At 36.4% G+C, this 288,358-nt stretch overlaps 1 protein-coding gene and 2 long non-coding RNA genes across 11 annotated transcripts in view; all 3 read right to left on the reverse strand.

Annotated features, from left to right (window-relative positions):
* Positions 1-10,669: 10,669 nt before the first annotated feature.
* ASXL3 (ASXL transcriptional regulator 3) lies at positions 10,670-192,829 on the reverse strand. Of its 9 annotated transcripts, none has more exons than XM_049112795.1 (14): positions 192,623-192,694; positions 176,907-176,980; positions 174,875-175,059; positions 161,474-161,556; positions 126,102-126,210; positions 124,748-124,856; positions 108,638-108,759; positions 97,616-97,733; positions 96,529-96,648; positions 76,966-77,129; positions 30,400-30,496; positions 28,398-28,503; positions 21,746-23,693; positions 10,670-18,997 (listed from the first exon to the last, which is right to left on the reverse strand). In XM_049112795.1, the coding sequence occupies exons 4-14, from the start codon at positions 161,527-161,529 to the stop codon at positions 15,281-15,283; spliced, it is 6,666 nt and encodes a 2,221-aa protein (XP_048968752.1). In that variant the 5' UTR covers positions 161,530-161,556; positions 174,875-175,059; positions 176,907-176,980; positions 192,623-192,694; the 3' UTR covers positions 10,670-15,280. The 9 variants fall into 9 exon arrangements, with proteins under 9 accessions (XP_048968752.1, XP_048968755.1, XP_048968753.1 ...); XM_049112798.1 differs by lacking the exons at positions 174,875-175,059; positions 176,907-176,980 and adding exons at positions 144,351-144,559; positions 144,772-144,825 and having other exon boundaries at positions 192,623-192,670; XM_049112796.1 differs by lacking the exon at positions 174,875-175,059.
* A 13,667-nt stretch (positions 192,830-206,496) lies between these two features.
* Positions 206,497-211,386, reverse strand: LOC125755373 (uncharacterized). The gene is made up of 2 exons (XR_007411716.1): positions 210,411-211,386; positions 206,497-207,974 (listed from the first exon to the last, which is right to left on the reverse strand). It is a non-coding gene; the product is annotated as an uncharacterized LOC125755373 (long non-coding RNA).
* A 58,906-nt stretch (positions 211,387-270,292) lies between these two features.
* LOC112647897 (uncharacterized) overlaps positions 270,293-288,358 on the reverse strand; it is a 77,404-nt gene continuing 59,338 nt past the window's right edge. The window contains exon 4 of the long non-coding RNA XR_003128557.2: positions 270,293-272,226. This is a non-coding gene — a long non-coding RNA (uncharacterized LOC112647897). The remainder of the gene's footprint in view (positions 272,227-288,358) is intronic.

The raw sequence follows: 288,358 nt of genomic DNA on the forward strand, positions 1-288,358 counted from the left end.
ATCATTATTATAAATGTATATCAACTGTTACCGTTCTGAAACTAATAAACTTTGACATATTGATTTTCAAACAGCTCAGAAACATAATTTAAACAACTATGTGCTGACATTTTATATATTCTTATTTTAAAATATAAATCACACGTTTCTAAAGCGGTCAATAGAAGGGAATCAAAAGTTTACCTCTGTTCAGTTAGTAAGGAGCTAATTATTCAAGAAGAAAGAAATAAAAGACAGATCTCCATATACCTTTGAGGTCAGAGCCTTTCAAAATCAACCGTCAGACAGGAACAAGACAAACAGAAAGGATGCCAGAGAGACAAGAATCCTGGGGCAATACACACACAAATTAAGTGAAAAATCATGCCTATCCCTCTACACATAAGTGACAGCCTGGTCCAAAAAAGATCTATGCAGGAGTGAAAGACTCTGACCCAAGATTTGCAAAGACCCAAATCTTTACAATTGACACATCCAATCCTTGCCCTACCCTCCACATTCTCCAAAGTTCACTTCCCTACTTTAGAATTAATAACCCCTAGGCACCAGTCATAAGTATGATTTTCACAATTACTGAAGGGTTTTCCACTCTGTCCTGTTCAGAGCAACCATTGTAGGTCACTGTGGCTCAATCAGAATTTGAAGTGTGCCATTATTCGATATGAGTGCTTTTTTATTAATTTCACTTTGGCTCCTAAATTACTTTTTGACATTGCCCTTTCAAAAACTTGATTTGATATTGGCTTCCACTGTGTGAGTTACCTTTCAATCAAAAGACATTTCCATTTTATATTGTTTGACCTGCTTCTATTGGGGGCCCCCCATTGCCTTGCTTTGTGTTGAGGCATCTCAACCTCTATCCTTTCCTACATTCATGTCTTCTTTGGGAAAAACAACCCTATTATAGTCCTAAAAACAATTCCTGTTTGCTTTTCCCTTCTGCCCAGAGAAATACGAGAAGGAGCCTCTAGACCAATGCTTATTATATTTTCCTTCATTTCACAATAACTATTTTCTAGGCTTTTACAAAACTCATATTTATTGTTATGCATATTCACTGTAACAATAAAAAATAGAAAAGATAATTTTCTTCTTCTTTCAACCACATCATATAACTGATGATAATATTTTGGTGTGTATATCTCCATTTTTATCTCAAGCTTTTGCAAACATATGCAAATACTGATTTATATATTTAACCTTTACTCTTATGTGGTTTTCTAGGTGTGGTTATTTTTAAAAATTTATTTGCACTGGAATTAGAACTTGTTCAGGTATTGTTTTTTTTCTTATTTTTCTTCAGGCTTTTGCATATTTTCATTGAAATCGTACCCTGGGGACTTTGCTTCAGCATTAGCTGACCTGCCAGTTGCTTCCTGTCAAGCTATGCTCCTGTTGAACTGCAGCTGTCTGCCCTCTGGGATGTCCAAGTGTCATCTGGCCTCATCCTCAGCTTTTCTTTTCTTTGAGACTTAAAAGCGACTGGATCCAATTTAATGAGTGAGTGTTAATGATTGATACTGCGGGACGCCTTAGCAGTCGAGGGCCTACCTTTGGCCCAGGGCATGATCCTGCAGTTCTGGGATCGAGTTCCACATTGGGCTCCTTGCATGGAGCCTGCTTCTCTCTCTGTCTATGTCTCTGCGTCTCTCTCTCTCAGTGTCTCTCATGAATAGATAAATAAAATCTTTTTTTTTTTTTAAGATTGTTACTGTATGACAACTTTTCCTTGTATAGGACTCCTGGAACAGTGGCTTAACAGGGACTCTGTTATAGCAAGACAGGGATTCTAGAATTTGTGGAACAAGCAGAGAGAATTGGAAAATTACTCAAGTGGACCCAAAACATCTTAGGCTGATCTATTGAAACCTTTATCTGTTACTTCATATGGTTTTACTGGTCATTTCTTTGAGGTAGAAAAATCACTGCTTCTTCAAGACAGGCTGATTTTCTTTTTCACAAATGACGTGTTCAAGAGCAACTTTGCTGCTCAATTAGCTGGGTAAATGATATTTGTAAAACAGACTGGGCAGCCACTGGGTGGCAGCAGAAATTTGAAAAATATACAGCATGGATACACTTACTGTTTTATCCTATCTCTTACCACTTAGCATACTAAAAAACAACATTATTTTCAACAAACTGTCTTTTGACAGATTATATTCATTAACTTACCTCTCTCATGTAAACTAGCATACTCAACTATGAGAAAAATAGATAAAACATTAAACCTTATGACCCAATATTCTATGAATATAATATACATTTTTAATACTATTCAGGATGATTTTAGATAGATATGGTATTTTCCTAAAAATTAAAAGCTGTCATTACTTTTAATAGTTTTAAAAATCTAAGAGAAGTCTTACATGTTCAAAGAAATGCTGAGGAGTTTAGAGAAGACAAAGAATAAAATTATTCAGAATCCCCAAAACTAAATTAACCATAGTCACTGTCATATATGTATAGTTTTTTGATGTCTACTTCTTTTTCAATAGTAAAGACTTTTTTTTAACATCATGTTTTAAAAATGCTGAGTTGTCGGGGCATCTGGGTGGTTGAGCCTTTGGCTCAGGTCATGATCCCAGGGTCCTGGGATTGAGTCCTGCATTGAGCTCCCTGTGAGGAGCCTGCTTCTCCCTCTGCCTGTCTTTGCCTCTCTCCCTGTGTCTCTAATGAATAAATGAATATTTAAAACAAAACAAAGCAAAATAAAATAAAATGCTGGATTGTTTAATTTAATATAGTGTGAATTACTTGCTCATTTCATTAAATGTCCTTTTACAGAGTTATATTTAGAAATAGAAAAATATTACCTCACATGGCTAGACTAGTTTATAAGCAATTCCTTGTGGTAAAGCATTTACCAATTATTTACCGATTTTTAATATTACTCTTATAGACAACTGTTGCTAATTCTGAAGTCAAGCTAGCTGATAGTTTTCAGCCTTCCAATGTTTTTTTTTTTTTTAAGATTTTATTTATTTATTCATAGATACAGAGAGAGAGAGGCAGAGACACAGACAGAGGGAGAAGCAGGCATCATACAGAGAGCCTGACGTGGGACTCGATCCAGGGTCTCCAGGATCACACCCTGGGCTGCAGGCGGCGCTAAACCGCTGCGCCACCAGGGCTGCCCTCAGCCTTCCAATGTTAAGTGGTAAATTATTACCTTTTATAATGAGAGGTCCTGAACTTTTCTCTGAGAGAGAGTCAAAACCTTCTGATCAGAATTGCCTGGACTGATCCTACATCAGAACAAGTTTGAGGCACAGACTTCTGCATTTTAACAACTTACCTGAGCTAGTTCAAAGTTTTGAACCATTGGCACTCTGATCAAACTATACAGTCAGAAAATCTCAACAATAATGTGCAAACTTGGAGAAACACTTCTATTTCACTTGTCTCCATTTCTTTATCAGTGGAAAAGATGATGTGTCCAGTTTAAGGTGATGTCAAGGGAATACTGGTGTGTATCAAGAGCTCATTTCCAACCTTAAAATGCAGGCTTTGGAGACACTGCAGGCAAGAATATGCTTCTTTGAAACCAGAGATCATTTATTGTGACTGTCATATGCAACAAACTTTATGCTAAGCAGTTTACATGTACTGCTATTCCCCAGAGCAATCTTGCCAGGTTGCTATAATTTCATCTTTATGGATAAGCTCAGAGGTTCAGATGGGTTAAGTAAATCAACCCAGGTGACTATTTTTCAAAGTCAAAATTGGAATTCAAACCAGTCTTTCTGGTGCTATGACCTATGTTTATTCAACTCCAGGACCCTGTCAGGCTACGTGCAGAAAGGTACAAAGGTAGATAGGCCAATGAAGTTCCTTCTTGGCTCAGTAAGTTGACAAGGAGTTATTGTATGGTTACTGGTTTGTCGCTTTCCTCTGCTATTTGGAAGTGGCAAGGGAATACTTCAGAGCTGCTGTTGTTGCATATCATGGAGTTAATTGAAAGGCAATTGGATTTATTTGTTCTTTTTATTTTTTTAACTCTGTCATTTTAGATGGTGCAATTATTAATTACAGGTCAGAAAGTGTTATACGTTGCTCAGAGGTTTGGGGGAAAATGTAATAAAATAGAAGACAAAAACATATCCCTGCTGACAGTTTCTTTAAAATGTATAACTACTCACAACTACAAGGGAAATGTGGCGGATAAGCTAATTCTGAAGTAGTTCATGCAAATTGACACGTAACTAGAACCACATGGTTTAGAAAGGGCATGGTTTTTGGAGATAGGTCTTTTCTGGGTGACTTAATAGGTTTGACTCTTTCCTTATCTGAAAATAGGGATCAGGGCAGCCCCGGTGGCTCAGCGGTTTAGCGCCGCCTTCGGCTCAGGGTGTGATTCTGGAGACCCAGGATCGAGTCCCATGTCGGGCTCCCTGCATGAAGCCTGCTTCTCCCTCTGTCTGTGTCTCTTCTTCTCTCTCTCTCTGTCTCTCATGAATAAATAAATAAAATCTTAAAAAAAAAAACTGAAAATAGGGATCATATTACTTTCTTAGCTCTCCAAGGTGGCTTTTGTCCTAGCAACGCACCAGATGATATAATATGTGAGGCCCTTTTAATGCCTTGCTTGGTGAATAAATAATCCAATTTTTTATTAGAAGCCTAATAACATGGGCAAAGAAAAACAACTGATTTTAGTCATTTACTAGGAAAGTTACACTTCTCAGGTTGTGCCTTTGGAAACAGCTGATCCCATCAGTTATGCAAGAATCTTGGTAAGTGGAAAGCCTAGGAAGTTGATAGTTTTGCCTTCTAGACATAGAGGGTTGTTTTAAGAATGAGAGATAATGTTCTGTAAATTATCGGCTACAGCGCACTGAAATTCAGTGCCCTAAATTTGCTTTTACCAATAACCCAAAGACCTCTCTGTCCGATATTCACTTGGCATGCACCTGTACCCTCTCACATCTTCTATTCTCGACTTAAAAGTAATCTTGTCAGTCACCTTGTGCAACCACAACAAAAGACCATGAACTGAGTGGCTTCAACACAGAAATTAATTTTCTTTTTTTCTTAAGATTTTATTTATTTATTCATGAGAAACACAGAGAGAGATAGAGAGGCAGAGACACAGGCAGAGGGAGAAGCAGATTCCATGCAGGGAGCCTGATGTGGGACTCGATCCTGGGTCTCCAGGATCACGCCCTGGGCTGAAGGCAAGCACTTAACCACTGAGCCACCCAGGGATCCCCCAGAAATTAAATTTTCTTATGGTTCTGGAGGCTGGGAAGTCCAAGATCAAGGTGCTGGCTGGTTTGGTTTCTGGTGAGAGCTCTTCTCCTGGCTTGCAGATGTCACCTTCTTGCTGAGTCTTTACATGGTGGGGGGGGTGGGGAGGTGGAGAAAAAAACACCTTGGTATTTTTCTTAAGAGAACATTAATCCTAAAGTATCAGGTCCCATTTTTATGACCTCATTTAACTATAATTGCCTCTTTATAGGTCCTATCTCTATGACAGTCACATTTGAGGCTTCAACAGATGAATCTGGGGGGATACGCATAGCATTTCCTCAGTAAGGCTTTCCCTAGGAAGCCTATCTATATATGTTTACAACCTCCACACCACGATACAGTCTATGCCTTACCATGATTTCTTTTCCTTTATAGCACTTTCCATTTTCAAACTATACTACATATGTCATGTATTTATCTCTTAGCTACCTGTCTCCCGACACAAGAAGAAAAACTTAGGAATTTTGACTGTTCGTTTCAGCAATTATAGCACGCATGATGGAGCCCGGCACAGAGGAAGCCAACAAAATAAATACTGCTATGCACATAAAGGGACTATCCTCTGTTATGTATCATGGAACCTGCTAGAGACACCAAAATAGATGAGATCCTACACCTGCTCTTCAGTAGGTCTTGGTTCTGCTATATAGACAAGGCTTGCTATAAGTGAATGGTAGCTCTCTATAACTATAAACTATAACTCAGGAAATGATCCAAAAGGAATGTAGAAATCTGTATTGTGCACAGTCAAGGGAGATATTTGCTTCTGCAGTAGCTAACCTCTTCAGATTTGCATAAATCTATTTGCTGAACCATGGGTCAGGAAATCAGATTTCCCATTATTAAAGTTATCATTCTTTCTTGGTAGTATTTATATGAGCCAACTTCAAACCATAAGAACAGGTTAAATCTATGTACTGAAGTACATTTTAAGTATCCATCCTCACAGGCAAATTACACACGCAGAAATATTCCAGGACAATAGTTTAATAAATGACCACGTATAAGAATAGCCAATTGTAAAGCCCAGATCTTCCTTTCTGATAAATTAGTTTGAATTCACTTAAAAAAAAAAAAAAAAAAAAAAAGGAAAGAAATGATTAACTAGGTCCTGGCCAGAGAGTTTTCTACATCATCCAAAATTTTATTAAGCTTGCAAAGGTATTTTTTAAGCACCCCCTCATTAATTTGGATGTAAAATTATAGGAAAAAATAATCTCTAGTCTAGCTACAAGAGAACATTAATTTTCTTGCTAAGGTCTAGTGAAAAAACAATGTTAGTGCATATTGGTCCTACTGCAATATTGAAATGAGGAGATGCTGATTTACCTTGTCTGGTGAGTCATGCAGGGCACGAAACCACAATCCTGAAGCAAACCAGACCATCTGTGCTGTTTTCTCCAGATGAGCCAAATTTGGTGACAAACCATTTTCCATACAAAGGAGCTGTTCTTTTTAAATTATTCTATTTTAACTGAGAAAGTATAATTTCTCCAGTAAAAGATGCAGAAAAGTATTTTGCTTCTCATATTATATTACCTAAATATCTTCACTCTGAACTTAGACAAAGTAGTTAAATTATGACTTCAAAAGAGATTTTTCTCTCCAGAATGTTCATTTTCTCAATTATTCTCTCCATCCACACTCAAGCTGTTCTGGAAAATAGGATGTTTCCTGGAAAGGTACATTTAAATGGCATTTTCCACTGAAATTAATTCTTTAAAGGTCATTTTCTGAGAAAATTCCTTTCATTTTATGACATATTTTGTGGTACAATTCTAAAACACAACACACTAAAGAAATGTTCGGTAACTATTTTTTCCTGAAGAATCAAGCCATTGGTAAAATCTTTTGTCCCCTGTAATGCAGTCCCTAGCACAGATGTGGTGATCAAACTAAACAAGTTTGCTCATTGAAGGTTGGATGAATCTTGGCATCAAAATGCTCCCGTTGTTGGAATCACCTTCCAAGTATTGAGGGTCAAGGAGTATGCTCTGCTTGTATTCAGTGAAATGAAATATTCTCCTTAAGTAGAAAAGAAAGTTAAAGCATCTCTTGGGAAATAACAAATTTCCGACATGATCTAACCTTATAAATTTATTATTACTTTGATATATCATCAAATACTTATTAAAATACTTAAAATATTAGCTTGCCAGATGGCTTTAAGAAAAATAGTTATGAGTTGATAAAAGATGATTTTCTCCTCTGAGGAAGATTGTGTCAGACGGTGAATAGGAATGTGAATAGCCCAAAGTCGTGCTCTTACCCTTGTGGCATGAAAAGAGACAGGAGGGCAGAGGCCACTGGGCACTACTGAATAAGCTTTTCTGTATTTCTACCACTTATGTTCCCAGTTACCAGGCTGGAATAAATGAAGCAGTAGGATTTACTTATCCAGTTAAGGTTTGCTTGGAAAAATATTGATGTAGGTGAAGCTGATCTCTGGTGTTATCTATTGGCTGTCCATCTATGCATTCTCATTTTCCTCAGTGACCAAAACATTTCCCTCTTGTGATTACCAGCAAAGTGGGAGGCTTTTATTTCTTAGAAGAACTGCATGAGACACTGTGAATTCCCTGACTTCAGTCCAAATCCTCAGCTTACACATGCAAGACTAGACCTTTGTGTTATCTGAGCTCTACTGAATAACAGAAGTCAGAAGCAATGTCTTCTCCCTTTAAAAAGGAAGAGCTCACATTGCAATTTATATCAGGACTCTGCTTTTTTTTTTCTGTAGTCTCTGTAATATGACTCTGTAACATTTCAACGTCCAGAAATATGTATCACATTAATCTAAAAAAGTATTAGGAAGTCAATAACCACCAAGGACATCTGGTACCACAAACATTGTTTTAATATGCTGTTAACTTTCACAAAATCAATTATCAACATTATCAACATATAAACAAATTCCTAGATTAATGTAAGAAGGGCCTGGGGACAGAGCTCTAAAATGTGTAAAGGATCATACACTTTGTAGAAATCATGATCAGGAAGGACCGTGTCTTTAGTGATGAGCCCTGTTCAAGGGAAATGATTGTGATGCTCACGGGGAGGAGCATGCCCTCTCGGTCACTGGGTCAGGTATGGGCAATGGATGTTCCTCTGGAGGTTTTGTTCTCATCTGGTAGCAGTTCTAAATAGTTTCACCCCCTTGATGTCTCTTTCTTCGCCAGTGCACCTTGTACACGTCTTGATTATACTCCTGTTATATTAAAATTATTTTATCATCTCTCTCACTAGCCTGTAATTTTTTTTCAAGGTTTGGGACCCTCCTATTTTTCTCAGAATACATAGACGTCAGCGAAGCAGCCATTGACTGCATCTTGTAGTAAATAAAAGGATAGACACTGGTCTCTGAAAAACATTTTTTGATACTCAGATTTTTCCCATGTATTCTTTTGTTTAAGCCTTGGGCTCCTCATTTATTACATGGCTACAATAATAGTGCCTGCCTCACGGGATTTTTCTAAGGACAAATGTGATCATTAATAGCTGTGAAATGCTTTGCCTCACTCCGCACTAGCTTTTTGCAAATATTTTCTACTATTTTTAAAAATGTAGTCTGTCTTTTGGGAATTCTGGAAAATTGCTGATTTGCTTAGTATACAGCTAAAACTCTAAGTTTATTTCTATGAAGAGAGTTTATAAAATCTCCTTTATATTCAGATCATGAAGGCTAAAGACTTGGAAATAATTTATTGAAACATGAAGTCTAGGCAACCTGCAATTAAAGTCTTCAAATAAATTCATGAAGGGACACTTCCTAGGATTTCTGTTCAGTTGCCTTTTGCAGGGGGGTGGGGGGGGAGCCCAAACAGTTGTGTCAACTGCTTTCCTCGGTAGGTTCTTCCAAAATAAAATATTTATCTTTGATGACAATGAAGTGTCTATGTGAAACTTAATGAATCACTGGGTAAACTACTTTTTCTCAGATAAAGCCTATGATGGATACAAATAAATACCTCCGATGCTGAGTGCAATTTTTACTCAAATCAGGCCAGAATGGGATCCCTGGGTGGCGCAGCGGTTTGGCGCCTGCCTTTGGCCCAGGGCGCGATCTTGGAGATCCGGGATCGAATCCCACATCGGGCTCCTGGTGCATGGAGCCTGCTTCTCCCTCTGCCTGTGTCTCTGCCTCTCTCTCTCTCTCTCTCTCTCTGTGACTATCATAAATAAATAAAAAAAATTAAAAAAAATCAGGCCAGAATAATGTACACAATAATGTACTAAGAACAATTGGATATTTGTATAAAAACTGTATAATTGTTCCTATTTCATGAGAATATAGGAATTAAAACATAAAGCATTCAGATTGGTTTCAAAAAACATCGGCTTAAAAAATGCTGCTGTTCAACTTTCTCTAGTGAAAGTTATTTTTTTTATTTTTTAAAAGATTTTATTATTTATTCACGAGAGACACAGAGAGAGAGAGAGAGGCAGAGACACAGGCAGAGGGAGAAGCAGGATCCACGCAGGGAGCCTGACGCGGGACTCGATCCCGGGTCTCCAGGATCAGGTCCTGGGCTGAAGGCGGCGCTAAACCGCTGGGCTGCCCCTCTCTAGTGAATTTTAGAATAAAGGATGCCTGTGAAATAATGCAATGAAAACAAAAAAATTCCATGTTAAATAAAATTAAGAAAGCATTTCATAATACTTTAATAGAAAAAATAGGACAAAAAAGGAATGCTATCATTGTAGTGAAAATAGCTTGATGACATAAGTATCAGTTTTCCATGGACTCATTTGGGTACGTTGGACTTTATTATAAGCATTTAATTCAGTTTTTGGAGGAAGCCCTTTTATTTTGTTCTTTTCTTTCGCCCCTCCAAATGTAAACATCCTCTTTCGCCATCTGGTGGCCAAAGTCAGCATTATAGAGGAAAACAGCTGAGCTACGATTTAACCAATTGTTTAATGCTTTCTGATTCATCTTAATGTAAAAATATGCGTTTTTAACCAATGTAAACATAACTGAGGCAATTTTGTTCCAATGGCACACAGCGCTTTCTTCAAATAACTCTAGCTGTAATGTTTAATGCAAGATAAAAAAAATTAACCTAATCGATTCTTTTAAAAAAGAATTTTGGAATTCATTTGGAGAGTTAAAATTAATTATGGTAGTTAACAATTTGACCCGAATGTCTTTGACTTAAAAATTAAACAAGATCTTTATGAAAGCAAGTTCCAAATATACTTTTTAAATGATAATAAGCACAGTAGATATTGTTAATTTCCAATAGGTTTCAGTTTTAACAGTTAAATTGTGTGTTGACAATTCACCAAACTGGAAGGGGTCGATAATTCAACAGTATGTGGTTTTTTCCTCCCTAAAATTTTTTAAGTAAAATTTTCGATGTATTTAACACATTTTATGTAACTACCTCATTTCATAAAAAATTAAAAATGACAATTATTTAATGTTTAATTTCTTTATTTTCTCCAGAATATTTTAATATTGAAACCCAAATTGTTACTTTGAGAAAGGGAAAAAACAGAGAAACATGAAGAGACAAACATTTCATTTCATTTAACTTATGGTATTGTGAGCAGTCACTTTTGTAGGCAACACTTTTCTTCTTTGTAGAAAAGAAATAAAAAACAAACAGCACCATTAAAGAATGCATGATCCCTGAATTCTAAACAAAACACTGTCTAAAAATTGTTTAAATGCTCGTTGCACTGAGTCACATTTAGTCAGGTATCAAAGCAAGCATAACAGTATTAAATTGTAGCAGTCTTACTGAATCAACTGCTCCCCCTTCTGAGGATTTTACACACCTTTCGTGAGTTTTTCCTGTGGGAATAATATATTCTTTGGTAGAGGACTGAAGGAGGGTTTTACTTTTCTGTATGCTGATATAAAATGTCTGTATGTTCAGGGCCTTCGCCCCCAATCTGTGTTTGTCATGCATGTTATGTTTGGGTTGATTTCACATTTTGCTGTTACACTGTAGGAGTAATACCGCCTTTTTTTTTTTTTTTAAAGGCATTAAATGGCTAATGTCAAACAGATGTAAACATTCAGAATACTGACCCCAAAAAATAGTACACACACACACATTAAAAAAAACAAAACAAAACTGTACTGAAAATATGAATCAGATTAGGTTTCTAGGAAGCAGGGGGGGAAATACAGCAGTACAAGAAAATTATGGCAACCAAGTAAAGCACTTTTTTGGAAACATTCATGAACAGTACAAATACAACAAAGTTTTTCTACAGTCTAAATTATTCTGCAACTATCAAATATAGTACAAAGCGAAATAGTATGTGCTATAAAAAAGCAGCTCCTTTAAATTATAGTAAAAATGCTTTTTGTTCGCTTTACAGTGACAAAGCATGAGGACTGAAGACAAGATTTTTATATTCAGTGACATTTTGGCTACATAGGCCCCTGACAGTCTGACGAGTTCCTTTTCTAGGACTCTTCACATTGTTCTCTAGAAACACAGACAGACAGTGACTCTGGGCTCTGCATGCTCCACGGGCTCATTCCCACCAGGCAGCTAGTGCGGTGCTGGCCTCCACACCAGAGAGACGATGCAACCCTAAGCTTGGCTTCAGCTTCTGTGACCTGGAACCTCACCAGACCAAGCAGGAACCGGGAAACCAAGGCCACAGTAACTTCCTCTCGCGAAACTGTGCGAGTGTTTAAAATGGGGCTGCAACATCACGTATTCTTAATCTTGGCTGCGTTATGAAGCACCATGTGCACCAGCTTGTTGGGTTTTGTAGGTTTAATCTGAACGACTTAGAACATCCAAGGTCTAGAAGTCACCTAAACCTGCTCTACAGCTCATCCCAGAAACACATACCACCATAAAGTCTTTATAGCAACCAGGCTCAACCTCATAGGTTTGTTTTCAAGTTTTTTTCTTCAAACTAGACCTTAGTAGAGAAATATTATATATAACTATGGTGCTCAGTTCACCAACATTTCTGCTACTCTCACTTTGGGGAAGGAAAACTATTTTCATTTTGAAAATGAATTTGCATCAGAACGTTCTTATTAACATGCCCATTAACTACCTAAATGTCTTTACACACTTCAGGCATATGCATATCATAGAGGAGGGGGATGAGGGAATAGCAGTTCTCTGCTTTCCCCTGCTCCAAAAGTGCTACTTAGGGAAATACATCCTTTGTGATAAAAAAAAAAAAAATTACATGTTACATGTGCAAGTTCTATTCCTGATAGGGATATCAGAGTGTCCAATGATCAGGATAATGCACACACTAACATTTGCACATTACACCACAATAACCATGTAGTAAATAACATACTACATTTGCACATAGGCAGACACCTGTGGAAATCAGGAAGCTAAGAACCTACTTACCTAATCCGAATATACTGGTTTTCATATATGTATATTAAGTGGACACTTGTAAAATATCTGACCCACATTTTACTTCTGAATTTTTCTTTCCATTATTTTTTAGCCCAAAGATACTAATTTTTTCACTAATATAAACCATATGCGAATATTAGGCATTTGAGCTGGGGCAAAAGAGAGAAAGGGCACAGAAGAATTATCCTCTTTGGACCTGGGTGATAGAATCCATGCACGATCAACAATCGATTCACCAAAATCATGTGAAATATCACCTATTTTGTGAAAAATCAAAACATACAGAAGGACACTTTTTTCTTTATTCCCAGTACCTTGCAGGCAGTGTCCCACAATGATGGAACCGACAGTGAGCTCAGTATCACTTCCGCCTCAGCCGGACCTCATATACAGAGTGCAAAGCTTCGTAGACCAGGGTTTCTTCAACACGGTGCCAGTTACTGATGTAGTGATCTTTGAATCTGCTGGTGTGGCCAGTACCTGACACTGGTAGAGCGGCAACTGCATTCGGAAGGAGTTGGCATGCAAGGGTCTACATTTTACGGGCTCCCTTCTGTGGGACTAGAGCGTGCTCTTCTGAACTAGGATGGTATTGCAGCCAAGCCGACCACGAGAGGATGCCGCCCGAGCACAGCCTGGCGCAGGGGAACTACGGGTCCACTGCAACTTGCGCCGCCTTCCTCGGGAGGGGCTGGTTAGTGCACTGCTCACTTTCTCAGTCGTTCGCTTTGTTAATTTCAATGTGAAAAACAGAAGTGACGGTCGGTCCGGAAGGAAGCATGGCAGCTCAGCCACAGAGGCAGACCGTTCTTTGCTTTTCTAAATATCTTTCGCTATCAGCAACTTCTTAATGAAAGTGACATCTGTATCACCTAACAAAATTTGGCAACATCACAATAATAAATATGGAGGAGAAAGAAAACAAACAAACATGTACCATGGTTGATTCCTATTAAAAAATCACAAGTGTGTTTTTTTCTCCCTCCAGGAATGTAATCTCTGCTTATTCCAGTTAAGTTTTAAGACATGTTTTAAGGGAATGTCAAAAGTTTACATTGATGTGAAAATGTCTGTCACTCTTACCCTGGATACAGAGGATACCCCTCACCCCATGATTTGTTTCATTTTTTAAATTCTACAGCCATGGTCAAGCAATGAATTACTGGCACTCCATATATTGTGCTCTGCAATCTGAAGTTAAATGGGCGTGGCTTTGTTGTCTTTCATCTTTCCCACAGTGTGCATGTGCTTTTGAACTTGCTTTAGGGAACAGAGCCTCCTGAACTACAGCTGTTCTCTGGCATGAGGGTGGTCAAAGTATGAGGAACGTAGCTCAAATACTCAACACTCAGACTTTACTGGATAAACACTGACGGTATTTGTAAGATGCAGTATCCCGTTTTCAAAAGCAGTTCCACTCCCCCAAATACGAAGAATGTACTGAATTCACCTGAGGGGGGGGGGGGGGGCGAAAGAAAACAAAACATGCAGTACCTAGAACTTTTAAAACAAAGGCTATTTCAGAGTCAAGTATAATTATGTAGATTGTGAATCATAAGAGAAAAATTGTTCAGAAACGTATCGTCACTTCAGCCTTCTGTAGTTCCTTTCATCATCATTGACACTTTGAGAGGTGGCCAACCTCTGCAGAGTCAGAAGCCAGAATGTACTGGTGTCATCAATAAAGGGTACGATTATTTTCCCCCCAGTTTTAGTATCTAGTAGTTGTACTGGAGTGAACAGAATGGACTGATATTTACATTATCAACCCACTTCTATGTGTTTGCATACACAGCATTTTACTTGCTTACTCTTTAAACTTAAGGGCATTTTTTCATACTTGCTCTTAAAAGCTACACACGATGCTCTGAAATCCTCTGGGCCTCTGGGCCTCTGTTGGTCAACTGATCCTACAGTATCAGGTGTCAAAGGGCTCAAACCAGATTACTGGGCATAGGGCCCACGCTGCAATTTCAGGTATAAGACACATTTCACTACAATGTGTGCACAATGTCCAAGGCAGATCCAGAAATGCTGCCAGTCTCTGAAAAGAGTAAAAAGGGAGGGAAGAGAAGAAGGACAGTGGAGTTCATTAATGGCATACCTCCTTTAATGTATCTTTTGTGATATGAGCAAATACAAGGAATCATACACTTAAATCAGATTCCCCTTTCCAAATATGATTTTATCACTGTGGTCAAGGTAGGTCCAGAAGAGTCAACTGTGAAAACCCTTGTTGTAATGGTTAATCTACAGAAGAATGAATAACCAACCACTTTAAGTCACTTGTACCATCCTCCTTCTACATCTGCATTTCTGGTTAGCATTAAGTAATTAAAAATGTCCTTTTCCTATCTACATCTGGATTTAAAAAAGAAAAAAAAAAAAAAAAAACAAATGGGGCAGTGACCTGTATACACTTGGACAGAAATTTTCCAGAGCTGGGAATGGCAACTTAATATGTAAAAGACATGCTGCTGAGCCACTTGGTTGGGACGCCATCTCCCCTTTCTGGGAAATGCAAGTAAAGAATCCCAGAGAGAGAAGAGAATCTGTTCCAAAGTAAAATAAATTAGCACGATATAAACCACTGAGTTATTCAATTTGTTGCTGCTGACGCCGTTTGGCTTTTCCGTGTTGAAAAGGGATACTGCATCTTTCCTCGGCTCTTACCGCACAACCAGGCAAGCTACACAGAGTTTGGAGGGACCTATGCAGTCGTCATGGCAGAAGGCCCCGCAGCCTTTGCACACAATCATGGCTTTCAGCCGGCAAGAGCATTTCAGTTCCAACTGGTCCGCATTGCTGCTGTCGGCAAAGTTCTGAACGGGCATCTGAGCGTTCTGACCGGGCAGGCCCGTGGCAGGGCTGGAGCCGCTTCCCAAAATCCCAATGGACTTTTCAATTGCAGATGCTGCCCTTTTGAAGCTCGTGCTACCAAAGTGTATTGTTGGATAATTTCCACAGAGCTGCTGTTGTTGCTGCACCTGCATTTTCTGAGCAGCTAATTGGGTAAAAGGCTTTTGTGGCTCAGAAAGCAAATAGGAAGAGAAATCTGCATTTTTTAACGCAAATGCTTTTAACTGTTCTTTCATTTCATTCTGGTCATAGGAAACTTGTTTCATGCCCAGTTCACAGCTGCTGCTTAAACCTTCCTCAAAAGAAAGAGGTTCCGATTTTATATTGCTACATATGCCCGTGGACTGTGGCCAACTAAGTCTCTTAGTGGTTTCCATGGTAACCGGTGGTTGCTTTTGATCGGATGGGACTTCTGCATTAGGAATAGGTGGAGGTAGCGGAGGTGGCGGTGGGGGAGGCGGGGGCAAGGCCAAGGGCGGAGGGGGCGGAGGGGGCGGGGGCGGGGGATGCACCAGTGCTTTGTTTGGCACGGCGTGTGCAGCCCCTCCCACGTCATCACCTTCTTTCATGGCCATGTTGGGAGATAACATGTTGGCTAACCTTAGCTGGTGAGGTGCGGAGGAAAGGCCCACCTCTCCCAGCCCCTTCTGTTCCAGATGCCTATTGAAGGCAAACGCACCACAGCCCACCGGGGGCTTGGCAGAGGCCTGTAACAGAGCTGCACTTGGGACGGGGCCCCTGGCAGCCACGGGCATTTGGTAAAACTGCTGTCTGTGTGAGGTACCAGCATCGGGGTGGAAGCTGCCATTCTTGTCGACGTGAAACAGGTTCTGCTGGAAGCTACACGAGGGGAGCAGCCGCTTTTGCTGTTTGACCTCGGGGCTGTGAACAATTCGGTTCTGCATGGAGTGCTTGCTCAGCCACTCCTGCTTAAACGGCTGGCTGTGTCCTAGCTGACTCATGCCCGAGTTGATGACACAAGGCACCCCTTTGACATCTGGCTCCACCAACAACTTCCCTGGCTCGCATTTAACTTGAGTGTGTTCCCCCACAGTCCTGGCTACTCTCTTTTTGGGGTGGTTTTCTCGCTTCCTCATCTGTAGTGGTGCGAGGGTCCCGGCCAGGTAGCCCTTCCCGTCCGGATTGGGAGAGCTGGACGGCAGCTCCACAACGTTCCTCTCTGGTGCCGTCTTCCCCGCTGAGGTAGTTTGAAGAGGCAGAGGAAGCCTGTTAATTTCGAGCTTGGCTCCCAACCTGGGCTGAGGCAACACTTTTTCCAAAGGCAGGTTGCCCTGGAGCAGCTGCGTCACGAGTGGGTTGTTAGCCTCCACGGACGACAGCCGGCAGCCGGAGCTCCCCGCACCGGGGACTCGCTTCAGGGGGTCTGGGGCCAAGGAAATGGGCTCGTCCCCGGCGCCAGGGGTGGGAGCCTTCACGCTCTGGGCCTGCTGCACGCCGGGGGCGACCTCCGCGGCCGGAGGCGGCAGCTCGGGGCCAGGGAAGTCTTCCGTGTCCATTCTAAAGCCCTTGTCCACCTCGTGAGGTTCGGACTTCACCGGGAGAGTGACGTTCGTTAGGAGGTTCCTGGGGTGAAGTTCTGGCATGTGGGAGTAGCCGGCGTGCTCGGTTTTGATGGCCTTCGGGCCACTCTGCTCCAGAAATTCTTTCTGCTTACTGGGAGCGGAGTGACTGACCAGAGGCTGCCCTGTGCTCCTCATCCCCTCGTCATTCCAGCAAATCCGGCTGCCCGGGTTATACGGATTGCTGCAGGTTGTGTCCGCTTCACTCTTGAAAGCAGTCGGGCCACGAGCCTGCTCGGCAAAGCAGTTACTGGGAGTGGTCACCTCGTTTAGTTTATCTGGAACGACGAGGGGTCCCTCTCGGAGACTGGAACCGGCTGCCTGCATCGCTTTATTATTACACTCTTGCTTTGCTGCAGAAGCAGCGATGAAACTAGAACTGTGATCGACGGCGTCGCTGGCCACGGGCTCCGGCCTGCTAATAACAGATACCTGGGGACACACCATGGGCTGTATGGAGGCTTCTGTCCTCACTGACCTGCTCGGGAGGTCCAAGCTGGCTTCTGCGCTCTCGATGGAGACGGTTAGAGACAACGTGGAGGTCAGCGTGGTGCTGTGGTCAACGATGACTTTACACGGAATCGATCTGTTTATGGCTGCTGGTGCAAAGCCCCCCGCAGGTGGCTGAGGTTTCCCAGAATTGTCTGCCCTGTTTCGAGGCCCTGAATTTTTGTCCGAGCTTTCAGCACTTAATTTGGGAGGACTCTCGTAAGAGTTTATCGTCAGCATGCTTCCAGTAAACATTGCGACAGGTGGTCGTGCAGCCAGAGGCTCTGTGACTGCCCCGGACTCCCTACAGCCGAGGGCGGCTCTCACAGTGGTGCCCACGGGCCCGCTGCCCTGTTCTTCACTCCCAGGCATGGCTATCTTCTCAGAGGGAAATCGGCTGTTAATTCCCGTTGGGGGGATCAAGACAGAGCTCGTGGAGAGATGGTTTGGCAAGTTCTTTCCAATGGAGGGAGTTGGCGCAGAGTTGTACTGACTGGGGATTAAGTGACCAGCACTGCTGCTGGGCAGGAGCAAGGGCTTGTCATCCATGGGGCTCGAGACACTGCAGCCCTCTGCTGTGACGGGGACAGGAGCGCTTTCGATACATTTTGGTATAATGGCTATGCACGGAGTGTCAGTTCCCTGGATGGTTTTTAACATGCTTATGTTACAGGCAGAAATTGTAGTGTTTGCACTGTCAACAGACATTAGAACAGAGGATTTATCAACAGAACTCACAAAGGGATGTTCTTTAATTGCTCCCGACATAGCAGTGCTGCAAACAGACACAGGGACAGAATTTTTATTAAAAAGCATGGGCACACTGCTATTTTCAGAAGAGGTAGATGAAACAATTTTCTCAGGTAAGTGTGACACGGGTATGTTTTCATCAGAACTATGCACAGATAAGTCAGTGGCAGTTTCTGGAAGTTTAGCTGGGTTAAGAGACTGCTGTAATACAGTGGTGGTCTCCCGGAGGTGTGCAGACTTGTTGCTAGGAGATCTGCAGTTTGGATTGACAATAATCACACCAGTTGACCCTTCAATTTTTGTTTCAGGAGCAGAAGAGACTTCTAAGCTTGGGGGCCCTTCCTTTGAGCTGAGCGGAGGCAACCGGGACTCTTTAGTGTTCTGGAAGAGGTGGGCCCGGGCTTGATGCTTTGCAAAGAGCTTTGCCTTTGTCTGCTCTTTGATGTGTGCCAGGGTTCTTGCCTTTCCACCCTCTCCTGGGCTCCCCATGGCTCCTGAGACGATGCTCGCCGCGGCGGCTACTGCAGCTGCTGCGGCCGCCTCTCGCTGGGCCCTCGCTTGCTGGGCCCGGGCCTTGATATCTGCAAGGGTCCTGGCTCCTGTATTCCTCCCACTGCTGACCGACGTGCTGGGGGATGTGCGAGACTCTGGTTTGGAGACTGGCTGGCTCTTGATAATGAAAGGTGGCCCAATTTTGGAAAGCTGGATCTACAGGAAGAAGGGGAGAATGGAAAGAGAAAGCTCATGGTACATGATCACAGAGGAGGCAGGTGGAACGCGATAATGTGAGAGAGAAGATGTGCTGCATTCTCTCATAATGTGGCAGGAATGACACCTAAATCCCCGAATGGGCCTTTAGGGGATAAAGTGACAATAAATGTGGCATGAATGTGAAATTAAAATTTTCAATCTCTGTTTTTCATCTACAGAAACATCAACCGGTGACTTCATTTGGTATGGAAATGAAACATCTTCTTAATGCCTCATATAAATGGAAACAAAATCCATGCTTCTTAAAATGAGGTTAGCTAAAAAAGGCTTAGAGATATTTAGCTTTTAAATTATCTTCCTTCCTGGCAGGGAAAACTGGGACCTTAACTCTACATGAGTTTATCTCTTAATTTGACACAAAGAGAAAAACCTTAGCCAAGAGGTTAGGGAATTAGAATTCTCGTCCTGCCTTCACTCAAAGAAACTGTGATTTCAGGGATCACCATGCAGTTCGATTTCTCCAATGACCTCCTCGAGCCAAAGACTCTATAGTTTTTGTGTACTCTCATACCACCCAGTACGCTGGCTCCTACATGCACAATAAGTGCACAATAAGAGTTTGTAAACTCACCTGTAAAATGAGACTAGTTATTTCTGGTCTATTTCCTTCATAGGGCTGCTATAAAGATGGAATGAGACTATATTTGTAAGAGTGTTCTGCTTTCCAAAGGGATCCCATATCGTTATCTTTTCATGAAAGCAAGGGTAACTCTGGTTTTCTGCCTCTAAAAGCAACTATGGAGCTTAGGCAGTTCCTTCGGATACTGGTAATCTACAATTTGCTGATTTTCATAAAGTCACACTGTTCACCTACTCATGCTAATTAGGAGACTCACAGTCATCACCAAACTCATGAGGCACAAGACCCAACACCAACATCCCATAGCAATGCCTGTGATGTGCTGGTCACTAAAACGTTCTTAGAGTCATAGATTTGGAGAGCTGGAAGGGAACTAATCAAAGCCCCTCATTTTACAGCTGAAAAAACTCTTGGAGGGAAAATAGGCTGCCCTGGGGTCACAGAAATAGGGATTGACAGAGAGAATCTTTGGGTTCCCTGTTCAGGGCTGTTGACTGGTACTATGATTCCTTCGTTTTTCTCCTTCTAAAAAAAGCTTTTCCTAGAAAACATCTCTCTTCTTAACATACATATATTTACACTATAAACGACATTTAACACATGATGTAGGATCATATCAATCTGAAATTATGCTTTGGAACTATAGTGGATGAAATTATCTGTCTTTGCTATCGCATTTCTCATTTTCCAACCTGTAATGTCTCTCTTCTAATCCAAAGGTTCCAATGGAAAAATGAATTTAGAGAGGAGAATCAATTTTTCCTGTTAAATATTTTCTTTAGTTAAAAAAAAAAACTAAAAACATTTTAAAAATTATACCTAGATATACTTAAACAAGAATGCAAGGCCAAACACCAAATGTACTTATGGTATCCATCTATTGTAAAGTGTGTATTACATTGAAAACAAGCTTTTGACAAGAAAAATCAGACTGCCATGTTCAAAAATATTTCCTATGAAAAGCACTTACATTTTTCTTTCTACTGCTTCAGAAATTAAAATGCATAGTGGGATTTTAATTGGAGTTTAATGTTCATCTTCCATATCTCTAGAATTTTATTTAATAGGGGTTACTTCATTAAGTAAAATAACTACAGCTACACTTTTAAAAGTCAGCCTTATGGATATCATGAGACACATACAAAAAATAGATGTCAGGGCAGAGTAAAATAAAGAGAAAGAGACTAAGATAAACAAAGCTTGAATATGTTTTTAATTCTAAACCAAACCTATGGTGGAATAATCCACTTTATTGTAGAACAATATAAATGGACTGAGATGAAAGCACCAAATAAATATAGCTTATATTGGGTAGGATTTTTTGTTGTTGTTGTTAAACAGTGTTTCTTTTGAATTAATCCTAATTTTCAGTTTACTTAGGCACAGCCAATTTATATAAAAGGCTTGTTTCCTGAGAGTTAAAACCTACCTGGGATCAAAAGAGAATATATAAATGGGAATGTTTGACTACAGGCTTTATTATTTGTGAAGTTAAATATCTCTTTACTATCTCAAAAAATAGGATTTGTATATCTAAATACCTATTGCATTTTCCCTCAAGGTATGCAAAGTAATTTCATCGATTTACTCAAGAAATATTTAATGAGGCTCTTCCATAAGTCAGGTCCTTCTGCTAGACAATGGTAGTGGTGATTATTTGCCGGAAAATAAATGAACTGGTATTCTGTACCTTTGCCTCCTTAGTGAATGCCTTTGACTTTTGACTACTTTCCCTCATCCTACTAAACTTTTATAGGAGGCTAAATTATCAACTTCCCCCAAGTACATGTACCTCTTGGTCCTACCTTGGAGTCCCCAAAAGACTATCTTGTGGCCTATAGGTTCCTCCAGGCCCTGTTCTCCCTCACTATTTCTTTTTCCTTAAATGCTGAGGTCTAAATATATACATGTATCTAAAATTATCATATGAGCTCAGTGATCCTTAAAAAGGATTGTTTAATATTAGACTAGTGCTGGGAGTATTAGATCATAAACTACATAAAACCTAGAGGGACAAAAACCTTACTTAGTTCTGAGAATTAAGCATCTACACAGAAAAGCCTATTTCTCTGGAATTGTTTATTGTTATTATTATTACTCCATACCTTCAGAGGTGGCACTCTGGGCTCTTCTCTTGGAGGTTGTTCTTTCTCAGGTGGGCTGCTGGATGACAGGTTCCGGGTAGACTGATCATCTTCTATCCTAGCCCTCTTTTCCTTACAGATTCCAAAACTGTGCTGCTCTGCAGTTTTCCTTTTTGATATCTCGGATTCTCTACTTTCATTTCTTATCCCATCGGGTGATTTGGAGGGCTCTGATAACTTGGAAGAATGTGAGGTCTCCAACCGATTCTGTGAACTCCCCTGCTTATGTGTTTTATTTCTAGAGCCTTCTGAAAATGAAGCCTTATCCACTGAGGAGACATATTGCTTGTCCTGTAACTTAGCTGATGGAAGCTCATTTCCCTTATTCTCTGTTTCTTCAGAAAAGACAGATAGCTCCAATGGTGAAGATGCCCCTTTCTTTTCTGTTCTTTGCAGGATATTATGATTTTTTACCTTTATTATTTCTATAGAAGGAAGTTCTGGAATCGAAGCAGGGTAGGGCTTTTCAGTTTCAACATGTGATTTACAAGGCTGCTGATTCAGAGTCTTATTGTGCAAGTCTTCAGATGGAAATGCTTCAGGAACAATGGAGGACCCCATTTTGAGGGGTTCAGGAGTATTTGATAGAGTCTTCGGTTGAGAGAGAAGGCTCTCTCCCAGGGGCTTGGCAGGAGCAGAGCCTTCCTCTTTCTGTGGGGAGAGCGGTTCTTCAGATAGGGAAGGGGACTTTCTTTGCTGATGCATCATTCTCTCATTCATGGAAGAATTAGAAAGTGGAGATGTTTCTGAAGGAAGTGGCAAACTGGATATAAAAGTAGTCTCAGATGTGAGAAGCATGGAAGACACTGAAGATGTTTCTGATGTCAAAGGTAAATCAGACATGGGTGATGTTTCTGATGTTAAAGGTAAATTTGATACTGGGGATGCTTCAGATGTTAAAGGTAAATTGGACATCAGAGATGCTTCTGATATTTCAGGTGAAGTGGATATTGGAGATATTTCTGACATCAAAGATGCATGAAGGTTTTCTTCGGGGGGATTTCTCTGATTATATTTGTCTGCATTTTCAGTGCTGGACACCTCAGAACAAAACGTTGTCTCAAGGGAGGCTGGAGTACATGATTCCTCTGAGGTGGACTGGGTTTCCCCTCCTGGGGATGTCAGGCTGGTACAGGCTCCCTCTGGGCTCTCAGAAGAGAATGAAGTTTCAGAGATGCAAGCATTCTCAGAAAGCTGTTCATCAGGGTCACTCTGTAGCTCCATATCTACAGCAATTCCTTCACTGGGAAACTGACCTTCTAAAGAAGATGACGTTGTTTTTATTTTTGGAGTATTGGTCTCTAATGCAGCTTCTGACTCCTTATGTTCTGTGTCACTGACATGAGTCACAGATGAAGTGCAAGGAATGAGAGAGTCACAGACTTCTAGCTGATCGATAACAACTGACATTTCTTCCTGGGGAGATTCTGATTTTTCTTCCACCTTAACTTCAATATGAGGCAATATTTCTAAAACATCATTCATCATAACACAGGATTCCAAGTTCTCTTCAGGAGGTGCAACTTGGGGCTCTTCATGAGAGTTGGCTGGACTTTCAGACTCTTCAGAAAATTCAGGTATTGTCTTATGATTTTCATCCTGACATTCACAGATACTAGTTTCTACCTCTTCTGCAATTTCCTCCTGAATCACGGATTCTTCAGGGATCAAGATATCTTCTGATTCTGATTCCGCCATTACATCCTTACCTACATCTACCATAGGACAAAGCGTATCACAGAAATCAGGCTCTGGAGAAGTTGGACTTTTCATGCTTTTTGACTGTTGCTCTTCCAAGGGAGTCTGTGTAGAAAGACCTGGAAGGCCAGAGGTTCCACACGAACTTTCAGCTCCGTCATTGTTTGGTCCAGAAGTGAGCTTTATCGATTCCTCCCTTGACATGCCCAACCTGAAGAGAAATTATAAGTATTAAATATTATTCAACCACAAATAAGGTACAACTTGGAGGTATGGATATATATATATATATATATACACACACACACACACACACGTACACATATATATGTATATGTATACATGTATATACATATATGCATACATATGTGTATATATGTACACATATATACATATATACACATACACATTCTGTTGAATACTATATATAGTATGCAATATATAGTATACTATATATAGTGTATATATATACACTATATTCAATATATAGTATTCAATATATAGCATACTATATATAGTATTCAACAGAAATAAAAGTATATATATAGTGTATATATATACTATATTCAATATATGGTATATATATATTTATTCAACAGAAATAAGAGCATCAAATTAATTTTATAATCACTAACATGCTTAATTTATGTAAACATGTTTATGATGACTTAGTTCTACTGTCTTTATAATCATAAATAAACTAAACTCTACATTTGGTTTAAAAAGGTATATATTTTCATTTTTACTTATTTATTTGATATAGATTTTTATTCTGGAAGCAAGGAGACATAAATTCTGCCAAATGTTAGTAAAAGGAATTTAAAAATTACATACTATTTATAATCATAAATAAACTAAACTCTACATTTGGTTTAAAAAGGTATATATTTTCATTTTTACTTATTTATTTGATATAGATTTTTATTCTGGAAGCAAGGAGACATAAATTCTGCCAAATGTTAGTAAAAGGAATTTAAAAATTACAATTAAATACTATAATTTAAGTTTTCTTAAATATGTATATGCATCTATAAGATTAGAAAAATATGGTCAGAAAAGCCAAATGTATAAGATCTAAAACTTTTTAAAGTCAGAAAGCAGCACTATGTCTTTATCATAAAAAAACTGTAGGGCAGCCCGGGTGGCTCAGTGGTTTAGTGCTGCCTTCGGCCCAGGGCGTGATCCTGGAGACCTGGGATTGAGTCCCACATCGGGCTCCCTGCATGGAGCCTGCTTCTCCCTCTGCCTGTGTCTCTGCCTCTCTCTCTCTCTCTCTCTCTCTCTCTCTCTCTCTGTCTCACATGAATAAATAAAATCTTAAAAAAAAAAACTGTACCGTTTTCAAAGGATGCAATATAAGCAAATAAGATTGATACAAGGTGGGTAGGTTGTAAAATCTTAAAACTGAAAAGACTTCCAAAGATTAAGTTCTCTTACACCAATGTACAAGGCATTACTCACCTTACTTTAATCTCTAAGTGTCTAATCTAAGACAATATGGAAATTTTGCAAAAGAGTAATGGATGTATTTGGTGTCAACAAAGTTGATTCTACTAGTTTACATTTATATGAGGCAAGACCTTAAAATTCTTTGATGTGATCTTACTATACAGATATTTCATAAAAGATAGCAAAGAATATAAATAAATAATCCAAACTAATATTCATGTCATAAGGAAAAGTTCATCAGAATTACAAAGATATTGTAAACCAATTTTTCCCATCATACTAAGTTACAATGTCAGCATCACATGGTAGATAAATAAGCTGTTCTAAAAGAAGTTAAATTCTTCAGACAATTACAAAGATAAGCAGAAGAGATATGTCTTTCTTAAGGAGAAAACGTATTTGACTGAAGAAATATAGCTAAAATAGTATTGATGCAGGAAAATATCTCAGTGAAACCTTCAACCTTTTGCTTAAATTCTCAAAATGAAAGGGAAATAAAACTGGATACATGTTTTGGATTGTATTCATTGACTTCTTTACTAACATTCAGAAGATTCTAAAAAGAAGATAGAAGATACTCCCCCTCATTCTTAGTCTCTTTTCTTTCAACTTTCCCTAAGATGGGTTCAAACGAAGCTACAATTTATAACTATCTACACTGAGAGGAACAGAATAACTACATTACAGATAAACTTAAAGCAAAATAATCAACTAGAAATATGGGGCTCGGCCAAGCAGAGATGCCACTGATACTAGGTTAAGTGTAGAATATACAGTACCTATCCACTGGCAGCCAAATTTCTGCTGGTTGGTTAATAAGGATCTAATAAATTTATTATTATTATTACTAATTCATATTAAATATATTTAATATCATTAAATATAACAAATGTATGTAATATATATTATACATGTGTGTATATGTATATAATAGATATGTATATATGGACAATAGCACTGCATAAAATATGCTTATGTTGACATTTTATTATTTTCATTAAAAAAATAGATTTAAGATGGCATAAGGCATAGGTTGATTTTCACAGCACACCACATAACACCACAAAGGAAAACAGTTAAGTTCAGAAATCTAGACTGTAAACCAACAGACCAACCCCTATAACTGAGTTAGCATCCCTATGGGTGACCAAAAGTAACCAAAGCAAGTATAGAACAGTACTATGTTATAAGCAGAGTAAGTCAATAAGAACCATAATAAAGACCTCAAACAAATAGCTAAAAACTAAAGTAGACAACTCTTAAAAACAGGGGAGTTTGGATGGCAACATTCTTGGGAAAACTTAGAGCAGTAAAAAGACACTTGTCAACTGAAAATTATCTGACGCTATGAAACATAATCCTTCATACACTGGAGCCAAGTAATCTAGAAGTAACAACATTAGAAGAGCACTCAATGAAATGTCCAAAATATCTCTGTCATCCAGTATGTAATCGAAGACAGAAAGAGACAAAGACCAGTGACATAAGGGGACAGAAACTCTATAGATAAACTACAGCAAGAAAAGGGTCAAAAAAAGAGAACTGTTTGTATTCAGCCCTCAGGGAGGTTACGTAATGGGGAATCATGCTTATTCACAGGATTGTAGCTGTTACTTCCAGGGCAGGGGCCCTTAACCTGAGAGGCATGGAAGTCTAGAAGCCCTCAAATTTTATGTAAAAAAAATTGTATGTGTGAATTTTTCTGAGAAGGATTTGTGGCATTAGGTGACTGAGCAAATCATTTAACCACACTGTGAAAACCTGGAAAAATTACTCAGTTTCACTGTATCTCAGTTTCCTAAACACTTTTTTTTTTCCTAAACCCTTTTTTAATGTAAAAGTAATAACGGTGTCCATCTTACAGGACAGTTGGGTAGGTAAGTGAAATAATACTTGCAAAGCTCTTAGACACATATCAGAGCCAGATATGCTCAATCACAACATGCTGAATGGGGGGGAAGACCTCTGTCATGCGTAGTCTCTAGGGTACAGGCTCTCTGAGGGCAGAGCCTAAGAAGCCCTGTGAACATCTGCACCTCTGGCATCTAGATGAGATACTGAATCAATTTTGCTGAATTAAAAAAAAAAAAAGTGCCCACAGTCAACCACAACTAAGGACCAGTGCACTGGAGGTAACTAGCTCAGTTGTACCTTTGCCAGCACTGAAAACAGTGCTCCCAACATTCCCTTTGTCAGAAATATCATCTTCCAGGTTCTTAATCCTGCTGGGCATCAGCATGACCTAGAGACCATCTAAAAATACATATTTCTGGGCTCAACTACTGGACATTCCCAATCAGTATGTCTGGCATGGGTCCTGGAAATCTGTATCTATTTTTAAAAGCTCCAGTGAGGATTTTGATGTAGGCAGGCTTGAGTAATACTGCTGGTGACAATATCTGAAGGTATATAAGGAGCCTGCTGCATTTTAATTTTTGAGAAAACACATTAATTATCTCCTGTAAGTTTTCTTAAATATGTATATGCATCCACGGTCCTAGGATAGCAATGAAAACAAGCCTTCCTACTTGAGAGTACTGCTATTTAGGACACTCCACCAAATGCTAGCCTACTCTAAGCAGGCTGTTAATCACGTAGTTCCTTTTCAAGAGCACTCATATGAGACTCCTGATATTGTTTTCTCTGTTTACAGGGGGAAATTTTATGAAATGAGATCAATTGGTACAGATTTTGTTACCTGCAACCACGTCAGTGACATCTACACAAAACGACTTTCAGGCATGAATTATGTACCTGGGAGTTCAAGCACAAATTCCTTTCTAAGGAGGATCTAAAGTCACTGTCAATTGTCAGTGACTTCCTTCTTCCTTAGGGATCTGCTAGTCTCTGAGACTCTAATTCTGCTCAAGTATGATATGTCCCTTCTAAATGTGAGGCAAAAGCTAAACTACTTTCAATTTAATTCAGTTGCTACCAAGCTTAAGTGTGGCCAGTATTATTTTAAAGAGAAACACATAAAAAGAGAAATAATAAAAACCGGTTACACTCGGAGAGGAAGATAGATAAAGAGTAATACTTCAGGATCTTCTCCAAACACATGTATATGCACAGTCAACATTTTCAGAAAAATGTGAAAATTAAGTGTGTCTAAAACTACTTAGTTCTAAAGTATTCGTTAATGAACATACTTGGATTAAAAACAGGAGATTTTTTACTAGAATCTAGTTAAGAAAGCCATAATTGACTTCTATAGGATTTCAGGTGCTATTTTCAGGCCAAAATGAATTTTCATGGACAAGTTATAAACCCTTGAAAGCGCATTTTTTAAAAATTTAAGTGCTGATATGCCACTATAATTTTACCTGCAATTTCTTACACCGTGGGACTATTGCCTTTTATCGCAGGTTTATTAAGTTTTACAGCATATGAGTGTGCTATGTGAAGCAGAGAATTACATTTTCATTTCCTTCTGAGAGAAATGAGAAAAAAATGCTCTAGTACTTACTTTTCTCCATAAAACCTTTCAAAGAATTTTTCTTTCCAAGGTTCTGTTTTCTTTTCCTTCTCAATTTCTTGCCTTATCCGCAACTGCATTTCTGGAGTAAATTCTCCTAGAAAGCAAATGCTTATATATTGAGTCAAAGTGGTCATCTCTTTTGCCGAATAATAAAGAAAACATGTAATTAATTTGAGTAAGCTTTTATGGATGTTGAAAAGTAAAACATAGAGTACTGACAACATTTCTACAGCCTCTCTTTTTATGAACATGGCTCAAACAGTCATTTAGTCATAGGTGAACTTTAAAACCCTCAGCAAATATACTGTGTGCTAGGGGCTGTGAATGAAATGGCATATATTCAGTGTCCTTAATGAAATCAGTCTGGTGGGAGAAAAGGCACACAATTGACTATAATATAATGCTGAAAGCCCTGTATGGGCTGTAGGAATAAAAGCAGTGAAAGTACAGAAGCAAAGGCACTTAATTCTGCCTGAATCGATTAGGAAGGCCACATACAGGAAATGGTTCTTGAGTTAGCTTTTGAAGGATGACTAAGCTTTTATAAAGTAATTAACTCACAAGGCACAGAGATATGAATATGTATATTTATGTTCTTTTGAGTGGCCAATTGTGGGAACACAGGAGTAGGATGAAATGAAATGGGAAAGGTAGGCTGAGGCCAATTAACAAATACATGGTTTAAAGAGAGTTTTAAATTTTTCCTACAAGAGACTGAGGAAGGTCCTGACAGCATTCACTCAGGGAGGTCCTGACAGCATTCACTCAGGGAGGAATGTGGCCAAACAACTGGCTTAGAAACAAAATGAAGTGGAGGGACTCCAGCCAGGAGGCCACTGAATGGCACAGATGAGAAAGGAAGAGTAAAGTCAGGCCAGCAGCTGTGGGAATGTTCAAGGGGAATCAGATTCACAGCACAATTGACAATTCATGACCAGATCAGGAGAAGGAAGAGGACCAGAGGGATCATCAAGTTTCAAAGTGAGGAGCTCTGTGGACAGCGGTGATATTAACAAATAGGGGGCAGAAGGGACAGCAGACAGTAAAAGAAAGTGAGGTTAATACTGACATTACAGTTTTCAGGTGCTTGATATCAGCTAGGGAGATCCAACAGGCATTTGGAACAGAACATGGAGTTAGGAAAAAGGAGTTAGAGCCAATATGGAAGTTTTTGGCATATGGACTACCAAGAAGGTGAAAGAGTCTGCTTTGCGAATGTGCACAGCTACAGGAGAAGGTACCCAAGAGAATGGTGGAGACATCATCATGTATCATTAGATGGAAGAACAGAAGCTCTAGAAGAAAACTGAGGAACGGCTATCAGCAATGCAGCCACAGGAAACAATTTAAAATATACTGTGAATGTCTTAGGTAGATCGTTTCGTTTCAAATTGGACGAGGTAAAAAAAAAAAAAAAAAAAGGATATTGCAGAAGGAGCCTGAAATTTAAGGACTAAGAAGAGGAAACTGGGCTTTGCCATTAGAAAGTCATTAATATTCTCAAGGAGGCATTATTTCAGTTGTGTATAGTAAGTAGGGTCACACCTGATCATTACAATTTGAGCAAGTAAGGCAGTAAAATGATAGTACCATTGGTTATTTTTGTTCTTTCGGGAATCATGGTGACTAAAGGAAGAATAAGGTAAAGTGGTGGCTTTAGGGGGAGAGAGTATTAAAAAAAGACTATTCAAGCTCTAGGACATTAAGAGAATACATAATGCCTCAAGTAAGTGATTAAAATTACCATTCCAAAGAAAATCTAGCTACATCAAAATTTTTTTTATTATATTCCAGATAATATTATGCTTCCTTCAAAAATGCCAAGTATAACAAAGACTTAGTGAAGTCATTTGGAATAGAATGAGAGTTTTTACTACATTAAAGTATACGTCAGGGAGAGAAAAAGACTCAGAAATCAGAGAAAGGTGCAAGGCTCAGTACAATGTGTGTATTCAGATATGCCAAAGAATAATGGAAAAGAGAAATTTACCTTCTGCCAGTCGCTGTTTCCATCCTTGAGCTGCATATGCAAAGAATTCATTATTTAGTGCTGAAGAACTCAGGCGTAAAATTCCATCGCTTCCCATCTAGGAAATAAACGGAAAAAAACAAGATCCATCAAGGATAATTCAAAGCAAAAGTATGCAGGAAAGAAGTGAAAACAGGGTGTGTGCATGAGAGAGAAAGTGCGGGGTAGGAGAAAGGAAGAAAAGGAGCCTAGCAGAAGGTGAATTTCCTAGTAGAAAAAATGCACTTTACAGTGACTACTATAATGACACAAATATAACAATTTAAAGGAAATCTTTACTAGGCATTCCCATTATTGGTAGTGAGGAAAACAAATGCATGGGATTTCATCAAAACAGTTTTATATCTTTAGCATTTTACTACGTCCTAAGTGGTACCACCTTAATCACCATGTTTATACCTTTCTATTATCTTTTATTATTTTTATTTTTTTTCTATTATCTTTTATAAATTAAATTTTCTAAAATTTGTGAAAGCTAAAGAAATCCAGTCTGATCACTTGGATTTTTTTCTCTGGCTGAAGTTTAGACAAGAAAAAGTTCTAAAATATTAAGGCAAATATACCCACACTGTCATACAAACCCCCTCATACTTCTTTCCAATTTGGGTGCACACATACACACACACACACACAAAAACAGGTAAATGGTAAAGTGTAAATATGTGAAACCGCATGCTATTAACCTCTTTCTTTAAACATACTAATTTTTTAAAAATTCACATGTAGAAGAGATTCAGATAAGCATCATCAAATTGGATGCTTTTAACTTTCCAATTATTTATTGCACCTTCTATGTGCATGTAGTCTGCTTGCTGACATTGGAGATAAAAGAATTGGCCTTGTCCTTGACTGGTTGCTTATATCATTGAGGAATGAAGATAACACAGTGTCAAACATTGGGTGAATGGGAATTAAGAAGTGCAAAAAATAAAAGCTGGAGGATGATATCTAGATGGACATGAGTGGTGAGGAAGAACTTGATACCAGAGGCGAAGCCAGGTCCTGCAAGATAGGATTTGGACAGAATGGCTTTAGAGATAAAGCATGTAGTGTACTGCAGAGATTAGGAGCTTTACTGCAGAGGCAGGACATCACAGACAACCAGGAACTGGACCAGGTATCAAGGTGTGAGGTGCTTTAACCTGCTGGTCAATGGCCTGGCTCCAATTACATTTTCAAAGACTTTCTCTTATTCCCATATATACACTTCATGTGTCCTAATCTTTAATTGTCACTGCTACCTGAGATTTCTCATCCCCATGTTTCTGTCTATGGTCTTTTCCACACTCCATCTTCACCACAGAAATACTACTCCTCTCTTAAAATGTCACTCAACGCCTTCATGAACATGTCAGCTGAACCACCATTCAGGAGCAAAGGAGAACACTGAAACTGAAAGTCAGTATTATACCAACCACTCTAAACTGGATAATGGTAGATCAAATTCAGAAGAGAGATGCTGTGAAAAAACATAAGGTATGCTGAATGCTGCCATGACATGGACAGGGAAGCCGCAGAGTGGACATTCTAGGTTTCCTGCATCTAAGAAGATATGGATAACCATGCTAAAATATTCAATACACTTGGAAAATGTCAGGCAAGACTTTGTTCATTCATTGAATCACTGTTGACTCACTCAGAGCTATTTCATCTTTATTCAATACACTTATTAAGCCACTCATATGAACCCATGTACCTGGCACGTGTATACAATTGCACTGAAGAAAAAGCCCCTGCCCTTATAGTGAATATATTCTACATATAGCAGATGCTTGTGGTCCCTGTATATCTCTTCCGCCCGCCTGGGTTCAGCACAACTGTAATGCAGTTATATCACCATGCCAGTATCCCACCGCAGTGTCTACCACAGCCCTTTGATCTGAATGGATTAAGTGCCCCACCCTTCTTATCTTCTGATTGGACAATTCTAGGACTATCTGGAATGCAGTATACACACTGAACCAATGGATGACAAATGGATGACATTTGGTCCTGTGTCCCCAGTAGAACACATGGCCCTGGAAACCAACGGATGGGATGAGTGAATCTTCATACTATCTCTCACAGGAAACCACTGGCAGACTGTGTACTTTTGGTGCCCACGGTTCCAGACCATGTGATATTAAAAGTCCATGTCCCCCTTCCCCCAAAAAAATTGAAAAAAATTTTTTTAAAAAGTACATGTCCCCAGGGGAGCATCATTTTTTCTAGGGCAAGGTCTCACAGACTTGGCACTATTGTCATTTGAGTCCAAATACTTCTTTATTGTGGCAGCTGTCTGAATGTTGTAGGTTGTTGACCAGCATCCCTGGCCTCTATGCACTAGATGCAGTAGCAACCCCCCCTTCCCAAATGTGACAATTGTAAATGTCCTCAAACATTACCAGATGTGCCTTTGAGGCAAAATCATCCCCAAGTGACAATCACTGCACTATTGGACATGGTGAGGGCACCACTGCAGCTAAAGCTCTGCCTGGTTCCTCTGAGTCTCTCATGCTGGTGGGTCAGTAGGCAAAGAGAGGAGTTACCAGACAGGTGGGATAATCAGCACCAACGTGTCATGAGGAAAGAGGATTGTTGCCATAGGACAGAGGCAGAGTGAAGGATGTAGGGAACACTGGAGATTCACTAGGACCTCTCTTGGTGTTTCTGTATCTGGTGGTAACAAGTGAACATGGATTACAACAATGACAGCCAGAAATGGTAAGGGAGCCAAAGGCTCAGACTCTTCAGGGATGACAGTCTGGATGACTTCACCAGGCAAACTAGCAGAATTCCACTGGGTGTGAGGAAATTCAGAAATGGGTGACAGAGAAGGGGAATGAACTTCAATCATAGCCTTAAGACCAGCTTGAGACTAGCAGTATGTGTAGCTAGTCCACTAAGTCCCTGGTCAGAAGTCTGGTTCTTTGTTTTTTTTTGTTTGTTTGTTTGTTTTCCTTTCCAAAATACCATGACCAGCCACTCTTTACAGAACTAGTCACAGAGGGAACTTAACATGAAGCACAAGGTCTGAGTGGTAGAGAGGTAGACTGGACTGGACATTGGTGAATCTGTATCTAGCCTGCATAAGTATAGAGCAGATGGGGCAATGCTTTTCAGCGCACTTGTCCCACCCACACCTATAACACTCTAGGGTTTTCTTTGCTACAGATGCAGCCTGGAAGTGCAGAGTCTGGCCCTGAGGGCAATGCCCCCATCCATGGGAGACAAGGGTCTGTGGTAAAACGTCTTGCTTCCCTGTTGTCTTCTGGGACAACTCTCAGAGGGCCCTCAGCAGAACTGTGACTGAGTCATTCCAAGGGTATTTCCTCTTGTCTTCACATCATCTAATCTCTGGCTTCTGCTTCCAAACTAACTATACTCAAGTTCTTGTTCCAGGCTCCATTTCTGGAGGGAAGGGGCAGGGGAGGATCCTACTAAGTAAGACTCTGAATCTAAGGAGTTTGGGCTTTAGTCTCCACATGGAGATGACCCAGTGAATGTACCTAAGGTGAACCGGAGGCTTGAGGCAGAGCATATATCAGCATGGCGCCTCTGGCTGGTCACCTCCAAGTCCAAGTTAGCCCCCTGATTTACCTCTGCATATTAACCACCTTTTCAACATGTGCCACAATAGGGTAAAGGTGAGAAACCCTGCTCTAGGTAAAAGGAAACTACCATTAAAAAGGTCAAAGTTGGGAAGAGTCCAAAAAGATTTATGTTTAACAAGATAACTTTATTACCTGTGAAAAAGATGGAATGGAGAGGAATGCATAACAGAAAGACATCACCAGCAGGTAACAGAATACTTCCAAAAAAGGAAAAGAAAGGCAAAATCTTCAGGACTGGGTAGAGGGCTTTAGGACTGAGGATGTAAGGGTAATGGAAGAACATTTCAGCAGACACCAAACACGCTCAGGATGACTCCAGGAAATGGGGTGGATGAAAAAGGCAGCTGAGCTTGAGCACAAGTCTTCAAGCAGTGTTATGAAAGAGATCTAGCAAAGACAAAAGGATGAAGAGAAGACAGGCCATCTAAGTGTTATGCCTCTAAGAAGTCTGAAATTTTTCTGTGAATGTTAACTCTGAACGTCTGTCTGTGGTTTCGGAACCCTGAGAAAAAGCGACTTCACTTAGGAAGACTAAAAGGGAAGAGGTATTCTTATTGTGTACATTTTAAATAGGACTAGTAGGTGGAAGGCAAGTTCCCTGAAGAGGTAAAGAAATTTGTTTGCTATGAAGTGCATTTATAGCAGGCACGATGAATAGGTTAGAATTCTTCTATATTTGAGGACATGCACGGTACCTTATAATCTTCTATAGTCCATGCAATGCCTAGTGTATTGCAGGTACTCAGTAAATTATTGCTGCCCTCGCTTTATGTAATGAAAGATTTAAAATTAAACTCCGGTAGCTGATAGGCAGGATTTTTGTCTCATGCATTCTCCCAGGCCAAGAGCATGATTAGTTATTAATTGAAATTTCAGCATAATTTTAAGACACAAAGAAATACCAGATCCAGATTAGCTCTGACAGAGTCTCAAGATTTCAGCACATGAAAATGCAAGGCAGTGTGAAATAAACACATTCAAAAATATGGAAGCTAGCCCTGAAGGAAAATGTTTTTCTTTTAAAACAGAAAAATAATATTAGCTGCCAGACTTCCAGGCTGTATGAGACAGCACAATTAAACATTAGGGCTAAATTGGACTTAGGAAATACGTGCCAATAAAACTTTTAAAATACACTATTAATTTTATGGCCTTTAAGAAATACTGTCCAAAAGACATAACATTTTAATGAGCTGGAACAATAAACATTTCTGAAAGATTTATTTATTTATTTATTGCTGAGCTATAAATTCTTGTTTTTCAGATTACCCACGCTAGAAATGTTCATTCTAAAAACTCCCTTAACTCTCTTCTAATGAAGTGTCTAAGCTATTGATAAATTATGCTTCCTTTTTAATTAGGAGGAAAAAACTCTGAACGTTTTAGTTGTTATAGAGGAAAATAAATACGAGTAAAGGGAAATTCATTTGTGTTGAGATCCTTTCACAAAGGTTCAAACTCCTTGTTCGTGAGTCTATAACTTGCCTTTGGTATTGATTACAGTAACATCCATTTTGTGGGATGGATGTCTGTGGAATTCAAAGGGTGGAAATCCCAATTCTCCTTGCACCGTAGCCAGTTTTTGAAGGTCGATGAATTTTAATTCCATACATGAATATATCTATGCTTAATAATAATCCTTCAGACCTCTAATATATTATCACTTTTTTCTTATTTTAGATTTCCTGTAAGTGATTCAGAATGCATGGCATGTGGGCTGCAAAATGGAACAGTGAGAGATGTGTTGGAGAGTTTGAAAATAGCCAGACAATAACGGGACACCTAGATATACTAAGCAATGTGGATTTCATTCTTCAGACAATGGGGAGCCATTCAAAGTGAAGCCACCTCACACTGCCTGTACGCAGGTAGGCAGGCTGCTGGTTTAGATGGGGTGTTCAGGATTGGCCTCTGGAATGCTCACTCTTAATAAGGGATATTCCTGTAGAAACCTGAAAAAAGCAAGGAAGCATTCCTGAAATCGCCTGGGGAAGAGTATGTAAAGTAAAGGGATGCCAATCCAGATACTGATCCTTGTGGGGGGCCCACCAGGAGATCTGAAAACCCGGAGGCACACTGGACTGAAGGCTACAGAATTGTGCTGGGCTGCAGACCCACTGTACAGACTGGCTTTTCCCCTCAAGTGAGCTACAAAGCCTTTGAGGGGATTCTGGTCTGAGGAATGGGAAATTCTGACATTTCAAAAGGATAGCTCTGACTGCTGTGTGTAAAAAAGACTTTAGAGTGGTGCCATCCAATGGCAACATAAATGTCAGCCACATACGTGATTTGTTTTCTTAGTAGTCACATTGAAACAATAAAAAAGGTGAAATTCTAATAACATATTTTTTAATACCATCTATGCAAAATGTTATTGTTTTGATATATAACAGAATATTAAGATATTTTCATTGTTTTATGTATTAATTCTTCAATATTTAGTGTATATTTTTAAGCATCTCAATTCAGATCAATCATATTTCTATTGCTCAGCAGCCACTGGTGACTCATAGTTACTCTACAGGACAGCATAGTTTTAGATGATAAAGACTTACAAGGACACAAGTATGTAGTTACTGTGGTGATCCAGGAAAAGGATGAGAGTAGCTTGGACTATGGTGACAGCAGTGGAAATGCTTGGGTTCTGATTTCCTTCTGAGGGTTGAACCAACAGAACTTAATGATGGATTGGATGTGTGGTAAGAGAGAAAGAGATCAGGCAAGGATGACATCAAAGACTTTTTTTTTTTTTTTTTTTTGGCTTTGGCTTTGGCAACTACAATTATAAAATTTCTATTTACCAAAATGAAGACAACAGTGAGAAGAGGAGGTTTGGTTTTAAACCAGTTGAGGTGCTAATAACAATTTTAAGCAGATGTCTCAGATATATCATTCTACATATAGTGTAGGGGATGCCCTGGACATAGCCAAGACTAGGGACAGAGGTTCCTGTTCGAGAATCATCAAGAGAAGGTCAAGGTATAAATGATGAAGTCTTAAGATAATTCAGGCAATGCAAGTAAAGAGAAGAGAGCTATTCAAGAGAGGTACAGGAACCGCAGACTGGATAGGGCTGAGTGCACATGTAATGAGTGGTGAATGAGACAAAGGTGTAAATGATGAGTCTCAGGCATAAAGTTTGGGTAAGTTGGTGAATACTGGTAGCAGAAATCAGGATGGGAAAAATACAAGGAGGAGCAGGAATGTGGACAAAGAAGTGATGGGATTTGTTTTGGATGTGTTGATATAAGGTATCTTAAAGGCATCCAAATAAAGAAGTCTAATCAATAACTAAGACTCAGGGCAGGAAGCTCAACAGTATGGGAGGGATCAATGAAAACTAGCAATTATCAGCAAAGAAGAAAACAAGGATATGATGAGAACATGGAAGAAGAATTTACTGGAATAGAAGACAGCTCTAAAGCAGAGCCCTGAGAAATACTGATCTAGAAGGAATGGGCAGGAAATGTAGATTCTGCTAGAAAGACCAAACAAAAGCTGTCTGACAGAGGTAGGAAGAAATGCAAGGAAAGATGCAAGGGAAGTGAGCTATATTGTATGTGTGTGCTAGTATCTATCAAACCATGTAGAATTATTTAGGTCAACAGTATGTGCAGTATACTATGTAAGTTGTGGTGCCCAATTTAAAAAAAAAAAAAATCCATAGAGTCTTTATGGCAGACACAAGCCAGGCAGTGGAGACTAACCAGAAGGCAAATGCAACAGCAAAAGAGTAACAAGCAGATGAACAATAAGCTGTCATCACTGACCTTCTTTTTTAATTTTTTAAAAGTATTTATTTATTCACGAAAGACACACACAGAGAGAGGCAGAGACAAAGGCAGAGGGAGAAGCAGGCTCCCTATGGGAGCCCGATGTAGGACTTGATCCTAGGACCCCGGGATCATGTCCTCAGCAGAAGGCAAATGCTCAACCACTGAGCCACCCAGGCATCCCATCACTGACATTCATACTCCGATCAAGCACCCAGTACTCTTGAACTATGGACCCCAGTAAGAATCAAAGGTAGGATATTATTCATTCTAATAGGAAATTTTTCATTTTTTTACCTTATCACTTAGTAGAATTCAGGTGGCTCATAAGACTCCATAGGTATGCTCAAGGTTTATCCATAAGCAAAAATGTAATTCTTTAAGCATAAAGCTAGGCATAAAAATGAAAGAGGGCTGCTGATAAAGAAAGGATCAGTAAGGGAGACAGGACTGACAATAGACTAAGGATAATCTGGCCACTAACTTTTGAATGCTATTTCTAAAGCTGCATTAAGACAATATTTACTGGGGTGCTTGGATGGCTCAATGGTTGAGCATCTGCCTTTGACTCAGGTTGCGATCCCAGGGTCCTGGGATCAAGTCTTGCATCAGGCTTCCGTGCAGGGAGTCTGCTTCTCCCTCTGCCTATGTCTCTGCCTCTTTCTTTCCCATGAATAAATAAAGCAAATCATTAAAAAAAAAAAAAAAGACGCCATTACCCAAACAGTACTTTGCAAAACAGTAATTTAAATAGGTAATTTTAATTTTAATGGGTAATACATCTAAAAGGAAATTAAATCTTTTTTAAACAGAGTTTATGTATTTATTTATGAGAGAGAGAGAGAGAGAGAACGCACAAGCAGGGGGTAGGGACAGAAGGAGAGGGAACCCTACATGGGGCTGGATACCAGGACCCTGAGATCATGACTTGAGCCAAAGGCAGACACTTAACCTACTGAGCCATACAAGCTCCCCAGTAAACTGATTCTGCTGATAGAATCAGTTTGTATTTATTAAATATGGTTAAAACAGTTTTCTTTACTTTCTAAGTACTTTCTAATGTACTATAGTTTATTTTTAATACCTAAGAATATACCTATAACGTGATATTTCTCCAATTTTTTAACCCTGTAATCCCCTTACAGAACAATTATCAATATTTCATGGAACAAGTATTCTTCAGAATATTTTGGGAAATGATGTGTTAAGAGCTGTAAATCAGTCAGAAGCAGTCAAATGAAATAAACCTAAGCACAATGAATATGCACGTTAGATACTAAATCCCTGTTGAACAAGTGATCAAAAAATGCTCTCAGATCTGGACATGGGATAACTTTCACTACAACACAAAAATCAAATATTCAAAATAAGTAAAATAGTGAAAATAAAACTAGAGATTATGCTAAGTGAAATAAGTCAAAGACAAATACCATATGATTTTACTTATATGTGGAATCTAAAAAACAAAATGAACCAGAACAAAAAAACAAAACAAAACAAAACAAAAAAACCTCCCACACTCTTAAATACTTAAATATAAACTGGTGGTTGCCAGAGGACAGTTGGGTAGGAGATAGATGAAATAGGTAAAGGGGAGTAGAAGGTACAAACTTCCAGTTATAAAATAATAAAACACAGAGATGAAATGTATAGCATAGGGAATATAGTCAATAATAATGCAATAACGTTGTATGGTGACTACACTTATTGTGGTGAGCATTGAGTAATGTATAGAATTGTCAGACCACTATGTTATAGACCTGAAACAAATATAGCATTGTATGTCAACTATACTTCAATAATAAAGATAAAGTTAATGATTTTTAAAAGTAGTAAAAACTTGTAAAGAATGACATAATAGGCTTTAGTCTACAAGCCTAAACAACTTCAAGTTCAAAGCCCACTTCAAGAAACAACTATTTTGGGGTACAGGGGTGACTCGGTTAAGTGTTTGCTGCCAGCCCAGGTCATGATCCCAGGGTCCTGGGATAGAGTCCTGCATCGGGCTCCCTGGTCAGCATGGAGTCTCCTTCTAACCTCTCCTACCCCTCACCCCTGGCTCATGCTTTCTCTCTCTAATAAGTAAATAAAAATCTTTATTAAAAAAAAGGAAACAACTATCTGGCATTCCTTTCTAAAAAATACATCAAAATATAAGCAAACATAACATCTTTTCTTTTAAAAAGTAGAGACTGTAATTTCAAGGGCACCTGGGTGGCTCTGTCAGTTAAGTGTCCGAGAAAAAAAATGAAGTGTTACACCATGTTCATCCTCCTTCCACCTTTTTTTTAAATATGCATGTAGAGTAAGCTAAAGTAAACAAAAGGGAAATCTCAGAGAGGATATAGATATATTACCCCCCCCCCCAAATCAACATTTAGATGGAAAAGTAGCAGGCTTTTGTGTTATCACTGTTACAATAGGGCTTTTATCATAAAAGTCCCTCTTCTGAACTGAGCTGGTGCCTTAGTTCTCTCTATCACTTACTCCTTGGGGAATCACTGCTGAGCACTAGGGTGAAAATCACAAGGTATAAAGTTCAGCATGGAAGGGTTTGGGAGATGGAAGCTCTCCCACACTCTGGATGATGCTGGATATAATGCTTAATTGGAATAAAGTTCTTCAAGCAGAGGGATGGACAAAAGAAGTATACAACAACAGTTCATTATTTGATGAGACTTTTGTGGATGTGAATTGCAAAGGGCTTTGAAACTAAATATTATAAAACGGCATAATGAAAACTAGTTCTGTGGGAACTGCTTATTGTCTTCTCATTAAAAAAAATGCATAGAAACATATATCTGTATGAATCTACTTGTATCTCTCTATACATTCATTCATACCTACACACATATATACACATATATACATATATGTGTGTATATATATATGTATGTATATATATATATATCCATGCATGTACACACACATATACACCAAACACACGCAATTTGTAAGGCAAACCAACCACTTGGCTAAGATAATGGTCTTCTTTAAAATGGGATCTCTTGCACATTCTAAGATAACTGTTCTCTCTCCCACCGCATGACCTGACCAAGCCCCAAGCCCCCAAGTCCACAGAGGAAATGTTCAATCAAAGGTTGGGGAGGCCATTCCCTAAAGCAAGACATGTTGGCAAGCAATTTCTCAGGCTCCAAGCAATGGGAAAAAAGAATTCCCTAGCAATAAGAGAAAAATAAAAGTTTTCTCGTAATTACTGCCATGAATTTCAGCATATACAATAAGGAAAACCACATTTGCAGGGTGTGCATATTAGAAATATATGAAAAAGGAATTTTCATATATTGATTCTTAAAAGTTTTCAATTGTTGAGTTTCAATTACTATACACATGAGATTTCTCTCAATCTTCTATACAATCTTATGAGCAACAATAATCATTTTCTAATGACATTATTCTATGTTTTTACACTCTGCCACCTTTTCTAAGAACCATCCCATTTGCAGATTTCAAAGGGAGGAGTCTCTATTCAAAGTGCTATATTCTCTTTGATGTTTTAGCAGTTTGCTCAGAAGAAATATAGCCTGTAATGAAACAGGTAAGCATAAGATAAAGATGCCTAAAGGCAAAAGTAAAGTCATTGATATATCAAGTTTTTATCAACTTCTCAAAACTAGAGACGTGTGTTTTTATGCCTATCTCTTTTATTCAATTTTGTGGACAACCCCTGGTCATTTGGGAATTTTGATGGATCTTGGTATGAAGTGATTTTTTAATACAAATGCAGATAAATAAAGTTTGAACAAGTTTTAGCAAATTGGAGAATATGTAAATGTCTTTAAAAAATCTCTCTTATAATTGCATTTTTATCAATGTTCCCACTGTGGGAGGGAAATAAAGAAAACTTTCAATGTATCCAACCATGAGACAGAATACTAATGCTTTATTTAGTGAAAATCAAGCTCATGCTCTTGTGTAGATAAAATAAGATTATGTCATAATGTAGTGGGAAGCAGTGAATCACTGTTTCTACTTGTAATACACTGAACAGCTGTGTTTAAGTGACTATCTATTAGTCATTCATTTCTTTAACAAACATTTCATAAGCATCTACTACGTGCCAGGAACTATGAAATGGACAGCTTCTGCTACCACAAAAGCCTAGCACCTAGAATAAGACAGATAGTATGATAAGTGCCCAGAGAGGAAAAAGGTAACTGTGAGAACTGCCAGGCCTGGTTATCTGGAATGCTTCTAATTCTCCCTTTGGAATCTGTAAATATCCATGCCTGAATTTACCTTTTTTCTCCTCTATATAGTTTAACAATGGCTCCAATCCACTTACTGTTCAATAATAACTAAAATCAATAACTATAATGACTATAGTTAATTTTGTACCTATAACGACCCTGTAGATAGGTAAGTGGTGAAACAATATAATCCCCCAAAATGATACCTCTTTATACCATATGGCTTCCTTTAATTAACACTCAAAATCTTCATATGCTAGGTACTGGGAATGCAGTGATAAAAACAGGCAGAAGACTTGAATAGATATTTTTCTAAGAAAGACATACAAATGGCCAACAAGCACATGAAAAGGTGTAAAACATCACTAATTATAAAGGAAATACAAATCAAAACCACAATGAGATATCATCTCACACCTCTTAGAATGGCTATTATTAAAAAGAGAAGAAATAACAATTATCCACACTGTTGGTAGAAATGTAAATTGTTACAGCCTACCAAGTCAAACAAGATGGAGGTTCCTCAAATAATTAAGAATAGGGGGTACCTGGATAGTGCAGTCGGTTAAGTGTCTGACTCTTGGTTTCAGCTCAGGTCATGATTTCAGGGTCCTGGGATCAAGCCCCAAGTTGGGCTCCATGCTCAGTAGTGATTCTCTCCCTCTTTCTCTTCCCCTTACCCTGCTACTGCACACTCTCTCTCAAGTAAATACATTTTTTTAAAAAATTAAGGTGTTATTCTGTATGTTGGTAAATTGAACACCAATAAAAAATAAATTTATTTAAAAAAATTAAGAATAGAACTACACCAGGATCCAGATGTTCCACTTCTATATATCTATCAGAGGAACACAAAAACACTATTTGAAAAGATATATAGACACCTATGTATATTGAAGGTATTTTTACAATAGCCAAGAAATGGCAACAACATAAATGCTCATCAGTGCATGATAAAGATATGGTATATATAATATATAAAAATATGTGTATAAATATTACTCAGTGATTAAAAAAATCTTGTCAATTGCAAGAGACTAGATGGACCTTAAAGGTATTACACTAAGAGAAATAATATGGCGAAAGAGAAATACCAAATGATTTCCCTCATGTGTGGAATCTAACAAAACAAATAAAACAAAAACAAACTCAAAGAGAATTGGTCAGTGCCATAGGGAAGGGAGTGAGGGTGGGTGAAGTATGGCAACCAGGTTTTGTGGTGATCACTTTGTAGTACACACAGATGTCAAATTATAATGTTGTACCTGGAGTTTATATAATATTAAACACCAGTTTTACCTCAGTAAAGAGAGAGAGAGACAGAGACAAAGACAGAGACAGAGACAGCTACCAAAACTCTGACGAGGGAGGTAAAGAACCTTGTTATAAAGCAAAATGCAGTGAGTGGTGGTAGCTGAAGAAATATGTAGCACCAAGATTTGCTGTTATCGTTTTTGCCTATTTTTTTTTTGATGGATAAAGGCTAGCTGAGAAGGTCCACCTCTCTACATTTTAGTTTCATCATATGTAAACTTAGAATAACAAACTCTTCACTTCATACAGTTTTTGTGATTATTAAATCAATAAATATATAATGCTTTGAATAGTGCTGGTTCAGGGAAAGAGCTCAAAAAATGCTCTATAATTTTTATTATTATTATTTGGTAGATGGTGTGACAGACACACCCTAGGGTACCCCAGTGAGTCACCTTTGTATAATTTCCTCCCCTTGGGTATAGGAAGAAACTGTAATTTGCTTTTAGCCAATCAAAAATGGGAAAGAAAATGGGCTGTCACCCTTTTGATTATGTTACAAAGAACTCCACGTTAACCAACGGAGGCAGAAACACTCTCCGGCTGGCCTTGAAGAAGCAAACAACCAAGTTGTGAATTGCCTATGGAGAGAGGTGACCTCTAAGAGCTGAGGGCTTCAACCCTACAGCTGTAAGGAAGTGAATTCTTCCAGCAACCTAAATGAGTGGGGAAGAGGATTCCAAGCTGTAAATGAGAATGCAGCTGGCCAAGACCTGGTTTCAGCCTGAACAGAGAAATCAGCTAAGTTGTGCACAGACTCCTGACCCAGGGAAACTGTGATAATAAATATGTGCTGTTTTAAGCTGCTAAATTTGTGGTATTTTGTTTTACAGCACAGAGAACTAATTCAGAGGAGGAGAAAAAGATTATTTGATTGCTTCTCCTTTATCAGTTGAGAAAACTATCAGTAGGCATACGCATGTGTGTGTGTGCATGTGTGTCTAGGGGATAGGAGGAGAGAACACAGGAATACAAGTAGGATTATCAGGCAATGGATTATGAAGAAAGATCAGACTGTCATCTCTATGAGGGCAGCAATTTGCATGCCATGACAGAGTAGGTGCTTAATAAATATCAAGGAATGAACTAATTTTGTTGCAGTTTAGTTGTATAACGATGCTTCTATGTAACCTTATCCAGTCTTCTGATGAGGCAGTGCCCAAAAGACAGTTTGGTAGTGTATAAACAACTGATTTTGTTAGGAACACACAGGTAGCAGGAGATACATTTAGTTACTATCTTTGATGTAAAGTAATAAAGAGGGGGATAAAGCAGACAATGGACTTCAGTTTTTGTCTAGAGGTTATCAACACCACAGTTATGTTAATGTAACATAACATTCCAAAGTGTCAACAATTTATCTCTTCAAATTAAATCAATCAGTTGTGCATAAACCAGAAAATGGAAGAAATACTCTAGTAGACTTTAAATTGTATGTACATACTGGTTTCTCTGATATCTTCTTTAATTTCTAATTTAAAAAAACCCCACAAACCCTTCTGATATATGCAAGACATTTCCCTTGAATTCTCCATCTGAAGTAACCCAGCATGCCACAGTGGAAAGAAGGCAGACTGGGTTTAAAGTTAGAAAATCAAGTTGCTGAGCCCAGCTCTGCTTTTTTTCATAGTTGTCTGAAGATGCTCCAGCTTTGTAACAGCTTTGAGTTTTTGTCTCATTATTCAAATGGCAAAATCAAACTTACTTCCAAAGCTGTTATATGAATTGCAAGTAATAAGTATAAAGAACCCCCAAAAAAAAATTAAAAAAAAAAAAAGTATAAAGAACCCAATATACTACTTAGCAAGGAGTGAAATTTTAAGATACCACATATGAAGAGTGAGATTTAGAAAGATTCTGAAAGATTCTGAAATTATAGTAACACCAACCATTGTTTACTGAGTGCTTAGTTTGTGATCTTTCAAATCGTGGAATTCTCAAGTATGTCCTCTTAAGTTTATATCACCTGAATACAGATACCATATCTAAGAAGTAACATTTGGGGTGGGCTATCTGCTTCGAAATGAGGCATCACAGCTGGAAAGTGCAGTGTCCAGGGTAGGCTTTGCTGCTTTTGGATGGTCATCTTACCTCTACTATTCCCCTGAGACATCAGCTCCTTAGTTGGGAGCAAAATCAGTTGTATTACCCAATCAGCTATTGGCCATGAGACAAGTGCGAGGGACAAAGCTGTCACAGAGAGACAACATACTATTACTTAAGACAATCGCCTTCTTGGATACCAGAGGAGATCCCTGAGAAGAACAAAGAGTCCCCCAAAATCATATAGCAAAAGAAAAGAGGTCAAATGCATGTTTAATTCCCTCCTCCTCCCCTGCAATTACTTAAAGTTCCCTTGCCCCCAACACATCTCTATTTCTTGCAATCTGAGCAAGGCCAACTAAGAGGACTAGAAAGTATTACACTGAGTAATCTATTAAACATTTTCCTCTTTGAGGAGATTGTACAGTTCATTGGAGAAGGAAATTCCATTTGCAAAAAAAAAAAAAAAAAAGCCAAAGACCATGAACAAAGTTGGATGACAATGTAAATTAATAATGAGCCAGCAGTTCAACTTATAGCACACTATAAGAGTAGAGTTTCATAAAGATAAGGTTTGAAATCAACCTTAGATTTTCCTATCAAGGGGATCCCTGGGTGGCTCAGTTGTTTAGCGACTGCCTTTGGCCCAGGGCTTGATCCTGGAGTTCTGGGATCGAGTCCCACATAGGGCTCCCTGCATGGAGCCTGCTTCTCCCTCTGCCTGTATCTCTGCCTCTCTCTCTTTCTGTGTGTGTGTGTGTGTGTCTCATAAATAAATCAATAAAATCTTAATTTTTTTTTTAGATTTTCCTATCAAAATCCAAACATGCCATCTAAATCACACCAAGCACCTAGATGAAAATCCTGACACACAACTCTCCTCGTTACTGACAGAGAATGCCTGTCCATCACCTAATGTCTGAAATACTTATGTCACAGATCAGTGACATACATGCCAAACCTTCATTCTTTACTTCTTCATTTCTCAAAAGACTTTCTATGATAGCAATCCATGAGATGTTCCTAGGGAAATAGAAGATTGCATCACCAATTAAGTTCAAGAGACTCTGCTTGACACAAAGTTCAACAGTTTTATCTATTCCAGAGCTTTGGAGCCTTTACTGTGCAAATGAGTAAAGCATTTCTCAGACTCCTGAAAATTCAGAGCACAGCTCTCAATTGGATAATTCTGAGGAACTAGTGTTCTACTGATTATGTTCACTATGGGAAATGTTGCCTTCAGTAGCAAGGCAACAATTGCAGCAAGTACAGCAAGTTAGACCACTAGAGAATTAGAGAGCTAGAATCTACTACTTTACCACTCTATCTCGGAATTGACACATCTTTATAAATTCCAATTTAATTAACTCTCAATCTGTTGTCAACAGCCAGAATAGGAAATGGCCGTTGTGAACTATGTCCTTGCCATCCTCACACAATTACCAGTGAAACATTATTCAAATGCAGTCTGGTACTTTCGACATGCAAACCAATGATGCATTCAAAAAGTGAGGTCTATTGACTTTTTGTGTTTGTCTTTTGCCTTTGATCTTAGGAATTTTGGAAATAAGTTGTGTGGTCAAATGCAGGGACTTCACTCAAGAGGTGCTCTATAATGGCCACTCTGTATCCCTTCTTCATTAGCTGCTGTATATCTCTTTACCTATATCTCAAATATTTCATGTTTTAATCCCATGCATACCAATAGTTTTTATATGTAAAGCAATCATTAAAAATGAGGCCAGTTGGGGATCCCTGAGTGCTCAGTGGTTTGGCACCTGCCTTCGGGCCAGGGCCTGAATCTGGAGACCCAGGATCGAGTCCCACGTCGGGCTCCCTGCACGAAGCCTGCTTCTTCTTCTGCCTGTGTCTCTGCCTCTCATTCTCTGTCTCTCATGAATAAATAAATAAAATCTTTAAAAAGGGGGGGGAGGAAGCCAGTTTTAACATTCTTGATTTTTCTGTATTTCATAAGTATGAAAAAATATTCTTCCTAAGACTACACATAAAAATAGAAACATCGCTGCTAATGATCAAGATATCACTCACACAAAGACAACGTTTCAGGCATTAATCACATGTATTTTTGATAACTGCAAGTCCACACTGGGTCTGCTCTCTATAGAAAAAAAAACCCTTCCTCTAATTACTATGGCTTGAGGGATAACAGAAAGCTAAACTGAATGTGATAAAATGTCTAAATGATATGTAAAAGGCTAATGTGACAAGCAAGGAGCTAATATTCCAGCTGAAGGCATAAGCCTACTGTGAGTTTTTTAAATACACGAATGTACATGGCAGACCTACATATGCCAGGCTGGTCTTAAGAGTGTTAGGAATGAAATGGCTGAGCGTCTAGAGAATTTTCTGGTTCAAAAGCAGGAAACAGGGGTGCTGGGGTGGCTCAGTAGGTTAAACATTTGCCTTCAGCTCAGGTCATGATCCCAGGGTCTGGAACTGAGGCTCACACTGGGCTCCCTGCTCAGTGGGGAGCCTGCTTCTCCCTCTTCGCCCTGCTCATGCTCTCTCTTACTATATATATCTCTCTCAAATAAATAAATAAAATATTTAAAGAAGAGAAAAACAGGAAATAGGACAAAAGTCTGGACAGAATGGGGAACTTAAGGAGTCTTGGTGAAGTTATGCAAATTTAAATTTCAGAATGTGTGCATGTGCACAAGCCAGGTAGTTCAGTGGACTCCTGCAAGTCTGCAATATGGTACTCAGCATCAATGAAGGGACACCATGAAGTGCTTCACTGAGAAGCAGGAATAAAATAAAAGATGCACTCTATTCCTTCCCAGTTAAGTAACTTTGCCAATTACAAATCTTAACTAGTCATCAAAAAACAGACAAGGGTTTTGAAAAAGTCCCTGCCAAGAAATGGATTCAACATTAATGAGCAAATTGAAGCAAAAAGAAATACAGTAGAGCTGACATAGGTCCTTCTGGTATCTACCTACTAACTCGGGAAACAAGCTGTGGTCTAGGGCCAAGTTGGGAGAAACTTGGACAGAATAAAAAGGATGCTTGGTTCTCAAGGGAAATATGCAATGCAAGCAATAAGAAATACCCTTGGCCCACTTGAGAGTTAGAACTAACCATATGTCCTTGGGCAAGTTACTATAACCATTTGGAACTTATATAGAAGGTCTGTAAAATGAAGTGATTAAAATAAAAGATCACTAATGTTTTTTCCAGACCTAGTGTTCGATGACACAGGTAGAGCAAAGGGAAAGCAAAATGACAGTGATCCCAAAGATCAAGTCCAAATAAAGGTCAGTCAATGACAACAGGGTAAAACAGGGGTTGGAGAAAGCAGGTGCAGACAAGAACAACAAGGGTGCAATTTCCTGAGCTGGTGGCCACCTGTGCTGAAAGCAATCTGATTCCTTGAAGGTGGCTGTACTAAAATACTGAACTGATCCTGCTGAGATACAAAAGCTCTAGGGTGTGCATGTGTATGAAAAATTGAAAGAGCAAAACACAGGGACGAGTTCTAGGGGGGAAATTATATAAAAATAAGACCTGCCACTTGAAGTGTGTGTGTTGGTGGGGGAAGAGGTATTTTTAACAATTATGGGGGGCCATTTCTGGTCTTTAATGATCAAAGAGGAAAGACCCAGAGGCTCTGGAGTGTACACACTGTCATACACACAACAGAGAATTTCCATGTACCCCATAGGCCTTACAAATGACTTAGAAGCCATGTATGCAAGGAAAACTTGCTATGAAAACTGTTAGGATGGGGGCCCCTACGTACCTCTGTCAGTTGAGTGTCTGGCTTTTTTTTTTTGGCTCAGGTCATGATCTCAGGGTCTTGAAGTTGAGCCTTGCATCAGACTTCGAGGTCAACAGGGAGTCTGCTTGAGATTCTCTCCCTTTTCTCTAGGTCCCTTTTCTCACTCACATGCTCTAAAATAAATCAATCTTAAAAACAAACCAACAAACAAAAAAACCCCCAAAATTGCCAGGATGATCCAAGACTACAATATCACTGCATCTTTTTGCATGGGTTTTAGTATGTACTGTATTTTCTTTCTAGGAATGTACTTAACATGTGTTTTGAGAGAATACTAAAATTGCTATATTTAAAACTTTTATAAAAGTTGTTCGTGGAAAATTGCATTACTGATGTTAACTCCAAATTTCTAGACAACCTATCAGTCTCCCAACTGCAGCTATAGTGACCACAGCCATCCCATGTGTGTACACAGTGATTCCACTCTCCATCCTGCCTTTACAGATGCTCCTGCCTGACCAGTGACATCCTGGAACTTGCAAGGTTTTAGTAATCATAATGCCTTTTTTATTTCTCTTATATACTATGTTTGTTACCGTGTATTATTTATATATTTTTAAAATGTGAGTGTAGGAAAACTATATTTTCTGTGACTTTAAAGAATGTAAAAGGGCTTTCCAAAATATGTTATTTTAGAATAGGGTTACTACTTCCAGAACTTTCGATCTATATCAGTGGTTTTACATGTTTTGGGTCTACAGTGACTTTTCTCTATTTGATGAAAACTGCCAATGAAAACACTGTGTGGCAGACTGCTAACCATCTCCCAGGACCTATTCTGTCATTCATTCTCATATGGTGACAGACACCTCCCATGAGTGTGAGCAGCATTAGAGATAATATTTCTGAGACTCTCTTGCAGTTGGTTGTGACCAAAGGATGAAGTTCTCCACATGGGAATGTGCGCACACGTCATATATGTCCCTTGTGTGTCACTTCTGTATGCTTGCCTTCCACAATACTTGAGCTAGAACATGGATGTGTCAGGTTCAGGCTTGGGAATGAGCCACATCGGGGGCAGAACTGCTTAATCACCATGGGCCAACTAACTGTCTACTTATAAACTGTTATGCAGGGATCCCTGGGTGGCTCAGCAGTTGAATGTCTGTCTGCCTTTGGCCCAGGGTGCGATCCTGGAATCCTGGGATCGAGTCCCACATCAGGCTCCCTGCAAGGAGCCTGCTTCTCCCTCTGCCTGTGTATCTGCCTCTCTCTCTGTGACTCTCATGAATAAATAAAATCTTTAAAAAAATAAAAATAAATTAAAAATAAAAATTTCTTTTTATTTTTAGAAAATAAAAATTTTCTCTTATGTAAGAGAAAAACTGCTACCATGGCTAAGCCACCCCTTTCTGGAACTCTTTGTTACAGCAACACAGCTTCTACCTGGATACATCTTGGAAATAAACCACAGATAAATGCATATGCTTGTGCATGCACATACACACATGCTCACTCACATGGCAAAATGCTACACAAAACTTCAGAATGTCAGAACTTATAGCCTTTCTTGGTGCTCTAAGCTAAAAATTTTACAGCGGTTGGGGATAGCTAACAGTCTCTTGGGAAAACTAGCTTAAACAATATCAGAGGAGCTTTCATTTTGGAGCAGTCACAAGGAAACTCATCTTGTCAGCCAGTATTGCAATCTACAAGTGAGAAACAAGAGAGCATTCTGAAATATAAAAGTATGATTAAATGATTGACTCCTTCCTCAATACTAAATTCTTTCAAATTCCTTTATCTCTATTTTCAGGTTTGCAGGCAAGAAATCTTAACTCCAAAACATATTTAGCTGTGTTAATGTACATACTTAGTAATAACCATTTTGACTTGACAACTATAATACAATTCTTTGAATGAGAGAAATTACTAAAATTTCTTTTTTGCTCATTTATAAAGGGTGAATATCTAACGTAAACATTGTGCAAAAAATATATGAACTAAAAAACAAAGAGCCAAAAACAAACTTCACGATTAACCACTATGAACAAATAGGCTTTAAAAGAATACTTGACAGGATGAGCACTGGGTGTTATACTATATGTTGGCAAATCGAATTCCAATAAAAAAATTTTAAAAATACATAAAATAAAATTAAAAAATAAAAAGAATATGAGGGATGCCTGGGTGGCTTAGCGGTTGAAAGTCTGCCTTCGGCTCAGGGCGTGATCCCAGGATCCAGGATCGAGTCCCACATGGGGCTCCCTGCATGGAGCCTAGTTCTCCCTCTTCCTGTGTCTCTGCCTCTCTCTCTCTCTCTCTCTCTGTGTCTCTCATGAATAAATCTTTTAAAAAAAAAGATGAGAAGAATTTTAGTAAAATAATAGCAACTGTAAGATTGACATTAGTTCTCAAAAATCTGCCAAAACAATGGTTTTCCTATTCTATAACTTTTTCTCTATCTCATCTTAGAAAGCAAGTAATAATACCTACAGAATAATCTATTGTCCGTAGACTAGAAATTGCAAGAGTATATGGAACTAATGAATTAATTTCATATAATATGAAAACAGAAGAAAATAAGGATTGCACATTCTATGACTGTATCATCAGTTTTTCTAGTAACTACAGGAATGGACAGAGTCTTAATCTTTTTGACAGAAGTTTTGCATTGCTGAATGATATACAAGTGACTAGACCACAAATGTGAGAATGGGGGAGCCTGAAGAAGAATTCTTAAGGAAGCAGTACTGTAAAAATGCAGCACAGTCTCTGCAAGGAATTCCCAGCCCCCCGCCCCCGACACAGAGTGATCCGATCACACCATATGCTCTCACCCACAGGACACATATGACCTACATGCAAACAATCAAGTCAACCACCAAATTTTATTCAAATGATCAAGGGGAGGAATGGCTTTTAAAATTCCAAGCTGCTTAAAAATCAGTTACCAGTGACACAATTCATTATCATAATAACTGAGAAGTGTTTCCATCTAATTAAATAATAACCATACACTGACAAGTTAACAATTAGTCATTTGGGAATTCAGACAGTCCATGATGTAGTTCCTACCTCGGAAACAGGAATAAAATGTAGTTATATAAATATTGTATATAATTAGGGAAAGGGAGCCAAACTAAATTTTAGAAGAAAATTGTGTATATTTTGAAAGCCTGTTTAAGGCATATGGTACAAAATCAAATTAAAAAGTAGATGGGAAGAATATTTATCCAATTTGTATATAAAGACAAAAAGAAAGAGCAAATGTGAATGCCACTGAGATTAGAAATAAAAAAAAATGATGTATTTTGCCAAAAGGAATAGAGAAATTATGGCAATAAAGTAAATTCAAACATCTGTTTACAAAATAAGATGTAATTTAGTTAATTTAGAAATCAATTCAAGAAAACCATGGTATCTACATATTCATTCTCAAATGACAAAATTGCTGTGTTGGGCTAAAATACAGGAAACTAAATAGAACATCTAAATGAAATAATAAATCTGAACAAATGAAAAAAAGTAACATTTTAAAACAACACTGGAGAAAAGAATACAGTGATACAAAAAATGAGCAGTGTTTTATATATAACTACTTTATCATAAAATTTAAAAATAATTTTACAGAATAAAGGGTTGGTAAAATATTTTTTCAAAAAAAATCAAAATTTCTATTTCAAAATTATTGAGTAAAAGAAATAGAATAAAAAATTAAATATGGTCATGATAAACTGAAAATTCATTTATTTCATTATATGGTTAAAGGCAATAACTTGGTCCCAAATATCTTATTGTCAAAAGAAAAAAAAGGTCAAATTTAAGTTTTTTCACCATTAGATCCATATTTAAATAAGTACAGAATTCTAAAATTAGGTAATCAAATTAAGGACAAAAATTCAAGAAAATTTACACTGGTTGGAATCAAAACTATTTCAAAAGACAACTTCAAAAATATACACCGTTAGTAAGACAAAGGGAGGATCTACTTTGTATCTTTGAACATATATTCAGAAGCTCACAGACATACTTTTTGAAATGAACTATGATCAGATGAAAGAGAAAACACAAATGAAAAAAATAAAACACTAATTTTGAAAACTCTTTCTAGTCAAGACATTCCAATTGTGGACATAATTTTTTTAAACTGAAACTATTGCTAATTACAGTTTTCTAGCTGGCCTTAATGAGGCACAAATGAAACATGGAGCAGCAAGAAGAAAAATAATACATTTTATCCAGATTGAAAGCCAGACTTGGCTTTTAAGTCAGACCTACCAATCTCAGGACAACACTGGTAAGGGGTAGTGGTGGGAGTGGAGATACCTGGGAAGTAGTGGTGAGAAGGAAAAGCAAGGTAACTCTAGTTCTGTGTGATAGACCAGATGGGCTTACTGCAGAGTCATATTATGGGAAGAAGAACAGCATTCTGTTTTGTTTTGTTTTAATTTTTTCAACTCTTTGTTGAAGTGTAACATATATAGAAAGTGAACAAATCACAACTACATAGCTTGATTCATTTTCACAAACTCATCACTCTCCTGTTACCAGTGTCCATATTAAGAAACAGAACAGTAACAACACTCAGAAGTGCCACCTCCCAAGTACTAATCCTCAAGGATAATATAACAACATAGATTAGTTTCACTTGTCTTTGATCTTAATAGTGATGGAATTAGACACACATTTACTTCTGTGTCAAAGACTCTTGCTCCACATGTTGCTGAGGTTCATCCATTCTACTACATTCAGCTGTAGATCATTCATTCTCATTGTTGTAAATTCAACCACTGAAATATATAGAAATTCATCCATTCTGCTGTTCATGGGTATTTCAATAATTTCCAGTTTTTTAATCTTGTGAACAGTATGACTATAACAAATTTTGCTCATTTTTTTGGTAAATCTATAGATGATTCCATTGGATATAAATGTGGGAATTTAAATGCTCAATCAGCTTTAATAAATATTGTCAAATAATTTCTTCAAAATGCTTATATACTCCCATTAAAGTGATAGCTCCATGAGCTTCACTTCTTCATCAATATTTTAATTGTCTATGTGTGATTTTCATTTTTGTTTGTCATACTAGCCATCTTCCTGGGTGTGTGGTTGTACTGAATCATGGCTTCATTTGTGCTTTCTTGATGACTAATGAAGCTGAGCACCTTTTATATATTTATTGGCCTTTTGAAATAACATACTTTTTTGAAGTGCCAGCTCAAGTGTTTTGCCTAAATCGATAAAAATTATTAGTATTAACAAGTAAATTTAGTGAGACTTTTGGATCACGATCCATAGAAATCAATGTCACCATTAAATGACAGGTCCAAAGATAAAGTAAAAATTTGGAAAGATACTAGTATATACAATAGCATGAAAAATACTTTGGAATAAATAAGCCCAAATGAAGATGTGTGAGACCTCTATACCAGTGGTTCTCAACCTCTTAGCCTTGGGAAATTTGCCCCTTAGGGAACACTGGGTAATAGCTAGAGAAAATTTTTAATTATTAGAACTGGATGTAGGGGACCCTACTGACATCTAGTAGGGTCGAACCCAGGTATGCTGACAAATATCTTACAGTGCGCAAACCAGCCCCTCTAAGCCTATTCCCTAGTCCCTCCACCTAACCAAAGGTGATCCAGTGCAAAATATCTTTAATGCTGAGGGTTTAGAACCCTGTTGTATACTGAAAACTATAAAATGTTAAAAAAAAAATAAAGATTTAAGTAAACGGCAGGAATGGAGTATACAATGTTTATGGATTGGAAGACTTACCACTCTACAAATGTCAGAAGGGTATGAGGAAATTCTCTGGAGTAATGAATATTACTTATCCATCTTGGATATGTCAAATTATTAACTTGGAAACTGTCAATATGTGCAGGTTTTGTTAATTATACTTCAATAGAACTTAATTCTTTTTTATTCTCAAAAAGTCATAATTTACAAAAAGTGAATTTGAGAGAAGTTGTACAACATCTGCTAAAGGATTTGAATCTGTAATTTAAAGTCCTCCACAGAGATATCCAGACCTACATAACTTTGAGTGAATTTTTCGAAACATTTTAAAAAGAAATGATAATCTTACACAAACTGTTAATCAAATAGAACATTTACTAAGTGATTTTAAGAGGCCAGCATTACCTTTACTAGCAAAACCTGACAAAGACATCACCAGAAAACATATTGCAAGGACTTGATCATAAATGTAAATATCCTAAACAAAATATTAGCAAATTGGATTTATATGTGTGTGTTTTGTTTATTCTAGGAATACAAAGTTTGATATCTGAAAAGCAACTGGTCATTTACCACAATAATATAATAAAGGAGAAAATAATCATCTCTATAGATGCAGAAAATTTACCCTTTGTGATTAAAACATAGAAAACTAGAACGAACCCTCCTTAATATGATAAAAAGTTTATTTTAAAAATCCGCATTAAGCTTCCTGCATAAAGTTGAAATAGTAAAATATTTTTCCCTGAAATTGAAAGCAAGAAACAGATGGCAGATATCACCACTTCTATTCAACACTTGTACTGAAGATATTATTCCGTGCAACAATGTAATAAAGACGTTAAGTATTTTAAAAGAATAAATAAAACTGTAATTATTATAGACAACATAATTGTATACTCAGAGAGTCCAAAAGAAACTATACACTTTAAAATTAATGAGTTAGCACATTCACTGGGAAAAATCAATACACAAAAGTTTATTTCTATATTATCAACAAGAAATAGAAACAACTTATAATACCAGCAAAAAACAGCAGACATGTAGGAACAAACCTCTTGAAAAGCGTAAAAGACCTTGCCCAAGAAGTTAAAGAAAACCTAAATAAATAAAAGGACAAACTATATTCATGGGTGATAAGACAGAATGTGGTAAAAGTTTCAATTCTTCTCCAAACTATTCTATATATCAGATGCATTCCCTCATCAAAAGCTATGTAGTTTTATGGAAATTCATACTATTTTTCAAAATTTCTATGAAAATACAAAGGGCCACTGAAAACCAATGGAAAAAAAAAAACCAGAGTTGGTGGACTGTCTCTACCAGATATTAAGCTGCCAATAATCAAAATAAAATGATTTGGTTCAAGAAGAGACAAAAGACCAATGTAAAAGAAAGGAAAAGTGTCCACAATAGATGCACATGTATCTTGTCACTTGTTTTTTTAAACAAAGGTGACATCACATTGCAGTGGAAGAAAGGATAGCCTTTTTAATGAAACATGTTTGGCAAACTGAATATCATCTAAAACAAATCAAACAATCTGTGCCTCATCATACTCATATTCAACTGCAAGTGGTCTGTAGATTTAAATCTAAAGGTATCATAAGGACATTTGTCATCATGACACAAAAAAGCTTATTTAAAAAAATCAACAAATTGGGATACATTAAAATGAAGAACTTCTCTCCATCAAAGGACATCATTTAGAGAATCAAAAGATAAGCCAAAATGTGAGATACCACCAAGAACTGCCACAAATCAGTAAGAAAATAATGACCTAACAAAAAAGATGGGACTAAAGACCTGAACCGGTAATTCATGAAAGGGGATATGTAAATATCCGAAACTCCGCAAAATGTTGCTCAATCTCATTAATCATCAGAGAAATGCAAATTAAAACTACAAATAAAATTATAAATATTGACAATATCCCATCATGGCAAAGATGTCAAATAGCCTGAATGTTCACATACTCATGTTGGAATTAGGATAACCACTCTGCAAAGTTATTTATTATTATTTTTAAAAGCTGAATACATGTAAACTCTGTAATCCAGCAGTTAGGCCACAGTCATATACCCCCAAAGACTTTTGTACTTAGGCAAACCAAGAAACATAGATAAAAAAGTGTTCAGAGCAGTATTGCTCAAAGTCTCAAACTGAAAACAACCCAAATGTCCGTCAACAGAATCAACAAGGAAATTATGGTATAATCAGCCAATAGCATACTACACAGCAACAAGAATAAATTAATTACTGTTACAAATAACAAAAGGCATGAACCTTACCAACACAGTACTTAGCTAAATAAAACAGAGTACATATTGAATGACTTCATACATACATAGTACAAAAACAGACAAAACTGATGGTGATAAAGTCAAGGTAGTGGAATTCTCTGAGTGTTAACTGAAGAGGGGAAAAAAAGAATTCTGAAATGGTAGGATATGCTTGCTCTTTTTAAAAAAAACTGTATGTATTGCCAACTCAAGGTTGTGCTCATTTTTTAAAAAATTCATAAAATGACACAATTATCAGATGGGCAGTTATCTGTCTGTATGTTACACTTCAATAAAATGCTTACATAAAAGTAAAGGAATAAATGTTTTCCTTTCACTATTCCCTCAATTTTATAAATAGTTGACCCATAGAACTGCCAGGATTAGACAAAGAGGAAAATGATGAAGATCCGGGATTGATAAAATGAGAAAGGATCAAAGCACATTGGAGGTTTGCTTAGAATAATGTAGGCTTAAAATTTTCTACAATTATCTGTAGTTTGGCTTATGTTTAAAAAAAAATCTAGAGTTCAAACAATTTTGCTGCTGAATATGGTTCCTTTTATATAATAGTAAAAGCTTGTAGTCATTAACAGACCACATTTTTTTAATTTAAATAAAGTTGTCAGTCACACAAGGAATAAGAAAAACATTTTCAGTTATATATAAAAAAAATTGCAGTGTTATCTTCAAGTTTTGGAAGTGAATCTCTGTAGTTGGATGGTATCCCAATACTTTTCTTCCCCAATGAAATATACTCTTAAGGGATATTTAAAAACACAATAAATAGTAGCTTCATATCGTGACAAAGTTATTTTGCTTTTTTTAATTATGCATATGTATTTTAAGACATCCAAAAAGCAAAAATATTCCTTATTTATTAAGAATCAAATGTATATTAATATATGGAAATACATAATACATTGAAATAAATTAATTAACTTGTTTTACAAAGTGTTTTTTTTTTTTCCCCTAGCTTCCTTCCTTTCCTTTCAATGGAATCTCTGAATAGATAAAACATTAGATGAATAATTTAAATGAGAACACAGAGTACAAAAAGTAACATTCTGGAAACTATCCCAAGAGAAGATTAAAGAAAATGGGGAAATTGAACCACTTGAAGCATTTCCTCATCCATTAATGCATTCTTTCTTCCCTTTCACTCACCATTTATTTAATGATATCTCTATGTACAAAACACCAGATTTAAGTAACTAAAATTTTGGCAGTAAAACACCAATTAATAAAAACAGATCTATAAAGGCTTGATGCAAAATTACTGTAAGAAGAAAAATAAGTGAAATATATATTCTAAGTATCCTTATCACCTCCAAGTTCCCACATTTCAATGGCATACTTCTGCAACTTATCACATTACTTTGAAAGACTGTAAATCCCGTACAAACTTCTATTCAATAACTATCCCGTCTACCAAAGAAACAAGATACTTAGAAATAGGCTCAAAGTTTATGAACTGCAAAATGCCATTTTATTGTAACCACTGAAAATCTAACATAAATTAGTTATACCATTCTCCAAAGCAAATACAAATTCCTCAAAATCATGAAAAATGATGATAAAGGTACAATCAAAAGAAATATTCTCCTTCTTTGGAGAAAAAGTACTTTAAATAATTACTACAGGTAATTAACCTAGGTATTAATAATGGTAATTGTCAACCTCTCTGCATTGTTTGGAGATAATCTATGCTTCAATACAACTCTTTTTATAATCTTCTCTAATATAAAAAAAGCTTAGCAAAACTGCAACTTCTCAGTGAAGTATAAATGTGAAATGTAATTCAAGATGATAGAAAGAATATAAAGTAGGTTTTTTGATGCATTTTTACTCATAGAAATAAGATGTTAATATGAATTTCATTGAAAAATATTTATTGAGTACCTACTACATTACAGCATATATTAAAATATCAATCCATTATTAATATGTCACTTTTGGAAAAAGGGTGGCTTATTTAACAAATGACTTTGGCATACATGGTAATCCAGCAGAGAAAAACAATTTGAATCAGTATTTATTATGGTTTATAAGTGTTACATTAAAAATCTATAGGTAGTGGGGTTCCATTTCCATGATGGTATTGTGATTAGCTGTGTGAACCTGCTTCCCAGTGAAACAATCATAATAGTGAAAACTATTTTTAAAAATATTGAAATTTCTGGAATTTGTCCTAAGAGCACAAAGCAAATGAAGAAACAGTTATTCAAAAAATCTAGTAAATCTTTGTAACCACAGCAAAAGTCTATGCCACTTAAGCCCTAGCCCACTCCCTCTACTCAACAGGTTTCTGTTAGGTAACTCCTTTGCAGGTGTTTGTGGCCAGAAAGAGACTGCCTCATTTCTCAGCTCAGTCAAGGAGTATAGTTACTCAGTGGAAGGGGCAGGCCGATTTTATTTTTTTATCCCCTCTAGCCCTGAGTTGCAGAGGCTAAATTCCCAGCAAGTATAGCCAAGAAGTCATGGGGTCTTTTCACCACCCAGTGACCACTCTAGGGTGGTGGCTCTACTCTTGGTATGGCAGGTCAGTATTAGTGGGGCCCTTAATGCCCTTATTTCAGGTTACTTATAGGGTGGAGGTTTTATCCCAGCAGAGGCAAGATGAGAAAGACTAGAGCTATCACCTCTCGTCAATGCTCTGCTATGAAAGCAGAAGAGTCACATCTGTTCCCACTTCTGGAATAGTGGCTCTAGATTTTGCCCAGGCAGAGAGGAACTTCATAAGAACAGAGTTTCCAGGTTGTCTCAAAAGGAACCAGTTTTATTTAAAAAAAGAATGTAGGGAAGTTTAAGCCAAAGGGTGCTCTTGAAACCAAGGGAGATTTTGCTTGTGAGCAATTAATGGAGACTAACAGCTCTCTAAGGGCAATAAGCTAAATAAACTAAACCAACTTACCAGAGAGAACCAGGGAAAGAGATAGATATAAAGAGCCCTGCTGGGGTGGGGGTGGGGGGCAAACAAACCTCAAACACTGGCCTCAAAACAATCCCTGCAAAGGGGCTCTAATTTAATTGGATCAGAAATTTCTGGAGAAATTTATGCCCCAGGGCATTGTTGAAAACAATAAAGCAATTAGGCAGCGATTAATGGAGCCCAAGGGTTGGGTGTGATACCAAATGGGATTGTAAAATTTTTTAGCACAGTCTGTATTTACTCATTAATTTTATCCCCCTTGCTTACCAAGGAAACAGAACACCTAGAAACAGGCTCACAATGTTTATGAATGGCAAATGTAATTTCATTTTGACCACTGTAAACCTAATATAAAATAATTATCTCATTCCCCAAAGCAAATACAAATTCACTCTTCAAAATTATGGTAATGATAAAATAAAGGTATAAACAAAAGAAATACTCTCCTTCCTTATGGGAAAAAAGAATCTCAAATAGGTATTTATAACAGTTTAACAGAAAGATCAGGGAAAGGGACAAAAGAGAACTCCAGCATGACTAATTTTGGCCAACACTGTGTTCGTTGAGAAGCAATAGTAGAGGCTTCACGTAACAGGGAAAATCAACTTAAATAAAATAATCCAGCTCAGTCTCTAATCGAAGTAATAATAGAACAACAGAAATGGGGGAAATGGGAGTGGAGTGATCACTATACAGATTGTACAAACATAACTTAAAATATCCATAGAGAAAGAAGCTGGGAGAGAGGGGCACAAAAAAACAGGTTGTGGCCCAATCAGAAAACAAAATTCCTGGTGAGAGGCCCCGACTTCGGATTTAAGAAAAAAGGTCTCAAAGCAGCCATCATAAATATCTTTAAACAACTAAATGAAGCCTTGCTTAAATAAATTGAGAAAGGTATGATAAAAGTGTTTTTACAGATAGAAAATATCAATAAGAGATAATGACTATCAAACAGAACCAATTAGAAATTCTGGATTGAGAAGTAAAATAACTAAAATGACAATTTCACTAGGGGGACTTGACAGTAAACTTGGTGGCAGAAGAATCTGCAAACTTGAAGACAGAGCAATAAAGATTATGTATTCTAAGGAACAGACTGAAAAAATAATTTAAAAAAAATCCCACACCCACAGCCTCAAAGAAATGTGGGACACAATTAAATGTACTAACAAGTAATAGAAGTAACAAAGAGAAGCAAGGGAGAGAAGGGAGCAGAAAAAATATTCAAAGGAATTATTGTTAAAACTTTCCAAATTTAATGAAAAACATTAATCTACAAATTGAAGACACCTGACATACTTTAAGTAGGATAAATGCAGAGACATTCATGCCCAGACACATATAGTAAAAATGCTGAAAGCCAAAGCGAAAATTTTGAAAATAGCAAGAGAAAAAGGACATGTCCAAAAGGACTAGAGTAATATTATCAGCGGACTTCTCATTAATCAAAAAATGAGGAGGAGAAAACCTCATTTACAATGACATTAAAAACAACAAAATAGGAAGAGATAGATGTAACAAAAGAAATGCAGAAGTTACACTCTTTTTTTTTAATTTTTATTTATTTATGATAGTCACAGAGAGAGAGAGAGAGGCAGAGGCAGAGACACAGGCAGAGGGACCCCGATGTGGGATTCGATCCCGGGTCTCCAGGATCGCGCCCTGGGCCAAAGGCAGGCGCCAAACTGCTGTGCCACCCAGGGATCCCCAGAAGTTACACTCTTAAATAAAAACAAAAAAGTTGAAAGAAATTAATGATCTAAATAAATGGAAAGACATCCTTTGTTGATGGATCAGAGGACTTCATATTAAGATGCTAATACTCTCCAAAGTGATCTACATATTTAAAACAATTCCAATCAAATTTCTAGCTGCTTTCTTTACAGAAATTGGCAAGTTGATCCTAAAACTCATATGGAAATTCAGGATCCCAGAATAGAAAAAAAAATCTTGAAAGAAAAACACAATTGCAGGACTCACGATTCTAAAAATCCAAAGGGAAAAGTTAAAAAAAGATTAAACTACTTTGGAGAGTATTTGTAGTATATTGATGTAGAGAACATATTCTGAAGCTAGACACCAAACACCATATCATAAATGAAAGCTAATTTTTTGAGCTACTAATAACTTAAAAAAAGACAAAAGACTATAGATGTTTGGGGGGATAGAGGAAAATTTTCCCAACTGCTCTGTCCTTATAACATTTAGTCACATGCATATTATGCTGACCCACCTCACTCCTTCTGGCTTGCTCCTTCACACAGCCCTACTCTGACCATTCTTGACTCATCAAGACCTGCTGTCCACTCATCCCTTCACTTCTATCCTATCCATTCTGATCTATGATGTTCTTAAGGTCTTGCTCTTCTCATCATTTGAATACACACATATAACAAAGGTCCAATCCGTGGTGGACCCACCACTCTCCACCCAGCACTTTCGGTAAAAATCTTCTCTTCTTAGCAAACAGGTTTGATAATTAAGTCTTTAACTCTGGGTTACTTATCACTTACTTCTCCAACTAGTTAATTGTGCTTTTTCAGCGAATTCACTGTCTCACTCTTCAATGATTTTTCCAAACTCCATTCTCCTCAAGCTTTTTGCCTTCTTCCCTCTTCTCATCCTACCCATTGCTTCCTGTCCATGCTTTTGACTCTTACTTTTGTAGGGGAAAAAAAAGAATCTGTACTAATCATATAGGAAATCCCTAGATTTTACACGACCAAACTTCACACCCATCTTCTTCACCTACTTTCTTCCTCTCTTCCAGTATTCCAGAAATGGATACTGCCTCCTTTCTAAGGAAAATTTCTCCATTAGTACTTTGATCTGTATTTCCCCACCCCTGCCTTTTAAATAAGCAACCGATTTCCATTTTTATCTTATTTAACTGCTCCCTCTCAAAGGAATCTCTATATCTTTGATCACTAAACATGTTAACTCCTCTCCCAACTGAACAAATAAATCAAATACACAAAATTCACCTTTATTTTTAAATCATGCTATTTCCATTATCCGTATGACTATTCCACTTCATAGCCAAATTTTTTAAAAGATACATCTGTCTATATTCTCTCTTTGCTTCTTTAACTCATCAAACCCTAATCTGGCCTTCTTACCTACCAAATAAATGAAGTGGTTCCAAAAAGTATACTAATCAGAAAGGAGATAAAATTACTCATTCTTAGTTATCTGGGAAACTCAGGAGCATAAAATGATAAGCAATTCAAAATTATCAAACACTGAGTAAGGTGGCTAAGAAAAAAAATAGCTTTCTTATACACCAAATCCAACAGCTCTATTATGGAAGAAAAGACCTCATTTATGACAGCAATCTTTTAGAAACACATTGGCCACAATATAGTCAACAACTAATTCTAAAATCTACTGCTTCATTTCCCTATACACTTTACATGTAAGGTGAAGGAAGATGGTGTTCCACCCAACTTTTCTCCTTTGATTCTCTTTTGAAGTCCTTGCTCCAAACTGGCATTTTCTCCCTACCATGTCTCCAAAATTGCTCCTGTCAAGATCATCTATGACATATGAAATATGATAGTTAACTCTCAATCCTCACCTTGGGGGATACTTAAGTATTAAATAAATCACAGCTTCCTTCTTAAATATTCACTCCCTTGACTTGGTGATACACATTGGTTTACCTGTCCCTCATTTCACTGACCATTACTTTCACTCTTTGTCAGCTTAATCTCTTTTATTCAGCCATCAAGATTTGGAAATCTCAAGCCTTAGTCTTGGCCCCCTTCTCATTCTGGCATATACTACATATCATTTATAGCCATGATTTTAATTAACATCTAGATGTTGGTGGCTCCCATTTTTTTTTAAACTTCAGCTTCAAACTCTAAACTTCATATTTATAAAGTAAAATTCTTATTCAAAATTTCCACATAGATTACTCAAATGCACCTCAGACACAAACTGTCCAAAATGAAAATCATGCTTCTCAAATCTCACCTACCTCAGTAAATGGCACCACCCTCCAACTACTGGTCTAACAAGGCACTGAAGCTGAGAGCAGAAGAAATCAAGACAGTTATCACTCAAAGGAGAGCACAGCACCATGGAGAGGAAATTCTGGAGTCCTTCTGCTTAGTGCTTATCAGTGCATAAATGTGAGAAAAACTACCAGAGGCCAGGCAAGAACTGCCTGTAACAAGCAGAGGTAACAGGGCCTAGGGCTCACAGTGTCTGTTCTCACCTGTCAGACTAGAAAAACACATGCCTCGGTAGTGAGAGGAATGTGCCAGAGACTGAGCACTGCTCTGGTTCTGCCAAAGACATCTTAAGATTTCAAAGCATCAAACTGCATCCATGTAACCTAACTGCATCGGGCTCTCTCAGAAGCCTCCTCAGAAGCTTTTTCTCACTTCTTTAAAATTATATTCCCAGGGGCCTCCGTGAACATGCACCACTTCCAGTGCTGGACTGGAAGCTCCATGAAGGCAGATGCACAGTAGTCTCGCGTGACGTACTATCCCTACTGGCCAGTACACGCAGAGCCCACTGTAAAATTTTAATTAATACTTGTAAAAATGACTGGATTCTCATAAATCTCCTTCAGTTTATTAACAGACGTTCTCAAAATAATTTTTATCCTGTTTTAGTAACACATATTCTTGTTTTCTGAATTGTCACAGAATTGTATTTTGGGCTGTATTTTGAACTGCTAAATCTTTCCTATGTCGCGTTACTGAACTCTGTCTTTTCCTCCTGAGCAAGAGGTCAGTAGGTGTTGGATCAGTATTAGCTACTGAGATAGTTTCTGTCAGAAACTTTGCTGGACTTGGTATAAATCTTTCAGGCTCAGATAAGGGATCAGGAAAAAGTATATGTTTACTCCAGTGATACTTGCCCAAGTAGAGGTTTGGCACTTGTGAAGAATAGGGATTGATTCCTTAATAAAGAACACATTTAAGGATACATCAATGAGGCTAGGCCTCCCCTTATCTAGCAAAACAGCAAGCTTTTGGACAGAGAACACAAGGCAAACCCTCAGCAAGCACAGACTGGAAACATTTTCTGCAGTGATACCCTGCTGTTCAGAGACTAAAAGCTAGCAAACATTCCCAGAAAGTAAGAGTTAGTAGAGAGATCTTCTCTGGAATGCTCCCCCCTTTCCTTTGGCTGGATCACTCATTGCTGATTGTGTCGAAGAGAAATTTATAGTCCACTTCAGTTAGATCCCACAAAGAGTGTTCCTTTCCAGGCAGCCCCTTTCATTTTACAAATCTCTTAGCTCAATCTAGTCTCACCTTCATTATCTCCTGCTGAAATTCCACACAGTTTTTGGCATCTGGATGGTATTCTTCCCCTAGGTTTTAGGATTGATAAAGAAATATAACGGAAAAAGCCAGTGTCATTTTAATGGAATTTAGAAGCAGGGAAGGTTATTAAATAATGCTGTCACTGTAATCTAGAGGTTCGAACATTACTACACTGTTCACTCCCTGCTTATAATTGGTTCTTTATTTCTTTACAATGATCTTTAATAAATTTTACAAATGGAACCAAATGTTTTCTTAGGCAACTATATTTTTTGAATAGCGTTTAATAACTATTAGTAGTTCTAAAGGTGATTTAATGAGTAAAATTCATTTTCTTCCTTCTACCCTTCAGCCTAATTTAGGGGTGAGAGTCACTGTATGACACCTGTTCATAATGATCCATGGTGACCTAGACATTAGAATGTCCCTTATTAAAATGACAGGCATAGGCACAAATGTGTTATCTGCCATCTGCGTGACTCCCTTTCTTAAGTTCTACTCATTTGCATGATAAAATGAAGTTAAAGTTCCTTCTCTCTATTCTCATATAAACTAAGTATTACACATATACATATTAAAATTTATGTAAGATACCATAAAGGTAATTATGTAAATATTAGATGATAGTACCAAATATTTAATCATCCAGTATGCTTGATCATGTGTAATTGATTGTACATGGCCAAAGACAGCCTCTCAAGCCATAAGGTTCCCACTTAGTATCTCATGTAAAGGAGGAAGAAAGTGGTTTAATGCACAGAATGGGATGTTCTCCAGGTTAAATGAGTGTGTGATCCCCAATTAACTTTCTTATGCACAGGACTGAAACTCCATTTGTCAGATTGTCTATGACATGCAATTGCTTGCACATATGTACTTCAATCCAGTCTATACATTATTTGATATACTTCAAAGCAGATACCAATAAACAGGATTTGATGTTAATTCTCTAGTTAGCTAAGAAATGGATAATATCCAGAGAGAATTACTTCCCTCCATAAGCATAGAGCTCAAATGGCAAGCATGGAAATATCAGGTGTGGTCTGTAAGGATATCTTTGGCCATGTATGATTTACTATCACCAGTAAGTGACTTAGGCTAGAAGGAATATTGGATTTCTTAAGTACTTTAAGATATGCTTTCAGAAGCAAGGAAAAAGCCAGTGTCAGTTCCATTAAAATAATTACATCTCAAGTACACACTTTTACCTAAAGGCTTAAGATACTAGTATTTTTTCATATCTTTAATACTTTTGAATTTCTATAATCTGTTAGGTAAATTGACATTTCATTATAAACGCTATTTGTAGAATAAAATAACGGTATAATTTTTAAATCAATATATACAGTACATAGAGCAATCTCTAAGAGGAGCCTGAGTTATTGCAAATGTATGAGCTATTTCCATGAGGAAAAAGATGGAAAGCCCTTTCCCATTTGCATTTATAAAGGCTGCGTGACTTCTTTAAATATATACACTGATGCCAACAGAGCCATCAGAAATCAATAAATCACATTCTCATGTGCTGTAAAATGTCTGACACACACATTCATTTTCCTAGTCCAAAATCCTCTGCAAAAGGAACTGTGTAAATGTTCCATTTTAGTTTAATGACATTCTCCACAGTTAAAATTATGTGCATTATTGCCAGTGAGTGCAAAAACCTGAAGAGCACAAAGCTAGATAGGATTTTAAAGAGCCTACACAGTACATATCCTTCAGTGGCTAGTCATTTAACAGACCATAGCGACACAGATATGAATGCAGAACAAAATTGGAAGATTAGTAAGAATGGATTGAAATGCTGCAATTACCATTTGGACAAAAATAACAGTCATAATTTATTTAGAAGCAGTTGGGGGATGGTCTTTTAAGTATTTGGAGAGACAGCCCTAATAGTCCCAATACCACCAAATGGAGGCAGAGATGAACATCACTTAAAAATGATACAGATGACAGAAATGACAACAACCTATTCATCAGTGATGTTCAATTGGAAAGTGTAATAAAAACCTAAATATGATCCCACTTTAGCTGACATTTATTCCACCAGCTGCTATATATTTTTAAAAGGTCATAGCATTGTTCCATGTAGATATTGTTTATAAAGTACAAATTCTTATAGAAAGAAGAGATCTGCTTTGTAAAATAAAGGAGGTTCTAAAAACTCCCCAAGCATATTTTGCAGAGAGTTATGCACAAGCCATGTCTGGCTATAGACAAACGCACTGAATTTATTCAGGTAATATTCCTACCTGGGAACTGAATGAAGAACTAGCTGCAATTCCACCCTGTTCATTAGCACTGACTAATGCTGCTTTCACCCTTTGGTTTCTTTGCACTTAATCTCTGAACTGAAATGCTATGACCAAAAAGATAGCTTTTGACCTATATGTTTACCAAAACCTGATCATATTTGAAGTGTGTTATCTTGAGGCCCTATACTACTTCTTTCAACAACATATCTTTCTTCCTTTAAAGCCATATTTTCCCCTCCCTGAGACCTCCACTCAGTCAAGCCCCCTTGACCCTAACTTCTCTCCCTAAAGCCTGGACCCCATAATCAATCACTCCGACAAGCATCTCACAAGTTCTCTAAAATCTCTCAGTTTTTTCAATGTGAGCCTTTGAAAATCTCTAATCTTGGCAAAATCCAACTCCTGGCACTTCTGTTACCAAGCTAAATGCACAAACATTTAGGATTACTGAAGTGAAACGTGAGCAGACCAACTGGACCCACTGCCATCAAATGTTAAATGGGGCCTCAATGCTGTTCAGCAACCAGCTTTTCACCAGGATGGACCCACAGTATCACCCTTCAGGCTTCTTTCCAAAGCCTTGTCAGCCTCCCGACAGTCATAATCTTTTAGTGTGTGAACAATCACACACCCCGCAGTTAAAAAACCCTCCTTTTCCAGTCTACTCTTCTCATTCATTTCTTTGCTCCTCCTCTCTTGCTTCTCTTCTCTCTGATCTCAGAAATCAGTACTTTCTGTTGTCAGAAATCAGAACCTGATTTTTTTTTTTTCTGATTTTTAAATCAGCTTCTTGTCTAATATAGCCCATCCTGTCTCATTATTCTAAAGCTTGGTCAATAAATCAAACCCTCTTTCTTCTATCTTCAATTTCTCCCATCAACGACCTCAATTTTTAGGACAAACACATGTTTAAGCCTACCCTGGCTTTTAAGACATAGCGATCTTCTGCTACTTTCAACTGTGCAATAAACATTTACTGCCTAAGATATATATTTAATTCCTCCTTCTGACCCAAATCCAATTACCAAGTCTTGATAGTTTTATCCCTAAAATGTCTCCTCAATTCCTGTGTTGAAGTCCTCACCTCCAGTGTGACTATACTTGGAAACAATACCTTTAAAGAGGAAATTAAGCATAAATGAGGCCGTAGGGCAAGGCCCTAACCCAATATGGTGAATGTCTTTATAAAAAGAGGAAGGGACAGCAGGGATGTGGGCACATAGAGAAAAGGGGCCATGTGAGGACACAGCAAAAAGGAGTCTTTCTGCAAGCCAAGGAGAGAGATCTCAGGAAAATCCAACCAGGCCAGTACCCTGATCTTGGACTTACAGCCTTCAGAACTGTGAGAATAAATTTAAGTCACTCAGTCTGTGGTATTTTGTTATAGCAACAACAGCAAACTGATGTCTCATGAATTAGGCCTTTCTTTTTCATTCTATAATGCTTTTGGCTAAGTTCTTATGCTTATCAAACACATTACACTAGCTTCTAAGTGGATGCCCAGCCTATATTCATTCATTCATTCAAAAACTGTTTACTGAACACTTACTCCATGCTAGGCACAGTGACTAGAAGACAGCCACAAAGCCACTGTCCTGGGGCTTCTTTTTTCATGAGTGAAGACAAATATGTAAGCAAGTAACTATTAACTATGATTAAGTACTGGGAGGAAAATAAACAGAAAAATAAGTCCGAGGACAACTGAAGAGGCTACTCTACATGGGTGGAAGGACAAGAAAAGCCTTTGTGAGGAGATGACACTGACAGGGTGGATGAGAATAAGCTGGCCTTGCCAAAAGATGCCATAAAGTGCCTCTAGCAGTGCTCTTAGCAAGCACAGGCGCTAGGAGCAGAAGGTTTAGATATAGGTTTAAAGACAGAATGGCTAGAGCTTAGCCAGGTGGAAAGTAGGAGAATCTCTTTCCTCTACTTCATGCTTTATTCCTTCAACAGAGTCCTTTTCTAAAATAGAAATGAAATAATGTCATGCTCCAAACATAAAATCTTGGTATGTACTACATTGTTTACACAGAAGGCCTTTTTTAAAGATTTGCTTCACCTCCCCTTCTAAACTCAGTTTACTCATTCTGTACCCCCTCTATCTCAAATTACATGTTGATGGACAGCAGATCCTTCTTTGCCTGTGTTTGGGGAGCAAGAAACACCATGTAGAAGAGTGAGCATAAACTTAGGAGTCAGACAAAGGGGTGTTCAAATTTTGGTTCTCTTGTCTTGGAAGAAGTTGGGTAAGTCCTTTCCTGATCCTTACTTTCACATAGATACAGAGGGGTTAATAGTACAAACTCTTTAGAGAGTTATAGCAAGGATTAGTGATAATTGATGTAGAAGGCTTAGCACCGTATGTCATCAATATTACTACTGTCACACACTGTCTCCTCTACTCGGAATGCTTACCACACTTCTTTTCCAGGTAAATTTCCTCCATCTTGCCAGATGCAGTTTAGACAACACATTCTCTTTGAGGTGTTCTCTAATTCCCACATACAAAGTATAATTATCTCCTCACTTTTCCTCTGGAACAATGTGTATGCTACCACCATAGCATGCTTCTGTAACTATATGCTTTTACATCTCTCTCTCCCCTCTAGAACCATCACTTCTCTCAGAGTTGGAACTGACTTTATTGATATTTGTATTATCAGTGCTTATCAAGCACATAATAGGTGTTAAATAAACATTGGTTGGATGAATGAATGAATTATATATTCCATTCCTTCCTTGAACCACTAGAATTTGCTTAACCTTCATATTATTCTACTTAAATTTTCAAAAAGTCTGTCAGTCAGGAGTCCCAGCAGGCACAGATGGCTTATTCAAGTTAGCATCATTTGAAGAGAGTAAATTAAAGCAACTACTCACAAAGAAAGGTATCTTAGGGTGCAGCAAACCACCAAGGAGAGTTCAGTAAACTAAAGCTAATAGTAAAAAGTAGTATTTGACCTGAAGGGTACCAAGAGAAAGGGTTTATCAGAACTTGGACAGACAGAGGGCTATATGGAGAGGACCTTTTGATAGGAGCTGGTCGATGGACGCATCATGTGCTGACCACACAGGGCAGGTGAGGGGCTCAATCTCATTCTTCTTTTGACCAAACTCTTTTTGGGGCTCCCCAATAGCTGAACCCAATTAAATCCACGGGGCCTTCTCTTCCTGCTTCCAAAAGATTCAGGCCTGAAGCTTAAAACAATATAGGCCCCTGTCCTGAAAAAGGAGCAGAGGGACCCATGATGGCCCAAAGTGTGATCATAGAGCCTTATGGGGTGAGGTAAAGTATCTGCATGGAGGGAAGCCCTGAGAGGAGCTACAGAGGTATTGCACAGTGAGGAATTACTCCTACACTGAGGAAGGGCCTGATATGCAGGAGGGGAAGGTACCCAAGCAGGATAGGTGGATAAGTAGCCTGTCATAGAGTGTGAGCCTGGGTGTAGTAAAGGAGACCATCCACATGGGACAGTATGGAAGAGTGGCTGCCTATAAGGGGATTGATTAAATATTTAGGTAAATTAAGGTAATAAAAACTGGGTCTCTTAGTGTCAGTGTAAACTATGGAAAGGAAGAAAATTAGAATAAACCATGGGGTATTAGGTAAGGCCTGGAAGTATAAATGTAAATTCTTGGTTTACAAGATATAGATTATATAGATATAGACACAAGATACATATAGAAGTAAATGTCGATATAAATTGTGTTATGTTTATAGATTCTGAAAGATTCATGGTCTTTCTTCTGTAAGGTGTTCCTTGTCTCCAAGAGACAGAGGTAAGGAGGTATTCATTCATACACACATGCACAAAGACTACACTTGCTGTGACATCCAGATTCCAAAGTACTATCCTCCACTACAAGGAACTATGGCTCCTTGAAGAAAAGGTTCATTCCAGGGCCTGGGCAAAAAAAAGTCTAAGAGGAGACTGGAACAATGTGATGTGCTTCAAAGTAATGAAGTGATCAGAGGGCAATGGAGACATCAGAAGTTACAGGAGCCAGCTTGAACGGCTGTCAGTAACCAAATGTGGGACAATTTGAGCATAGTCATCTATTGAAAAAATAGAAAACAATGAACCCATACAGATACAAATAAATGAATAAACTGAAGGTCTGAAGAGAAAGGACATTTACACAGTTTAAAAGAACCTCCTCACAAAATACTATTTAATTACAAAGAGAGAAGAAGTAATTGTACTGCAGAAGACTGGCAGATACATTTTAATCAAATGATCAAGTGAACATCAGTGGTATTGGGACAAATAAATATTATGTGCCAACTAATAGGTGCAAGGATACAAATATTTAAAGACATAATTTACTGGGGGAGGGGTGGGGTCTTGGACGGATAAACAGGCTAGAAACTAATTCTCTAACATATCTTCAAATTTTCTAAAAGTTTATGATTATTTAAAATTAAAAAAAAAAATACAGAAGGCATAGGTCCTCCTGGTGCCTTAGTCCATACATGGTTTAGCCTCCTGCAGCAAAGCAGAGTGAAGAAGACTGATGGGTGGATCTACAGGGACAAAGGAAAGATATCCCACTTACTCCCCAGTGACCTCCTAACATCCATTTGATCCTGTTGCCTGAACCAAATTAAAATCCATGAGACCTGGACAAAACCTGCACATGATGATCTCTGATATATTTGCTATTTTCTGTCTATTCCCTGGCTTCTTCCCATACTTTCTTATTCACGCCCTCTCACAAATACATGTATTTCTCTGGGATGACTCTTATCTTGTAGCCTCATCAAATCGCACAGTTGATGTCATTATCTACGTAGATTTTATAAACAGATGTAAACTAACTTCATCTCCTTCAGCTTTAAAACCTGAACATAGAACATTTCATGTAGTAGAAGCATCTCAATCCAACATGTTAAAACCAAATTCAATACCTACCCCACTACAGTGGGCACTGTTAGTGGACGACCAAGATTCTCCCCCACCCCCAATTGCATATCCTCTAAAATAACTTCCTAAAAACCAGATTTCTAAGGCACCCCTAACCTCTATCACAGTGCACTATTTTACTTGAGATGGTGAGCACACTGAAGCTCAAGACTAGGTCTAGCTGCTCTAAACAATTTGGATATTCCATTTCATGGCCAGAGGTGTTGTTTAAGAAGGTCATGTGATCTAAGTAGTACCATTAGTGTGAATCTTAGATCTTTCTTTGAAATACTGGGACAGAATTATTTTTCCCATGAATGTAAACCAGGGGCAAATACTCATTCTTTGATTCAGGTAGGCATCCTATCACAAAGGGGAATTAGAAAAAAACAAAAAACAAAAATCCAAATTACAATAGTGCCAACAACAAGAAAGATGATTTTTAAAATTAATTCATTAAATAATAATGAAATGGGTTCTTGACAATAAGTGGATCCTAGGACCAAAAAACTGGAAGCCCTCTTTAACTTGTCTTCTAATTACCTAAGCCAATCAATTCCTTTATATCTAAGTTTGAGTTTGATTTTCTGTTACTTGTGGTAGAACATGTAAAGGAGAGTAAAGTTAAATATAAAACTAGATGTGAAAATGTTATAAAACAACAAGAAGTTAACATACATGAAATCTAAGATAAGCAGGCCTCTATAAAAGAAAAGTAAAAATACAGAAAAACAAAATACCACACAGGTTGGCATAATGACAGTTGGCACTGTCAAGATAAATGGGAAACCTAGCTTCCATATTTTCAAGATGTGATAACTGAAAGATCCCCAACTTTATGGTCCAGAGTCAGAGGCGGGTAGGAGCTACACCAGGGGAGAAATCTGGTAGAAACCTGGAGAGCCAAAGGAAGGAAACAGGAAACTTGGAACTTCCAAATTCTATACAAATATATAAAGACAAGCTTTCATACATAAGTGAAATTCTGAGGTATTTCAAATAATTATAGTGCTTTCCACTGGCTCAAATAAATCTATGTAATCAGCTTCACATTTGCATACCTTTTCTACTCATTCTGGCTGAGAAAGTAGTGGTGGTGTTCAATCCCATCTGGATATTTCTAAGCTGTACTAAAACAGCAGCAGTTTGGGGAGCTTGTTGTAAGTCGGCTACTACTTTCTGACACGAGAGAGGTTTCAGCTCATCTCAAGCAAGGCACACAGAAACAGAGCTCTAAATTTCTTGGTATCAAATGTTGATAGGCCCACAGAGCCTTTCTGTCCTCCCAAGTCACCCTAGATAAAATCTCCAGTTGCCTTCTAGACCTTTTACAACCCCATCCCACAGGCAATCTGTCATTTATTCCTACTCAAGTGGTTGAAACTATGCCTGGAATTCAGTCCTTTCTTCTCATTTCCAAGGCCAATGCCCAAGGTCACAGCCTTATCTCATATCTCAACTATTCCAATTGTCTCTTACCCAGTGTCTCTGTGTCTTATCTTTCTGCCTGTCCAATCCATCATTCAGAGGGCTACTAGCTCCTAGGAGAAAATAAGGAATGCATTTTATTTATCCTTTGTCCCTCCCCTATGTCTAGGCATGAAAATATCTGTTTAAATTATTCTATCCATGCCATTTCTCATTTGAAAAACTCTCTGATGGTATCCACTGGTTTCAGAAAAAGTTTGAAGGGCTTAATCTGCAACCAGGTCATTAAGGTTGTAAACCATACTCCCCATCATCAGAGTAGCTCACCACTTTCCCCCCATAGGATGATCCAGTCATACTGAACTAGTAAATCTTGTGGAACACACAAGCAGTAAATCGTTATAAATGACATGCTCTCCCTCTGTCGATTTCACTTTCCCTTGGCTCTACTTACAAAACACCTATAAGTTCTTCAAGGCTCAAATGAAGTACCCTTTCCACCAAAAAATCTTCTACAATATTAGTTTCTAATTAAAGTTCTTCATCCTCTGTGCCTGCAGAAGATTTTCTTTAAATGTATATTTTGATATTTATATTGCACTTCCTGGTTATACTAAATTTGGCATAGGTTTACCCAGTTATTAGACTTCTTACCTAGCAATGAGCGAAGTATATTATATATCAGCATGAGGCTGTCTTTCTCCTATCTGTGATTTCTCCACAAGATTCATTCTTACATCCTCTGTATTTAACAAAGTATATATAGTACACAGTACATACCTGGTAAATACAGCTTGAGTAATTTACCAGTGGACTAAATGTTCTATGAGGACAGGTATTATGCCTTATTCATTTACACTTCTCACAGTGACTGGAAAATTGAGGAACAGAAGCTGCTACAGATTGAATAAAATACTAGGCTTAAACTGGTCTTCTGGGTAACCAAAATATTTGGCTAAACCTAGGGCAATCTGTCATTTGTTCATTCCAAAAGATCTTGTAGTGCCAAATCTTATTCCAGGAGCTGGAGATAGAATTATAAACAAGATAAACCACACATATGCTGAGGTGGAGGAAACAGTTCTACAGCTAATATATCAGTCTCACCAACCTCCCCAAAAAAGTTTTTCTTTAACTCCCAAATTTCAGTTCTTACCCACACAAATCTGAAACCTGAGAGTCATTATGGCTTCCCCCATACCTTGTTCAAGTGTTATTTGACAAAATGTAAAATTGCTACCACTGGATGATGATGGTGATGATGGTGATATCACATTATCTTCTTCCTCTTTAATTTCAACACTATTCTCCAAATTCAAGCCCTCATTTTGCCTTTTTGGAACAACTAAAATTGCTTCCTAACAACTCTTCCCATTTTTATGCTTCCCATCTCTGCATTCCCTTTCAATACTGTGAGAATAATTTTCTTAAAAAGCAACAATCTTACTATATTACAGCTGTGCTCAAAAGCCTTCAATGGCTTTGCAAACACAGGGAGAATACTATTCAGACTCCTGAACGTCATACTCAAGGAATCTTCCAAAATTGACTTCCAATTTGTCTGTCCAGATTCTTTAGCACTGTTCTTCCTACAATCTAGACTCCCACAAAATTAGCTTTTTATTTTATATCTTTGAACTTTTCACTTGGTAGATTTCCTTCTATTTTATTTAACTCTTGCCTACATCTCAAGGTCCAATTCAAGGACCTTAAGTTTGTCTCTGATTTTCCCCTTCTGCATATGAAAGCTCAATATACTTTGTTCTTTCCCCTCTAGGCTTACCTGTTTCTACCTCACATTTTGATTATTCATAAATATAGCTTATGTATCCAACTAAAGCATACTTAATCATCAATAAATACTTAATGGGCACTTACTGTCTTTCCATTGCTCCAAAGTATCTAAAACATACCATATTCATAGTAAACATCAAACAAATTTTCAAGGAATGAAGGCAAACCTCAAAACAGAAGTGTAAGCAAAATCAAAATAATCTTTTTCTAAATATGGACAATAATCTCCACCAAAGAGATACATACAAGTGGTAGAAAACTGTAGCTTATCACATTTTAAATATATATGAAAGGAGGCAGCTAAGTTCATAGAAAACAGAATCAAATAAAAAGCTAAGAAAATTTATTCAAAGTAATATGGAAATGTTGAATCAATCTCACTCATTTCAGTATATGGATGTACCTCTCATTTTGAGATGCAAATAGATAAACACATACACATTATGTCCATCAACTGGAAACTATATTCAGTGTCAAAATTTATTGAAATAAGAATCACAAGGAAATTTTTCCTAGTTGCCATTTAATAACTTTTGTGAAATTTAATAAAAGTTTATGTGATGAAATATTTTTTTCCTTTTCTTTTGTAAGGAAACAGCTTTAGAAGATGATTGATGCCTGCTATTATGGGTCTATATTTGTATTTCCTTATTTTAGAGGCTTTTTGAAATACAAAAATAAACTTAAAGCATTTCCAGTTATACTAAGAAAAAAAAGATAAAAGGTAGATTATTTATAGGCAATAATATTCATGATGATAGAGTCTCAGAAGGCAACTGCAAACATAAATTTTAAATGCTTTTTGGAAGGAGTTGAGAATAAAAACATTTACATAATTTCTTAGAAACCCTGGCTTTTTATTGCTGCACTTCAATATTCCCTTCAGGCAAAGGAGCAGCTACTTCAAAGATTTATTTGATAATGGAATGTTTGATTTCTTTGTTTTCCTTTCCAATGTGGAAAGGTCTATTGTTTTCACTCTATAGCAACATGCTATATTTTAACATTTGAATTGGCTCTCTACTGATAATAAAAATGGTTCTCTTTTGGCAAATTAAACACACCAATGCTAGCAATGAGTATATATATTATAAATATACTATATTGTTACAAAAATGGTCCATACATGTTTCAGTGATCTTTGATAACAGAACTGCTACTTCACAAATAATGTAACTAGTGACTAATATCAAATGTCTAAAACTCCCACTTACCTGCCTATCCACTTCTGGGAGCAAAAGCAGGAGGTATTGTTGAAAATGCTGAGGTAAGGAAGCAAATGTATGTTTATTTATTAATGCCCTCAAGTTAGTGTTGACAAGAATAGATCCTGGGGTTTCTATGTCAATGTCCTCAGCTTTGGTCCATTTCAAGTGTCCTGTGATAAACAAGCAAGAGATTAATTCACTGTAGGCTTGGGAAAACACACAAATATACATACACATATATGTACACATCAAACATATTCAATAATGTGTTTAATTCTGTTGCTTTTGAAAGTGACATTTCAGAAGGAACTCTCCAAAGTTTATGTTTTTGTCTTGTCTTACTCGTCTTTTATTTTCATAATGTATACTTTACTCAATATTGTCTGTGTATTTTAGTCAAAGTAGACCAGGTCTAGATGAAGAAGTATTTTAATTTCGGTTTTCCAATTAATCAGAATTGTAAAAAGCTTTGGGAGCATAATGACAGCAACTATAATTATAGATTCTATAAGACCTTAGATCAATAATAACAATAATAACAGTGCTGTTAATTTTAAAAGCGATATTGACAGCTAGCTGAGAGCTGTGTGATTCTCTATATTTTAGGCAGAGCACTGAGCACTGGATTATTTCAAAAGATTCCTATTCGGAGTATTTTGAGAATATAATTTAAAAAGCAATCCTTTATAAAAAAACATTAGTTTCAAGGTCTAAAATACCAATACACTTTGAAGGATAATTCTACGAGTCAAGGTACACTGACCTCCAACAGAAGGTTATGTGTAGAGTGTACAACTCAAAATTATGACATAAGAAAATAATCCACTCTAACAAACAGACAACTGAGCATCATACAGAAGAATTGCCACTTTCAGTTACCTGAGTTAAGAGAACATCCTGAATGTGAGTTGTTTTAATAGAGTATGTTTTAAATCAAGGGTCAGCAAATTGTGGCCCATGAACTATATTCAGTCCAATTTTTGTTCTGGTAAATAAAGTTTTACTGGAACACAGTAAATGTCCGATTTTTAGCTACTGCCTAGGTCTGCCTTTGCACCACAATGCAGAGTTGAATAGTTGTGCCAGAAATCAAATGACCTATATTCACTCCCCAGCCCTTGGCAGAAAAAATTGCCAACTCTTGTTTTAAATAAATAGAGTCAAAATACAGAATGAAAGCCATTTATTAACAAACAGGGAACCGTGATGAAAGAATAGGCAACTTTGAAACAGAACTAGACAGAACACTTAGAAATGAAAATTTAGTTTTTAAACTAAAAAAGTAATGGACACAGCAGAGGAAAGAATTCCAAACAAAATACAGAGCTGATAAAAATATCTACAATGCAGCATAAAAAATGAGACAAAAAACAGGATAGTGAAGAAATACAGAGAAGGGTATAAGCAATCAGAATGAACATCTATAGAAGACTCAAAAACAGTAGATGGAGGACAGGCAATATTTGCGGAGCTAAGGGCTCACATTTTTAGAACTTTTCTGAAAAAAAAATTATGAGTTCTCAGATAAAGCAATACACCAAATCTCAAGAAGGACAAGTTTTTGTCTGATGTGCTGAAATTAAAAACATCAAAAATAAGAAGAGTATCTTATAACAATCTTTAAGAAAAATAGATTATATCCAAAGGGGTGATAATAAGACACAGATATTTTATCAATGAATAACAAGTTGCACTAAAATATCTTCAAAGGATCAAGAGAATATAAGCATCAATCTAGATGATGGCAAGATATAAGAACATTTTTAGGATCAGGCCACTAGGATGGCTCAGTCAAGTACACATCTGACTCAATTTCACCTCAGATCATGATCTCAGGGTCCTAGGATTGAACCCCTAGTCTGGCTACGAAATCAAAAGGGAATATATTTGAGATTCTCTCTCTCCGCCCTTCTTTGCCTCTCCCCTACTCCTGCTCACTTTCTTTCTCTGTCAAATAAATAAATAAATAAAATCTTTTTAAAAAACCAAAACAAATATTTTCAGGATCTAAAATGGGAGCTCTATCCTTTAAAGAATGCTCCTAAAATAATCACTAGTAGATATTCTCATCAAATGGAGAAATTAAATGAAAGAAGAAATGAATGGGTTGCAGAAGCTATGGTCAACTGAAAGACTAATAGATCAGAGGAGCTCCAAGTATATATTAAATGTGAAAAATAATACTAAGAACTAGTGAGAGTTATATAAAGGAAATAAAAAAGTTAAATAAAAAGAAAATAAAATGGAAAATAACTGCATGTATGATAAGACAGCATGACCGAAATGCCAGCACTAACAAACCCTGGCCTGATTTGGGAAGGAAAGAGATGTAGACTAGTTCTTTACTTGGTGAAAGCTCTAGAGGTGACCACTAGAGGCAATGAGAAAGAGTAATAACTCCTAAAAGAATACCTGGGGAAAAAATCTCAATGAATCAAATGGAAAGTATAAAAGCAGGAGGAGGGATCCCTGGGTGGCGCAGCGGTTTGGCGCCTGCCTTTGGCCTAGGGCGTGATCCTGGAGACCCGGGATCGAATCCCACATCGGGCTCCCAGTGCATGGAGCCTGCTTCTCCCTCTGCCTGTGTCTCTGCCTCTCTCTCTCTCTCTCTCTGTGTGACTATCATAAATAAAAAAATAAAAATAAAAAAAAATAAAAGCAGGAGGAAAAAACTCAAAATTAAGTTCAAGAAAATCAAAATACAGATTTTCATTCTAGATTTTTAAATTTTTTATTGAAGTTTGATTTGCCAACATATATTATAGTATAACACCCAGGGCTCATCCCATCATTCTAGATTTAAAAAGCAATACAATCCAGCTATATGCTGCTTATAAGAAAAAAAAAACTTAAAAATCATAACGAATACATGAAAATGAAAGACATACCAGGTTGAGACTCAAGCAACAAAATAGTACAACAATATTAACATCAGACAACATAAGTAAAGGTAGAAAATCTTATTGGGGGTTAGAAGGATCATTAAGTGTAAAAGGAATAATTCACTGAGAAGATATAATGACCTTAAATCTGCAAGCACTTAAGCACTCTCTTAACTAAAAAGAGAATGTGACATTATACAATGCTAGTGGGAAGTCTTAACATCTTATGCCAGAAACTGAGACATCAGACCAAAAAAAAAAAAACATCTGTCTTAATAAGAGAAGTTTAACAAGTCAATAATCAATGTTGACCAATGAATTTAACATAGGGCACTGCACTAAGCCATTAGAGAAACCAGTGTTTCATCATTACTCAGGGAACAGTAAAACAAAAACCTGACCAGTGAGTCACTACAAATGCATTTAATTAGGTAGTTATAACACAAACACAGCAACTCTCCAATTCTCCCATACTCATTATATATTTGGACACTCAGAAGCATTCTTCTAAGTATTTCATACATTAAAAAAAATTAATGAAAATTAGAAAATACTTGGATTCTAAATGACAATGCCAAAATTTATGAAATGTAACTCAGTTTAAAAGGCAAATTGTATCTATTACAGATTAGAAAAAATATTGAAAATTCAAGGTTAAGTGTATGAATCAAGAAGTTAATAAATGAACTAGAAAAATTTGAGAAGGAAGGATTACAAAAATAAAAGTATATAGTCCTAAAACAGAAAAGAAGGACAATGAAGACCATCAACACCAGGAAAAGGGGTTTTGTTTTTATATTAGACTAATAAAATAGATATACCTCTGGTAAGACACGGTAAAAAGAGGAATGAAAGGTAGGAACATAATTCTAGATATAGTATACAAGACACATATAATTGATTGAATCAATTGAAAATTGATTTTGAGCTGTGTAATATGATCCTATGACTATTGAATATCTCTGAAGACCAACAATTTTTAAGTTATAAATATTATTAAATTTAATTTAAAATTAATTTAAAATAGAAAACCTGAATAGATTTGCAAAACTTTTGAAAATAGGCAACCTCCTCTACCCCACATACAGAAATATATATTATAAATATACATATTATAAATATAATATAAAGATGAGTTTCACCAATCCATTAAGGAACTCTCCCACCATTTCATTTTGTAAATATTCCAGAGAAAAGGTTTATAAAGAAAGATTTTCAATTCACTTTATGAAGTTAATATAATCTTTATTCCAAAATAAGAACAGTATAAGAGGAAAAAAAGATCAACCAATATGACAAAAAAAAAAAAGTACAAAAGTTGTATCATTTAGAAAAAAATCTAAAGCAAATTTAACAAATTCTAACATTTGTTTAGTCAAGGAGCTAGGTATATAGGTGTCTGCTTTATTAGCATCTGTATTTTTCAATATTTTTAAAGTATTTCACAACTAAAAACAAAAGACCACAAGGAGAGAAGAATTAGGGAGAAGCTTTTTTTCTTAGCAGTGGAGGCATAGGCGAAACCTAGAGACAGAAATGTTTAGGCACATAGGAAAGGAGTCCGCTTAATTGTCATTTATGACCTAAATAATCTCATATGAAGAAGTTGAGGTCATTTACTGAGAGTGATTCTGACTGGGGAGGAGTGTTGGGGAAATGAGAAAATTCTAAGACTTTGAAACATGTTATAAGCAAAGCAAAAAGCAGGACTTATGCTATTGGTTACTATTTAGAATGGTTCAAAATCTTTAAGAATAACATTGATAAAAGAAGATTCAGAGAGGTACATAAGCTTTAATGACATATCTAAAGGAAGATCTATTTCAAACATGTCTAAATAAGCAAGAACATGTTCCATAATTTTGGAACAAAGAGCAGATGAACTTATTGCTAATGTGTAGCCACACAGGATGTTTAATCCCATTTTAATTATCTTTACACACTTATTCTTAATTGGCTTAAGAACAATCCAATTATATCTGATTGTCTTATCTCATTAGAACTGGTACCTCATCTCCCTACAGCATTCAGAGGAAGAAAAATATGTCATTTTAGTGTCTAATTCCTGGACAGCAGGAGAATAAAGTAGCTGAATTACAGAGAAGGAAGGAAGGGAAGCATCAGTTGTCAAATTGCCACAATAAGGGTCTATGCCATACAAGAAGACACTAAGCTGACCCCATGATAAAAACCATGGGGAATATATCCAATCAGGGTCAGGGAAATTCTCTATTACTTTGACCAAAGGGAGTTCAGAGACCACCAATCTGAGTAAAGGCTGCAGCCTCTTGGTCAATGGGTAGTCTGTAGGCTTAAACACTCCTATTTCCCAGAAAGGAACACGGAGGATTTATGCATAAAATGCACAAACACAGAGACACAGACATAACACTCACCCAAAGGGAAGGAGCCCAAGCAAGAGGCAAGACTACGGTCTTTTGTTACAAGAGGAACTATCCAAAGAAATACAGAAAGACTTCAAAATGAAAAAATTCTTCATTGTCTCAATTAGAGAGGAATGATTCTAAAAGAGCTCAGAGAAAAACAGGCTTTCAAAGATTCCATCTAAGGGGAAAAAATTTATCATAGGACAAAAGCAAATCATTCACAACGTGATTCAACATAGCCTTCACAAATGAAGTAACTGTATAATGAATCTATTGGGTAGCACCGAATCCTTTAAAATATAGTACTGAGGTTAAAGAACTATGAGATTATGGTTACAAAACAACATAAATGTTAGCAACCTTGATGTTTAAAAATAATAAAATTAACAAAAACATGGAGTTCGGAGGGACTGTAAGTCTAATTATTCATCCATCCTTTACAATATTCTGTCTAAAGTTGTAATGAGTAATCAAAAAAAATCACTATTTCAGTTTTTCACATTTTAATACCTTTGGACAGAACTTTTAGATATGAATATATCTCATGGCAGTGTTCAGCAATTCTGTTTTTTTTTTTTTTTGTTTTACTTCTGTTCTTTTTTATTATTCAGTTAAAATTAAACTTAGTACTCTTAATTAAAATGGTTAATACAGTTTTTTTCCTAAAATGATCTCTGGCTGTAGACATACAATAAGAGATATCAAATCACTTTCTTCCACCAGGTGAGGATAAGAGAAGTCTGATTCAGAAGAAGGCCTTCTTCCCCTGACCCTGCTGGCACCCTGATCTCAGGAGGACTCTATGCTTGCCTCATACCTCCAACATGGCTAGATAAATGCTGGATCATTTTGAACACCTAAGAAATCCATCTGAGGACCTACAGAACAAGTTGCACAGTTGGAGGGAGAGAAGAGGCCATACTGTGGAGATGGGATTTGGGAGAGAAAGGGATCATGGGAGAAAGTCCTCACTGCAGAGAGAGGAGAGGGAGAGAGTCCGAGTCAGTGAGCAGTGCACAGGGGGTCGCACAAGGAAAACTTGTCCCCAAAGCCACTGACTGGGAAAAAAAGGGGGGACTGATTATATTGAGTGGTGACAACCAGTGGAGCTCAAAGACTGGAGTTTTAGAGTTCCACAGTATAGCTGATGTGGAGTCTGGGTGGATGCAGCCCGGTGCTCCTGTGGAGAAGGAGGGCAGAGGCCAGGGAGTAGATGGCGCAATCCGAGAAATCCTCTGGGATACACTGGGAGAGACTTTTCCCAGATGTGGTGCATCTGGAAGAGGTGGCTCTGTTTCTCAGGGAACAAGAGTCAGCAGGTGCCACTGCACTGTCCTATTCATTAGCAAAGGCCCAGAGACATCTCCTGGGAGCACTTAATCTGAACTCACTCTTTCTGCTGCACTTTACTCTGAATTTCAAGCTTCTGTGTATTAGTGCAACTGCACTTCTGGGACAAAATGGCCCCAGTCCCAGTACACCTAGACCTTCCCCCAGAGGACCAGTCAGGGTCCATGCTGCATTGGGTCCCCAAAGTTTGGAGTTTTGTAATAGCCGGTGTGCCTGAGATAAACATGCATGCACTGTGCTGCCAGGGGAGCAGACAGCCCAGACATAGATGGGGCAAAGGCAGAAATCTGAGGGACGCCTGGGGCATGAGTGGAGACTATGTGCTCTTCTGTGAAGGCTTCCTGGACAGCAGCAAGTGTCCCTCTCTCAGAACAAGGGAGAGGGCTGATGCCATTCTACTCATGCCTGTCAGCATAGATGGACTTTAGTGAGCACACAGCACTGATAGTTGAGGCTTAGCCACCTACAGCAAGCCCCTCACATTGCACTCTGCAGGTCCTTCTTTACTAGGGCAAGTCTAAGAGCCAGACAGCAGGCTGTCTGGCTTCTTAGGAAGGCTTAGGAAGGCTTCTCCCCCAGAAGACCAACACAATCCCTATCCCTCCCAAAGCACCAAGTATACCAACCACAGGAGAGCTGCAGCTCTAGTGGAAATAGGATCAGGCCTCTTTTAACAAGCAGACCCAGAGCATACCTAGGTATAAAATTTGCCACACTCTGGCCAAGGTCCAAACACTTCTCACTGCAAGCAAATAGAAATTCTGCAGAGGACTGACCTGAGAGAAAGAGCAGCCAAAACACAGCAGCAGAATGTATACAATATCCACCAGAAATACTTGCTCAGGTGCTAGACCCCTGGACATTATATGACCTCTTCTTAATAAAGCCATTGCTCTCAGGAGCAGGAAACAACAGTTTTCCTTACACAGAGAAAAAGACAGAGACCTGGACAAAATGTTAAGATGGAGGAATTCATCTCAAACAAAAGAACAAGAAAAGGTCACAGCCAGAGATCTAATTGAAACAGATATAAGTAATATGCCTGAACCAGAGTTTAAAACAAAAATCCTAAAGATGCTAGTTGGGTTTGAGAAAAACACAGAAGACACCAGGGAGTCCCTTACCACAGAGCTAAAACACCAAAAAACTAGTCAGGCAAAAGAAAAAAAAAAAAAAAACAACAACAACAAACTATAACTGAGATGTGAAATTGACTGGACATAATGACTACAACAATAGAAGAAACAGAGGAACAAATAAGTGACACAGAAGAAAAAATTATGGAAAATAAGCTGAAAAGAAGAGGGAAAGAAAAATACTAGATCATGAATGTAGGCTAGGCACTTAGTGACTCCATAAAGCATAACATTAGCATCATAGGAGTTTGAGAAGAAGAAGAGAGGGGAGAAGGGGCAGAAAGTTTTTTGAGCAAATTATAACTGAAAACTTCCCTATACTGGGGAAGGAAACAGACATCCAATTCCAAGAGGCACAGAGAACTCCCATCAAAATTAACAAAAAGAGGGTAACACCCAAGATATATCATAGTAAAATTTGCAAAATATATAAAGAAAACATCCTAAAAGCAACAAGGGAAATAAATCCCTAACTTAAAAAGGAGGACAGATAAGGTTTCCAGCAGACCACTCCTCAGAAATATCGCAGGCCAGAAGAGAATGGCATAATTTAATCAATAAGTTGAATGAGGAAAAATATGCAGCCAAGAATACTTTATCTGGCAGGGCTGTCATTAGAATAGAATGAAAGATAAAGAATTTCCCAGACATTAAAGAAAAAAAAAAAAACCTCAAGGAGTTCAGGACCACTAAACCAGTTCTGCAAGAACTATTAAAGGGAACTCTGAGAGGGAAAGAAAGATCAAAAGTAACAAAGACTAGGAAGGGGGGCTGGCTCAGTCAGTTAAACACCTGCCTTCAGCTCAGATTATGATCTCAGGGACTTGGGATCGAGCCCCACAACGGACTCCCTGTGTAGCAAGGAGTCTGTTTCTCCTTCTCTCCAATCATGCCCTCTTTGTCTTGCCGCTTGGAATTGGATCTCTGTTTCCTTCCCCAATATAGGGAAGTTTTCAGCTATAATTTGCTCAAATAAACTTTCTGCCCCTTTTCCTCTCTCTCTCTTCTGGGGCTCCTATGATATGAAGCTTATGCTTTATGGAGTCACTAAAGTACCCTAAGAATCTCCAGAAACAATGACTTAACAGGTAATACAATGGGACTAAGCTCATATCTATCAATAATCATTCAGAATGTCAGTGGACTGAATGCTTCAATCAGAGACATAGGGTATCAGAACAGATTAAAAAAAAAAAAAGAACCTTCCATATGCTGCCTACAAGAGACTCATTTTAGACTTACAGATACCTGCAGATGGAGAGTGAAAGGACAGAGAACCATTTATCATGCTAAGGGCCATCAAAGAAAATCAGAGTAGCCATACTTATATCAGACAAACTAGATTTTAAATCAAAGACTGAAATAAGAGGTGAGAAGGGCACTAAATCATAATAAAGGGATCAATCTAACAAGAATATCTAAAAATTATGAATATTTATGCCCCAACTTGAGAGCACCTAAATATATAAATCAATTAATAACAAACATAAAGAAACTCATTGATATTAATACAATAATAGCAAGGGACTTTAACAGCCTACTTAATAGTACTGGACAGATAATCTAAGTAGAAAATCAAGAAGAAAACAATGGTTTTGAATGACATACCAGACCAGATGGACTTCACATATATATTTAGAACATTTCATCCTAAAAAAGCAAACTATACATTCTTTTCGAGTTCACATGGGACATTCTTCAGAACAGATCACACACTGAGTCACAAATCACATACAAAAAGACTGAGATCATACCATGCATGTTTCCTGACCAAATGCTAGGAAACTTGAAGTCAAATACAAGAAAAAAATTGGAAATACCACAAATACATGGAAGCTAAAGAACATCCTACTAAAGAATGAATGGGTTTTCAGGATATTAAAGAAGAAATGAAAAAAATACACGGAAACAACTGAAAATGAAAGCACAATGATCTAAAACCTTTGGGATGCAGGAAAAGTGGTCCTAAGAGGGAACTATAAGAAATGCAGGACTACCTCAAGAAGGAAGAAAAGTCTCAAATACACAAACTAACCTTACACCTAAGGGAGTTAGAAAAAGAACAGCCAATGAAGCTGAAAGCCAGCAGAAGAAGAATAAAGATTAGAGCAGAAATAAATGATATAGAAACATCAACAACAACAACAACAAAAGTAGAACAGATCAATGAAACTAGTAGCTGGTTTTTTGAAGAATTAATAAACTCCTAGCCAGACTTATCAAAAAGAAAAGAGAAAGGACCCAAATAAATAAAATCACAAACTGAAGAGAGAGATCACAACCAATACCACAAAAACAGTTATAATAGGGTATTATGAAAATTTATATGCTAAGATATTGGGCAATCTGGAAGAAATAAATTCCTAGAAACATAACTACCAAAAATGAAACAAAAAGAAATAGAAAATTTGATCAGATCCATACCAGCAAAGGAATTGAATCAATAATCAAAAATCTCCCAACAAATAAAAGTCCAGAGCCAGAAGAGTTAATACCTATTCTTCTCAAACTATTCTAAAAAAATAAAAAAGAAACTGAAAGAAAACTTCCAAACTTAATACATGAGCTACCATTACCTTGATTCCCAAACAGACAAAGATCCCATTAAAAAGGAGAATTACAGCCCAATTCCCTGATGAACATGGATGCAAAAATTCTCAACAATATACTAGCAAATTGAATTCAACAGTATATTAAAACAATTATTCACCAAGATCAAGTGGGATTTATTCCTGGGCTGCTGGGGTGGTTCAATATTTGCAAATCAATCCACACGATACACCACATTAATAAAACAAAGGATATGAACCATATGATCCTCTCAGTAGATGCAGATGAAGCATTTGACAAAGTGCAGCACCCATTCTTGATATAAACCCTCACCAAAGTAGGAACGATAAACCTCATCATCATAAAGGCCATATATGAAAGACCCACAGCTAATATCATCTTCAATGGGGAAAAACAGTTTTTCCTCTTTGGTCAGGAAAAAGATATGGATGTCTGCTCTCACCATTGTTATTTAACGTAGTACTGGAAGGGGATGCCTGGGTGGCTTGGCGGTTGAATATCTGCCTTTGGCTCAGGGTGTGATCCCATGGTCTCGGGCTGAGTCCCAGGATGGAGTCTCACATCAGGCTCCCTGCATGGAGCCTGCTTCTCCCTCTGCCTGTGTCTCTGCCTTTCTCTCTGTGTCGCTCATGAATAAATAAAGTCTTAAAAAAAAAAAACCCCACAACATAGTACTGGAAGTCCTAGCCTCAGCAATCAGACAACACAAAGAAATAAAAGGCATCCAAATTGTCAAGGAAAAAGCCACACTTTCACTACTCACACACAACACATGATCTATGTAGAAAACCTTAAAGACTCCACCGTGGAGTCCCTGGGTGGCTCAGCTGGTTGGTTAAGCATCTGCCTTTAGCTCACATCATGATCTCAGGGTCCTGGGATTGAGACATGAGTTAGGACCCCTGCTCAGCAGGAAGTCTGCCTGTCCCACTGCCCTTCCCTCTGTTCATGCTCTCTCTCAAATAAATAAATAAATTTAAGATTTAAATAAAATCTTAAAAAAAAAAAAAAAGACTCTACCAAAATTGCTAGAACTGATACATGAATTCAGTAAAGTCACAGGATACAAAATCAACATATAGAGATCTGTGGAATTTCTATACACCAATAATGAAGCAAAAAAAGAAATTAAGGAATCAATCCCATTTACAACTGCACCCAAAACAATAAGATATCTAGGAATAAACCTAAACAAAAAGGTAAAAGATCTGTTAAGTGTTCCATAGAAACTAAGTATTCTATAACACGTATGAAAGAAATTGAGCACAACACAAATACAAGGAAAAACATTCCATTGCTGATGGATTAGAAGAAAAAATATTGTTAAAATGTCTATACTATACAAAGCAATCTACAAATTTAGTGCAATTCCCATCAAAATACCACCAGCATTTTTCAGAGTTAGAATAAACAATCCTAAAATTTGTATGAAGCCACAAAAGACCCTGAATATAGCCAAAGCAATTTTGAAAAAGAAAAGTGAAGCTGGAGGGCATCAAAATTCCAGACTTCAAGCTATATTACATAGCTATAGTTGATCAAATCAGTAAGATACCAGCACAAAAACTGACATGCAGATCAATGGAACAGAATAGAAAACCCAGAAACAGACCCATACCTATATGGTCAACTAATGTTCTCAAAGCAGGAGAGAATATCCAAAGGAAAAAAAGACAGTTTCTTCAACAAATGGGCTTGGGAAAGCTGGACAGCAACATGCAGAAGAATGAAACTGGACCACTTTCTATACCACACACGAAAATAACTTTGAAATGGATGATCTAAATGTGATACAGTATACCATCTCACATCCTAGAGGAGAACACAGGGCAGCAACCCTTTTGACATTGGCTGTAGCTGATGGGGAACCCTCTTATACTGTTGGTGGAGATGCAAATTGGTGCAGGCACTCTGGAAAACAGTATAGCGGTTCCTCAAAAAGTTAAAAATGGAACTACCCTATAACCCACCAATTGCACTAGTAAGTATTTACCCAAAGGATAAAAAAATACTGATTCAAAGGGGTACATGCACCCAATGTTTACAGCAGCATTATCAACAAGAGCCAAAATATGGAGAGAGCCCAAATGTCCACTGACTGATGAATGGATATAGAGGTGGTGTGTCTGCATATATATATGTATACACACATATACACAACAGATTATAACGCAGCCATCAAAAATAATAAAAATCTTGCCATTTCAATGATGTGAATGAAGCAGAGTGTATTATGTTAAGCAAAATAATTTAGTCAGTGGAAGACAAATATATGATTTCACTCATATGTCAAATTTATTAAACAAAAAAGATGAACATGGGAAAAGAAAAACAAAGAGAGACAAAGGGGGAGGCAAACCACCAAAGAAACTCTTACTTATAGAGAACAAACTGAGGGTTGCTGGAGGGGAGGTGGATGGGGTGATGGGCTAGAATGGGAGATATGCATTAAGAAAGGCACTTGTGGTGAGCACTGGGTGTTACATATATGTGATTTTAAAAAACAAAGATGTCCCCTAACAAAATACCATGGACTTTCTTCAGAGAGTTAGAACAAATTATTTTAAGATTTGTGTGGAATCAGAAAAGACCCCGAATAGCCAGGGGAATTTTAAAAAAGAAAACCATATCTGGGGGCATCACAATGCCAGATTTCAGGTTGTACTACAAAGCTGTGGTCATCAAGACAGTGTGGTACTGGCACAAAAACAGACACATAGATCAATGGAACAGAATAGAGAACCCAGAAGTGGACCCTGAACTTTATGGTCAACTAATATTCGATAAAGGAGGAAAGACTATCCATTGGAAGAAAGACAGTCTCTTCAATAAATGGTGCTGGGAAAATTGGACATCCACATGCAGAAGAATGAAACTAGACCACTCTCTTTCACCATACACAAAGATAAACTCAAAATGGATGAAAGATCTAAATGTGAGACAAGATTCCATCAAAGTCCTAGAGGAGAACACAGGGAACACCCTTTTTGAACTCAGCCACAGTAACTACTTCTTGCAAGATACATCCACGAAGGCAAAAGAAACAAAAGCAAAAATGAACTATTTGGACTTCATCAAAATAAGAAGCTTTTGCACAGCAAAGGATACAGTCAACAAAACTAAAAGACAACCTACAGAATGGGAGAAGATATTTGCAAATGACGTATCAGATAAAGGGCTAGTTTCCAAGATCTATAAAGAACTTCTTAAACTCAACACCAAAGAAACAAACAATCCAATCATGAAATGGGCAAAAGACATGAACAGAAATCTCACAGAGGAAGACATAGACATGGCCAACATGCATATGAGAAAATGCTCTGCATCACTGGCCATCAGGGAAATACAAATCAAAACCACAATGAGATACCACCTCACACCAGTGAGAATGGGGAACATTAACAAGGCAGGAAACCACAAATGTTGGAGAGGATGCGGAGAAAAGGGAACCCTCTTACACTGTTGGTGGGAATGTGAACTGGTGCAGCCACTCTGGAAAACTGTGTGGAGGTTCCTCAAAGAGTTAAAAATAAACCTGCCCTACAACCCAGCAATTGCACTACTGGGGATTTACCACAAAGATACAGATGCAATGAAACGCTGGGACACCTGCACCCCGATGTTTATAGCAGCAATGTCCACAATAGCCAAACTGTGGAAGGAGCCTCGGTGTCCATCGAAAGATGAATGGATAAAGAAGATGTGGTTTATGTATACAATGGAATATTACTCAGCCATTAGAAACGACAAATACCCACCATTTGCTTCAACGTGGATGGAACTGGAGGGTATTATGCTGAGTGAAGTAAGTCAATCGGAGAAGGACAGACATTATATGGTCTCATTCATTTGGGGAATATAAATAATAGTGAAAGGGAATAGAAGGGACAAGAGAAGAAATGTGTGGGAAATATCAGAAAGGGAGACAGAACATAAAGACTCCTAACTCTGGGAAACGAACCAGGGGTGGTAGAAGGGGAGGAGGGCGGGGGGTGGGGGTGACTGGGTGACGGGCACTGAGGGGGGAACTTGATGCGATGAGCACTGGATGTTATTGTATATGTTGGTAAATTGAACACCAATAAAAAATAAATTTATTTAAAAAAATAAAAAATAAAAATAATAAATAAATAAAAAACAAAGATGTCAAATCATGTCTATACAACACTGGGAAAATCATTTTAGGTGACAGGATTCAGGGATACTATTCAAATTTTATTTTAATTTTCCTGCATTAATTTATTTTAAAAGTATGCAACATTTTATGAAACCAGCAAAGTTGTAATTCTTCACTACAAAAAGATGAAATCAAATGAAATACACTGGAATGAATGTTAGGGAAAAATGTGAGAAATTAATACAAAACAAATGGTAAGAGAGTATCATTAAACATTTTTAAAAATGTTTACAACCCCTTCTCTAAGCTCCCTGAAGACCAGGAGATGATAATATACCAGGGTTAGCTCAGAAAGCTCCATAGGGGAGGTTTTAAATGAGTTCCATCTTTTGCTAAGGCCAGGAGAAAGGCTATGAAACAACTGATGAGGCTAGAAAACATGTAGCTCAAAGCCTATTTTCAGCCATCACCAACCTTTCATCTCCACCAGCTGCAGTTTCAACTGTCTGATTAATATTTACTGTGATACTATTTTGCAAGACCTTTGACAATAAAAGAACCCAGTAGATATTGTTAGCATTTGTTTGTATGTATATCAGAATAGTGTTTTCCACTATGTGTGATGCAAAAATGGGTGAGAGACCAAGATTTTGTTGGTTTTTTATTTTAACATCATTAGAGAAGTGGTCTTTAGACTCATTATTTTATTTAATTACACTCAGTCACTATGTTACTATGTCTATTCAATCACAGGGCTACTCCGAGAAATATTTTCAGAATTTTCATACATAACCTTGGTCGAGAACAACCAAACAGAACAAAATAAAACAAAAAAAGAAACCTATGTCAGAAGTAATGGGCTCCCATGCTAAATGACACATTTCTCAAAAAAGGTTTAAGATTACCATCAGAAAAACTGGAATGACTGAGGATATTAAAGTTCAATAATTTTTTATAAAAGATTTATTTATTTGAGAGAGAGAGAAAGTGGGGAGAGGAGCAGAGGGAGAGAATCTTTAAGCAGACTTCTCACTGAGTGTGGAGCCTGATGCAGGGCTCGATCTCACAACCCTGAGATAGTGACCTGAACTGAGACCAAGAGACAGATGCTCAACCAAGTGAGCCACCCAGGCACCCCTCAGTAATTTTTTTATTGTGTGTTCCTCACCCTCTCCAGGGAAGCTGGCGTATAAAGGGACCTGAGGGAGGTCTATGGCACTTTCTTACTCAAGTGTCCTCAGGGAAGCACACCAGGCTCCGTTGTGCCCTGGGCTATAAACATGAGATTCCAAGACCCAAGTGAAATCTATACCTGAATAGGGTCATTATCCTGCAATTTGATTAAGTATTTGCCAGAGACCAAAAGGAAGCACTCGAGGGATTAGGAGGATTTTTATATCTGGTTAGGGGAATCTCACAATAAGGATGACAATTTATTTTTATTTATTTATTTATTTGTTTGTTTATTTATTTATTTTTTATTTATTTATTTATGATAGTCGGGGGGGGGCAAAGACACAGGCAGAGGGAGAAGCAAAAAAAAAAAAAAAAAAAGAGGGAGAAGCAGGCTCCATGCACCGGGAGCCCGACGTGGGACTTGATCCCGGGTCTCCAGGATCGCGCCCTGGGCCAAAGGCAGGCGCTAAACCGCTGCGCCACCCAGGGATCCCAAGGATGACAATTTAGACTTACACCCTAACCTCTGACTTTGACTAGATTTAGTTTGAGAGTTACCAATTTAAGTTAGAAAAGACTGACACCATTTGTTTTAATTCAGAATGGTTTCAACAGGTTAGGAGTTATATACAATTACCTCTACCTAGAAGAAAGTAAAGATGGCTCAAACCACATTTCTAAAACTGTATGAATTAGCTGTCTAACCCTGATGGAGAAGGCACAAGGAAGAAACAGCTCTCCCTGTCTGGCTGGCTACTGGATGTTGGTTGGTTCATCTTTCTTTGCACTGTATTTGTAGCTATAAAAGAATGACCTTCCCCAGGGGCATAGGATCATTTTTATGCAAGGGTATGTAAGCCTGCTGAAACCTATAGGATACCATCCAAACTTACTACCCCTTCAGCTACTTATAAATAATTCATACCAAAATTATCCAGCACCTACTAAGTGAGAAGGATATAATTGGTGTGGTGAGGACCTCAAAGATAGACAGGAAGGTCACTATGTCCAAGGGAATAACAACTTAATGGCAAAGAGAGGAAAAGCAAAATATAAATAAATATGCCTTAAGGAATATTAAATACTATCCCAAAGCTAAAATGCTTCACAGCATTGAGATTCTTTTACTCTGTAAGATCCCTAAGGTCATAGAACATAAAAACATTACTTTCTAGAAGAAACATGGGGTATTGTCTAGAAATAGTTATGTTTAAGGCTCTTCCTTTCATTTCATCCTTATCTTTTTTTCACTTTTTATTTTACAGTGCTGGGCGTATATGGGAGGCTTCCTAAACACTGCTCACTTCATTTGCACAGAATGCAGTTGCTTGCTGGCTAGTCATCAGTCCCATTTCCTTCCCAGTAATCACCTTCAGCTTATCTTTGGCAGTTTTTTACATTAACTGACTTATTTTAAGTCCCACCTTCTTCCTCCATCTGCCTGATTTTATAGGATCAGCTAGGAAATCTTAGAGTTGCTAGCCCCCCCTTCCATGTGTAACTAGTAAACCTGGATTTTAACACTGGCAGATTCATCATGTCAGAGGGCCCTGTTGCTCTTCCATGGTGCCTGCAGGTCCATAGTATGGGCTAGATGGTTCAATATCCAAATGCCCAGGATAATGGTGTAGACTTTGGAGCTAGCTACTCCTCAGCTTGTATCTTAGCCATGTCATTTATGGGGGAACCTCTTTAAATGGGCCTCAGTTTCTTCAGCTGAAAAATGGAAATAATTCTACTGTACATAATTGAAGGCAGTACTAAACAAGATAACTTATTAAGAGATTACCTAGACTATTACGTTAAATACAAGCACTGAATATGATTTCACTTCTACATCTCTTCATTAAGGTAGCTTCACTATTCTATTACTTTGCAGGTCTTTAAAAAAAAAGCAGCTTAAAATGAACACAGTGGTCTCCTTTATCAACTTTTTAAATTGCTAACAAGTCAGCTGAAATACTCTGACAATACAATTTTTAAAATGTAAGACATTCATTGCCATGCAGGGCTTCTAGGTAACAATAGTTAGAAAGCAAGAGCTCCTGAGTAAAACCTGAATACCTGACAAGATCCTGATAACATACTACACACCTTTTTTGACTTCCAATCCTGAAGTTAGCTCAGTAATTAAATAGGGAGGGCCCTATGCCTTGAATTTTTTTAGATGCATGATATGCCATTGACTTTACGGAAGTTGGTAGCAGGCCATTTTTAACCGAATGTCACTAATTTTTAAATAACTTAGGATATCAGAGGACCTGGGTGGCTCAGTGGGTTAAGCATCGGCCTTCAGCTCAGATCATGATCCCAAGGTCCTGGGATAGAGCCCAGCATGGAGCTCCCCGCTCAGTGGGGAGTCTGCTTCTCCTCTCCCTTCTCCTGCTTGCTCTCTCTCTCTCTCAAGTGGATAAATAAAATCTTTAAACAATAAATACATTATTTATGATATCACAACATGGCATTTTTTTAGTACATTTTTTAATACATTCTTTACATATCACTCTCCCGTGGTAGTTTTCTATTTTAGAAGCTACTCCTATTAAAGTACATACTTTACAACCCTCAAAAGACTAGGAAAAAAACACAATAATACATATTAAGTGAGGATATAAACACACATTCACACATTTTGGGCTACACAAAAATTATAAAATTATTTAGCTTTGGAAATAATGCAAAAGAGGTAATTATCTATATGCCAAGAATGTAAACCAAAAATAAACTCTGTTTAACTAAAGAGATCTTATCTAAGGATTATATAAATCTTATTCAAAGACTTTTTATTGAAAGCATGCTCCCAGGATTTGGCAAAATTCCTGGTATAAAATAAGCAATCAGTAAACCTTTATATATATGTGTGTGTGTGTGTGTGTGTGTGTATACATATATATATACACACACACACATATAGTAAACCCTTATTTTATATATATATAAAATGTTTCATATATATTATATATGTATATGTGTGTGTATGTGTGTGTGTGTGTATATATATATACATATATAGAGAGACAGAGAGAAAGAGAGAAACTCTTGGTTGAATTTTATAAACAGATGAATTGCAAATAAGAATTACCTAAGTTGCCAAGAAAGTAAGTGGCAGAACTGATAATAAAGTTCAGATCAGTAACTGTAATTTCTACCAACCATCTGACAAAGTATTACAATGATCCAGGTCATTATCATTACCCTGACTCAGAAGTGAAATAACGGAGAGAGAGAAATGAAGCCATTAGGTCCAGATTTCCAACAAAGGAGATTCAGTGGAGAATTACAATGTTCAGCCCTGGATATGTTTATTTTCATCTTTTTTAATTCTCACGTTACGTTTTCTCTGAATGCTGCTTCTGAGTATCTGATGCAAGTTATCAGGAAGGAAATCTGCCGAAGAAAACCTGGTGCTGACTTGCAAGACCCTGGGACTCTGTCTCCTACACTACACTTCTCAGCAATTTTACACTGTTTTTCTGACAAGCACTACTGAATATTTCAAGCAGCATCCATGACAAGCAAAGCAGAGCAGTTTTACTGCAGCAGACCCCAATGACAATGTCCTCTATAGTTGAATGAACTCTTTACAAAAAGTTGCACTTTTTTCCCCCAATACAGTATATTCCAATAAACTGAAACCCAGTTACAGAAACAAAACATGGCACAATAGATAAAATCATGACTTGGCAGATAATTTCTTAAATATACAGATCACATCAAATCTCCTATCTTTACCCAATAATATCATTTATGAATTCAGCAATATGCTAAGACCAATCTATTGGAACTGTACTTTCTTATTTAGTACCCTTTCTGGTTTAGATAAACTGGAAAGATTTTTAAGTTTCCTTGTTTAACCATTACAAAAAATGTTCTAAGAATTTTCCATAATTTCATTGAAAAAAGATATAAATCTCTAAAATGTGAAATGTCATAGTCTATTGAACACTCACCCAAACCAGACTTTTTTAATCGTTTTAAGTGCTGACTTGTTTGTTTTCCAGTGGGAGATTTTTGCCCATGTTTCATTTCTTTATCTGAACTGTCTGCTTCACCATTTTTAGATTCGGATCCTAAAAAAGGAAATAGTTATTATGTCATTATCTTCCTCTTGCTGTCCTTGAAAAGAAAAATCTAAAATTATTTCAAAAACCATAGATATAATCTCCTTTTCTATAAGTTAATTCACTACCTTTGGCCACAATCTGATTCCTCTGCTGGATATAAAGAGAAAAGCCCAATAAATCAATCAAACAGAACAAAAAGCAAGAACAGATGGCCTAATAGTGGAGTCAAAAACACGTTCACTGATCTGATAGCTTTAAAAAGAAACACTCAGATCTTTTGTAAAAACACACGGATAAGCGTCGACAATTCTATACCATTTAGAGAAGATGCAAGACAGAGATAGAAACATGAAAGAAGAGAAGCTTGAGGAGAAGGAGAGATCATACCTTTATAAACAACTTTATGTTGAAATAGGAACAGAAAATGCAAGCATCAATCTATAATAAATAGAATGGTACATAACTGATAAAGTGACAGAAGGTAAATTAGAAGAAAAGGTCAGGGCTGTACTGAGGTGAGAAGAATGTTCCCAGAACACAGAAACTAATAAAGGATGCCTGATTTTGCAGCAGAAGACTGAAAAACAAATTCACACTCACGGAAGAACTGCTTTTGATGGCATTACACATCAGCATGTGGTCCACCATTAAAGTTCAACATTCAAACAAAAGCCAGAGCAACAACAAAAAAATCCACCTAGCAGTACCACACATTTTCTTACACCTATTGACATTAGAAAATGAAGTCCTTTGATGATGAGCGAGCTGCTGCCTTTTCTTTTTTTAAGAGCGAAATGTCTTATTATTTTTGTATCACTGAAAGAGTCCAAAGTCTAAAAAAAATAAAAAATTAAAACGAAACCTCTAGTAGAAATATTATTCGGTTGCAGAGAAAATTCCTGACATCTCTCTCAGTGAAGAAGTCTCCTCCGGGAAGAAACTGGCCAAGCATACAATATTTTTAGCGCTTTACCTGAAGGCGAATCCGACTGCTCATCAGACACCTTTAATGGTGTCAAAACAACACGAGGAACAGTCTTGTTTACCATCATTGAGACTCCATTTCTTCTTTTCTGCTGCTGCCTCAAAGCCTACAAAACATAACAAAATATAACATACAAATATAGCCAAAATGATGCCTCATAATTGAAATAAATGATCCATTTTGCCCATCGTTAGATACAACCTCTTAAGAGACTTAAATTCCACAGAGTCACTAATTGGTCCTGATTCTTAATAGTCCTCTTCATGTCATTTTCCCTCAAAAGCCTAAAATTAGGCTTTGGCAAAGGGTAGCAACCTGAGACCATTTGGAGTCTAATTCTGAAAACAAAGCAGCACTTATAGCACAGTTCTACCTTAGCTGTGTGGCTTGGGAGCCCATGGAACTTGCAACCATGACTCCCAAGTAAAATAAATGTAAAATAAATGTTTCGAGACCAGGATAAAAATAGATGTGTCTGCACTTCTCTTGCAGGTGCGTCTTCTTCAGTGGCCTGCTCGGTCAATCAAGTTAACACCGAGTGTCATCAGTATGTACAGCAGGTAAGGACTACAGTATTGATGCACTCACTCAGCCGTGGGGAGCGCTGCACAAAATCACTGAACATGGCAGGAATCATTTATTTCTGTGAAGGGAATCAGTCCTAATCTTGGAAACCTTGCAGCACTTGGCTTCTGTCTGCTTGACTTTGGGCATTAACCTTCAGAACACGAACATGACGGCGTTCTGGCAAATCCAGGGGAAAAAAAAAATGATACGAGAATAAATCTCTCCAAATGGGAGTGCTTTGTGTTTCATAAATGAATCAACCACGGTGATGATAATGTAATAAAAGACATTTAAAAGTTTTGAAATACAGCTTATCCAGCGGATCACTTTACACAGAAAATTACCTGTAATAAAAAGGGTCTTCAGCACACTAGACTGAAGAGACATTAAATTCACAGTTACAGGGATGCTAAAACTCCTCAAAAGGTTAAAAGGCTGACCACAGACAGTCTCAAACATTTTTATTCCTGGTTTCTGTGTCATTTCTACCCATTTTATAACAACTCAGTTACTTGATTTATATTCTTCGACTAGGAGTTGTCACAACCTCCTAAAATACTGCATTGGCTGTATATCCCCTGCTGTCAGAAACAATGTCATTTTATTTGCAAAGGGTATTAGTTGAATGTCCAACCTGTAGACAGTAAGATTTAGTAATCAAATAATTACAGAAGTAAAAAATTAAATACCATTTAAATGAGAGAAGGCCTCTTCATAGGAGATTTAGAAGCAGATGGGAAAGTGAATGGCTTGGGAAATCTATTACAAATGATACTGTTGGCTAATGATAAAGCAAGCAACTTCCCTCCAATTCTTATATCTACTGAGCTTTTACAAAGTACCAGGCCCTGTGTAGGGGGCAAGAGATAAGAAAAATGAACAAAATGCCTTGCTCCTCATCTTCAGCTTGCTGTCAATAATATATTTAATGAGACCATGTGTGCTATAAAATATTTAAGACATTTACCCTTACTTTCATCAAGGTGTATACAACTGCATAAATCTCTTACAGCCTGGTGTAAGAGCTCAGAGCACTTTATAGACATTAACCTATCAAACCAATAATAAAACAGAAGGAAGCAACACAGTGCCTTAATTACAATTAAGTCCATTTTTGCCCACTCCATAAGACTTCACAGAACAATAAAACGTGTACAAAGAATGATTAATTTTTAGAGGTCTATACATCATAGACTTCAACTACTTCCCTTGGCAATCCAAGTGGGTATTTTAAAAGCATTCATTTTACATTAGGGAGGGTAGGTATATATTTGAAAACACTGGTTAAGTAAGAATGTGAAATAACAAAGGGCCCACCTAGGAACTGGAATCATAAAAACGGTATGTCTTTTTATAGGATTTGTGGTAAATAATTATTAAAGTAATAATTTTGTCATCAACTTTTAGAGCTGAGAGGACTCTATTACAGACAAATTAGTAGCTGGACAGAAAGAAACCATGACAGAGATAATATAATAAGAAAAACCTGCAGCTTCAAGGTGGAGCCAAGTAGGGATAAAGGAATAATCAATATTGAGACCATTTCAATGATTTTTGTCTAAACATGCATTTACTATTCAGAAATTTAAAGAAATATTTCTGAATACAGTATTTTTTAATGCTAAAATGAAACAATGTGTCAACAGGTGACCAAAACTAAATGCCCACAATATAAAGAAAATTGTTTTAAGTGTATTTAAAATATGTATACTTTTCTGTTTTACTTCTGAAAAGCATGTATTATATTTGACCCTGAATAACAATCTCTAGGGGGCAGAGAACAAAAATTGGGAAGTTTTTGTTCCTTATGAGGCCAGTCATGGCAGTGAAGTAGGCTACCAGGCAAACTTGAGGAGCATCATGGTTCAGTTATCAGAAGGGGCATCTTAATCACATTTACTAGATCTATAGTCACATTAGGCTAACTTGCAGATTCCAGTTCACTTCCCAGAAAGCAGGATTTATTTGACTCTAGACACTAGGGACAACTTCCAAGTAGATCAGAATGTGGATGGAGGTACAGAAAACAATGCTCAGTAATTGAGTTGTCTGGGATAGTGTGGGCTCCACGTAAGAGAACTCTGGCACCTGCCATGTCCATGAGGCAGGTTGTACAGTGGTTCCTGCATTATGGTGATTTCTGTTCTCTTGCTGTATGGTATTAATCCTACAAGTAGAGTAGCTGGCTGTTCATGGGTTTTTTTGGATTATGTAACTATTTCTGCAACTAGGTGTACATCAACTACTCAAACATATGCTGCATGTCTCCTCACAAATGTGAAATGCTTTTTTGGAGTATATGGGCTAGGGTAAAATAGTGATGGGGGTGGGGGGGCTGAAGTGAGTGAGAAAAGCACATGCCCCATTGGAGGAGGCAGTAAGTACTCAAGAAATGCAACACAACTGGATTTTTAGGTGAGCTTTCCTGTTTTAAACAAACTGCCAGACAAAACAAAGATGACTCTGAGTTAAATTCAGCCTGAGGGCACCAATCTTTCAGATCTACTACACACATTTCCAATGCTCCTCACTTCCTCAAATAAATGAGTCTGACCACTGCCCAATAGAGGTATTAAATTCCCCCTATTCGAACATGCTGACCTACAGAGGACTAGGGAACAGTGCAGAGCCATTCTAATGACTGTGTCTGTGTGGTGTGATGGGTAAGAGCAGGGTTGCAGAGTCAGAGAAAAAATAAACTAACCAGCTGGAAAACGCTGGCTAAATTACGTGGGTAATATGTCCCCATAAAATGAAGACAATAGATGTTTAAGATGTTTTAAATAGGAAATCCACATAACAGTATTTAATGCTATTTGTAGCACATAGTAAATATTCAATAAATGTTACTTCTTATATAATTTACCCATTCTGCAATGAATGCATTTTTTGAGGACTTATTCTGTTGTAGTACAGCGTACACACTGCTGATCCTTAGCAATGAACAAGACAAAAGCTTTGTTTTATTTTACATTTTAGCAAAAGACTACTAAGGAATTACATAAAATAAACATAATAATTTTATATACATACAAGCACTAATATAATTATGCCAGGATGAGGAAGTAGAGTAACTGGGGTGGGAAGAAAAATCTCTTGAGAGGTGACAGTTGAGACAAAACCCAAGTGAAAGGAGAACCAGCCACATGAAGATGTCAGGATCTCCAGTCTAGTATTAGTATTAGACCTCACAGGAAGTCTTTGGTGGTTCAAGGAACAAATAACTTGGGGAGCTCAAAAGGAGGACCAGGAAGATTATGGAAATGGAAAAGAATTCCCTGAAATGACTGCCCAGTGTTTATTAGGAACAAGAGATGTATGTTCAAAGCAAAGGCACCTCTACAACCTCAGTCTTGTCCCACAGCCCAAAGTGACCACTCCAGCACCTCTGCACCAAAGACGTGAAAGAGGCCCAGCAAAAAGAAAGCAAAGTGTGTCTTTCAACAAATAAATGCCGTTTGCCTTTATGCACTTTTTCAGCATACATTTTAAGGCTCCACGGCATGAAGTACATTACATCTCACACCTTGGGCAAAGTTCTTAACAATTCTGAGCATTTTGAGCAACTTAGGGAAGGATACTTAAACACACCAGGAACTCTTCTGCCTCAGAGCCTCTGCATGAATTCTTTTCTGTACACAGTACACTCTTCCCTCAACATCTGCATGGCTCATTTCCTCATATACTTGAGACCTTTCTTACTGCCTAAGCCCATTTTGGGCTGCTATAACAAAATACCACAGGCTGGGTAACCTGCAAACCATAGAAATTCATTCTTCAGAGTCTGGAGGTCAAAGGCCCAAGATCATAGGGCCCCTCCTCTGGATTGTGGGCTTCTCATTGTACCCTCATATGGCAGACAGTGGCTAGGGAACTCTGGTGGGGTCTCTTTTGTAAGAATATTAATCCCATTTATGACAGCCCCATGCTCATAACCTAAGCCACCTCCTAAAGACCTCATCCCCGAATACCATCATACTGAACCTTAGAATCCCAAAATACAAATGTGGGGGGACACAAACATTCAAATCACACACTCTTATACTGCTTTTCCCACCATATTCTCGATCCCCAACATCCACTCTACTTTATTTTTCCCCACATGGAAAAATAAACTGTGCAATGTCATTTTCTTGCCTTTCCCAACCTAGAATACAGACTCTACGGAAGACAAGGATTTTCATCTTTTTTGTTCACTGACATATCCCCAAGTGCCTAGAAGATTACCTGAGCTATACTAGGTGCTCATAAATATTTACTAAGTATAAATAAAATTATGAAATAAATTTAATATATAATATTTATACTAAGTATAAATAAAATTAAAAATAATTTTAATAAAAATAAAAAAATCCCTCTTCTGTCTCTCTTTAAAATATATAACTGGTTTATTCATAAGGCAGAAATCAGCATGAAACAAGAAATAATTTTATTCTCTTAAAATTGCCTTCACACATTTCTGACCCATTTCCTTGCTCATTTCTGAACAATATTTTACATAGAACCCACAGCTTCTTGGATTGTCTTCAAGTTTTTATATAGTCTCATTTTCAGGTTTAAATACATGAGGTCAAATATAAAGCCTTCTTTCTGCTCTCCCCAGGCCACGCCTATGACTCAGATCAAAAAAGCTTCATTAGTGAATAGATTCTCGATTTTACTCTTCCTCTATTTCCTTCCTCTTTTTCTGGGTTCCCCAGGACTGGAGTTGAAAATGAGGAGAAAAATAGGTCAACGCCGTTTTACCTTGTGTTATAATAGTCACAGCACCACAATCTTTGGGGAGGCAGAGGCCAACTGCTAGATTTGTATATTGTACATTATCTAGTTATACAGATTATATTACCTACATATCTATTACCTAGTTATAACTATAACTACATATAGTATATATATCTGTGTATATATATGTGTGTGTATAAAACTCATATATATATATGAGTTTATATATATAAAGTATATATATATATCATATAAAGTATATATATATATAATCTTATAAAGCTTCCTAACAGTGTGTGAGATACCACGTTCCCTTCCTGGGAACTCCCTTTTCATGAGTGTTTCTGAGTCTTCCTCTCATGTAGACTGTGCCTTTCACCGAGAAAGAGAGAGAGAGAGAGAGAGAGAGAGAGAGAGGAAGGATGTAGCAGAGTTCTATCCAGTTTTATAAAATCCCTTTAATTAATGCTCCTTGAAATGAATCTTAAGCTATTTTTTTATACTGGTTGCTGGGGGATGGTCCAGGGCCATCTGGCCTCTCTCACTAAGTCCTCTGAGACTGTGTCTAGCACCTCCCTTTACAGCAGGTATACTTCTATCCCACTGTCCTCAGTTTTAAGCTTTAGCTAAAATTCCAGAAGAAAAAGAAAATTTCTGTTTTACATCATATATTACAAATATAACAGAAGTTAAATGCAACTAATCATTATTTAAATTTGGATATTCCACAGCCTGGAAAATAAAAAGCCATGTAACAGATTAAGAAAATAAGAATAGGAGGGTCACTTTAGATGGTCGTGGGAGGTTTGCTCTGCATAAGGGTACCCTGAAAGGGGAGATTTTATTCTGTTGTGAAATTATGAGAAGCAGCTTTTTCTACTCCACACCAGAGGTCTCAACTAGCTAGAGGTGGCCTTGTTGCTCAATCTGAATAGCATTGTTTTATTTTGACATTGACATTATATAGTAAGTCTTACTATGTTAGCCTAGAGGGGTATGATTTCACTGAGGGGTATGATTTCAATGAAGTACTTTCTGACTACTCAGGCCTTAGCTCTTCAAAATGCTAATGGAATATCTTACTGAACAACTTTAAATTCTGTAATTTCAAATCCAGAAACACTATCAAAATTTCAATAAGGGTGTCCAGGTGGCTCAGTGGGTTAAAAGCCCTGGTTTTGGCTCAGGTCATGATCTCAGGGTCCTGGGACTGAGTGTCCCATTGGGCTTCTTGCTCAGCAGGGCGTCTGCTGGTCCCTCTGCCCTCCGCCCCCACTCAGATAAACAAATAAAACCTTAAAAAAATTAAATAAGAAGATGGTAAGTGTAAATGCAGTCAGCTGTGAAGGAATATACCTTTGAGCTGCCCACATATATAATGTCCAACACGACCAAGCTCCACAGAGTACATGGTACTAACCAAGTTTAATACTTCCAGGTATTATACAGTATGAAAGAAATTTACAGGCTTAAACTTGGAAATAAACTTATTTTTTAAAGGAAACACATAACAGATCTAAACCAGTCAGGGAAAAGTAAAGATCCTATCATTCATCAATTACAATTCTGGCTTTAAGCAAAAGCAAAAGGAAAGAAATCAAAAGAAATGGGTTGAGCATGATTTTCTCTGGAGATGTATTGTGATGTTCTTTTATAAAAGAAACCAAAAAAAAAAAAAAACCCTTTAAATAAGCATCTTATTTTTTAAACAGAAAGCTTGTCAGATAACTCTAAATAAAATGGTCCTCATTTCTACTCTAATGAAAAATGAAATAAAACCTAAAATCACAGGCTTTTGTGTTAACTTAGAATTTGCATAAACAAGTAATGCCTGTTTTATTATAATAGAAAAACAACACTAACAATGTAACTTAAGAATGCACTGACTGAATGCAAAAAGCCCTTCACTGAAAAATCTGAAAATATCACATGCTGTGAATGCTAAAATAATTAGAAATACACACATATGAAACAGCTGGCTGAGTCAGGCACCACCAACTTGCATTGTTGCTCATATGCTAAATGTCAACGCCCATGTTCAGAAACTGCTATCATGCAACATAACCTTTGGAATTTCACAGTATTGGTCAAACATATAAAGCTAAAGCAAAATACCAACACTGTATCTGCTTTGTGATAAGAAAAGAGGGCAAAAGATCTGCAACTTTATGGATAAATTCTACCACCCTAAATAAATAATAAAGGAAGTCAAATAAAACAACAGCAACAACATAGAAAGGTTCTGTTCTACACCATGTTACATCCCATCATAACAGAACTCACCCTTCCTTAATCTTTCATTTGATTCTGCTGTTTAAAAACTTCCAAAATTTAATCTTTCTTAATTATCCTTCTTTAAAATTCAAAATCTAATCATTTCATATTTTTTAGGATCATTACAACTAAAATAACAAGGCAGAAAGAAGACAGGGAACAAGGTAAGAATCAGCAATCTGCTACTCTCCAGAGGCTTCCGAATGTATTTATTTGGAATATGCTTATTCAGAAAAAAAATCTACCAACATAACGATATATTATTATTCATACTCTAACATGTGATGTTAACTAACATTTTGATGATCAGAAAGTAAAAGGGATGCAAATATTTAGAAGCATAATGAAAATATTCTATGTCAATAGTCAAGGGACGTTATAGCCTCCATATTGGCCAGACTATAATTATAATACAATGAGTAGTATTGCAAAGTAAAAGGACCCACTCCCTATACAACATGCTTCGGGGGGATGGGGCCTCAGACCTGAGTAATTATGTCTGGCTTATTTTGCATTAATGATTATTTTGAATAATATTATTATTATTACTATGATTATTATTTTACTACACTTATGCTTATAAAGCCACTGGCTTTTATAAGGTTTTATTTTGTTTTGTTTTGTTTATTTCTTGTTTTCCATCTACTTCTTTCTAAGAATCTACACTGGCCAGTTTACAAACTACTAAAGCCCTACTGACCCAAAATATACTTCTAGTAAAATGTTATGAGCTATATATTTGATATATTTGAGTGTCTAACAGTAATATGTGCTGATACTGAACATAAACAGTCTGTGTTCAAAAATAATATTCTTAATAATCATGCTGTATTGCATTCCTTATGCTATACAAATACTGAAGAATGTAAATTTCCTTGGATGTCAAAAATTTATCTATCATATTACATATCATATGCTAAAAGGCAGTCTCAGTTAAGAGGGAAGAATCTAAAACTATGATTTTGGGTTCAAGTGTCATCTCCAAAATGTACTCATTGGACAATTGTGGGCAAGTTACCTATATTCTCTGAGCCTTATTTTCCTCATTTGAAAAATGGGAATGCTAGTACATACAATAAAGGATTTCTCTGAGGATTAAGTGACATAGTATATATAAAATACAGAGCATAATGCCAAAAATTCAGAAAAGTAAATACCAGCGAATGTAATTGTTATTAGGGTCATTCAGTTGGCCCTACATTCATAAGAGGATTTATATATGCATGTATACACATAAAATATATGTTCATGAATGCAGAACCCATATATATGTACACATATGTATATATACACTTACAAAGAATTCTACATGGTCATAGCCATTCAACTATCTAAAAGAAAAGAAAGCTGCAGATTTGCTGAGGCTGCTACAATTTAAAATGCCTCATGTTCAGTCAATTCTTGAAATGCTGTCTTAAGAAATTCAGCAATTACAGGGAATCTGGGCAAAATTCTGCAAGAACAGCTTTTTTCTAAATGTATTTCAAATATGAATTTGATTATTAATCAAACATTAGCATATCTGCTACATATTGTGGCACATTCTCATAGTAGCTAATTTTGTATTTGGTTATACAATAAAATTTTAAGAAATTAACATGTAGCTCTTTCAGGGCATTAAGAAGCTTACAGGACTGGTTTCTTAAAACAAGGCTTAGGCCTGAAGCAAGCAAGTGGAACTTCCCACAAACACATGCTCTACCGCAACACAAAAGCACTAACTCAAAGTTGTGAAATTATTTAGTAATATAAAAAATGTTCAAATGATATGAAACCAAAATGAGGAAAGTAAAAAAGAGCGAGATATGACAATACACAGATCTGAATCTTTATCTTTACATTCACATACAGGAATACTTCATGGTATACACATTTTATAAATCGCTGCCCTTCAGAAGTATGACTTTCATTTATGACGGCATCTATGTTTCCTAAATGCCACAAATACCAGTACCCAGCTCTGTATCCTCTGTTCTCTCCTGGCTAGTGTTTTATTGTCTGCATCCTATTTGCTGCCTAAGTAAGCCTTTTCCTGGACCTTCTCACTGTTATCCATCTTTTATTTCATCAGTTAAAAAGGGATCTCAACATTGAATTCAATTTTGTTCTTTGGCCTAAAACATTTTACAAGATATAAATGGTAAGCTCACCAAAGACTATTTGATGCAACACTAATTATCTTAAATATAATACCAATGAAAGGAAATACTGCAATTTCAATAATTAACACAAAATAGAAAAGTAATGTAATTCAGTACAAAAATGTTGAGTTTCTTTCTTAAGGCTCCTTGTTTGAAGTAGATGAGAAGGTAGGGGTAGACCTTCTGGAAGACTGGATAGGACTATTAAGAAGTGTTATAGATTAATGAGACTTAAAAAAATTAACTTACAAAAATGGTTTCTTTTTCCTTGTTACAAATATATCACTAGAATAATACTTCTATTTCTACGCTTGGTAAGGTCTGCAGGAGGTGTGATGGAGGGGGCTGTCACAGAAAGAGCAAAATAAAATATGGAAGAGGAAAGCAGTTAAACAAGGGAAAGCCATGAGTTTTCACATGAAAGGTCACATGTAAAAGCTTTCCTGACAGCATTACCATCATGCACTGTCCCCATTTAACCATAGCATCTCCTCTTCCTCTTCCACACACAATTTGGAATTTGCCAGCATGGCAGCAATAGCTAACATATACTGAGTGGTGATTAGGGTTCACTCATTCTGCCACTTGCTTTCAATGTCTCATCTCACATACTTCTCAGATCATTCCCATGTGAAATGTATCATTATTTTCCACATTCTCTAGAGAAGAAATTTGAGATTCAGAGGGAAAAAAAAGTGTCTTGCCCAGAGTCACAGGAATTCAAACTGGGTTATTTCAGAGCCTAGACCCCAACCTTCCAACCATTCCCTCCTATCACCATCACAGTGCAAGGCACAGAGATCAAGACTGCTTAGGTAATATCAAGATGATATTGTACAACTAACCTCCGTTCAATACCACTCACTCCCTGATGGACATCCTTGATAAAAAGGAGCCACAATTGCTATTTTCCTCATTTGTAATGTGCCATATCTCAGTCACAAGAAAGAAATTATCTGTTTATTTCTTACATCAACTATCAAACATGAGACCAGAGAGACATTATTTTCAAGATATGCGTTTATGAAGCCAATATGTTTACTACAACCCTTACATGAGAAAATCTTAATATAAGTTTTTATGGTTCTGAGCACATTTTTCCTCTGTTTTACATCAAAGTTCTCTGCCAAGCCTCTCCTAGTTTTTAGCATAGAGTAAAATTAGTGTATGACTATTATGAAAGTGGTTGAATTCAGGACATCCCTGTTGCTCTCTGACTGCTAGGTTCTTATTGATTTTCACTTTTTCCACATAATGCCCATTACTTTAAGTAGGCCGAACAAAGAACAAATGCCAGTTCTCTTACCTGTTTAAGAGCCTTTTTGGTGTGTTGCTGAAAGGAAGACGCTAACTTGCTTTGCACTGCTGTGTTAGTAAGGCTTGAATCTCGAGTGGAAGATGCTTCATCAGTTACCTGCTTTGCACAAACTAGAAACAGAGAGAGATAATGATATTACTAATTTGAATTCCTTTTTTTATATCCACTGTAATTAACTCGCTTGGAGCTTCTCTCCAATTGAAAATGGATACCTAAAATAAAGCCAAATAGCACAGTAAAAAGACGAGTATCTAGATTTGAGAGAAGGATCACTTAATAACTATGTGGTCACAGTTACATGTAACCTCTCTACACCTCCGTTTCCTTACCCACTAATTGATGATAATTTCTATGCCATAGGGCTATTGTGCAGACATAAAAAAGAGTGTAATTTCTAACTCAAGACTTGGGAATCAGTAGATACTTTCCAAGTCCGAATATGCAGATTGGGCAATGTATAGTATTTTGAAGAAAGCATGTAAATTAATGAAATTGTTTTAAAATCTACCAACCACCATTGTCTTCTTCCACTTAGCAGCCCTCTTTCAATAGATTCTGTGGCCTTCTGGGACATGTTTATTTTCTCCTATGGACCAAGTCATCTATCATGGAGAAGGAAAATAAAATCCAAAATGTTGGATGTCAATTTAAGGAAATTATTTTCAAGGAAATCAAGTCCTCTGCAGATAATCATATAATCTGTCCATTTTTGCCCAAGTCAAGCGTACCTGTTGTCTATTCAACAGAGGACATTTTCTTCATAAAGGCTGCTTTTAGAAGAACCAATGTCTCACTAACATGGGTGACAAGGGCCCACACTCACTCTCTGTTCTGTGAAACCTGGGTTAGAACGGCCACTCTTCTTCAGTCCCCAAACCTACCACCTAAGAGACAAAACAGAGACAGTACCTTTTTTTGTGCCTGACTCTGGCAGCAGCACAGATGCAGACCCTTTTCTATGCACAACCTTTTCTATGTACGCCAGAGGGGAAGGAGGTTTTTGGAAAAAATCAAAGTAAGGAAGCACTAGGATTAGTGGCAGAATGGAGGCATATGTCAAAGGCAGGAGGCAAGAAGTTGGATGGAAAAAATAGCTTGAGAACATATTGGAAAAGCTCAAAATATGACTTCTTAAGGGCACCAGGGTTAACACTAATCCAAGAAAATTTTCCAAGGAACAGAAACGTAGAGAATTCTGACCTGAGCTTTAGAGGCAGGTGGAGGAATAAAAATTATTCTAGTCAAAAATGGAAGCAAATGCACGTGCAGAGTGTTGCGAACACTCAAGCTGCTTTAGATAGACTCAAGCACATGCTGCCTAGAAATAAAAATGCTCATGAAAGAATGCTGGGGAAAAAAGAGGTAGTCAGGTTTTATTTTAATACAGAAAGTAATCAAATTGCTGATTACTAAACAAAATGAACAAGTTTTGGACAATAATTGTTAGTTTTTAATGCCAAGCACTTTACATATGTGATCTCATTTCATCCTTGACAATTCATTGCTACTTCCTTGCAAGATGGAAAGGTACTGTCCCTGTTTTGGAGAGAGAAAACTAGAGCCCAGAAATGCTCAACAACTTGCCCACAGTAACAAAGTCAACAAAATAGCAGAGCTGGGAGCCAGGGCCAGAGCCATAATTTCCCACTTACATATTTGGCCTAAAAGCCCAGAACTGATGTAGAAAATTCAATGTCTATAGAAGTTTAATTTAGCTGCATCCTGAAGGTACTGAAACAGGAAGTTAATAAAGGCAGGGAGATCAAGTCATTTAACCACAACATGAAAAAATGTAGGACTGTGGGTGAGAGTGATTGGCCCAGGAAATAATAGGGTTGAAGAAGCCAAAAGGATTTGCCCATCCATAGAGTTAAGAGAAGTCTCTGAATTAAAGATCAGCTGACTTGTTTCTATTTGGTATCATATGATACTTTTCCTTAAAACAGTCTAAGGTTGTAGTTAACATTAAAATGTAGAAACATTTTATAACACTGCTACCCTGAACTATAGGACTCCAAGGCTTTTCTCCTTGAAATGATCACTAGAGTAAATTGTATCACTCTGCCAAATCTTAACTCAAGAAATATTAGAAATTAATCATCAGTTTACATTCCAAAGATAAATTTGCTTTTACAGTGATTACACACATGGGCTCGTCAATGTTTGAAGTCTCTACAAAGTGTGAAGAACTGAGGAATTGAGAGGAAGGTGGCAGATGGGACAAATGATTCCAATTGAATGGACCTAAATGTTGCAATAGAAGCCCAGCCAGGAACAAAGTGTGCATTAGCAAATATGTTTTATTACTTCACATTCTCAGAGTAGTATTTCCAACTGGACAAATGGAAACTTACTGATGAGTTAAAAAGGAGAACCAAATGCTGTTGGATTTTAGGAAATTTGTGAAAAAATGAGACACTTCTGCATACTGGACAAATTTACCAACTTGCTTAGGAAGTGCTTTTATTTGTAAGTCTTTCAAAGGTAAATGCCAATGAAGCAGGGACAAACAACAACAAATGCTGAATTAGTGAGTGTAATTAAAGCCTTGTCCCCCTTGCATTCATCTGACTGCTACAGTAAGAGGTACTGCTTGCATTAATCTGACTGCTACAATCAGCCCTCCTTCCTGAGGCTAACAGATATCTTTTAACTTGCTCTATTTCTCTCTGCCCAAGGAAGCCATAGAGTATCATAATACCAATTTCAGTATCAGAGAATATAATGCATAGTTTGATTTAAATTCACTATTACACCAGGTTAATAATGACTCACATATATTTAGTGTTTCCAAAGGGAAGATTTGGTTCAATCTGGAGCCCAGAACTTCAGATGGAGGGCAGGACAATAAAATGAAACAGCATCAAGCAATCCTATGAAGTTTTTTTTCTCAAGATGATTCATTTTTTTTAACTCAACTCTATTTTGCTTTATCTTACATTCTATCCTATACTCAAATGAAGCATCATGAAAACTCCTTCCTACATAGTCAATTTCCTCCTTGATTCCCTCTTTTGAAACATGGTCCTATTTCCCTGAATCAAATAATTTTTCTCTAATCATTTATTTCTGATCAAATAATTATGGAATCTTTAGAAAGTAAATGTAATAGAAAATTAAATCTATAAGTGAGTGTTCCTTTGAGTTAAAAAAAATACCTTATTTTTATGGAAAAAAGTCCAGAAATAATAAAATGCACAGTGTTATCCAGAAACTCCAGACAATGCACCTGCATATGTGGCGTGTATGTGCATGTGGGGTGTGTGTGTGTCTGTGTACTGACAAAAATTGACCCTTAACATGGGCGCATGAGTGATTTTATTCACTCTTTTGCCATGTATATGATGAGGGTGGCTGAATCGAAAAACACCAAATAGTTGGACTGTAGAGGTTCATGCAGATTCATATTCTGACAAAATACATGGTTTTCACTTTTACTTAATTCTTGCAGCTTTGTTAATAACAGATGTGATAAATAAATAATACACAGCTCATTTTAAACAGTTGCCTGAATATTTATATAAGGGACTGAGTCTGGCCTCTGAAATACAAGCCAAAGAAAAATTAATGTTAAAGAAAGGGCCAAGGGAAATTCCCTGTATGTGAAATTACAACAGAAACCAGGAAACTGAAGAATTAGGACAGATGTTTTATCCAATAAATATCAAACACTGACAGGCAGCTTAGAAAGTGATATCTTTTTGGCATTCAAACAAGAATGGGGCTTTTTTTTTTTTTTTTTTTTTTCTAACTTCACTGGCGTGATCACAAAACGAATGCCAGGATTTATACCTCAAAACCCCACAAGACTGCCTGCCCTTTCCGTAGGTGGACAAAATGAAGACAAGGAAATATTTTTTTAAATGTACAGAAATGCTATTTCTGTCTACATTTTGCATGGCTGCCAAAACTAGGCAGAGCCAACAATATAGTTAAAAGCTAATCTGCTTGTTTTAAATTCAAACAGGTAATGAGATTCTCAGTATTTGTTGCTTAACTACTCCCACTCTCACATTCTCACCCAAGTCCTCCATCCAAAATAGTCTATTTAGGAGGCTTAGGAGATAAGAGAGATGGAGGCTTACACATCATCGTGAAACAGTCTTGAAGGCTGGAGACACTGGTGACTGTCCAGCAAGACTGGATTTCTGACTCGGAGTCTCCATGTTGCTCTCCTCTCTTTCATTTACCATTCAACTTGAAAATGAGATCAAACTAGAAAACATGGGTTAGAACTCATATTTTTAAAGCCAAGTAACAGAGGCTATGGACAATGCTCCCCTCATTGTAATTACTAATCCACTGACAAGTGTACAAGAAGGCTTTGACCTTTAAACCAAGCCACAAAGAAGGGAGAGATTAGAACGCAACCTTGACTTTGTCTCTCTCTCTAGTCTTACATTTTGTCTGCCTCCCCAACTCCTATCCTCTCTGACCCAACCAGCCGAGACCCTGCTGTATTTCCTGAACACAGTGACTTGCTGTATTTACCATAATTTGCTCCGATTATCCTTCATCCAAATACCCTTCTCCATTTCTTTGCCTGGCGAATTCATCTTGGCAGACCAAACTGAAACAGCTTCCCCAAAGCCTTCCTGACTATGCCAGTCTATGAGGTCAACTTATTCCTCTTCTTCCCATGTTTTCTTGGAACTTAGTATATGAATTCATGGCACTCTCTGCAACTGGTGCTTCTCTCTGCCTCAATCATCCACAGGTTCGGCAACTCGGGACTTAAGTGCAAAGATGGGCACAGAGTAGTTAATCTATAAATGTTTACTAAATTGCTAAATTTGATTTTCACTAAATTTATCTAAAGTGTCTATTTTTTAATGTGAATTTTCAATTGTTGCTTTAAATAGGAATTCATGGAAAGGGACCCTAGCAAAGCAGTTTATTATTAGTGAATTTTTTTATCTTACAAAAAAATTTAAAATCATCCTAAAATCAAGTAGGAAAAATATGAAAACCAACCACAAAACATCCTATGTATGTCTGTGGAAAGTCACATGACCTGCCACTCAATGTCAATAAACTTCCTTCTGCCATCCTGACTTGTTGCCTTATTTTAGGAAGAAAGTGACAGTTTGGAGGCTTTGCATAATGAAATAAAAATAAAAATAATGTAAAAGTCAAAATCAGAAATCACAATGCTTATTTGAAATGGCAGGAGATACGTGAAGGCAGAACCACAACAGGGACCAGGATCTGGACACAATATAGTCACTGCAACAAAGATAGTAATTGCTGTATGTCCCACCAAACAACACAATAAGTAACAGGCTATCAGAGGTAACTAGTATTTGCAGGTCTAATCCAGGCAGGAAGAAGAACAGCTTTTGATCCACTTCATTGCTATCAGTTCTCCCTCCAATGACTCCCTTTCATTTTTCTGATCGAACTAGATGCTATCCAAATAATTCTCTGCAGAAATAATCCTGATATACACCATAGATTTAATTTAGTTTTTATAAATAGAAGATATAAATTGAAGAGCACAAGGTATCTTAGGGATAACACTGTGCCCAGTTATAATTCAATCACATGTTAAAAGAAAATGGAATCTTAGAGGAAGCTTATTTATTTATGAATCATTTATTCATAAACTTTTGCTGAGCACTTTTGTGCTAAGCACTGTATACACGGGGACAACATAAAATAAAACCTAGGACCTGACTGAGACGATAAAGCTTTTTTTTAAATGTATTTTTTCTAAGAACAATGGTATAGAACTATTAATTCTACCTGAGGAAAGCCAAGCATACAAAACCTACCAGTAATAACTAAAATTTGTTCTGAAAAATAGGTAAGCAAACAATTCAAAAGTATCCCCAGATGGCAAATAATTAAAAAAGCTTGTTGGGATTGAGTACGCTTTATGTATCATACTTATGTTGAAATTATTCATACATATCAGATGTTCTAGATACATATATATAGTAACAAAATACATGCCAGAAACTGTTAAAAATGACTTAATGAGGACCAGGCAAACCGATTTGACCCCAAAATCTTTCCTGGAATCCATTTCTTTCAGAGAAAAAGTAATTCCTTAATCCTTTTTGGATCCAGACTAAGGAGAGAACTACCTTCTTTAAAAGCATTCCTTATTCCAAGATAGGCATAGATATCTGGATTTTAAAAACTTCCCTCACTGCAATAAAAGACAACATCCAAAGCATATAATATGCCAAGAAAGGCCAAAAATTACATAGAGAAATAGGGGCAATAAAATTATGAAAAAAGCTCTTTTCCTCTAAGAAACTTTCAAGGGACAAATTGTCTAAATATTGTTAAGTACTGATACTCGATATTATTTAGAGTATCATCTATGAATAAAATACAGCTAATATAACTGAAGTTTTTAATGTATTTTATATCCTGCTTCATTTGCCCAAGAAGGCCCTCTTCCTAGTCAGAAGAGGTTTGCAGAAAAGGGAACAAAATAAAACAAGAGGAATGGTTAATCAGATGATAATTATACCAGCAACATCTATCAATAAGAACATCCTCCTAACAAGATGTAATCAGGCTGATATCATAGGCTACCAGTGATGCTCATCAGGTATCATGGAACTGGACAGACTGCAATTTCATTGCAATGTCCACAGATGATTCACAGACACCTCGGTTTGCTGCGGACAGGACACTGAAACTCCCCAGGCAACAAGGAAGAACATGTGCACACTAAAGGTACCTCTATAGGAATCTCTCCTACAGGTACTCAATTTATCACCAGAGCCATTCAGTTATACTAATATCTCTGGATATCCAACAAAATTTCCCTCTCAACTCAGAAAAGAGAAACTCAAACCAGAAATAAGAATAGTTAATAGAAAAAGCATATCCTATAAGTACTAGCCTTTCACCACCTAACCCCTTCCTGCAGATTCCTCTCTCAAAATTATGTAGAGTAGTAACACAATAAACTGTGTGGGGGCAAAACAGTAGAAGCTATTTCTTTTATACTGCACAACACCTGTGATCTTCTACACTGCATTAGGTTCCCGAAACATCTACCCAGAAATACAGCAATCCACTTGGAAAATGAAAACTAGCAAAAAGCAGGTAGAAAGAATATCATTAAAAGGTTGGTACAGGTCAAGGGTAAGTGTTTTCTTCACCAATGGGCATCACTACTGAGTGCTTTATACTTTGACACATAAAAGAGAACTCTAGTATACAATAAAAGGGAACTAAATAAAGTACTGAGGTGGTTAACTGTTTGAGAAATGGCTCTACACTGTCGAGTAAAGAGAGAATGGATTATCTGACATTAATGAAAGAAAGTATTTTACTTTTTAAAGAATAGGTGCTTTGTTCTTATATACTAATTGTAAACTAATAAATCAAACAGAAATCTGGCTAGTTAAGATGAGTAACTGAGGGAATACCTTTAATTCTGGTTTTATTTGAGAGGGAGTTTGCTTTTATTATGAGATCATACTCTCTATACAATCTCTATCTCTATATTATAAAATATTTCTCTCATAGCACAAGAGAAGGGAAAAGTACATTTAAATGGGTCACTTTATCTGCGCTTAGAAAACTTTCTTCTCCTCCATGACTCTAAGCTATTAAAACTGACCAACCCATTTTACAAGATCAAAGTTCATAGTTCAAGGGCAAGTATGCAAGAAAAAGAGGTCCCTAATGGGTAGAAGAAAAGAGTAAACCAAAAATGTTTCAAAAAGCTGGGGTAAGTCACTTGGAGAAGTTAAGATGAAGGGGGTGGTATCGAGATGATGCCCAGCTGTTCTTCATCATCAGACAAGAGGGGGGAGAAAATTAGTTTAATTAAAAGCACAAAAAGATTTCAGCATAAGGAAAAAATTCTTGACTATAAAGGTTATCAAAACACAGAGGCAAATATAAAGGAGCCTGAGATTCCTATCCCTCTGGACATTTACTATTAGAATAATATCTAACTGAATCGACTGGCTTAAGTTAAATGCTGGCTTGAGGTCCAGCCTGCATCAACTTGAAGTCCCTCATATTTCTCATGAATGCTGTGGGCTGGGATCAAAGAAGGGAGAATAAGAAAGGAGTGGGCAGAGGAGGTCTGATATCCTGCCAATGGTCTTTTCTGACTGTGAAGAGTATTCTCTTTCCTCCGTATTTTCTTCCATTTGTAACTAAAACAATATAATTTTCACATACTTAAGTTCCTCGGGGCCACCAATGTAGAACAGGTGTCTCCGTGAGCTAACCAAGCTGTTAGGGAAAATGAAACGTTAAAGAAAAGACTAAGTCGATTAACCTAAGAAAATCAGGGGACCCAGTCAATGAAAGAATTCCCAACCGTCATCTGCAGGATTCTGAGGAATGGTTGTCAGGTAAAAATTGAGGGTGCCATCCTATGTGAAATCATGCTGGAGCAACCCCGGACTAGCTACTGAAAAACCTCCAGCCAAACAAGACCAATCTCACCATGAGGAAAGAGACACGAAGTAGGTTAGCAATATCCTTCAAAATTACTCAAAACACTGTCTTCACAGCTCCACAGCCCCATTTTCTTTTCCCTGCTCCCCTATATAAAATTGTCACTGATAAACTGTCTGTGTGACTACTCCCTGAGGGCATCTAAACCTTCACTAGTACACTTCTCAGGGCCTCCAGGACGCTCCTCATCTGTATGTAATTGATGTCTCAACAGAGATCCTAGCCACACACTTCAGGCCATCTTAAAGCACTTTTCACTTCTGAAAAAAGACCCCTTAAACTGTGGCCTCTGAGCCAATGAAAACAAAGAGTGAGCTGAATAATGTTTCATTAAGTTAACACAACTCTGCCAAGAATCATACAATCAGAAACCCACTTATAAAGCTGGCCGTAAAGAATAATGAAAAAGGACCATATAAAATTCTTCAAATGTTGGAATCATTATTTACCCTGGGATCTAAGGACTAAAACATAGGATATATGTTCTCTATAATTTTTCCCCCTAAATAGAGACTTTTAAAATACTAATTCCCCCGCTAGAATACTGCTTCCTCCCTGAAAGCCATTAGGGTTAATAACAAGCAGAACCTTTTTTGATCTCTGTGGATGAAAATTGTACATTCTCCAGTTTCTTCATTTTAAAAAATAGGATGGTTGCTTTTGATTTTAAACATGTAATATAAATCAGGGCCATGAAAAGAGAAACTCATTTTTTCTTGTTAATAACAATTTATAAATAGAAGGTGAAGAGGGTGAAGACTATGTAGTGATGCTCTCATTTCATATAAAATATGTATGGGTTCTGCAGCCAGGAATGCACTGTAAGTCAACTTAATATGTGTGAGAAAACTCATGATATACCAATGTATTATGCTCAGAAAACAACTCAGACACAAATATACCCATATATCTCTGACTAAAATACCCCATAAAATCCAAAATATTTTCTTTGGGTGACATAGATCTACACTTATATTGGCATAAATGGTCATGGGATGTCAACAAAGATATATCAAGTGATTCACCTAAATCACTCTTCAATCTCTAGAGCTAAAGCCTGTAAAATCTGAAGAGTTTATTTTCTTGAGTCTATATGCCTAATTCTTATTAACTTGAGAGACTGGTAGGAGTCAAAGGAACATACACATAACTGTAGTTCTGTGTCTTGTAAATCCTATAATCAATAAATATACCACTTTCCCGCATTGTAAAAATTTTCAACAAAACTTTAAAACAAAATTTCTTGGCCAAAGATCACCCATTTAATAAGAATGTTTCTCTGGCCAATTGATTGCAAGAAGCGGACTGAAGCATTATTGTTATTACCTCAAACCTGAAGATTCAAATATTACTGACTGGAATCAAGCTGCTAAGATTTTGTATTACCAGTTCTATAAAGTGCTTTAAAAAATATTTCTTTGCTTACCCTCTTTAATGGTACAGCGAATCTCAGTTGATCCTTATTAATTTGAAATAACTCTATGGTAGCAGAGGCTTATTTTCTGGATTGCCACAAGGTTATGTTACCAAGTGGCAGTTATTATTCACCTCCGCACTTCCCACTCTTTCATCCCAAAGGAGGAATGGGAGAGGAGAAGGAAAAAAACAGATGGTGGGACCCTCCTCTTTTCTTTCCTTTCCCCCCTCCCCCACCCTGGCTCCCAGGTCCACACATCCCCACACATCCCCCACCTTCTCTCTCTCTGATTATATTTTCAAAGTATATTTGTACAGCTGTTAGAAGTGCAGAAATTCTATCCATTCTAACTTCTGGTTCAAGTATGTATTAGAAACAGAATGGCAAGGAAATCACCTGAACTGGTTCAGTTTCATGGACTTTATTATCAATTTGCAAGAAATCATGTGGTATTCCACTCCTTAATCTGGATAAGCCAGGGGTTCCTCTTTGTCAAATTCTCAAGTCTATAATCAGAATAGATTTGCACAAATGTTGGGAAAGCAAATTGTATCAATGACTCCTGGCTAAAAGAGTGCCCTGTGATTCCAAGGAAGTATCCCAGTGGTTAGAGCGTGGCTTTTGATGTCATGTACACCTACCTGGGCTTGCCACTTAGATGAGATATTTATCTAATTTTATTTCTCAAAGGCAAAAAAAAAAAAATTTAATTAAAATAGATTTTTAAAAAAACCCTGAGGGATCCCTGGGTGGCTCGGCTGTTTGGTGCCTGCCTTTGGCCCAGGGCGCAATCCTGGAGTCCTGGGATCGAGTCCCGCATCGGGCTCCCGGCATAGGCCCTGCTTCTCTCTCTGCCTGTGTCTCTGCCTCTCTATCATAAATAAATAAATGAACCTTAAAAAAAAAAAAAAAAAAAAAAACAGAGCCTAGAAAGAGTCTGTATCTCACAGGAATATTATGAGGATTAAACCATATACAAGCAAACAGCTTACAAAGACTGGGCAGTGGAAGCAGTCCTTTTCAATATATAAGTTTGGCAAGGTTGATGGGCTATACAAGAAGTATATGGTACTTATGTGGAACGTGGATAGGAAATACACTTGTCCTAAAAGAAGCAATTGTGGTTTGCCAGAAGATGCAAAAGTGGGTGAGTCAAGAAATACTCAAGGAAACAAGCTATTTACTATCTGTTCAGTGATTCCCCAAAGCAATTTCTCTAATGCAACTTCAAAGGAGAGACCAGGAAATGTGACTTGGTCACATTAGCTTGGAGGGGTGCTGGTAATACATTACTTTGTGAAGTTCCTCTTCACATTTCAAATTAGGGGAGGTTGCTTTCCCTACTTTGTTTTAGCTGTTGGCAAAGTGCTCCCACCACCTGGTCCTCCACCCCTTTCTAGCCACTAAAACCCTCCCACTGTTTCTCTGAAATTCGGGGTTAGCCAATTAGCAAGATCTCCTATTAGCCTCCATCTTTTCTCTGCAAACTCCCTTCACATCTTGATCTACAAAAACCTGGCTCTCTCCAATGAACACTACTTCCCCTAGGACCCTTCAGATAGAAGACCCTTTCTTTTCCACACCCTTTGTGCTACTGAGCCTGGAAATGGGAGAGATGACCTCTATTTTCCCCTGCTGCTCCTTAGTTGCCTCCAGCCTATCTCATTCCATCAAACCATAGCAGCAACTATGCTCCTTCCTGCACTTACCTACTAACTCCTGCATTACTCCCCTTCATGTTTTGAAGGCTTTAGCTCCTAAAGGTCATGCTCTTTTGATGCTAGTTCTAACACAATTGTCGGTTTCAATATCCACACAGATAATTCTCTGGTATTTTATACTTGAGCCACGACCAGCCTTTGCATCTTTGTGCAAATTTAAAAAAGCAATGTTTCCATCAAGGAGACCCAATTTCATCCCAAAACACTAGGCTGGGCAAACAGAGGGTTACTGTGTTTCAGCTGCCTTGGATGGTCTCTTCATTCGGGCCACTCTGAAGAGGATGCACAACGCATAACCATTCCTGACAGCCTTAAACCTAGGCTCCTCCTTTCTTTCCTCTCATCTCTGACATATATTCCATAATATCACCCTGACCTCAATTTTGTGTATTCCACTCTCACATCACATATCCTTCATCCTTCAACTCATTTTCTCTAGAACACCAAATCAAGCAATCCTTCCACCCCAGTAAGACCTCCCCCTCTGCACCATCCCTCACAGGATTGTGTCCCTTACTCATATCTGCAACCACCTTAAATACCATGGAACCTGATCTTGACTATTCCATTTCATGCACCCTTAACTCCTCTGTCCCTCTCTTACTTCTTCATTCACACCTGGCAAAATCCCAACACTGGCCAAATCCAACTCTGTACCTACTCTGCACTTGTAACAGAGGTCATGAACATGACTGGAGAAAAAGTACCACCTTGTTGATTGGTCTCATACTAAATTCAGAATTAACAACCTTAAATGGATCCTTGATCCTGCCTGACTCTAGACAAACATTTTATATATTCTCTCTAAATCTGAAAAACTACCTCCCTGGTCCTCATGCTGCACTGATGAAATTATTTCCTATTTCTCGGAGAAAAATAAAGCAATAAGCATATTTCCATAAGCCTCTCCCAGGTGTTCTCACCTCCCTTCATTTCTATCCAAATACCCTGACTTATCCTCTCTACTTTCTTAGAGCACCTGTCTATACTCCTAATAAGGCCAGTCTCTGCATCCATTTAATAGATCCCTTTCCTCTCATCTAATCAAGCACATGGCCACAGAAGAACTTCATCATTATCAAATTCTCCTTCTCAACTGGATTTTCCTCATCAGTATAGAATTATTCTAATATTTATCTCTCATATTAAAAAATAACTTTCTTTTGGTTACACTTTCCCTTCTAGCCATTTTCCCATTTTTCTTCCCTTTACCTCAAAAATCCTTGAAAGTATCAGCTACTTTTGGGGTCTCCATTTTGTTCTCCCATTCTCATGAATCTACTTCATTCAGGCTTGTGGTCCCGCCACTGGATAGAAATTGTCATTGCCCAGGTTCATCAACAATATCACAAAGCTAAATCCAATGGTTATTCTCAGTCTTCACTATAAGTTGAAATATCCAAAGCATTTAACACATCTGAGGTGCTTCCTTCCCAGAAGTACTTTCTTCACTTGTTTACCAGGACAGAGAACATGTTCTCCTAACCATTTATCCTCAGTTTCATTTTTCTGTAATTATTTCCCATCACTTCCCCCAAGCTCTTAAAAGTTAAATACCAGGGGATCCCTGGGTGCCTCAGTGATTTAGCGCCTGCCTTGAGCCCAGGGCGTGATCCTGGAGTCCTGGGATCGAGTCCCACATCAGGCTCCCTGCATGGAGCCTGCCTCTCCCTCTGCCTGTGTCTCTGCCTCTCTCTCTCTCTCTCTCTCTCTCTCTCTCTCTCTGTTTCTCATGAATAAATAAACCTTAAAAAAAAAAAAGTCAAATACCCCTGATCTCAGCCTTTGGGCATCTTCTCTTTTCAATTTCCCTTCAGTTCTTTGGTGATCTCATCCAGTTTCTTGTGTTTAAATATTGTTTATAGACTGACCACTTCCAAATGTGTATTTCCAGCAAGGTCTTTCCCATGAATTCAAGACACATAAGTCCAATTATTTAACACATCCACCAGGGTGTTGAAAATGAATGTCATACTTAATATGTCCAAAACTGAGCTCCTGATCAACAACTCCCTGCCCCTCAAACTAATTCCTTGTGGATTTTCCATCTAAATTAAAGACAGTGCTAACTTTTCTATATGCTAACACTGATATTTTGGGGTTATCTCCAATTCCTTTTTTAATTTCATAACCATAGTAATTTTAGCAGCTCCTATTCATATATATCCAGAATCCAATCACTTTTCAGTATATCCACTGCTACTTTTATTCAAACCACCATCACCTCTTATCTGTGGCAATAGCTTTCTGAATGGTCTCTGTTTTTGTCCTTTTTGTCTATATGTGTATATATATATATACACATATATACACATATGTATATATATATATATCCTCCTTCATATATATGTGTGTGTATGTATGTATGTATTTTTGTAATTAGTGCTCCTGCTATACTTTAGCTCTTGCTAAATCTAAGTGAGATCACTGTCTCTCTAGCTCAAAACCCTACAAGAGTTGAACATCTCACTAAAAGCAAAAGACAAAATTAATTAAGGCATGATAGCATCCAGCCCCATAACTTCCTAACTTCATATCTTATCATCCTCTCCTTTGCTCACTCTGGCCTCCAACCACACTGGCATCTTGATGTTTCTGACACATTCCAGGCACTCTTCTGTTTTAAGGCCCTTGTAATTGCTGCTTCTTCATCTAGAACTCTTTCCCCTTAAATACCTTCTCCCTGTCTTCAGATCTTTTCTCAAATGTACTCTTCTCTCTCACCCTAATCTCACTCACTTTCTGGCAATGAATAAGCTATACACATTTTACACATTTATTTTGCTTATTCTCTCTCTACCAACCTAAGATCCATGAGAAGTCTCTTTTTGGTCTTATTTTTTACTGCTGTAACTGCAGTGTTGAAAATGGTACATAGCACATTGTAGAAACTCAATATATAGGTTGAGAGAGAGCATATTTGTATGCTAAAGCAGGCAGTACAACAAGGAGAATGACCCAATGCGATTCCCCTTCATCCTCCTGAAGAGGAATAGTTTGCCCCCATTTTACCAGCACTTCCAGAAAGGCATAAATTGCTATGCACCTCTGCCTTGTTCCCTCTGTAACCGCAAGGACCTGTCGAAGTTCACAGTACTACCACAAGTGTGGGGTTGAGCTGAGTTTTTAAAAGGTATAAGAATAGGGACATCATTATATGTTCTCATTCATTTGGGGAATATAAATAATAGTGAAAGGGAATAGAAGGAAAGGGAGGAAATATATATGGGTAGGAATATAAATGGGTAGGAAATATCAGAAAGGGAGACAGAACATAAAGACTCCTAACTCTGGGAAACGAACTAGGGGTGGTGGAAGGGGAGGAGGGCAGGGGGTGGGGGTGACTGGGTGACGGGCACTGAGGGAGGCACTTGACGGGATGAGCACTGGGTGTTATTCTGTATGTTGGTAAATTGAACGCCAATAAAAAATAAATTTATTATTAAAAAAAAGAATAGGAACATCAAATACAGTGAAAATTGGTCTAAAAAAAAAAAAAAGCCTACAGAGCCAACTTCAGCCCTTTTACAAAGAACCTGTGTTTCTTACCTTAATTCACAATGTCTATTGCAGATTAGATAGGCACCGAAGTAAAATCAGTCTCATGGGGGCTATCAGAGAGCATACCAGCTTAAAGGGCAGGAGTGTCCAGTCTGAATACAAAGAGACTCCTGTAGCTGTTAATAAAACGAATGGCTTTGGGCTATTACTGAAATATGATATTTCTCAAGGATCCTTTAAAGTTTGTTTGTTTAAAGATAATTTACTGATTTCTATGAGTCCACCAACAGAGGCTTTAATGACACAGTCTTCCTCCCAAATCATGATCTGGGTCCACTTTGTGGGACCAGTGGGTAGGGTAGGAAAAAGTACAACAGTGTCTGTGGACTGAAAATTTGTTAAAACTGCTGTATGGAAATTACATACACCAATGGGATCATAATGCAAATGTCTTGACAAAGATAAAAAATGAATTAACATGGGCAGAATTCAGAGGCAGAAAACACCCCCTTAGAATTCTGGAAGAGTCAGTCACTTTTCAAATGTGTTTCACAAGAATATAACTTATTTGGCTCTTGTTCAATTGTGAGGAATATTAGTCCTAGGTTTAATTTACTAAGGACAAACCCAGGAACAAAGCTAAACATAAAACTACTTGTGATCACAGGAAAAAGAAACACAATGCAGAAAATGCCTCACAATAGAATACAACCACCAGATACCTCCAGTAACACTGTCACCTTACAGGAGAAATATACTGATAACATTTGAGAATATTATCCAGAAAAGTCCACAGTGTCAAAAATTAAAATAAAATAAAACAAAAAGCAAAGAAATGCATACTTTTCTTTGGTGCCAACCTTTTGAATCCAAATATTTGATGATGAATCAATGCAGATGGTAAAAACTTAGAGAAGGAATTGTATCTCTAATGGTTGGGATCAATTAGTGGAATTACTGGAATTCTATATAACTCGAAGAGAATAATGTTTATATCTTGACCTTTGTCATACGTACCTCCATCTCCTTCTCCACTAGCATTGGCCTCTGCCATTTCTGCGCCATCCAGTTCAGATTCACAGCCTAAATCCAATGTTCCGTCAGCTGGGCATGATGACTCCTCTTTCTGTATTATTTTTAAAAAATGATATTTATGGAGATATACTGACAACTGAAAATATTTAAAATACTTTCAGAGTCCTAAAGTATTACCACTGTTACTTGTGATTTGGAATTTCAACAGATTTTTTTCTTAATGTAAAATCTCTAAAAAATATGAATTAAAAAAAAAACTGGGAAAAGCACATTGCCACAGATGACTTTCTTAAACCTCTTAAAATCTGTACAAAACAAAGTTTCCTTTTGATATTCATTGTTTCCTTTTTTTCCCCAATTCTACACTTTTATATTAGAAAATGGCTTCACAACTCAGAATTTTACCAGTAAATTAAATACCCAAGTAGCTACAAAAAGCAACTGAAATAGTACAAGTCTTTTTGATTAACCTGTTATTTTCTGAAACACACAGTAAGAAGGGTCCCATACTTTTAGTAGCAGAGAAGGAACCCCTGGTTCTTCGCCAGGTATAACTTTTAACATTAAAAACCATCTTCTCAAAAGAAATGAATGAACTTTAAATGTAATCCATCATTTATTAGAGCAGTGACTTATTTTTAACTTTATAAGAAATAATACATTGATTTATTTGTTCCAAGTTACGTAACCATTTGTAGATCATCAGCTTTTGTCTTCTGGAATTTTGCATCTTAGATAGCATTTCCCATTCTAGTAGGGAACGGGATTACACTAAAATAATTAAGACTCCATTATCTGAAGCTTTTTATTTCATTTCTCTATTCTTCTCACACAACAATTATGCATTATTTAAAATTCCCTTGATACACTGCTGTTTCAAAATTGAATAATTTAAATCAGCAACTTTTCAGGAATACTGGATAAATTTATTTTATAAAAGACAACAATGTGTACAGGTGTGAAGCCTGTATATCAACTGAGGCCATAAAGTTGAGGCCAAATAGTTTACTGCAACCATGATCATCTAAAGCTCTTGGCTGATGATTCATGGCACTCCTCCATGTAAATTTTTAAGAATCAAGAATTTTAAGGAAGCCACAACTATTTTCCATTACCATATGTTAGAGTGAAACCACAGATATGCTTTCCTTGAAGAAAAATGTCATTGTTTATTCTTAATATGAAATCATTTTTAAGACATCTGAAAACATTTAAAAGGCATAGGGGTCATTTTTCTACCCTTCACCCAAATCTAATTTTGTTTACCTTCAAATGTCTGAAAAAATGCATGATACACAGTAATAACAGACATAATATGCAGAACAATCCAACTTACTTTGAGAGCATAGAGGCCTGACTTTCCAGGGATTTTGAAGAATGTTCCATCCCCTATTCGAGTGTTAGTGTGAAGCATTGCATTCAGACAGGCTAATGGAGAAGTTCCACTAGAAAATAAAAGTGTACAAAAATGAAGCAATCTGAGATGTAGTTTCTGTGGCAAAACTGTTCCCTCAGTCTCTCTCTCTCTCAAAAAAAAAAAAAAGAAAAGAAAAAAGAAAAAAAAAAAAAAAGGACCTTCTCACATGCCTTTTTAAAATATCCTCCCAACCCCGAAAACATCTACATTACAATAACAGGCCAGTCCAGTTTTGCCAAAGTTAATCAGATGCATCTGTCTTATAGGCTCCAGGCAAAAAGTCTCCTGAATTGAAATTATGCTTTTATTCATAAAGCAACCAACACTCTATTTCAAAGAAACCAAAGCCCAAATGTTTATGTGCTGTTACTTTACAAATAATACCATGAAGCCTCAGTTTTTAAATATTACAGACAACTTGATGGTTGCACTTGAATGATCAAATAAACCAAGTTCAAGGACAGCTCCATCCTATAGGTTGAAAAGCAACAAAAGAATAATAAGAAACCAGGGAAGAACTGATTTGAAATTACAAGTGTTTAAGTTACTCACAGGACTGCATTTCTCACACAGCCAAATAAAAATCTATATCTGTGTTTATACCTGATACAGCTTCTACAATGACATCCTTTTCTCAGATTTGTCAATAAAAAAATAAGTGTTTGGGAATTCTTCCCAGCTTTATGTTCTATAATAAAGATGCAAGTGATTGAATTATGAAAATAGATTTTTAAAAGGAATCAAACAGCATTAAACTAACGATTAAGAATATCAAAGCACATATGAACAAATAGTATTGAAATGTATTCATTATACCTAGAAAGATGTTTTTGAAATGTATATGTATGTATTTTCTGGGGTAGACTTTAGAACCTTTTTTGGGTTTTGTTTGCAAACTAATATTTTTGCAAGCTGGAATTTGGAGCTATAATTATTACTTTCATTACTTATGTTTCCATGTATATTTTACTTCCTAATATGCTAAAACATCAGTATTTGGTTGAACCAATATGGATTAGAGGCTTTACTCCACCACATTGTGCCTTAGGGGTTCTAGGTATTTAATCCAAAATATTCTCAGATAAGAGTACCTCTAGGATATTAAGCTTTGAATTTCTATGATAGAAACATAATTTCATGTTATTTAATTAGAAGTTTCTAAAAACAAAAATTAGGAAATTTCTTACCTACTATGAAAACTCACCAATAAAATGAAAAAGCCAAATTTGCTGAGTTGCCACAGCATATACTTACACAGACATACACACATATGTGTGTATGTGTGTGTATATATACATAGCATATATACCCATTATGGTCATAAAGGTTTATGAGTATTATAATAATAACACTGTTATTTTAGGAAGCAGCTCCTCTGTGCCAACATGTCAGTATGATCCCAGTGGATCTGACAGGAAGTAAGAGCCCTAATATAAACAATGTAGTAATGACACTAACGTATACATGTTAATTGCATTGTGTGCGTTTACTTTAATATCTTTCCTCATGAAGCTTTTCCAAGTTTACAGACCTCATTTCATTATTTTTCCTCACAAAAGATTTTTTGCTCATATTTCAAGTGGGCCAGGCATACCTGATACTGTAAAATATATTCATCTCTCCTAGAAATATCTCTGTCCATGAACAAATTCCAGATAAATCATGCTGTACATGTTATGCTGAGCACTCCAAAATACCTATTTTTGTCATTTTCTCTCTAGATAAAAGCACAGACAATTTGAAGCTAGGAAATTATTATGCCAGATTTGTGGAGTTTTAATTTAGTGAAACTGTCAGAAACACAGACTTTCTGTAGAGACTTGGCAAGAAAATGTGAACACTACAAGTAAAATAGAATCCAATACATAAAAATGAAAGAATGTAGACTTTTAAAAATATAACAATTGTCCACCTAACATCGAACCTCACATACTTCCTGCTTCTTTCCTGAAGTCCTGACACAGATTTAGAATATGAAAGAATAATACAGATTTAAAGGCCACTAAAAAATGTTGAACAAATATAATTTAACATTGCTATAATTTACATTTTCTTTCTAAGGTACAGTAAGTGAAAGATAATTGTAGAAGATAAATTGCCTATTAAGTAGCAGTTTAATGCTATGCATGCTGCAAGTATAAGTGATAAGCACCCAGTTTCATATAAATAATAAGCTCTGTTGAGCATGAATATATTATTAAATTATACTGTTTATTAATTCCATAAACTCAAGACTTACTATGGAAATATTTAAAAATATGTACTTCAGAATCACATGACAGTGTATCTCCAAGTCTCAATGATCACTATAATTCTCCAAAATCTTTCCCAAAACAAACATATGAAATTTGTTTTATTTCAAAACTAAACAACATTTGCATTTTAGAAGAATTGGAAAATATTTTGCAATGAAATGCAAATTCTACAATTCAAATCATTGGCTGATTACTTAGTTGTAAGCATATCACCTGCATTTCTTTACAGAAAAAAAACTAATTATATGGCCCATTTTATCTAAAAACAATAAAACATTAGAATCAAAAGAAGTAAATGCTTAATAAAAGGTAACTGTTTCATCAATGCAGAATACACATAGGAAAATTATTTTTTTTAATCTTTCATACCATTTACTTATTGCTATTATTCTTAACAGCCTCATACAGTCTAGAAAATTTGGATTGCTTTTCCTGAAGAAATGAATGTCTTAATGTACTTCTATTGAACAGTAATAAAAGTCTTATTTATTTTTATTATTTTCATATTCAAAAAACCTAGAAAGTATGGAAAATATTAAGGAAAATATATGCATACATATTTAAATTAAGGAAAATATATTTATATGCATACATATTTAAATACATTTATGTATGAATATATAGTATAATGATTTACTGTGTGTATAAAAGATGAGGCAAATAAATGTTAAAAGTGTATTCTTAGCATAAACACCTTCTATAAGGCAATTCATATTTTTAATGAATTAAACACACTTCATTCACAGTTAAGGCAAGGGTTAATTACTTCAGTTGGCATTTAAAAGTTAAAAATTCTGTAATAAAAATATGTATATGTGTATATGTATGTATGAAATAATAAAGTGTTAACATTTTAACAAGAACAAAAAAAAACCTCTGAACTTTCAAAAGTTACTTACTTTCTAAAAAGACGAATTGGAAGAATCATGATGTCCCAAATTATAAAAGGAAAACGAAGAAAAAAGAAAGAAAATAAAGTTAGCTTTCCAACTTAAAATGCAATTCTGCATCTTACCATTTCAATAAACAGGACAATATACAAAAAAAAAACACACCAAACTTGTAGATTTGGCTGCCAATGGGGAGGAAAAAGTGGGGAGCTGAGGTAATAGGTACCTCGTACTTTCTTCCCTTAATGCCTCTACAACATTTTATCCGTAATGCACATGTATTTCTACATCAGGAATATAATTAGAAATAAATACAAAGGACAATATTTGTCCCTAATTCTTTTCTTTCTATTCCCTGTAATTGGGCCTTCCTATACACCTGCCAGGGTAGATATACAGCTTATTCTACTTGTTTGTTTTTCTCCCTAGACTGTAGGGTTGTGGAACCCTTCTGGTTTGTTTTCATTTCCCACAACCCCTGAAGCAGAACAGGGGTGGAATTTGGAGGCAGGGGAGCAGGCATAATTTAAACTGTCTAGACATCAAAGAACCCCCAGAGATGCTTTGCAGAGCCCTGGTGCTGTGCGAACTACAGAAAAACCATTGCTTTATCACATCAAATTGCTGACAGAACACATAAAATTTTACTAATAGTGCACACTTAGTGAATGAGCTGGATGGCTTATCTATTTTAATAATTTTAAAAACCACAAAAAGTACCCAGGGAATGCAAATGGAAGAATATTTATAGACATGACAAAGAAAATATCATAATTGTGGTCCTCCATTCCCTTATGTATAAAATAGCAAGGCTGTTCAATATTTAAGTAACCCAAATTTTAAACCACATTATTTCACTAAGCATCTCTTAAAATTGTCAGATGAAAGCCGTTTCCTAAAAATATTTTTAATCTCATTTTTCAAATCTGGGAATATCAAAAAATTAATCCCAAACAATGTCAGTCAAAAAACTCAATAAATTCAAGAAGCAATTGTTAAGCAATATTTGTTATTAATGTTATTGTGCTATTATTAATATAAATTAATAGAAACAATTACATGTTCACTGTCTTTCAAAACAATTCATAATAGCTCCTTTCAAGTATCTCCAGTGTTGATGGCCTAAGAAAATATCTTAACTATAAAGACTATATTTTTAAGAGGAAATTACGTGGGCCTCTGGTGTGACAGGTAATATTTTAGTTCTTGATGGAAGATCTTTGTGTTCACTATGTGAAAATTAAATTGATTACTTAGGACTTGCGCATCTAAGTCTTGTATATGTTACACTTCACCAAAATGTTTTTAAAATGTTAAAAAATGAACAATGCATTCTTGGATTTGTCTATTTATTTACATCTTTAATGGGTAGGTCATTACTAGTGGAAAAGAATAAACTATTTCTATCAGTGTGTGTGGATGACTCCTTAGCATACATAGGCACAGTGTACATTCGCTGAAAATCTGTAACTTAGATGCTTAAAAAATATTATAGAAAGGCAAGGCCAAATTAACTTCTTACTCTTTGAGAAAAATTACCACTAGTCTGGAATTTTTGAAAATGATAGAAAATAACAATCTAAAACTATACATGTTACCTACCTAATCCCAGCACATACAATGTTAACCAAAAAATTATCTATAGCAGCCCTGAATTTTGATTTTTGAAGACACAAATGGTGTCCCAAACTTTGTAGTGCCTCAAAGAAGATCACTAATTAACATTTTTAGTGAGCACAGACATATGAGAAATAACTAATATTAGAGTTTTAAAAATGTAAGAATAAATAGGGAGAACCAATTAGCTCAAGAGATGGGTCATGACAGAAAGATATTCTGCATATTTCCATGTGAAGAAAATCCACATGATTTTCAATTTTCAACACATCTCTCAGGTAATATAGAAATGTAGCCCCAGTACACTTATGAAGTGGATATATGAGGCATGAAATAATTACCAAGTGACATATGCTATGCAAGTTAATTCTTAAATGTAGAGAAACAGTTTCAGACTCCAAACCTAAACATTTGTCTCTGATTGGCTTGAAAAATATAAAAAGATATTCTTCTTAGAATATAAACAGAGATTTGAACTTAGACCTTTTATTCACTTTGGAGACATTACCAAGCTGCCACCAGACAGTGGTTCATACAATCATATTCATTAAATTGACTTTTTGTTTTAGGAGACAAGATTCTCAAAACATTAAAATAGGGACAAGAGTTGATCAGTATTATTTCTAAATAATATCTATAAGGAAACTAAGAAGTGAGCCTATAAAAGTATAAACTAAAGCCTATAATCCAAATTATAGTTTTTAAAGACCCCATCTAAAGTCTGAAGTGAGATGTCTAAAAATCCTTGGTTTATAGACATCACATGAACAACACACCACAGGTTTAGCTGGATATTGGCAACTGTTTCTCTACATGTCATGTGATCACTGCTATACCAGGAAAGGCAATAGAGCACAACGAATAAGGCTGTGGCTTCTGGAGCCCGTCAGCTTGGTTCAATAGTGGCTAGACCATTTACTAGCTGTGTTACTTGAGACTTAACCTCTCTAGGTCTCAGGTTCCTTGACTACAGAATGTGGATAATAAAAGTCACTATTTCTTAAAGGATTATTCTGAAGAATTAATGAGTTCAAACATGTAAAACATTTAGAAATACATCTGGCATACCTGAAGTGTTCAAATATTGTAAACTCTCATTATTATGAATACTACTCCTCCTCGAAGAGGTACAAAGGATGGCAAATGGAAAGAATTTAAATATTTCATAACTTGTCTAAAAAATGGCTCAGGTTTTTTTTTCTAATTTCACTTTCACTTCATGAGCAAAAATAAGAGAAGACATGAGTGAGCTTATATTCCAACCCCATAGCCTTCAACATGTGAATAACATTGAAAATAACTTATTCAGTAAAGGTAGAAGGAAAAGAATGATAATAAGATCTATTATTATGGTTACATTTACTGAGCATTTCTAACGTGATTGCGTTTTCACGCCTATTATCTATACTCCTCGTAGCGACCATGAAACGTAAGCATGCTGTCCAGTTTAGCAGATGCAACTGAGGCTGAGAGATTAAGAATCTTACTGCAGTCAAATAACAACTAAGCGATGGAGCTGAAATCCAAATTCTATTCTGATTCCAAAGCCTATGCTTTTTCCAATCTCCCACATTCTTCTCCCCCCAATTGCCTCCTCCACTTAATTAACCTTGGATACTAAAAAAGAATATTTAGCACTTGAAGGAAACACACAAGGAAAAGCCAGATGCTGGCAAACAGTAAATGTGTTTGGCTCCGTCTTCACTCAATGCCACCTATAGCAATGATGCCCTCTAGGTAGATTTCATTATTCTAAGAACTAGGCTGCAGAAGATGACATTGTTCATCTTCTTCAAGTGATGCTACCTATTAAAACTAGAGAAGAAAGAACTTTGAGAGAATGTGGTAGAGAATCCAGGTCCACAATCAAGATGCCTCTTTGTAGAAGTGGATCATTTTTTTTTTTTAATTTTTATTTATTTGTGACAGTCACAGAGAGAGAGAGAGAATGAGGCAGAGACACAGGCAGAGGGAGAAGCAGGCTCCATGCACCGGGAGCCTGACGTGGGATTCGATCCCGGGTCTCCAGGATCGCGCCCTGGGCCAAAGGCAGGCGCCAAACCGCTGCGCCACCCAGGGATCCCTAGAAGTGGATCATTAAAGAATAACATAATCCATTAACTGAATAAACATTTATTGAGCACATTATATATGTCAAGTTAATCTTGAAATAAATTTACACTCTGACAGTGCTTTGCACATAATAGAAATGCAGGCTGAACTCAAGTGAATTATCTGAATATATACAAAATGACAAGGGATCTAGGAGAAGGGAGCCTTGAGGCATGTGGCACAACAGGAGTAAAATCATTTCAAATTTAAATGTTATCCTTAGTTTATTCCAAGGAGATGACTGACATGGAATCAAGTGCCAATTTCTTATGTCACCAACTCTAATGCAAAGGCAACCAACCCATGGCCACTGATGGCACTTCAGGACTTTATACTATTTCCCTGTTACTGCAATCACAAAGAGAATATTTTCAATTAGGCCAAAAAAAATGTATCTTCCAAAATAAAATAGTGAATTTCATATATTAAGAAAAAGACTAATTATATTTGGTATGATAAATTAGTTTCATATAAAAATGTGAATTTCTATATTCTACTTGTACTCCTCCTATCCCAATGTGTTACCAATGGCTAATACTATAGCATTTCTGAATGTGTTCTATGAAATATTAGTCCCAAGTGATGCTCTAAAAGAACTATCAAATGAGTTAGAAAAGAGCATGCTGCATTCTTTGCAAACTCACTAAACACATTAAGGATATATACTAAAGTCTCTGAAAAAAAAAATCCTGCTTAACTGAAGAAACCTCTTTAACTCACTATTTCCTAAGAATAAGCAAAAACAAACAAAAAACAGCAAACAAAAAAACCCAAATCCTCCCCCCTGCAATATTTAGCAACATCCCCTATTATAGTATGCCAAGAAATATACTTGAGAAAATGCTGTACTATATTTATGACTCAGAACATTAGGAAAAAGTACCTAGCAGTTATACTTCCAGGAATATTTAATTTTATTAGCCAAATGCTTAAAATATTATTTTAAAGGTATACAAAACATCTGTTCCTCTGTGGAAAAAAATAATGCACTGTGATGAGTATTTTTCTCTGTGCAAATCTGTAAAACTGAAAAATAGATCCAGGAACTCTGAATAGCATTGACAAATGTATATGTAACATTCACATGTAGTTGAAAACACTATATATTTGCAATATTACCCAACATAAAAGTCATCTTACTCATCCTCCCAATGGAGACCTCCCTCTAGTTCCTCTAAATCTCTCTCAGTGTTGGGTACTATCCTCCTCCTCATCACCCACGACTGAAGCATTTCTCACACTCTTCAAGCCATTGTACCTCAACAAAGTTCATTTTTCGGTTTGCCTTTTGGCTTCTTCACTTCCTAATTCAAACAGTATTTGCATCACAGGAGGATAGTTCGATAGCCCCCAACCCTACCTTCAGTATCTCCCTGCTCCAATGCAGCCTACCCACTGGTGCCAAAGCAATGTTCCTATTTAAAAAAAACTAACAAAAACACTGCTTAGACTCCTCAGGCCATGCCATACACTTGATTTCATTCATTCATTCATTTATTAAAATCAGTGGTTTCAGAAGCACAAATTTTTAAGTGGAAATGACAGTATCCTACAGGATAGTTGGCGCCTACCTCATCTCCAATGCTCAGATTACTCTTCACCCTCAGACTACTCTCCTATAATCTGATCCAACTCAGTAAATCATATGCTTCCATGGTTTCCAATCTCTCTGTTTTGGTTCATATTAAACCCTCTGCCTGAAAATGCATCCCACTCCTTGCTCCATTTACCACTAAAAATAAAACTTTTAACTACGGCCTGTATGGTGACACCTTTTGTGATCGCAGGGCATTCCTGGATTACAATCTTGACACTTTGCACATCCCTCATGGTTTCATCAAAATTTTTATACTTCTAACTTTCCTGTCCCTACCAAGTACAAGTTTGGGGACTCCATAGAGGATTGTCACATATTCATTTTTGTATTATCTGACGAGCAATCTCAATCCACTCAAAACATGTCTGTTGAGATGAACTTGATCACTGCCATGAAAGCTGTTACAATCATGCATTTCTATACATAAAGCACCTGCAATGACTACTATCTATATTCTGTTGCAATTTATGATTATAATCCTGTGTGTCAAACACCATACATACCACTCAGGCCACACTGGCCATCTTATATATGCATGCTGTGCATTCCTGTCTCTTATAGACTTTTCCGTCCTCAGTAATGTGATTCCAGGTTAGTTACCAGTGAAATGGTCCCTATTTCCCCACCAGGAAGGCTAGCTAGATTAAACAAAATGGTCAAATGGTGGGAGTTTGGGGAACTGATATAAAAATAAAGAGAAAGAGCACACATTATTTTCAGTGGAAACATAAGCTGTAAAGGTACAAAAACAATTAGCTGGTGCCTACCGCTGCCTCCACAAAGAGAGCCTGCCAAGAATAAAGCTAACCAGAGTAAAGGAGAGCACAACATGGAAAGAAAAGAGGGGGTGTGGGGAAGATGATATCACTTGAACTCCTGCATTATCTAGTCATGTTGAAGGTCAATCCATCGGATGTCCCAATTAAATAAGCCAATAAATCCTCTGCACTTTTTTTTTTTTGACACTTATCAAATAGGCTAAATGATTTATAAAGGCTGGCCTCCTTTTTCCAGGCCTCATTCTTCTCATCTGTAAAATGAAGAGTTTAAAATAGGTGTGCTTTAAAGCTCTGCTAATCCCTTTCTGGCTAAGATTTTAAATACAATTAATAATGGTTTGACTATTGGCTTACTCTTCACTCCAGCCATGCTACCTGTCTTCCTACTCCCTTCACCTTCAATGTCTTCTGTTTTCCTCTCTTCCTATTCATGTGTCAAGATCCCCTTACCTTCACTTCCTAAAAACTTCCAATGACCTCTCCAGTCCATGATCATCTCTGAAATTCCAGAAGCTTTATAGTCATTACCACAAGTGTAGCATTTAATTCTGTGCATCTAACACCACATTGCTTGATGGCATCTAGCAAATTAGGACTGCAGCTTCCTTAGAGTTCCTGGTGGTCCCCTCAGGGGCCTGACAGACTTGGACACTCATGAAACATTCAAGGGCTGTTGATAAAGTAACATTTTACAATTTACAGAGTAGAACGAAATTTGAAGGTTGGCAATACCAAGTACTGGCTGAGAATGTCCAGAAATAGAAACTAAGAAATACTCTAGTGAGAATATAAATTGACACAACCAATTTGGAAAGACATCTGGCAATATCTAGGGAAAAACAAAACAAAACAAAACAGAAGTATGCATGCTCTGCAGATCAGCATTCCACTTTTTGGTATAGACCCCAGAAAACCTCATGCACATTCACAAAGAGACATTATTTGTTTTAAGAAAAAAGAACTGTCAATAAACTAAATATTCACCAGTAGATGATAGCTATAGACAAAAACATACTTTTACCTATATATTCATAACAAGACTGAAATTCTGCATATATAAATTCTGTTGTATAAAACACAGCAAATTTATGACCCAGATTGCCTCTGAGAAAAAGAGGAAATCAAAGAAGTTCGTTTTACCTGCTAGACTTAATTTTTAAAAAATCCATAGCAACTATGATATGTCCACAACTGTGAATTTCAGCCACTGGTTGTGGTCTACGGTATTTTACTGTATTTTCCAAATTTTCAAAACAGAAAATCACTCATTTTTGTTCTTTTACCCACAATTTGGCTTCTCTCCAATTCTATCAGATGCTTCCCTTGTGTCCATGGTGTTATTGTTTAAAGATTCTTGTGCAAGCAAATCAATACATGGAACTTATATGGAAAGTATAAAGTTATATCATTACACAAAATTAAAAGTAATGAGTCCTTCTCAATTTCCCCTAACTCTACCTATTACTTTAGAAGTAATGACTACTAAGGATCTACCATGTTTTTTTCCAGAGCTTTTCCTCTGTTTGTATGCATAGATGCCTGTATTCAACTCTACAGTTTGGTATTTTAAATTTATTTTCAAATAGAAGACAGCAGTTAGCGCACACTGGTAGGTACATGCTTCTTTGCTTAATTACACAACCAGATTTTCCCACAGAATTAGTGTTTGTTCTTAATATTGTACAGACTGGATATTAATATTCATAATATTTTCCACATCCTATAGAGTAGAAATATAATTTTTAAAGCATTTCCTTATTTAACATTTAGTTTGTATCTAATTTTATCCACTAAAATAGTGCTGTAATAAATAATCTGGTATGTACTTCTCTCTATATAGGAGCTATAGATTTAATGCTTGTGTCCCTAATCCCCAAATTCATGTTGAAACCTAGTCTTCAGTGTGATGGTATATAGAGGTGAGGGCCTCTTGGAGGTGATTAGGTCCCGTGGATGGAGCCTTCATGAATGGGATTTGCATTCTTATAAAAGAGACCCTGGAGAGCTTTGTCCCCTTCCTACATAAGGACTCAATGCAAGGTGGAACATTTATAACCCAGAAAGTCGGACCTCACCTGACTCTAAACCTGCAGGCACCATGATCTTAGACTTTGCAGCCTCCTGAACTGTGAGAATCAAATTCTCTTGTTTATAAGCCACATAATCTGTGGTATTCTGTTATAGCAGCTCAAACAGACTAGGAAAATATGTATGGCTACTTCTTGAGAATAGATTTCTGAAAGAAATTATTAGCTTAAAAGAGTTATTTTAAGGGATGCCTGGGTGGTTCAGTGGTTGAATATTTGCTTTCAGCTAAGGTCATGATCCTGGGGTCCTGGGATCGAGTCCCACTTCCAGCTTCTCTCAGAGATCCTACTTCTCCCTTTGCCTAGATCTCTGCCTCTCTGTGTTCCTCATGAATAAATAAAATTCTTTAAAAAAATAAAAAATAAAAGGGTTATTTTAAAATTTTGATAGTTACTTCCAAATTACGCTTTCTTGAGAGTAACTATTTTCCCTACCCTAGTCAACATAGATAGTATTAATCTTTAAATTTTTGTTAATCTGTCCAAAATGGAAAGAGGTCATTACAAGTAGAGGGAACAGAAAGAACAAGGCACAAATGGACAAAACTGAATGTGGTAGACAGAAACATGATTATTTATTTGGCATTTCCAGGGGAGGGAAGGGTGGTTGGGATCAGTTTCCAGAGGGAAGATATGTACCCTGCCATGCAAATGTCTAAATCCCATGGCCAGGAGCTTAGACTTCATGAAAGAGATAATAAAGAGCACCAGAGGATTTTAAAGAAGAAAATGCCCTTGTCCCTCTGTTAGCATGAGGATAGATCTAGAACAAGACATTCCTAGAAGACAGATTAGGAGCCTGCAGTACTGGACTGTAGGGAAGATGACAAGAACCTCAACAGAGCAATGATGGTAGGTCAGAGATATGGAGGAAGAGTCAAAAAACACATGTGAAGGGACACCTGGGTGGCTCAGTGGTTTAGTGCCTGCCTTCATCAGCCCAGGGCATGATCCTGGAGACCCGGGATCGAGTCCCACGTCAGGCTCCCTGCATGGAGCCTGCTTCTCCCTCTGCCTGTGTCTCTGCCTTTCTCTCTCTCTCCTCTGCGTGTCTCTCATGAATAAATAAATAAAATCTTAAAAAGAAATGCATGAGAAGAAATAGTGTGGGGGGAGGATCAGTAAGACATAAAAACCAACTAGATGTGTCAGATGGGAGGAGAAAGAATTTAGGATTACTTTAGGGTCTGGGGGTAAATGGTGGTATAATTAGGTAAGACAGTTAATAGAGAAGAGGTCAATCTGGAAAAACAAAATATAAATTTAGTTCTGGACTTACTAATTTAAAGGTATACATCCAGAATTCTGATGCATACATGCATCACAAAATTAATGCTGGAGTTAGAGAAAAACACTGGGGAACCATCGGCATATAGATGGTATTTAGAAAGGTGAAAACTGATAAGGCACAGATGTAGAGTAATAAAAGAAGAGAAAAATGACTGACTTGGGCTTATTATATTCCAATAGTCAGAAAACTACACTAGAAAATATTTCTGAGATCACAAAAAAAGGAAAAAAGAATCCTGCAAAGGATTTCATTACAATAATGAAGTGTAACTCTAACCTCAGGATACGATTATTTTAGAAGTCAGAATAAATCTCTGTATTTATAGGAAGAAATAACCTATAAATGGGAAATTACCTAGAGTATCTTGCCAGCAGGAATCTTTCTTTTAAATATAGTTTTCTTTTAAGAAGTAATATAAGAACCATTACTAAGTATCTGTCAATGGATGAAAAGATGAGAAAAATCACTCAAAATCTGAACCCCTTAAAACAACTCTAAGTATTTTATAAATTTTCTTCTAGCCTATTTTTTTGGTGTGTTTCTAAAGTTATAATTTACCTAAATGTTGAATTACAATATTTCATTTTATGTTATACCCTCTCCATATTATAAAGCCATGAGAAAGATATCAAATGGTTAAAAATATTCTATCAACTTATTTCAAGTCCATGGTTTTCAATCTGTCTATATATTAGAATTTTCAGGAGAATTTTTAAAATGTAAATCTTTAGGCAACTCCAAATCTCCAGATGGGGCCTGAAGAGCATGCATTTTCTTGCATCTTTCCAAATAATTCTAATTTGCAGCCAACTTTGAGAAGCACCATACCACTCACTGGTAAGCATTTAAATTATGTCCTTTATAATTGAAATAGCATTAATATGAATACCTTAGCACATACAGTATTTTTCTTATATTTAGGAATATTTTAAGATAAACTTGAAAAGTGGCATTATTAACTCAGGATATATAAATTATGTAATGACTTTTCACAAATAATGCCAATTGGCTTTTCAAATAAGTTATTTTGGTTTATATTCTCACTGATAATTATATAGCAGGAAGTGTCATTTGGAGTCAGAGTGAAGTGCATGGATTGATTTAATTTGTTAGGAAAACTAAGAAACTATCTCCAATGGTTACTTTACCTTGCATTTCTATGATTATTAATAAGATCAAATGCTTACCCACGTACTTTATACATTGGAGCTCTTCTGTTCATGTCCTTTGACCATGATGCTCTAAGGTCATTACTTATTTTATTAATTGTTTTATTTTATTTTATTTTATTTTATTTTATTTTATTTATGATAGAGAGAGAGAGAGAGAGAGAGAGAGAGAGAGAGAGAGAGAGAGGCAGAGATACAGGCAGAGGGAGAAGCAGGCTCCATGCACCGGGAGCCCGATGTGGGATTCGATCCCGGGTCTTCAGGATTGCGCCCTGGGCCAAAGGCAGGCGCCAAACCGCTGTGCCACCCAGGGATCCCCTTATTATTTGTTTTTATAATCTTTTTATATAATACCTCCAGCATATTAACTAAAAATGTTTACTTACTTAATATATTTTGATATGGAGACACATAAAAATTTCAGTAGTTAATTATGTCAATTATTTCCTCTGAACTTTGTTTTATAGCTTTTAACAGTTAAAAGTTACTTCCCTATCAAGGGTAGATTCAAATGTTGGGTTTGAATTTTTCTCATTTTTTCCCAATGGTATGACTTTTCAAATATAAATTTTCAATCATGTACATATCTTTCTCAATATAAAACACAACTAACACATTACATGTTCAATAAACATTTATCATTTTCAATGGTTTTCTATGGTTCAGAAAGAATAGTTTCCTTGTCCATTTCTGATTCATGCCCCTACTTCTCTGCAGAAGAATCTGGTACTGCTCATCAGAAATTCCTTGATCAGCAGAATGTCAAAAGAATTCAGAGTTTTGCTGGCGACAGGGAAATTTTTACCTTTAAATGTTTGATAAAGGAAATGTCTAAATTTAACTGCACCAACCACTCCTGTTAAGATTGGCATTCACACAAAAAGAACAAATGTCAATTTAACTTAGTTGTGTTTTCTCCTCCTTCCTCCTCCTCTTCCTCTTTCTTTATCCACTTATATTTTTAAGGTAATTTGTTCAGTGGTAGTCATCTACTTAATTAGAAGTATTACAGTAGAAATATATTTAGTAAACATAGCTTTCTGCTTTAAATCAGAAGTTTTATGAAACACAAACGTCATTGTTTTTTGGGACGGCATGAAATACATCTACAAAATTCAGATTGAATTACAGAGTAAAAACAAACTTTACAAAGGGCCTAACTTCTAAGCAAGATCTATTATGGAAACAATATGCTTTGAGAAAGGAAGAGTAAATACAAAGACTAGTGAATTAAAGAATCCTTCTCTTCCCCAAACTTAGTATTTGACACTTAAAAATACATCTAAGAATCTGGCAGTAGGCCTAAAAGAAATTTAATACATCTAGTTCTTGTTTTAATTTCACCCTCAGGAAAATATAATTCATGAGAGGCATAAGTTAGGAGAAGGGATTACAGAAATGCTATGTCTCCTACAGTAAGCCATATTAATACTCTTCCATACAGAAAAAAATCCAGTAAGATAAAGATAAGAATGCCCAGGATCAATGCAAATGTAAAAAGAGAAAAAAACAATACTGTTTTAGGCTAATGGTTTTGGAAAACTACAAAATTATACACACATACATATTAATAAATTCCAAAAGTAATGTTACTAATATGTTATATATGTGTTACCTCTGTTTTATAGAAATAAACATCTTCCTTAGGAAAAAATGCACATTTTGATGACCCATGGGGAGAAATGTATCTTTAGACAAAAGATTTCCTGTACATTATTTTACAGCAATATCAATGTTCCAGCCAGGCACACAGAGACCCTCCAGACAACAACTCCAGTAATAAAAAGGGAGAAAAATATGTAAATGTAATCGGAGTGGAAAGGAAGAGAATTGATGAGCCACGATAATAATTCAAGAACAATTATTTTCAACCTGGACCTCTACTTAATCAACTAACTAAAGGGTAACTGATTAAGCAATTGCTAGAATTATAGAGAACTATCTATGTTTATGTAACAATAAGGGAAATATCCTTGTGCCTTCCTTCATTTTTCTATGTTTCAAAAAACAAAACTCGAGATATGGCTTCTGGCCATTTGGCAAACATATGAAGTAAGCACGACTCCAACCCACTCATTTAACCTGAATTAATATTCTTGAGGTTTTATATAGCCACGTAAAGCTTTCAGGAAATAGTTCCTCGATGCACCTGCCACCTAATTCCATGAAATCAATATTTCACTTAAGCTAAGTCAGGAAATCTTAAGGTGGTGAATTCAATTATGACTGTTACTTCATGAGCTGTTAGTAGATAAAACATATCACTGAAATTGAAAATCATCACATTTAAAGAGCTTTACCTCCTTTGGGGGGGGTGTTTCATAAGGTACCATTAACATAATTAATAACAGTTTATCATGTTAGAGTAAGAATAACAACTTTAATATATGACTGTATTTTTCTATTGCCAAATGTCAGTTTATAAACACAAAAACAATGTTCTCTCTGGCTATGCCTAAAATAAATCTATTGTGTGATAGGAGTAAGCTGCCCATCAATATGAAAAGAAACACTGATAATATTGATTCAAACTTCATTTAAAGATGAAAACAAGTATTTACTGAAATCCAGATATATTACTATTTAAGCAGGAAACAAAAATTCACATCTTCAGTCATAAGCACCATATTATACATGAAAGGCAATGGTAAGCTGAGGTTTCGTATAAAGTTTTGTAGATACATTAAAAAAAAACAAACAAAAAGCATTTATAAACAGAAAACACCTAGAATTGGTCTTCAAATGCTGTCTTTTCTCAGATAATCACTATCTGATTGACCTCCATGCACTTGATTCTTATGGTTTTCTAGGATCCAATGTGGGTATTGCTACTTCATTTTCACAAGAGAGAATTCTGGACAAATGTCTGAAAAGATAAAATGCAAAACTCTAAACCTATTTATCCCATAAGTGACAAACATTTGATAATCATAATATTGCTCATCTTGTCACCTGGCTTATTAAACTGAGTTTTAAGAAAATTCTAGAAATTTTCAAAACAATCACTATGCTAGTACATTCCTGTCTTTCATTTCCTCCTTGGTTTGCTCATGCCTTCTGATAGGCATTCTTTTTCTTCTTTTTTTTTTTCTCCTCTTTGCGACCCCCACTTCAAGTCTAACATTTGCCTGTGGCTTAACATTTGACTGTGATGGAAAGACTGAGCTTTGGAATCAGCAAACTCACACTCAAATGCCAGATCTTCCACCTATAACTGAAGTAAGGCAAAATACCGAACTTCTCTCAGAATCAATTCCTCATCTGTAAAATGAAGAAACAGCACCTATTTCTCAATGTTACTGTGTGGATTAAATGAACTAAAAAATAGAAACTGCTTGGCTCAGTGCCTGACACTGATCAGTTACTGCATAAATGTTAGTTTCCTGCCCTTTTGCCAAAATGACATTCAACAGACAGTTCTAATGATATTTACAGATACATACATCTGTGTTTCTTCTTTGCAGTTCTTTACCTGTATTCTAATATTAGGCCTAATAAACTTCCTCCATGTTCAACACTCAGCAAGCTTTTCATTACTCTGAAGGAAAATAACTGAAATAACATTTCATAAATAAATAATAGGCAAGAAAAGGCACCAACTTTCTAAAGAACATGTTCAAAATTAAAGAAACTAGCATATTCTCTGTAAAAACTTAAAATGCCTAAGGAGTTTAAGGAGAGAGAGAGAGAGACAGTATTTATGCTGCAAAACTCCTTCAAAGTACAACCCAATTTGATTCTTAGTAAAACAGGGTTAGAAAAATGAAGTGCTCTCAGTGAAGATAAAGCAAAACATTTACTGGGAAAAATCAGCCATCATCCTCAAGAATATTTATTAACGTGGTCAGGGTACTTCACTTAAAAGAGCCCCAAGCAAAAGGGTGAACAAGCAGACTACAGCTTTAACAAGAAAGATCATTGAGATGCAGTCAATGTTCACAGGGAAGAAGGCTCAGATATATAACAAAAAGGAAAATAAAACATTTCTAACATTGCAGTAGGATTTGCATGTATAGATAAATTGGTAGTCAAAATATGGCCACAGTTTACACAAACTGTAACTCAGAGGAATTAGAAAGCACACCAGGGCCTCCCGAATTTTCCCTTTCCAACAAGTCACACTTCTCAGTTTCGATTCTAGTCTGCACTGTCACACTGACAAAACAGAAATAACGTATGTGAGCGACATCCATCTGGGAATCACCCTCATATCCTTCTACACAGTCATTCAAATCACACTGCCTGGCCTCCAGGTGTCCAGTTGTCTTCTCAAACCCACCAAACGTGAACAGGGGAATGAGTGACAACTACACGGTTCCACACAGGAAGACCCTCAATGTCCATTTTCACCCGTCCCTAGCTGGTACCTACCCGGAAGGAATGAACGGAACCACTCCAATGCAATCCCAGCCACTCCTGCTAGTTCAAGCATTCGGTTCAGCATCACCTCATGACCAACACGAAAGCAGCTGAGGCTCTAATATAATCATCATGGAAAGTTGTCCCAAATCCTTCATTCGAGGAAGATCCTTCATACACACCAACGCTGTCTCCAAGCCATGCCGGGGTCTGAAACCAGACTGGAAAATATTATATATGTGTATATATAGTAAAACTCCCACAAACCACTCTTCTACTATGTTATATTTATTTACAGCTGCTTAATCCATCCTATAGATAGATATAGATATATAGATATAGATATAGATATATTGCCTTCTCAAGGTGAAATATGAACATTCAAGGAAAGATGCTTTTCATAGTAGAAGGTAAACTGAAAGCATATGAAGACCTGGTGCTGCCTGGTAAGGTAGTTGAGGTGGTCCCAAATGGAATATACTCTGTCCTGAAGGGAAGAGAGAAAACACAATATTGGTTTCCAAGGCTAATCTTCTAAACTTGATACACAGGATCAAACTATTCTGGTGTTTAAAAAACAACAAAACACAACACAACACCTTGGCTTTTTCAGGAGATGAGGAAGCAATGCCAGATTAACTCTTGAAGCTCTGTTTCATATTACCAAACATGTGCCTTCTTCCTCCTGAATCCCACTATGTGGATGCCACTTTGATAATCCTGGCTACCATTGCCTTGACTGCATTATCAGAATCTCTACAGATCAAGGAACCCTCTACTTGCTCATCATACAGACAGGACCAGAAACCTTTGAATGGATATCAACTTCAAATGGGGGGGGGGCGCGGAGATCAATGGAGCCCCAAGAGCTATTATATGTTAAAGAACAAGAACAAACCAACTTATTTAAAATGTTAATTTTTCCCTCTCACTGCTTAATGGATAGGCTTTTAAGAAACAAAGAGACAGACATTATGTAGTTTTCAAAGCTAAACCAGCAAATGTACTATTTTTATCTTCTTGAAACCTTTATTATAATGTTAAAGACTACATATTTCCTTTTTTGCTGCCCCTTCTCGGAAACTAATATTGAAAACTAAAACTTCCAATCCCCGCACAAAATTTAACTGTTTCTCTATTTCCAGAATGCCTAAAATAAAAGTAAATGGGTTAAAGCATTGGAGCATTATTTTCTATGTACTTACCCTAAATTATTATTTGCATTAAGCAAATGGCTGTCTGACTGCTTGTCATATATACTTCCATTTAAAATTAATAAAATTCTGTCTTTTAATCTCCATTTCAGTTGCTCTACTGGCCAGATTCATCTCATCCTTGTTAGCTACAGTCTGTATTAAAATGAAAAATCTCAGCAATGTCCATCCAGTATACTGCCTCCTCTACCTACTGAATATATACTTTGGTTCCCAAGTCAACTATTCTGATATTAAATACGCAGAAATCTATCAGGTTAGGACCTGAGATTTGTATCAAACATAATACTCATTACGGTTTTTTTCTGGACACTTTCCACTAACTTCACTGCATCTCATAAAAAGTGACATTGCTCTCATAAGGAAAATGCAAAAACTAAATGGGTCACCTAGGCAAAGGACTTAAAAAACACTATACCAAAAGAGATAGACCACATGGTTGATAGCTAAAACTTACTGTCCATTTGGTGCTTAGCAATATATAATGCTTTTTCTCCTAAAATGTTAAGTCCTCTTGTTTGACATATTGACCCTCTGTTGCACAACCTGAGGGTCAATTACAGTAAGTGTAAGAGTCTTCTCAAACCATCCCTTATATAGATGTCGGCTAAAGATGTCTGTAAGTGATATATGTTCAATGAAATAAACATTTGCTGAGATAGCTACTATGATCTAGGGACTATACAGGATATACAAACATGAGTCAGATGGGCCGCTAGCTATCTTGCAATTCATAGTTTAGATGGAAAAAAGACATATAAACAAAAAGAACTGTGATAAAGATTCATTTAAAACCTCCCTTGAAATACAAAAAAAGGAACCATATTTCTGCCTGGGAATCACAGGGAAAGTTGCCCAGGGGAGATGACAATTTGCATCTTAAATGATAAACAGGTAGCAGGATAGCAGTAATGGTAATAATCAACAGAAGCTAAGCATTAGCATATATGTAATTTAGTAGAATCTTGGAAATCAGATCACTACTCAAAAGTAAAATACATTCTGTCCTATATTTAGTGTAATAGACAGCATTTCCATTTTAGTATAATGGAAAACTCTCAGTATACTACGAACATTTAATACATATTAAACAAGCCAAAACTGTGAGAACCTTAATGACAGAAGCACACAAATAATGACATAGATTTTCCAAATAATTAATCATTTCCTACATGTCTAAATGAAGACCTCCTCAGAAATAGTAAAGTGTTTTTTTCATTAAAGTCTATTCTTCAAAATTTCATTTTGTCCTTGAAGCTTCATAATCAAGTATCAAACAGAATTTGGATGATAATACAAATACACAGGACTCTGAGACACATTTCCCCGCCCCCCCTAAAATACTAATTATATAATTAGCAGGAGGTACTGTTAGGGCACTACATGTTAACACATAGAAGTCTGGAGGGTGCAAAAGCAGGAAATATCATATTGATATCATTCATTCAAAAGGCTAAAGTGAACCAGGGGTGCCTGGGTGGCTCAGTCAGTTAAGCATCAACTATTGATTTCAGCTCAGGTAGTGATCTCGGGGTCTTGAGATTGAGTCTCCTGTCAAGCTCAGCCCAGAAGTTAGCTTGAGTCTCTCTCTCTCCTCACCTCTGCCCTTCCCCCCCGGCACACACTCACATGTGCTCTCTCTAATAAATCTTAACAATCTTTTTTTTAAAAGGCTGAAGTGGCCCAAATGTGAAAGCTAGCTAGGGAAATAGTTTCTCAGTTACAAATAGGACCCCCAAAAAGGCATCTCATTTAATGAAAAATTATTAACTTGTTGGTATATTGTAAATTAGGAAAATCCCTGATACCAGAGTTCCAACACTGGTCATTGGCAGACATAAAAAACAACTCAGGATCAGAGCTCCAGGACGGGTCAGTTAAACATCCAACTCTTGATTTTTGCTCAGATCATGATCTCAGAGTCTTTAGATCAGTCTGGCTCTGCACTCAGCAGGGAATCTGCTTGAGATTCTCTCCTTCTGCCCCTCCCCCCCACTTGCATGCCTACACACTCTCTAAAACTAAATAAATAAACCTTAAACAAAAACAACTCAGGGGCACCTGGGTGGCTCAGTCAGTTAAGTGTCTGCCTTCAGCTCAGGTCACAATCCCAGGGTATCAGGTCATGAGCCCCTCACTGGGCTCCCTGCTCAGTGAGGAGCCTGCTTCTCACTCTCCCTCTACGTGACACTCCCCCTGTTTGTGCTCTTTCTCTGTCAAATAAACAAATAAAATCTTTTAAAAATCCCTAAAACTCAGAATCTGCTTAATTAGGTTACAATGGCTTTCAATCTTATCACTGCATCTGAATTAATAACATAAACTAGGGCTCCTGGGTGGCTCAGTCAGTTAAGTGTCTGCCTTCAGATCATGATCCCAGCATCCTGGGATCAAGCCCATGTCAGGTTCCCTGCTCAGTGGGGAGTCTGCTTCTCCCACTGCTCTCCCTCCCCCCGCTCATGCTCTCTTTCTCAAATAAATAAAATCTTAAAAAAAAAAAAAACAAATTCAAATCCCTTATGAAATTTTAGATAAAAGTTTAGGTATTAAATAACATTACATACTTATTGAAATCATCTTTTGGCACCAGTGTTCCAAACACCACTGAAAAATACCTTAGAATACAAATTTGACTTGAAACCCATTTAATCTTGATTAATTTCCCCAAATTCCTAATAAGGCAGAAAGCAGTGAAATCTCATTAGTCAAGTATCTTCCAATTGACAGCACATTTCCCAAATTATATTATTTCCATAGCAGTCTTATGATGCAGATAAAGAGATGCAATTTCCCCCCATTTTACTGGAAAGATAAAAAAAGACTGAGTGACTTATCCAGGATAACACATTATTTTAGAAGCAGAAAGAGAGAATTAAAATTCCCATCCACTCAATCAGAAAATATCATGAGCCTATTACATGAAGGGCACCATGGGGAAGAGACGAATCAATGAGACATGAACTCTACCATTAAGGAAATTGCAGTCCTATTATAACAAGAGAAAATCTGAGAGAGTTTATGAGATGCTACAACAAAGGAACACACATATTATGTTATAATGGAATAGGAAGGATAAAATAATTAATTAGAGCTAGAATTAAAGAATTCTTTACTGAGGAAGTGGTATTAGACATTGGAATTGAACTCTGGAGGACAAGAAACGGTGAAGGTCATTACAGGCTGAGCAGAGTCAGAAAGACTTGAACATACACAGAATGTTTACACAAAGTCAAGTATATAGGTAATTATGTTTTCAAATGTCAAAAATGATAATACATATTTAACCTATTCAAGTCCAAGAATGAGATTTAATTTAAAAACAAACATAGCAGAGGCTGGTAGTTTTCTCTCAATAACTACCTTTCCCTACACTTAAGACTCTTTCATTTTAGCTGGGAATACATTTCCTGCAGCAGAATATGTTCTCCAGCTTCTCAATCAGCTAAGTGCAGCTCGGTATCTGGCCAATGACAAGAGGAAAACTGATACACTTAACTTTCAGAAGGTTTCAATAAAGGGACTGCATGTGTCCCTTCCGCTGCTTCTTAGAACATTGTTTCAGTGGCAAGCCATGTTAGACCATCAGGAGGAGGACAAAATCCTAAGGATAATGAAGCAATAAAACAGAAGGACCCAATTCCCTGAATATCCTGATGTAGCAAAATTATAGTCAGAAATCAATATTATCATATTGTAAGTGAGGAATAAAACAACATATCATGAATTCATAAGAATTTGATACCTCCAAGTTATACTGAGCTTAACCTCACTTAATCCATAAAATAATTATTATATATATTCCATACTACACTGATATACTAGAGATTCATTTATAAGTCAAACAAATTATCAATGCCAGAAAAAATAATCAATAGGTGAAAAGTAGATTTTTGCTCTAAGTGCACATTAGTTGACAATTTACCCATTGGACTTCTTGGTCCACTCAATGTTATTGTGATTACATCTAAATATTTAATTGCTATCCATTTTTTACAGAGAACAGAGGAAAATTTAATAACTAAACAAAAATACATCATCACAGTGTGAATGAAGAAACAGAGCAAGCTGTAAGAGCCCAGAGGGGAGAGATGAACAGAGGAGAATGGCTGCCAGATGACCTGTTTGCATCAACCTGTCTCTGGGCAAATCTATTCACCCTTTCTTCACATATTACTTCATATTACAGGCATTTCAAAGAATAACTGGAATAAGAATATTTAATAAAATGATCTAAGGCATCATACTTTACTGAGCTTACTGGCTATCTACATCAGCCCACGAAGGAAGGGACATAAGGTGATGTCAACTGCTCCCCCTGTTCTTCCCAAAGTTCTTTGGGCAAGGTCTTGATGGCAACAAGGAGCTGCTGAGGCCAAATCTGAGAGTATTAAATTTCTGGTTGAAGTATAAATTACAGTACAATCTCTCTCACACCCCTAACTTCTGCCAACAGTGTTACAAATATGTACTACTGGAAGCAAATAAAATCAGGTAACAGAGGGGTGACTGGATCAATGAAAACCCATCACTTCAGGAAAATCGAATGAAAGACATGTTCCTTCTAATAGTACCTTAGAATAGAAGATTTATCTTCTTTTCTTTATACAGTCTTGCCTTCACTTACTACTAGGCTTTTGAACATTCTTAAATTCAAAACTGATCAGCCTCATCTAAGTTTTAAGATAAGTCAAATATTTACCAGTTCTATTATAGTGGACCACTCACCTCTACACCTTAGTTTATTGATCTGTAAAATAAAGGTTTAAGACTATATGATCTGCAAAGTCCTTACCCCAGAAACAGAATATTATAGCACTGAGTTAAACTTCACCTCAGAGTGCAACCTGATATAATAGAGGCTGCTCTAAATGCACTGTTTTTAAGGAAACGTGCTTTCAAATAAATTCTCAAAAGCATTGCTTAAAGTTGGGGTAGTAATGACAACAGCAAACAGCCTCTTCTGTAAAACAGTCCTGATGTTAACAAAGGGTCTAATTCTTCAGCTGTTAGGAATTGTTCAGCCCATTATTCTTCTATCCCAAAAAAATCTTCTAAGACAGACTGGAAATTACTTGGGTGACCAGGTGGTCGAAAATTGGGTAAGGAAAGGACTAGATTTAAAATAATTATCTACTCCTATTCAAGTTTCTACAGATACTAGTTCACAATTCCTCATCACTCTTTTTTATGAGAAAACAAGTAAGAATATACCATTGTATCTAATATCCAAACTAATTTATAAAACTTTGAAAACTAAGTTATGGGTGGCTGCTCAAAAGGTAGTATCTAAAAATAGTATATTACATAAATCCTAATTTAAAAAATCAAGTTAACATTTCTAATATTAAGGCTGGATAAAATAATTGAGCAGTGAAAACTGTTCTAAGTAATTCCAAATAGTACTTTCTGTATTCCTGATTCAGTACTTTCCTTCTTGGTGTGGAGGTGTAAGGGGATTCCAAAGTGATCCCTGTTTATCGTTAACACTTCAGAATTTAAGATTGGAGCCATTTAGACTTTCCCACTAGCAATAGCTTCTTCCAACACATCTTCATGAATGACAGCTTTCTGTATCTAGTACCAGCAGGTCACCTTCAATAAACACAAATTAAGCAAGAAATTGAAAAATAATCATTGTACAAATTGCTGTATTTCATGCAGACATGCTAGAAAAGAACTAAATAATGAATTCAGGTTAGCTGTAGTGGCCTGAAGGAGAATGTTCTCTGCTTTGAAATTTTACATTCCTGTACATTCATTTTATTCTGAAAAATGAAAAATAAAAGTAAAAAGGAAAGAATATTATTTTTATATCTTCCACTAGAAACACAATGGATGGATGAGATGAGGAAGGATGGATAAATGGTCATGATATAGATTACTAAGGATAGTAAAATTCATCTGTCACTCTTTGCGTAAGATAATTTCTCCAAAAAAGGCCTAATGCTGCTTCTGAAACCAGACTCACTTATTCACTTGGGCCTCTTTTCCATCCCCTAGATGTACTTCTTAAAAGGAGAACAATGTTAATAACTTAGCCTACCCCCATCTAAGGATGGTTTAGTCAACCCAATCTATTTTCATTCGGTTGTTGCACCAATGGAGTCAATGCCACCCTCTAAAATTCCCTTTCAGATTATCTACAACTTGTCAGCAACTATGTTTTGGCTAGTCACAATTTGCAAGCTCCCCAGAAACAAGCTTCAATCTGTAGGTCCAATATCAACAATAAAATGGGGAGAATCCTATGGAGTCTTTGGTCCTCCCATTACCTGAGGCATGTTTCCTAACCTCAGGTAGGAGACCTTCTAAAGCAAACAGTAAGAAGGTACATTCAAATATGCCTTGCTGTTGTCTGTAAGCCCAAATCTTCAAAGTCATACTCACTTTGGACATAGCCTAAAAAGCTGCTAAAGGGGATATGTTTGAGGTGGAGGGTGGGGGTGATTTACTTAATAGAATCACATAACCCATACCTTCCTTAATCAAAATTTTATTAGGCTACAAATATTTAAAAAGGTTCAGTGCAAGTGGTTCCGTATCAGACATCAAATCCATGATTTGCCACTTGTTAGCTGTCTCAACTTACTTAACCCCACCTGCTTCAATTTCCCTATCAGTAAAATGGAAAATAAAATATCATCGACCCACCTTAATGTTTCTAAAAATATAATTCATGTACAGTCCTTAGCAATATAATATAAGCAAATGACTTAAAAATTAGGAATCCTTTTAACCATCAAGCCCTTACTCATTAACTTGCTTGACATAGTCCATAAAGCATAGTATCTCAGCTCTCTGCCAAACAAATTAATGAATAGATATGTAAATTCTTTACAGTAATGGCCTTATATTTGTGATGGAAAGACAATATTTCTTGATATGTTGGAATATCAAATATCTTATCAAGAATTCAAGGGAGAATTAGAAATTCCTAAATTTAAAAACTAATATATATATAATATATAATATATATAATATATATATTTATATGTATATAAATAAATAAAATTATGCACTAGGCTGAAGACATGCTTCACAGAGAAGAGATGAAAAGACCTAATTAAATGACACAGAAAAATGGTCCAGAACTGTGTTGTTAAATCCTCAGAAACCGGGACTACATTTTATTCATTCATTAATCTAGCAACCTCTATCCTCTCAATAACATAGCATGTGCTTAATAATGGAATGAATACATGCCTTAAAGCTTTCACAGAACCTCAGGATCTAACACTGTGAGCACAGTGAGTAGGAACTTAGTAGGTATTTAATTGATTACCATTATGTTCTGAAACCTTCATCTCCACAACTTTTTCTTTTCTCTGATGTCCTCTAATTTGACCACCAATCACGAGACAAAGCTCTGCACCTACTCACGTGGTCAGACTGAGAACTGGGCAGAGCCTGAGTACAAGCCTTGCACAGCATCTAGAACAGATTTTAATTTTTTTTTTAATATTGATAGACATCACCTGAACTTGAGGCAGAATCCCAGTCCATGATTATCAATTTGATTCTGCATTTAGGCATCTCAGGAGTTGCAGGATAAATAATCCTTAATTGTCCTGAAAGAACTAAGACTTGTTCTTAGGAATTACACAAGGTAGCTTTTGGAAAACCTGGCTTAACAAAGCATCGTAATTTTTATTCTCCTGAAAACAAATCAACTATAAAAAGAAGTCCCCATGTCAGCATATTAACTGTTTTGCATTTGAATTATGTTGTCAAGTTCAAAACAACGAGGCAAAACTAAAATCATAGGCATATGGCAATTAAGAGCACAAGCAACGAAATTAAAAGATAAAGAGAAAAATACCAGTTAGAAAAAAATTAAATAAAATCATCCCAGTTTAATGCCTATTCCTTCCCAAAGGTTTTCATCTGCATAGGATACTTAGAATCACATACAATGTAATTTTATATCCATTTCTGCTTCTATTTCTGCACTGAAATATTTATAGAGTGCTCAGTATTTCTGGAGTAAATTATACCTAGATCTTGATAAAGCTGAAATCACCTAAATTACCTTTTTTTGTTCAATTATTTGGAAGAATGGAGAAAGAAAGCTTGACAGAATAAAAAGATGTATTAAGAAATGGCCATTTCATAGCTATAATTGCATTCCTTAGTGAATATTGATGCCTTGAGGGCTATATGCAGTCAGCACAGCTACTTTTACCAAAGGCTTCAAATAAAAGCCAAATCAATTTATATTGTATGAATATACACATTATATTTGAACACAAAACTTAAGCCAAGTATTCTACTGGTTTATGTGAAAAATAACATATGAAAACACATATTAGGAGTATATAAAAACAGAAGCACAATACAGTGTTAAGCATAATGTTATGAATACACTCCAAGATTAATCAGATATTCAAAATTCTAGAAATCTTATGTTGTGTGTGAGTTCTGGCACTCTAAAGTTTCATATTCAATCACTATGATGAACTGAATTTTTGCGCTCCCAAAATTCATATGGTGTAGCCCTAGCCCCCAATGTGGCTATAGTTGGAGATGAGGCCTCTGAGGAAATGATGAATGTTGAATGAAGTCTAGTAAGGATGGGGCCTTGATGCGATAGTAGTAGTGTCCTTATAAGAAAAAATGGAGAAGAGCTCCCTCCCTCTCCCTGCACACACACACACACACACACACACACACACACACCCAGAGAGGACAAGTGAGCACATAGTGGAAAGGGGACCATCTGCAAACCAAGAAACACCAGAAACCTACCCTGCTGGACCTTGACTTGAGACTTTAAGCCTATAGAACTGTGAAAAATACATTTCTCTTGTTTAAGCCACCCAGTCTGTAGCGTTTTGTTGTGGCAGCCTGAGCAGACTAAGCCAATCACTATTAATATGACTTCAGTCAGGGAACAAAGAAGAGGTCTGTTCCAAATGTACTATCTTGGCGTGAGGCGTTTTCTCTCTGAAAAGTGCTACCTCTCCTTTCGGAAGCCCAATCTTACAGTCTTTTATGGAACAGTGTGATGACTGCTGGAAGCGCATGTGACTATGCACATGCAAGCACATGACAGGGTGACATGGTTCAGGAACTCCTCATGGGGCTCTACTTCTACCTTCCCAAATCACAAAGAGATAATATGGGAAATGTGGCATTGGAAGACAAGTAATTACCTGTGGCTACAATAACAGATGCTTGGCTACTTAAGCTTTAAAGCTGCAGATGTCCCATCTGATTTAGGTAGAGCTAGGAGTTGGAACTCTACCTTGTAAGGTAATGTTTCACATAATTACTTTTTAACTCAGGAAATGCTTCCAAGGGAATATATAATCTTATTCCCCTGAATCACTTTTTCACAATAAGAAAAGTAACTTAAAGTTAAAAAAAAATTTTTTTTAGATGAACTAGGAGAATGGGATTAAGAGGTACAAGTTTCTTATTTTAAAATAATGAAGTCATGGAGATCAATTACAAGTATAGCATAGGGAATACAGTCAATAATATTGTAATAACGTTTGGTGACAGATGGTGATTGCATTTATGGTGAGCATTGAGTAATGTAGAAGACTGTCAAACCGCTATGTTGTACACCTGAAACTAACTAACTAACTAAATAAATAAATAAATTTAATTTGTGACAGACTGTGAAGTAATTTTTAAACAATTAGTGATATCCATGTATACATTTTGAATTCTTATTTAACCAGTTTTATACCATTTAATCTAAAGCAAGTTAATTACACACAATGCCAATGAATGACATTTTATTTTAAAGATTTTATTTATTTATTCATGAGAAACACAGAAAGAGAGAGAGGCAGAGACCTAGGCAGAGGGAGAAGCAGGCTCCATGCAAGGACCCCGATGTGGGACTGGATCCTGGACCCTGGGATCATGCCCTGAGCCAAAGGCAGACACTGAACCGCTGAGCCACCTCTGTGTCCCAATGAATGACATTTTAAGTGATGTTTTCTTCAGAAGGACTAAATATATATAAATGATCAGATTGCCAATTCAAAATACCTTATAAGATATAATGTCTGTTTTCATTATTTATATCATAAACCCTACATTATCAGAATATCATGCATATTTATTTAGGTATCATGTGACTAGGAAAATCGTACCGTACCCAATTTCATCTAATTATCACCAATCATACAACGGACAGCATCTTTTGATTCACAGTTTGCTAGGTGCAGTATATTCTCTGGAATATTGTGGATGATCAGTTAAGAAATTCTACTGTAAATGGTAGTGTTTGAGAAAAAAATTATTTAAAATGGGGGAGACTGGGTTTAAAGAGACAAGATAAGAAGATACTGTATTAATCTCATTAAAATATTATAAGTGCAAAGACTGAATGGCAAGGAGTAGGGATACAAAGAAAGAAAGACGTATTTAGGAAGTAGAACTAACACTACCCAAGAACAGACTGGCCAAGGGAGCATCGAAGAAAGGAGCTGAGAATGAATGTTTGGGAACTCTAATCTGAGTAATGATGACAAGTAAAATTTCATATCAGAGAAGAGGTAAGTTATTCTCAAGGCTCACTGACACACTTACATTCACACAACTATACGCATGCAAAAATAAATGTAGATTGTCCTATGTTTCTGTTTAATAACACCATTGTCCGATTTGCCCCTTCTAAGTAGCTGACTGTGCACACCATTTACACAATGAGAGGATTAGATGTTAGCAAATGGCAGGGGTGACACTGTGAGTTAACACTGTAATTCTAAAATGCCTCAGCACAAACCAGACCACCATTTCAGTGTGAAAGGACGGATGCCAACATGGAGTCTAGAGATAAGAATTGATTTTGCAGTAGAAATTATTTGTGTTTCTTTCTTATCTCTAGACAAAACATTTCAGCAGCTAGAAAGAATCATCTCCTATAGTACTAATTAGAAACGTAAATCTCACCAAGAGAAATGCCAAGAAATTTTATTGTTTGTCACTATACATGGTAATAGAATTTTCTGACATTTATCCCCCTAGAAAAATGCAACATCTTTAATAAACCACAGTACGAAGTAGAGATCCTAATTTCAGCACATTACAACACAGACTGCAAAACAGAAGACATGCAAAACCTAAGGCAAGTAGCTAAAAACAAATTTATTCCAAGAATTATGAGTGTGAATAAAAACTTCTCATTGATACCAGAATAATTGCAAAATCTTGGGTTGTCAATTGCATGTTCCACATTGCAAAATCAAAAATATGTCCATATTTCAAGTAACACTAAACACAACAGAGACTGTTTATAAAGTTTTTCAAATATCCCTACTGTGGTATGTAATTATAGGCTGTTGCTCTGCAAATGGTTGATGAAATCTAACAGATTTTTTTTAAGTAAGGCATCTATAATCTTGTAAAATGTACCTCATAAATATTGCCCTACCCCCAAAACAGAGGTTTTTTTTTTTTATTGTTTCGTGTGTGGTGTGTTGGATTTTTATTTTGCCTTTATTTTATGACTGCTTTACCTCCATTCGCAAACTATTTGCCTATGCGTAAATAATATGAAAACTAAATCAAGGTTCATGCTACATTAATGACAGGTATCTTGTAATGATAATGCCCAGCACATAAGAAATTATCCCTCTCTGACGAATAGCTGTTCTGTTCTCACTAGGTAAGTGCTGCGAGCCTCACTCCTTAACCTTGCTGCCCCTGGACGCGTCGCTATATGGGAGCACATACTTCTTTGGAAGCATCACTTTAAAAATTACGTGAGCAGAGAAAAACATATCCTAAGGCATCAAAAATCCCTCAGTCCTCTTTGTAAAGGAATTAGAACCTCTGAATAAGCAAACCAAAAACAGAAAAGCAGAATTAGGACAACCCCAAATGCCATCCAAACCAACATGGTAACCTGAGTTACTCCTCTTTTTCTATGAACATATTTCCAATTACTGGAGACAAGTGCTCTCTTTGGCAGTACATATACTAAAATTACTGCAGACAAGATCATATTCTACAGTAGCACCCTAACTCCCTGAGGAAGTGGGAATGTTTAGTCAAGCAGTCCAATCAGGCATATCAAATATCCATCCACAAAAGCAGCAGACAGGAATATGCACATTTTCCCCCTCTATACAAGCAATATGGCTATTTCATTGATAGTAAGGTTCTGATCATCTGAAAAGCATTCCAAACATCTATGTGTTATTAATTGTTCACAACTCATAAACACAAAGTAACAAAAGCTTGGAAATACTCAGTAAAGCAAATATATAGGTGGACCAGAATAAAATTATACTGATAAAAATGTTCTATGTTATACAGAAGGAACTAAGACCTCCGAAATATATTTTCATTAAGAATTCTAGAAAACCATGCCATGCTATTTTTTTCAACAAAAATCATATGTCCTTCTGACCTTTTTGTAAACCACATGGAAAGTATTTATTTCAGTCTGTCTTTTCCAAACAGAATTTAATCACACACTACACATTTCATCAATAACATGAAAAAGATACATAGAACATGATATAGAAAAGCTGTCCTCTTTTTATCATGTCTACATGAAAAGTATGCAATTTAAAATGTCACTTGAAAAGAAGAAAAGATAACATATGTCAAGAATTTCATCACAAATAAATTAACAATATCACATATACTGAACTCATTCAAATACTCATATCAGCTTTGCCAAAATTATTGGTGTGTTTTTTATTACAAATTATAAGCTCAAACCAGAGGCACTTACAGTGTCTTAAAACAGGCAACAGCACAATAACCTTACTTGCTCACGTATAATCTGCCAGAGATTATCAGCATGCATGAATTTAACAGGGCTCCCACAAAACTGTTAGGTTCTTTTTTATTAAAACACACAAAGTATTAAATAGGATGAAAAATATAACATATAACATTAAAAAGAAGCTTCTAACCCTAAATGGAAGCTAAAGTCATCACTAAGCATGGGAAAATTAACATCTTGAAAAAGAAGATTATTTACTCAACAAATATTGATTGACTATCTGCTGAGTGTCAGGAGTGTTAGATGCCCTTAAGGAGCCCACAGGTGGGCACAGGTAGACAAATAAGGATAAAATTACAGGAAAATGAGGTCAACACTACAGGAGAGCTGTCTGGCACATGGAATGAAGGAGCCCCATGGAACTTGAAACAAATGGCATTACTTTAAATCCAGGTTCAGAATGACGATGGATAAAGACCAATGTTCTGTTTTCTAGAAAAGATACAGTGATGGACTGTCTGGGGGAGGTCCACTATCATGACCTCTCATCCTCAGAAACCACTAGTAGGTCACAGGTCACCTTAAGTAACTGTCACAAACACTCCCTTCCATTTAATCAGGCGTATACTAAACTCGCATTTCTTGGAAAACACATCATAAATACATACCTAGAAATTAAACAGCTATGTATGGCCTTATGATGACGGAATTTCTAAATGTAACTTGAGAAAAATAGATGCAGTTACACTTCGTTTACTGAGCTACCATAAATATTTGGAGAACATTTAAGAACTTGGAAGGTAGCAAAAGAGTACATTAAGTAGGCAAAATAAATGTCAGAATCTGCTCCCTAAAACGACATTACATAACAGGAACCAAAGCCCAAAACTCACTCAAAACATGTACTTTTATTTTAGAGACGATTCTAATAAGCAAACCAGGAAACAAGGGTCTTAAGAGTGGTCACAGACACACTGGCCATAAAATAACAGGTCTCAGCTGGCAAGAGAGAGAAGATTCAAAGAAAGCAGAAAGAAATAACGTAAAATGTGTAGCTTGAAGACCTTCAGTGCAGAGCAGATTTTACAGAATAGAACTTAAATATAACTATGGTCTCTTTCTTTGCCCGTTCCCTTTCCTATTCAACTTGTAAATTCTTGCAGGCACATTCAACATTACCATACTGGTTCATCAGTATTTGTAACAACATTTTTTTTTTTCTTTATGGAAGGACACAATTGGGTGGAGGGGGTAGAGAAGGAGGGTTATATTCAGGGAAATAGCAGGTTACTTTTTTTTTTTCCCCATTTCAGAATTCTTTAGTCTAAAGAAGCTGTTTTGTGTTTTGTTTTGTTTTGTTAACTTCATGTGCATAAAGCCCTTTATAATATACCATTCTGGGAAGACCAGCATTTTGAAAAATATGAAATAATGCTCTGGCAATAAGTGTAATTAAAATGCTGTTCAGAGGCATGGTACAGGACTTCTATATCTCAAGGTACATAGCAACTGATGGCAGCATAGTCACTCCTGTTGAGGAGAGTATTGTAATGAACAAATTTCCAATGTCTGCTTCTAGGAGATGCTTTTTATGTCTGCGTTGGCAGATTCCACTGGCACATGGCCCACATTCAACAGGAGTTCATATCCTTAGATTTTTACCTCCTTTTTTTTGGCTGCTGCACAAACATTTTCAGTGCTTTCTAAATGGCATAAATATTTTCAGGGTTTTTGACAGGCAGCAAAGAGAAAATTAATTTCCAAGTGTCTCCATTTTGTTCCCTAACGCCATCCACTGACATCTGGCTTCAAAGAACAGGATCACCCCTACCAGAGCTGCTAGGCTCTGTCAGCAACTTCTCTCCCCACTGTAGCCTTCAGTTTGTTAAAGATGCAACTCTTCCAAATGGTGGAGTTAATGTTATCTTAGGCTGTGTCTTCAGAATGGACAGAAAAAGCCTCAACAGAGAGATGAAAATTTGAGGCCAGATGTCCTACACTCCTCTAAATTGTGATGTTCACGGATCAAACTTGCAAAGTATGTATTTTAAAGAACTAGAAGCTGATGTTACCCACCCTTTATAGTAAAAGACTTTACAGGTAATACTGATTTTTTTTTTTGTAAAGTTGACCCCAGGAGGATATCAGCTTTAATTTTCACTAAGTTGCAACTATTGTATGCTCAATGGCTTGTAGGTAGACAACTTCATGCAAAAATAATTGACTCTATGTAACATGGATGATTACACGGTCATTTGACAACTCTATGATTCTTTTGTAACAAACTTATTTTTTCTCCTTGAGTAGTACCATCAATTTGGCCCTAAACTGACTGCAAAAGCCAAAACTAAAATTAATTACTAAATAAAGGATCATCATAGATAAACAAAACGCAGTGCGTGTGTGTACAATGGAATATTATTTGGCAACAAAAAGGAATGAAATACTGATTCATGCTACAATATGGATGGACCTTGAAAACATTTTGCTAAGTGAAAGAAGCCAGATACAAAAGGCTACATACTGTATAATTCCATTTATTTGAAATGTCCAGAATACTCAAATCCATAGACAGAAAAAGTCGAATCGTGGTTACCAGGGGCAGAAGGGAGTAGGGAATGGGGATGGAGTTTCATGTAGGATGATGAAAATGTCCTAAAATGAGATAGTGGTGTTGACTGCACAACTTTGTGAATATATTAAAAACTGCTGAATTAAACATTTTAAAAGGGTGAATTTTATGGTATGTGAATATCTCAATAAAATTGTTATTTTTTTTTAAAGACTGATTAATGACCCTCCAAGTAGAGGAATTCTAAATATAAGAGGACTAAATTTTCAACGACAGCACTGTCGAGTTTTATCACAGTGACCTAATCTTTATATCCTGGGATCTATCTATTAAGCCTATAAAAGTGTTCCTCTTTACTTTCAGAAACAAAATCTCCTTTTACAAGACACAGAGAAAGAGTAGTAACTTCAGTGAAGGACTTATTCATATAGCAGAGCTCTTTGTTAACAAAGTACCTTCTATATTAACCTGTCTAATGTAATTTATTAAGCCAACAGGCAGCCCTAAGGAAATATTGGGTCATCCAAATATTTGGCAATCACAAAAGAATTTTCAGGTAATTACTTCACAATCAACTACAGTATCAAATCTAGATACATCTATTGCTTTGCAAGTAGTGGCAATGAAAATAGAAAATGTAAATATGAATACTGACCTTGTTTCTTTTAACCCTTCCTTCTGAATAACTTCCAATATCTGCTTCGCTGTCATTGGTGAGTTGGGGTGTTTTTCTAATGCCTAAAAAATAAAAATAAACATAAAATTCCTAGATTATTGTATGGAAGCATACAAAAAAAATATGTGTGAATCATGCAATCGTTCCTTAACATTTTAAAGGGGGAGGGCTGGCTGATATGTCAAAATAAGATCCCATCACACAGTTCAGGTATCCAAAGTGAGAATGTAATTCTTTTCTGGTAATTAATGGAAATTTCTTCAATAGGGGTTGGGGGTCATTATTTAAAAAAAAATGTCACAAAGGCATACACACCAAAAAAAAAAAAAAAAAAAAAAAGAAAGAAAGAAAGAAATATGAAACCTGAAAAAAACAAGTTAATAAATGTATATAATTTTATTTGAAATTGCTAATATTTTATGGTTAAAGACAGACTTTCAGGCTACTAAAATGTTTTCTAAATTTCCAGGACTTTGGAAACATGGAGCCTGGACACTACCAATAGCAGAAAACAAAGTGCTGGTTAGAAATAACCTCACTGGATTAGTTTGATCAACTTCTTTTGTATTAAAAAAAAAAATGAGGAAAAAAAAATCCTTCATGGCCAAAATGGAAAAAAAGCATACATACAGAAACCCAAGTAAGTCATTACACTGTGTGTTCCAGTTCAGCTCAGTTTCCTTTCTTCTGCCTTTTTCGATTAATTTCAAGTAAACCCCTTCCTCTTCCCATTCAGCCCATCTCAGTTTTATGAACTGAGTCCCTATTTTTCTTTCTCTCCCCTTCTGGCCTCCTTATTTTTTAGTGGAAGGGAGTTCTTTTAAAGTGTGGGGAATACATGGGACATAGCTCACTGTTTCCATAGGCATTAGACCATCAGACCTGGAAATCAAATTCCTGTATTTATCCAGGGATTTAACTACCTGTAAAGAAAGCAATAAACACTGTTCACCAGCACGGACTCAGGGGCCACCTCTGGGAATAAGAAACAAGTCTACACATATCCTCACAATGACTTCCTCCAAGGGTAGACAACACCTACTTAAAGATGCTGTACAGAAGGGTCTGCACATTCCAGAATTCTAATTTATGATTATTTACTAGGACGATCATAATTATCAACAGGGTTACTTTGAAAACTAACAATTGAAAAGGCTCTGAATCTGCTCCAAATAGTTCTGTGATCTCTCCTACTATCATGGCCAAATTTCAACTAGCACTAGCAAAGGTTCTATTCATCAAGGCCTCACATCCAGCCTGCCCTGCCTCACCAGTAGTGCCTCTCTCCTGTACTCCCTTCTCTGGTTCCCAGGAAACGTCCCCATTTTTCCCAGCCCAGATCCATCCCTTAGCCATAGTGGGTAAGTCCTTTAAAGAACACAGCAACATGATCTACGCTAGAAAGAGGGTATGACAACAAGTACATCAACAGGAAAGAAGGAAACCTGTCTTCACAGGAGGCCACTGGAGAGCCAAACTGAAGCCTGGGAAGGGGGACAAAGAAACATAGGCATAGCTGTATAGGGAAGAGGACTAATGTGTAAAAATACTGGTTTAAAAAAAAGGCAAGAAGGAAACTGCATCATAGAGCTGCAAAGGGGTGAAGATTAGATCATGGGGAAAGGTGGGAAAGAAAGAGACATGGAAACAAAAAGGCTGACAGAATTTGTAAAATGAGAACCATACACAGAACGGTGCATACTTATGAATAGTTGAAAGGGGATGCTATGGGCACATGGACTATATATACGGCGGGTATCACCCCAAATGACAAGCAATGCTGGGGACACACATGGTCTCTCCTGAGAGAGATGGGCAGAAGGTTAACAGACACACACACGTTGGCAAGCAAGGAAGAGGGAAACCATCAGGAAGAGGCGCAGGTTGCAGAAAGAGGAGAAGAGGGAACTAGGTAGAGAAAGGAGGAAAATTGAGCTGAACTGGGAATGGCCAAAAAGCAAACTGATTAAATCCAGAAAGGGCCAAAGAGGAAACTCCAGTGTACCGGGCAACATTTTGAGGGAAATTTGGGTGCACTCAAAAGTGGGGTTACTCACTGTGGAGGACTCCCTGTTTCTCTTCCTGAGTACAGGCCCCTCAGCACACCTGGGCAGCTCCTCCCCGCAATTGAGAGAATTTGGATAGCCCTGTCCCCTTCTCTATGACATCACATCCTACTCTACAAAGGAAGTAAAAGTGCCAAGAATTACATTGTGGAGTGGATGAGAGGCGGGAAGGAAATGATGAAGCCACACAGAACACCAGAAGCCACCCTGAGTTCCTGCAAGACAGAGAAAGGAGACAGAGAAGGAGAGGTTCCTGGTCGTGAACAAGTGTCACTGAACTAGCCATGTGGACATGAACAGGATGAGAGAGAGAGAGAGAGAGAAAGAGAAATCACCTTCACAGAAAAGAACATTGAGACTGTCAAAATAATGAGACACATGGTGGAGACATGAATCAGACTCACAGGCAGCCATACTCAAACACAGCAAAATAGAAAATACAATTCCCATTTTCCACCAGTGATAATCCTTTAAAATGACCTTATTTTGGGGTAGTCAAAATTGGAAAAAAAAAAAAAAAAAAAGCAAACTCATACCTGTATTATAGAAAACAAAATGTACCCATAAGCCTACAGGCAAGAATATTAACCACTGCTAATATTTGTGTCTTCCTTTTAGTTTTTCCCCATCCACATATATCAATCTAATATACTTATATACAGCATGTGCACATATTGTTAGCTATTTAATTTTCTCCGTGTAATATGAATTCTTCAAAATGGCATCATAATTAACACTTCACTGAAGACAGGCATTTGTATCGTTTTAAAAATTAAATTAATACATAATATATTGAATATAACTTTCTTAGAGTATTATTGAATCAAATGATGTGAGCTTGGTCATGTCTCAATACACAGCCAACTGCTTCCAAAAAGATTTTAACAATTTATACTACCACCAAGCAGAACTAAAACTGCCTCTCTTACCACAACTTTGCCAATATTCAGTATAATCTTTTAGTAGTATTTGTCAACTTACTAGGTCAAAATGCAATGGCTCATTGTTATTCTAATCATACTTCTGCAAATACTAATGAGGACAAAGTTTTTTTTTCCCCCAAATTAATATCAAATGCAATACGACAGGATATTTGTTTTCCTTATTGATGTATAAAAAGCTCTTCATATAGTAAAATAGTATTTATTACTTTGCATATTAATAATATTTATTCTTTTTGTTACTTCTTTTTTGGATATTTTAGGGAGATTTGCAAAGTTTTCTATTTTCACATCAACAACTCCATCAGTTTATTCCATTGTGACTTCTGTCTTATGTCTAGAAATTCCTTATAACCAGAGAACATGCAAATATCTACAAATATTTTTAAGGTATATTTATAGTTTTACTTTTTAATTCATCTGGAATTTATCATTTTGTAGCAAGGTGAAACACCAACGTAAGCCCACCACCTATAAGTAAGTCAAGATCCCCCCACTACAATTTGTTTCCTAAGCTAGTCATGGTTCCTGAGTCATCCTCTACCATATACTACATATACCATATACTACAGCAGTGAAAACTCTTTTGGATGGGAAACCAAATAAATGTGGGAACCCGATATATAAAATGCACAAAAGCAAGCTATTCTTGTTAAGGTGGAGATGAAAGTGCTCAGAGCCCCCATATTATTCCCTCTAATGGCCAAAGGCACTTCTGGTAATCTTCAGGGTGTCTAAAAAATAGACTGCAAACCATTCATTGTCCCTGGGGCTCATCCAGGATCCAGAGATCCCCTGAACTTTCAGTCAACTGCAGTGCCAGCACTACACCATTCTGAATTGCTCTAATATTATAATACATTTCACTATCTGGTTCAGCCACTGCTCTCATTATTCCTTCTTAAATTTTTAATTGTTCACTTCTTTATATTTCCAGATGAAATTTAGATTGGAATTAAATGAGACATCTAATTAAATTTTTAAGCAATTTACACAGTGTTCCATGTGTTTAAGTTTTGTTTTATAAACTGCAATAAGCATTTTATTGTTTATATTTTCAGTTGCAACTATGAATACACTTTTTCATATAATATTCTCACGTTTTATTGGGAAGACACACAAAAGCCATTGAATTGTGATAATTACTATCTATACGAACATCTAATTGAATTCTTAATAGTCCTAACTGTATAGAAGTACAGAATCATATTTTCTACAAATAATGTGAATTGGGTCTCCTTTCCAACACTTTCATGTTTTCTCTTTCCTACATTATTTACTTTGGATAAAAACTGATCTTTTCTAGTCCCTTTCAAAAAATTCTGCTGAAAATTGAGCTGCTTTGTCATTTATTTCCTCAAATACAGGCCCCCCCAAACTGCTGAGTTTCCCAAAGAATATCCATAGCTACAACTATCAGCTGCCCTGCCAAGGGAAGACTGTAATTAGAAACTACTGGCCAGATATCAAGTCTCTTCTATACAAATTGGTCTGTCACAGTGCTTAATCTTTACATAAAATGCCTTTCCTTTCTTTGTAAAAACAAATTGCCCTCCTGTGTTCAAGCCATATTTGTGAGTCCACTTTACTCTTACTCTCTAGGAGCTGTGTCTTATACGTCTCATGCTTCCGCCTGATGCACTAAAGTCCTTTCAGTCCTCCTTTCTTCTGCAGCAATACTCCACAGTAGGTTTCAAATTTAGCATCACTCTCTATAAAGGGGGATTTCCATGGTGAGGGATACAAAGTTTGTATACAATCTGCTACCTTACTACCAATGAATCCCCTAGTATTTTTCAAGGCCCTGAATAGACATATAGAATTGCCAAATACACCACTGGATTTCACCTTCTCTATTGATGTAACCATCTCAGAGCCTATCTCAAAAAATGTCTAGACTCCTACTACTTTGAGACCAGACAGACTCATCCCAGAAAACTCCTCCTCCAGACTTCTACATGTCCCAGTAGGAGAAAAAAAAAAAAAAAAAAAAACCTGCAAAGAAAGGATAGTAATCTAGTTAAGAGAAGGAGAGAGAGAGTTTGCCATATGATTAAGGCTACAGGCCAACCTAAGAATGTATTTTTCTATATTTTAGGTTTAAACATTTTACTCTAATAAGTAAAAGGTTTTAAACATCTTAAAGTTTGCTCAAGATTTCCTTGGTGTCTCTCGAACACAAAATTCCTCTCAAGCATTCCTAAGATAAACACTCCAGACCAATGTTCATCTAGTGGTTAAAATCTTGGTCCTTCAGGCCCTATATAAAATTTTCTGAGCCTACTTATTAGATGGCAAAATAAGATGATTTCCATAATTTGAAAGCATGTCAATGATACACGATTAGATTTGTGGAATCCTCAGTGAGCATCCAGCATCTAGCTCGCTTCCCTTTTCTAACACAATATGTCCTCCCCTTAATTCAGGCTGGCAGTTCATTCAAATGTTTCACTGTTTAAAGTCTCATGTCATAGGTAAGCGATTTAAGGTCATAACAATAAACCATTATATAGCTCTCTATGGTTAAAGAGTGCTTTCACATAATACAGTTTATTTGCTTTCATACAACATATATTATTTTATTTGACCCTTATAACAACTTGGTGAGATGCATAGAGGAGGCAGGATTAGCTTTCTCAGAGATGCACAAAGTTGAAGTAATTGGTTCAAGATCATAAGCTGGTAAAAGTGGAAGACAGGACTTGTATATGTGATAATACTGCTGGCAACCATGTTTAAATGTAATAAGAATAATAATTAATATTTTTTAGACAATTCTGTCCTAAGTGTGTAGGAGCTTTCCTTATATTATAATAGACTCCGGGATTCCTATTTTTAATATTCCCTACTTCTGCTATTCTTAAGAAGCCCCAAAAGTCCATGTCATTCTGATGAAACATGAATTTGGATCACTGACAGTATTCAGATGAGGAAATCAATCACGCAAGAAGTGACAGCACTTGCCAACTGCCCAATATCTGCAGCTCAGTTAGATTGTGCTCTAATCCTAACACATGCAGCTGCTAGTTAAGGGTTTAAAGACGATGCAATTTTTCTACTTGCATGACTTTTATGGGGGAAGTTATATGTGGGAGTAGTATTTATGAATGTGACTTAAAAGATGTGGAAATTTTGTTGTAATATCCTTAAGAATCAGGCCTACTTCACCCAGAATAAAGCAACCTCCCGGAAGATCAAGTGCCCCAACATCGGGCAGCTACTAGGTGATGAGTCCAGGGCTCCTGACACTGAAGTCTGCTTCTCCTACTGAGTTAAATTGCTTCTCCTTAAGGGCATGGGGGTTGTGAAGAAACTGATGCTTTATAATTCAGATATTATACACAGTACCTACCTCATAATCCCCACCTCAGCAGTCTATCACTTAAGAACAATCGAATATTTCTTTGAACTCGCAGATAATGGTTTAAACTGTACCTTCCATTGGTAGCACTTGTCAAACAGTCATTAATTCATAGTAACTGTTTAACGCTATTCTTGCTACACTGCAAGTTTTCGTCTCCATTATTGTCCACATCCCCAGATGGCAGGAGGACCAAGTCCACTTATAAAGAGACCAAGTTAATATGGGGAGATGCTTTCGGTCACTCTATCTTAGAGATGTTTATGGCATAATCAAGAAGGCTATGGCATCTGGAGTCAGTTGGAGCAAGAGCCCCTATTCACTAGCTGTCTTAGACATTTAACTTCCCTGAATCTAAGTTTCTTCATTCCCTCATTTGTAAAAATGCTGTGAGGACAAAATAATGAATGTAAAGCACTTACTATTCCAATACGCCAAATGACTGCCTACAGCAACATGTGCTAATAAACATTAGTTAATACTGCTGACTTGGGGCGGGGGGAACCCCTCTGAGCACATCCTAGAAACATGAGGACAACAATATTTTTTTAAAAGGACATTAGATGTTGTCTCTTTTTGAGATTTCCTGTGTAAACTGCACTCGAGCTTCTACAAATAAGGCTAGCCATGTACTGCCATCCCTCATGCCTTACGACTGCCATACTTATTCTAATACAGGTTCGCAGGTAAATGTGCACACGCTGTGCCTAGTTTCATCATCCAACAGTCTTATCCGTGTTTAACAAGATGGGCTATACAATATGGCACTCTTTTAGACCCTGCTGTGTCACCCAGAAAGAAAAGCACACTACAGGGACAAATTATCCTGTTATACTTGTATTACAATTCAAGTAAAAATACAGAACTACAATAAAAACTTATTTCCAACTATATACACTTAAAGACAAACTTTCAAGCAACTATAATAGAGTATCATTGAATATCCATCAGAAAAAAAAATTCTATCTGTAAGATTACTTCAGTTGCTCAGCCTCATAAAACTAATCACAGCTGAGAGTAGAAAAATGGCTTTGTGAGGCCTAGAACAGTTCAAAGAGTGATCATTACCTGAGTCTGTAGATAAAGTTCTATACAACTGAGAGGTGAATTCTAATTTCCTGTGGGATTTCGGCAACTCTGTTCCCTCATTAAGTTTCTAATCTTTTGTAACAGTTGCCATTACTTATAACACAAAAAGAAAACAGAGTAAGAGACACCTAGAATTTCTACAATGTTCTAAAAAAGGTAAAAGAGAAATATTAATAACTACTTAAATTATGATACATATGAGACCTGTTTTAAGTAGTAAAACATCTCTTTAATGAAAGAAATGCTTCTCCCACAGAAATCTGCAGGCAGTGCGCTTTATTCCAAACCCACTAATTACTGAAAAGCTTTTTCTGTGCATCAAGTAAAAATTCTGCTTTCCTATAACTTCTATGTAGTCCTAGTTTTCGCCTTTCAATGTGACAATTATTTAATATTAAATTACAAGCACTTTGCTGACATGAAAGCTTAAAGTGACTATGTTATATAAATTTACAAAATAGATCCCACTCATTTATTCATATGATATACTGCCACCTGTTTGAATACACTATTAAGGGCCCAGTCTTCTTTTATCTCTAGGCTAATGAATTCTGTTTTTTCTCACATAAAATAGTTTGCAGACATTGTCTTGAAAAACACCCTTTGAACATTGAGTTTGCCAATGTCACTTGTAAAATAATGCTTTAAAAATTATACTAATTGAAATAAATTAGCTAAATACCATTAATACTCTAAATGTAGCTTATATAACATATAAACATAATACAAAAATATATAAACATAATACAATATAGTGAAACTATTAGTTCCATTTCTCTAACATATAAATATATTAATACAACCTAGTATGATACTTGCTCTTTCTCGTAGTCCTCATACCATCAACCAACAAAAATTTCCAGATCTTTCAACATTTGTTTCTGAAATCACATGCATAATTCTGTGGTATATTTCCCAACCTACTGGATGTTAATGCATGTTTGTTTGATGCACTAGTATTTGCTTCAAACCATTTTTATGGGCTCTGAAATCTTATCATTCCCAAATATCCTTTTACTCCAGGTATCAACTAAACTTGTGGTATCTACAAATTTGAAAAAATAGTTATTTCAGTCAAATTTCATCTTTTTATTTATTTTTTTTTAAGATTTTATTTATTTGAGAGAGAGCGAGTGCATAAGCAGAGGGGAGGGGGAAAAGGAGAAGCAGACTCCCTGCCAAGTAGGGAATCCAATGCAGGACTGGATCCCAAGTACTCCAGGATCATGATCTGAGCTAAAGGCAGGCTCTTAACTGACTACCTTTGGGTGCCTGACTCAGGCACCCAAACTTCATCTTTTTAGGTGAAGGTTGTTTTTCCTACCTTATAAGGTTCTTTTGGAATCATCATTCTCTTGTTCAACTGTCCAGTTTCCCTTTCTATTTTGTGATACCCTCACATCTGACGAGTATGACTGTGATGAATTCTTCAAGTTACTTGTGATAGGGCTGAACAAAGCAATGGAAAGCAAAGCCACAACCATGTGGCTGCTGCTGGAATCTTCTTTTAGACTGATCCTAATTAGTCAATCAATATACTTGGTTATAAATGTTCAATCTTCTAAAAATTCATTTAATTATACTTCAAATGACTGGCTGAAATTTAGCTCCAACAGGAACATCCTCCTGATATGTAAGTCTAATAATCCTATCAAAATAAATTAATTTAGTTTGACATGAATTAACTTAGAGAATCCATAATGCCTTCCAGGGATCACTACTTCCATTTCTAAATCCTTACAGTCATCTGTTTAATAATACACTCTAGAATTTCACTGAGAGTTGAAATAAAGCTCAATAATCTGATTTCAAACACTTCTTATATCTCTTTTTATAATAATAATAGCAAACACTCAGCAGTGACTCTGCATCAGGTATTATTCTAACATATATATAAACTTGCTTAATCCTCATAGCAACCCCCTTATCATGTAGGGACACTTATCATCCTCATTTTGACAGGATGAGGTAACTAAAGTGCAAAGAGCTTATTTAACTTTCCCAAAGTCCCACAGCTACAAGGTAGTAAAGCCAAAATTTGAACCCCAGTGGTTCAATTCTTAGACAATTATTCTCCTGTCTCTGTGATTTTCTCCATGATTATCAGCAGCACTTTTCATCATATCTGCAGATTCTTTCAATGTCTTGTCATTGAGCTCACATTTCATCATTTCATGTCCCATCTAAAATACAGTGAATATAACTTCTATGTTACTTTATGACATCTTTTTAAAAAATATGCAGTACTTATTTTTTTCTGCACTATTTTAAAGGAAAAAATATGTAATCAAATATTTCAAAACTGAGAAATCATGCTACCACTCTGATCTGGAATATCATACTAATTTCATGGCAGCTAAAATGCTGAAGGAAACAGTTAACTCCTATTAGCTGAACAAAGGAAATATTAGCTTGTCAGAAATGATAAAGGTTTTCTTATTTCTAAACTAAGAGAATTGTCTTCAATAGAAATTCATATAAGTGGCACTGGGTGGTTATGAACAAGATCTTCAATGAGAGTTTCACCAAAGCAAGCATGAGAGTTATAAATTTTGTCACAGAACTTCTCATAAAAATTGAGAATAATAAAATAATCCAAGTAGATAGTCTTCCCAAGGTCCAATATAATTAAATTAGGATTATATACTCTACCAATAACCTGGAGTTTATTTATATTTTATTACTATGGATATAATAACTCTAAAAACCAGGCTTGCAGGTGGCAAAATACATTATTATGAAAATTAAGGATCTTAATGTGCATTTTTTGTCCACACATGGGAAACTAAATAGCTGTCTACATGGAAACCTATGGACAAAGCCAGCATTCTCCTCAAAATAACATTCTGAAGCAGCAATCAGTTGAGACCCTAAATTTCCATATCTTGGGAATTGTTACAAGGTGCTTGTGTTAATAATAGAAGGTAGTACAAAAGAATGCTAGAAAGCATTCTGTAATAGAAATGCACCGGGTAATTTTGCAAGAACTTTAATTATGTTAACATATTTAATTTTTACAACCACTCATCAAGGTAGGTATTAATGCTGTAGATAGGCAGAACTGAGACACAGATATATTAATTCACTTATGTCAGGCTATTCCCAAGTAAGAAGCCAATGGGGATTCAAATCCATGCCCTCAGACTCAGGTGATTCACCATCACAATATACTATCTTGTAGTAAATAGTGCCAACTTATTTGTTCACCTTTAGGAATTTTCCTTACAGAAATCTACAGCCCATTCTGTAGGTTCAATGAAGGATTATTCGAAAAAAAATTTTTTTAAAGACATAATCTAAGAGGGCGATAGTTAAATAAAGGATAAAGAAAGGCACATACATACCATAAAATAATACACTATCATTGCAAAGAAAGTATGCACTGACATAGAAAGATATCCATGAGAAGGTGATGAGTAAAAATAATCAGGCTGAAGAACAGTATGTAAAGAAAGCATGTATTCAAGTGTATGTGTTGTCCATACACACAAACCAACACACATTCACACCATATAAAACTATTCTAGCAGTTAACAATTGTTACCCTGGAGAGTGATAAAAAGCCAAAAGTTAAAGGATGAAATGTCATACTTATTTTATATCTGTATATTTATAAGCACAAATGACTTTCATAATCTTTAAATTGTTTATTAATCTCTATATTATGTCATTTATATAATTTATGCTTATATAAATTATATAATACTTAAATAATTTTAAAATCAGTTTTGAACAAAATAAAACTGAATACTCAAACAGCAACAAAAGCAGTTATATACCTTATACTGTAAAGCACAGTGGAGAAAATAAAATACAAGTATATTGAATTTTTTCCAAAGCAAATATTACTCATCATTCAATCTGAGTCAGGAAAATTCTTCAGTGTTATTCTCACAGACTCGTCTGAAATGACACAGCATCCAGATGTAGCTGCCAGAAGGAATTAGTTGCAAAATATATCTTGAGATAATTGTAGAAAATGACTTTGTTATATAGAATTATTTGATTCTGACCACTTAAATGTTGAAGAATGACAAAGACAATGATGCTTACTTTGTCACAGTTAATAGTCATCCTTTTCTCCTGACTATAGTTAGACAACAACATCACTTCCTCAATAATTCATTGATTTAACAAATATTTACCAAGCACACACATACACCTAAAATGAAATACAATAAAACATGTCATCACCATCTCTGGAGACACTTATCCTCTGGTTTACTATAGTTAGGGAGGGGAGGGTGGCAAACCGCTACTTTACTTAGAAATGGATTTAAATTAAAAGGAAGGAGACCAGACCCTATGCTTTCTTTCATATTTATTTAAAATGCTAATTTAGTCTACACAGAAATGATCCTTGCATACCCCATTTCCAAGGGTGGTATTATAATTCAGATTCTATGGACACAGTGATAAAATCATCACGGTATTTTTTTTCTTTTTGGTCACTGGTTCATTTCTAGTACCTGGCACATGGTGGGCACTTAATAAAAACTTGCCTAATGAATGAAAACAAGATGAACAAATGACAAGGAAGAACTGATGTACTGAATTTATTGTGCTGTGTACACACTCCTTATTCTCTTCTGAAAAATGCCCTTTCTTACTTTGATTTAAATAGGAGCTATCATATTCCTGTAGATACTTAAGACTTATCTACTAATGATGGGGTGGGTGGTGGGATGGTAGGGGTTGGGTACACAAGGAGGGCCAATTATCAATCTTCCTCAGGACACATTAGCCTAAATCTGAAGAAAGTAAATCTCAGGTGCTTTCTGATAATAACCCCATGTGAAGAGAGCCTGAGGTTTGCTGGAAGCCAAGTTTCTAGCCATGTGGAAGAAGCCAGGCTCAGAAAAAAAGGCTTCTGTATTGAGAGAAACATAGATGAGGGAGTCCTGGACATATTCACTCCTTCTTCCCAGGTGTTGCTAAGGACCTTTTTTCTCCTATGCTGGTTCAGGTTTATACAAGTCATCCAATAAATTCAACTTCTTACTAACTCGATTAGAGTTGGATTTTAGTCACTGTCCATGACCATATGTTCATGACCAATGTGTGCATTATACTAATTACTAAGCTCTTAGTTGGTTCTTTTCACAGGATATTTTTTAAAAGTACAAAAGACATGTTTCTAAGCCTGATGTTAATGTTTTATTCCTTCAGAAGATAAATAAAAGAGTAGCTATTGCTAACACTTCTTCATCACTGGCAACCCAAATTCTTAATAAGATAAAACTTGGGAATGCAGAATATTAGCCCTTTGTCAAATATGCACTTTGATTCATCCAGACACATAGTTAAAAAATTAAACAACTGTATAAAATTGAGAACTCAGCAGGTAAAGCTATAAATAATTCTAGCAGTAAGAGGTCTTTACCTAGAACACAACTTTGATGAGCAATAGCTAAAAGAATTTCTGAATCCCAGGCTTCAGAAAAGGGCCAAAATTTTTAAAATATGAAGCAGGTATCCTAATATTTTTGTGATATATCCTTCTGAGGGCCAAAAGGCTTATGTGATATGTCCATCCCTGTTTCTAATTGGACCCATAAAGTAAAAATCTAGCATAACTGTTTATACTAAAAACCAAGTCAAAGATCTCTCCCCAGATTTACTATACTCAAGTAACTAAGATCTAATTTAAGTTTCTGCATCTAGATTTATGCTACATACATTCTTGGGGCAATTACTTTTATATTCTACTTAATGTACCACTGACCTTAATATTAGCCAAGTTTTCCAACCCTCTCCATCCTACACCCCTTTCTGTCTTGTTTCTTAAACTACGTAATAGAAGAATAAAGGCCATATTTACCAGGGCACAAAGCAAACAGAACTGGTTTCAATCAGCCAATATTTGTTGATATGAAATATGGACTGAGTCTCTTTAAGGAGGCAATGGAGCATTAAAACTTACCTTTGCCAACAAAAGATTCTTTATGAAATCAGATAGTCCCTATTGCTTTGTAGCCTTCCTCAGTTCTGATTTTGCCAGTTGAGTTCTGCATACAACCAGGCTGGGAGCTCATTATACTATAATACCACATTTAGATGTCAGGATGAAGAAAATGATTAGCTCTGATGTGATCAAAATATCTATTCCTTCAAAAGAAATACAAATAAGAATTACCTATTAACCAACTCTAAATTAGTGGTTACATAAAGTCTTACTTAGATTTTTCCCAGAGGTTGCTATTCAGCATTATTAAATTATGCCTGAAGATAAATTAGGCCAGATGTTTTTCTCTTAGATCCACTCAACTACAGGCAGTAGGCAGCGGGCTGACAAGGAATCAAATCCTCCCTATAGAGGCTATCTCTAGGAAAAGCTCTGAGAGTTCTGCTAACTACCCTGACATTCAGGGTTTAAGAGATAATTGCATCTGCCATCAGGTATAAAGGACATATAGGAGAACAAACATCGGAATATTCTGTAGGTATCCTAGCGCAAGGGGAAATAAATATAAAACACATTATCTCCATATTACTGGAAATTAAAACAGGAAAATGAAAGTCTGCTTTGTGACCCTAGCAATTCAGAGGTGGCCTTGCCTATGGTAATTATAATTAATATGTCAGCCATATAAAGGCCAAAAATTTTGAAGGGATTCTCTGTGAAAATCAATGTCCCCTACTGATAAATTATGTCATAATGAACAATATAATTTAACATGTATCAGGACTGTGTATTACAACTCCATCTTTATTTGAGCAAAAGATTGGTAGAAAGTTGATGGGAAATCTGGTTTAGAGGTTTTGCTTTAGAGCATAGAACAGATATGGCTACACACTGGTGAGGTGAAGGGCTGGACAAACATTGTTCATCTGGTTTTAAGATGCATATGGTCAACACATTCCTTGTGGTGTGAAAGTCTGCAAGCTTTCAAGACAAGTTTTCTTCCTTCCCACCCCCCCCGCCTTTTACTACATGAAGGGGTAAGACTCAATGGGGAGTCTGTCGGCTGTCAAGAGTTTCTCTATGCTATATCTAGAGGAGAGTGGACACTGGTGGGAAACAGCCGGAGGGTGACTGAGCCCTCAATGAAAGGGAAATGTAGACAGGAATCTCTGAGACAGACTGGGAAATCTAATCCCTTAGTGGGAGTGCTCCCTCTACCCACATTCCCCTAGGCCAAAAGAGAGAGAAAAAGAGAAAGAAAGAGGTGTTATTACAGTGTCTGCTTTCCTCTTCTCAATGGTGTGGAAATCTGGCCATACCTTTTCAATGAAGCACAATTTGTCTGGACTTGGGAACTTGAACTCATTTAAAATGTCCAGGTGCCCCTTTCTATCTCTTTAACTATCTTGGAATTCAATTCCCTATTAACCATAATTGTTCTACTCCTGGTGAGAGAGCTTTCCTCCCCAGTTGACAGAATGAAAAACAAGCATTTTACAAAGCAAAAATACAAACAGAATTATCGTAAGATGGAATATAAAAGAATATTCCTTGTGATGAAAATTCCCTGTTTACTGGTCAGCCCAGGTGGCTCAGTGGTTTAGCACCGCCTTCAGCCCAGGGCCTGATCCTGAGGACCCAGGATCGAGTCCCATGTCGGGCTCCCTGCATGGAGCCTGCTTCTCCCTCTGACTGTGTCTCTGCACACACCCCCCTCCGTGTGTGTGTGTGTGTGTGTGTGTATGAATAAATAAAATCTTAAAAAAAAAAAACAAAGAATAAATATGAGAGGCTGATTTTACAAAGCAGTTTAATGTAATGGAGAAGAAAAAAGGGACCTAACCTTGTCTGCCTCCCTTACCTCTCAAGCATGTAATTATGCATTTAGTGTCTCATAAACAAAGATAGAAGGCGCCATAGAACAAAAACACCTGTTTTGCTATAAAGGTGGAGATACAAAATAGTAAAACAAAAAACCAAAACAGAACAAAAAAATAAACCCACCACTTGAAATCTCAGTGGATTAAAACAAATGCTTTTTCTCACTCACATCGCTATGTCCACATCTCTAGAAGCAGGATGACTGAAATTCCATCTTGTCACCAGCTTCTGTGATCAACACAACTGAGAAAGAAATAAGGGGCATCAAACACTGGCTACAGGGAACAAAACAACTCACATGGTTAATGCCTAACTTCAAGGGAGCAAAGAAGTCCAGCCCCACCATTTGTCCCTAAGGAGGGAAAATGAAAGAACTGTGCACCAGCCTACTGACTAACAAAATATCCAGTCAACCATTCGTTAAAGACAGAGAAAGAATTTTCTTAAATAACTCAGAAGACAATATTTTTCTCCCTGTAGACTCTATCTAAGACAATTAAAGATATATGAACAAACACATGGAAAAAATTGTAACAAAACACTAAAGTTTATTAAAGTCCTACTGTTTGTTTCTTCATCATCCATTTTTCTGGATGACACCTTTCACGTGCTTAGAATTGCTTTTTCTCCCTAAAGCTACCTCCCACTATCATCTAGTGTCAAGAGAATGAGACAAAATATCATGAAAAGATGGAGGGGGAAAACTGGACTAATTAAGAAAAAAACTCATTCTATACTATAGCTTTTAACAATGGGGGAAAATGGTTAACTTTAATGCATCTTGCATTTCCTAATATGAAGCTGAGCTCAGTACATAGTGAATTCTGAGATAAAAAGGAGGGGAGACAAGTCATCAGAAAATTTTTAAAAATGCAATTATCTGTATTTGTTGACTGTTTTTCCCCCTACTGACAGTCTTTCTTATTTAGTTACTGGAAGTTGGCTTGCAAAGATAGCATTAGTCAAAGAGTGACAAGACGGACATATAAAAATTGGAAAAAGGATAAGAATAAGAGAACATTTTTGTGTATGTTTGAGTGTCTTTCTTTTTCTCATTCCCTCATCAAAGATCCCAGTGGATTAAAAGCATTCTTCTCTTTATACACAGTAGCATCTCTGCCTAGAGCAGACCACACATGAACATGAACTCTCAGTACCATGTACCTTCATCCAAACTGAGAAAGTGTGGTCAAATTTTCCTAAAACTGGGGTGCAGGGCAGGATGGAGGCAAAGGAGAAGAAATGCCCCCCAAAGCATTATTTCATTTAAGCACTAAGAGAAGAGAAATCTTGTTAGATGAATAAACAAGAACTGACAGCAATAAGATTGCCCATACAATTCTATAATGAAGGAAGGAGAAATTATGTGGATCTTATCTCAATATTCAGAGGAATAAATGAAGATTTACACTACAGGAAAGTTTGATCTTTTTTGCTAAGCTCAGATTCTCTAAGGGTCACGGTCAACACTGTAAAGAAAACTTGGCATCTAGTTGGTGAATAAAAATATTTACCTGTATCCTGAAAGTAGCTGGAAATTTTATCTAGGATTATGTATTTTGTGAATTTATACCCTAAATTGTGTTAAACTATGTTGTAAATGTGATATGTAGACTATTCACCTAGAACTCTAAAACTGCTCTGTAGAGGGAAGATAGAGAACAGAAGCCATCCATTGTAACTTATAGCCTCTAAATCAGGGAAGTTAATTTCAGAGGAAACAGACCAAAGAAATCTTTAGAACCTTTGCAGTAGCTGCCTTGGCTTTAACATTTTTTAAATATAAAATGAAGATCATAAGAATAATACCAGAAAAAAATGAATGAGGAAATATCTATATTAACATGCTCAAAGACTAGAGCCCAAAAGTTGGACAGACATGGATTTCAATCATCATTTTACTACTTACTAGCACAGCAAGTTAAATCACCCTCTCTGTAGTAAAGGCAAGGGCATTCATAATTTGTTTTTCCAACATACTTTCCATCTGCTCTTTATTGGTGCTTTTGTGTAATTTCCCTCTGCTCTATGCAATCCTGTGTGTGGCAATCAATCATGTTATCTGATCCTGGCCATTGCTGTGAGGAATAAGTGTATCAGCCAAGTAGAGGAGAGTGAAGACTTCCTTGGAATTAGCTTTAAAATAATAAAATAATAATAATAGTATAATAATAATAATATAATAATAATAAATAATAATAAATAGAGAAAGATTGATTCTTTTTATACTGGTGTGTTAAGTTTAAAAGACACAGGTCTGGGATGCCAGTGACTACTTCTTCTTGCCCAAAACTCCATTTGAACCCTCCCTACAGTGTGAAGGCAAGCAAAAACAAAGACAAAAGTGTAGAGAAAGCAAATACCTTGAAAGCGTTCTCTGAATCTCAACATCTACTTAGAACTAAAGTCTACCCTTGGTGTTCTCAGTTACCCCTTTTGCTTCAACTAGTTTAAGTTAAATTTATTTCACTTTGAACTGGGAGAAATTCAACTGGGAGATATTCTAAATCTAAATTTCTTCACTTAAAAAATGTGGATAATATTACAATGTGTCTTCTGGGTTTGCTCTCAGGATTAAACAATATAATACACATAGCAAGTTAATGCAGTATCAGGCATAAAAGTACCCAATAAGTGTTAGCTCTTATTAGCCATTATTATTAATTAGTGTTCCGTAGTAAAAGTAGTATTTTATGATAATATACATGTGAAGACTATTCCATTGTTATATAAGATTCTTATATTCTATGGCTAGGACACCAAGCTTATAAATATTTTTACTTATATGTAGAAAGGAGATTATTTACTCTGCAAACATTTCCAGTCTGCATTGTAGTCAATGTACTAGGTAATTCACTTGGTTTGGAAGTTCTAGCAAGCCTTTATAGATCATCACTGTGCCTTATTAAAATCAAATACAGAAGAAGATTAGTTTTAGGCTATTGAATTCCTAGTATGCTACACAAGCTTAAATTTACAGCAAAATATCTCTTATGCCCTAAGAAGTTTTTTTTTTTTTTAAGTTAATTTCCTAAAGGTCAAGGTCCATATCTTATTACATTCCCAAGGCAGCTAACATATTAATGGCAGGAACTGAATATTTTCCAGTGCCATTAAGCATGATGACTATCAAATTATTATCCCAAAGTAATAAAAGGTGCTAGTGAGCAGAAAGTAGACACAGGCTTTCAAAATCCATCAGTTGTCCAGTTGATTCTTGAGAAATCTGATCCTTTCTCTAGATTGTACAGTGACAATTCAGCATGGCACAGAAATGAATCAAGGAGACCTAACTTTTATAGTTCTATAAAAATGTTGAAAACTTTTAGACTTAGCTAATAGCTCCCCTGAAAAATCCTCTTTGACTCCTTCATTTTATTTAACTGCAATCAGCAACAACCAAAGATGAGGTAGTGCATTAGGTACTTAGGAAACAATTATAAATAAGAAATTAAACAACTAATTATAATATATTGTCACAATGACATAGTGCTTTGAGAACATATAAAAGCTGCTCAAGGGAGACTAAAATCTGAAGAAAGCATAGGAAATTGCCAGATAAAAAGAAAGGGGACAAGGAGGATGTTACAAGGAGAAGAAATAACATGTATAAAATTAAAGCAAACTATGGGAAAGTATGATAAATTCAGAGATCTAACACAAATTTTATATAACTGGAGAAGAGAATCAAGTGATGAAACTGGAGAAGTATGAATAAGATAAACCTAAAAGATTTTGAAACAAATAAACTGTACTTTTAGAAAAATGCAAAGCTTTAATAAAGGGTTTTTGAAAAAGTAGCATTTTGTATATTCTCTGTTAGCAACTTGAGATTCACTCTCTGCCCTCTCCCACACAGCTCTGTGACCCGGTAGGCTGACATCTATGAATTTTCTCAACAGAGACCTCCTGTCCTCTAGCTTCTGGATGGATCAGCCAACAGGAAGCAAAGGGAAGATGAGTAAATTGAAGTGGAGGAGGGGGTCAGTGTATTGATGTGATGAGCCCCCCCCCCCCCCAGCAGGGCTGAGGACTGGCAGTGGCTATATTCCACTGCATATGGTCACAGTCTATGTCAGTCACCCTTCTCCTGTAGGCACAGCCCACATGATTGTGGTAACAACTCCCTACTCCTCTTGGCCCCCTCTCCAGTCTAAGGGGAGTGACAGTTTCATGATGGTTACACCCCTGATTTGCCTCACTAACACTTGTTCTTTTCTTTTGTGGTGTCCTTTAAGATATTGCCATCTGCTTCCTACAGAAACTAAGTCAGCCTCTAGGGGTACCATAAACCAGTTTCACCTTTAAAGATGCAGTTATGGATGTAATAAGAAGAATCATTCTGAGTGGAGTTAAGTCTATAGTCAGTGAAATCAGTTACAAGGTTGCTGCAGCAACTTAAGGAGAAAAGGAAAAGTAGCAGACATGAACATTAACCAGCATCTTCTCATGTCAGATGTTGTACTAAGTACATTATACACATTACCTTATTTAAATATTCCAGCCACTCTTTTATGTTATTCCCTGTTAATACACAATGGAACTATAATTGAGGAATGTTATATAATTTGCCCAAGGTCAAATACATAGTAAGTGGAAGAATTGAGACTCAAACATTATCTGCCTGACTTTTAAAGACTGCTTGTCTTTACTCTATATTCTTTTCCTAACCTATATACTGCCTGTGTCAAAGTAAATTACAGTGGAAATGGAAATAAGTGTAGGATGTAAGGATAATGATTTGAAGAAAAGGATATAAAACTAGTGGAACTCAGTGATTACTGGATAAAAGGGAAAAATACAAAAAGACATTAATGATGACAAGAAGGTTACTGGCTTGAACAACTGTGAAAGCAGTGGTGGCTTTCACTGAGAGATGAAAGAGAGGGAGAGCGGACTTGCTAGGAGCAGGAGGTGGGGAAGAAATGAGACCTTCAGTTTTAATCTGCTGACTTTATCAGTGCTATGAAAATGCAGATGGAGAGGTTTCCACTATGGTACTGAAGAGACCACACACACCTTTTCATTAGTGCCTAACAATTAAGGTATAGATACAAGCATTGGAGTCTGACAATTAAATGCATCTGCCTGTGAATTTGAAATTTGAACCTGGGATGCAAAGATCGAGCAGATCGTGATACATTCATGTGATACATTGGCAGCAATGGCAGTGACCTATGCCAACACTAAGTCACAGTGGTGACCATTAGTGGTGCCCACAGCAATATCCCAATTATTTTTGCAGCATGACTTCCAGTGTGTGTGTGCTGCTCAGCTTCTATTGATCCTTGTCTATTTTTCCAGCCTGGTTTTTTGGATCCTTCCTGAGGATTATATGAACTACCTCATGGACTCCAAAAAATCCTTTTCTATTTAAGTTATCAAGACTTGCTTTCTGTTGCTTGCAATCCAGAATCCTGACCAATGAAGCTAACACATTCATTGCTGTATTTTGTTCAGTATTGGGGGGGGGGGCCCTTTCTGCATTATTCTTAAATCATTTCCAAACCCTAAACTGATTATGCTAAACTACTAGATATTGAGGGAACTCTTAGAAGATTTCAAAGAATTCATCATCTGGTGGGGATACAATACCAAAAGTAAGTTCTATATTAAAACATGATTAAAAGCATAACAAAGGCAAGAATTTTGTATACTCTAAAATACATACACATACATACAAACACACACACATACACTCCAAATACCAAGCAGAATAAAGACAAATCGACCTATAAACATATAAAAGAGTATTAAAACTGCAGAATTTCAAGGGTAAAAAGAAGAAGTAACAACTCTCAGATACTTCTTAAAAAGTAATAAACTCAACTCAGACACAGTGTCACAACCACTGATACAAGAATATAATGAAGAAACGTTTCCAAAATATTAAGAGTAAAAAAATGTCAATTAAACTTTTATTACTAGCTAAATTATCACTCACAGGTGAGAACAACATTGTATCTTTTAGTTTTTCCCCATCAAGTTTCTCCACCTTTTTTTTTTTTTTCCACTGAAAGATGTGCTAAGCTTTGTGAAGATATCGCTTTTTGAATTATAATCTACATATTTGGGAGATAATCTTCATAAAGGCTTCTCTTGGACACTTTTGTACATACAACCTGGATTATGTTCAGATGAAATTTATGAAGATAGGAAGGATTTAGGGAGAGAGTATGGATAATAGTTTGAGGATGTGGCTGTTTGCTCACAGTCTCTTTTTTGATTCTTAGAACTTCATGAGTCTAAAAGTATTTCAAACTATTAAAGTTTAAAGAAAAAGATTTTTTTTAAGGGTAGGCAAAACAAATACATTTTAGATATATGAAGACTATTAATGGACCCAGAGCCTCTCATTAAAAACGAAAAAGAAAAAACAAAAAAACTATTAAAGGAGGTAATTTACAAAGAAGGTGGAGTATGATACAAGAAACAGAGTTGAACACAGGTGATAAAAATGTTGATAAGTTTAACTACTTACTGGTAAATTTAATTAACTATCTTCATTGTGTTTTAAAAGAATATAAAATAAACCTGCAGGAGCTGTAGAAATTGGAACACTGATATGACATATCACTGATATGAAAATGTAAAATTCTGCACATTATAGGTAAAACAATCATCACATACCGCTTTAAAAAGTGTTGTCAATATTGAAAAGGGCTTCCCATGACCTCTTGGGTTTTAACTTGAAGATAATCACAAGAGTTTTTAAGCAGAGAAAAGATTCAGTAAGATCAGATCTACTCTAGAAAGAGATATACAGCTTTTGTAAGATTTTAAAAGAGAGATTAGAGTCAAAATTAGTTGGAAGGTCAGAACTTCGTAAAATATAGTGAATGAAAAGAGGAGGAGCTAGATGTGAACTATATTTAAGATGGAATTTACTACAGTTCACAGATATTAGGTGTTTAGGTACACATTGATTAGTACCCTACCCAGACAAGAATGCTATCACATTTCTCTTTTTGTACTCAATGTACAATATACTTTTGTGGAAGGTACCCAATAAATATTTAACTGAACTGGATAAATTTCATTTGAAATACCAGAGTATGTAGAGATACACAAAGGAATTACTGATAGCAGTCTGAAATTTAGGGAAAGGATCAAGGCTGGAGTCCTAATTATGTTAGAATGGCCACTGAGGCATGAGACATGGTCAAAGGACAGGAGGAAAAGGAGAATAAAATGGAGGGAGTATGCAGCATTCTGAGATACACTGATACTAAAGAGGAAACAGAGAAGAGTACCCTCCAACAAGCAAGAAAGAGCAAAAATAGTGATGGAAAGGGATCAAGGAGAATATCATACTTAATTTCTTGGATTGCTTTAAAGGATTTAGGAAAGACAACTTCTGCTTGCAAGAATCTGAAGACATTATGACATATTTTCAAGGATTTTCTTATAAATACTTTTTAAAATAAGAGAGTATAGGTTGTGCGTGCATGGTGGGGGGAAGGGCAGTTAGAGGGGGTGATACGGTGATTTATAATGATATATATTCCATCTTTGTCCTTTTTCTTGCATAAACCTCCCCAAACCTGGGAATTTCCTAGGTGTTGAGAATGATAAAACTGTCTTTCATTATGTTAATAAGATGACTTCTGGAAAGCACCTAGGGATGGGGGCTTCTTGACAATAGAGCCAACCATGTGATTAGGTTTGACCTTTTAGTCCCATTCCCTCACCTTGGGGGAGGAAGAGGAGCTGGAGGTGAATCAAGTGCTAATGGTCAATGATTTGATTAATCATGACTATATAATGAAGTCTCCATGAAAACCCAAAGGGACAGAATTCAGATCACATCTGGGTTGGTGAACACATGGAGGCTTTGGGAGAGTGGCTCACCTGGAGAAACATGGAAGCTCCATGCCCTATCCCCCCATCTTTCCCTATGCATTTCTTTCATGGGGCTGTTCTTAAGTTATATCCTTTATAATAAGCTAGTGATCTAGTAAGTAATGCATACTAGTAATAATCTAGTAAGTGATATATTTCTCAGAGTCTCATGCACTGTGTAGCAAATTAATTGAATCTGAGGAAGAGATCTTGGGATGCTCTGATTTATAGCCAGTCAGAAATACAGGTAACTTCTTAGACTTGCAACTAGCTTCTGAAGTTCATGAAAGGCCATTGGAACTTCCAATCTAGAGCTGGTAGGTCAGTCACAAGCACGAGTAACAACCACTTGGACTTGCTATTGGCTTCTGAAGGGAATGGGGGACAACTCTTGTAGGACTAAAGCTTTAATCTGTTGAATCTGATGCTGTCTCTGGGTAGATAGTGCCAGAACAGAGTTGAATACTTGGATACCCTGCTGTTGTCAGAGAATTGCTTGTTGTGTATGCGAGAACCCCTTCCCCCACATGGAAATGGAGTCTCAGAACACTAAAAGACCATTATACAGAATCCTGATGGTCCAGACAGCAACTCAGTTCTTTTGTCTTGTCAACAAGGTTTTGATATACACAAATTATATATACAGTCATTTATTTTTGACAGTAAAAAATAAAACCAAGAATAACCAACAGCTTCATTGTATCATGTGTTCTCTATCTACTGATCTAGAAAATAAGTCCAGATATACTATCTCAATTTCTAACTCCTTGAAATTATTCAAATAGGTTCTAATACCTTATAGTTAACAAAATCTCAGAAATGCCATCTGTCTTCTGATAAGGTGAAGAGGGTCCATACTATTCCTCCTCTAAGTCATAAATAATATATTCAGAAATCAACAACTGCGTAACTGAAGAACAGCTCACCAAAAAAAAAAAAAAAAAATAGCAATTTTGGAATTTTAAACACCACTATGAGGTTTTTCATGGGCTAATTTATGCTAAATATATGCAAAATAAATCCATGGTAAATAACTATTGTAAAATAAATTATACACCTATATATTTAGGGGGGAAACTCACACAATTTCTAAGTGTGGCCACTAAGTATAGTTTTGCACTGCCATAGAGGATTCCTCAGGTTCTCAAAGTTCCACCAAAGGCCTTTAAGGTCTTGGATGTCATTTAAGTTATACATTTCGGCTATTAAAGCCAATGTTCTGACAAGCCCTTTGGCTCTAACCCCAGGGCATGAATTTGCCTTAAAACACATAAGAATGTGTCAGAGGGCTACATGTCAATCAACCAGAAGTGCCTTTTCCCAATTTAATGTTGTCAGTTGCTGACATTAAAACCAGCAACAGTTAATTGTTCTCACTTCAAGTGGGAATTTTGAGGGGTGAGGAGAGGTAGATGTCTAAGTTCAGGCTGATAAAGCTGTTAATTGCTACCCTTTTATGTAGATTTGTTTAATAATGAAAACAATGTGGCTAATCATATAATGTTTCCATTTGTTCCCCAAGGGCTCTTCAGGGAAAGTTTCAATCCCGGCTAGATTTCCACAGCTACCAACTGTGCACGGACAAAAGCAGAACAATCAAGGCACTCAGTGCTGGCAAATAGCTGAAAGTGGTTCTATACAGACGCCCCTCCTCCCAGCCGGGTCAGGAAGGAGCTGGGATCTGCTAGTGACAACCTTTGCAGCAGGGGTGTGGGGAAGCTTTTAAATGATAAATTAATGATAATAATAATTTTATGCACACTTTTGATGAAAAAGGGAAAGAGGAATGAAAAGCAAGCAGGGAATCTGAAAAGCTGGAAATAAGTCTGCTGTAGGCTTGGATCCTGCCTATGCCTCCGTGCAACAAATGAGTTAATTTCACATCAGTTAAAATGCCTGTGTTGGTTTTTAAAAATCAGAAAGACATGACGCAGATTTAGGAAAAAAAAAAAAAATTCCTGTGCCAGCTTTGCTCTTTACAGACAGGGTGATGATACTGGGCATATCATTAAACCACACATTTGAAGACTGAGGTACTGAAATAACACTAGCTACCTACTGATCTCAAGAGACTATTTCAGGCAACAAAGTGCCCTGTGTACATTTTCTACAAATGTAATGTATATTACTCACTGATGTTTACTTTGCCTCATTTGGCAAAGGCTATAGGTCAGAAGAAAGCTGTGTTATTTAAAATATTTCTAAAATCAATTTTGTTTTCAGGCTCTATTACCAAATAACGGAAGCATTCAGAGACATCCCCAGACCACTGGTGTTCCCTCTCTTTATGAGAGAGAGTCATTTTGTTTTGTGTGTGTGTTTTAAAAATCCTATTTCTGTTACCAGTTACCCCACTAGCCCCACGCCACAATTTACAAGGTCCAACTGTCTTGAAATAACTTGCAAATCCCTCTTCAATCTGGTCACAATGTAATTTTCAACTTTATTGCGGTGCCAATCCCCTCAAGTCTTTGGATATTTCTAGACTTGTCTGCTCATGGCCCCATCTTCTTGCCTGACACGACACCTTTGCTCATGCAGGGATCTCTTCTTAGAATGTTCTCCTCTCATCACCTGTTCAATCTTACTCATATTTCAAGGACAAACCAAGTTCCACCTAATCCATTAAGCCTTCTGCAATCTCCACATACCATGCAGCTTCTCCCTTCTGTAAACCTATAAAATAGCACCCGCTTGATCATTCATGTGACACCTGCAGATGGTGTCTGCTCGGTCTTCCCCCAGTTTTCTTTTTTCTCCTCTACTGAACTCAACACTCCTTGAGGATGTATCTTTGTATCCTCCCCAGGGTTTGAGCTGTATAAGTAGGAACCCTTAAAATGGTTAGGGACCATACTTCACATTTTCAGTGCACTTCAGCAAAGGCTGAAACTATTACATTATTAAATATTAAATTTCTTTACTCTATTAGTTCACTTCTCTGTGGTGAAATTCCTTTACAGGTACAACTCTACAAGTCTAAAAGCCAAAGCACACCAAGAGTCCCTGACATCCAAGGAATCATCTGCTACCAAAGGCTTGCTCCAAGAAGAGAAAACCTTAAGGAAGAATCAACTCTTAAAATTCCCTTTCATGTCAGCAGGAAATAAAAAATTAACAACCTAAACACTAGGCCTAAGTTCACACTTCTCATTTATTTCAAACACGTTTTTCCCAACTTTAAATTCAAAGAGGCAGAGAAATTGCTAAACTCTTTTCCATCTTTCAAATTGCAATGAAAATTTAGGTTCCCCATCTGAAAGAAGAGATGATGAGATACAAACATAAAGAGATTATGTTACGTGTAGATCACAGAAAACAGCTGAATCAAACCAACTGAAATGTAAGTGATTGAAAATAAAACTCCATTTGCCATATACGTTAACCAGGCTCGTAAGCCAATAAGCACGGTCACAATTATGCCCATACGCACCTCGGGGGCTCACCCCAAATCACAAGTCGAAATGTTGTCAAACTGTCAAGGCCTGGTCATAACCTGAAATCTAAGCACCACTAGCACAGTGAAAGAATGACAAAAGCAGTACCAATGCTCTCCTCTCCATCTACATATCATCATTCTAGAAAAACTAGATGTATTTCTAAAATACAAAGACAAAAGACAAGGCAACCAGTAAACTGACAATTATGAATTGCTTTCTATTTTAACAGCCACCAACACCATTTGGCTTTATTTCATGAGAACTCTAAGAGTTTATTTAGCATATAATGCATTATGCAAAAGAATCTTCTCAGTGCAAAAGATTTGCAGAGATTTCCTTTAATTCCTATACCCCCACTTAATTTTTAATAGAATGTGATTTACAAAATTTCAATTTACTTAAAACCTTCAGTAATTCTCTGCTATGGCATGAAGAGATTGATGTCTGTTTTCTCCCAACGAGGCAAATTTACCATTAATTTTTCCCCCAAAGGTCACCTTGAACTACCAAAAAACAAAACAAATAAAAAAAATACAAAAACCCCTACTAATAGTCATCTATGTGAATGTACCTAAACTACAAGCAAATAAATCAGCCATGTTACCAAGCACAAAGCTATTGAAGATTGTTAAGATTTATTTTCAGGTGCCAGTGAGACTAAACAAAGATTGTAGGGAATGAAACAAACAGAACAAACTCGGGAAACAAATTAATACACTGAATCATTATCTTACCAGCAGCATTCCCTATAGAACAAAATGATGAAACTATCAAAAGGCACTTCTCAAAGCAACAACATTTTTGCATGTGAAAAAAAAAAGAATTAACCTAGAATAATTTTATAAATAACAGTATGTTCTGTGTTAAGCCAGTAACAAAGAAACCCCTTAGTGCAGTAAAACAAAGTCCTGTCAAATCCCCATTTTTTTTTCTACAAAGAAGCATGAAGATCCTTTCACAATGGTTTAAACTGTATTTATAGTAACAGAGTGAAGACTTGAGATAAAAGTCAAAAGGATTAAAGTCAAAGCCCTAGCTCGACATGAGTTATGGTTTTGATTTTTATTCTTATTGTGGTCTACAAATATTAAGACAGAAGATACTTCCATGTGATTGTGGGATCCTCTGAGACTCTATAACCTTAGAAGAGCAGATAAAACAGATGAAAATGCATCTGGTTTAGGAGCAGCCTCCATATTAAATGGCAATGCGCAAAGTAACAACCACAACTGCAGAAGGCTGAGGGGGAGTAAAGGAGGCTGAAGGCTGAAATTTCTCCAACTGATGCAGGGCAGAAAGGAGAAAGAGAGAGAGAGAGAGAAGAGAAAAGAAAAATATATGGTATTGCTGTTTTAAAATGGCAGCCTGTTAATAATCATGATATTCTTGAAAATACAAAAAAAAAATTATACTACCATTCCCTGTTTCCTAAGCTAAGCAAGCTCACCATATACAAACATGATATACTTCTAAGAGAAAATTGGTAGGGCTTGATAGCTGCATCTCTATCTAAAGCAAAATCCCTGGAGTTCCCACTCAGAGTTTGCAGATTTACAGACCATATACTTTTCTCACAAAGAAAGAAAGCAAAAATTATGTTGTTGACTGGAAGTTCTTACTCTACAAAGAACTGTTCTTCTTCCATATATATTTTTCTTAAAAATGAATGGAAAGGCTACATTTAAACCTAAGCTTTTGGTCACAGTTCAAAAAACGTATTTTGCATTTCCTCTCCCCTGATCCCCTCCTCCAAGATAATCTCACTTACCCACTCTCTCCAGTAGAAGATATATATTATATGCTGTATAATTGGAAAGTTATTCTTAATGTTGATTTGGATACTCTCTTTAGTTCATATGTTGCAAGAACTACGTGCATATTTTCTGTCTACCCATAGTCTTTACTTTTAAAATCAGACACCTAGCTTAACATTTGATGGAGAAAAGGCTAAAAGTCCTTAACAACAACAACCATAGCAAAATCAGCAGGGGTAGTGTAAAATAAAATATGTAATGATAGTATTTCTAGCACAGAAATGCCCCTAAAACAGCATTGCTTTTTAATGGCGTGTAAATACAATTATAAGAATAAAAACTTTTCATGCAAGTTTGTAAGACAGTTTGTCTATATGTATTCATGTAATCATAAAGAAACATGGAAAAAAAAAAACCCTCTTACCCAAATGGATCCTTTTCTTTTATTCACAAAGTTAAGAAGGATCATAAGTCACAATTACAAACACAAATTTCTAAGAAAGATATTTCCAGTGCAATTACTTGCTATTTTGTTCAGTATTTTATTTCAACTGTCACATTTTGAATACATACACATTTGTACAACTACCAGGGGAAAAATAACTTGAACCAAATTGAAAAATTACCATAACTACTAGTTCAATATGTCTGGTTAAAATAGAGACATCTGGTCTATCATTAATTCTTTTGTGTTGATGACTCCTAGTGTGTCTTTTCCCATCAATGAACTTTGTAAGAGGAAAAGGCAACTTTTAACAAAAAGCTATGACTCAGAAATCTATTTCAGGATTTATCAATACAAATCTATCATGCTTAGATCAAATAGAGCACAGTATTTTAAGAACAGTAACAAATACTGGTTGAAGACAAATGGCAAGCTTTAAATTCCATCAGAAAAAAAAAAAGGTTGTTTATTAAGTAATTCTCTGCAGGCAGATAGAGGTAATTCATGAATCATTATTTTAAAATATTTATAAGTCAACTCATTCGCTTGTTTAGAAAACACACTGAAGCTCTACAATACTTGATTGCCACTCCAAGGAACCTGAATAATGCATTTTCAGAAGCCTTGCACACCCCCACACAATTCTGAATTAATGGCTGAGCAAACAATAAGTAATGTACTATGCTCTAGAAAAATTCAGTGATAACATCAATCTGGCATCTACTTAACACTTACTGCTTACTTTTCGCATATTCCTCACAGATAAGTTTCCTCCCCCAGATGCAGTTCATTAGAGAATGACTATCACCTGCCCATTCATCCAGACAGTGAGTGATTTAGCAATTAACACAATCACAGATAAGAGGAGAAATCATAATATACACTACTACAAAATAAGAGATGAAGTAAAGGGGCCTAGCCACTTCAACATCCAATAACTAGATCACAATTAAAAGGGACTTTTGTCACTTCTTCGACAGGGCAATAGGGTCAATTATTTAAAACCCTTTGCTCCAATCCAGAAACATACCAGCAAGGCCCTTCAACCAAACTCAGATAATTACTTTTGACAAATGTTCTCCTTGAGCATGATGTAGTTACTCAAAAGCTTAAAAAAAAAAAAAAAAAAAAAAAAAGGAATCCCACAGTTATGGTAGAACAATCTTTACAAAGTCAACCCAATAACATGTTCTGTGGTCTTCCTCCACCCCCACCCCCCACCCCACCCTCTATGGCATGCAGTCTGCTTTCTTTTGGCCAATTATAAAAGACAGTAAGTTGCTAAATAAATATTTAATTTATGCAGCCGAAATCCTGAAAGGCTGAGCTTCAAATGTAATGCCTTGCATTCCCGTGAGGCACACTGTACAGAAATATCCTTTTTTAAAAAAATCCGTTTACAGCTGTCCTTTAAAAGAAGAAAAAGAAGAAGAAGAAGAAAAAAAAAAAAAACCCACACATACACATGCATCAAACCAAAGACGCCGACGCCCCTCTGCCAACCAGCATTTCTATAGAGACATTCTTTCGATGATTAAAACGTAAGCTCCGAAAGGTTAAAGAAAAGCAGCCAAGTAACACCGCCCAGGAAGCCAGCGTTAAAACACACCTAGCTGTACACTCTTAATAACCTCCCACTACAAATGACACTGACCCAACTTCACCAAACAGACACACGCCCCGACACACACTCAAAAAAATTGCACACACGTGCACAGAATGTACACACAAACATCGAGCAGAACACAATACCTACAAAACACGAACGAACTTGATCCGCACAAAACATGCACGTACCAGTGTGCATACATAATGCACACGACACGGCACACAGACACGCACGCCCTAGCCCACATGCACACGCCCCGCAAGTCCGTGTCGGACACACGCCGTGCATGCACGTGTGAAATGTATGAACTCACGAACGCCGAACGTACACACACAGACCGTGCACAGAGTTATTGATGAAATTCCGGGAGGTGGAGGGCCCGGGAGGGAGTGGTAATTGCCACACAAAGGTCTCCGGAGCGGCAGAGAGGGAAGTCGAGCGGGGCCGAGCGCTCGGAAATTCGCCGGTGGCGAAGGCACAGCCGAGCCCCGAGCGCGAAGTACCGGGAGGAGTGTCCCGGGCGGTCCCGGGCGGTCCCGGGCGCGGCGGGCGCGGGGCTCCCCGGGACGCTGGCTGCGCCCCTCCGCGCGCGCACGCACACACACAGGGGCCCCCGGGCGAGCCCACTCCCGCAGAATAACAAAGAGCAGGAGCCCGGCGAGCGGGCGGCGGCTCGGCTGGAAGTGGCCGTCTCCGCCGGCGCGGGGCGAGCGGCGGGGCGAGCGGCGGGGCGAGCGGCGGGGCCGGCGGGACGCGCGGGCGGGCGGCGGGCGGCGGGCGGGGGGCGGTACGTACCAGGCGGGCAGCCTCGGCCCAGGTGCGGTCCTTCTTCTTCCTCTTGTCTTTCATGTTTGCATCTCATTGATGGTTCTGATGATGACGTGGGGGATTCCACGGGGTGCTCGGGGTTCGGGCGCGGAGACAATGACCCAGTGACCCGGTGACCCGCACTCGCTCCGCGGGGGGAGGCGCGCGGGCGGCGGCGGCGGCGGCGGCGGCGGCGGGTGGGAGGGATGGAGCGAGGGGGTGGGGTGGGGTGGGTGGGGGCGCGCGGGCGGCGGCGGCGGCGGCGCGCGGCGGGCGGGCCGGGGGCGGGGGCTGGGGCTGGGGCTGGGGCTGGGGCGGCGGCGGCGGCGGCGGCGGCGGCGGCGGCGGGGCCGGGGCCGGGGGCGGGGGCGGGGGCGGGGCGGCGCCGGCCGGGCTCGCTCGCTCGTGCGGGGCTCGCGCTGCGCCGCCGCCGCCGCGGCCGCCGCGGTGACAGCTCCGGGGATGCTCCGCTCGGCCCCGCTCACAACAATACACTCTGACGTCACGGGGAATGGCGACGCGGCCGCACACTCGCCGCGCTCACACTCGCCGCGCTCACACTCGCCCTCTCGCGCGCGCACACCCGCGCACACTCGCCGCGCGCCCCCCACTCCGGCCACGCCCTGAAACCCTCGCGAGACCCCTCTCCGCAGCCCAGCCCCCTCCCCCGCCGGGCGCTGCTCGCGGGCGCAGGCCGTGCCCCCGGGGCCCGCGAGGGCCGTGAGCCGCGGACGCGGTGGCCTTTGCAACTTGTGCACGGGTCCGCTCCGCAACTCGAGGCTCTGTCCTGTGCGCTCGCTCGCTCGCTCTCTCGCTCTCTCTCACACACACACACACACACACACACTCACTCCGCACTACTTCCCTCTGCTGGACTCCTTTAACCCTTTTCTGCTCGGCTGGGTGGATTCCCAGAGCCCTGCTGGAAGGGTACAAACCCAGCCCCTCAACACAACTACTACTGAACGTGCAACGTGACAACAACACTGAGCCACCTACATCATCTTAAACAATGCAAGTCCAGAGAGCTGTGGCCGTGGAGCAGTGACTCATTATTTTTAAACATCGTAGGGTCATCATTTCCATAGCGTAGAAACGTGATGCGTCTGCGAACGACTGCCCAGCGAACACTTGGGTGTCTTAAAAAATTATTTATAATTGCCGGGTTGGGGATACATGAAAAGTTGGATTGTTAACCTTGTTAGCGAGCTACAAAGTGATATGTGAAGGCTTGAAAGTTTATTGTAGCCCTTCCAACTTCTTAGATCGCTGGTAAATTGTTTAGGTCAAGAAAGTTACGGTTAAGCAAAGAAAGAAGTGGCTTTGTGACCCACACATTAATTATGTGTGTATTTGACTATCTAAAAAAACAAAAAGGGGCACTCATACTGGATTATTTATGTAAGGTTATTTCCTAAATGTAATAATAATGGTATGTAAATAGTACTTGGAGTTTTTTCATATACATTATCTCATTTGACCCTTTCAAAACAAGGCACTCAAACATAGATTTTTATGTCTGCTGCACAAATGAGGAAATGAAACTTAAAAACATTACACTGCATTCAAGATCTCTTGCTAAATCAGTTTCGGGAACCGAACCCGAGTCTTTTGGCCCTACCCCCATGTTGTTTCTATTATTCTAAACTGCAATACTAAAAACAAACAAATAATAAAAACACTCCTACATAGAAATGAACATCTACATCTAATGAAAATACATATACGCCTAAGAATGAGAACAATACTAGTAAGGGGATTCCTTTGAGAATAGTGTCAAATGACTGAAGTAATAAAAATGCTTGATTACCTAAAATTAAGTAGAGGCAGTTCACAATCATAAAGAGCTGATTACATTAATTCTTTAAAAATATTTACTTTATTAATTCAATAAAATAAGAAAAGAGCTATGCATCGGTTTAAGGAAATATCTAAAAATTATCTCCAGCTTCCTACTTTTCTTTTTTTAAATGGATTTAGAGAACATGCTGAAGTTATCCCTAGGGGGAAAATTTATCCATGCAATTTGCATAACTCTATCCAGGTGTATTATATTTTTACTTTACATTTCAAATATATTAAATTTGAATCACATTCACATCTGCTTTTATTTTCAGCAATTCTCTTTATAACTAAAGCAATTGATATATTTCAAAGCATTCTCATTCTAATGTGTTCTCTTCTATTCAGAAGTACCTATTGCAAGTAATCAGACCACAACATATAATTTGTTATTTTCTGTGAAATAGTGCTTAATAAGAAGTTTTGGAGTCAGCTAAAGGAAAACATACTTATGTGGTTGCTTTGCAGTAACTTATTATTCTCTAATAAACAATTCTGGTTATTACAGAAGAGAAAATATATCATCCCTCTTAAGCAGATGTAAATTGATTGTACATTAAAAACAAAAGAACACCTAAAACTAAATGCAGTTATTTGTGCACTCGTTCTTTGAGAGTGAGCCAAGTATAAATAATCAATAGTATGAAGACTCTTAGATTCTATCTCTACTTTTGGATATTTGAGGATAAATATTCTGTAATAGGTGAGTCTAGTTAAAGGTGCTTTATGCCAACATAACAGATTTCACAGGCACCAGAAGAGAGGTGGGCCACCCCTGCAGAGAAGCTGTGGCTGCCATTATATTCGTTTCCTCCGCATTTGCCTATGTACATTCAGCCATACTTTCCCTTACGACTCAGTCTCCCAATAAATGTGGTGGAAGGAAGGAGTATATGTATGAATCAATTGTAGTTCTTTCATAGTTTGGTAAACTATACGAGCATCTTTTAAGCAGAGGCAGATAGTAATGAATGGCATAAATGTACAAGTAAAATTATGTGAAAATTAGTAAGAAAAATAACTTTCTCCTGTGGAGGTTAAAGAAGGCTTTAAGAAAGAGATGTCCTTTCTTTTTTTTTTTTTTTTTTTTTGAGATGTCCTTTCAATGGGAGTTGAAGGATGGGAAGGATCTGAACATTCAAATTTGTGAGAATGGAGAACAAAGTGCCGTAAAAGGACAATTTAGAACTGGAAAAATACTCAAATGGATAGATGACATCTACCAAGTGCTGCTGGCATTCATTTAAATTTCATATATGACCACATGTATTTCAAGAATCTTTCCTTTAAATGAGAACAACTCAAAGAGCAGAGGTTCCAGTTAGAAGTGCCCTATAAATTCTTCCTTTTCTGAGATCCCCATTCAATTAGACAGAATAGGGATGACTCCAAAGCTCATTTGGCACGTGACAGCACCTTTTCTGCATTACCCTGCCTTCTTTCTTTCCATTCCTGCTTTTAAGTTCAAAATTCGACAATTCAAACTCCTGTTGTATGTGTCTACCTTCATCAATTCCAGCAGAACTTTTCATTTCCAGCAATGTTATTTTATTTTACAAGGTGTTTAACAATTGATAAACACTCAATACAAAACAAATCCAAACAGTAATAAATATCAATTTTATAAGACAAAATAGAGGTGATGGTGTGTTGGCCAAGGATTAGCGTTCATATGAACGCTAAGAGAAGATACTAAGAGAAGAGAGACTTAAGAATGTGAGGACAGAAGTGTCATGACTGGTGTCTCAGGAAATACAAGGTTTCACCATGAAGCCTCATCAAAGTGTTGACCCAGTATGGGCAAGTTTGAGTGTTGCCTGCCGTCAGGAATAAGGGACAGGGAATGCTTTCATTGCCATCCCACATACCCATGGCATGTGGAAGTCTAGAATTAATGGAAATCCCTTCCCCCCTTCCCCCACACATGCCTGCCAGCAGGCAAAACACAGAGCAGAAGGTGGGGTGGGGAAGGAATAATAAAAGTTGGGAGGAGAAAAATAGGCAAAAGTTGCCAGGGGGATGGAAGAGGTCTTCGGGGGGGGGGGTCTTGATGACCATATAACATGAGTTTTATTTCTGAAAAATATTTATTCTTTATAAGCTGAGAATCTCTGAATTCTACAGATAGGAACGTTTAATAATCTTATTTTTCCTAAATATCTTTTGTCTGTGACCAATTAGGATCTCACTTCTCTGGGAATTTCACGAATGTGGTCACCTTGTCTGCTTATCCCCTACCCAATTCACTGAATGTCCGGCATGAAGCAAATTACTTGTCATAACTAGGCCCCAATAAATATTTACTGAATAAAAAATAAATAATTGGAAATTTAGTAAATTGATCCCTTTTACTGTAAATACAAGTCCAGGGTCTGTTTCTTTTTCTCATAAGAGCAAAATGTTTTCTTTTTTCCTATTCCTCTCCTATATTTCACTGTACAGTTCAGGAGTAATACAAAGCGAGGTGAAATAAAGCCAAATATCAGCATTATTAATTATGTATAGTCAAATATTACTGAGTAGAGCTCCTAAGGGCTAATGAATTATGACCTTGTCTCTCTTGCTCTAATCCTATATATGCTATGTAATGCACTTTTCAAGTCTTTCAATATATTCATTTAAAGTCAGTTTATACTATGAATATAAACATTAGCCTCACTCCAGAAACATACAGAAATGTTTTAATATTATTATCTGAGACTAATTTTATTAAAACTCATGACAATTCTTCTACTAGGAAATGAGGGGATTAACTGTGATTATTTTGGTTTTGACTCAAAATCTACAACAGTTTAATATGGTGAGATTTTAGTGTGCTCTAATTATAGAGATACATTCAGCTAAAAAAAATGCTTTTGAATTTTCTTCAAAACTTTTTTGTAGCTGATTTTATTTGCACTGTCAATTCATATAATTTTCTTTTTTAGTTGAGTAGAGCTACCTTGACACTCATTTTAAATTCTCCAATCTGTATTATTACTACATTTCAGTGCTTTATTTTCACATATATCTGGACACTTAGGCATTCTTAAATCTAAAGAAAAATAAAGTGGCAAAAATATTTTCACAGTTTTCCTCTTTTACATTTTCTTAAATTATTCTTTTTTTTTTTTCTGTTTTATCTACTTCCTTTGTGAAATAACACACTGCTTCTGAGTAGAGCCCTTCATTCAAGAATTTACCTTTTCCCCCTTTAAACCCTTAATTAGGCATAGAGAACACAGTCTGATTTATGGCCTGGTGTTTAACAGGACTCATGCTTAATCCATTACACAAAGAGGGATACACATATTCCCTAACAGCACCACTCATTAGTTTATACAAAATGAAAAAACACTTAGGAAATGTAAATAAAGCTTTGCTTGATACTATCTTCTTATGCATATGTAACGTGATCAGAATATCAACATTACGGTCTAACAGCTTTTTGCTTATTTTCAAAACTACAAATTAGATCTCTCTAGGTAAACTCTAATTCAATCCCACATTTAGTGGATAAGAAGGAAAATTACATGCTGCTAAATTCATCTTTGTGTGGAAAGAATGTTCTTAGTTCACAAAGGAAAAGACTAGAATTTTGATTACAACTACTGTCTCAGGCTCTGTAATTCAAAGGAATCTTGGCCATGTTACTGATAGTCTGGCTTGCCCTGGTTTCTATGTTTACCAAAGGGTAATGTTTATGATTGAGACCCCCCAAAACTTTGGGGGAATCACTAACAAGCAATTGATTGCAGTAATTTTCACCTACCTGCTATTGTAGGTTATACAGTAAGATATAAAAAGTATGCACTGTAGATATTAATCTAGGAGTGGAACTTCCTCTTCATTTCGTGCTAGCACCAAACCCAAAGGAAGATATAAGGCCATTCTACAACTTTTACAAGGATGAATTGAAGTGGTGGGGAGATAGGGCTCCTTTTGTAACTGAAGAATTCTTATTGCTTTCCCGTTGAGTTTTATTGCAGAGGACATGGCTGATCATCTTAGCCAGCACACTTCCAGTAACCATGGGGTGACATGATTGATTAGTTAAATAGCGGGAATAACTAGAAGATCTCTTAGGAACCCATTGTAGCCAAAGAAATGCCATCCAATTGTCTACTGGTTTATGTGGTAGAGAAAAGAAGTTGGGTGGGGGGACATGAACGCTGAAATTGCCACCTTCACTCAGAGTCTCACTCAGAGTCTCACCTAGCAGTGAGGAAAGGCAGCAGGACGTTATTTCAGAAGAAAGAACAATAACCCTGCCGTGTCTGAAATCAGTCCAGGATTTTCATTGCCCCAGTGAGGCTTGGGGTGGGGGTGGAGCTAAACATATTTGCCTTTTGTGTGAGAATAGAGAAATCCAGAAAAAGAGATTCTTGTTCACCCTCTCCCCCTGACTTTCTACCACTCTATCACATTTAGGCAAGGTGTCCCCGAGGAAAAGGATCAAAGATAGTTATGACATGTAGATGTCAAAATAATGAATCATGCATTTGAACAATATCTGGATTGAGTTGCTGGTAAGAACTTTGATCAATGCGCATTTTTTAGCAGAAAATTCTTTACTCTGGAGACTCTCTTTCTTTTTAGACCAAGAGGCGATTAACTCTGTAGTAAAGATCCAAAATGTCTAGATCACAACTCTTCTGCCTAACGCATAATCATTTAATTTCCATTTCATAAAACTAATTCCTTCTTCCCTTCTGTTTGTGGGCTTATTGCTGAATTCTTTAACCGGGCAAGGAATGTTTGGGCTCTGGTAAAAATTTTTTAAAAGTCTTTTTATTTCTTTTTTTTTTTTTACTTGAAGTATAATAAACATGTAATAAAATGCATGGCTCTCAAGTGTTTTGTTCAATGACTTTTGATAATTGTATACACCTCAGTAACTATCATTCACAGCAAATGCAGAACATTTCCATCACCTCCAGAATGTTTCCTTATGCTATTCCCAATCATTCCCCACACCTCAGAGAAATAATCACTCTCAGATTTCAATCACCATAGATGAGTTTGGCCTGTTAATGGACTTTTAATATTTTCCCCTGCCTGCAGTTTGTCTATTCATTTTTGTAATAGTGTCAGGCATTTAATGAGATCCAATTCCTGATTTTTTTTTTTTTATGATTCGTACTTTGAATATTGCCCAAGAAATCTTCGTTTACCCTGGCTTCAAGAAGATATTCTTATATTTTTATTTCCAAGTTTTTATATTTTCCATACTTTTAGAAATAGTATTTCAATTTTATTTTAGAGTTTTTTGCTGATGATACATAGAAATAAAATTGGCTTTTGAATATTGATCTCATATACTGTCACTTTGCTAAATTCACTTATCGGTGTTACAGATTCAAGGACAGTTTCTATGTTTATAATTATGTTGCTTACACGTAACAGAAGTTACAGTGTTTTTCTGATTTAATGCATTTTCTTTTTCTTGCTTTCTGTAATTATGCAACACTTTTAATTCAGTTTTTCTGAATTTTATTTTGCTAGAGTTTTATCAATTTTATTGAGGTATAATTTATATACCACAAATTTACTCAATGTAATTCATAGATTGATGTTTTTATTTTTGAATTTATATGGCTGTGCATCCATAACCTTAATCTAATTTTAGAAACTTCTGGTCACACCAGAATGTGCCCTCATGCCCTAATGAACTCAAACCCTGCTCCTACCTCCAGGGCATATAATCACACAATGTGTAGTCTTTTATGTCTGGCTCCTTTCACCTAGCATGATCTATTTTACAAGTGTCCACTTTGTTGCATGTATCAATACTTTGTTTCTTTTTATACCTACATGGTATTTCACTGTATGAATATACAACATTTTGTTTATGAATTCACCAGTTAAAGGACATCTGGGATGTTTCCATTTTTGACTATTATAAATAATACTCCTATATTTGTGTACACATCTTTATGTGGATATATTTTTTTCATTTTTCTTTATAAACACCAACAATTGGAATTACTGTACCTTATCATGAGTATATAAGCTTTTAAATTGGGGCATCTTATTTTAAATATGTTTACCTTTTTAAGAAACTGACAAACTGGTTTCCAAAGTGGGACTATTTTCTTTGATGAAATGCATATTCAAATATTTCCCCATTTTTTATTGTCACATTATTATTGAGTTTTAAGAGTTCTTCATATATTCTTCATGAGTTCTTTATCAATTATGTGATTTACAGATATTTTCTCCCAGTCTATGACTTTTCTTTTTTTCTTCATGGTATCTTTTGAAGAGCAAAAGATTTTGATTCTGGTTGAAACCCAAATAATCAAGTTTTTCTTATATATGATAGCCTTATGATATCATATCTAAGAAATCTTTGCCTAACCTAAGATCATAAATATTTTTCTTATGTTTTTATCTAGAAATTTTCTATTTCAGTTTGTAAATATTTGTATATGATTGATTATGAGTAAGGGCATGGATTTTGTGGTATCAGTTTATTGGTTGTGGCATATAGATATCCAATTATTTCAGTACCATTTGTTGGAAAGAATTACCTTTCCTCCATTGAAGTGTCTTGGCATATTTGTTGGAAATCAATTGACCATAATTATATACAATTTTCTGGGATATTAGGTCGCACTTATCTGTATGTATAATGTATGTACACACATGTGTATACATATATGTACTTTATCTATGTATACATATATATTTATCTATACATATATTCTTTATATATAGATAGATCTAGATCTAGATATTCTATATGTGTTCGATCTATGTATTCTTATACCAATATCATACTGTTTTGGTTATTGTCGTGTTAAAAATTTTAAAATCAGGCTGTGTAAAATCTTCAACTTTGGTTCCTTTTTTTTTTGAAGTTGCTTAACCTATTCAAAATTCCTCAAATTCCACCTAAATGTTAGAATCAGCTCATCAATTTCTGACAAAATAGGGATGGAAGGAGGCTGCTGATATGTAGTCCCTATCAAAACCTTCCACTGTTTTCTCCCTTGCATTATTTTTTAAAATAGATTTTTATTTATTTGCGTATTTGAGAGGGAGAGAGAGAACATGAGCAAGGAAAAGGGACGGGAGAGGGAGAAGCAGACTCCTCAATAAGCAGGGAGCCTGACACAGGACTCAATCCCAGGAGCCTGGGATCATGACCTGAGCCGGAGCAGACGCTTAACCAACTGAGCCACTCTGGCACCCTCCCTTGTGTTATTTTTTATGATAAATCTTTAATACTCCTCATCTTTGTTCCTCTGCTCTTACTAAATCTTCCTCCTACCCCCGGCTGCTTCAAGAATTTTAAAAAAACTATTAGTGCTTTTGAACAATTTTATTACAGAGTTTTTGGTGCAGTTCTCTTCATATTTCTTGGCATGAAATTCATTGAGCTTCTTGCATTTGAATTCATTGTTTTCACTAAATTTGGAAATGTTTCAGCCATTATATCTTCAAATGGTTTTTCTATTTAGTGTTAAACCCACACCCCCTTCCCACTAACTGGATGCTTTCTAAAGAAAGAAATTATGTCTTTATTGCCAGCATTGTAGCACTGTGATTATCCCAGGGTTTAGTATGTATCACTTGTTAAGCAATATCTGAATGAACTAATGCATGAACTGCTAAGCAACAAAGATAGCATTCATTCTACTCATTTATTTTGATGAAGTAGTATGTTTTTGAACATCACCACATTAGTGGTGGATGGATTATATAATATCAGTTGGATCTAGGGTTAAGTCCAACCATCAGACCAAGACACTCTAATATGATCTCTCCATTTTCTCTGGTAATTTTTTTTTTCCTTTGGTAAAAGCTGTCATTCTCAACTTGAAAGGAGCAAGAAAAAGAAAAAGGAAAAGTGAAAGAGAAAGGAGTGGAGACGGAAGAGAAGAAAGGAAATGAACTTGGACTCCCCTTTTCAATATCTTAATGATCAATAAGGAATTTTCTGATCTTCACATCTACAAAGCTACAGTTAGAGGACTTTAATTGACTTATTTTTAGGGATCAGTATAGTCAAACAACGTCTATGTTAAAGACATTATAAATGTGGAAATGTCTGGTTCTTAGGGTTATGCCAATTGTAACTATAGCCATCATTTTTAGAGCACTTATGTTGTGACAGCTTATTATAAGGCCTTGTTATTTGCAATAACATTATGAGCTATTTACAATTATTATATCTCTTTTAAAAATGAGGGAGTTAGGTTGTAGGGAGATTAAGTAAGTCCTGCAAAAGTTCATACTACTTGCAAGTGACAGAGTAGAGATGAAACTTTATGGAATAAGTCAAAATTTACTTTCACCTACTCCAATTAAGCACACCACAACACAACAGTGTGCATTTTCCTGCTATAAAATATTTTGCTCTTGGTCACCTGGGTGGGTCAGTCAGTTAAGCATCTACCTTCGGCTCAAGTCATGATCCCAGGGTCCTAGGATCAATTCCTACATTGGGCTCCCTGTCCCACAGAGTTTGCTTCTCCCTCTGCCTCTCTATTTCTCCCCTTCCTCTGTTGCTTATGAATAAATAAAAATAAAATCTTTAAAAAAATGTTTTACTCTTTTGTTAACAAGTGAAAATAAGGCTACACATTTTTATTATACTAAGGATTCTGCTGCTATATATACACCACAAAGAAAGATATTGAGTCAGTTAAATTATTTACATAATTTATCCACATATATTTGTAAAAGAAGCATGCGCTTTCCTGTTTTCTTCATGCCTGTGTGTATGTACGTTTATTTAAAAAAACATATGTGTAACTTAATGAAAAGCATGCATTCCATAATGCAAGGAAATTATAGTAGTATTACTTTTCAGCATCGCAGCAAGATATAAATAGATACTAATAAGTAAAATTAGGTTAATTGCTGAAAAAATACAATTCTTTTTTTTTTAAATACAATTCTTAATAAGATTGTATTATATAAGTGTTTGCACACATAAAAATCCTTTAATATATGTGGGCTTTGCTGCATTGGCATAGATAATTGACAGCTTTGCCACTACTAGCTGTGTGATCTCAGGCAATTCTCTTCCCCTTTCTGAGTCCCAATTTCCCTGGATATAAAATGAGACTAATAATTTGTTACTTGTAATAAAGGATCCGATTAGGTGATATGTGAAAGAGCTTTGAAAACTTGAAAGAACAATATTTTCCTTAGATGTGTAATAATTATTATGAATAATAATCACACACGATAAAAATGTATTCAAGGAAAAAAATTAAATAAGTAAAACTACATAAAAAAATACCCAACATGTATTTAACTTAGGAACTTTGAGACAATTACTTTTTAAATAACATTGTATTTTAGTTTAGTTTTAGATTTATAGAAAAATAGATATACAGAAAAAGAGTTTCCCCACAAACCATATCCAGTTTCCCATAGTATTATTATTATGTGCATTTGTGTCACAATTGATGAATTAATATCTATATATTGTTACTAACTAAAGTCCATACTTTTCATATTTCCATAGTTTTTACCTAACATCCTTTTTTCTGTTCTGGGATTTCAACAACGATGTCATCTTACATATAGCCATCAAGATTCTTTTGGCCCCTTTGGCTGTGAGTTTCTCAGACTTGTTTTTGATAAGCTGGATAGTTTTGTGGACTTATAGTCAGATATATTTTCAGGTACTTTGCAGGATGCCCCCTTATTGGAATTTGTTTGATATTTTTCTTATGATTAGACTGGAGTTACAGGTTTTTGTGAGGAAGATTGCAGTGGTAAACTGCCATTTTCATCAAATCCTTAACAAGAGTACGTACTATCAACATGATATATCACAGTTGATGTTGGCTTTGATCATCTGGCTTAGATAGTGTTTGTCAAATTTCTGCACCATGAAGTTTCCTTTTCCCTTCTTTCCTTACTATACTTTTTTGGAAGGTTGTTAGTATATGCAACCCTAGGGACAGGTGGGGTACATTATTGGATTTTTCTGCATGACAAATTTTTATATTTTCCACATTTTATTTATTTGATCATTATTAATATCACTATGGGTTATAAGCGAATACAACATTATTTATTTTTGTACTCAAATTGTTCTAGTTTGGACACTGGGAGTTCTCTGAGATGGCCCTTATGTCCTTTTGATACACCTCCATTACTGTATTTTTTGCTTTTTTATTGTTGTTGCTGTTTTAAATCATATCCCTACCTTCTGGCACTACAAGATGCTTCTGGCTCCTCTTGTGTATCTCCTACTCCAGTTACAGAATCAGCCATTTCTCCAAGAAGCCCTTATTCTTTTATTGGAGAATGGTATTAGAAACCAAGATCTGAATGCTAAGTGTGCTTGTTGCTCCTGAGGTGTTTTTTCTAGCACTTCTCAGCTGATAGAGCAAGGAAATATGTGTGAAAACTAACCTATGTACATACATGTATCTATATTTCTAAATGTAACCATCTGTATGTATATTAAGTTAAACATGAGTTCATATGATTACTCTTCAACAAATTAATTACCACATGGATCATTATAGCCTTGGCTAGTTATAACCTTCCACTACAACAGTGAGAAACATGGCTCCCACCATCTACCATCTATTTAATTGTTCAATTCCAGTATACATGCATAACTATATTAGAACAATTACCCAGCACTGTCATGGGGGAAAAGAAACTTCAACAAAACTTAATTATGTTTTCCTCCACCTCTTCAATGACATTGTTTAATATATTTGTAATAAAGCTAGATTCCTTTGTCATATTCTGTATTCCACTTTGTCATTCTATTATGTCATGTGTCCACCATTACAGCATCATATTGTAAAATCCTTAAAAGAATTCTCTGCGCTTCAGGTATTCAAACCACCCACCCATTCCCCAAATCCCTGGCAAAAACTAATCAGTTTACTTTCTCTATAGTTTTGCCCTTTCTAGAATGTCATACAATGGGAATCATATAGCATATGGCCTATTTAGACTGGTTTATTTTATATAACAATATGATTTATGGTTCATCCATATTTTTTAAGATTTTATTTATTTATTTATGAGAGACACAGAGAGAAAGAGAGAGAGAGAGAGAGAGAGGCAGAGACACAGGCAGAGGGAGAAGCAGGCTCCATGCAGGGAGCCAGACATGGGACTTGATCACGGGTCTCCAGGATCACACCCTGGACTGAAGGCAGCGCTAAACCCTGAGCCACTGGGGCTACCCTTCATCCATATCTTTAATTGGCTTATTAGCGATTCCTTTTTATTGCTGAATAATATTCCATTATATGGATGTACTACCGTTTGTTTGTCCAGTCATCCAGCAAAGGGCAACTTGTTTCCTTCTAGTTTTGGGCAATTATGAATACTGCCGCTATAAATACTTGATTTTTGTGTAGATGTAAGTTTTCAACACATTTGGGTAAAATACCAGGAATGCTATTGATAAATCATAAGCGAGGCTATATTTCACTTTGCAAGAAACTGCCAAACTTGTCTTCCAAAGTGGCTGTAAGATTTTACATTCTCTTCAGCAATGAGTAAAAGTTCCTTGTTCTGAATCCTCAGCAGTTTTGTTTATGGGTTTTAGGCATTCTAATAGGTGTGTAGTGGTATCTCACAGTTGTTTTAAATTTGCATTCATCTAATGACAAATAATATTGAACTTCTTTTCATATGTTTATTTGCCTTTTATGTACCTTCTTTGGTGAACTGTCTATACATATCTTTTGCCCAATTTTTGTCAATTTTTTTACTGTTGAGTTTTAAGGGTTCATTGCATATTTTGAACACAAATCCTTTATCAGATATGATTATACAGATAGGTTCTCCTAGTCTGTGGCTTGTTTCTCCATTCTCTTAATAGAGTCTTTCTCAGGGAAGAAGTTTTACATTTTCAACTAAGTCTAATTTATCAATTTTTTTCTTTCAAACATTGGTTTCTTTTGCGTGTGTTGTAGCTAAAAATTCACCACCAAACCTAAGGTTACATACATTTTCTCTTTCTTCTATTCTAAAGTTTTACAGTTACATTTTACATTTAGAGGTATGATCCAGTTCAAAAGATGTAGTTTATGGCTAGGTTCAAATTTTTTTTTTTTTTTTGCACATGGATGTCCAGTTGTTCTAGCATCATTTGTTGAAGACTATTTTCCATTAAAATATCTTGAAACTTTGTGGAAGATCATATGAAACACAATTATTTAATATGTGTTTGTAGTTAACTTGGTTGTTTAAAAGATGGCACTAGCGAGGTCAATGTTGAAGTTAAGTCTTAGATTAGCAATTTGGATTCAAATAAACAAACTGTTTTGAATACATGTGCCTCTGTATGCTGGGTGTTTTCTAGTCTTCTAACTCTGCTTGCTGATGCACATTCTTGTTTATAAAGAGAGAAAATATAAATAGTTTACTCAGGTAAAACCCAGCACCACTATATATATATATAGTGAAAGTGGTAGATTTTTATTGCCTTGCTGGGATGAATCAAAACAAAACAAAACAAAAATACCCAGGGGATAGGCAAGCATATGTTGGATTAGTAGCCAAATAAGTGTTGAATACTCTGGAAGTCTGTCGTTCTTTCCCAGTATGCGGTAGAATTGCAGGCTACTGTGATACTAAAGCTCATCATCCTGGCTCCTGGAGCTACGGGAGAAGGGTGCCATGAAGAACGGAAGGAAAGTATAGTATATATATGTATTATTATCCCAGTGGTTTTCAGCTCCCAGCAGTTAGGAGTCAGTGTCTTGCCCTAAACTTTATGGCTATAGCAACTTATACCTCTGCACTCCACCAGTGGATGAAAATGTTTCTGATCATCATCAGGTATTTTTTTCCTCCTAATAAAAAACACCATGCCTTGGAATTCTTGCAGCAATAAAAAAATTTAAACCACAAATGTCTACACAGAACAACAAAAAAAGCCTATCCACATTCATTTTGCAAGATAAGTCACTTCTATCTAAAAGCAAATAAAAATAGCACCAGTCCAAATTCTGTCCTGCCCCACAGCTTTGAAATACATCGAATAATAAAAGAGGTTATGATGATGTCTATCTCTGAAAGTGCTGCATCTCTTCCTTGAATACACAATTAACACAAAGGTAATAGGTACATCTATAACCGTGAGTTCATAAAACCCACTTCGGAGTCCAAGTCAATGTCAACAAATTTCTCTCCTGTGAGATGTGCTCCTTTAGAATTTTGTTGGCTTGTCAGCTGTTTCATTAATATTTTATAACAGAAAGTAAATGTCTTGAGATTCCAGAATCATCACAAATTGCCCCAGCTCCACTCTATTGGTTATTATAATGTCATCAAAATCCTTTGATATATGTATAGAAGCCTCCTTATAGGGAATAGTTTCTATTCTCAGTTTATACATATGCAGAGTGAGAAAACCTATAAAACTCAACTTTAATGCAATTGAAGGTTTGGAAGGCTGTTCTGGAAATCTGTGTACATTTCTGTCTTCTGGATGGTTCCCATGGCGAAGGGTATTCAGCACCTTTTTCAGGCAATGTCAAGCCTCTTGAGTTTTTCATCTTTTTTATCTGGCCTCCTGTTTACAAATTGATAAAGAAAATATTAAAATGAAATGAATATAAATAGCAGCTGTAGAATGTATTCTGCCAAGAATAAATCCTGTGTTAGAATTGCTAATGTATTAGAACTGTTTTATAGGGAAAAAAATATTTCTTATGACATTCCATTCTAGCTGTAGTTCCAATATAGGATTGTCTTTATATACAGAGAAATACAGATTAAAGTGGGAAATTAAGGAAAATATTAGAGAAATTTCCTTTCAAATACATGTCTTCATATAGTAGGAGTCCAGTAAGTATTTATGCAATAAAAGTGATATTTAGGAGATTAATTGATATTAAAAATTAATTTTTCATACTGGATGTATGCATAAAGAGCTTTAGTCTTCACATTTTTTTACCTTAAAAATGTGTAAACATAACTAAAAGCTAAAAGAATGAATACATGTATACTATCCACTTAGAGTCAACAATTAAAGGTAATATATTAAATATATTGTTACTTTTGTACCTCCTTTGTGCATATGTATTTGTGTCTTTATGTGTAAATAACTTTAGCTATGAGTCTGTGAGTTTGTGATGAGGAGCTCCTTTTTTGTCTCTTATTCACATCCGTTTTGAGTCCGAGGGTACAATTAGCCTCAGGGAAGACCCACTGGGCACTTAATAGGGTCAAATGCAGTAGTCTTACAATATATTTTGCTACGCATACACCCTAAAGAGTTAAAAAAATCTCAAAATCCATTATACTACTATATGCAATGTTAACACAATAGCAAATTTATATATTACTAAACATACATAAATTATTAAATTAAAAGAAAATTCTAAAGATTAAATAATACTTTTATTTTTCATTTAATTCATTAATGATACTAAATACTTTTGCTGTCATTGAAATTCAAATAAATCAACATTGGTTTTTAATAAGAGCACCATAATTAAAAACATTTTATTATTATTATTATTATTTTTTTAAAAACATTTTATTATTTTTAACAAGATAGTTTAATCCTAAACTAACACATTAATTAACTAATTTAAATAGAAATAAAGCTAGTTTAGTTCTAAATTGGGTTAATTTCAAGTCCTGTTTATAATGACTATAGAATGAGAAATGTACTTTACAAAAATGCATAAAAGTAAGGGAAGAAAGATTTCATTGGCTGCAATTACTAAATTATGATATACATTTTTCAACTACATTTACCAATAATGAAAGGGCTTTCCTGAAGTTCACCAAATATATTTCCATTTTCTCCATGCCAATTAGTTGTTTTAGCAAACTAGTTGGAAGATGTTGGATTTTAATCATTTTAACAAATTGGTTAAAAATAAATTCCTAAAATTCTTCATTTGGAAGATTAACAAGTTAGAAAATTCTGTTTTCAAGTTTTGTTTTGTTTTTAATTTGACCAGATATGAGCATATTTTCTTTAGAATTGAAATATTTAATACTATTTTAGCAACAAATTTCACTTAATGATAGTAACATTTTCAAACATCTATTTCCAACATTCTATTTTATTCTATAAGATTCTCTTAAAACACAGCTATTTTCTCAATTATTATTAAAATAGTATCTCTTGGGGCACCTGGTGAGCTCAGTTGGTTATGGGTCCGCCTTCAGCTCAGGTCATGATCCCAGGGTCCTGGGATTGAACCCTGCATTGGGCTCTCTGCTCAACAGAGAGTCTGCTTCTTCCTCTTCCTCTCCCTTTATGCTTTCTTTCTCAAATAAATAAAATCTCAAAAAAATAGTATCCCTTATTTAAAGCAATAACTAAGTATACATATTTTTTTTTATTTTTTAAATTTCTGTAGATACATGTTGTTGACAGCCATGTATTATCATATGAAAGATCTGCAAAACTGGAACAAATATATTTTTGTTGAAGAAAGAAATACGTAACTCATCTTTAAGCTCAGTGACTCTTTTAACTAGTTTGCTATTGGATAATTTTCAAACTCCTGAATCACGCAAAAAGTTCTGAAGGTCAGTCCTGTTATCTTTATAAAGCATTCTAACGGTTCTACTATTTAAGATCATATATTCCATTGGTCCATTACTTCACAAGACACTAAACAACTTTAAACTAAATCAATAATTTAGAAGGCCCCTCTTAGACCCTTTTTGTCATATAACTATTATTCTTCTTTTCCTTCATTATCTTCATGACATACCCCAGCATCATTCTATGTATTAAAAAGTAGGAAAGTATGTATTTTTTCCAATTTCCTTTCTTTTTTCAGAAAAAAAGTTATAAATAAGGACAACCTAATATTTGTTTCCAGCTCCTTAATACATGATCTACAGGTTCCCTGGAGCCTGTGCATCCTTTTGTACAGAACACAAGTATAAATGATATTTCAAACTTGGGTTTGATTCAGGCAATCTTTAGTCGCAGGAGGTATAATATGGCTTAGGGAACATCTATTTTATGAAGTCTTACCTTGGATCAGGGTTTAGGAAGGCATCTTTCCAGGAGATCTTCCAGGGTTAACCCAGTAGATCCAGTCCTTTGGAAAGAGAGGTGGCAAGAAAGAGCAAGATAATCATTCAAATAAACTGTCATTTATGCTATTACACAATATTGCAACATGCAGCTCACAGATTAAAAATCAAGATGATAGCAATCAGAGCATACAGAAACCAGAGCCAAGTGTACCTGTGGGTCTTGCCATGGCATACCTAACTGAGCTTTAGCTCATAATGGAAGTCTGATGGGAAAGGAGTGGGAAGAAATGAAGGAATGTAGTAGCCATGGTGGGCCATTAGATCCCACATGTGGTTTGACTGTTCCAAGACTGATTGGGTGTTGTAATAAAGGCTATATACTTTTATCATCAGTCAGGACTGGCTCTAAATTTGAAGATGTGCCTGTAGCACTTGAGAGAAAGCCAAGAAAGATATTGATTACTATATGGAAGATAAATGCACTAATATTTCAAAGATATTATTTAAAATATTTTTGAAGCCACCAACAGGCAGTATGGTAAAATTCGGCCAAGCTTCATATTCAGTGTAATTGTCAAGTTACTTTTTATGCTTATCTTGATCTATTGGACTACGATTTCCTAAAGGTAGTCATGGGGTCTACTGAATAAAAAGTATTTCAGATTCTGACCTGGGTTTGAAATCAAATCCCACCATATATACCTGTATGAACTAAGGAATTTAAATAGCAATGGTGAGTATTAGTTACCTTAATCCCTACCTCATCGGTTTCTTCTAAAGATTAAATACATTATTTTTGAAGTTCTAATACAGTTTTTGACGTACACTAAGTGCTTAATAACTGGGAGTTCTCATTATTATTACTTTTATTATCTCAATGTTTGATAAACAAAAGAGGAAGTATGTCTAATTACAAATGTTCATATTTGTAAAATTATCTAGGCTTACACTGAACTGATTTACAAAATAAAGAGGGTAGTTCTGGAGCCTGCAGATTCAGGGAAGTTTGAATAGGTAAGATATATATATACTTTCCCCCATTCCTCCTGCCAAGTATAGCTAAAAATCCTGTGTATTACATATAAACATACATAAGAAGACTCTGAAAGGTAGAGAAAAGAAGCAAGACTGGCTAGAAATTTGGGTATCCAAATCCCAAAGCAATTAATTCCTTCAGTTTTGTTTTTGCCTCATGTATCCCAAACAGGGTATTGGAGAAGTAAACTACCCAGTAGTACCAAAGGGTACAAGGAAAAGAGAAACAAAAAATAAAACAAATAAAAATAAAACAAAACCACCAAGGCCCAGAGAGGGCCAATCTAGGTCAGGAAGGGACAGTCTGGTAAAACAGAAATCTTCAAGAGAATCATTGTGCTATTCCAACCAACTACCCCAAGGTAAAAACTGTGGCTGCATTTCCACCGATGCTAGCAAAGGCCACATAGAGAGTCTAGACCTAATTATAATGAAGTGCTCCAAACCCCTCACCTATCTCCCCTGCCTCAAGACAGAAAGCTGAGTGGGGTCTGGGATTTTTATCCATTCCAGGTATTAAGGAGTTTCTCTACTTCTGCAGTATTAGTAAAAACCATATAGTGAGCCTGGACCTTCACCTCAACCTGGTGGTAACAAGTTACTCTTTCCTTTCCCTGCTGGGGTATTGTCTGAGAGGCATAAGGGACAGACAGGACTTTCACCAGGGCTCAGAGTTAATAGCAACACCCTCATTGGGAGGCAATATGGAGAGCCTGAACTTCCACTGTGTCCAAGAGTAACAAGGAACCCCTTCTCTTCACCCAGGTGTTAAAGGAGGCTGGGTAAATAATCTAGACCTTCCACTAACATTTGGCAGTTAGAGGCTAGTCTTCCCTTACATGATGGGACCAGTGTCACAAGAGAACTGATAAAACACAAGATTCAAATAATTTTTCAGTCTTATAATAATCAAAATGTTCAGATATCCATCAAAAGTCACTCATATCAAGACATAAGACATCTCAACTTGAATAAGAAAACATTAATATATACCAATGCTGAGATGACAGATGTCAGGATTATCTTGCAAAGAATTTAAATCAGTAATCATAAAAATGCTTCAATGAACAATACACCCTTGGAACAAATGGAAAAATAGTCTCAGCAAGAAATAGGAAATATAAATAAGAATAAAATGAAAAAGTTAAATCAAAAATATATAATAACTGTAATTTAAAAATTAGGGGGTGGATTCAACAACAGAATGGAAAGGACAGAAGAAAGAAACAGTGAAGGTGAAGATAGAACAATAGAAATTACACAATCAAAAAAAAAAGAAATTACACAATCAAAACAACAGAGAGAAAATCAACTAAAATGAGATGAACAGAGACTAGCCATATGAAACTTTAACAAAACATCTAACATTTAGTATTTGGTATTTCAGGAGGGAAGAAATAGGGTAGAGCTGGGAAAAGGAGAAAGAAAGAAAAAGAAAGAAAGAAAGAAAGAAAGAAAGAAAGAAAGAAAGAAAGAAAAGAAAGAAAGAAGAAAAGGAAAGAGAAAGGGAAGGAAAGGAAAGGAAAGGTCAAAGAAATAATGGCTGAAAACTTCTCAAACTTGTCAAAAGAAAAAAAAATCTATAGATTCAACCTCTATGAACACCACACCCAAAGAAATGCATGCTAAAGTACATCATAATCAAACTTCTGAAAATTAAAGACAAAAAGAAAAACAAATCTTGACAGCAGCTAGAGAACTGATGCTTTACTTATAAGGGAACACCACTTTGAACGAACAACACATTTCTCATCAAGAACCATGGAGGCCAAAGGGAAGTGACATACTTTCAAAGTGCTAAAAGAAAAGAATACTTAATCCAGAATCCAGTATCTTGCAAAACTACATAGGAATACATTCTCAGGAGTGCCTGGGTGGCTCAGTCAGTTAAGCATCTGACTATTGATTTTGGCTCAGGTCATGATCTCAAGGTCATCAAATTGAGCCCCTCATTGGGGGGGGGGGGTTCAGTGTGGAGCCTGCTTAAGATCCTCTCTCTTCCTCTCTCTCTGACTGTCCTTCTGCTTGAAAGAAAGAAAGAAAGAAAGAAAGAAAGAAAGAAAGAAAGAAAGAAAGAAAGAAGAGAAAGGGAGAAATTTTCAGATAAAGAAAAACTAAAATAATTTGTTGCCAACAGACCTAAGAAAAATGATTGGCTAAAGGGAGCTCTCTAAAGAGAAAGGAGTATAAAAGATGGAATCCTGGAATATTAGGAAGGAAGAAAGAACACAGTAAGCAAAAATATGGATGAAAACAGTAATGTGATACTCAGGGCAGCCACTGAAAAAAAACCATACAGAGACACTAAAAACACTATGGATAAATGAAAATGGAACTCTAAAAAATGTTCAAATATCCCCAGGAAGGCAGGAAAAACATAAGTCTTTTTGTAGTCATATACAAGATTATTCTAAAATTTATAATGGAGGGGCACCTTGGTGGCTCACTGGTTGAGCATCTGCCTTCGGCTCAGGTCGTGATCCTGGGGGTCCTGGGATTGAGTCCCTCATCAGGCACCTCACAGGTAGCCTACTTCTCCCTCTGCCTATGTCTCTGTTTCTCTCTTTGTGTTTGTTATGAAGAAAATAATTATTAATTAATTAATTAATTAATTTTAAAAAGGAAAACATTTATAATGCAAAGGCAAAGGAATTAGAATCATTAATGTAATAAATTCTATATAAAAAGAGAATAAGCTATGAGGAATCAGTTTACTCTATCTTGCAAATTATATAGCTACCCTAATTAAGTCTGGGTGGTATTGGCAAAGGGATAGATAGATAGATAGATAGATAGATAGATAGATGGAATAGAATAGAGGGCCAGAAAATAATCCAAATATTGATAAAAGATATAACTTAATGAAAGGAGAATAGACCTTTCAACAGATGGTGCTGGAGCAATTGGAAATTCATAGGCAGATAAATGATCCTCAACTTAAAACTCATATCTTTTATGATTTTTTTTAAGTAGAATATTTAGGTGTGGAGCCCAGTGCAGGGCTTGAACTCACAATCCTGAGATCAAGATCTGACCTGAGATCAAGAGTCAGACTCAACTGACAGAGCCACTTAGGTGCCCTTTTTTGAAGTTTTCTAAGAATTGACTGGTAAGACAGGAAAACACTAGTGGTGAGCATTTAATGTAGACAGTTCTAGATCTAACACTAATACAAAGGCAGGAACAGGAGTGAAACAATAAAAATAAAAACGGTTTGTAATTCTGATATAAAACAGAGTAGACTTCAAGTAAAAAAGCATTACACCATGATAAGGAAGGACACATTATAAGTCTGAAAGCCACATTTTACAATATAGATATAGCTTTTATGAATATTTATGCTTCAAATAACACAGTATCCACCTTTAAAGAGCTGAAGATGGAAAGAGGAATAGATACAAATGCTAATAATAAAAGATATTTAACACTATTTTTGATAGAAGAACAAAATATAACTCAGTGTACAGAGATCTAAACATCAAATTTTACACCGTGAGAATAGAGATGAAAACTTTTTTTGGATCAGTTCTGAGAGGATGTTTGATTAAACAAAAGAAGATAAAAATAATTATCATGATATGGAGTAATGATGTTTACAGTGTGTTTACATGTCTTTTTCAAATATTCAAGATATCTAGGGGTGTGTAGCTGGCTCACCCAGAAGAGTATGCAACTCTTGATCTCAAGAGTTGTGAGTTTGAGGCCCATGTTGAGTGTAGAGATTACGTAAATGGATTTTAAAAAATTTAAAAAATTTCTAGATATCTATCCATTTATTTAGATCGAACCTTAAAGGTCTCACTGTTTCTAGTATCACACTATAAAGACTTGAGAAAAGAAAATTAGAAATATAATGAAATAAAATAGAATTAGTTTCAACAACTATATATATACATATATATATAGTTGATTTAGAATGTGATACAGTTGTAGCACTGCAAACAAAGACTAAAGCTAAGAATATATTTTATACATCAGAGACACAGAATGGCATGCATCATAAAATCCTTAACTTTGAAAATAAATCATATAATTTCTGTACCAGTATCCAATAAGGATCCCACATTGCATTTAGTTGCTGCATCTCATTAGTCTTTTCCAGTCTGTAATAGCTCCTCAGTTTTTCTGTGTTAAAACATCTTCAACATAAAATTTTATAAAAATCAATCATGTTAGGTCACAAAAAAGTATCATTGATTTTCATAGAGAAATGTTATAAATAACCCTGTCATCATGCAATATAAATATAGTGTTTGCCAGAGACTAGGTGAATGGGGAGCAGTGATGGATTAGTCAAAGTATATAAAGTTTCAGTTATGCAAGATGAAAAGTCCTAGAGATCCATGTACAGCATAGTGCCCATAGTTAATAATACTATATTGTTATACTTAAAAATTTGCTAAGAAGATAAATCTTATGTTAAATGTCTTATCACAAAATAATAACAATAATAAAGATGATGGGAAGAAACTTTCACAAAAGACAGATATGCTTATGGCTCAGATTATGATCGTTTTATGGTTCATTTATATCCCCAAATTCATAAAGTAGCATGTCAATCATAATTCAATAAAACAGTTTTAAAAGAAGAAATTAAAGAAGTAAAGCGGTAAAAGTGATAGCTCTAACAAATAAATATACTGTTATTCTTTGAAAAAAGACAAAACATTCAAATTTCCAGCTAATTTAGTAAGTGAAGAGTATTGACATACAAAGTGAGAAATGACACAAAGATAAATGATTGAAACAGAAGAACTGTTTTAAAAAATATTGGAGGTGGTTTTAGGAAAACGTCTGTGCAAACAAATTTGAAAACCTAGTTTAAATTAATAAATATAGGAAAATAGCATGACAATTGGTGTTGCTAGAGATAGAATGTTAAATATAGGAAAATAACATGACAATCAACGTTGCTAGAGATAGAATGTTAAAAAACAAGAATTTCTATAGAAATTAAAAAAAAATTCTTAAGGAATTACTCTACAAAAGCACCAGGTCCAGTTAGCATCCCAGGAGAAATGTCCCAAGCATCTAAAGAACAGATCATTGAAATGCTACACATAACATATTAGGTAGAATAAACAAAGAAGAATGCCCTCCATTTTTTTAAAGCTAGTTTAAAATTGATAATTAAACCAAATAAAATTAGCACAGAAAAGAAAATTATAAACAAATGAATAACAAATTCATGAAGATAAACTCACTATGTAATGACAATTGAGTGGCATTTATTTCAAGAATTCAAGGTTGGGGGCAGCCCGGGTGGCTCAGCGATTTAGCGCCGCCTTCAGCCCGGGGTGTGATCCTGGAGACCCGGGATTGAGTCCCACATCAGGCTCCCTGCATGGAGCCGGCTTCTCCCTCTGCCTGTGCCTCTGCCATTCTCTCTCTCTCATGAATAAATGAATAAAATCTTAAAAAAAGAGAATGCAAGGATGGTTATACATATCTCATGTAATCTGCATTCATGATCAGGAAAAGGGAAATACTCCCATTCTCCCTTCTATTATTTATCACTGCACTGGAGGTATTGCCCAAGGGAGCAATCAAATAAAGAACTACAAATTAGAAAAGAAGTGAAAAATTCTCTGGTAGCAAAAGATACAATAGTATACCTAGAAAACCTGAGATCAGTTATCATATTGTCAAACAAGAGAAATGAGTAAGGTAGCAGGATGCATAAATAATATGCAAAGATCAATAATCTTCATATATATATAAATAATCAGCCAGAAGATAAAATATTAGTGAAAACCCCATTTTTAGTCATCAAAGAAAATTAAATACTTAAAAATAAATTTAATAGGAAATGAGCAAATTCACAAATATAGGTTTGTACAAAGGAAACACAACCAAACCAGTCAACATCATAAAGATGTCAGTTCTCCCAAAAGTAATTTATAAATTTTATACTGTTCAATAAAGTACCACTAAACTAGTTTTATATGGCTAGAAAACTTGATACTAAATTTCATGTGGAAAAATAATCATGGCCGAATAGCTAGAAAAACAATGAAAGAGAGAAACTATAAGGAACTCGCCTCACAAGATATTAAAACATACGAGATAGCTTCTATAATGAAAGTAGTAGAGTATTGGTCAATAAATAGACTAGTGGATAATAGAAATTTCAGAAACAGACCAGAGTACATATGGAAATTAAGCACATAATAAAGATGGGATCACAAATCACTGGGCATAGATAGGATTTTCAATAAATGGTTCTGAGACAACTGGGTAGCCATTTTGAAAAAGATGAAGATACATGTCACAGACCATATATAAGAAAAAAAAACTCCTAATGGATTGGGGAGCCTAAATACAGAACACACATACATCTGAGTAGTTAAAGGAAATGTGTGTAAGTTCCTCATTAACCTTGGTGTTGAAAAGGCATTCTAAATATGACTCAAAATCCAGATGTAATGTTGAAAAATTGGTAAATTTTTCTGTTTTAAAGAAAATCTTTGCATGATGAAAACACAATAAGGCAACTTTAAAGACAAGTGACAAACTGGAGAAAAATTTATAACTTCCAGCACTGCCAAAGGGCTAGTATTCCTAATATATGAGGAACTGTGAATGGCTTCATAGTGACTGTATTAATCAAGAAGTGTTAGAGTAATTATCACTGCATTTCTGAAGCCTCCTTGTATTAATTATGTTTTTCATACAGAATCATCCATGTGGTAATTTTAAAGAAAATATACACTTCCATTATTTGAATTACAGTTGGGCATAGCTGTAAATTCTGAATACCTTGCCTTAGGCAAAATTGTCTTTTGGAAAATTGAACTGAGAATCATTTGATCGCAAAAGCCATAACCACAGCCTGATTCTATGTTAATTGGCCAGGTGACTCGGGTTTTAAAAGTAAATTCCTTTGCCTCATCCCCTAATCAATTTACTGCTCTGTCTTTGAAGTTCTACTACACATTCTGGACTAGTCTGTGGGTAAATCCACCACAGTCTCTTTGACTAAATGGATGTTAATGAAAACAATATTGAGCTTTTTCTTGGCTAAATTACCTCTAACAAGACATTTTAGAGTTAATTTAATGAAGTGCACTAGGAAGTTAAGTAAGTGGCTTTTTTCATTAAATGAAGCAAATTGGAAGAGAATAAACACAATAAATACTGTAAGGTGTGAGTATTTTTATTGCCTACAAACTATTTTGAAATCCTTCAAGTGAAAATGTAAACTGCTGACATTAATCACTCCTTTCTATGTCTTATCTCCCTAAATATTAAGCTGACAAATTTATTTTATCTATTGCTATTTTGATCTAGTATGATTTAAATCATATATGAGTAGTATATGATATTGCTATGTAACCTTAATAGATGCATCCAAATAGTATTCTTTTTTTTTCTTTTTTTCCAAATAGTATTCTAAAGTAGAAAAGGTTGCATCTTAAACTTATTTTACCTGCAGGAATACATGTGTTATTTTCAAAATGTGAGTTAGAGATAAGAGAAATTGCATGGCTATCTTTCTTACTTCTAAGAAATGCCTTTCACACTAAATATTTGCATGCTGATTTGAAGTTTACATAGCACTTTAACATACATGACTTTTTTTTTATTCTTACAACAAACTCTTGAGACAGAGGGTTTTTTTGTTTTGTTTTGTTTTAAAAATAAGAAAACAAAGGATCTAAGAGATTAAAGGACATAAAATCATATTGCTGGTATTGGTGAACTTTTCCTATAAAACAAAGCACTTCTGTGTCAAATAAAGTTTATTCATTAAATGGCCTGGGGATAAATTGTTTCTACATGTAAAAAACAAACAGCTGACATGTCTGTTTAATATAGATAGTCCACTATCCGTTTTTGGAATTGGTAAATGCTTCACAGGAAAATTTTCCTGATATTTCTTAAAGTAGTCTGCATGGGTAGACCTCAGCAATACATTAACTGGAGTGCGTATATACTTTCACCAAGTACTATAAACTCTTTTTAAAATAAACAAGAAATAGTGACATACTCTGTACAATCAGTCCAGAAGCTTGCTGACTTGTCACAAACACATGCTATACTACTGCGTTGAGTTGGAAGCAGTGTGTTTAACCACTGGTTCTCCAGAAAATCAGAAGTCCTGATTTGTGGGGTTTCACAGTTCCCTTCTGTAACTATTCTCACCGTTGTCCAATTTCAAGTTTCTAGCATGGTTGTTACTGGATGTAGAGTTGAGAAGAGTTGTGAACTATTGGCTCTTGGTGGGCCAGTGTAATCCAATCTGGGCACATTACTGGTTGGAAATTGCCATCAATGTCAAAGGGTCTGAATGTAGTATTTAGAGAAGAAGTAGTAGAGGATATCCTTTTGGATTTAGATTAGCTTTTGTATCTTGCCTGGGTCACTTGATATTTTTACTTGATCCACAACCAATTTAAGACTAGAGAAAGGTAAAAATACAAAGATGAATACTTCCTACCCCCATTTCACCAGAAAACTTTCAAAGGTAGAGCTCTGGAGTAACGAATCCACTAAGAATTTAGTCTGCCCTGTGCCACATAAAATATGACAGCCCACAGAACTCCAAGGTAATGTATACTTTCTGAGCTTGAGTAAAAGAGATCTTCCTTGCATTACACAAATGGGATTTCCCTCTCAAAAATTCATAGCTTAGTTATGGTCATAAAATATTAGGCAAGTTGGGTATGCTCTGTTCTACCGGGGTCCACAATATAGCTGAAAGAAGGACTCAAACACAAGGTAACAATAATGCATATCTTAAGAGGAGGCATTCGAAGTTAATCTTTGATGTAATAAATGTCTAAGTGCTTACCCACTTGACATCAGTTTTTGAGATCTCATGTTTCTTGTCCTTTCTCTTCATACAGATCAATAAATTGTGGTGGTTAGAATACAGATTAATTTAGATTTTCCTATGGATAGATATGTTCAACAAGTTACACTAACACTAACATTGGAGCAATTTGGCACATTGTTTCTAAATTATAACTCTATCTGTGTGAACTGGAAGTATCTTCCTTAAACCCAATGAATTCTCCTAAAAAACTAATCTTGCTGTTCCCTGGATGGTCTTGTGTGATAATAATCCATGGCAATTCTGAGTGGTTTTTTCAAGATCTTCTTGGAAGGTCCAGTGAATAAATTGCTCTAAGAAAATGTGTCTTGACCTTTGAGGGCTTTGTCAAAATAGTGGGAAATAATCCTTCAGCAAGAAGAAATTATCCTTCTCTTTTGTCTGGGTGGCATCCTGATTCTCAAAAAAAAGTGGGAGGCTGAAAACAGACAAGCAAAATTCTGTTATAATAGGTGAAACTCAGGATTTCCATCATAATATTGTAAATTCCTAACTATGCGCATCATATGATTTTCAAAGTGGAGGCCTCAGTACAGAAGCAACAGCACAGGGGAACAGATTCTCAGCCTCATCTTAAATCTACTGAATTAGAAATTCTAGAGGTGGGATCCAGAAATCTGTTATAAGAAATTCTCCACTGGGATGCCTGGGTGGCTCAGCGGTTGAGGCTCTTCCTTTGGCCCAGGGCGTGATCCCAGGATCTGAAATCAAGTCCCACGTCGGGCTCCCTTCAGGGAGCCTGCTTCTCCCTTAGCCTATGTCTCTGCCTCTTTCTCTGTGTCTCTCATGAATAAATAAATAAAATGTTAAAAAAAATTCTCCAGGTGTTGCTGATGTAGGCTCAGGCTTGAAAAATCACTGTTTTAGAATAATGATCTTTAACATGGAAGGTCTTCTTTTTCTGCCTATAAGTTTTCTTCTCCATTGATTTATTGAGTCCAATTTTAGAAAAAGATATAGGTAATTTTTTTCATGATGGTCTTTCCTTATCTGGATGCATTTTTTCTTTTTTTTTTCCCTCCTATATTAATGAAAATCTTCAAACACTATCTACCTATTAGCTATTAACTTCTATGAGTACTTCCAGGATAAACTCATATTATGGAGAGAAATTTACCTGAATCCTCTAAAACTTCTGAACCACTTCAACTAGATTTACTACCACTTTAAACAAGCACAAGTGGATTTCAATTATACAAGTTTTAGGGACGGGTTTATTTTGCAGCTAATAAGGGGTAAGGGGAATCCTTCCAGAAATTTCTACGTAAGTCTCTGGTTTAACACTTTTATATGAGGGGTCTCTTTAGGCTAAGTTTAAGAGTCCTAAAATGTATAGTGAATTCTTCTCTTCTCTAATCTTCAGAATGTGGTTTAACTTGCTGGCTCCAGGTATTTGGAAATTATTTTAGAAGAACATGCTTTGCTCCATGTGTGTTTACTTGAAAATCTGGCTCCTTCCTAATATTGTTAGCTGCACGTATTTGAGAGAAGTCAGTTTCCAAAATTACTTAAAAAGTCACCAAATCTAGGAGCAGCCAGGTGGCTCAGTGGTTTAGCGCCACCTTCAACCCAGGGCCTGATCCTGGAGACCTGGGATCAAGTCCCACATCAGGCTCCCTGCATGGAGCCTGCTTCTCCCTCTGCCTGTGTCTGTGCCTCTCTCTCTCTGTCTCTCATGAATAAGTAAATAAAATCTTAAAAAAAAAAAAGTCAACAAAATCCAGAGATACTAAGCCTTTTTCTCCACTTTTCCCAGATATTTTTTGCTTCTCTCTTCCCTGCTTGGATTCTTTCCCAAACCACTTCTCTCTAGTTAATCCCAACTCAATTTTTATTTATTCCTTTTCTCTTGTTCTGACTCTACTTTTCACTGTCTAGGTTTTATTCTGGTTTCTTTGGCATGTGCTGACTGGCTCCAATTATGGAAACCTTATATTTACTCTTTTGAGATCCATAAAGACAGGCTCTTTCACAGATAAGTACACTTTTTGTAACTAAACTCATCTTATTCAGAGAAATGCTGACTTTAAAAGTAATGAGACTATTGGTTCTGGTTTAAGATAAACAGGACAGGAAAATGTTGCCCTACTGGGAACTAGATTTGCTGAACTTTTTTCCTCTTTGTGTGCTTAAATGGTTTATAACTTTTTAAAAAATATTTTATTTATTCATTTGAGAGAGAGAGAGAGAGAGAGAGCACAAGCAGGGTAAAGAGAAGAGGGAGAAGCAGACTCCTGCTGAGTAGGAAGCCTGATGCAGGGCTACAGATCCCAGGGTCCTGGAATCAGGACCTGAGCTGAAGGCAGACACTTAACGGACGGAGCCACCCAAGCAACCTTGTTTATAACATTTTGAGGGTAAGTTTTCTCAAAGGTGGAAAGCTTTAATACTATCCTCTAGTTGGAGCACAGCATCCAGGAAATGCTGTAATTTGCAGTGTTTTAATATATGAATTAAAACATTTTAACTTGCTGTTTTAATATCTGAATATCCTACATAAGATCATAATATTTTGCTCTGCATTTTCTTAGACAATGTAAATGTTACATATCCCTGAAGATTCTTTTGCACTATACCTGAAGTTCATAGAAACTAGCTTTATTCTTCATTTAGCTGAGTTACTACAATCAAGGACGGGACTGATATATATTCCACTTTACCAATAAAATCTGCAATCTTATTCATTTGTGACATATATAATGCTTTCAGATGTGCTTAATTTAGTCTTTCAGTTATGTTAAGGAAGCCAGTATCCTCAGGTATTAGTTCTTTAAGCTTGAGATACTATAAAAATATGAAATACTCATTTATCAGACCACTAATTCCTTAGTCCTTTAGTTTGCAAGTGCTCTTCTAATATGCAAATATGTGGAAGATTCCTACAGCTTCCCTCCTTTATCAGTGGAGTTGAGAATTCTAAGACACTTTATTGTCACTTTCAGATTTTGTACCTCCTGATTATGCTTAATTTTTATCAATTTTGTTGAATAAAGTCATTTTTATCCTACATTAAGGAAAGAAGCAGTGTGTCAATTTTAGTTAATATCATATGTAGGGATCAGAAAATAATGGTGTCAAATACATATGAATTTAGTTATAGATTCTATGACTGATCCAATTAAAGAGTTTCAGCCTTCTAAATATTTAAGTCATTTTCAAGAACATATGTAAAGTATACTCATAAATCACATATTTCTACAATTATTTTGGAAAAAGTTAAAAATAGAGGAAAGTACACAAAAATATCTAAACCATGAGCATATACTGAAATTAGTAAACACATCATTCAGTGTTATTTGCTTCACAAATTTTAACAAAACAAAATTTTACATATAGTTAAAATTTCTATTGTCAAAAAACAAAACAAGAACAAAAAAGTCTCTATTGTCCACCATTCCCATCCCTTCCATTCTTCATTATTATGAATTTGACCTAAGTTCTATCAGTTATTTTATATTTTCACATGTTCATGTGCATCTATGAATATGGTATCATTTGTAGGTATTAACTTTTTAAATATATATACCATATTATTCAGTCATTCTGCAATTGGCTTTTAAAAACTTCATCTTTGCCAATGTATAGAACTACTTTATTTCCCTTTCCTAATTAGGCAGACAGCCCCACAGGAAGCAGGACCTGGATAATAAAATCTGAAACTTCCTTATAAGTAACATAACTTTATTTTTTATGTTTTTATGTTTTTATTTTTATAAATTTATTTTTTATTGGTGTTCAATTTGCCAACATATAGAATAACACCCAGTGCTCATCCCATCAAGTGCCCCCCTCAGTGCCCATCACCCAGTCACCCCCACCCCCCTACCCACCTCCCTTTCTACCCCCTAGTTCGTTTCCCAGAGTTAGGAGTCTCATGTTCTGTCTCCCTTTCTGATATTTCCCACTCATTTTTTCTCCTTTCCCCTTTATTCCTTTTCACTATTTTTTATATTCCCCAAATGAATGAGACCATATAATGTTTGTCCTTCTCCGATTGACTTATTTCACTCAGCATAATACCCACCAGTTTCATCCTTGTCGAAGCAAATGGTGGGTATTTGTCGTTTCTAATGGCTGAGTAATATTCCATTGTATACATAAACCACATCTTCTTTATCCATTCATCTTTCGTTGGACACCGAAGCTCCTTCCACAGTTTGGCTATCGTGGCCATTGCTGCTATAAACATCAAGGTGCAGGTGTCCTGGCGTTTCACTGCATCTGTATCTTTGGAGTAAATCCCCAGCAGTGTAATTGCTGGGTCGTAGGGCAGATCTATTTTTAACTCTTTGAGGAACCTCCACACAGTTTTCCAGAGTGGCTGCACCAGTTCACATTCCCACCAACAGTGTAAGACGGTTCCCCTTTCTCCACATCCTCTCCAACATTTGTTGTTTCCTGCCTTGTTAATTTGCCCCATTCTCACTGGTGTGAGGTGGTATCTCATTGTGGTTTTGATTTGTATTTCCCTGATGGCCAGTGATGCAGAGCATTTTCTCATGTGCATGTTGGCCATGTCTATGTCTTCCTCTGTGAGATTTCTCTTCATGTCTTTTGCCCATTTCATGATTGGATTGTTTGTTTCTTTGCTGTTGAGTTTAAGAAGTTCTTTATAGATCTTGGAAACTAGCCCTTTATCTGATACGTCATTTGCAAATATCTTCTCCCATTCTGTAGGTTGTCTTTTAGTTTTGTTGACTGTTTCTTTTGCTGTGCAAAACCTTCTTATCTTGATGAAGTCCAAATAGTTCATTTTTGCTTTTTTTTCACTTGCCTTCATGGATGTATCTTGCAAGAAGTTACTGTGGCCGAGTTCAAAAAGGGTGTCGCCTGTGTTCTCCTCTAGGATTTTTTTTCTTAATTTATTTTTTATTGGTGTTCAATTTACTAACATACAGAATAACCCCCAGTGCCCGTCACCCATTCACTCCCACCCCCCGCCCTCCTCCCCTTCTACCACCCCTAGTTCGTTTCCCAGAGTTAGCAGTCTTTACGTTCTGTCTCCCTTTCTGATATTGCCCACACATTTCTTCTCCCTTCCCTTATATTCCCTTTCACTATTATTTATATTCCCCAAATGAATGAGAACATATAATGTTTGTCCTTCTCTGACTGACTTACTTCACTCAGCATAATACCCTCCAGTTCCATCCACGTTGAAGCAAATGGTGGGTATTTGTCATTTCTAATGGCTGAGTAATATTCCATTGTATACATAAACCACATCTTCTTTATCCATTCATCTTTCGTTGGACACCGAGGCTCCTTCCACAGTTTGGCTATCGTGGCCATTGCTGCTATAAACATCGGGGTGCAGGTGTCCCGGCGTTTCATTGCATTTGTATCTTTGGGGTAAATCCCCAACAGTGCAATTGCTGGGTCGTAGGGCAGGTATATTTTTAACTGTTTGAGGAACCTCCACACAGTTTTCCAGAGTGGCTGCACCAGTTCACATTCCCACCAACAGTGTATGAGGGTTTCCTTTTCTCCGCATCTTCTCCAACATTTGTTGTTTCCTGCCTTGTTAATTTTCCCCATTCTCATTGGTGTGAGGTGGTATCTCATTGTGGTTTTGATTTGTATTTCCCTGATGGCAAGTGATGCAGAGCATTTTCTCATATGCATGTTGGCCATGTCTATATCTTCCTCTGTGAGATTTCTCTTCATGTCTTTTGCCCATTTCATGATTGGATTGTTTGTTTCTTTGCTGTTGAGTTTAAGAAGTTCTTTATAGATCTTGGAAACTAGCCCTTTATCTGATATGTCATTTGCAAATATCTTCTCCCATTCTGTAGGTTGTCTTTGAGTTTTGTTGACTGCATCCTTTGCTGTGCAAAAGCTTCTTATCTTGATGAAGTCCAAATAGTTCATTTTTGCTTTTGTTTCTTTTGCCTTCGTGGATGTATCTTGCAAGAAGTTACTATGGCCGAGTTCAAAAAGGGTGTTGCCTGTGTTCTTCTCTAGGATTTTGATGGAATCTTGTCTCACATTTAGATCTTTCATCCATTTGAGTTTATCTTTGCGTATGGTGCAAGAGAGTGGTTTCATTCTTCTGCATGTGGATGTCCAATTTTCCCAGCACCATTTATTGAAGAGACTGTCTTTTTTCCAGTGGATAGTCTTTCCTCCTTTGTCGAATATTAGTTGACCATAAATTTGAGGGTCCACTTCTGGATTCTCTATTCTGTTCCATTGATCTACGTGTCTGTTTTTGTGTCAGTACCACACTGTCTTGATGACAACAGCTTTGTAATACAACCTAAAATCTGGCATTGTGATGCCCCCGGCTATGGTTTCTTTTTTAAAATTCCCCTGGCTATTCGGGGTCTTTTCTGATTCCACACAGATCTTAAAATAATTTGTTCCAACTCTCTGAAGAAAGTCCATTGTATTTTGATTGGGATTGCATTAAACGTGTAAATTGCCCTGGGTAACATTGACATTTTCACAGTATTAATTCTGCCAATCCATGAGCATGGAATATTTTTCCATCTCTTTGTGTCTTCCTCAATTTCTTTCAGAAGTGTTCTGTAGTTTTTAGGGTATAGATCCTTTACCCCTTTGGTTAGGTTTATTCCTAGGTATCTTATGCTTTTGGGTGAAATTGTAAATGGGATTGACTCCTTAATTTCTCTTTCTTCAGTCTCATTGTTAGTGTATAGAAATGCCACTGACTTCTGGGCATTGATTTTGTATCCTGCCACACTGCCAAATTGCTGTATGAGTTCTAGCAATCTTGGGGTGGAGGCTTTTGGGTTTTCTATGTAGAGTATCATGTCATCGGCAAAGAGGGAGAGTTTGACTTCTTCTTTGCCAATTTGAATGCCTTTTATTTCTTTTTGTTGTCTGATTGCTGAGGCTAGGACTTGTAGTACTATGTTGAATAGCAGTGGTGAGAGTGGACATCCCTGTCTTGTTTCTGATCTTAGGGGAAAGGATCCCAGTGTTTCCCCATTGAGAATGATATTTGCTGTGGGCTTTTCGTAGATGGAATTAATAAGATAGATAAGCCATTAGCCAGCCTTATTAAAAAGAAGAGAGAAAAGACTCAAATTAATAAAATCATGAATGAGAAAGGAGAGATCACTACCAACACCAAGGAAATAAAAACGATTTTAAAAACATATTATAAGCAGCTATACGCCAATAAATTAGGAAATCTAGAAGAAATGGACGTATTTCTGGAAAACCACAAACTACCAAAACTGGAACAGGAAGAAATAGAAAACCTGAACAGGCCAATAACCAGGGAGGAAATTGAAGCAGTCATCCAAAACCTCCCAAGACACAAAAGTCCAGGGCCAGATGGCTTCCCTGGGGAATTCTATCAAGCGTTTAAAAAGAAATCATACCTATTCTACTAAAGCTGTTTGGAAAGATAGAAAGAGATGGAGTACTTCCAAACTCGTTCTATGAGGCCAGCATCACCTTAATTCCAAAACCAGACAAAGACTCCACCAAAAAAGAGAATTATAGACCAATATCCCTGATGAACATGGATTCAAAAATTCTCAACAAGATACTACCAATAGGATACAACAATACATTAAGAAGATTATTCACCATGACCAAGTGGGATTTATCCCTGGGATGCAAGGCTGGTTCAACACTTGTAAAACAATCAATGTGATTCATCATATCAGCAAGAGAAAAAACAAGAACCATATGATCCTCTCAATAGATGCAGAGAAAGCATTTGACAAAATACAGCATCCATTTCTGATCAAAACTCTTCAGAATGTAGGGATAGAGGGAGCATTCCTCAACATCTTAAAAGTAACATAACTTTAGAATCAATAGGAAATGTAAAAAAAGAAATTCACCTAATGTTCACAGGATACTTACTCTGTATGGGTCTCTAACAGGAAAGAATTACACGAAAGCTCCAAGTATGAAGTAAAATGTATATTTATTCTCTATGAGGTCATCATGAAGTTGAGTTTCTGTGAAGGTCTATAAGCCAAAATATACTCTATATTGAAATAATCTGTTTAAAAATCTAAGGCAGATACATTTTTAAATGTAAGTCTCTGAATATTTGTTATGGGAAACACATTTATTAAGAATATTTGTGGCATAGAAGAGAGGTTCAGATGGAAGAGGAGTGAAGCAACCCTAAGCTTGCCTCCTCCCTCAAATACAGTCAGATAAATATGAAATCATTCTGAACATCCAAGAAAACAAAGCTATATGTCTACAAACAGAAAAAAACAACTCATGGAATATAGGAACTATGAAGAATTGACTTGTGGGAGAAAAGAGCCCTGGGTATGGTGGAGCCAGAAGTAGTCCTATTGGTGAGACAGTAGCAAGAGAGAACAAGATGGAGAAAGTGTGGGGAAACAAAAGAGTAAAAACACACACAGGATACTGCACAAGAAAACTGTTCCCCAAACCCACTGATTGGGAATAAAAAAGGAGAGGGTCTGAATACCATCAGATTTTGTTTGTGTTTTTAATTTTTGTTTTTATAAATAGCGGAGCACAGAGTCTGAAATTCCAGAGGTCTGAAATCCCTCAGGTACCATTGAGCTACCCCACTCATCAGTATAGGAACAAAGACACTAGATAAGGGAACCTGGCACCTGCTGTATGTTACAATTTACCATAAACTCTGAACTGCTGCAGGGTCCCATAATTTTCTGGGATAAGCTGGTACAGGCTAGAACCTCTCCCAGAGGATCAGTTGGCATGAGGGGGGTGTGCTCTGAAGTGTGCGGCTTTGAAACACAGCTGTGCCTGAGATAAGGCATTTGAGAGCTGCGCCATTTGGTGGGTGGACATTTCCGACACAGGGTGAAGGCAGGGATCTGATAGACACTGGTAACACAGGAGGGGTCATTGCATGTATGTCAGAACAACCTGAAGAATGGTGGGAGTGAACCTCCAGCTCCTAAGAGACAGGAACAGGGTGCAGTCATCTTCATTCCTCACCTACCAGCATTGATTGATGGACCCCAGTGAGTTGAACAGCACCACCAAGTGGAGAAGAAACCGCTACATCAAGCCCAGCTCCCCTGAGCCCTGAAGGCACATATCCACTAGGGTAAGTCCACCTGAGAATCAAAGCAGCAGGCCTCTCCCCTAGAAGACCAGCACAAACCTCTCCCCTACACTAAGACTACTGATCATAGAGTGCTGCAAAGCTTCAGCTCTTGGGCAAACAGGATCTAGCTTCCTTTCATTTTATTTTTTTTTCCTTTCCTTTCCTTTCCTTTCCTTTCCTTTTTCCTTTCCTTTTTCCTTTCTTTTTTTCCTTTCCTTTTTCCTTTCCTCTTTCTTTCTTTCTTTCTTTCTTTCTTTCTTTCTTTCTTTCTTTCTTTCTTTTTTGATACAGAAAGAGCATTGACTTTATATTTTATTATTAATTTCTTTTAAAAATTATCTTTTTTCTTCTATCAAGCTTCTTCTAATAAACAGACCAAAATACATGTAGGATCTACCTTCATTTACTTTTTAAAATTAATATTTATTTTATTTACCTTTTTTCCCCTTTTCCTCCAAAATGACAAGATGAAATAATTCAGTAAAAACAAAGAACAGGAAGTAGAACTCACAGCCAGGGATTTAATCAATACAGATATAAATAAGATGTCTGAACTAGAAGTTAAAACAATAATAGGGATACTAGTTGGGCATGAAAAAGCACAGAAGACACTAGACAATCCGTTGCTGCAGAGATAAATGAACTAAAATCTGGTCAGGCTGAAATTAAAAATGCTATAACTGAAATTCAATCCTGAATGGATGTGATAACAATGTGGATGAATGAAGCAGAGGAATGAATCCATGATATGGAAGATAAAATTATAGAAAATAATGAAGCTAAAAGAAGAGGGAAACAAAGGTAATGGATCATGAAGGTGGATTAGGGAACTCAGTGACTTAATAAAACAGGAAAACATTCATACCATAGGAGTCTCAGAAGATGAAGAGAGAGAAAAAGGGGCAGAAGCTTTATAGGAGGAAACTATAGCTGAAAACATCCCTAACCTGGGGAAAGATAAAGACATCCAAATCAACGAAGCACAGAGAATTCCCATAAATTCAACACAAGCCAGCCATTGCCAAGGTACTTCATAGTCAAGTTCACAAAATACACAGACAAGGAAAGAATCTTGAAAGCAACAGGGAAAAAAATCTTACCCTACAAGGGAAGACAGATCAGGTTTGCATAGACTTATCCACAGAAACTTGACAGGTCAGAAGAAAGTGGCAGGATATATCCGACATGTTGAATGAAAAAATATGCAGCCAAGAATACTTTATCCAGTAAGGCTGTCATTTAGAATAGAAGAAGAAATAAAGAGTTTCCTAGGCAAACAAAAACTAAAGGAGTTCATAACCACTAAACCAGACCTGCAATAACTATTAAGGGGGTCTCTTTGAATGGGAGAAGAAGACCAAAAGCAACAAAGACTATAAAGGAACAGAGAGTATCACCAGAAACAACTTTTCAGGTAACATAATGACACTAAATTCATGCCTTTCAATAATCACTCTGAATGTAAATGGACTAAATGTTCTAATCAAGATATAGGGTATCAAAATAGGAAAAAAAAAAAACTCCACAAGATCTATCTATATGCTGCCTATAAGACACTCATTTTAGACCTAAGGACACCTGCAGATAGAAACTGAGGGGATGGAGAACCATCTATTGTGCTAAAGGACATCAAAAGAAAGCCAGAGTAGCCATACATTTATTAGACAATCTAGATTTTAAAGTATGTAACAAGAGATGAAGATGGGCATTATATCATAATTAAGGAGTCTATCCATCAGGAATATCTAACAATTGTAAATATTTATGCCCCCAACTTGGGAGCATCAAAATATGTAAACCAATTAATAACAAACGTAAAGAAATTCATTGATAACAATATAATAATAGTAGGAGACCCCATTTAGAGTGATGAACAGATCACCTATGTAGAAAATCAACAAGGAAACAGTAAGCTGTTCAGTATTTGCAAATCAATCAATGTGATACACCACACTAACAAAAGAAAGAATAAGAACCATATGATCCTCTCAACAGATGCAGAAAAAGCGTGTTTGACAAAGTTCAGCATCCATCTTGATAAAAATCCTCACCAAAGTAGGGATAGATGGAACAATACTTTAACATCATAAATGCCATATATGAAAGACTCACAGGTAATATCCTCAATTGGGAAAAACATTCCTCTAGGTCAAGAACAAGACAAAGATATTCACTTTGACCATTAATATTTAATATAGCACTGGAAATTCTAGCCACAGCAATCAAACAAAAAGAAATAAAAGGCATCTAAATCAGCAAGGAAAACATCAAAACTTTCATTATTTGCAGACAACATGATACTCTATGTAGAAAACCTGAAAGACTCCACCAAAAAATTGGGAAAACTAATACTTGAATTCAGCAAAGTTGCAGGATATAAAATCAATGTACAGAAATCTGTTGCATTTCTATACACCAATAATTATGCAGCAGAAAAAGAAATCAAGGAGTTGATCCCATTTGCAACAGAACCAAAACCAATAAGATACCTAGAAATAAACCTCAAAGATCTATATTCTGAAACCGATAGAACACTTATGAAAGAAATTGAAGAAGACAAAAAGAAATGGAAAAGTATTCTATGCTCATGGATTGGAAGAAAAAATACTGTTAAAATGTCTATACTACCCAAAGTAATCTACACATTAAATGCAATCCCTATCAAAATACAACCAGAATTTTCCACAGAGCTAGAATTCTAAAATTTGTATGGAAATACAAAAGACCCCGAATAGCCAAAGCAATCCTGAAAAGAAACACACACACACGCACACACACACACACACACACACACACACACACACACTGGAGGGACCACAGTTCCGGACTTCAAGCTATATTACAAAAGCTGAATGTCATTAATGACAGTAAGGTACTGGCAAGAAAACAGGTACGTAGATCAATGTAACAGAATAGAAAACCTAGAAATGGACCCACAACTTTATGATCAACTAATCTTCAACAAAACAGGAAAGAATATCCAATGCAAAAGACATAGTTTCTTCATCAAATGGTGTTGGGAAACTGGACAGCAACATGCAGAAAAAGGAAACTAGACCACTTTCTCCCACCACAGACAAAAATAAGCTCAAAGTGGACGAAAGACCTAAATGTAAAACAGGGAACTATCAAAATTCTAGAGAACAGAGGCAGCAACCTCTTTGGCCTTGGCAATAGCAACTTCTTACTAGACACATCACCAGAGGCAACAAAAGCAAAAATGAATTATGCGGCCTTCATCAAGAAAGAAAGCTTCTGTACAGCTTTGAAAGAAACTTGAAGGAAACAATCAACAAAACTAAAAGTCAGCCTACAGAATGGGAGAAGATATTTGCAATGACATGTCTGATAAAGGGTTAGTATCCAAAATATATAAAGAACTTATCAAACTCAACACCCCCCCCAAAAAAAATCCTCATATTAAGAAATGGGCAGAAGACATGAATAGACACTTTTCCAAAGAAGACATCCAGATGGATTATAGACATATGAAAAGATGCTCCATATCACTCATAATCAAGGAAATATAAATCAAAACTACAATGAGTCACCCCCCTCACCCCTGCCAGAATGCATAAAATTTACAATACAAGAAACGACAGGTGTTGGTAAAGATGTGGAGAAAAGATTCCCACTTCTTACACTGTTGGTAGAAATGCAAACTGGTGCAGCCATTCTGGAGAACACTATGGAGTCCCTCAAAAAGTCAAATATAGAAGTACTCTACTACCCAGCAATAGCACTACTAGGTATTTACCCAAAAGATACAAAAATATAGATTCAAAGGGATACATGCACCCCAGTGTTTATAGCAGCATTATCAGCAATTTATGGAGAAAACCCAAATATCCAACAACTGATGAATGGAGAAACAAGTGATATGAAATCCTGCCATTTGCAATGACATAGATGGAGCCAGAATGTTTTATGCTAAGCAAAATAATTCAGATAGAGAAAGACAAATACCATGTGATTTCATTCATATGTGGAATTTAAGAACCAAAACATGCAAACATATGGAAAGGAGAAAAAAAAGAGAGAAAGAGAGGGAAACAAACCATAAGAGACTCTTAACAGTAGAGAGCCAACTGAGGGTTAATGGAGAGAGATGGGTGGGGATGGGCTAGATGAGTATTAAAGAGGGCACTTGTTATGATGAGCACTGGATGCTGTACGTAAGTAATGAATCACTGAATTCTACTCCTGCAACCATATTGACCTATGAGCTAACTAGAATTTAAGTAAAAATTTGGAAAAAAAAAAAATAGAACTGCAGGCTTAATGTAGAAAAAACACAAACAAACAAACAATAACTAAATATTACTCCAAAAAAGGTTTGTGGTATAAAACTATGTTTGTTCACTAAACTTGCAATTTGTTATAAGTGGTCAAATTTATTTCCTAACCTGGTAAAGATTAGCCTATTGGCTATAGGTAAATCCCTCATTTCTTCAGTTCTAATCAAACCCCATCATTATAAGTGATGTATAGATTCATTTAGAAATAGGAAGATAGCTATACACATTCTCCTTCCATAAAGGTATTTTGCAAAAAAAAAAAAAAAAAGCTATTAAAAAAAGAACTACCTCATTTAATTTATTCCTACATACAATTCCATTTTGCTGATCATCTACTCATCTACATTTTTGAACCTATTTCCTTATTGACAGACAAGTTTTTGCTGTTATACACAATTTTGCAGTGAACAATTCTATATCTGTATTACTCTATGACTGAGCAATTTTCAGGATACCTATCCTAATGGAAAAATACTTCCCACATGGTAATATAGAGACAGAATACAAAGCTTAACAAGGTGTGTTGAATGAAGTACCAATGTATACTTGTTCCAGGTGTGAATAGTTCCAGTTTCCTTACTTATTGGCCAATACATAATGGTGTCAGAAATTTAACACATGTCAAAACTGAGTAAGAAATTTCATTATGATATTAGTCACTTTTTCTGATACTTAGACTTTCTCTTTTCTGAATTTCTATTCAAATACTTTATGTTTCATTGTATTTTTAATATTTTTAATTATCTACTGGAAGTCTTTATATATCCTAGATATAGTATCTTTGTTTACTATGTTGCAGATATCTTCTAGTATGTTGCTTATTTTTTAAATTTGATTATGGTGTTGTATATACAGGACTTTTGAAAAGTTTAATTCTAGTATAACATATAGTGTTATATTAGTTTTAAGTGTACAATATAGTGATACAACAATTCTGTACATTACTCAGTGCTCATCTTGATAAGAGTACTCTTTAAAAAAAAACTTTATTTATTTATTCATGAGAGACACACACACAGAGGCAGAGACACAGGCAGAGGGAGAAGCAGGCTCCACGCAGGGAGCCCAATGTGGGACTTGATTCCGGGACTCCAGGATCACACCCAGAGCCAAAGGAAGATGCTTAACTGCTGAGCCACCCAGGCATCCCTCAATGAGAGTACTCTTAATCCTTAAACTATTTCACCCATCCACCCCCACCCCCGCCCTTTCTGGTGATTGTCAGATTATTCTCTTCAGTTAAGAGTATGTTTTTTTTTTTTCAGTTTGTCTCTTCTTTGTTTTGTTTCTTAAATTGCACATATGAGTGAAATCATATGGCATTTGTTTTTCTCTGACTTATTTCACTTAGCATTATACTCTCTAGATCCATCCATGTTGTTGCAAATGGCAAGATTTCTTTCTTTTTTATGGGCTGAGTAATATACATGACTTGTTTATAATTATTAAAACTGTAGACTATAATGTCTCTTCTGATTCATCATGGAAGTATAATTATCAATAACTCTTGTTCCACTTCTTCTTAACTCATAATTCCAACTTAATATTCAAATACATTTTCCTTCCAGAAAAATGTATTTGAAAGAATGACCTTATTGGGAATATACTATAATTATTATGCTTCTATAATTAATGACATCAGTGAGCTTTGAATTCTTAAAAGATACGGAAATTAGGGGTGCCTAGGTGGCTCAGTTTGGTAAACATATGCCCTTGACTTAGGTCATGATCTCAGGGTCCTCAGACTGAGCCTCTTGTTGGGGGTCCCTGCTCAGAGAGAATCTGCTTCTCCCTCTCCCTCTCCTGTTGTCACCCCCTTCCTCGTGCCCTCTCTCTCTTTCAAATAAACAAATAAAATCTAAAAAAAAAAAAAAAAGATATGGAACTTTAAAGATTAGTTTCACAAACTTGCATTTTGGCACTGAAAGGACCCTTAAAGATAATCTTTCTCCCTTTGCACATAATAGAGCTAAAGTCCAGAGAATGTTGTGGCCAAAGAGCCAGTATCCATAGGAGGTGTATAGGCAGAATCAATGTCTATTTATTCCCAGTTCAGTTCAGGTCTCATTAAATCACAACCAAAGTAGCCCCAACAGCCAAAAGATATAGTTTGCTTTTCAGAATTAAAGTACATGGTATTTCTAACTAGTATGTTTCCTTTCCTTTGAGAAATGAGTGACATTGGACAGTTGGTACTCTGATTTTATTTTAATTTAATTTAATTTATTATTTTATTTTATTTTATTTTTTATTTTTTGGTATTCTGATTTTAGATAACACCAATTTTCTTTGTAATGAGGGAAGATAAGAGCATGATTAATATTAGGCCCTTTAAAGAGAAGGGCGAGTATGCACAATTACCATACACACTGCTCTTCCCAGCTACTCCACTCAGCAGGTGGCAAGGAACAGAAATGAATTTAACTTGAAAAAGTTTTACCAAATTCAGCCCCTAGAAAACCGTTTTCACATTTAGAGAAATTCTCTAGTAAAGGCTGAATCAATTCAGGTTTCCACATGCAAAAGTTAAGTTTGGGATATTGTTCATAATAGGGAGAATTACAATGTAACTGTGCTGTTTTAACTACTTACCGTTACCTTTAGAGTATCCACATTATGCACACACACCCATTTATTACAGGAATCAATTTATCCATTCAGTTTTGTTGTTACCCTCCAGGTGAAAGAACCTGTAGTTGGTATAGGGATTAAAATATGACTAAGAATGCAGCTCTGGGTTGGTGTGAAGCCATTTTGAAGGACAGTTGAAATGTTTTCAAACATAACCTGAGCTTTTTATTTCCCAAGCTGTTTGTAAGTAAGAGTCCTTTCATCTTTTTATGCTAGTTCACCATTTATTTACATCTTTTAATAGTATGTTTCATAGTTCTGACATCAAGGATTATACATCCTTTCCAGTTTGTTTCAGTTTTGGATCAAAATAAAACTGAAGGGTATTGGGAAGAGAAAGAAAAAATAATAATTGTCAACATTGTAGTACTCTTGTTTAGGAAGGAAATCTACATCACAATCAAGTATGCATATGCAATCTCTATGCCATAAAGCACTCTGAGTCTTAGAGGTCAGTTTGTGTCTCACATGATATTATTCTCTAGTTTCCATGGCAATTACTTGTTTTCATTGGGTAACTGAGCGAATGGCCACATCTGTTCTTGCTGAGTTCTCTTTTCCCCCACCTAACACAGAGCATAGGGAATAGATTCACTTCTTAGTGCACAAAGATTTACGTGCATAACTGTCTCCACATCAAGGAGAGACCATAAATCTCAGGTCAGAAAGTCACATTTGCCCTTGAGTGCTTTCCTTTTTTCTACCCAAATGTTCTTCTCTTCTTCTATAAACACAACTAAATATGCATTTATTCAATGGAAAAAGAGACATAACATTCCCCTTAGGCAATAAAGAGAAACATATATTTATAAATTTATCGAAGAAATGGTAATTTGTGCACTTGGCACAATATTCTGGAATTCTAAATGGAAGATTCCCATGGGTAAATTTAGATGATTTTTTTTTCTTTTAAGCAAATATGTGTTAATTGATAAAGTCTTTTAGGTAAATATTCAGAAATTTTAATTTGGGTGCCAGGTGGAACTAGAAAACCTTTTCGTAACTTGATAAATCTTTACTAGCCTCATTGAAATAAGTAGCAGTTGAACTGAGTCAATTCTTTCTTTTTCTTTTTTTTTTTTTTGAGTCAATTCTTTCTTATTTCCTGTACCTCTGGAGAGAGAAAAAATGATAACAAAGATGCATAGAGACATTCAGGCCAACATTTGATTCACTAATACTGAGAGGCATGAAAGAGATTTTTTCATGTATTTCTTCTATATCCTTTTTTAAATTTGAGAATGATAGGATACCATCTGAGAGAAGAGACACCATAGGGCTTCTATTATTCCCTCTAGTAGTCAGGTACTTTTCTAGGGCTAAAGTCTCACATCATATTCTTCTAAAACTGTAGAACCTACTCCATATCTTTTGCTAGATTTTTCTTGGGAGGATTAGGTTGAGTAGTCAAGATGTAAGAGATATTCTAAAGATGGTACTGCTCTGGATGGTTTGGAGTTTTCTTGGAAAGTTCTGGAAACATGAGGGCAATCTGAAATTCTTGGGTATAGGAAATCTTTTTTGGCCAACTATAGTCTACCCGATTTGAGAGCCAATTGGTTTTCCAAATATTTTATCTTTTTTATTTTTTTTAAAGATTCTATTGATTTATTCATGAAAGACACAGAGAGAGAGAGAGAGAGAGAGAGGCAGAGACACAGGCAGAGGGAGAAGCAGGCTCTATGCAGGGAGCCTGAGGTGGGACTCAATCCCGAGTCTCCAGGATCACTCCCTGGGCTGAAGGCAGGCGCTAAACCACTGAGCTACCCAGGCATCCCCCATGTTTTCCAGATATTTTCATAGGAAGTTAAGACCTAGAGTTTAAGAAACAGAAGGACGCCACAGTCATAAAAAAACTGGCTAAGAAAAGCTGGACGCCTGTGCCCAAGCTGACCTATAGTTAAGCCAAAACCTGAAAAGACAAAGGAGGCAAGATAAGAAAGTCCGCATAGGAGTACACAGGCAGGGATGAATGTAATCTATGGTGAAAGAATCCAAGAGTGATATCAAGCTAAACTCAAGATTCAAATTGTTCATCCTCATAAGCAGGAAATTCAAAAAGAGACCTAGGCATATGAGAGTTTAATTCCTCTTTCTGAGGAGAAGGCCTGAGCAAGATATCAGGTCACACTGGCTGAAATGCCGTTCGAGTAACAGGAGTTAGGTTACATGTTACAATTATCTAAAGTAACTAAGAAACAGCAGGATGAGCTAAAGTGTGAGCTCAAGCTCTGACCTAGAGAGTATTGAGATATAAGGATGAGAACTGAATTCTCTCTTGAGCATGGGGCTAAATCCAAGAGACCAAAACAAAAGGTCAGAAATCAGATTGGTGTAGAGAAGTAGAGACTGTTACAAAGAACAGCATACCCATAGCATCACTTCCAACAAGGCTAGTGAGCGTTTGGGTGGGTGAGCCTAATTTAAATGTACAGTATCCAGCTGGACATTCAAAAGGTTTGAAGTATCAGGATAAAGAGCTGAGAGACTATCATGTCAGTCACAGTCTTTAGGAAATTTACACACTATAGATATTCATGTTCCTCTGCTAAATCCACAGCTAAAAAAATCTTTAGTACTGGCTAATTCATAGATTTTGTGATTATCACAGAAAACAGACCAAAGAGTTGGAAGCCAAAAGCAGATCCCTCAAGTCATCATTGCTCTGGGAGTCAGAAGGCATGGCGTATGCATTTAACAACTTGCCTATCAATTATCACTAGCATTTAATATTAACAAGTGAGATTAGGCTAATACATTAAATTTCTCCTCTCCTTTCTTCTTTCATTCAACGGATATTATAGTAGACATATAATGTACAAGATAGAATGCTAGGTGACATGGCAAGGATGCATAAGTAAACAGTAAGGCCCAGTCCCTCTCTCAAGGTGCTTAGAGTCTTGCAGAAAGAGAGATGGTACACAGCTCATTTTGCCAATCAGGACTCTCCTTAATCATTTTCTCTAGGCTATCTCTATTTCTGCCTTTTTCATTGAGCCCTGACCAATCATTTATGCCTTTTCCATCTCTTTTTACTTTTTTGATTAGTACTGCCTTTATTGTCCTACCCTAGAGGCTCCTTTTGTATGTGTCCCCTTCCCCTTGGCACTTTTCAGTTAGTAGTTGGGACTCTTATAAGAATGTGGCAGGATACAGTGTCTCTGCCTCTCACTCTGCATCTCTCTGTGTCTCTCATAGATAAATAACTAAAATCTTAAAAAAAAAAAAGAATGTGGCAGGATAAAATGCACAGATTTGCATTATACTTGAGTTTTCAGATTGGTTCCTGAGGAATAACACTGGCTGGGGTTGATGGCAGAGATAGGTAGAATGAAGTGATTGTAATTTAAATGTTTATTATTTGTGTAATTAGAATACCTCCATTAGGTTATTCTCAAATACTATTATACGGTAATTCCACGAAGTCAGGGATAGGGTCCATTTCTTTCATGTACGTAGCCTTGGTGCCAAAAAGTGCCTAGCAAATGATAAACAATATTTAATGAGTGAATGCCATGCATGAATGAACAGACATTTAGAAGATTGACTAGTGAAAGGCAGGGCAGGAAGAAACAGGAGGGACTGGGAAGGCATCACTGATGGCTCTTGGGGTGAATGCAAAATTGTTTTTATTTGGGGCAGGTTATAGGAAATGAAGCATTAAGGAACCTTGAAATAATAAACCAAAGTCTTGTCCACTTCATAGTTTTTATTGGACATGGTCCATGCTCACTTCTACAGAACTTTGCAGAAGGATCAAAACACTGTATTTAGACATCTTAATAGGCCTTGGAGTCAGCCAGACCTGGCTTTGCATGCCATAGCTCCACTTTTATTAACTGATCTGGGGCAAATTACTTCATTTTCTTGATCCCTACCTCCTTTCTTTGTAAAAAAATGGAAAATGATAATTACCTGACAACATATCTGTGAGGGTTAAAAATGAAGTGCCCAGAATCATTCCATATAAATGCTCAACTACTGTTTTTTCCTTCCTTACAATGCTCACTGTTCCTCCTGCTGTTCCCCACTGATTCCCCGCTCCTCCTCAGGCTATTTCATTTCCAACTCCGACCATATTTTCTTTGTTAATGGAAAAAGCTAACTGTTTAAATAAATGATAGCAATAATAGCATATTTGAATTTTAAAGAGAATTCTGATAAATAAGTGCCAGATAAAATGTATAATTTCAAAGAGCGGAGCCAGTCAGAACAAATAACAGAAGACAAATAATATGAGCAAAAATCTGTAATAAAGAATTGAAAGTCTCAAGTTGTTCTTTCAAAGTACACTCGAGTTCTTATTAGTCATAAATTTATATTTACATAATAAATATAAAAATGAGAATTTCAAATGATTTTATTAACATTAATCCATCTTCACAATTGAAGCTATTTTTTCCACTTTCAGACATAAAAGCTAGTTAAATTACAAAAGAAATAAAGCATTCTTCTTTGCTTCTAAGTTTGATAGATTTTCTAAGGGAAATCTCTGCAGTTTATTTAAAACAATTCTTTGGGTGAAATTAAATGTTAATCACCAAATGACTAGTTCATATTTTAGCCACATAGATGAATACATTTTTGACACAGATTTATAAACTTTTAACAGAGTAATAGCTCAATTGTTATATAACATGATAGTTGTCTTTCATATGTATGAACCAATAAAAAATGAACAAGCTTTATTCAATAGTACCTTTTTACATTTATCTTAATTGACTAAAAGTATCCCATTGATTCTTCTGCATATTGATCAAAATATTGTGACAATGACACAGAGAAGGAAATTATCCTATTTAAAATACTGGTAAAAACATAGTTACTCTGAACCAAGCTTTATTGGATATGTCAAATAATTATCCTTTTTTTTTTTAAAAAAAAACTATATTTTCCTTTAAAATGCCAAGAAGGTACAATGAATTCACTACCACATTCTGCCTAAATGAACTAATAGTACTATGATAAATATGGGAAGATTAAATTATAATGGAGATTTCTGTGAAATTATTTTTATGTGTTTATTTGTGAGTAAAAACAAAGTAGTTCAAGTGAAAGGTAAATAAAACACAAGTTGTAAACTAAGTAAAGGGCAATGTTTTCATTTGGTATTTTAGATTTCTTTTTCTGTCAAGATTCAAATCTCATCTCAGGGAGAAGTAGGAATCATAAAGTACTCTTGCCTTTCCTCTTTCTTTCTTTCTTTCTTTCTTTCTTTCTTTCTTTCTTTCTTTCTTTCTTTCTTTCTCTTTCTTTCTGAGTATAGTTAGCACAGAATGTTACATTAGTTTCAGGTGTTCAACACAGTGATTCAACAACTCTTATGCTGTGCTGTGCTCACCACAAGTATAGCTACCATCTGTCACTTTATGATAATACACTGACTATATTTCCCTATACTGTATCTTTTATTCTCATGACTTATTCATTCTATAACTGTGGAATCTATAGAGCAAAACAAATGAATAAACAAACAAAAGCAGAAACAGAATTATAAATACAAAGAAGTGGTGTTGTCTTTTGCACTGTTACATCAAGGCTTTTCTGTAGGATTGAAGTGACAATGGGTCCATGCCCAGCCTGCCCAGTGATCATCACCACAGTTCACTGTAGTTGTAAGATGTAACTAGGATATAAAGTATTTAGTCAATTTGCCTACTCTATTTATTTTCTCTCAAATAAAGTCAGCTGTCAGTAAAAAAACTGTGTCTTGCAATTTCTTAAAGTTAACCCATTGTATGTCTTTGAAAATGATGAAGCCTATTCTTTTTTTAGCTAAGGTTGTTCTCAGAGAAAAAGTACTTTTTCTCTAGCTGTGAAACTGATTGATGTTTTTGAAACCCCCAAGGAACTTGTGCTGGCAGCTAAGGTTGCAGTTTCAAAGATGAAATAGATGAGGTATGTGTTTTTACATAGAAAAATGTTCTGGATCTCTATTTGAAGTAGAATCACCTATGCAGCAGGTACTGATAAGTCAATGCAATTAATCAACATTTAAAAATTGATTTTACTAGTCCTTAAATATTTTAACATTTAAATTACATTATTTAAAATTATCAGTACATTTTTAGGCCATTGTAGCATTTTAGTAAGAGGTGCGCTAGCTATGAATTATCAAAATAGTGTATTTTTTAGAAGATTGTTTAGAATTGGAAAAATCATTAAGAACCTATTCAATGAGGATTAAATACATTGAAATATCTATATGCATATGGTGGAATCTTGTCCTATGGGAAGAGAGGAGAAGGAATATAAGGGTGAAGAAAGAAAGGGAATAAGAAGAAATCAGATTTTTTTATTCCTGATTTAAAAGAGGTATTGTTGTCATTTGATCTGACCCAAACCAGTTTGTCCATCTAGAACTGTGACATTCCTCAACAATCTTAGATAGGTGAGAGCTTTAGAGGCATCCTCAACAATTTTCTACTAGGTTGTATGTTATAATAAAAGCAATTCTCAGACAAATTCTGCCACAATTAAATATTTATTAGCAGACAAGTATAAAAATACTCAACAACCCTTCTTTTCGACTTGGTAAATTGTACACCTCTCTCTCCTTAAGGAATTATGATAAGAACTTTGCATGAAACTTTTATTGGAGGCAGATGCTACAATATTCTAACACCACGAGCAGATAATCATCTAGTCAGTTGGGTACAGTATTCTCATGCCTAAATGAACTAGCAATAACAACTATAATAAATATTTCAAGATAACATTATAATAGAGATTTTTAAATAAAATGATCTCTGTGCTTATTATGTTGGGGAGCAAAAATATAGTTGAAAGAAATGTAAATAAAACACAATTGTAAGCCAAGTAAAAGGCAGAGTAGGACAGAGTCGTAGGAGACTGGATCTCCTTTCTGAAGAAATCTTTAAAACATGCTGAGGCAACAGGGCAGATATTTGTACAATATTGCCAGCAATTCAGTTTGATTACAAAATTAATACATCAGAGGTAACAAGAATTTTAAATATATCAGTTTCCTAATCATGAACTTCCATATAAACCCTTTCCAAATATCATATTGATTCTTCCTTCTTACTTGCTCTTTATCCATCCAGAATCTTACTTTGGTACATTGCCCTGAGAACATCAAATTTGAATATTTAGCAGAAGGACAGTATATAATATCGTTTTAGAAAGTGTCCTTTTAATATCAATCAAGGCAATTGGCCTGTAACTTTCTTTCTTTTTCTTTCTTTCTTTCTTTCTTTCTTTCTTTCTTTCTTTCTTTCTTTCTTTCTTTCTTTCTTTCTTCTTTCTTTCTTCTTTCTTTCTTTCTTTCTTTCCTTCTTTCTTTCTTTCTTTCTTTCTTTCTTTCTTTCTTTCTTTCTTTCTTTCTTCTTTTCTTTCATTCCTTCCTTTTTTGTAATATAGTTTTCTGGTTTTGATATCAGGGCAAGGCTTTCTCATGAAGTGAGTAGGCACATTTCTCTTTTCCTCTATGGTCTGAGGATTTTTGTATAGGAATGGTATTGGTTCTTATGAAATGTTTCACAGAATTTACTATTGAAGCCATCTGTGACTTTCTTCTTTTTACTTATAAATTCAATTTTTCGGGATGCCTGGGTGGCTTAGCAGTTGAGCATCTGCCTTTGGCTCAGAGTGTGATCCCTGAGTCCTGGGATCGAGTCCCACATTGGGCTCCTTGCATGGAGCCTGCTTCTTCTGCCTGTGTCTCTGCCTCTCTCTCTGTGTCTCTCATAAATAAATAAATAAAATCTTTTAAAAAAATAATTTTTTAAAAGAGACATAGGGCTATTTAGATTTTTTCTTTTTTTTCTTTTCTTTTTTATTTTATTTATTTTTTACTGGAAGCTTGTTTTAAAGAGTTTTATGATGCATTTATAGTGCCTTTTCACTAAAATTTAGCCCTCTACTAAGACATACCCCTTCAAGAGTCTCTTTCTGAATGCCTTGTGTGTTCACAGATTCTGTTTTCTGACTGACTCAAACATGTATGTGTCTAGCTCTGGGTGAGCTCTGTGAAATATTCAGCCTACACCTGGGTCATTCTGTGGACAGACTGGATATTTGTTGCCCATGTTCTGCATGGTTCCCTCCTCTTCGTTACTATGCCTTGGCAATTTCCACAGGCCTTTGCCTCCTAGAACTCTGATCTGTCTCTCCTCCATTCAGTAATACTGCCTGCCACTGTTTTGATTCCCCTTGTCCATTCACAGATCGGAAATGCCTCCAGGCATAAAGATAGTATTACCTACCAAAATAGGTTATACCTTGTGTGTATAAACAGTACTGATTTTTTTTTTGAGATTTTATTTATTCATTCATGAGAGACACAGAGAGGCAGAGACATAGGCAGAGGGAAAAGCTGGCTCCCTGTTGGTAGCCTGATGCGGGACTCAATCCCAAGACCCCAGGACCATGACCTGAGCCAAAGGCAGATGCGCAACCACTGAGCCACCCAGGTGCCGCAATACTGGTTTTATGTACAGTTTTCTAGTAGTAGGTTTACCTAAACCAGATTTATTTTTTTCTATGTAAATTCAATTTGCAACATATGTTACATCATTAGTTTCAGATGTAGTTTTGTTATTCAATGGAATGCTTTTCCCTTTTTAAAAAGTTTGTCTCTAAATGTTTTTATTCTTTAGATCTTTCTCTTATAAACACCATATATTTGATTTTGTTTTCTTCATAATCCAATATGAAAATGTCTTTAATAGTGAGATTAGGAAATGTACTGTACTTTCATTCTTAAGATATTTTATCTAATATTTTGGTTCATTACCTTATTCCATGTTTTCTAGGTCTATTTTATTTTATCTTATTTTTAAATTTAATTTAAATTCAATTAATTAACATATACTGTATTATTGGTTTCAGAGGTAGAGGTCAGTGATTCATCAGTCTTATATAATATCCAGTGCTCGTGACATCATGTGCTCTCCTGAATGTCCATTTCCCAGTTACCCCATCCCTCCAACCCTTCTCCCCTCCAGCAACCCTCAGTTTGTTTCCTATGATTAAGTTTGTCTTATCAAGTTCCTATGATTATGGTTCATCTCTCTCTGATTTCATCTTGTTTTATTTTTTCCTCTTCCCCTATGATCCTGTTTCTTAAATTCCACATACGAGTGAGATCATATGATAATTGTCTTTCTCTGATTGACTTATATCACTTAGACTAATATCCTCTAGTTCCCTTCATGGAGTTCGCAAATGGCAAGATTTCTTTTCTTTCTTTCTTTCTTTCTTTCTTTCTTTCTTTCTTTCTTTCTTTCTTTCTCTTTCTTTCTTTCTTCTTTCTTTCTTCTTTTTTTTTTTTTTCGGTTGAGTACTAATAGTCCACCACATCTTTATCCTTTCATCTGTCAATGGACATCTAGGTTCTTCCCATAGTTTGGCTATTGTGGACATTATTGCTATAAACATTGGGGTGCAGGTCCCCATTTGGATCACTACATTTGTTTATTTGGGACAAATGCCCAGTAGTACAATTGTATTTTCAACTTCTTGAGGAGCCTCCATACTGTTTTTCCAGAGTGGCCACACCAGCTTGCATTCCCGCCACCAACTATGTAAGAGGGTTCCCCTTTTTCTGAATCCTTGCCAACATCTGTCATTTCCTGACTTGTTAATTTTAGCCATTCTGAGTGGTGTGAGTGGTATCTCATTGAAATATCTTTTAATATACTTTATTTTATTCTAAATTTTTGCTTTGTTCGTTCTAAGCTTTTATTTCTGAAAGACTTTCGTGCAGTGCATTCTTTTGTCTTGCCATTAGTTGTTCTCATCAAATATCTTGTTTCATTTTGTATGGACATTTCCTCTGGGAGGTATCAGTTATCCTGTCTGATAATGAGTAAAAAAGGTCAGATCCCGGGTTATAAAACTTTGTAAGCTCCAAGGGAGTAAAATGGATATGGTCTGTGATTACAGAGTTCCAAACACCAGAAAATCACAAATAATCACTTTTTATTTGTGAAAATTTTTCTTATTAGACTTTCAAGCTTTGTCTTTTGGGTAGAAGTCAAATTGAGAGGAATGACTCCTTATGTTGTTCTATTATTTATTAAAGAACGTGCACTGGAATGTGTTTGCATCACCATTTAGTTTTGTCAGGTTTTGTTTGATATACTTTCAAATACACAATTGTGTACATATGGACTTAGGATTTTTATGTCTGTCTGTTGGATTGTCTTCTTATCATTATTAAATGTCCCCAAGTAACTTTGGTTATTCTCATTCCTTTACTTTCAAATATTCTGTGTCACAGGATCTATGATGTATCCCTTATAATTACCATGTTATTTTTAAAAGTGGAATCTAATATTCTTACTCTTTCATTGAAATACTTGTTTCATTTAAATATAATTATTGGTATACATGGAACAATACCTACCATCTTGCAACTTGCTTTACATGTGACCCATCTCTTTGTGTGCACTTTTCTATTCTTACTTATCTTTCTCTGAATTAATAAAATATTTTAAATTACTTTATTTTTCTTTTTTTTACTTTATTTTTCTATCCATAACTGGTTATGCATTCTTTTATTATTCTTTTAGCGATCTCTTTCTTAGAGAATAGAAATGTGATGTAATGAAGGTAATAACATTATTAATTTTATAATTTCCCTGATAATGCTAGATCCTAGGCCTCTTGAAATCTATTTACCTACCTCTCATCATTTGTCTTAATATTGTCATGGATGTTAATTCTGCATATATTTTAGATTCTACAACACATTACTATTATCATTCTGTACAATCAGCATACTTTTGCAAGTATCCACCCACTTATTTACCGTGTCATTGCTCTTCATCTTCCTCCATTTCCAAGTGGCTGTTTAGAATCATCTTTCCTCTGCTGAAAATTTTTTTTCTTGGTATGTCTGGCCAGAAGTTTATACATTTAATTGATACTTTTGAAGAACCAGCTTTTGGTTTCATTAATTCTATTGATTTCCTTGTTTTCAATTTCACTGATTTCTGCTTTATTTTTTTCTTTTCTTCTGCTTGCTTTTGGATTAAATTGCTTACCTTTCTGTAATTCCTTAAGGTAGAAGCTCAGATTTTCTATTTCAGGTATTTTTTTCTCCAGTATATGCATTCAATGCTACATTTCCCTCTAAGCATCATGTTTGCTGCATCCTACAAATCTTAAGCTGTATCTTCAATCTTTCAATTAATTCAAAATATCTAAAAATTTTTCTTGAGACTTCTTTAATCCCCATGTTATTAGGACAGTATTATTTAATATTCATTATGTATTATTCTGCTTTGTGGTTATTTCTCTGTTCTTGATTTCTAGCTTAATTTCACTGTGGTCTAAGGATATAATTTGAATGATTACTATTATATTAAATTTGTGAAGCTGTGTTTTGTGGCCTAGAATGTGGTTTATTTGTTGACTATTTCATATGAGCTTGAGAAGAATGTGTATTCTGCTATCATTGTATATAGCATTCTATAAATGTTGATTTATAGACCAATTTGATTAATGATGCTATTCAATTCAACCATATACTTACTGATTTCTTTCACTGTTGGAATTACTGATAAAGGGATATTGAAGTCTCCAACTGTAACAGTGGATTTGTTTATTTCTCCTTGCATTTCTATCAGTTTTTGTATTGCGTATTTTGGCATTCTATTATGAGGTGCATACATGTTAAAGATTATCATGTCTTCTTCGAAAATTGACCATTTCATCATTGTGTAATGCCTCTCATTGCCCTCGTTAATTGTCCTTGTTCTGAAGTAGGTTTTGTGTGAAATTCATATAGCCACTCCCATTTTCTTTTGGTTAGTGTTGGCATGGAGTATCTTTATTTTTCCCCATTCCTTTACTTTTAACCTGTCTGTGATTTTATATTAAAGAACTTTTTGTGAATAACAGGTAGTTGGAGCTTGTTTCTTTTCCCTTTCCCTTCTGATAGTCTTTGTCTTTAAAATTGGCATAATTAGGCCACTTACATTTAAAGTTATCATGGATTTAGTTGGATTAATATGTACGATTTTTAAAAGATTTTATTTATTTATTCATGGGAGACACAGAGAGAGAGGCAGAGACATAGGCAAAGGGAGAAGCAGACTCCCTGTGGGGAGCCTAATGTGGGACTTGACCCCAGGATCCCTGTCTGAGCCAAAGGCAGACACTGAACCACTGAGCCACCCAGGTGTCCCAATATGTACCAATTTATATTCCCTAGTCACTATAATATTTTTCCTTTCCTTTAAAAATCCCATTTTCTTCCTTCTTTGGCTTTAACTGAGTATTTTGTTTCCATTTTCTATCTTCTCTTAGCATTTTGACTATACTTCAAAAAAATTTGTTGCTGCACTAGAGTCTGCAATATACATTTTTAACTAATCTAAGTCCACTTTCAAATAACACTGTCTTACTTCACGGGTAGTGCAAGTGTCTTACAATAGATCTAGAACACCTGAATACTATAATACTATACATATCTACTCTACTATAATGGAGTAGTCTCAATCCCTCTTTCTCACCCTTTATAACGTTTCTGCCATTCATCTCATTTATCCATTAACTATAATCACCCAATACATTGCTACTATCACTACTTTGAACACTTATCTAATAGGTAAGAATAAGAGAAATAAAAAGCTTTTATTTTACTTTGACTTATTCCTTCTGTGACACTTTTTCTTTCTTTATAGATTTGGGTTTCTCTGGGTTTCTGACCTACATCATTTCCCTTCTCTTGGAAGAACTTCTTTCTTATAGGGAATCTCTGCTGGCAATGAATTCACTCATTTTTGTTTATCTGAGAAAGTCATTTCTTCTTTTCATTTTTGAAGGATAAGTTTGCTGGATATAGAATTTTCAGTTGGCATTTCTTTTTTTCTCCCAACATTTTAAATATACCATGCTACTCTCTTCCTCTTTGCATTGTTCCTGGTGAAAAATCTGATGTGATTATTCTTTTTTCCAATAGGTCTGGTATGCCCTCTTCTCTCCCAGCATTTTTCAATATTTTCTTTGCCTTTAATTTCTGGAAGTTTGCAGATGATATGCCTAGGTTTTATATATTATGATAGTTATCCTGTTGGTGTTCTTTGGGATTCCTGGATCTTTTTTAGTTTGGTGTCTGACATTAATTTTGGAAATTTAACGTATACTATTACTTCAAATATTACTTCAAAACAATACTTCTGTTACAATACTTCTTACTAATCCTGTTTTGTTTTCTATTTCCTTCTGGTATTCCAATTACATGTATATTATAACTTTTATAAATGCTCCATAATCTCATAATTCTTAGATATTCTTTATTATTATTAATTATTATTATTATTTTATCTTTGCATTTCACTTTGGGAAATCACTTTCCATTGCTTTATCTTCAAACTGCGGATTTCCTTCTTGTGCAGCCTACTGATGAACCTGACAAAGGCATTCTTCATTCCTTTACAGTATTGATCTAGAATATCCTTTTGACTCTTAGAGTTTCCATCTTTCTGCTTAAATTATTCATCTATTAGACATGTTATTTCCTTTCCCATTGAAGGCTTTAACATATTAATCATAGATATTTTAAGTTCCCTAATATTTCCAAAATCTCTGTCATATCTATGGTTCTGGCACTTGCTTTATATCTTCAGATTATTTTCTCTTGCTCTTCAGCATATCTTGTAACTCTTTTTGTTAAAAGTTGAATATGGTATATTGGGTAATAGGGTCTGAGGTAAATAAGTCTTCAGTATGAGGATTCATATTAATCTAGCTCAAAGTTGGGCTGTGTTTAATGCTGCTTGTTAGCTGCATATGCAGAGGCTTCAGCTTTCTCTAGTGTCTTTGTGTTTTCTTCCCAGTTGTCTTTGAATTCTCTAAGAACTCTTGAACAGACTCTGGGTCTTGCAGCAATTTTACTGCAATTCACTGTTCTTATACTGTAAGCCTGTTGATGTAGTAGTAAGGTGAGGAGGAGGGGAAGCCTTCTATCATCTTTTGTAAAATTGATCTTTAAGTGAGTCTGAGTCTCTGGGCTATGACTTTAAAAAATATTTTTCAGCTTCTAGCCCCCTGGAGGTGAGACAGGAAGGTTAGAAGGAGTTGGGTTTAGTTAATTGCCATTCCATTGGATCAGATAAGGCCCTGATACAATATATTCTTTCAGAGTGTAGGTCTTTTTTATGGAGAATGACTTAGATATAATTCAAAATGCATACTCTCCCTCTCTCCCTGACAGAAACAGGTGGTATTTTTTCTTAGGTCTTTTCTATTTGAATCTGGCAGGGTTCCTTCTTATTGGGAAAACCCATGAGACTGTGGGACTCCTTAGGAATTTCTCACCGTAAAACCAGTGCAACCTCAGCCTCCAACAATTCATTAAAATTGCACTTTCAGTGTTCCTACCAGATCGTGGCTCTAGCAGCTTCTGCTCCAAGTATGCAGTTCTGAACTGTGACTCTCTCTATTCATTTCTCCTTAGTTTTCCGTGTGGTGGTTTGCCCAGGGTCACCATTTCTCTGATGAGTCTAAGAAAAATAATTGGTTTTCAGGAATACTCAGCTTTTGTCTTGTTTTAAGGACAAGATTGATAACTTCTAAGCTCTTTACACAGCTGAGATCTATAAGTTTGTTTTATACTTGTATTTGAAGGTTTTCAGGCAACGTGTTATTGCAGTTTCTATTTGTCTCTTTCTTTCACCTTCATAAGTATATACAGAAAAATATTCTTACTGGGTAACAAATTCTAGGTTGGCAGTTTTTCTTCTCAGTTATTTAATTGTGCCGCTGCATTGTGTTTCAGTGCCCCTCATCTGTCTTACTATTCCTCTTCTGAAAGTAATATGCTTTTCTTTCCTTTTAGGAAACTACTACTTTTAGGATTTTTCTCCTTATTATTGCTGTCCATCAGTTTTACTCTGATATATCTAGGATAGGTTATCTTTTCATTTATGCTTTTAGGGATTCCTAGAAATTTTTGAGGATGCTTATTTATGACTTTTTTGAGTATTGCTTCTGGTCTAGTCTCTTCCTTTTTTTTAAGATTTTATTTATTTATTTATTTATTTATTTATTTATTTATTAGAGAGAGAGAGAGAGAGAGGCAGAGACACAGGCAGAGGGAGAAGCAGGCTCCATGCAGGGAGCCTGATTTGGGACTCGATCCCGGGACTCCAAGATCACGCCCTGGGCCAAAGGCAGGCGCTAAACTGCTGAGCCACCCGGGGATCCCCTCTTCTTTTCTTCCAAGATTCTTATTACACATTTGATAGGCTTTTCTTATGCTTTAGTTTGGGTTTCCATTGATCTGTCCTTCAGATTACTAATCCTGTCTTCTATTTTAATCTGCCATTAAATCTATTAGATAAATTTCTAGTTTCAGGTATCATACTTTAAGTTCTAGAATCTTAGTTATATATATTTTTTCTTATTTAGTTCAAGTGTCTGGTGAAACTCTTAACATTTTCATGTATTTTCTATAACCTTTTCCTCTATTCTCCAGAGTAGGTTAATTATAATTATCTTAAGGTCTTTGTCTGCTAACTACAATATCTGGACTACATTTGATTCTTTTGTATATTCATTCCTCTTTGGCTTGGTCATATTGTCTTACCTTTTGGCATAGCTAATAATTTTTATTGAATCTTTCTGATGATATTATCCAGAGTATTTTCCATTTTTTAATGTTTGGCAGAATAAGTTGGCTGCTTGGTGGCCATTTTATAAATAAGCTTCAGGCTACCTAGCCTTCTGGAGCTTTTTAATGAGAGTACACTTATTTGTCAGGACTCCTCTTGCTGGTTAGTCTTTGTCCTCTCAGCACTGCAAGATGACATAAAATTCTGAATCCCTTTGAGAGATTTTTGGCTTAACTTTTTAGTGTTCTGTACTGAAGGGCTTCAGAATTATGTGTTTAAAAAGAAACAACATCTACATCAAGATCTCACAGTTTTTTTTTACCTTTGTCCAATCTTGTGTGCTTGCTGAAATCTCATCTTTTGCTGCAAAGGCTCTCTGTCCTGCCAAGCCAGGAGTCTCAGCCTATAGCACTAACTCCCCCACGTTGGTAAAATCCTCCCTCGGTAAAACTGGCTTCAGATCATCAGCTCACTGTTCCTGGCATATAGACTGGAGCCACTTCCCTGAACATTCTTTGTTTCCGGAGATTGCATACGATTCAGTTCTGGTTTCTATTACAGCTTGTTTGCTTCCCATCTCACATAACTTCAAAACTTAGCAAATGTGTCATGTTCTGAGACTCCATTTTTCTCCATTACTATTTCAACTAAGTTAATGACCAAAGTTCTATTATGTCCCTAGTGCAAACTGCTTCCTGCAGACACCTGTACCAGAACTCTGTATCACACCTGCTATGACAATAGGGGAGGGGGGTGGTTAATGATGGAAAAGAAGCAAAAGCAGAACTCTAGCTATACTGTTCTTACTTTTTTCTTCCACAGTAATCCCAAGCTGCCAACCCTGTCCTGGCTAAAGTCCAGAATCAACTCCCCCTAAATACACAATTGCAAAGCAATCCCTCTACCACACAGAGGGCTTTTATGCTTCTCTTTTCTTGGTATTTTCCCTATCCAGTCTGTCTGTGGTTAGTCTTGGAGGAGGGGATGATATGATATACTCCACTATACCATTTTAACATCTTATTAGAAAAGGGATTTAGAATTCCTCTTAAGTTAATTAATTTAGTCTATTTTTTGTAGTAATGTTATAAATTTATAGACTTACTCATATCTATATCATATCTATAATAATTATACGTCACTAAAAATGAAATAACCATTTTAAAATAAAATATATACAAGGAAATATTCAAACAAATGCTAACTCACAATAGATAATGTAACGATTCTTATTTTCATCAATGTTTTAGTCATCTAAGGGATGTTTTTTAAGGGTTATCTACACAATCACCTGTATCAGGCCATTTTTGGGTGTATGTATGTCTATGTGTGTATACATGTGTATGTGTGCAAGAAGGGGTAGGTTGTTAAATTCAGGTTCATGGGCCCTTTTCACATCTAATGAATTTAAATTTCTGGGGGATGGGACCCCAACATTTACATTTTTAACAAGTCTCCTCTCCCAAGGAGATTCTGATTCATATTACATCTTAAGAGCCACTAATCCTAAATTCCCAATATAAACATATTTCTTTTCTAAAATGTTCATACAAATGCAAATGCCAAATTGTTATTAACATCATTGTCATAATTAATTTAAAATGATTAATGAACATGGCTTTAGTTTTCCTGGTTTAATTATTTGCTAATGACACTAGTTTAATTAATTATTCATGTCGACAAATATATGATTCCTGTTTTCACAGCTTTTCATAATCCCATCCGGAAAGCAGATCTTTTATCAACGAAAGGCATGGTCCACCTGTCATCATTTTCTATTGCACTGATTTGCTAATTTGATACTATCTGAATAGTGCTATATTCATTTCTGTTTTCAGCTTTTTATTTGGAAGTTTCTCAGTCTAAACACATTTGAAGGATTCGTATCTATGTTTGGCTAAGTATTCACAAGCATTGACTCCACTGTGAAAATGAACACATTTAGTAACTCAGATGAACACACATTTGTTATGAGAGGAGGCAGAGAATGTGAAGTTATATATATTGCTATGTTATTCATAAGGAAATAAGGAAGGAATCCTCTCCTCAGAAGCAAAAACTATTTTTTTCAACCCTTAGAACAAAAAAAAGCCTAATTATTATTATTTTTTTTTTTAGATTTTATTTATTTATTCATGAGAGACACAGAGAGAAGGCAGAGACATAGGCAGAGGGAGAAGCAGGCTCCCCGCAGGGAGCCCGATGCAGGACTCTATCCTGGAACCCCAGGATCCCGCCCTGAGCTGAAGGCAGATGCTCAATGCTGAGCCACCCAGGGTCCCAAAAAGCCTAATTATTTTAACTTTCCCTAGAAAAATGAATTGAATAGCTCACTGCTTTCAAAGTCCCTAAACTTATTCCTTAGGAGGTGAAGGAATTCTTCCCTGATTCTATTGTGGTTTTTGACACTTGTCTGTGCAAAAAGGTAAAAAATGTAAACATTTCATCTCTGGTGAGGCAACCTGATACAAATGTATTTGTGTGTTTTTTTGCTTAAAGTCTTCAGAGCACACCCATCCTGTTCCCCTCTACAACCAGCAATTTAACAATCCTTAGACCATTATAGGTACTCAGTAAATATATCTTGTTATCTCTGAAGTTTGGGTTATGTTTTAGAATTTTAGAGGTATTGCACTGCTACCCTTATATACAACCTACAGGCAAGATTTATTTTTCCTTGAAACATTTTCATACTGAATTTGAAGTATGTAGCAAGTAATTATCTTAGCGCAAAAACTTGTGTGCAGAACTACTTATTTATTTTTATTAATGCCATGATTTTTGGCTCTGAGTATCTATCTCACAAGGTTGGTGGGAAATTTCCCTCTTATTTGATTGCTATTTCTACTAAGTCAGGAACCAAAGTATGAACTCAGCAAAGCATTGGGAACTGAAATGCAAATTTGGAGAAGAGAAAATTTAAAGGCAAAAATGATTGCTGACATATGAATAAAATGTATCTCCCCCAAAAAGTTCAGCTAAGTATTACCTCACATATCTGGGAAAGACATCTGGCTTCAAGATGGTAGGCTAACTAAATGAAGGAGACTGAGTACAGATTAAATCTTGAGGTTATTAAAAAATCTGATCCTGCATGTGTATTAAAAATTTAAAGCAAACCACTATTCTAGAAATAGACTGCAAAACTTCAAGACTTATAGAGAAGTAAGTGGAACAAAAATGTAATCAGGCCAATAATAAAAATGTTAAAAAAAAAACAAAGGAAAAAGAGAGTATCATAAAAAAGAAAATTTAAGATGGTAGGAATAACAATAAATAGAATTTGGTTAAAGTATGTCAGTTCTTCATATTAAAAATATAACTATATTTTATTTACTGGACATGTCTAAAACAAAGCACCACAGGCTGATGGAACATAAAGAAATGGGAAGAATAGTTTAGCAAATACTAACAAAAGAAAATAGTTTACCTTTATCAACAGCATTCAGAATCCAAGGCACAAAGCATTAAAAGGGTCAAAGAGAGGTTTATTTTTATTTTTTTTGATAAAAGGAACTCTCCTCCTCAAAATAATGTAATAGTCATGATTCTTACAGAATGACTAAACTTAGACATTTCAGTAAAAAATATGACAAATTCAGTCATATTGGAGATTTTAAAACAATTCTTTTATTAACATACATGAAGTAAATAAAACTCTAAAAGTTTTAGATATCATAAATGAGTTTGATCTAATTGATATTTATAGAATTATTTTCATACAAAATGGATATTATAGTTTTGTAAACACTCAAGAATTTTAAAAGACAAAAGTAACTGCATATTAGAGTCATAATAATCTTGAACAAATTACAAAAATATTGAGGGATAACCTATGTATTATATATCTTGACCTATATGCAATAAATATAAAAGTAGACAACAAAATGAAAGCCAACATCTTACCTGATGGCAAAGTTGTCCAGTGAACTTGGAAGAAAAGAAGTCATGGGTCAAAGAAAACATCAAATTGGAAATTGCTAATATTTAGATTTAGAATAAATGACAGCTAGCTACCTATATATAAAAATGTGTATGGGACCTTACCTCAGAAAGAATGTAGAACTTAATTGTATTTATTAGAAAACAAAAAGATAAACAATAAGGTAAATTGAGATTTTGCTTCTGATTAGCATGCAGGATGGTTGTAATACAATTTTGCTTCCATAGTATCACCAACAGCAATAGCCACTTGCAGGTGAGCTTAGAGCTGTGGCAAATTCTACAGCTGGAGATTCAATCAACTTTCTTGAGTAAATACTCTACACATTGTTGAATACCTTTGGTTAATTTTTATAGTTCTGGAAATGTTGACTTTGACAATTTTGTGTTTTATCACTGCCTTTATGAAGGAGAGGATTGTTGGATATCCTATTGTACCATTTCTAATGGACATCAAGCAAAAAATTCTTACATTTGACATCAAAAAGCATGATCCATATAGTGAAAAAAAGTTAATACACTGGACTTTGTTGACATTAAATACTTTCTCTTTAAAAGACTCTGTTTAAGAGAATAACAATACCACTCACACAGTGAGAGAAGTTTCTGCAAATCACATATGTGACAAAGGACTTGTATCTAGAATATATAAAGAACTTTCAAACTTCAATATCAAAAACATTACAATTAGAAAGCGGGCAAAAGACTTGAACTGAAATTTTAGAGAACATACAGTCGAAAATAAGTACATAAAAATATGTTCAACATCATTAGCCACTAGATAAAATCAAATGAAAACCATAGTGGGATATCACTACACAACTATTAGAATAGCCAAATTAAAAATAGTGATAATAACAAAAGTTGGTAAGGATGTAGAGAACCAGATCTCTCCATCACATATGGTAATATAATGTTACAGGGACTCTGGAAAATAGTTTGGTAGTTCTTTTTAAAATTAAAAATGAACTTACCATATGACCCAGAAATTGTACTTTTGTACAATTGGTATACTTACCAAATTAGTGAAAATGTATTTTCATGCAGAACCTTGTACATGAATATTCTTCCCAGCTTTATTATAGTAGCCCCAAACTCCAAACTATACAAACATCCTTCAGTTGGTGAAGAGGAAAAAAAGCTAATATCCAAAGGACATATACTGCATGGTTCCATTCATATAACATTTGTGAAATAACACCATTACAGAGATGGAAAGCAAGTTATCAATTGCTGAGGGTTAGGGTGGGGAGCAAGAGTTAGTGTGCCTATAAAGAAGTAGCATGGAGAAGTCTTGCGGTGATGGTACAATTAAGCATCTTCACTGTGGTAGTGGTTACTTAAAGCTATGCATGTGGTAGAACTGCATAGAGCTATACCCTCTCACCACCACTACCCCACACACAAATGAGTGCATATATAACTGGTGAAATATGAGAAAGCTCCATGGTTTATGCCAGTGATGAAGCAGAACTACAAATTAAATATTAGCCATTTGTATCAAGCAATATATTAAAAGAAAAAATGTATTATGACGATAGGAGGATAATTAGTTATCTATTGAATAGTCAGACTCTTTCTTCTCTAGTCACTAATATGACCAGCTTAAAAAGTATATTCCTCTCAATCTTCTGGAGCTTGGAATGCTAATGAAATGCAAGAAGAAACTGTGGGTTAGGACTTAGACAACTTAGATAACTCCTGAGAAATTGTTACCTTACTTCTCTCTCTCTCTCTCTCTCTCTCTCTCTCTCTTTTTTTTTTCTCATCTTTCTTGCATCTACTGAGGACATGATGCCTACATCTCTAGTGGTAATCTTGGGTCTATAAGAAAGAAAAAAAAAGAAGACAGACATGCTCTTTTATATCCTTAGGTTGCTCAACCAATGCCAGGAGCTGCTTTCCTTCAGCCTTGATATTTTCAGAAATGGAAGTCCTTGTGTGTTTAATCCACTATAGTCAAGTCTCTCTTACTAGCAGTTGAATGCAATCCCCAACTGATACAATAATCAAGGTTTATCCATGTATTACAAAGACAGGACAACATGAGAAATTCTTTTCTTTTTTGCTTAGAGACTAAAGGAGAAAATCATATATTTTAATGGATGCTGATTAAGAATTTTATAAAATCTAATATACACTCATGATAACAATTCTTCAAAAATGACAAGTAGGAATATACTTTCTTAATTCATTAAGAGCTATCTAATAAAAACCTAAGCAAACATACTTAACAGTGAAATATTAGATACATGCTCAGTAATGTCAGAACAGAATATTATCATTAGTATTATTGATAATTGTTAGACACTGAAGCTCAAATAGAGAAAAAAACAGTTCAAATATTGGAAAGATGGTATTCCTCCCGGAACAATTAGGAGAATCAACTATAAAACAGTAGAACTAATTAAATAACTTAGCAATTTGGTTGGATAAAATTCCCTATGCAAAAATAAACTTTACCTAGTTTCCATGAATAAGAATTAAAAATAGAGAATAAGGAACTATCTGTAACAATATCAAAAATATAAAATAGCTGGTTTTAAAAGGACTAAAAAATGGAAGATTTTTATAGAGAAAATAATAAAAGTTTATTCAATAAAAGATAGATCTAAATGAACAGAACTATGTTATGTTCATAAATGGTAATATTCAATATTAGGAAAATATTAGCCCCTCCATTAGTCTAATCAGAGAAATGTATATAAAAACAAAATGAGATTATTTTCTGCCAAATTAAAAAAAAGTCTTGTAAAAATGTAGAAAATAGTTCCCTACCAAAGATATTTTTTAGGGTTTGAATACACTGATTTACTCACTTAGGCAGAAATTTGAAAGTACAATTAAAACTAAATTTTCTGAGCTTGTGACCTTGCAATTCTATTTCTAGGTATCTGTGCCTGAGGGCAAAAGAATGTTCACTGCAGCATTATTTGAATTATCAAGACATTGCAAACAAATTTAGTGTCTTTGCTAAGGAAGTTTAAATCAAACATGGAACATATATTTTATTGGAATACTGCCTGTGAATTGAAATACACAGTCTACAGGTATCAACACAGAGTTACTCTTAAAGTTACATATTATATAATACATAGAATATCATACAACCTAAATAAAAACATACAGTAAACAATTATATACACTAACTAAAGGAAAAAAAACAAATTGGAAATGTGTACCAAAGATATAATATTGATTACTTCAGGGAAATGAGAAAGCATACTGGAATTGAGGATATAGGTCAAGGGGATTTTAAATTTAGTCTAATTTTTTTGAAAATGTAAACAGAAATCAGAATGCTGCATTAGTTGTGTGATTGAAATCAAAGAGTCTGGAGATATTTGTATAAGTGGATTTTGATGCTGCTCAATTAAAGGGTAGAACAAAACTTCATACCATGCTGAATTAATACTGGTAGACTTAGAGATTTGCATTTGACACATGATGGGGGTTACCTATTGGAGTAAGTTACCAAATAACGTAGTAAGTGTTTTGAAAGTATTGGGAATAGAAAAGAGTAAGTTGCTGGTTTTCTCTTAGGAAATATGAGTTCTGATTTTGAAGGGAAAATAAGAATTTTAAGTGAAATGGGCCAGAGTGAGCAGAGTGATTGCAGGCAAGGGAAATAGTCTGTACTGAGGATGTGAATCCCAAGAGGGTCTGACGTATTTAAAGAATAGTATGATTGAAGGCTTAAGCTTATACGTAGAGGAAAAGGCCGTAGGGGCTGTAAAGAGAACAGAAGCTAGAGATTAAAAATTGGTGCCAGACTGTGGGGCCTTCCTGCAGCGGAAAGACCTATGCTGTTTTCCTGATATTGAAGCTTTTCCCAACATTTTTTACTTTTTCTAACCATTCTCAAATTTCTAGTTCAGATCCCATGATGCCTTCCTCATCTACCTCAACCCATTTTGAATTTTATTTTCCAAAATATTTTAGTGCTTATAGTCTATCCATCATTTTGATATTTAAGCACCTTCATTCTGGCAGGCTCTTATATTGTTTCAGGTGTCTTGACTATCCCTCCCTCCAAAAAAAGGAAAGAGAAATTAAATTGGGTTATATAATTTTCTTGCACCCTGAAATGACTAAAATGGGTGTTGGAACATAATGGATTCCTGTGTTTTCTAAGTTAAATTGAGATGAAGTGGTACTTTCTAGGTGCTCCAACAAAATTAACCAATTATTACTGGCAACAGTCTTATAAGGAGTAAGGGTACAAGTACTTTAACATCCATTCTGTTTATTACTTAGCTCTGTTCTTGGGAAGGTTGTTTACCTTCTAGTGACTCATTTTTATCATCTATAATGTAGGGGTGATAACACACTTAATTTTGTTGGCTGTTTGCTGTATGCTAGGAACATTGCTAAAATTTTTTTAAACACATAGCAGGTACAAATTGGCATCATGATGCATAAAATAATTGTTACATTTCTTTAGTTTTTTAAAAAAATCAAATCAAATCTAACTTAATTCCCACCTACCAGGGTTTATGAAAAAACATTCTGAATAGTTCTCTACCCCCCAGTTGTGCGATTGATATGAACTTTAGGTTTACACAATACAGAGAAGTTGGACTTTACTTATTCTACATGTGCATCATTTTATGTACTTATTAATCAATTTTAGAGATCCATTTAAAGCCAAGTGGCATTCTTCTCTAGTATTTTGATGGTTTCCCATTTCACATGTATGTCTTTCATCCATTTAGATGGCTAACAGACACATGAAAAGATGCTCAACATTACTCATCATCAGGGGAATACAAATCAAACCATGATGAGATACCACCTCACACCTGTCAGAATGGCTAAAATTAACAACACAGGAAACAACAGGTGTTGGTGAGGATATAGATAAGAGGAACACTTCTGTACTGTTTCTGGGAATGCAAACTGGTGCAGCCACTGTGAAGAGCAGTTTGGAGGTTCCTCAAAAAGTTAAAAATAGACTTATCCTATCATACAGCAATTGCACTACTAGGTATTTAAGAAGGATACAAAAATACAGATTCAAAAGGGTACATGCACTCCAATGTTTATAGCAGCATTATCAACAATAGTCAAACTATGGAGAGAGCTCATTCAACTAATGAATGGATAAAGAAGATGCAGGGGACATATATGTATATATAGTGGAATATTATTCAGCCATCAAAAAGAATGATGTGGATGGAGCTTGATGTGGATTATGCTAAATTAAACAAATCAGTCAGAGAAAGGCAAGTACCGAATGACTTCGGTCCACATTCATATGTGGAATTTAGGAAAGAAAACAGATGAACATATGGGAAGGAGGGAAAGAAAAAAAGGAGAGAAGTAAACAAGCCTAAGTGACTCTTAAAATAGAGAATAAACTGAGGGTTGATAGAGGGAGGTAGATGGGGGATGTGCTGGATGAGTGATGGGTATTACAGAGGGCACTTGTGATGAGCACTGGGTATTGTATGTAAGTGATAAATCACTGAATTTTACTCCTGAAACCAATGTTGCACAGTATGGTAACTAACAAAATTCAATAAATAAATAAATAAATAAATAAATAAATAAATAAATAAATAAAGGCAGGTGGCTTTGCAGTTCTTGGTATTTATTCCCTCTATTATTTCCATACCAAATAAGCATCTAGCCCTTTGCTATAAGCCTGTAGTTCTCAATGCTGGTGAGGGGAATGTGGCCTTCCAGGACACATTTGGCAATGCTGAAAGAGATTTTAGGTTGTCACAACTCGGAGGGGAGGTGTTAATGGCATCTAGTGCATAGAAATCAGGATGTTGCTAAACGTATTACAATGCCCAGGACAGTTCCTAACAACAAAGAATAATGCTGCCCCATATATCAATAGAGCCAAAGTTGAGAAACTGTGCTCAAGTACCACTGATTCTGTAGACAGACTCATGGGAATGCTTCTGTTTGTTGAGAACCAAGAAGTGTGACCAGAACTCAACTTATCCCAGAATCTCCTGAGCTTCCACCTGCTTCAGATAGGGTTCCAACTATCTCTTTCTTCTTCTTCAAAATGCATTAGCTTCCCTTCCTCCTCCCAACTCTGCTGAAATTGCAGGTTCCTTCCAAACAAATACCAGTTTGGTTCCTACAAAGACTAGTTTGAGATTTTCTTAAAGATGGATCTTGAAACCAAAAGAAGGTAGTTACTTCTGGAGTAAGCAGCCCAGAAAACAGCAGATTGGCTGTCCATCCTACCTCAGGAAAAACAAGAAGGGAATTAATATCTCTCAAGTGATCCTATAACATTTCTCAAATAGAAAACTTAAATGAGAGCAGTAAGGCTACTTGTCTACGACCACTAAGTGATTAAAGACCTGTAGCCATAATTGAAAGCTAAGTTTAGCAGTTCAATGTTATCTTTGATAAGAAAAGGTCATATTTAACTATGAAGTTGATAGATGGCCTTAAGTCACTTTTGAGATCACTTCATCCAGGTAAACTTAAAACAGAAGAAAAAGAACACATGTTTCCCTATAGCACACGTTTTATTTTAAAATATTTTAGTGAATTATAAAAATATATTTTAGTGAAATATACAAGCTCAAAAGCACATATCTGTGTACAGTTTCATGTATTATAAATGTAACCAGTAAGAAGATCAAGAAACAGCACATTACCAGTGTCCCAGAAGCCCTCTTGTATTCCCTTCCCCACTCTCCCCCAATCTAATATAGGTTTTCACATTTAGATTACCTGCAGATGCCTCTCCGGAACCCAACAATATCAAATTCTATTTTCTTTTTTTCATCTCTCTCTTTTTCCCCCCTCCTTCCCTCTCACCTCCTTTTTTCTCCTTCCCTCCTCTCCCTGTCTTACTTCCTTTATTCTTGGCTAGTATGAATTCATCATATGCTTTATTTCATTAGCTTTAATATATTTGGACAAATATAACGAAGAATAGGTATGAAGTAAAGAACTATTACAGTAGAGGAAAAGTACTGCAAAGTTTTACCACTATTACGGTAATGCTGGTTGCTCTTCTAAATCCATTACTACGAAGTATCTGGTTCTATGGAACTTGGCATTGCATATATGAATTTTAGAATAAAATATCATATACTGGAAGAAAACCATTGTAGACTGACAAAAACAGTAAACAGAGAAATTACAGGCAGTATTAAAAAAAAAAAAAAAAAAAGGTCCCTCCTGGATTCTTCTTTCTTCTATGCTGCTTTGGGATGTGTTTAACATTAAAAATCAATAATTTATCACTTCCAAATATTCCTTAGGCCAATTTCCCCCTCATCTAGTAAAGCTTGGTTAATTTTAACCACTTAGAGAATTGGCAGAATGTTTGAATTATAGACCATGTACTAGATACTCTTTTTTTGACAGTGAGACTGAGGAATGGAAGAAATAGGAGTTACACCTGCAATAAAAATTAATTATATTGCAACAGGGCTTTATGCGGGGCAGCTGTTATGTTTCACAGGGTGAATTTGATGAGTGAGATACCCAAATCTGGGGAATAATCAGCCATATGAAATTGGAGCTTTTGTTATTTGTTTAAAAAATGCAATCTTATTTCTAAGAACGTTCAGTTCTTCAAACTAAGTGAAAAGCCCTGCCAAAGAGAAGCCTTGCTGACCCTAAGAAATAGAATAAGGGCACATCTATCTGTAATCAGCACCTTAATTGCTTTAGTACAAATAGTGAGCACTACAGTACTTGAAAACAGTGATTAAACATTCCTATGATCTTCTTTACCTGTGAATTTGCTTAGCCTGTCCTTTCCTCGTGAATAATACACAATCTGAGTTTTAGTAAAACTTTTATATATTTGGACTAGCGCAGTTCTATTTAGTGAAATAATGCCATAAAAATCTGGGGAAATTACTAAACCTTCTAAATGCCTGGTTATACCAAACAAATCAGCTGTTTTTCAGTTGATTTAGCTTCTAAGTCCATCTTAACATGGCATAATGTACTTAATGACCCTTACTGTGATTGAATGGACCGTTAAGACAGCCCCAAACTCTCCGAATTTGGATCTTAGGTCTTTCTCATTGGAATGTGAGGAAAAGTTAGTTGTCTATATTTTTCCTACAGAACTTTAAAGTATAGATACTTTTGGAGCGCAACAATTCTATCAAATATCATAATGAAATATAAATTATTGGGGGGAGGGGCAAGATGGTGGAAGAGTAGGGTCCCCAAATCACCTGTCTCCACCAAATTACCTAGAAAACCTTCAAATTATCCTGAAAATCTATAAATTCGGCCTGAGATTTAAAGAGAGACCAGCTGGAATGCTACAGTGAGAAGAGTTCGCGCTTCTATCAAGGTAGGAAGACGGGGAAAAAGAAATAAAGAAACAAAGGCCTCCGAGGGGGAGGGGCCCCGCGAGGAGCCGGGCTGAGGCCGAGGCGAGTGTCCCCAGGACAGGAGAGCCCCGTCCCGGAGGAGCAGGAGCTGCACCAACCTTCCCGGGCGGAAAGGGACCCGCAGGGAGGTGGAGCAGGACCCAGGAGGGCGGGGATGCCCTCGGGCTCCCCGGGACAGTAACAGAGCAACTGCGCGCCCAGGAGAGTGCGCCGAGCTCCCTAAGGGCTGCAGCGCGCACGGCGGGACTCGGAGCAGCTCGGAGGGGCTCGGGCGGCGGCTCCGCGGAGGGGGCTGCGCGGCCCCGGGAGCAGCTCGGAGGGGCTCGGGCAGAGGAAGAGGCTCCGTGGAGCGGAGGCGGAGGCGGCGGCTCCGCGGAGGGGGCTGCGCGGTTCCAGGAGGAGCTCGGAGGGCTCGGGCGGCGGCTCCGCGGAGGGGGTTGCGCGGCCCGGGAGCGCGAATCCAACAGCGCAGGCTCCGGAGCACAGGGCGCCGGGACACAGCCCAGGATCCGGCCTCCCCCAGGACAGGCAGAGGCCGGGAGGGCCCAGGACAGCAAGGACGCTCCTGCCCCGAGCTGAGCAGATCAGCGGCCCCGCCCCGGAGCCTCCAGGCCCTGCAGGCGGAGTTCCTGCCGGAGCTGAATCCAGGTTTCCAGAGCTGGCCCCGCCACTGGGGCTGTTCCTCCTGGGGCCTCACGGGGTAAACAACCCCCACTGAGCCCTGCACCAGGCAGGGGCACAGCAGCTCCCCCAAGTGCTCACACCTGAAAATCAGCACAACAGGCCCCTCCCCCAGAAGACCAGCTAGACAGACAACTTCCAGGAGAAGCCAAGGGACTTAAAGTACACAGAATCAGAAGATACTCCCTCGTGGTTCTTTTTTTTTTTTGTTTTGCTTTTTGATTTGTTTCCTTCCCCCACCCCCTTTTTTTTCTCCTTTCTTTTTCTTTCTCTTTTTCTTCTTCTTCTTTTTTTTTTTTCGTTTTTTTTTCTTCCTTTTTTTTCTCTTTCTCTTTTCTTTCCTTCTTTCTCTCCTCTCTTTTTCTCCTTTTCCCAATACAACTTGCTTTTGGCCACTCTGCACTGAGCAAAATGACTAGAAGGAAAACCTCACCTCAAAAGAAAGAAATCAGAAACAGTCCTCTCTCCCACAGAGTTACAAAATCTGGATTACAATTCAATGTCAGAAAGCCAATTCAGAAGCACTATTATACAGCTACTGGTGGCTCTAGAAAAAAGCATAAAGGACTCAAGAGACTTCATGACTGCAGAATTTAGAGCTAATCAGGCAGAAATTAAAAATCAATTGAATGAGATGCAATCCAAACGAGAAGTCCTAACGACGAGGGTTAACGAGGTGGAAGAACGAGTGAGTGACATAGAAGACAAGTTGATAGCAAAGAGGGAAACTGAGGAAAAAAGAGACAAACAATTAAAAGACCATGAAGATAGATTAAGGGAAATAAACGACAGCCTGAGGAAGAAAAACCTACGTTTAATTGGTGTTCCCGAGGGCGCCGAAAGGGACAGAGGGCCAGAATATGTATTTGAACAAATTCTAGCTGAAAACTTTCCTAATCTGGGAAGGGAAACAGGCATTCAGATCCAGGAAATAGAGAGATCCCCCCCTAAAATCAATAAAAACCGTTCAACACCTCGACATTTAATAGTGAAGCTTGCAAATTCCAAAGATAAAGAGAAGATCCTTAAAGCAGCAAGAGACAAGAAATCCTTGACTTTTATGGGGAGGAGTATTAGGGTAACAGCAGACCTCTCCACAGAGACCTGGCTGGCCAGAAAGGTCTGGCAGGATATATTCAGGGTCCTAAATGAGAAGAACATGCAACCAAGAATACTTTATCCAGCAAGGCTCTCATTCAAAATGGAAGGAGAGATAAAGAGCTTCCAAGACAGGCAGCAACTAAAAGAATATGTGACCTCCAAACCAGCTCTGCAAGAAATTTTAAGGGGGACTCTTAAAATTCCCCTTTAAGAAGTTCAGTGGAACATTCCACAAAAACAAGGACTGAATAGATATCATGATGACACTAAACTCATATCTCTCAATAGTAACTCTGAATGTGAACGGGCTTAATGACCCCATCAAAAGGCGCAGGGTTTCAGACTGGATAAAAAAGCAGGACCCATCTATTTGCTGTCTACAAGAGACTCATTTTAGACAGAAGGACACCTACAGCCTGAAAATAAAAGGTTGGAGAACCATTTACCATTCGAATGGTCCTCAAAAGAAAGCAGGGGTAGCCATCCTTATATCAGATAAACTAAAATTTACCCCAAAGACTGTAGTGAGAGATGAAGAGGGACACTATATCATACTTAAAGGATCTATTCAACAAGAGGACTTAACAATCCTCAATATATATGCCCCGAATGTGGGAGCTGCCAAATATATAAATCAGTTATTAACCAAAGTGAAGAAATACTTGGATAATAATACACTTATACTTGATGACTTCAATCTAGCTCTTTCTATACTCGATAGGTCTTCTAAGCACAACATCTCCAAAGAAACGAGAGCTTTAAATGATACACTGGACCAGATGGATTTCACAGATATCTACAGAACTTTACATCCAAACTCAACTGAATACACATTCTTCTCAAGTGCACATGGAACTTTCTCCAGAATAGACCACATATTGGGTCACAAATCGGGTCTGAACCGATACCAAAAGATTGGGATTGTCCCCTGCATATTCTCAGACCATAATGCCTTGAAATTAGAGCTAAATCACAACAAGAAGTTTGGAAGGACCTCAAACACGTGGAGGTTAAGGACCATCCTGCTAAAAGATGAAAGGGTCAACCAGGAAATTAAGGAAGAATTAAAAAGATTCATGGAAACTAATGAGAATGAAGATACAACCGTTCAAAATCTTTGGGATGCAGCAAAAGCAGTCCTAAGGGGGAAATACATTGCAATACAAGCATCCATTCAAAAACTGGAAAGAACTCAAATACAAAAGCTAACCTTACACATAAAGGAGCTAGAGAAAAAACAGCAAATAGATCCTACACCCAAGAGAAGAAGGGAGTTAATAAAGATTCGAGCAGAACTCAACGAAATCGAGACCAGAAGAACTGTGGAACAGATCAACAGAACCAGGAGTTGGTTCTTTGAAAGAATTAATAAGATAGATAAACCATTAGCCAGCCTTATTAAAAAGAAGAGAGAGAAGACTCAAATTAAGAAAATCATGAATGAGAAAGGAGAGATCACTACCAACACCAAGGAAATACAAACGATTTTAAAAACATATTATGAACAGCTATACGCCAATAAATTAGGCAATCTAGAAGAAATGGACGCATTCCTGGAAAGCCACAAACTACCAAAACTGGAACAGGAAGAAATAGAAAACCTGAACAGGCCAATAACCAGGGAGGAAATTGAAGCAGTCATCCAAAACCTCCCAAGACACAAGAGTCCAGGGCCAGATGGCTTCCCAGGGGAATTCTATCAAACGTTTAAAGAAGAAACCATACCTATTCTCCTAAAGCTGTTTGGAAAGATAGAAAGAGATGGAGTACTTCCAAATTTGTTCTATGAGGCCAGCATCACCTTAATTCCAAAACCAGACAAAGACCCCACCAAAAAGGAGAATTACAGACCAATATCCCTGATGAACATGGATGCAAAAATTCTCAACAAGATACTGGCCAATAGGATCCAACAGTACATTAAGAAAATTATTCACCATGACCAAGTAGGATTTATCCCTGGGACACAAGGCTGGTTCAACACCCGTAAAACAATCAATGTGATTCATCATATCAGCAAGAGAAAAACCAAGAACCATATGATCCTCTCATTAGATGCAGAGAAAGCATTTGACAAAATACAGCATCCATTCCTGATCAAAACTCTTCAGAGTGTAGGGATAGAGGGAACATTCCTCGACATCTTAAAAGCCATCTATGAAAAGCCCACAGCAAATATCATTCTCAATGGGGAAGCACTGGGAGCCTTTCCCCTAAGATCAGGAACAAGACAGGGATGTCCACTCTCACCACTGCTATTCAACATAGTACTGGAAGTCCTAGCCTCAGCAATCAGACAACAAAAAGACATTAAAGGCATTCAAATTGGCAAAGAAGAAGTCAAACTCTCTCTCTTCGCCGATGACATGATACTCTACATAGAAAACCCAAAAGTCTCCACCCCAAGATTGCTAGAACTCATACAGCAATTCGGTAGCGTGGCAGGATACAAAATCAATGCCCAGAAATCAGTGGCATTTCTATACACTAACAATGAGACTGAAGAAAGAGAAATTAAGGAGTCAATCCCATTTACAATTGCACCCAAAAGCATAAGATACCTAGGAATAAACCTCACCAAAGAGGTAAAGGATCTATACCCTAAAAACTATAGAACACTGCTGAAAGAAATTGAGGAAGACACAAAGAGATGGAAAAATATTCCATGCTCATGGATTGGCAGAATTAATATTGTGAAAATGTCAATGTTACCCAGGGCAATATACACGTTTAATGCAATCCCTATCAAAATACCATGGACTTTCTTCAGAGAGTTAGAACAAATTATTTTAAGATTTGTCTGGAATCAGAAAAGACCCCGAATAGCCAGGGGAATTTTAAAAAAGAAAACCATATCTGGGGGCATCACAATGCCAGATTTCAGGTTGTACTACAAAGCTGTGGTCATCAAGACAGTGTGGTACTGGCACAAAAACAGACACATAGATCAGTGGAACAGAATAGAGAACCCAGAAGTGGACCCTGAACTTTATGGTCAACTAATATTCGATAAAGGAGGAAAGACTATCCATTGGAAGAAAGACAGCCTCTTCAATAAATGGTGCTGGGAAAATTGGACATCCACATGCAGAAGAATGAAACTAGACCACTCTCTTTCACCATACACAAAGATAAACTCAAAATGGATGAAAGATCTAAATGCGAGACAAGATTCCAACAAAATCCTAGAGGAGAACACAGGCAACACCCTTTTTGAACTCAGCCACAGTAACTTCTTGCAAGATACATCCACGAAGGCAAAAGAAACAAAAGCAAAAATGAACTATTGGGACTTCATCAAGATAAGAAGCTTTTGCACAGCAAAGGATACAGTCAACAAAACTCAAAGACAACCTACAGAATGGGAGAAGATATTTGCAAATGTCATATCAGATAAAGGGCTAGTTTCCAGGATCTATAAAGAACTTCTTAAACTCAACACCAAAGAAACAAACAATCCAATCATGAAATGGGCAAAAGACATGAACAGAAATCTCACAGAGGAAGACATAGACATGGCCAACATGCATATGAGAAAATGCTCTTCATCACTTGCCATCAGGGAAATACAAATCAAAACCACAATGAGATACCACCTCACACCGGTGAGAATGGGGCAACTTAACAAGGCAGGAAACAAATGTTGGAGGGGATGTGGAGAAAAGGGAACCCTCTTGCACTGTTGGTGGGAATGTGAACTGTTGCAGCCACTCTGGAAAACTGTGTGGAGGTTCCTCAAAGAGTTAAAAATAGACCTGCCCTACGACCCAGCAATTGCCCTGTTGGGGATTTACCCCAAAGATACAGATGCAGTGAAACGCCGGGACACCTGCACCCCGGTGTTTATAGCAGCAATGGCCACGATAGCCACACTGTGGAAGGAGCCTCGGTGTCCAATGAAAGATGAATGGATAAAGAAGATGTGGTTTATGTATACAATGGAATATTACTCAGCTATTAGAAATGACAAATACCCACCATTTGCTTCAACGTGGATGGAACTGGAGGGTATTATGCTGAGTGAAGTCAGTCGGAGAAGGACAAACATTATATGTTCTCATTCATTTGGGGAATATAAATAATAGTGAAAGGGAATATAAGGGAAGGGAGAAGAAATGTGTGGGCAATATTAGAAAGGGAGACAGAACGTAAAGACTGCTAACTCTGGGAAACGAACTAGGGGTGGTAGAAGGGGAGGAGGGCGGGGGGTGGGAGTGAATGGGTGACGGGCACTGGGGGTTATTCTGTATGTTAGTAAATTGAACACCAATAAAAAATAAATTAAAAAAAAAAGAAATATAAATTATTCTACTTTACATTATCACTCTTCATTGAACATTGTCTTTTAGTATTTTTTTTCTCATTAAGACTTTATTAACCTCCTGACTGTTGGCTTAATATAGGATACAATTCAGCAGTCATTCCTGATATTCTTGGAACAAAACCTTCTTCTCATAATTCATAGTTACCACCATTACACAACCTCCGATTTTTTAAAATAATAGAAACTTTATGCTAAATAATAATCCTACAATTTCTTGAAACAATTTTGGTTCTCAGCTTGCAATACATGAATATTACAAAGAGAAATATCAATGCATTATATTTAAGGTAATACAATTTGAAATCAGGTATTCAAAAAAAATAAATCATTGTCTTTAACAAGATTTTTCTAGGGCAAAATCAAGATTATGTATATGGAAGTATTTGGAGAGTGCTTAAAATCAATGCTAATGCTCCATATTTGTCCTGTGGCTTTGGCTGCCCTCCCAGTCCAGACTGCAATTTAACAAGCATAGTATTATCTGTCTTTACCACCTCACAGCTGGAATTAATCTTCCCAGTTAACTAGTCAGTGACATAGAAAGACCTTGAATAAAAGGGGGACAAATTTACAAATGCTGGATTTGGGAAGGGCCTTCAGGAAACTTCCTGAGCCTGTGTCCTGACCTGAGTGGAGGAAGGTACCAAGAAACCTCAGGATTTTGGTCTCTGGATAGTGAGAGATAGTACTCGCAATATTTCAGTTCAATATATTTTATGATTTTGACTAAAGGTAATCCAGGGGAGATAGCTACCTCGTGGTGCACTGTATGATTGCACTGAGCAGGATTTAACAAGATATCTCATCTTGTAATTATTCATAGAATAGGTTCTCGATAAATACTTGACTGAGGAATGAAGGAAATAAAGGTATAGAGCTTACACATTTTGGGGATTTTGTTACATTTTCTGAAAGATGTTATCTCTATTTTATCCTCTCCTTTATTTTTGGCTCCTGGAAATAAATTGATTTACAATGAATATAATTTAAATGCTTTAAATTAGAGAGAGTTAGTTTAGTACAGATTCTAATTATTTATTCTGTCCATTTCTCAAATAGTATTAAATTAACTGAAATTTGTAACACTGTGTGTGTGATTTCCAACTACCCAATTCCTATTTCCATTCTATTAATAGATGTGACTATTGGTTGCATTAAATAGTAATAACTCTCCTAACTTTCTAGAAGTTATACTATTGTTTATATTGAGGGAAATATAAGAGGGAAAACCTGAAGCTGTTTTATTTCCCTTTCAAATGTTTTGTTTTTCCTTTCATGGCATTTGTCTGTATACAGAAATAGAAGCTGTTTCTGTTTTATTTGAATAATAGTCTTTTCATTTTGTGCTTCATGAATATTTTTCTCATAATCCTTATTAAATAAGTTTCCATGTTAAAATTTGGTTTATTTTGCTTACATCCTATGTTATTTTAAAGATTTCTTTCTTGAAAATGCATTTAGCTCAGCAATGTTAGTGAAAGACTCCATTACAGGCATTTGCAGAAGCATCTGTAAATCATTTGATATGAAAATGCTTCACAAATACATATTCATGATTAATTTAATGACATGACAAGATAGTCCAAATCAGATACCTATGTATTATGAATAATTAACAGTTACTCTATTAAAAATACCAGCTTAAAAATAATTTCTAGCCACGATTTACAGTAAGTAAATTAATATACTGTAATTACTTTTGTTGAACTTTAAGTTTTTCTCTGCCTGACCATTTAAAAAGGAATTAATATTTTATAAGAAAATTATACCCAGAATGTGAATCTACCCACTGCTTTTATACCCCTTTATATCTCTTAATATTGGTTGTTATCAAACAACCCAGTGTTGACATAGCTGGAACACAATATAACAATACTTCCCTGTAGCATCCCGTTGGATTTGTTATTGCTGAAACCAAGCAGAGGGTGGCACTCTCCTCCACTAAACTCTCTCAATATGATCAATCAGGCTTATTCCAGATGGCTGTTTGTGAGCTGCAGGAACAGATAGGAAAAGAATTACATGATGGGCTATTGCATTCAGGTTTTCACTTCAGCCATAACAAAATGGACTTGTTATTTTCCCCTTCATTCTGAAGTGGGGTCATTGCAAAATTCTTTCCTAAGTAACTCACACTCTTCTTGATTGTGGTTCTTAAACTTAAAGATTTTGTGTTGTGTTACCATTCTCCCGTTTCTTCCTTTATGTCAGCAAATTACATTCTCTCTCTCTCTCTCTCTCTCTCTCTCTCTCTCCCTGGCTTTTTACATTTTTAAAGAAGATTTTATTATTTATTTATTCATGAAAGACACAGATTGAGGCAGAGACACAGGCAGAGGGAGAAGCAGGCTGCATGCCAGCAGCCTGATGTGGGACTCAATCCCAGGACTCCAGATCATTCCCTGGGCCAAAGAGAAGTGCTCAACCGCTGAGCCACCCAGGTGTCCCACATTTTTATTTTAATTCCAGTTAGTTAACATACAGTTATATATTACAATAGTTTCACGTATACAGTATAGTTATTTAACATTTCCATACATCACCTTGTGCTCATCACAAGTGCACTCCTTAATCCTCATCGTCTATTTTACCCATCCCCCAGCTACCTCCCCTCTGGTAACCATCAGTTTGTTCTCTACAACTGAAAGTCTGTTTCTTGACTTGTCTATTTTTCTTTTTTCCCCTCTGCTCATTTGTTTTCATTCTAAAATTCCACATACAAATAAAATCATGTATTTGTCTTTCTCTGACTTATTTCATTTAGTATTATACTCTCCAGCTTGATCCATGTGATTGCAAATGGCAAGATTCATTCTTTTTTATGTTTGAATATTATATATATATATATATATATATATATATATATACACCATATCTTTATCCATTTATCAATCAATGGATACTTCGTCTGCTTCCATATCTTGGCTATTGTAGATAGTGCTGCTATAAACATAAAAGTGCATGTATCCATTCAAATTAGTGTTTTTTTGTATTCTTTGCATAAGTACTCAGTAGTGTGATTGCTGGATCATTAGGTAGTTTTGTTTTTTCTTTTTTCTTTTCTTTTTTTTTTTTTTTTTTTTAGAGGGAGAGAGAAGGGGTGGGTAGGAGCAGAGAGAGTGAAAGAGAGAATCTCAAGCAGGCTCTATGCCCAGCATGAAGCCTGATGTGGGGCTTGATCTCACAACCCATAGATCATGACCGGAGTTGAAATCAGGAGTAGGATGCTTAACTGACTGAGCTACCCAGGCGCCTCTCTATTTTTAACTTTTTGAACCTCCATACTGTTTTCTAGAGTGGCTGCACCAGTTTGCATTCCCATCAACAGAGCATGAATATTCCTTTTTCTTCACATCCTTGCCTATAACTCTTGTTTCCTGTGTTATTGATTTTAGCCATTCTAATGGAAATGAGGGTGATAGCTTATTATAGATTGATTTGCATTTTCCTGATGGTTAAGTGATGATGAGCATCTCTTTATGTATTGTTGGCTATCTGTGTACCTTGGAGAAATGGATGTTTATGTCTTCTGCCTATTTTTTAAACTGGATTATTTGTTTTTGAGGTGTTGAGTTTTATAAATTCTTTATTTATTTTGGATACTAACTCTTTATCAGATATGTAATTTGCAAACTTTCCCTCATTCTGTAAGTTGCCTTTCAGTTTTGTTGATGGTTTCCTTTGCTGTGTAGAAACTTTGTATTTTGATGTAGTCCCAAAAGTTTATCTGCAAATCACATCTCTTTTTTAAACAGGATATACATCTGGCTATGAGGATATGCTTCACCAAAGAAGAGCTGTGTACAACTTGACTTTATTCTTTAATGAAAAATCTCCCTTATTGTTCCCTTCTTCTCCTTCTCTTTCTCAATTTTCCCTCCCTCCACCTTCCCTTCCACCTTGCTTCCTCCCATTTTTTTTCCTTTTATTCTATTAGGTGAACCACTTTTATGGTAGGCTGAATAATAGCCACCTAAATATGTCTATTTCATAATCCCTAGAACCTGTTAATATTACCTTATATGGCAAAAGGGACATTACAGATGTGACTGAATTAAGATTCTTGAAATACAGAGATAATCCTGGATTATCCAGCCTGGTTCCTTATGATTATAACGGTCCATGTAAGAGGCATGCAGTAGTTCAAACTAGGGGAGAAGACTGTGATGATGGAAACAGAGAAACACACTTTGACCATGGAAGAAAGGACCACAAGACAAGAAATACAGGCAGTTACTAGAAGCTGAAAGAGGCAAGGAAATTTATTCTTCCCTCAGAGCTTCCCAAAAGAACTAGTGTTGCCAACACCTTGACCAGTGAAATTAATTTCAGACTTATGACCTCCAGAACTGTGAGCATATAAATTTGTGTCATTTTAAACTACCAAATTTGTGAAAATTTGTTATAGTAGCAATACCAATCTAATACAGCTTCCAAGGAGAAAAATAAATGAAATACACTAAGAATATGATTTACTACACAAACTGTTACAGAAAAAAATGAAAATGATTAGAGACTAAACATTGAGCATTGAGTGAAAAATTTTCCTGCTAACCAAGGAATTCAATCCAGCAGAGTCTTGGTAGGCTGTTGGCGTGAAGTTCAGCGTGGGAGAATGGAATAGGATCTTAAAGGCAAAATGCCATGAACCGTATCTGCCCCATATTAAGAAAGGGAGACCTCTGAGTGATACGGATTGGCTGCAGAACTAGGTTTGCCAGCTGTGTAAACACTGAGCTGATGGGCAGTAAACCCATTTGGGGATGACAGCCTCCAGCTACCTTGTGGTAGAAGGTTAGGGTTTAGAAAGGCAATAGTAAGGAAGAGGAGAGCCATACATTAAGTCTTAGTAACTCTATTAGAAGGGAAGGGGAGAAATAGGAGGAGGGAAATAGAAATAAGAATTATAACAAAATATGAGCTAACACTTATGAAACACTATCTGCTAGGAATGTCTTAGGTGCTCTGCATGTGTTAAATAACTTATTACTCATAACCATACAAGAGGGATACTGTAATTGCCACATTTTATAGATTAGGAACCTGGAGAAATTACATAATTTGGCAAAGGTCATGGAAGCTTTGGCCAAATTAGATTCAAACTCAGGCCTGCCTAACTCTTAAACCAAGCTCTTCCCTTGTCTCCTGTTGAACAGAACTTGCTTTGACTTTGAGTATAACTGGAGCTCATTCTATCTTTATTATTTTATTTTACTATTTACTATGTGGCAGTTACCATTGCTGCCATTAGATAAGCCCAAAGTAACACTTCTGGGGACTTTAAGAATTACAAACAATTCTGTTAAAAGATAAACTGAGGCATATTAAAATTTTTAAGAGTTTATCTTTGCAAAAATCTATTGGAATCAAATTCCAAATCAGAAATGTTTAGGAGCACTCCACTGGGAGGAGCTAGGGGAAAAAGTTTTACAGAAGTAGTAGAAGTAAAGCAAAGAAATCATTTGGGAGATCCCCAAATGTTATTTGGGAAAGCCTATTTGGCTTTTTGTGATGGGTTGTCCTTAGCGTTTGATTTCTTAACCTTGATGCATTAGAATCTCAGGTTTTGGTTTGTTTATGTAGGCTACCAAGACATTGAAGCCACTTCAACCTAAAGCCTCCTTATTTAATTAATTTCACATCTCGTTTCAGAGCAACACTCAATTCTAGTTCCTGTAGATTCACAAGGTTTTACTCTTAACTTGGATTACATAAATTGCTTTAAGTATGTAAAATCAATACAAACATATTTGATCCTGCCTCTTCTCTACTATATTTGTAACATGAAATTCATGGAGTTATATATTTTTTAAAGATTTTATTTACTTATTCATGAGAGGCAGAGAGAGAGAGAGAGAGAGAGAGAGAGGCAGAGACACAGACAGAGGGAGAAGCAGGCTCCACGTAGGGAGCTCAACATGGGACTCGATCCGGAGACTCCAGGATCGTGCCCTGGGCTGAAGGTGGCACTAAACGGCTGGGCCACCCAAGCTGCCTATGGAGTTATATTTCTATTTGGTGCCAAAACTCAAAGTTATAAATAGCCTTGTAAACTTATCATTGCTTAATTATTTTGCTGTTGTGGTTGTAAAACCCACATTTTATGTTTTGCTTAAAAAGTCATAGTCATTTAAATTTCTAGTTAAGTGTGTGAGACGTAACTAACTGATGTTTTAGTTGATCATGAAACATTCTTCAGACAAATGTTGACTATTTAAAGGATAAACCAATATGTGTAATTAGGGAATGATATTTTTTTTTTCTGTTTCCTACTCCCTTCTTAAGGAAGGCACATCCCAAGACAACGGTAACTTCTTATCCTTGTGAAGATAAATGAGGCATTAGATGTATTCAGCATGAAAGAGAAGGAGAAGCCCACCGCCTTTCGCAGGTATAAAATATCTGTATAATAGATTGATTACTCATAGAAGTCAAAATCTCCCTCAAGATGGTGGCCGACTATAAAAATTGGGTTTCCAAACACAGAGGAACAAAGGTGGTAAAGGAATGTAGAGACCACTGGATGAAAAGGGAATAGGGTTCCAATGACTCTCTCCAGTAACTCCAATGACAGAGATGGCCTCTTGGTACATAAACTTATACTAAAGAACCTGTTAAGAAACTGGATTATCAGTTTGAAAGATCAAAAGGGAAATTTCAAGTTCTCTGCATCCTTTTCCCACCTCACAGATTGCATTTAGTTTGGAAAATAAAGCAAAATTGGATAAAAAAGAATGTTTTGTAGATATTGTGGACTGTTGGCCTAACCATGAAAGCTATATATATTTTTTATTAACTACCATATCCTTTGCATTATGAAGAATAGTTCTTGTGATTGAGTGTGGAGATACAGAGCCAAACACTTTATTATGTGAGGAGGTTCAAGAAAGCATTGCTTTGATGATCAAGAAAACTCCCACTTTTAAGAAGAGCAGTTAAAACTATTTACTTAAAAGCCCTAAGACTCAGCTGAGGTTCCAAGATGTTTGTGACACAACTATTCTACAGGACTGTTCACTTAGTTAAACATGTAAACTTTGTGGCTGGTGACTAGTAGAAAATATGAAATAATTTAATAAAAATTTGAGCAATTCTGGAAACTTGGGCATGTATACACATCAGTGATTCCCTCTTTTCTTTTTAATTAAGCAAAACTGAGTTTATTAAATTTAATACAGCAAGAACACTGTCTTGTCAGTTTTAGTGGTGTTTAAAAAGGAGGAAACTATGGAATGGTATTTATAAGATTTTCGGGGCCATGACAGGGTAATGTTTTTATTTTTAACTTTTTATTTTCAGATAATCATAGATAAACATATACTTGTAAGAAATACTACAAAGATCTCATGTATCCCTTACCCCAATGGTAATATCTTACAAAACTATAGTATAAAATCATAATCAGAATGGTGGCATTGATGCAATTCACAAATCTTATTCTGCAGATATCTGCAGTTTCACTTGTACTCCTTTGTGTGTTTGTGTGTGCAGTTTTATCATATGTGTAGGTTCATGTATCCACCATCACAATCAAGTATAGAACAGCTACAATACCACAAGGATCCTTCCTGTTTCCTTTTTATCACCACCTAATGCCTCCTTACCACCACACCACCTTACCACACCACCTTACCACACTTTGAGTAAAATGTGAAAACCTTAATTCCATCTGGGTCCCTTTACCTTCCCCACTTTTTAAAAATTATTTTATTTTTTATTGAAGTATAGTTGACACACAGTGTTACAGTAGTTTCAGGTGTACACCATAGTAATTCCACAAGTATTTGTTATGCTTGCTCACCACAAGTGTAGCCACCATCTGTCACCATACAACACTATTACTGTATTAATATCATCGACTGTATTCCCTATGCTGGATCTTTTCTCCCTGTAACTTATCCATTTCATAACTGGAAGCCTGTACCTCTAACTCCCCTTCACCCATTCTGCCCATATCCCCATCCCCCCACTCCCTTCTGCAACCATCAGTATGTACGTTCTCCACTCTTAAATATCATTATCTTGACTATCAGCTAGCGTAATCTTTGTTTCAGTCATCAGATATGGTTTATAAAACTCATGAGGAAGATAGTCTGTGCCTATATTGCTGCACTTTCCATTGTTCTTTCTTCATTTGTTATCTTCCTATTGCCCCAAGATTCCTTTGATCATTTCTTTTCATTTTAAAGACTTTCCTTTTGCTATTCCTTAAGGATAGGTTTGCTTGTGACAAATTCTTTAGTCTTTCTTTGTTGAGAATGTCTTTAATTTCCCTTCCCCTGAAGGGTAATTTAGCTGCATATGGAATTCACAGTTAATAGTTATGCTCCTATCTTCTGGCCTTCACAGTTTCAGGCGGGAAATCCACTGTTTGGATTCCAATGGGTGTTCTGAAGTTAATGTGTCAATTTGATCTGCATACTTGCAATATTTTTTTTCCTCTGATTTAATGTTTCAAAGTTTATTTACATGGTGTCTTCATATGGATTTCTTTTGGTTCTCTTATTTGGTTTTACTCAGCTTTTTTAATGTAAAGATCTATTGGCCAATCTGGGAAGTTTTCAGCCATTTGTACTTTTAAAATCTTTTTTATCTCCACTCACTTTCTCCTCCGTTTTGGAACTGCAATGATGTTAATGCTGTATTTTTTGCTATTGTCCTTCAGGTTCTGGTGATTTTCTCTCTGTTGTTCAGAAAGAGTAAATTCTATTGATCTTCCTCCAAGTTCACTGATCTTATCCTGTCATTGTCACTCTACTATTGGCCCATCTAGCTAGTTGATTTTTGTTGTATTTTTCAGTTCTATAATTTTTAACATAATTTCTATTTCTTTGTTGATGTTTCCAATTTTTTATTTGTTTCAAGATAGTTTGTAATTGCTTATTGAAACCTTTTCATGATGGCCACTCTAAAATCCTTCTCATAAATCCCAACATCTGATTTATCTGAATATTGGCATTAGTTTGTTGTATTTCCTCATTCAAGTTGTGATTTTGTTAAGTTTTTTGTATAATGGCAGAGAGTCATCCTGTTTATATGCATGTCTTGGCCTAATTTCTTGGGTGTGGTCCCAAAGGAAGTTTAATATCAGAGCCTTTGCAGTGCTATTTTTATATGCTTGATTTATTGATTAATGCTATTTGAGAAAGTAGAAGTTTCCACAAACTAGGCTCATTGGTGCCTTCCCAAGCAGGGTGTACTTCCTGGGTTGAGTGACTTTTGTAGAGGGATTCATTCCCCTCTACCTTCACCCCACTGCCCCAGTGCCTCTTGTTGGGGAGAGGATTCTCAGCCAGTCAGGAAGGAGAGCTCTTCCTGGGCCCGACATTTACTGTGGTGGGGCTTGCCGGCCTGTGAAAGATGAGAGATGGAGAGCACTTCTGGGCCAGGTACTTGTTGTGACAGGATCCCCCTTTCCAGTGCTCCATGGTCACCTTGTGTCTCTTGGTGGGGGAGGTATTGTCAGGAGAACAACTGTACTTCCCCTGTCTGCTACTGTCAGTAGGGCTCTCAATCACTCTTGCCAGTGGTATTAGCTTAGCCTGGTGGTGGTGTTGGTTTGATTTAGGGGAATAATTAACCTCTCTGGGCCACAGCCTGTTGTAAGATTGAGGATCACAAATACTAGAACTGAGTTGCCTTCTTAATTTGGAGAGAGGGTCAATATGATGTCCTGCTACTGTGTTGTTCCTCAAGCCTAGGGGTCCCTAGCTAATTTGCCTTTCTCTTCACATCTTTCAGAGTTCTCTGTTGGTTGCCTCTTCTATAATTTTTAGAGTTTTTAGTTGTACTTGGCAGAGAAGAGCAGAGAAAAACAAATCTACACCATATCCAGTAATCTCCTTCTTAACTGCTCTCTGAAGAACTATTGCAACTACTCAGGAACTGGTTTAGTCCTTTATTTTATATGATGCTGCCAAGTCTGAATGGGAAGGCAAGTATGGGACTTAGTTTTTCTTGTACCTGGCTTGAGCTCAGGGGTCAGTGGCAGAAGAGAAGCCAACAGGAAAAATGCTTTCTTTTTCTTATAAATAGAAGTTTCTTATCTTTGCCTGAGGGCTTCCTCCAGCTGCTGAGCCTATTCTGTCCATTAACAGGGCAAGGTGAAAATGCATTTGAGTGTATGTAGATTATATTTCCATAAAGCAGATTTTAAAAAAATAAACCAAAGATAAAATCTGATTAGATCATTTACTTTTATTATATAAGAAAGATAACGAAAAATCTACCTTTTAAAGATATAACTTTAAAGCTTGTCTTTAAAAGAATTGTGGGTACAGCTTTTGTCTGATTGAGAGGAATTTAATCTGAAAATAATCTAATATATAGAAAGCTTACAAAGTTATTTAGGAAATTATTCTAGCAAGAAGGTTACCAAATTGGACTAAAATGAACTCAAATCTTCTCATATGCAAACATGTGCTAATTCTTATGCAATTGTTAATAGGAAGGAAGGACATCTCAGAGGGCTGACTTTAAAGAGCACAGAGGGCAAAATTATGACACAAATAGAATAAAACACTAGAGAGGCATTTCTATGGAGCAGAACCAGGGCTTAATTGTGATTCTGTGTCCCCAGAGTAAGAGAACTTCGCAATATTTTTCCAGGTGGATTTCAGAATTGTTATGGACCAGGGATTGCTTAGCACCTTCCATACCTCTCATTTTGAAAGGGGTTTCTCTAATGATTATTCTATTCCCATTTTACTATTGCATTTTAAATGTATGGGGACAGGCTGTCTTTTTATTTCATAGGCCTATGGATCAAAAGCCACATCCAGAGAACTGTATCTAGATTTGATTCAGATCATAAGATCCTAAGCTACAACATTGATGCCATACTGGATGAGACATTTGGGATCTTGGATTGATGATGATTGATTGCATGTTTTGCAAGTGGGAGGGATGTGAAATTTATAGTTAGCCATGACTGAATAAAAAATGGACACACATTCCTTTTCTCCCATGATAAGTGGAATTTATTTCTTCATTCAATGAATCTGCTTTGGCCAATGGAACATTAACAGATAAACCAAACAGAGGTTTGAAAGGCATTCGCCCCTTGTAGCTGGGGTCCTCCATCCTCCAATTTCCAATGCATATTTTTCATTTCCTTTTGAACTCTCACTAGAAGCATGTTTATTCTAACAATTTGTTCAAGGCAATTTACAATTTCTCTATTATGTTCATCAAAATCCATCTAGTTGTTACTACTGGGAGGTTCCTAAGCCACTCACATTTTTATGTATTAGTTATGGGAGCACTCCATTTCCAGGTACCAAAATCTTTATAAGTTATTTGTAATTATTTAACATTAACCTCAAAATTTAGCAGTTAAAAAAATACACAAAATTCTGGATGTGACTTAACTGGGTCCTCTGTTTCATTGTCTTTGACATTTTGTCAGTGTTGGCCAAGGGACTATAGCTCTACTGAGAGGGAGATCCAATTCCAAGCTCATGTGGTCATTGGTAGGATTCAGTTCTTTTTTTTTTTTTTTTTTTAATTTTTATTTATTTATGATAGTCACAGAGAGAGAGAGGCAGAGACACAGGCAGAGGGAGAAGCAGGCTCCATGCTCCGGGAGCCCGATGTGGGATTCGATCCCGGGTCTCCAGGATCACGCCCTGGGCCAAAGGCAGGCGCCAAACCGCTGCGCCACCCAGGGATCCCGGTAGGATTCAGTTCTTTGAGGACTGTTGGACTTTAGTTCTCACTAGCAGTTGTCTGCAGGCATCCCTCAGTTCCTTTCCACATAGTGGCTTGCTTCATTAAGGTATGCAAGAGGAGAATGCAATATAGGAGATTTGACTAGAAATAAAGAAGTTAAAATGTTTTGAAACTTAATTATCACATTTTTATGATATTCTATTCATTGGCAGCAAAAGGGAGGTGATTACACAAAGATGTGAAATCTAGGATGTATGGATCATTGAAGGCTCTCTAAGAAGTCTGCCTATCACAAGAAGTCAGGAAGACAGAAGGGTTGGAGTATCTTTTTGATATTCCTTCTCTGCTTTGAAATACATTCCTGCATTAGTTGCATCTTTACTAATGGCCTGTCACTACTTTATGGTTCAAGCTCTTACTGGTCTCCAGGAAGATTATTTCCTTTCCATGCCCTTCAAACCAAGATGTGAAGTGTTTTCCTATCATGGGTAGTCTCTAGTTGCTTCAGCCCTTCTTTGTTGTTTTCAAACATACCCTTCTTTTATAAGTAGTTCGTTCATTCATTAAAAATTCTTATAGGTGCATCTGAATTGAATTCTTTTTTTTTTTTTAAAGGACAAGGACATTTTTTTTATTTTTTTTTTTTATGAGAGTCACAGAGAGAGAGAGAGAGGCAGAGACATAGGCAGAGGGAGAAGCAGGCTCCATGCACCGGGAGCCCGACGTGGGATTCCATCCCAGGTAAGGCAGGCGCTAAACCGCTGCGCCACCCAGGGATCCCCCTGAATTGAATTCTATTTTCTAACGGAACTCTCTCAGGAAGACAGTTTTTGCCATGAAAAGTTTTTATTTTTATGGGATCAAATTTGCCAATTTTGATTTTTTTGTTTCTCTTTTATTGTGATACTTTGAAAGGCTTTTTCTTCTTTCAGATAAAGAGGATAGAACAAAAATTGTTACCCTTCTTTCATGTCTATCTCTAGAATGTTTACGGTTTTATTTATTGGACATTTAAATCTTTGATCCACTAAAAATACCTAAACAGTGAAATTGTTTCTCTAATGATTACCCACTTATTGAATAATATTTATTTCCCTAGCAAGAAATGTCACCCATATCACTAATAAATTCTCATATATATTCATTTCTTTTTTTTTTTAAGCTAACCAAATTTATTATTTTTTTATGATAGTCACAGAGAGAGAGAGAGAGAGAGAGGCAGAGACACAGGCAGAGGGAGAAGCAGGCTCCATGCACCGGGAGCCCGATGTGGGATTTGATCCCGGGTCTCCAGGATCGCGCCCTGGACCAAAGGCAGGCGCCCAACCGCTGCGCCACCCAGGGATCCCTATATTCATTTCTATTGAAAATAAATCCTGTTACTTAATCTAGATCACACCTATAGAAAAATAAAAAATATTTTTCAGTTCAGTCTATGAAAGTGGTTAAATGCTAATTCCCTAACTCCAAACAAAAGACTGATTTCAATCTTCAATACAGATGCAGAAGTTCTATATGAAATGTTTGCAAATTAAAACTAGGAAAGTATGGGATCCCTGGGTGGCTCAGTGGTTAAAACTAGGAAAGTGAATTTAAAAACAATGAGAAAAAAAAAATAAAAAAAATTAAAAAAAATTAAAAAAAATTAAAAAAAAATAAAAAACAATGAGAATAAAATAAAGTTTATTCTGGAAACACAAAGATGATTTAATATCAAGAGATCTTTCATCAAAATTTATTATTTCAATATTTGTTTATGTCATGAGGCATTAAAAAGATATTTGTTATAATGTAGCAATTACTTTTAATAAAATATTGAAATATGAATAAAAATTTATTAAATTTATAAAGACCATATTCAAAAAGTCAAAGAAAAGCATTAACTAAATTCTAAAGATCAGAACATCCAGGATGATTCACTATCTCTTCTATGACTCAGTATTGTTTGGTGGTCCTGGCTAATGCAATTAGAAAAGAAAATCTACATGAGAAGAGATCAAACTCTCTTCAGTTGTAAGTGGTCTGATTCCATACTTAAAAAAAAAAATAAAGAATGGGTGACGGGCACTGGGGGTTATTCTGTATGTTGGTAAATTGAACACCAATAAAAAAAAAAATTCAAATCAATCCTTTAAGAAGTAAAAAAAAAATAAAGATTAATAAAATTCCTAAAATTTATGAAAAATTAGTATTCTGGCTAGATATAAAGTAAATATATAAAAATTAATGTTTTTTTCTATACAATCTATAAATGCTCAAGATTGCTAATCATAAAAATAATTCATGCAGTGTTGGAGCAAAAAGCTACAAATAAATGCTTAGGATAACTTTAAGGGAATTGTGTATGACATATATACATTCATTTATAAAATACAATTGAGATGCATAAAACCAAATCTAAAAAGATAGATATGTAAATCTAATTATTTTCTTAAACAGAGCCCCTATGAATTTTATGTATTCCAAATGGGTAAAAGGATTTCACGTTTCATGTGGAAAACTAAAAATCTGGCAATTGCCAAAAAATAACGAAGAAAATAATGATGGTAGGCTTAAAGGGATTAAGCATTTATTATAAAGCTATGTAAGATAAACAGTACAATTTTTACCCAAGACTAGCCATGAATACATCTAAGTGTAAATAGAAATATAGGGATACCTGGGTGGCTCAGTGGTTGAGCATCTATCTGCCTTTGGCTCAGGGTATGATCCTGGGATCCTGGGATCATTTCCCACATGGGGCTCCCCGCAGGGAGCCTGCTTTCCCTCTGTCTATGTCTCCGCCTCTCTATGACTCTCATGAATAAGTAAATAAAATCTTTAAAAAAATAGAAATATAATGTGTGAAAAAGATTACTTTTTTAATTCACTGAAAAAATAAATTACATTTAGTCAGTTAACTGTGGTATCACAATTGGCTACCCATGTGAATACACATCAGTCAAAATCTCTATTACACATTATATTCAAAGAAATATTCCAGTCAGCTGAAGGTTCAGATATAATTCAATATGATAATATTAGAATTAAATTTAGGAAAACATTTGTATAAATTTGGTTGGGGACAATATTCTTTAGCAAGACTCAAACCCTAGAAGCTATATTAGAAAAAGAATTCTCAGAGATAAAAATTATAAATTTAGGTATGAAAAGCTATCATCAAAAGGCCCAAAGACCAACAATGTTCTAAGAAAATAATGACCTTTCATATTATGTGCCAAAAGAAAATATACCTATGATAAGAAAATGTCCAAATACTTGTTAGAAAAACAGAAGCTATAAATTAGCGATTCATAGACAAGAAAATACAACAGCCCAAATAAAAGAAAACTGCTTAATCTCAAAAGTATTTAGGAAAATTTATTGAAAGCAAAAATTAGGTAATTTCATCCTTATCTATTACTGGCCACAATTTAAAAGAAAAATGATATCTAGTGCTAAACAAAGGGAAATTAGAAAACTGTCCTATATTTCTGATGACAACATAAAAAGCAGGTTGTAGAGTACTGTGTATGGTATGGAAAATGAATCTTTTCAGAAATTAATTTCATAAAAGTTGATTAAATATTTCAAACCTAACCAACTACTTTGGGGATCTTTCCTTTAAAAATGAAATGCGGGGGATCCCTGGGTGGCGCAGCAGTTTGGCGCCTGCCTTTGGCCCAGGGCGCGATCCCTGAGACTCGGGATCGAATCCCACATCGGGCTCCCGGTGCATGGAGCCTGCTTCTCCCTCTGCCTGTGTCTCTGCCTCTCTCTCTCTCTCTGTGACTCTCATAAAAAAAAAAAAAAAAAAAAAAAAAAAAAAATTGAAATGCGGGCAGCCCGGGTGGCTCAGCGGTTTAGTGTCGCCTCTGGTCCAGGGCGGGGTCCTGGAGACCTGGGATCGAGTCCCACGTCGGGCTCCCTGCATGGAGCCTGCTTCTCCCTCTCTCTCTCTCTCTCTCTATGAATAAATAAAATCTTTAAAAAAATGAAATGCAAACACACACACATGCACAACAGATGGACAGATATACAAGGATCTTTATCATAGCGCTATTTTTAGTAGCAAACATTACAAACAAACTGAATACCTAACTCTTTAATACAGCCGACTGGCTGAATAAATTGTGGTATATCTACAATATGGAATAATAAGCAGTTATTTAAAAGAGTGAGATATATTTATGTTCATTTACCTGAAGGAAAGTCCTTGCTGTAGTGTTAAGCATAGTTGTAGAGGATTATATGGTATGTTTCTATTTTACTAAAATCTAATGAACAACAATAACCTAAAAATACTGCATGTGTGTGTATGTATGTGTGTAAAAAAGCTGGTGAAGATACACATTGACTAACATTTACTATCTGAATGGGGATGTGATTCTAATTTTTGTCATTTTTTCCTTTCTTCTCTTTGCTCTAATTCTAGTTACAGATAATTACTTAAGTTGTTTAGAAAGTTAAAGTATTAGAAGTATATTAAAAAAAATTTTAGTAAATGTTCATTAATATATCTTGCATTTTATGAATCAAATGTTCAGCATTTGAATGATTGTAAAGGGGAGTTCATTTTTTCTTTTTGGATTACATAAACATTAAATAATTATTAATGGCCAAGTGTGGTTGAAATAATGGGAAATATTTGAAATCTTAACCAAAGAGGGGATGCTGCTGTCTACCTGATATTTCTTTCATTCATGTTCCTCTTTCCCTGCCACTAGTGTCTCTGACTATAATAAATACATATCGTGAAATCCATTCTTAAGGAACTCTGCCAAGATTCTGAAATTTGAATGGTCTCTCTGATGTAGCTGGGAAGGCTAGGCTAACCCCTGGGCCACTGAAGGGGTTGAATCAGTACATACCTAATTGAAGAGATAGACAGGGGACACTCATAGGCAGGTTTTGTTTTGTTTTGTTTTGTTTTGTTTTTTTCTACAGTTGGTTGATTTTGAGTCCTTTGATGGCTTTAGAATTTTCTCCTTTCACTGTGGTTTTAAAACCAGTGTAGGTTCTATTTATCTATCTATCTATCTATCTATCTATCTATCTATCTATCTATCATCTATGAAAGACACAAAGAGATTGGCAAAGACACAGGCAGAGGGAGAAGCAGGCTCCCGAGAGCAGCCTGATGCGGGACTCAATCCCAGGACCCCAGGATCACACCCTGAGCCAAAGGCAGACATTCAACCGCTGAACCACCCAGGCATCCTACCAGTGCAGGTGGGATGCCTTATACCACATGTTCCATTATCTTCAACTGTTTTATGATAAATATTTTTTCCTTTGCTTAAATCATGCTAGTTTGCTTTAAACTTTTCCCAAGCCTCAGATTTCAAATCTTCTTAACTCCATGTTATTGTTACTGCTTTTATTCCTTCTCCTCTGCTCAAGTATATATTGCAAATATTCCTTTTCAATATGGGGCTTACATTTAAATTTCTTAACTATCTCCTGATGAGTTGAAAATTTCAATTTTGGTCATCTCTGATTCATTAAATTTTTGTGTCCTTTAAAAGAATTTTAATCTAATTTAACACAATGTGGTAGAGTTATAGTTTATAGTATTACCTTTATATTTAAGTCGCAAATTTTGTCTGTGGGATGAGATAGGCATCAATGTTAATTTTTTCTTATACATTAAATATACTTGTTCTGTCAGAATTTATTGAGAAATATTTTCTTTTACCCTGTTTAACTGCTCTGGATTTGTTAAAAATTGATCAGATATATGCATGTATATAGCTCTGGACTCTATTCTGTTTCATTGGCCTATTTGACTATCCTTAAGTCAATATCACAATGTCTAAATCAGTTTCATTTCTGCTACTACTGTATGCGCCACACAGCTTTTACTTGTTCTAAAATTTTGTTTTACTATTCTAGGTTGTTTTGCATATAAATTTTAGACTTATTAAATCCACATAAAAGGTAGATTTTGATTAGATTTAGAGTGGCATTGTGTTGAATTTCTGTTAACTTAGGGTAAACTGAAATCTTAAATATACTGAAAATTCCAATATATAAACATGGACTATTTATTCATTTATTTAATATCTCTCAGAACTATTTTGTAGTTTACACTGTCGATTTCTGAGTTCAAGTAAATATTTGGTAGATTCCTTAGGATTTTCTACATAAGAGGTCATGTTGTAAATAAAGAGATTTTTTATTTTTATCTTTACCATTTATTATCTTTTTCTTGTCTTTTTGCTCTGCCTATTTTCTCCAGGACACTTTTTAAAAAATATATATTTTATTTATTCATGAGAGATACAGGGAGAGATGCAGAGACATAGGCTGCAATTAGATCCCAGGATCCTGGGATCATACCCTGAGCCAAAGACAGATGCTCAACCACTGAGCCCCCAGGTGCCCCTTATTTGTCTGTTTGTGATAGTTTAGTGATGTCCTCACAAAATAAGTTGAGAAGTATTTCTGTTTTTTCTATTTTCTAAAAGTATTTGC

Source organism: Canis lupus, chromosome 7 (genome assembly GCF_003254725.2).
Source record: "Canis lupus dingo isolate Sandy chromosome 7, ASM325472v2, whole genome shotgun sequence".
In the NCBI taxonomy this organism is placed as follows: Eukaryota; Metazoa; Chordata; class Mammalia; order Carnivora; family Canidae; genus Canis; species Canis lupus.

What these genes read in the sequence shown, in the direction of transcription:
- ASXL3 (XM_025429199.3), bottom strand. Translation starts at nt 192,676, where the DNA reads ATGAAAGACAAGAGGAAGAAGAAGGACCGCACCTGGGCCGAGGCTGCC. An exon ending in ATTAAAAAAGTCTGGTTTGG is followed by an intron (nt 77,130 to 96,528) that starts GTGAGTGTTCAA and finishes TGTTTATCACAG; the next exon opens with GACACTTGAAATGGACCAAA. An exon ending in TCCCAGAAGTGGATAGGCAG is followed by an intron (nt 30,497 to 76,965) that starts GTAAGTGGGAGT and finishes TTTATTTCCTAG; the next exon opens with ATGGGAAGCGATGGAATTTT.